This window comes from Homarus americanus, unplaced genomic scaffold (genome assembly GCF_018991925.1).
Source record: "Homarus americanus isolate GMGI-L3 unplaced genomic scaffold, GMGI_Hamer_2.0 scaffold1438, whole genome shotgun sequence".
Taxonomy (NCBI): domain Eukaryota; kingdom Metazoa; phylum Arthropoda; class Malacostraca; order Decapoda; family Nephropidae; genus Homarus; species Homarus americanus.
The window spans coordinates 1-235,000 of NW_024753943.1; the positions used below are offsets into that span (position 1 = coordinate 1).

At 41.5% G+C, this 235,000-nt stretch overlaps 1 protein-coding gene across 12 annotated transcripts; it reads right to left on the reverse strand.

Annotated features, from left to right (window-relative positions):
- Positions 1–20,035: 20,035 nt before the first annotated feature.
- On the reverse strand, positions 20,036–226,767 carry LOC121855658 (myosin heavy chain, non-muscle-like). 12 transcript variants are annotated; one of them, XM_042350724.1, is made up of 24 exons: positions 226,208–226,767; positions 141,267–141,423; positions 77,141–77,262; positions 68,274–68,318; positions 59,632–59,652; positions 48,572–48,580; positions 44,594–44,686; positions 44,115–44,277; positions 43,186–43,329; positions 41,471–41,577; positions 41,196–41,303; positions 40,859–41,019; positions 40,106–40,268; positions 37,012–37,291; positions 36,291–36,513; positions 33,599–35,968; positions 32,565–32,736; positions 31,978–32,448; positions 31,313–31,459; positions 30,270–30,476; positions 26,472–26,627; positions 25,990–26,153; positions 23,259–23,393; positions 20,036–22,397 (listed from the first exon to the last, which is right to left on the reverse strand). In XM_042350724.1, exons 1-24 carry the CDS (start codon positions 226,550–226,552, stop codon positions 22,268–22,270), a joined length of 6,093 nt encoding a protein of 2,030 aa, XP_042206658.1. In that variant the 5' UTR covers positions 226,553–226,767; the 3' UTR covers positions 20,036–22,267. The 12 variants fall into 12 exon arrangements, with proteins under 12 accessions (XP_042206658.1, XP_042206662.1, XP_042206660.1 ...); XM_042350735.1 differs by lacking the exon at positions 23,259–23,393 and adding an exon at positions 23,749–23,836 and having other exon boundaries at positions 22,259–22,397; XM_042350733.1 differs by lacking the exon at positions 23,259–23,393 and adding an exon at positions 23,749–23,839 and having other exon boundaries at positions 22,259–22,397.
- Positions 226,768–235,000: the final 8,233 nt, after the last annotated feature.

The following is a 235,000-nucleotide window of genomic DNA, read 5'->3' on the forward strand; positions in this document are numbered from 1 at the left end:
CCTCCTCCTCCTCCTCCTCCCCTCCTCCTCCTCCTCCTCCTCCCCTCCTCCTCCTCCTCCTCCTCCTCCTCCTCCTCCTCCTCCTCCTCCTCCTCCTCCTCCTCCTCCTCCTCCTCCTCCTCCTCCTCCTCCTCCTCCTCCTCCTCCTCCTCCTCCTCCTCCTCCTCCTCCCCTCCTCCTCCTCCTCCTCCTCCCCTCCTCCTCCTCCTCCTCCTCCTCCTCCTCCTCCTCCTCCTCCTCCTCCTCCTCCTCCTCCTCCTCCTCCTCCTCCTCCTCCCTCCCCTCCTCCTCCTCCTCCTCCCCTCCTCCTCCTCCTCCTCCTCCTCCTCCTCCTCCTCCTCCTCCTCCTCCTCCTCCTCCTCCTCCTCCTCCTCCTCCTCCTCCTCCCCTCCTCCTCCTCCTCCTCCTCCTCCTCCTCCTCCTCCTCCTCCTCCTCCTCCTCCTCCTCCTCCTCCTCCTCCTCCCCTCCTCCCCTCCTCCTCCCCTCCTCCTCCTCCTCCTCCTCCTCCTCCTCCTCCTCCTCCTCCTCCTCCTCCTCCTCCTCCTCCTCCTCCTCCTCCTCCTCCTCCTCCTCCTCCTCCTCCTCCTCCTCCTCCTCCTCCTCCTCCTCCCCTCCTCCTCCTCCTCCTCCTCCTACAAAAAAAATTATCGACCCATATATCTGTAAGTACATGTAATTGCTAAATGTAAAAAAGTAACACTTACAGCACTGAGGGCGAAAAGAAGCATCATAGTTGGTGACATAGATATGGTAGGTGATGCAGGTGGCCAAATATGCCAAGATTTTCCCAGATAATTTTATATATCTCAGCATTTCCCGAGTTAAACTAGACTGTAATACATTCCGAGACCATATCCAGACCAAGTTATATGAAATTCCGAGTTATCAAATGCCAAGTTATTGAGGGTTTACTGTACCTGTATTTAATACTCTCGCTGCTGGACGTTGTAATGTGTCTTTCATTTCGCTATACAGTATACATGGGAGACAGTTCGAGCGGCTGAGATCCCACACTTTTGCACACAAAGAAATATTTATTTAATTTTTGTGCACTTAAATTGGGTGTACAAAGACATGTTTAGGTATCCAAAGTTCAAATTTTTCCAAAATTCGAACATGGGCTGGTCTCAAACAATTCAATTTCGGGATGTTTGACTGTATTTCCAAATTCACTTATTCATGAAGAATTATTAGTGGCTGACCATTGGCAGATGCACAGTAATGAGCGTAAATCTAAGGACCCGCTCGCACATCTTTCGCAAATACTACGGCGAGTCAGTTCTTTCATAAGCGCGTGCTAGTGTGTTTAGTGCTTCGCTATTTACATTTCATTTTCATTCACTAACCCCATATTTGTTATTATGATGGTTCACAAGTGCAAGGCTAGTATATTAAGAGAAAGAAAGTGGTTTTGAAGCTCACTGAGAAAATTTTAAGTGCTGGATAAACTACAATGTGATATGTCCGCAAGTGATGTCGAGCTCAAGTTTGGTACGAATGAATCCAGTGTTCGTTCTGTCCATAAAAAGTAAACTGAAATACAGTAAACAACTGTGTTAAAGAAGCCACCCCTCAAAGTGCCAAAGTAACATCTGTGGTGCGTGATTTATATCTTGAGATGATGGAAAAGAAACTAAATTTATGGATTGAAGAGATAGTGAATGATAGAAAAGCTGTTGTAGACAGAATGAATGGCTCGAGGCAGCAAGATCTCCTCATCTACAAAGGGTTCAAGAACAGATGTGGACTGCATAATAATTTAAGTTAACTGGAGAAACTGCCTTAGCAGATAAGGTACCTGCCGACGCATTTATTCCCGTTTTTTAACCTAATTGAAGAATAAGATTACAAGGCTGAACAAGTGTTCAACATTGATGAAAGTGTCTTATTTTATAACAAGATAGAGGCTCGTACTTACATAACTAAAAATGCATCAAGACGTTTAAGGATTGTGCAACACTGATAGGAGAGACTTCAAATGCAAGCCTCTCGTGGTATACTGTGCTGAAAACCCTAAAGCTCTAAAGGGAAAAAAAATAAAAAGAAAATGACAGTTCTTTGAAGTGCAAATACAAAGGCATGGATGTCCACACAGGTCTTATGGGATTGGTTTAACAACTGCTTTGTTCCGGAACTTGAAAGGTATCTCCAATCCAAGAACCTAGCCTTTAAGGTTCTTTTAACCATGGATAATGCTCCTGTGCATTGTAGAGGCAATTTGGAATATGCACACCCCATTATTGAAGTTTTATTCTTGCCTCCCAACACAACTTCACTAATTCAGCACTTAGATCAAGGCATAATAAAGACCTTTAAAAGTTATTACACACAAAATGTGTACAAGGCAGCCAATGAGGCCTTGGCAGCTGATCAGTCACTTTCAATGACAAATTATTGGAAAAGGTTTAACATCTGTCCTGAGGTAAATTTTTAGCATACAGCTTGGGAAAAATTTTCTGGGAAACAGCAGTTATTAATTTTAAAGGCTACCCCAAGATTTATAAATTAGTGAAAGACTTTATTCATCTTGCTAGGGAGATTGAAGGTGAAGGATTTGATGATATGAGTGAAGAAGTAAAAAAAAATACAAAGGCAGTGGAACCGACAAATTGATTTTATAGACTTAAATTTTTTCATTAAAGAATTGAGTCCCCATCATTATATCATGTTGAAATATTTTATTTAATGATCTTTTATTGAACTTGTCTTGTCGAGAATTTATTTAGGGTCATTATGGTACCTAATTCCTCTCTCTCTTAACACACTTAGAACAGATGTTATGAATAAAAGCTTATACACTTTTTTGTTAGCAGTAAATATTTTCGCTCATGCTCACTGCATAAATGTATTGTACTGTATTCCCTTAAAGCTTGCTAGGGTTAGGTAAAATGGACCCCGTGAGAAAGCAAAATCTGCAAGTTTTTCATGCCAGTCCCAGGAGTGTGCAAAATACATTTATAAATAGCTACAGTATTGCTCCTCCCCGACTTACGACCTACTTGACTTACGACCACCCTCACTTACGACCTGCCTCAGTCGTACCGAAATTTTGTCAAATTACATATTTTCGAGTCCCAATGTCAGTACTGTACGTACACAGACAAAATTTTCGTTTGTAATTCACTTTAAAATGGCTGGCAAGCTTAAAAGTGAGAGTTTTGTGGTGCTGAGAAGAAAAAGAGACACCCATTTTAGATTTTCTATGTACTGTATTATTTAAGCATTTTCGACTTGCGACCTGGATTTGGGTCCCTAACCCCGTCGTAAGTTGGGGAGGAGCTGTATATGCACATGTATAACAACATTATGTATGCATAAGACAATATAATAAATATGAAATAACATAAATAAATAAGCATAAATATGAAATGACACTGTATGGACATAAGGTGCACTGGACAGTTCCTAGTGAACATGCCCGGTACCAATAAGTATTGGTAATGTGTATACTGTAGGTATGTATACGTAATTATACCCTTTTGTATTAAATAAGGTAAATTTTATTAATAGTACCAACAAATGTTTGATAATAGGTCCATAAAGTGATAGTGAACTGTGGTAGTGAGAACCATCAAAGCATAGCCAGTGATTTGGCTTTTTCAGTACAGTAGGCTATTAAATCTGTAAAAAAATATTTTTCCCAAATATACCTTGCTCATTATAGGGTGCATCTTATGACCCGAAAAATATGGTGCTCTGTAGTGTTGACTCCTCTTGATCCCTGTTACACAGCCTCAGATTTATTTTATTTATTTTCCTGGGCAATCCGCGGGTTTCCGAGGAACGCAAGTTTTAAAACCTCGAGCTTTAAGGGAATCCTGTACTGTATAGGGAGAGTGGAGAGTGCGAGATGAGATATGTAGTTTAGACTTAAAAAACTTTCCCATCACCCAAACACATTCTGGATATGTGCAATAGTGTCTGTCCATGCGAGATGCATAGTCTAGACTCGGAAAACCTTTCCCAATACTTGAAACAATTCCGGGATGTGCGATTTTTTCCGGGGATGAGAAAGTTGTCTCATTACCCAGAAATTTCACATTCCCAGAAGAACTCTGTACCAATTATTCCAGGTAACGGATATACAGTATCACTGTATTTTTATTTTACCTTTACTTATGAGCTGACTTATTACTCCACCACAGCAAGTATTGTGATCTGAATGACGAATATGCAGGACGTAAATAATGAAAAACATCTAAAGTATTCACTTACTGACAAGCAACAAATTTGTGAAAGGAGCAAATAAAAGACTCCTTATACTGAAAATTGGAAAACGATTTGTGGTTCTGCTATTTTATTTTATACCCAGCATACAAAACTTTTTTACCATCCTTTGTGTAGTAGACATGCATAATGTGGTTTGGGTCATGTCAGTAGGAGCATGCATATGGGCATAAATATTGTTTAAGCAAATTGTATAATTTTTTATTTTTTCATTTTGTTTTTTACAGGTTTGACAACAAGTACCACCTTCGTCTTGCACAAAAAACCGGTAAGACAGGAAAAGCCAAAGAAGCCCGTACTGTTATCACTGTTGAGAACTTCTTTGATGAAACTGGAAAGCTCTTGTATGGATCTGTGGCAAAGGAAGTTCTACGTTTGCATTCTGATGTAGAGCATAAGAAAAACTGAGTTGCATTCAAGAATTTCACAATTTTAGGATAGATGCAAAGAAGATACATTACATAAATGTTTTCATTAACTACATAATATGGAATTTTGCATTAGAACTCTCTGCTTCAATTATCTTCAGCCTTTGGTGAGGGGACACTCCTGTGAATAGATTTGACATTGACACATACCTGATCTCTGCCTGCACTTTTTATTTGTCAAAAGAAAAAAGATGCCACTGTGAGATTCACATCTTTAAATGTTAATACAGTATATAATTTGAAATTTGTTTTTTCTTTTATCAACTCATTACAAGTACACAACTACACAAGCATGAGTGACTTGAAATTATAATGTCGCAGGAGATAGAGAATTGTGATTGGTAAAGTGCTAACATAAAACTGTTTACTATTTTGATACTGCAACATGTACAGTAATTGATTGTATTGTATTTGTATGCACTTTGGATGTATATTTCATGTCTTAATTTTGTCACAGGGTTTTTTCGATATCCAGTGTAAATGAAAATTCACTACCAAATAACTATTGTATGAAATTCAAACCAGTTTGATATACCTAATTTGGCTTGGCATGTATTTGAATGCCAATACCTAAATAGACTTTCATGAGATAAGCATGTTTTACTTCTTGAAATAGAATCACTTTTTGTTACAACATAATGCCCTAATGCTGGATAACAGAAGTTTGATAATGAATAAGAACTAATATAACCATATCTGGATAAATTTTGAAATAAGAGATACTGGCATATTGTTAGCCGTGAAGGAGAATCTAGTACAGTACAGTATATTAATATTTTAAAATACAAATACAGTACTGTATACCAATGTTTGTCTTAAATTGTGCATACTGAGAATATAGGAAATCTGGGAATTATAGTTATCCTGGTGTCTCAGAAAATGGGCACTTATGAAATGTATTAAAATGAAATAATCATTGCTTGAAAATAGTTAAAGACATTACAGTACTAAGAAGGTCCTGTTGCCTACACTTACGAGTTACATGACCATCAGCTGAGATTGATTTTTAGGTTGTACTATGTGGAAATGTCTAGAAGCACCAAGGATAAGTAATTACCGGTAAATCCCATCAGAATGTGTGTAAAATACAGTACAGGTACTAATCATAATGTGTCAAATAATTTCATTATTTGCAAATTTTAGTCTTGCCAAATATTTATTCCAACCTCCAAGTAAAGTGCATTCAGTAACATCGTTTATTTGCTATTTATCAGATGGTGTGAGCAGAAAATAAGAATAGACTGCTCTAAAAAGTTTAAAGTTCAGTTTATTTTAGCATTGCACAAATAATAAAAGGACTAAGCACATTAGTGTGAAAGTAAAACTAACATTGTTGCTCCAGTACATTGAGAAATAACTGGTGCTTGGATATATTGCTGATGCTTCCACTCAGTGAGACATGAATGATAAACAGTTATTAAACAAAATTTCCGAAAAGAAATCAGTGTTGATTATTTCTCACACGTAACTAATCACTTGGATTGAACAACGGAGAAATAGAAATACTGTACAGTATATGTATAAAATGAGGTGAAATAGGCATTTTGAAGTACCAGTATGTACTTTGGTTCTGTGAACAGAGGTCACAATCCATGATGACAAGCTATTACATGAGCCAACCAAACCTTACCAGAGTTAATCAAACAATGTTGTGAGATTGTAGAATTGATAAGGTTTAATTAGTTTCATTGGTCTTGTCATCAATTTTGTATTTTTTTTATTGCCTTTTTTAAAGGACAGCAGCTTTTTTAGATTACTTGTTTGGCTCTATTCATGCATTTAAATTTTTTGCATTGTTCTAGTAAGGTAAAATATTTTATGAAAAGTAATACTGTACTGTATGTGATGTTTGTAAGAAAATTTTGCTTAACTATACACCACAAAAATGAATGGTAATGTACAGTAGCTAAAACAACTATCTCTGCAGGTGGGGGGGTCGATATGCTCCAAAATTTTACATGTGACTAGTGAGAGCCTTCATACAGTATACCAAAGTTCATCGTCCGTGGTCTCATATTGTTTCCCACAAAGTATGCACAGATAGTTGTTTTAGCTACTGTACATCCAGGGCATCAACATAGAAGTGTTTCATGATTTCAGGAGAGGCTTAGGGGCAGCAACCTTGTTCATAAAATTTAAAATTTAACAAATCCCGCATGGTTTTGGTTCCAACAGGGTCACATTTCTGAGGTCATACATATATGGTTCATGTACAGTTTTAAGGTAACACAGGGAACTTCTGTTATTTTCCCACCAAGATTAGACAGGAATTTTTATATTTTACACTTTTCCTGACAGTACTGTAACTTTTCATCCTAATACAGGTATGCCATGTTTAAAGGTGGGGATGCGTTCCTGAAAAAAAACCTAACGTTAAGCAAAATTATTGCTAAGTGAGGATAAGGAGGAATAATATCCTAACGAGAAATAATATCCGTGAAGATGGCATATTGCCATTGTTACATGTAACGAAACTATGAATGTTGTGGAATAATCTTTACTGTACTGTAATGTGGCTTAGAAGTAATTAAAGTACAGTATAATATAAAACTATAAAATAGAAAAAGGAAGAGCATACAGTTACTCCTCGACCTACGACCCACTCGACTTACAACCACCTGGACATACGACCGCCTCAGTCGTACCAATATTTTGCCAAATTATGTATTTTCGAGTCCCGACGTTAGTGGTTGCGCTGTGTACTGACAAAATTTTTGTTTGTAAATCCTTTAAAATGGCTGGCAAGCTTAAAAGTCAGAATTTTGTGGTGCTGAGAAGAAAAAGAGATGGACCCATTTTAGATTTTCTACGTATTATTTAAGCATTTTCGACTTACGACCTGGATTTGGGTCCCTAACCCCATCGTAAGTAGGGGACTGCCTGTATGTGGACTTGGCATGCCTTTCCCCTGCCAGGCCATATACAGTACTGTATTTATATAGATATATATGAACACAATTATTCCAACAGAATGTGCAATCAATATATATATATATATATATATATATATATATATATATATATATATATATATATATATATATATATATATATATATATATATATATATATATATATATATATATATATATATTTCATTAGCCCAATAAAGCACCTTGGACTTCAGCATACAATCAACACCTCAACCTCCAGGATTGAACCCACCCCACAAGCCTTTGACTGTGACGAGGAACGCTAACCGCTGGACCACAGGATGTATATATATATATATATATATATATATATATATATATATATATATATATATATATATATATATATATATATATATATATATATATATATATATATATATATATATATATATATATATAAAGTAAATAACTTTAAGGAAATAAATATTTCTTACATGCACAGGGGTTATTACACAGAACAGGGAAGGTGGAGCGGCATGGGGATCTCGTTTCGCTGTTTCATGTCTCTTGTGTAGTGAAATGATTGTCAAATGGCAATGCAGAATTTTCTTATTTTATTTTATTAATTATTATTATTTGTATTTATTCCTCACATTTATGGTACAGTATACACACAACACAGTTCAGTCAGCCAGCTGACTCAAGAAATGTGTGTAACTACTGGCTGTGTATACCGTTGATGTTACATAGTGAGAGGGAGAGGGTGGCTAGCTGCAGTTACAGCTCTGCCTCGGTACATACAGGTACAGGGCATACGTTCATTTCCCACATATACGCACCCATGCTCTTTATTTTTCTTATTTTATAGTTTTATATTATATTTTCTTTATTTATAAACCACATTAGAGTTCTGTACAGTATTGTAATGATGTGCACTTAAAGCACAGAATCCCAAGTTTTTCCGACTATCCTCCCGAGTTTTTCCCAGTGAGTTGAACATCGCTAAACTGAATTGATATACTGTACTATCAGTAAGTGAATAAACATTAAAGAAGGGATACCTGTACTGTATTGAGTACTGTAGGATAGTTGTCACTGGTTAATTATTTAGTCTGAATGATTTATTTTTTTTACTTAAAATTTGGCATTAACAGAGGATACATCGGATTCATACTACTTTTTTTTTATTTTGTGGACAAATGTTAAATTTTAAAAATAAAATGGTAATATTGTGCCAGTGGTCTGTAAAAAATAAATTTATCATTTGGAGAATAATCTTTACTTTCTAACACTAATGAACCTTAAAACCGTTCTCGGTTGCATGCAAAGGATGTTTGGGATAGGCTTTAAGTAGCATAATAGTGGCTGCTTTCGGTTTTTTTATTTTTATTTATTTATTTATTTATTTTTTATCCTCTTCACCACTGATCGGCTCGTTAGCCATTTGAGCGATCGGTCACGTCTCTGTTACGCACTGTTGGCAAGTACTGGGCATGCACCGGCTCCTGAATGTATCTGAACCTGCTCCAGAGCTTGTCAAGTCTGGCCCTGAAAGAGCTCACACTCAGTGCTGTCACAACAACACACTGGCAGGTTGTTCCAGAGTTCACAACTCTCACTCCGAAAAAGTTACCCTTCAGTTTTTTGGGCTTGTGGCATCTTCAACCTTGAGCTGTGACCCCTTGTGGGGCGAGCGTCTGCCAGTTCCAGGTAAGGACACTAGACTGAGTATTGCCCTTTGAGATGCTTATACACCTCCATTAGGTCCCCCCCCCCCCTTGCCCGTCTGTAGTATAAGCTAGGCAAGTTCAGGTGCTCCAATCTCAGGGTAGCTGAGGTGTCATAGTGCAGGCACCAGTGTGGTGGCCCTCCTTTGGATATTTTTAATCAGCTGACAGTCCCTAGCATATCTCAGGGACCAGACAGGATGACAGTACTCCAGATGGGGAAGCACTTCACTCTTAAAGGTCGTTACGAACTTAGGAGGGATGGACCGTCTACATATCAGAACGACCTTCTTTTAAGACCTAATAATTTAGTAGCTTGATTTACCTTCTCGCAATGGCCCGAAAACTTCAGCTCATTGTCAACAAACACCTATGTCCTTTTCACATTCGGGCAACTGAATAAAGATGAAAGCTAAGGTGCTCCAGTGTTTCCCTTTTCCTGTGTAGTTTTATCAAGCTTTATTTTGTCCACATTCCCATTGAGGATCTACATCAGGGTTGTGCTGCCGGCCAGCCCAAATTATCATACACCAATGTCAAAATTATGGTATTTTCTTCAAAATTATAGTACCTGCAATATAAGAATTACAATATTTTACATGTTATGGTATAGTAAACGCCCCTACATTATTACAAAGAAGTTGATATTAACATAAGATTAATAAAAAAAAATTACAAACAGGAACATATAGAGGCTGAAATAAAGGGAATACTTGTTAAAAGGAGGCTAGATAGATTCATGGATGATAGAGAGTGGTAGTAACTCTCGACAGGAACTGCCATGCACAGGCCAACCGGCCTATTGCAGACTCCTTATTTTCTTATGTTCTTAAAATTCTTTATTTGCCACCCATTCATTTATATATACTACACAATGCCCAAGAAAGATAAATGATGCAAAACGATTTATTTGGTAATACTAAGCTACATAAATTTTATAACTACAAACTTATTTACATGGGTTGGCCTGAATTGAATGCAAACCCTTCGTCTCTCTTTGAGACATTGTGATGTCAGTAGTACACCATTTATGCTTTTTGTCTTTACTGAAAACACCTTCACATTCAGCGTTGGAGTGCGAAAAACATAAGAGCATCAAGGGAAAAATGGGACAGCGGCATAAACTTTCTATCCAGATGGTGTTTCCCATGTCGATAATTTACCCCAGAAAATATTAGCCTGCTGTTCTCTTGCTCACCTCAATCCCCCACGTTAGTCCCTGCCCTTGTCACACCTCCCCCCATACCTACCGGACGTATTGTCCCTATATTTTCAAAATTATGGTACAAATACCATAATTGTGTTATGCAAATAGTGTATGTGTATACGATAATCACCTTGAAAGTAAAGGGATCAGATGGGTTTTACCTGCAACTTTCGTAACAAGCGGCACAGGTATCATGCAGTAGCATGGAAACCCGACTCATCACTTCCCTTTAAACCGCGAAGGATCAACGGTCTTCACTAACCCGGGGTTACAAATTCAGAAGGATATTCCTTTTCTTACAGGTAGGAAATGTTTATGTAATTTCCTTTATGATTTTCCATGAAACGGTAATATTTTGGCAAATTTTTATAATATATTATATTTTAAATATATTGACAACGGATTTTTCTGTGACAATATAATACGATTTGATTTGTTATATATTTCCTGAAATATTATAATTATAGGGTATGTGGTTACAGATATTTACTAATACATGCCGCTATTTGTTTGTATTTGAGGATTAATAAGTGGAATGAAAGGCTGATTAATACTAAACAAATTGTGAATCAGGAGTCAAATGTAATTATTAATCTTAAGATATATTATATGTGTATGTGTCAAGAAAGGCGTTCATTGACGATGCATACATGTACGTATTTACAAATATTTATTGAGATAATACTGATAATTTTTACCAAGAACACCTAAAAAAATCCACGCTTTTTCAAGTACAACTACATTTTTTTACATTAAAAATGTTTATGATTTAAAAAATATCAAATAGTTTATCAGATAAATTGCTTAGAAATGGAGTTTAACAAAGAAAACGGCATATTTCTGTAGGTAAACTTAAACAAACGGGACGGATCCACGAATACTGAATGGGGGGTGGGGGGGGGCAGGAGTTTTAGGCCTGGTAACACTGTCCACTTCACTGGTGCATTATGGGTTGTCTTTCTGTGTGTGTTTGTTTACCTTCGTTGGCACTAAAATTAAGAGTATACTGCTCTTTCATCATGGACATTTTTTCCTCCAAATCACCCTTTGGCAAGTCCTGTATCGTAGAGAGAACGTGATTTATTAGTCCATTTCATTGTGGAGGAGAAGAGTTTACAAAATAAAAATACTTTCCACTGGAAAGCCTGTTGCTTTAAAGAAGCAAGCATGGTTGCGAATACCAAACATGTTTCAATGCTGAGGGATATGGGCCTCGGCGAACAGAACAGTTAAAGAAGATTTGGGAGCACATTATAATAAAGTAAGTATATATATATATATATATATATATATATATATATATATATATATATATATATATATATATATATATATATATATATATATATATATATATATATATATATATATATATATATATATATAATGTTGCGAAGTAGGTTACGTTAAAGAGGGTGCAGATGACTACAATCTTTGGGACAACTAACTTAATTCAGTTATATGGGAGGTAGAGACTTCTAGTTTGGTTCCCAGCGCACAAATTACATAATATACCAAATTATTAATATTTTTCGGTATTGTCTCATTTTATGATTTGAAGTTTTGGTTATGTTGGGATAGGTTAGGTTGAAATTGTTTTTTTTTTATGGTTTTTGGTGTATTTTGATTATTTTTTTCAAATACTCCCTTGGTTGGATGACCAAAACTAATTTTACCATTTTTAAATCCTCAAAATTTAAAATTTCTTCATAAATTTATATCGTTGATTATCTTATTTAGATTTCTCCTCCCTTTCCATTGATTTTCAACATTAGTTCCGTCTAACAGGGATATTTCGATTTCACTTAAGAAAAGTACAAGGCATTGAAGTATGAGGAATTGTTTATAAATTATTTATTATTAAAAAAGGTATTATCGTTTCGGTCATCCAGCGTTAGGTTTGCTTAGCTTAGGTTAGGTTAGATTAAGAAGTTAAGTTATTTTAGGTTTGGTTATGTTAGGTTAGGTTGAAATTATGTTTTTCCGATGTTTTTTGTGTTTTGAACAACTTTCAAATACATTAATGACTCAAATGATAAAATTACCTTAAAATATTACTTATACTTGATACACCAATAATACAAATAAGTACTGTCTACCATGTTTGATTTACAGTTTAGTAAAATCTAAATAGATAATTTCACTTTAGAAAAGTACAGGGCATTGAAGTATGAGGAATTGCAATGCTAATTACTCGCCACTTATGGGTTTTCGAGGTCATTTCTTGGTGCTTGTGTATTATTCTGGATGTACTTAAATAGTTAGGCACATTAAATTTTAGTTCAGAGAGAAAAAGTATTTTTGGCCAATAATCCTTTAAGGCTTTAGACTTACAATTTTTGTCATTTCGGCCAAAAAATGGATTTTGTTCAAAATTTCAGTATAGGTACTCCTGAATGTGCTGCTTAAGGATCTGTTAACCAAAATTTGATATCTTGATTATAACTTGTTCAAATGGCTTTAGAAAAATCAATGATTTTTTAGAATATTTTAATTACTTTTGCAATGCTAATTACTCGCCACTTATGGGTTTTCGAGGTCATTTCTTGGTGCTTGTGTATTATTCTGGATGTACTTAAATAGTTAGGCACATTAAATTTTAGTTCAGAGAGAAAACGTATTTTTGGTCAAAAATCCTTTTAAGGCTATAGACTTACAATTTTTGTCATTTCGGCCAAAAAATGGATTTTGTTCAAAATTTCAGTATAGGTACTCCTGAATGTGCTGTTTAAGGATCTGTTAACCAAAATTTGATATCTTGATTATAACTTGTTCAAATGGCTTTTAGAAAATGTTCAAATGATTTTTAGAATATTTTTAATTACTTTTGCAATGCTAATTACTCGCCACTTATGGGTTTTCGAGGTCATTTCTTGGTGCTTGTGTATTATTCTGGATGTACTTAAATAGTTAGGCACATTAAATTTTAGTTCAGAGAAAACGTATTTTTGGTCAAAAATCCTTTAAGGCTATAGACTTACAATTTTCTTCATTTCGGCCAAAAAATGGATTTTGTTCAAAATTTCAGTATAGGTACTCCTGAATGTGCTGCTTAAGGATCTGTTAACCAAAATTTGATATCTTGATTATAACTTGTTCAAATGGCTTTTAGAAAATGTTCAAATGATTTTTAGAATATTTTAATTACTTTTGCAATGCTAATTACTCGCCACTTATGGGTTTTCGAGGTCATTTCTTGGTGCTTGTGTATTATTCTGGATGTACTTAAATAGTTAGGCACATTAAATTTTAGTTCAGAGAAAAACGTATTTTTGGCCAAAAATCCTTTAAGGCTTTAGACTTACAATTTTCGTCATTTCGGCCAAAAAATGGATTTTGTTCAAAATTTCAGTATAGGTACTCCTGAATGTGCTGCTTAAGGATGTTAACCAAAATTTGATATCTTGATTATAACTTGTTCAAATGGCTTTTAGAAAATGTTCAAATGATTTTTAGAATATTTTAATTACTTTTGCAATGCTAATTACTCGCCACTTATGGGTTTTCGAGGTCATTTCTTGGTGCTTGTGTATTATTCAGGATGTACTTAAATAGTTAGGCACATTAAATTTTTGTTCAGAGAAAAAACGTATTTTGGCCAAAAATCCTTTAAGGCATAAGGCTTACAATTTTTGTCATTTTCGGCCAAAAATGGATTTTTTTTAAAAATTTCAGTATAGGTACTCCTGAATGTGCTGCTTAAGGATCTGTTAACCAAAATTTGATATCTTGATTATAACTTGTTCAAATGGCTTTTAGAAAATGTTCAAATGATTTTTAGAATATTTTAATTACTTTTGCAATGCTAATTACTCGCCACTTATGGGTTTTCGAGGTCATTTCTTGGTGCTTGTGTATTATTCAGGATGTATTTAAATAGTTAGGCACATTAAATTTTTTAGTTCAGAGAAACGTACTGGCCAAAATCCTTTAGGCTTTTAGACTTACAATTTTCGTCATTTCGGCCAAAAAAAATGGTTTTGTTCAAAATTTCAGTATAAATTGCTCTGAATGTGCTGCTTAAGGATCTATTAACCAAATTTGATATCTTGATTATAACTTGTTCCAAATGGCTTTTGAAAATGTTCAAATGATTTTAGAATATTTTTAATTACTTTTGCAATGCTAATTACTTTCGCCACTTATGGGTTTTTTCGAGGTCATTTCTTGGTGCTTGTGTATTATTCTGGATGTACTTAAATAGTTAGGCACATTAAATTTTAGTTCAGAGAAAAAAAATATTTTGGCCAAAATCCTTTGGGCTTTAGACTTACAATTTTTTGTCATTTCGGCCAAAATGGATTTTTGTTCAAAATTTCAGTATAGGTACTCCTAAGATATTAACACCTTAAGGATCTGTTAACCAAAATTTGATATCTTGATTATAACTTGTTCAAATGGTTTTTAGAAAATGTTCAAATGATTTTTAGAATATTTTAATTACTTTTGCAATGCTAATTACTCGCCACTTATGGGTTTTCGAGGTCATTTCTTGGTGCTTGTGTATTATTCTGGATGTACTTAAATAGTTAGGCACATTAAATTTTAGTTCAGAGAAAAAAGTATTTTTGGCCAAAAATCCTTTAAGGCTTTAGACTTACAATTTTTGTCATTTCGGCCAAAAAATGGATTTTCAAAATTTCAGTATAGGTACTCCAGATATTAACAGCAGGATCTGTTAACCAAAATTTGATATCTTGATTATAACTTGTTCAAATGGCTTTTAGAAAATGTTCAAATGATTTTTAGAATATTTTAATTACTTTTGCAATGCTAATTACTCGCCACTTATGGGTTTTCGAGGTCATTTCTTGGTGCTTGTGTATTATTCTGGATGTACTTAAATAGTTAGGCACATTAAATTTTAGTTCAGAGAGAAAACGTATTTTTGGCCAAAAATCCTTTAAGGCTTTAGACTTACAATTTTTGTCATTTCGGCCAAAAAATGGATTTTGTTCAAAATTTCAGTATAGGTACTCCTGAATGTGCTGCTTAAGGATCTGTTAACCAAAATTTGATATCTTGATTATAACTTGTTCAAATGGCTTTTAGAAAATGTTCAAATGATTTTTAGAATATTTTAATTACTTTTGCAATGCTAATTACTCGCCACTTATGGGTTTTCGAGGTCATTTCTTGGTGCTTGTGTATTATTCTGGATGTACTTAAATAGTTAGGCACATTAAATTTTAGTTCAGAGAGAAAACGTATTTTTGGCCAAAAATCCTTTAAGGCTTTAGACTTACAATTTTTGTCATTTTCGGCCAAAAAATGGATTTTGTTCAAAATTTCAGTATAGGTAATAAGACTTCCTTTTTTGGTGGTTTTGGGCCAAAAATTTGATTTTGCTGAAAATCACAGTATGAGTACTCCTGATCTTGCTGATTATGAATATGTGGTCCACAATTCGATTGCAGAGTAATTAGTGGCCAAAATGGCCCTTGAAATATTTTACTAACATTTTTCAATGCTAATTACTCATCAACTATGGGTTTCCAAGGTGTGATTTAGGGTTTGTGTGTTATTCAGAAAGTGCTTAATTAGTTAAACCCCTTAAATTTCAATTCTGAGAAAAACGAATATTTTGGCCAAAAATTTTGTAAGGTATAAGACTTACCTTTTTGGTGGTTTTGGGCCAAAAATTAGATTTTGCTGAAAATCACAGTATGGGTACTCCTTAGCTTGCTGATTGTGAATATGTGGTCCACGATTCGATTGCAGAGTAATTAGTGGCCAAAATGATCCTTAAATTATTTTACTGAAAATTTTCAATGCTAATTACTCATCAATTATGCGTTTCCCAGGTGTGATTTAGGGTTTGTGTGTTATTCTGAAAGTACTTAATTATTTAAACCCCTTAAATTTCAATTCTGAGAAAAAAGTATAATTTGGCCAAAAATTGTGCAAGGTGTAAGACTTACATTTTTGGTGGTTTTGGGCGAAAAATTACATTTTGCTGAGAATCACAGTATGGGTACTCCTGAGCTTGCTGATTATGAATATGTGGTCCACGATTCGATTGCGGAGTAATTTGTGGCCAAAATGACCCTTAAATTTTTTTACTGAAAATTTTCAATGCTAATTACTCATCAACTATGGGTTTCCAAGGTGTGGTTTAGGGTTTGTGTGTTATTCTGAAAGTACTTAATTAGTTACACCCCTTAAATTTCAATTCTGAGAAAAAAGTATATTTTATCAAAAAATTTTGTAAGGTGTAAGACTTACATTTTTGGTGGTTTTGGGCCAAAAATTAGATTTTGCTGAAAATCACAGTAAGAGTACTCCTTAGCTTGCTGATTGTGAATATGTGGTCCACGATTCGATTGCAGAGTAATTCGTGGCCAAAATGACCCTTAAATTATTTTACTGACATTTTTCAATGCTAATTACTCATCAACTATGGGTTCCAAGGTGTTATTTTGGGTTTGTGTGTTATTCTGAAAGTGCTTAATTAGTTAAACCCCTTAAATTTCAATTCTGAGAAAAAATTATTTTTGGCCAAAAATTAGATTTTGCTGAAAATCACAGTATGGGTACTCCTGAGCTTGCTGATCATGAATATGTGGTCCTCGATTCGATTGCAGAGTAATAACACACAAACCCTAGCTCACACCTTGGAAACCCATAGTTGATGAGTAATTAGCATTGAAAAATTTCAGTAAAATATTTCAAGGGTCATTTTGGCCACTAATTACTCTGAGAGCGTCACAACGACTGGCAGGTGATCGTTGGTACTGATGGGTCCGGCGGTAACGTGCCTGTTCAGGACGGCCTCGCTGTTAGAGAGGTTTATGTCGGGTGTTGTGGCACTGGCACGTCTGACCAATGTTGGGAAATCTGGCCCGAGGTGTTGCAGTTTTCCCCTTCTGATATTGTCATACAGCGCCACACCGACATTGTTCTCATTAACTTGTCCAAGTATGGCGTGGCGCGCATTTAAGTCCCCTATGATGTATGTTGGTTTTCTGTGGCGTAGCAACTGGTTGAGGCCTTGTTCGGGAAAGTAAGGACGTCTGGGAGGTAGGTACATTGTGCATATGATAACAGGTCCCCTAGTTGTCTCCACCTGCACTCCCAGAACTGAATCCTCGAAGTCCGGCAACACTCTGTGACTCAGCCGTGACCTGATGGCTACAGCGACACCATCGTTCAGCTCACCACAGCTACTACAACTACTACTACAATACTCATTACAGTACTACCACTACAGTAATATACACACCACCACCATTACTGGATTGTTATATTCACATTATATTATTACATTACTATACACGACAAAGTAAGTTGTACAAGCAACTATGATCATTGCTCAACCCTTAACCCTTTACCAATATTCCTCACACCTACAGTAGATATATCTCCCTACAGTACTGTATATACCTCAGTACAGATACACGAGGGAACCCTACCAGGAGCCCTCCCAGGGCCCTCTAAGGAATCTGCCAAGGTTCTTACCAGGGGCCCTACCAGTGGCCCTCCCAGTGACTCTACCAGAGCCCTCCCATGGACCCTAACAGGAGCCCTCCCATGGACCCTAACATGGGACCTCCCAGGGACCCTAACAGGGACCCTAACAGGGGCCCTACCAGAGACCCTCCCAGGTGCCCTACTAGGGGTGCCGCCCCCTGGGGCCCTACCAGGACCACCGCTCCCAGGGGCCCTACCAGGGATCATCCAAATGAGCCCTCCCAAGGACCCTACCAGGAGCCCTTCCAGGGACATCATGAGGGGCCCTTCCATGGGCCTTCACAGGGGCACTTCCAAGGGCCCTACCGGTAGGTAGATGTAGGGGGGGAGGAGAATGGATAGGTGGAAGAGGTGGAGAAGGATGGGTAGGTGGAGGACAGGTAAGTGAAGGAGGCCGGTAGGTGGTGTAGGACGGGGTAGGTAGAGGGGGGTGAAGGACAGTTAGGTGGAGGAGGGCAGTTAGGTGGAAGAGAACAGTTAAGTGAACGAGGACGGGTAGGTGGAGGAGGATGAGGGCAACAGGCAAGAGGAGAACGGGTAGGTGGAGGAGGAGGACGACGGGTAGGAGGACGACAGGTAGGTGGAGGAGGAGGACGGGTAGGTGGATGAGGAGGACAACGGGCAGGGGGACGAGAGGCAGGTGGGAGAGGATGAGGAGGACAATGGGGTTTGAGGAGGACGACAGGTAGGTGGAAGAGGACGGGTAGGTGGAGGATGATAACGGGCAGGTGGAGGAGGAGAGCGGGCAGGTGGAGGACAATAGGATTCCGCTCCAAAAGATGGTAATATTTTGCCCCAGAATACGGTAGGATCTACTCCAGAAGACAGTAGGTTTCCGCCCAAGAAAACAGCAAGATTCCATCCCAGAAGACAGTAGGATTCCACCCCAGAAGATGGTAGTATTTCACCCCAGATGACAGTAGGATTTTAATGACACATTTCAATGTTAATTACTTGCTAACTATGGGTTTCCTGGGGTAAGGCTTACAATTTTCGGCCAAAAAATAGATTTGGTTGAAAATCTCGGTAAAAGTACTCCTGAGCATGCCAATTTCAAACATATGGTCCACGGATTACTGGAGGATTCTGCCCCAGAAGACAGTAGGATTCCGCCCTAGATTAGGGTAGGATCTCACCCCAAAAGACCAAGATTCTGCCAGATAAAATGGTAGGATTCCACCCCAGAAGACAGTACTTTTTTACTTCCCCCTTTGCTCCTCCCTGTTCAAATATACACACTTCAACAGTAATCAAACGTCTCAATTAGGTATTTGCCCTTTGTGGTATGGCAAATTTCATCCACTCTGTTCAGGATCATTCCTTCAGGTCACGTGAACTCAAGTTTTACCTTTCCCAAAGAAAAATAGCAACAAGTCGATAACACCATATTATCTTGGAAACAAGATATGTTAAACTATTTTTCTTGCTCCAAGATAACACAACCTAGTTGATCAGCAATGGGAAACGATGCTTCCTGATGTATTGTACTCCACAAGGGTTCCACATCTTTTCAATTCCACCAACACTACCCTACATGAACGATTCTTTGGTTTTCAGCTTTGCTCTTCTCACGGTACTTCTCTACCATCATGGTTGACAACTCTTGACCAGGTACTGTTCCAAAGCTTTGTCCAGTCTAACAAATGTGATCTTCTTGCTGGCCAACTTATGGTAATGTGTGGCATCCTGACAGTCTCAATGTCCAACTGGCCCAACAGCAGTTCCAGTTGATGGTGGAGCTCTTATGAATGTTGTTCACATCAAAATGTCAAACGATCCATTAGCTACTTCACCAGAATCAGTGGAATGGAGTTCCACTTTGTTGGTTTTAACAACACCCACATTGACAGCCTACTCAAATATCAAAGCCACATGAACACTATGGCTCAATCATCCTAGGCAGGAAAACAAACCTCTTCCATTGTTTATTTCATTTGTAAGGTATTCTTTTATATTGTCTTTTCAGGTACGTTGTGAAATGAGTTAACTAAAACTCGTTTAATGCCTAAATTAGTTCTTACTTCATCCTATGTCAGACTTTCTATCTGATCCAAGTCTTAATACTAAATTTTTTCCTCAGGTCTTTGAATGAAACACAGTTTGTCAAGGCCATTTATTGCAGTCAGTTGGAGTCCAGCACAAGTATATATAATAAGTGGACATAATGGATGCTGCCTGATCCTTAAATACATGCATAGTAATTTATCATTACCATATTCACTAGTTCTGTAAAAACAGTTTGTTACTTTTCCTTTCATTACCACTAATGTAAATGCACTTGGCACATCACCCCTGAATAGGAACTTCAACACCCAATACCACACTCCCCAACCTAAAAGACAAGAGGGCTTTAAACAAGATAAATTGGTCTTGGACAAATGGACGGTACACTATTGTCCTCCTTCACAGCTGAAGATGAAATTCTTCTGGAGTTTAAAGATATCACCTCATAAACCACACCTTCATTTACTGTTAATCCAAAATATTCATGTACCCAATCTGTACTGAACTGTATCTTCATATTTAAATGTTTCACTACCGAGATTCTAGAGTCTGCTCTTATCTTATAAGAATTACTGTACTTATACAACAGTGACAAATTATAAGAAAATATTCTAACAGACTCGAGAATCATTTTATTTTGGATAAATATACTTGCACATCCTAACTGACATGTCATGACAGAACTTCAGGCCCTAACTTGTTGGTAAGCAATGCTGTACCCTGCTCTTTTATAGAAAACTTTGCTTAATCAAAATTCTTCTATGTAATACCTGATCAGTTCAAATTAACAAATGCAATAGCAATATCAAAACAAAGCACCTGATAGAAGCTTTTATACCTTAAATCACAAATCAAAATTGTTTACTGCTATTCTTATTTCTTATCACCATCCTGTACAGTTTATCACTTCCCAAATACCCTCTACTCTTCAGAATAGAAATATTCCACTGGATTTGGTCTACAACTATAAGGCCATATTTTCTACTGACAATTGGGAATGATATATGTAAATGAGGTCAATTTGCTGTGAGCAATGGCTTAATTTTAAGGTCACTTGTAAGATAACAATAAATAAAAATCACCAAGGATACAACCAGTGCATACAACTATTTTGCGAAAATATTTAAAACTATGTGGATGGTTGTAATTAAGCTCTATATAAATGTGGGTACAGGATGCATAAGAAAATTTTCAATCACTAATTGGCCTGGCAACTATACAAGATACTGTAATTATGATAATACATAACAATAATAATCATATAGGTAGCTCTTAACTAATGGTAATATGTTATTCATTAATTATTAATCTATACATTGTAGCAGATTGGAAGCATTCATGGTTAGTTTGATACAAAGTTAGGAAAATCTATTATGACAGTAAAAAAAGTTTACATGCAGGATGCATGTTTCATACTATTCCATGTAAACTAGCAATTATTATTGCCAGAGCCACCTTAGTTTAACCTTTACTGCTGGCAATAGGTGGCATACATTTATGGTGTGGATCTGGTAGCATGTCAGGACCACTAATATTTTTCATCCCTTAATTCACACCTGACCCCTCCCCTCCCCATACCAACTGTTACCACAAGTGTACTTATATCCTCCATTAAATAATGTCACTTGTTGCTTGGCAACTACCAACTCATTCCATCTCACACTCACAGGGTTCACTGCCCCTTCATTACCCCTAACAATCAGCTTCTACCTTTTAGGCATGTAGGACTAAGGTACCTAAAATTAACTGTACCAACACTTTACAAGCTGGGGATTGTCAGAGGTTAGGATGAGGCAACTTTGTGCTTTCTGCAATCTTTTATCCACTCCATGTAAGTCTTCCCTTTGGATTAAGTACAAATATGCCAACACTAAAACACCCTAATTTCTTGGAATGTTATAAAATAATTTGTCAGTTCACTCACTGGGTATGCAAATATGGCAACAAATTCAACAAGAAGACACACCCATTGCAACAGATACGATCCTATAAATAATTTTATTTTTCATATTTAAATATTTAAGATTAAAATATATTTTAATATCCACATCTGAACACTGTTTAAAGTGATAGACCAATAGTTCTAATTCTATACGTATTAAATATACTGATTTTAGTCAAATTGTTGGCAATTTTTAATGCAGCCACACAACTAAAATGCTTTAAACTTGTCAACCCCAAACTTCATCTTTTGACAACATCAATGTGCAAGGAATTTTCTTAATGTGTAATGATGAAGTGGAGAGATTTTGGATAAGCATATTTAACAATGGTATCCCTCAAGGAGGGTGTGTCCTGGGACCAGTGATGTGGTGTGTGCTGGCTTTTCACTTGGTGGCATCTTCCTCCCCATCAACAGAATCATCTGCATTTTGTGAGTCGTCACTGGCTGCAGCAATGGATCCACGCTTCATCCCCAAGAACTCAAGACGGGAGCTGAGTCCAGCACCACCTCGCCTAATAGGAAAAAATTTTAAGATAATTTTTTTTTCCTCAATAAGTGATAAACCTGATAGGCTCTACTGACTTTAAGCTTAAAATTACAGCAAGGCTACAGGATGTTTGTCAAAAAAATTTATAAATGCTTTAAAGATTTACAGCTTAAATGTGAAAGCCTCTGAACAAGGGTACAGATTGCAGCTTATTTGTAAATTATGAGAAGATTATGAACATTATGAATACAGAATGGACTGACAAATGAAATATGCATGTGCATTCAGCAAAAGTGTGAAGCAGGTAATTTGCATGCATACAATAAAAAGGAATAGGCTCAAGTTTGAAAGCTTCATTCACTAATCAATATTACTACTAAGTGACATAGTTAGATAATGTTGTGCTTATTCTACAGTGCAAGAACAAACGTCAAATAAGTGGGCACAAAAAAATTCCTCATGCATATATGATTAGGTTACTACTAACGTGTGACCTTTCCGAGAGGAGTATCTGTAGGGGGACGGGAAATGCTGAGAAAATGGTTTTGACAACCAGTTTTACTTTCTCAAGCAACTTATATATCAGTATCTAATATAGTTGCATCACATAAAATGGTCATGCAAATTGATGCAACATTATCAAAAAATAAAAATAAATAAATATAAAATAAATCACAAAGAACCTAATGGGTGTTACAACTGAAATGTTAAGATATTAGTTGAAATAAAATCATTATATGTTAATTTAACTTGTGGTTGGAATTATGACAAACAAGTACATCAAAAATCACAAGAATATGCAAGACTATTCTATAATGTAATGGTTTCCACCTCGCACACAAGGCATTGCCTCACTACTCGGGCTAATAACCACAAGAAAACAAACTTCTCGTCTTCACTGCTACTGAAATCTTGAGTTAGATCAATCACATTTGAAGTCGAGGCATTCTTCATAAGCTTGCACAGGCCACGATTTGTTCGTTTTGTGATTTGATTTAAGACCTTTTCAGCCTCAGCTTGGCTACAGGAGCCATAAAATAAAGAGGGACATTAGATTTTTTTTTTTTATACCGAGAACTATATTAAAATCTATTATAATCTACTAATATTAAACTAAATGCCTAACTCTCTAGATTCCTATGATCTACAAAGTTCATGCCCCATCCATCACCAATTATATCCTAAACCAAATTAATAAGAAATCATTGAACAGCACATTTGTGATGGACACCAATGCAATTAGGCGCAAAAAAGCATGGTGTAGCAAGTAAAAATTAAAAGAAAAACAAGAAAAAAGTGCAGAACTAAACAATAACTATAATCATGAAGTACTCAAAGAATGTCTACAGGAGAAAGACCTTGTATGAGGTACCCACAAGAGCCTAGTCTTCATTGTCGTCCCGTGCTATAGAAGTCGTGGTGGTAGTCCGCCGACTACTCAGCATGTGACTACCCATTTTACTACTGCTGCAACACACCAAGCATTGGGTATCTTCAAATCAAAATTGTCAAGAAACACGAAATTTTCATACAAGGAGACATCTGTTTGATCGCATTGAAATAATAAAAAATAATAATAAAATAAACAAAACAAATAAAAAAAATATTTTATAAGTTATTGCAATGCATGGAAAATACACTCCTACTCCTCTGAACACATTTATGTGTTGGACAATTCTCAAATCACCATAGAATATACTTTCATTGAAATAATTCTTAAAATACATTCTCAACTGGCATCCTTGATAAATTATTCCGTTTTTTCACTAATATGTGTTGTGTTCCACTGAAAGAGCACATCAGCAATTTGAAGATAGTCACATTAATAATAAAACTGTTCAGCTGAAGAATAGCCTAAGTAAAAGCTTGTCCACATCTTCACCATACTGTAAAGGGACAACCCCACTGTCCAGGCATAGCTCAGCACAAGATCAAGAATAACAGGTCTAATGAAGAATTTTGGTTCTACTGTGCATTAAAAAAATATATATAAATACGGTGGTCCCTCGGTTAACGAATTACCTCCCATAAGGATCTTCAATTCAGTTAATGAACAAAACTTTGATTAACGAAATCCTTACGAACAACACGTTTTGTTGTGAGCATCAGCTGATGGACTAGTCTGCCAATTCAGTAATCTGTTCTATGCTTACATTCGTTTCCAGTGGAGTAAATATCAAGAAAGTTGTGCTCTTTAATAATTTGGCATTTTTTATATTAAAATTATTATTCATTTTAAAATTTAGTTAACATTGATAATATGTGCACCCATCAGCCGCTGACTCAGCCACCAGGCATCAGTTGGCTTTGTTGACAGTGGAGTGAACATCATTTTGTTGGTGTCTTGAATATTTTTGCATTTACATTGAAATTATTGGTCATTCTGAAATTTAGTTAACATATTGATAATATATACTGTAGTGCAGTGTTGATTTAAATAAATTAATGATGGCATCAAGCAAGGGTTCCCTGAAAGATGATTTCTCCTCCATCCTCACTTCCTTCTCTTCTCCCTTTTCCTCCACCCCCACTTCTAATTCCCATCATCAACCAGGAACCTTCTACATACACACCTCAAAGTAAGTGTACTTTACTGCAATTTTTTTTTTTTTTTTTGTACTTTTCTGTGAGCTGGAACCAATTACCCAATATCCCACTGAAACAATGGATTCGGTTAACGAACGACTCTGTGGAACGAGGGACCACTGTAAATAAATAAATAAATAAAATAAGTAAAATACAAATAACAGAAATATCCCTAAATGGGCAGTAGCTTGCTTAACCATAGCTTCAATAATGATTTGTGGCAATTTCATTAAAATCATTATTTCTTGTTGCTCTATGTCTAGTCTACATAACCATTTTGACTTCACCGTAATTCTCCCACTTAACATTTCGGTTGTAAAAATATATAGCATAAAGGTGTTATTATAATGATATCTTCTATATCTTAATTACTTCAGTAAGCAGAGAGTACCATTTTTAAGTATGTCTTCTGTATACAATACACGGTAAAGGAGACAAGTGTAAACGATACTACTGTACACACTGGCTCTTTAAAAATTATTACAAATAAATATTTGTCAAATTTCTGTTGCTACAAATACTCTGAGGGTATCTAAACAACACTAGTATATATACTGTATATGCATATTTGGACACTATTTGCTTCAATTACAATGAACATCAATATACAGTAGATTAATAAAAGAGCCTTCCTTTTACCATCTAGTCTGAAATAAGGAGGGTGGAAGTACTGGTGGCTACCACTGTTAATAAATGCTTTAGTAACACTGATATAACGTATATAAGATATTCTGCTGCAATCTAAAAAATCTATTAACATATTTAAATGATATAATAAAAAGGAAAATCCCAGAATTCATGGACGAGCTTTGGTTTGTCCCCCCACCACCAAAAATGTAAACATGCAAACACGCGTGAATATTTACTTGCTGAACTGTCTAAAGCAATAAAATTAGAGATTGAACAGAAAAAGTACCACCTAACCATTCAAGATAAAGAGTTTAAAATATTTTATAAACAATTCCTTGTCAACCTTTACAGCTTTTTCTTCTCTCAACTAGTGATGGTCCCATCATGCAATGTCACTCTACCTGAGTTTGGTCTTCAGTGAGGATATTTCTCTGTTCTGTGCCTCTTGGGATTCCATCATGTCCTCCACTTCACGTTGAGCTTTACGACGCTGCATCTTCTCCTTTGACAATTCATCTTCCGTTTCTTCCATGGTGCGCTTAAGATGTTTCACTCGAGCATTTGACTACAAGAACAAAAATTAATTAATACACTGCTCAGCAAGTAATTTTAATTTTTAATTTATTAAAAAAAAAAAAAAAAATTATACCCTTGCACACTCCACACAAAGTGATATGGTACCCTGTTGCATTTCAAAACATGAAAGCTTCATCTCCAGCAATATAGTTCCTACCATGAAACTATCAACAACTTGTACATAAATGATCCATGAAAATCAGCATAGCTTAATGCATATGAAGGTCTTTATGTAAATATAAAAAACTAACAATGTACACTAAAAAAAAAAAAAAAGGAAAAACATGTACTGTATATATAAACATACTTTATCTAACTGCTCCTTATACTGATCAGCATGACGGCGTTCATCCTCCACCTGCATGACCAGCTCCTTCAACTTCTTCTCCAGTTTACGATTGGCCTTTGCTTGACTAAGGCGGTCACGAGCTTCAACCTCAAGTTGTTCTTCCAAGTTGGAAACCTGATTAATAATGGTAAAGTATCAGTTGTATTAAATACATGTAGACATACACAGCTAGCAAAGTTGTCAAATACAAGCATTTGAACTATTTTACATAATTGTACTACATTTGTGGGTTAAGTACCAGAAAACATTGTGAATTATCCTATGAAATAAAGTTTAAATTATTTAAATAGAAATAATTAGTCATGTTCCAGAGACCAAATAATATGTATAAACTGTTTGAAAACTGCTTTAATAAACACTAAATATTGTACATAATACATAAAAAAACTATAGTAACATATAGGTACAGGAATACCTTGCTATTTGCAACCCCGCTTATCCACAACTTATATTTGCAAAGAATACCCCGCTTATTCGTGAAGAAAAATTACGATACACCACAGTAATAGGTACTGTATTTCAAACCATGCGGGCTAGCCGCAGCTCCCACATTCCGTTGTTAGGCCCGCTTCACACGAAGTGTTTTTTCCGCGCTGGAAAATTCACAGCGGGAGATGCACACTCCACGTCTGTATACTTGTACTTCCAAGCCACAGCGTGAAAAAAACATGCAGAGCATTCTAGAATCCTTCATATGGCAATGATAAATGCGAATTTAAATGGTTGCACTCGTTTACAAATGACGTACACACACAATCGCTCACACATACACACTGTTCGTTTGTATTGTTTTTACGGTAGTTACAGCATTTTATTGCATTATATGGAGTGTACCTGTATATCGAAAAACTATGTTGCTACAAAATAAAAAATATGAAGAGCATGGGTGTTTGTGTGTGTCAAGTAAATGTATGTCGAAGTATTAATATTTCTTGTAACACCTACTATATTTACAGTACCTGCTTTTATTGTACCATCAAAACCGTTTTATCAGAAATTATCATGTAAATAAATAAGTAATTACCATTACAATAAACATAATTGCCAACTAGACATAATCCTGACAGCTCTGTCCTCTTGTTCAACCTTATTACTGTACAACCCAGGTTGTACTGCTCCCCCATTATACTTATGTTTTTCAATTCCACTGTAATTTATATGTATATGTGTATGTATGTGTGTGTGTGTGTATATGTATATATATACATGTGTATGTATGTATATGTATGTATAAATAAAATATAAAATAATAAATAAATAAAAAATATAAATAATAAAATAAATAAATATTGAAGTGATAACCGTGGTAACATTATGGGATATACTTATTACCACCATGCTATTGTACTGTTCCAGATGAGAATAAATGTTACGCAATACTTCCTTGAGATAAATGTATAGTATATATCAGGTGCCTCAAAGAGAGCTCAGGTTCTCAACTGGCTCAGCCATGTTAATATTGTTATTATTATCCACTCTGTATCAGTATTTTTCTGGCAAAATAAAAATGTTTCAATTCAATTCAATTCAACTTGTCTGGTTGCTAAGTTAGACTATCCCTGTAGCTACACTCCACTAGCCCTCCTCCCTACCAGGCAAAGCTGTGTCTGTTATTTTTCAACTCGTATTTTCAGGTAGATACAGTGACCCCTTGTTTAACGAACGCCACGGTTAACGAAATTTCGGTTAACGAACTGCCTTCCATAAGGATCTTCAATTCGGTTAACGAATTTCTTACGAACCGACCTCAACATTATTTCGCTTGCACTGACCGGACAACCAGCTTTAGTATCAGTCCGCCAATACACTAATCGGTTCTAGGGCTTAAATTCCTTACTATTTCAGTAAATATCAAGAAGTTTATACTATTCAATAATTTTAAAAGTTTAATATTCAATTTTTTAGTCATTTTAACAATTATTGAACATAATTGAAGGTAAAGTGACTAGTTTAATGCGCGGCATCCAGCCTCTTAACACAGCAAACAGACGTTAGTCTCTCTCTGTTTTCAGTGGAGGTAACATCTTGCTTGAGACTCTCTTCAACTAAATGCTTTTTTTCTGTGTTTCCAAGCAAATTATTGGTCATTTTGAAATATATTTTACATATTGACAATATATAATGCAGTGCAGTGTTGATTTAAAGAAAATCTTGAATTACACCAAGAGAACTAAAATTTTATGGGTGAAATGGTGCCATGGGGTGACTTCTCTTCCACCCCAATGCCTTCTCTTCTTCCTTCTCCTCCACCCCCATTCTAATTCCCATCATCATCATCCAGGAGCCTTCTACCTCAAAGTAAGTGTAATTTTCTACCCTTTTTGTTGAATTTAAGCAATTTTCGGTGAGCTGGAACCAATTACCCAAAAACCCATTGAAACAATGGTTTCGGTTAACGAGTTTTTCGGTTAACGAGCAACCTGCTGGAACGGATTGTGCTCGTTAACCGAGGGACCACTGTACTGTATATTCTATGACATTATCAAGACTAAGTTAAAAAGTTTGGTAAAGGAAAGAAAAGTGGTGTTTCTTCTAAGGAAAAGTATGAGGAAGGGAAAAGTTATGGCAATGCTGTAAGTTACACCTATGCTATTGTAATACAGGGTATATCTTTGTGTCAGACTAAGAATAACCACCCATACACTCTGTGTCTGTACATTATACAGTACTTTAATGCACCATAACTGCCATTTTTAAAATCTAAAAAATTCATATTCAGAAAATCTTTCATAGCTATGTATTAGTAAAACAGCACTTCTTGGGGCCCTCTATTCCCGGATTAGTCCTAACAATGAAAGTTCTACTTTAGTAATAACAAGTGATCGCGGGCCCTTCGTGCCCGGTGAAAGTTTGAACGCTCGTGCTTGGCTAGCGTGCAACCGCCGTCCGGCTGACAGCGTACAGCGAATGAGGGTGCGCCAAGTTCGTAGACTTGCGTCATTATCCAGCATAAATAAAATGGTTAATTAATGCCTTCCTAAAGAAACCATCGACATGGGACCAGGTTTGTTCCACTCTACGAATTTTATGCAATTTTTCCACCAACTTTGATGAAAAACGATTGTGCCGTTTCGGCTGGCCAGAACAGACAGACACACGGCTATTCCTATAGTATATTAGATAGCACCGCTATTGAGGACAAGAGTAGGCACTTGTATGGTCTTATTTCATAATGAAGTCAAGGTCAAAGAACTCCGTATAATCTACAGGGGTACTTGCTTTTATAAACTGAATTTTGGTTCTTCACCATTAAATTTCTCACATTACACTGTACATTACACATCCCTGACAAAATTCATATTTTCAAGAGGAATGTTTAAATGGTTTTGATGAAAGTTCCAGGTTATTTATTGCTTTTAACTTGCAATATTTTATTTTAGTCTTTCAAGCCTTAATTTTAATTCGGCGACACATGACTTAACCTGCTGCCTCGCCAGGAACATAATTACCATAAACAATCAACCCCCACTAAAGACTAACAATTGTTTCACTTTCCTTTTATCACTGTTCAGTGTTCCCCAAATCACCCTCAATTTTATTACTTAACCATAAATGCAACAATATAATGTATCCGTCAACTAAACTCTTTTATATTCTTCCTTATGATGCTCACACTCATTCTTTCTGGTATTCTTCCCTCTCATGCACAACCTGTACACACACCATATCTTCAAGATAACCTCTACCAAATATTAATTTATTGTACAAACAACTTGCCATTTTATTAATAAAAAACTGTATATTACAAAAACCAACCTTCGACTCCAGTGCGGCTATTGTTGCTTTTGTCTTTGAACGGATTTCAGCTTCCAGTTCAGCCAGTTTAGCCTTTAGCTCTTTGTTCTGTCGCTCCAGCATGGACCGTTGACCCTCGAGCTTTACCACCGATGATTTTTCCGTGTTGTAATCGGTTTGTAGTTGTTCCATGGATAGCTGGTTCTTACGCATCTTATCCATAAGCACCTACAAGTGGAAAAAAAAATTTTAGACTACAAAATAACATAAGATCATGATATCACAGAATTGGGAAGAATGAGGTTCTTTCAGATTATATCTTAAACCAATAATATGAAGTACATCATCAGTAAAGTGAAAACTTAAAATCCTACGATAATTGTTCTATTGTGTGCTGCAGTGTCCTCTGAAGGACATCTGGAGAGTATTGTTAAAAGCTGAAATTGAGGAGGTAGGTGGATAGGAATGTTTAACATTACAAAAAAATGGTGGCAATGAAACCATCATGTAAAAAATACTTTAAATATTCATGCAGCTATAGCATAGTGGATGAGAGAGAGGATAGTATGGTATGGGACAAGAAAGGCTCACCACCTAAGGACTTACCATCCACTTCTGCACCACAAATACCCATTGCATTGTTTGTCACAACAACCAGGGTTCAGTAGTTGCCAGTTACTCTGTCTCACTTCATAGACTCCTAACTTGTCATCCATGATGAGTACAAGGAATTTATATGGTCTTTGTCTTCTATTTTTCATGTCTTCAATTTCATAAGATTATTTTTTTTAAACTTTAATGTCTTTTGAGTGTGTGTGTTTACTGGGTACCCTTGACTTCCCAAATGCCACAGTTATTGGGTTAATTGCAACCATTCACCATCTACTTCCTTCCATATCACTATTCAATGAGGGAGGGAAATGTATTAACTCTGGTGCTAAATGTAGCTAAGCCACTTTGGATCTGGAAATACTACTATTACAGTAATAGTAATAAGATAGGTGTACTATCCATTAAGTTCATGTTCTGGATACAAAAGCTAGAAACAGGTTAAGGCTACCCACCTCAACGTTGCTCTGTTCCTCCTCCAGTTCTTCTTCAAGGGCAGAGATACGAGCTTCAAGCCTCTTCTTCTCATCTGCACTCAAGGTAGCCTTTGATGTGTATTGGTTAAGTTCCTCTTGAAGTTCATCTCTCTCAATTTCCGCATTCTGATTAATTATAATTTGAGAAGACCAGAAAAAACTATCCATTAGAAGAAGAAATAGAAATATTATTCATCAATTAGAAAGCATGTTAATATTATGTCTCATATCTAATAAAAACATATCTGTGGGTGTAGTCTGCAAGCACACAACCTATCCTAAACCCATTAAGAAAAAGTATTTATGCTCGTGAATAGGTTCCAAAGCAAATAGTCAGTATTATATCACAAATAATGTAGTCTGAACCAGCAGAGACAGCTCTCAAACTACAGTAGGGTATACCACATTCACAAAAAGCAGATATGCACTGGTTAACCTTTCTTTACTTTCTAAACTACTTCCAAGAACTTGAAAATAAAAATGGGTACAGTATGAAAATAACCTAATCCATAATTTTATTGCCAGGAATTTTTTCAGCAATATGTATTAAACTAAATTAAAATAATCCAGGTTATTGTACCAAGCATATAAATGACTCAAACAAAACTCCTTATGGAAAGATATAAAATCCTAAATCATCTCACCTTGCGAGATCTCTCGGCAGATGCAAGATCTTCCTGATATTGAAGCAACTCTGTTTCCATTATTTTAATCTTCCTTTCCAATTCCTTGTACTGTGTAGCCATCTCCTCACGTGAAGCTCTGCTTTCTTCTGTCTCTCTCTGGTATTCCTTCAGTTGTGCTCCTGCTCGTTTCAATTGTTTAAGGGCATCATCCTTGACCTTGCTGTTCATCTCCAGTTGACCTTCCATGTCCTTAAGATCACCCTCCAACTTCTTTCGAGCAGTTACTGCAGCTGTGCGTTGCTTGCGTTCTTCTTCAAGCTCAGCCTCTAGTTCACGCAACTGCTTCACAAGTCCCCGTCGTTTTTCCTCACCCTGTTCCTCTCGAGCATTTAGGTCACGTTCAAACTGCGCTTTCATGGCCTGCATATTCACCTCTAGTCGCAGTTTGGCATCTTCAGTCAACTGTAGTTCATCTTCAAGCTCTTCAATCTGATAAGATAAAATTGTAATGGATATTAATGTCTTTGCTATTTGTTCAAGAAACCAAATAAACTACAAAGTGTCTACATATACTCAAAAGCAAATGGGGTTCTTTTAGTACATACCTGAGTCTTTTGTTCTGCTAATTGACTATCCAAGGCACGTTTTGCTTTTTCCAATTCATGGACATTCTTATCCGCTGTACCTCGAGTAGAAACCAAATCGTCAAGTTCAATCTGTAATCGCTTCTTGACAGTTTCCAGGTCCTCAATACGATCCATGTATTCCTCCAAAGTTCTACAGATAAAATTAAATTATGTATATTTTTCTTTGAACAAATGAATATATACATACATGTGTGTTTCCATAAAACATACCCAAATGGCATAAAATTATTAGTTAAAAAACAGAATAAGAAGAATAATGCAAAGGTTAATCTAAAATTTTTTAAACCTATTCACATAACCTAACGATGCATGTCGTGAATCCCCTCACCCCCAAGCAAATTTCAAAGCTCCACACTGAATACATCTATTAAATATTGCTTATAAATGTGTAGGAGACAGAATTGCAGTTGAATTACCATATAAAATTACCCATGCGTGTGTTTTGATTGGAGGGATAACTACAGAAATACATATTTTTACTTTAGTTCCTGCTATAAATAATCCACCTTTCCATTTCAGTATTAAGACTGTGCAGTACTTCTAAAAATATCCTTATTACATAAAATCCCTAAGAGTTCTGACTTCAGTCACTTCCACCAATTCAGCCAGAAAACAAAAACCATGTTCTTTCCTGGAAACATCAATGCTGACAACTACACCTACATGAATTCTATAATTACAGCAGTTTTATATAATCTTTGAGAGTTATCCTTAAGTGGTTCACATAAATTAGTGGTTTTCTCCTCCTCATTATTAAACTAGACCAATTGAGTTATGTAAAGAGCAGTCATAAGTTATAAAATTTTATCTGAAGATGGTTATTAGATACTTTTAAAAGACTGATGGAAGAAAATGATAAATTTAGGGTAAAACTAATTGAAAAAAATTATAGATGAACATTCCATTTCATTCTACATGTTCTACACTGCTGAACATACAAAACTGCAACTTAAGCAAGGAGAACATAAAAAAAAAAATACTGCTAATCCAACCTGTTAAGTGAGAGAATCTTCGTCTCCTTCTCCCTGGCCTCACGTTCTGAATTTTCCTTTTCTTGTTGACAGCGCTCATAGTTACCCTTCTCTTCATTGAGCAGTTTATCAAAGTTTCGTTGTTTCTTTTCCAGTTCCACAACCTTGGCACGGTTGGCATCAATGTCAACTTGGGCATCTTCTAATTCTGCCTGCAACTTGCGTTTACTCTTCTCTAACTTCTCGTTTGCTGCTTCCAATTCTGACAAACGAGCACGAAGTTCTTCCAATTCCTTCATCTGACGCTTGCGTGTCTCTTCCAGTTGTTGTGCATTTCCAGACTCTTCATCAGCCTTCTTCTTTGCCTCACTTAACTGTACTTGTAGAGTAGCAACTTGTTTCTCAAAATTACGCTTGGCACTTTCTTCCTCATCAAGAGACTCCTGCAAGTGATCTTTCTCTTGTTCAAGACCACGTACTCGAGAGTTGAGGTTCAGCTTCTGCCGGGTTTCTTCCTCGAGCAAGCCTTGTATCTCTTGTAAGTGAGATTCAAGATTCTTCAACTGGTTATTAGCTGTCATAGACTTAGAATCAGCTTCTTCCATAGCAATATTTGCAGCATTCAGTTCTTGTTCTAGTCTATTCTGGCGTTCTTGTAGTTCAGACCTATTACGGTCAGATTCTGCAATCTTCAACTGCAAGTCAGAGATTACAGCTTCACATTGTTTTCTCTTCTTTTCACTTTCTTGCTTTGATAATGTAATACTCTTCAGATCATTGGCAAAGTCTGCATTTTCAGCTTCAAGTTGATTCTTTGCCTTCTCTAATCCACTCTTTAATTTCTTGAACTGATCAATTTCCACATTAAGGTTTTCTAAAGCATGAGAATGTTTCTGGCGGAGCTCAGCAATCTGTTGTTCATGGATTGTTTGATCATCATCTAAGCTCTTCTTGAGGGAGGCCAGCTCCTCCTCTCTCTTGCTACGTAGTTCTTGCTGTGCTGCTGTTGTATCTAGGGAATCCAACAGTTCATTCTTAAGTGCCTCCAATTCCTCATTCAGGTCTCTCTTTTGTTTCTCTGCCTTTGCTCTAAGGGTTCGTTCAGCTTCAAGATCTTCCTGAAGTTCATTTAGCTGGGATTCAACTTCACGCATACTTTTCTGCAGTTGTGACTTGGCAGCAGCCTCTTCATCAACACGCATCATAGCCTGAGCCAATTCTTCCTCTCGTTTGGCTAGATGAATCTGTACTTCATGAATTTGGTTCTTTTTCTCACTGATCTGTTCTTTCAAGTCGTTCAGATCAGTTTCACATTTCCTCTTAGAGCGTTCTAATTCTGATCTACCTTGCTGCTCTTTCTTCATTCTGTCCTCAAGATCTGTAATCATTGATTCATGCTTAGCTTTGAGTTTCATAAGGTGCTTTGATTTTTCTTCTTCCTCGGCTAATGTACTCGAAACATCCGATGACCGTTCTTCCATTAATTTCTTTTCTTTGAGTAATTTTTGGTTTATATCCTCAAGAAGTGCATGTTCTTCTTCGAATTTTTTTAATTTGGCATCACACTGAACTTTCTCAAGCTGAAGTTTTTGCCGTGCAGCCTCTTCCTCTTCTAATTGTTCTTCTAGGTCCTGAATCTGAAGCTGAAGCTTCTTTTTCTCTGTTGTAAGGCTTCCTGTGCGTTCCTCTTCTTCTTCAAGTCTGGTTTCCATGTCGTGCAAAATATCTTCAAGTTCTTGTTTACGTGCTAAAAGACGAGCCCTCATCTCTTCAGCTTCAGCACATAACTCTGTCTCAGCTTGCAATTGTTCTGCTAAGACATTCTTTTCCTGTAGAGCCTGCTGGAATTTATTTTCCATGTCTACATTAGTTTTCTTTTGACCTTCTAGTACATTTTGTATCATTTTAAGCTCTTCTTCTTTCTGCACGAGCTTTTCTTCTTGTTTGGTTACCTGAAGAAGTGGCTTCACCTTTGTGTAAAGGCGCCACCACTGCCAATTACGGAGCTTGAGGTAAGCAGCACAATTACGCTGGATGATTCTGATGGCATTCAATTGCTGAAGTCTCTTCTGATAGTTCTTACGTGCCAACATACCACGACAATATGCCTGAAATTGTACAATGAGATCTGTCATTTTGATGTCTCTCTCTTCCTCCAAAGATGCCAGAACACCAGCCCTCAGGAAAATCTTGCTCTGACCAATGCGGTACAAATTTGGTTCTAGTTCCAGGGCTTGGATCATCATCTCACAGGCCTTTTTGCCATCCATAAAGCCCTTGGGGATAACATTAGGAGTGAGGAGCTCATAACGCTGGCGGAACTCCTGGAAAGGGATGCGATTGGGGAAGCCCTGGCGACAGATCCTGATACCCTCAAGCACACCATTACACCTGGAAAATAATAAAAAATAATAAATGAAAAGGGAAAGAAAATTGCCATTATATTAACCTGACTGTAATACAAAATATATCACTTCGAATAAGTCGAGCATAGCCAAGTGAACATGTTGGGTTCTTGGTTACACAGTATAAAATATAAGCAGTGTTTCAATCACCTGTTTATAATGGAATGCTGCCTAATATAATAAAAGTTTAAATTCTGACATAATAATTGGATTTTTTTTTTTGAGGGGGGGGGGTGAATTAACCAATCTGTATATTCAAATACAACACTACTTCTCGCCACTGCTCTCTACGCCTTGCAAATTATTACCTCAGCTGATCAAGTACTAGGCCTGCATCAATCTTGCCAGCACGCTTGTCATGATTAGGAATTATACATCTTACAAAATTGGGGTTGGTGTTTCGCAGGGTCATCATGAGCTTTGTCAGCTGTTCCTTGTAAAGCTGACTCACTGTACGGAACATGCCTTTCCTGGTGCGAGCGCCAAACTGACTGTCTCCCATTGCCTGCTGTGCCATTCCAACAATCTCAGCTGTGAATATTATGGTCCTGAATTAGCATATGAAAATTTGTAGGGAAACTAGTGGCTTGTTCTAAAAATCTTAAAATATTTTTTGATAAACATCAATGGTCATGCCTTTTGTTTATAATCCATTACTTGTCAATTTCTTTTGAAGAAATGTAAACTTATTAATAGTCTTTCCCTAGATCAAATAAAGTACTTTACTTTAATTTCTCAAATGCTCCTTTGATTTCAGTGCAGACCACATACAGTACAAATTCTGACAAATAAAGTGCACTCCCTTTTTTTATTGTAAATCTGATAATGTTCATATGGTAATTCACTTTGTATACAAGCATATACAGTAAATGGAAACCCTAAAGCAACAATTTAAAGCACACACAATTTTGTATCCTAAATTATTTTCTTTTTCTTATAATTGCAAATAATTTCATGAATTTAATTAAAGCTATTCAGTAATTCCTTCAGCTGTTTAAACTGCATTGGCCTTTATTAAATTCTGCTCACCATCTTTCCAGATTTGTACCATAAAAGGATCCTGAGATGCCTGAAGCAATGACACAATGTTTTCGTTAAGGGGGTCCATGTTCTTCATCAGCCACTGGTGTCCTGAGTAATCTACCTTGCCAGCATAATGGACAATGGCAAAGTCAGCTTTATCACGAAACTCTGACTTGCAGAACTTTGGGTGGACAGAGTGAGAGGTGTTGAGCTTGTCGATGAATGTTTTGTCAGTAGCCTTGGGGAACCAACACTCTTCATCCAAAAGGGCCAAGATACCCATTGGCTGGAAAAAAGAAACTTATAAATCTGTTGTTTACCACTCATTAGCAAGGCAAGTTTTTTGAGCAAGGCGCTCTTATTTTTTTTTTTACATAATTTTTTTTTTATAATACCTATCGGGATTTAGTTATTATTTATATGAAAATGTAATTTTATTTCATTTTTATTATATTTTGGTAGTAAATATGAATGAAATAAGGACGTAAATTGAATTGGGTCCTAAATTAACTAGGGTTTTAAATATAAAAAGTTATTGGTCGAACCATTGTTATCGGAGGCTTTACTGTATAGGTATTACATTAGTGAACATCTTTCTCCAAAAGACTACTATATATACAATTGGCACAGCAGGACATCATTCCTGATCTGAAATATAGACGAGGAGTTACATACAGGTATGCCCCGCGTTACGGAAGCTCGGGTTATGGAATTTCGCCCTTACAGAATTTGTAAATTATGACCAATGATTTCGCGTTATGGCCCGTAAATCTGCCCTTACGGAAATTAGGGTAAATTTTAATAAAAAAAAAAACACTATATAAAATTATAATTTTTTTTTAAAAATTCTAATATGTTTGGTGTGGATTTCTTGGTGTTTGCTACCGCCAAGTGTGGCGTCGCCACGAGGAATCACTCCATTAATTACATCCAGTGTGCGCGTATGTTTCTCGCCCCAGCAGTTTGATTTAACTTTTACAAACATACATTAAGTACAGTACAGTGCAGTGCATTACCCTTATTCAAGATGACTGGAAAGAGGCCATCAAGTGGAAGTGACCGTAGTAGTGCAAAAAGAAGCCATAAAGGCATTACATTGGATATTAAACTTGACATTTTAAGAAGGTTTGATGCTGGAGAAAAACATAGCCAGATTGCAAAAACATTAGGTCTTGCTACTTCAACAGTGGGAACAATCCGGGATAATAAGGACAACATTAGGTCAAGTGCTCAAACAGCTACTCCATTAACTGCTCAAACCTTGTATTTTCATGGAAGTGATGCGATGCTGAATATGGAACGACTCCTGAGAGTCTGGATTAAGATCAGACTAAACACAATGTGCCACTAAACACTATGGTTATTCAACAGAAGCCATAAGTTTATATAATGATTTGCAGGAAGAGGAAGGTGCATCTTCTGAAGTTAAACCTTTTCTGGCGAGTGAAGACTGGTTTGAAAGGTTTAAGAAGCGCCTTAATTTACACATCATAAAAATGAGCGGTGAAGCTGCCAGTGCTGATACAGATACTGCTAATAAATATCCTGCTGAGCTGAAGAAAATTATTGATGAAGGAGGTTACACACCAGAACAAGTGTACAATGTTGATGAAACTGGGCTTTTCTGGAAGCGCATGCCTGCTAGAACTTTTATTTCCACTGAAGAAAAATCAGCACCAGGCTTTAAAACATCCAAAGATCTTTTAACACTTCTTTTGGGAGGAAATGCCTCAGGTGACATGAAATTAAAGCCCCTACTTGTGTATCACTCAGAAAATCCAAGGGCTTTCAAGGGCTATGCCAAGTCTAATCTACCTGTGATTTGGCGTTCCAATAAGAAGGCTCGGATGACTATGACCCTTTTCCAAGACTGGTTCACAAAATTTTTTTTCCCTGCTGTAGAAAGATATAATGCCAGGCAAAACATATCTAATAAAGCATTGCTCCTCTTAGACAATGCACCAAATTTAAATGATCTTTCTGATAATGTGAGAGAGGAGTACATCCCCAAGAACACAACTTCCTTGCTCCAGCCAATGGATCAAGGTGTGATAGCTAACTTAAGGCATATTATCTAAGGAAAACTTTTTTGCAGCTCATAAAAGCAATTGATGGGGAGGATAAACGTACAATTAGGGACTCCTGGAAAAAATTCAACATCTTGGATGCTGTGGATAATATAGCAGTCATGGGATGAAGTGAAAACCTCAGCTATGAATGGTTCATGGAAAAACATATGGCCAGAGTGTGTCCATGAATTTAAAGGTTTTCACAAGCTGAAAGTCTATAGCAAGTTCAACAAGATATTGTGACACTTGCAAATAATGTCGGCTGTGAAGAAGTCATAGAAAATGATGTGGTTGAGTTGCTAGAGTCCCATAGAGAAGATTTGACTAATGAAGATCTGATGATGTTGGAACAAGAGCGAGCTGCAGGACAAGAAGAGGATATAGAATCTCCACCACCCCACTTCAGTTGACAACAAAGGATATGTCTAAAGGGTTTGCACTAATAGAGGAAGGTCTGCAAATCTTTGCTGATAACGACCCCAACCATGAAAGGAACATCAAGACTGCAAGAGCAGTTAACAATGCTCTCGGTTCCTACACTGAGCTGTACAAGGAGAAGGTGAGCCGTAAACGTCAAACAACTTTGGATGAGTTATTCACTCTCAGAGAAAAGCCTAAAGCAGATGATGATTTACAGGGCAGGGCAGAAGATAGTGGTGCCCCTCCCTCTCAATAACTCCCTTTGCACCACCTGTCCTCACGCAGCAGTCAACATCTTTTGTGGTGAGTACAGTACAATATTTTTATTTATTCCAACTGTATTTCTCTTCATATTACATGTATATCATAAATTATTTATTGTACTGTATTGTATGTGTTTATAAATGTTTATTTTCGTTCACGAAAATGCTTGAATTACTTTTTGGGGGCCGAAAAAAATTCCGTAGGAACGCACCTCCAGTTTTTTAATGGAAGTCAAAGGGAAAATAGGTTTTGCGTTATGGAATTTCGCGATACAGTCAATTTTCCAGGGACGGAACCCTTCCGTAACGCGGGGATGCCTGTATTGTAGTACACCAAAACTAACTCACCTTCTCAATGAGGTCAATGGTGGGTTGAAGATCTAGGCCAAAATCTATGAACTTCCACTCAATTCCTTCACGCTGGTATTCCTCTTGTTCAAGGATGAACATAGTGTGATTGAACAACTGCTGTAACTTCTCATTTGTGTAATTGATGCAGAGCTGCTCAAAGCTGCAATTTAAAATACTGTATCAACACACACACACACACACACATCTTACTATCTGGGTAACATAACATACTTTATTGTGATTAAACTACTAAAAAAGTAAACCAAAATCTTATTTTTAAAGATTTTGCACAAACAATAAGATACATTCAAAACACCTTTTGAAACACATCCCCTTCTACAATGCTTGATATGTAATTTTTTAATCAGATCAAATTATACAGTCATTGAATACACTAATACCTGGATATGGAACCCAAATGGAGCTAAAATTTTTGTCAATTACTTTCTCCATGGGATGCTGCAGTTCAAATATTAACTGTTAATATATTTGTATCAAAATCTCCTACCTTAACATGGTTACATAGAATGTCATCTTCTAGTACCAAGAATTCTATGATAAACAACCATTCCTTACATCTCTTCTTTTTCTCTGTTCTCCCTGTAGATAGTAACACACTTTGGGTAAATTTTAGGAGAATCCCACTTTCATAAAAATCTAAAGTGTTTGAGGCCTTGAATAGTTTTAGGTACCAGTCACCAATATAATTGGTAAATGAAATAGTGTAAGACAAGACAACAATGTACCAACCTGTTCATGGCAAAGATTTCAAAACCAGCTATATCAAGGATGCCAATGAAGGATGCACCTTGGCGTTTGGTGCGGTCCAGCGAGCGGTTGATCCGCATGACAATCCACTTGAACAGACGCTCATACAAAGCCTTGGCGATGGCCTCTACAGCAAACTCACACTTTAAGGAATAATTAAAAAATAATTAACTTTCAAAAACATAAATTGAAAGGAATTTAAATAGAAGAATGGTTGCTATGAAAACAATTCTCGACATGCACAAACTCTACTACTTATTTCTTCTCTAAACAAAATTGACTAAAATGTTTCAACAAGTCCATGATACAATGACCTTACCTGCTCTTTGTTCTGTGCTTTTGTGACAGTCTCACGACCCACTTTGATGCGTGGCTTCAAGAATCCTCTCACCAAGTCAGTCACATTAAGTCCTAATAGGTGGGCCACCTAAAACAAATAAATAAAATAAAATACTTCCTGTAACTGTTAATTTGTCTCAAAACCTTACAAAAATGGTTACAATAATTTGACATTCAAGTTTCAATAATTAAGGCCATTAATCTACAGTGTATCTGTTGGATGCTATTCTCACTTAAAAATTCTCTATACAGTACCTGCTGGGCGACAGTATTGTCTGGGAGGGTAGCCTGGTCTGAGCTACGTTCCTGCTTGAACTGCATGTTACCAAACATTAGCACAGCAGACACAGTTCTGAAGACAGCTGTAGGGTGTTCACAGAAGTTAAGAAACAACAACTACAATGGAGATTTTGTTGATGTTGGAAGATATCCAACATTACAAACTACATTATTAATCACTTAACTGAATCTGTGGGCACATCACCTATGCCTTAGATTCCATAATGGCATTAGCCCCAACTTAAGATTTATATAAATTTCTTGTTTTTACTTAATAATGATTATAAAAAAGAAATCTCCCCCAGAGGATAGCATTCTTCCCTATCTAATCATATTTTTGTCCTCACTCTATAAAAACTTTTATTGATAATATGAAGAAACATAACATTTCTGAGTTTTCACTTGGAAAGTACGGTGTTGAGTTGTGCTGTAGTACACGTAACTACAAAAATACAGCTCTAACAGGCATTTTTGTCTCTGTAGCTCAATAAAAACAAGTGTCTAGTAATCAAGTACTACATGGAACAAAACACTGAAAAATTCATTCACTCTTACCAGTAGTATAGTATTATATCTTAATAATGGTTAAACTCGCCTAATTCACGAGATTAAATAATCAGTTGTTCTCTTCCCACAACAAACATTTGTTATTTAATACTTTACTACAGTATTAGATAAAACACATTAAGTACAGAAAGACATTGATTAAAGTTTTTGAACGCAGCAAATTTCCATCAATGTTTGGATGATTTAGCTGAAGTAATTACCCTGAATTCACTCTTCAAGGAGTTGTCTGAAAATCGGTATAATGTGTGGATAAGCCAGTGAGATTGTGGAGACATTGAGCCATACAAAGCTCCATGCAAGAAATGAGGTGGTAAGGTGGCTCAGCAAGGAGGATTCCCGGTAAGAATGATAGCTTCAGATATTCTGGAAGGAGAGTGAATCTGTAACAGGTAGTGGAAGGTGGAGAAAGTGCTAAGAGGTGAATGTGGGAATTTGGGCTCCTGAAGCTGCTACAGTAGTATGAAAGGATCTGATGACTGTCATCTGCATGTGCCCCACAAGTTGGACTAAATGAGGAAGTGAAGGAAGTGTTCTGGGACAAGTTGATTCTTGTTGTGTCAAGAGCTGGGTGGAAGATTGTCATATTGAGTGGTGAACTAAGTGGTTATGTCTGTGTACAAATCGAGGGTTATGAAATGCTGAAAGCATCAGGCAATGTAGGCGTGTCAATGGTGACTGAATAAACACTAATGCAATCATGTTGGAATGTACTGTTCCAGACAACCAGAGGAAGAAAGTGATCAGGAGTACCGTACAGGTACTTACAACGGTATAGGCTATGCACTTTCAAGTGGTACCTACAGAGGTCTGAAGCTACTAAATCAGGTTATTAAAGCTGAAGAAAGTGATTGGGAACTGATAAAGGAGGTTCTACAAGATAAATATCTAGGTGGGGGTGTGTGTGTGTGTGTGTACACAAACAGTAGACCAAGCTGTGAATGGGTGCCTAATCTTATAGTTAATCAACTGAAGCTGGTCGAGTGCAGAGCTTAGTCAATAGTGCTCTGTATATGCAGTATTCTTAAGCCCTGGGGCTTACTGGACCAACTTTCATTAGTGTTTTGAATTTTATTTCACATATTCTAATCTAAACAAATGGTGCCACTGAATGTAAATATACTTACACTGGATATCTTCATTATTCATTCCCATGATCTGCATAGCTTTAACAGTGGCTTGGAACTCAGCGACCTCATCCATGCCTGGCACCTGGATCTTCCCTCGTGTCAGGAAATTGTAGTGCTTAGGATCTTCCAGTATAAAATCCTCTGTGGATTGAAAAATATTAAATGTTAAAACCTTTACACAGTAATACAACAGCAAGATGTGGTGGTTCTTGACTGTACAATAAATATAAAGATATGCTAAATTTTAGCCAAATGAGATTAAAATTAAAAATTTGGTAGTGACCTGAATGCAAGAAGTAAGTTTCCTCAATGTACAATCGCTCAAAAATCTGTCTTTACAAAATTGTGTTAGACAACAAAAACAATGGTTGAAGGATTATGATAATCCTACCGACACAACAGGAGCTGCAGTTTTCATAACGAAATTCATCAAACACCCCTCTATAGTGTTATGAGCACTTGTACAATAGTGTATACGGGTATAAAACAATGTGAATAATGAGCATTAGTAAAGTGGCATACAACTGTACAGTACAGTACTCTAATTTATACTCTGATGTACAGCACCTCCTCCACTCTCTATAAAGCTCTTTGGTACCACTGTAAAGTTGCCTCCAGGTGTGTTGTCCCCCCCCATCCCCCGTGTGCTTCTGTTATTCATGTGGCAAGAAAACACTTGGAGGTGACTTTACATTAAATAAATCTCAGGTTAAGGAGCACTCAACTTGTACAATCCTATAACAACTGATTTGGCTTAGGATAAAAATGGATTCACAAACAAAATTACTTATTGCAAGTTTAGGAGTCTATGAATTTCATGAGAGAATTTCATAAATTTAAATGAATCCAAAACTAATGTTCATGAAGTTTTCTTACATCCACTCGCTATATAAATTGGTTTTAGTGATAAGGAAAGGTAAACATACTTCTCTGCTGTTGGTTAGCTCCCGCCAACAACTGGTAGAAAATGTGGAATGTGCGTTCATCAGATGTCTGACGAATGGCTCGGGACTTTTCAAGCAGGTAAGTTTCAATATTGGCACCGGCAATATAACCAGAGTTGTCAAAGTTGATGCGGATGAATTTACCCTGGAAGTATCAATAAGGGTGTTACTCTAAATACAGTACTTAACATGGATACAGTATCACAGAACACTGAATCCCTTAGGAGATATTTCTACTTAACATGTTTCATGTCCAGTATATATCACCAATATGGAGTGAAATAAATAATTTGATACAGAGGAATGAATCAGGATTTCCTCCCACTACAGTATGGTGTCATCATAATTAAATTATATGCTGCAAATTTTGGATTCAATTAGTTTATAATTTTTGGATAATTCACAGGTGAATACTGTATCAACATTATCAAAAAAAAAAATTATTCCCTAAATGGACTTACAAATCTTGAAGAGTTGTCATTTTTTACTGTCTTGGCATTACCAAATGCTTCAAGAATGGGGTTTGCTTGCAGAAGCTGTGCCTCGAGCTCTCCCTGTAAAATAAAAGTCTATCAGCTAAAAGTTATTTATATTATTATTATTTTTTTAACTAATGATACCCTAGCAACAGGAGTACAGTATTACATTGTCAAAACCCTACAGCTAGATGAGAATTGGTGTATTTTAAATTAAAATTTCATTACAAACAAATACTCCCGCACTTGTGAATAATGAAATGAATACAGTACTGTACCGTACTTTATGTAATGTACAGGAGATTTGACATTAACTTTCATCTTACCAGAAAGACTTCCCATAAATTTCAATGCCAATGATACCTACCACAAATATACACTGTACATAGTAGGAATTTGCAAAACTACAAATTCTGTTACCTTAATTTGAAGTTATTACAAAATATTTAATATGCATGAAAGTACAATTCAAGTAGCCTTCAATTTTAGCACATCCATCAGAAAACTATTAAAAAAATTAATTTATGAAGACAACTTGACAAAATCCTGTTGTAAAAATACCTATGTTACAATCTATTCCCATATTTTACTTTATCACTAGACAAAGAAATATGAGAACTATCTCACCTGTCAGGTTTATAGTCTGTACCCAAAAATACAAAATAAACAATGGAAAAGCAATACCTTAATAATGCATATTTACAAAGTTGTCCACACTGTTCTCCAAGACCACAATGGTTCTGCATCATGACTTATCAGGTCCTCCACATTTAGTGGTTACCGGTTAGCTATTCTTCAGGATTTTCCATTCTACCTATTACGACCAGCATGATAATTCTAATCTACCTGAAATATCTAACATAATTAAGTTATTTTTTCTGCTAGAGTACTGTAAACATAAATCCACCCAGACAGCACTACACTACAGTCTGATAATCAATAGTAACTTCACCCCTAAAATTCCATAAATATTATGGTAGTTTACACAAACTAACAGCCTTTTAATTAGCCCAAAGCTATAATTGCTGGCAGAGGCTGCTGACCCATGTGTATGTCTACTGACACTGGCAAGACAATGCAGTCTCTACTAGTTGCCAGCACAGGTCACCTGCTGATGCTAGTTACTTAACTTTATTGGCTACAAACCTCCTTATTGAATAAAATTCAAAACTGTTGAATTAATAAAATTAGTGTAGTGCACACAGTTCCAAGCCATAAAAATCATGCTGTTATTTAATTCAGACATGCATGTGTCACCCCCCCCCCCAAAGCCATCATCCATGATAGCTGCCTGGTAATACTTTATGTACAGTACAGTACTTCCATGTAAAATGGCAAGATTTACCATCACAGCATAAACCAACACAGTATTATACAGGCATGTACAGGTATATATTAAATGCATAACCTGTACTTTTCTATATACAGAAGCAAATGCCTTGAAAACTTATGCATTTAACACCTTCTCAAAAAGTACCGTACCATGCTGATGACCGTGTTAAGAGAAAATAGTACCAGTGAGCCCTAGCTGAAATATATGTTTCCCCACAGTGTAGAGTTCTAGTCTTCCAGTAAATTACATCATTATTAATTAGATACGAGATCAAACCAACTACAGTACAAGCATACCACAGAAAGTCAAACTGTGAAAACAAACTGAAAATAGGGGTTCAAAATGTTCTGTCCAGGGTTCCCACTGTGGTCTTTGTTGAAAAAAACCGACTTTTCTTTACCCCAAAATATTTTTTTCTAGACTAGTTAAATAAAACTTAAAGGCAATTGGAAGCTACCTCTTTCCCATAAAGAAACCTTTTCTGTGAAGTACTGTGTAGTAACTACAGTACAGGTAAAATGACAACTGCTTGTCCAGAATTTTTCATTAACTAGTGAACCCCCCCCTCCCACACACACTGGGATTAGTTATATAGACCCTTTGTGACCAATACTCTGTAATCCCTCTGCACTACCATTCACATAAAGAGTGTGGGGGTGCACAATAAGCTAGATGATGGTAGTGGCAAAATTAAATCAAATTAAAACTACTGTACTGTACTTGACAGATTCACAAAAACCAAGTACAGTAGAGCCAAGCACCTGTATTTCAGAAAGGTGGGTACACAATGCAACAGACAGAACTGACCAGTTCATGAAAACTTTATTTTAGTTCTTTTTATATATAAATGAACAGGTAGTAAATCCAATTTTCTTTCAGTAAAATGTACTGTATTAGAGTACTGTACTGTACAGTACAAGGTTATTACAATCATTATAATTGGAATGACAAAAGACAGCCACTTCCATGAAAATTAATCCAACACGTAATAAATTTTCATCTTTTCTGCCTTTTAAAATGTTTTAAAATTTTTGATCCAATAAAAACATTACTTACTGTTTCCTGATCCAAAAAGGGGGCATATCGTTTCTCATTGCCAGGGGGAACCCTGTTCTAACTACAGTACTAAAAACATACAGCATTCCCCTTACATCGAGAAATCCAGAAAAAATACGAATGCCAAAAGCCAAAATGATAAAGTCATTACAGCCAGGGCCGGATTAAGCTTAATAGGGGCCTGAGGCACAGATCAACTTGGGGCCCCCTACCCTCAAGGTATATATAAATAACAAGAACAAAAATACCCAAATTTATCAGTGATTTCATCAATATTAAGCTTCTGCAAAATAACACATTTAATGTTCATAAGAGACAGAAAATTGAGACGTTACTTGGACATCGTTGAACGAAGTTCATGTTTAATACGCTTCAACTTCGAGAATTTTTGGATTTGGGGGCCCCTTAAAGTCGGGGGGCCTGAGGCTAGTGCCTCAAGTGCCTCATGGTTAATCCAGCACTGATTACAGCCGAGATTCTTCTCAACTAGACACTACATACTTGTATTAAAAACTCAAACAAAACAAAAATAATAATATAACCGAATTCACCAGCGAAATGTGACGGAGGTGTATAATACATGCTCTGGATGATGATTAGGGATCTGGTAGTGCTGCGGTGAATAGGTACAAGGTATCTACAGGGTGTTCTTTAGTGGTTACCTATAGTGCTCCATCTAAATACTATAGAACAAAACAGGGTTGGGTTAGAAGTTGCTTAGAATTGAGAACAAGATAAATCTTTTATTTATACAGGATATTAGGGTTAAGATTTGACTAAGGATAGGGTTAGGAAATAAAACTATTTTTTTCCCAAACTATAAATAAATTTATTCTCTTATTTTCTAATCCTAGCTCACTCTTAACTCTACCCCATTTAGTTCTATGGAAATGTAACACCGTATAGTAGTAGTGATGTAGAGTAGGTAATAAGTGTTGGAGTGGAAAGAGTACCAGGAGGGGTGGATTGCTGGTGGTACAGGAGTAACAGCAGTGATGGTACAGTGATGGAGCGGTGATATACTTATTGTGTTATGGTAGTGGCAGTACAATACAATACTAGCAATGATAGAGTGATAATGGTACTAAGACTGTTGTGTGGTGGTGGGATAATATGTTGGTTAGAGGTGCATATAGCAATAGGTGGAGATTAGGTACAGATTGGCGGCACTCAAAGTTATCGTGAGTGTGGTGCTAACGTATCAACAATAATGATGGGTAGTAGTAGTAGTAGTAGTAGTAGTAGTAGAGGTGGTGGTGGTGAAAGTATGGAACACACAAACAACAGTGGTTGTGAGTGAGGGAACACGTTGCCCACATGTGTGACAATATCCAACAAGATATGGTGCAAGTTTCTGAGTAAAAATACACCCGTAAAATAAGAACTACAAGAGGCATATTATATAAGCATGAGATATTAACAGCGCCCATAGACTACCTACCACTGAAGGTCCACCGTACACACTTGCCAACCCTACAAAATGGGCATTGAGCAAAGGGCAGATCAAAGCGCAACACACACACACACGTGAGAGCGGGCGACAGGCGGTGGTTAGTAAGCAGACCGTTCCTTACCGCAATGTTCTGCACTTGCGTCAGCCAGAAACACAGCAGCAGCACCAACAGCAGGAGGCAACACCAGCAACAGAAGAGATGAGAAAATACCTCTTATCAATTAAGATAAAAATTTACCTTTAACAACCTTGGCTTTGTTAGCATGTAGCACCTTCACTCCCCTATTATAACTGCAGTTCAACATGCAGGTCAGTCATTTAAATACCCAGAAAAGAAATGAAGATTTTTTTAATAAAAACTGAGAACAGAGGTTACATTAATATGTAAGGCTAGTGTTCAATACTCTTTAATATATTAAAAACAGTACTGTATTTTGGTTACTTGCTTGATCTATTTACATAATATTAGTATGGTTACTATCCAATACCTTTTGGCTATGTACAAGTCTCAACATGTATCATACAACTGGGGATGCAAACAAACACTGAAGTACTATGGGTAATGGAAACTACTAAATTACAAAATGGGGAAGTGTATGACAGTACAGTATATTGAAGAAGTCGTACGATAGAATCAAGTAAGGCTCTTGCAAAATATCATTTACAGGAGAGGAGCTACACTGTAACTACTGCAGTGCTAAAACAAGTCTGTCTCAGTTCAGTACAGTATGCACAACATTATAAAGTAATATACTGTAACACATAACATGTGTACACAAACCTGTAGCAGCCTGCAGAGTACAGTATAAGTGATTGTATACTGTACACATTAAGTACTGTATCTACATAAACCTGTGGTGCCCGACACGTACAAATGACTAAAAACTCTATTTAATTTAGTGTTTACACTGACAGGTGTTGCTGTACACCAAAATAAGCCTGCTTAATACTAATGTATGCTTTCTACCAATTTTCTTAATAAAAACTTTAAGAGGTCAAAGTCTAAAACATTAATGATGGAACTTTATAATAGAGCACTGGCGCATAAAAAAAAAAAAATAGGTTGATTGACTAGATAGAATATCTGGTGTCACGGCCAGCGGCCATTTGAAGCCTAAAAATGTATATATGAAGTTATAACTGATAAAAAAATAAGTTAAGATTAAAACCACTAGTGACCAAGTACTGCTACGGCAGTTCAAAATTTAAAAAGTCTACCTTCAGGTGCAGAGCTTTTCCCATCGAGCACCTTTGCTGGCATTTGCCAGGAAATGACTCCCCAAGTCCACATGACCGGGACTCTCCGGTTTTTATAAAATTCTATTAATTGTAATTACAAGTGAAAGTAATCACTCATAAAAGTAATTAGATATAACAAGATTACAGTAAAGGTATGCCAAAAAACTACTTCATTACTGTAATCTATTACAGTTGCTTCATTACTCACCCACCACTGGCTGTGCATAGCAAATTAATGATAATCAGATGGTGGTAACAACCATAAACTTTTTACGTCCATTGCTGTTACAGTACTACTGTCACCATCTTCTGACCCTTAACTAACTGAAGTATCCTTGCCCCGACTATCACCAAAGCCACATTATCAGTTCTTCTTATCTTAATGATCTCCCTCTATTTTGTAGTTATTTCAAATACTAAAACCTCCCCTTCATCCAAAAAATATAAATAAATATTACAAAATTTTGTGGTAAACAGATAGAATTTAAGTTCCAATATTTTAGAGAAGTCACAGGTGCCACAAGTGCCCCTCCCCTCCCCTCCCAAAGGATGTATGGCCAACTGTGGTGGTAGAGTATTTACTTATAACCTTACTACAGGTGTAGCACATGAGTTGCAAGTCTCTAGCAGAGACTGTACTGTATGGTATATTCTAAACAGAGTCAAGTTAGAAAGACAAAATGATAGACTATTCATCAAAGTATCAAACCAGCGGCCATCCTAATACGGTTCCATGACAAAACCCCAACGGGGTTGTCATTTGTCAACACTAACCTAACCTAAACATAAGCGTTTTATTTCATATATGAGACTGGGGTTTTGTCTGTTGGGGTTTTATCCGGCCACCCCTAATATGTGTGGGAATGTTAAATTTAATTATGGAGGTTTCCCATGTAACATTTTATATCCAACAGGACAGCATAGCTGCAGCCTTCACCAAGCTTCTCGAATGATATGGCCATCGTGGGGGTAGCAGAGGAGCAAGAGCTGGAAGTGTGTTGTTCATTAGTCGAACACAGGTTGGCCATTATCACACCTCATCTCGCCAGAGGCGCAACCAATTTACCACTAAACCTGCCCGGGCCACCAGCCACATATTGTTCCATTTTCACAACCATCTCCCAAATGTTAAACCAACTCTTGATCAACAATAATATTTTGTCTCCAAATGCTACCCACACTAGCATTCGCCATCCTTTTAATGCCATGTGCTGGGTGAAAGATGAGGGAGTCGTTAATATGATGGAGAGCTGATATTGTTGTCCCAAGGCAGTGTGAACCTCTACTGGTACTCGCTACAGCTTGTTGGGTTTCCTAAACTTAGCTGGCTGGGACTTTCACAAGTAGAGCAAGCCGGGCGGCACTGATCAAAAAGGCTAGAATACAGTTGCGGTCAAGTGGTGGTAATGGTGACTGGTGGTGGTAGTGGTAGTGGTGACTTATTGGTGGGGTGGTAGTGAGACTGATGGTAGTAATAAGTGGTGGTGCAGTGGTAATAGTGAGATTGTAGTAATAAGTGGTGGTGATGTGAAAGTGGTGTTGCTGTGATAGGGATGACTGGTGAGTGGTGGTAGTGGTGACTGGTGGTGGAGTGGTAGTGGTGACTGATGGTGGAGTGGTAGTGGTGACTGGTGGTGGAGTGGTAGTGGTGACTGGTGGTGGAGTTGTAATGGTGGTTGAGTGCTAGTGATGAAGTGGTATAGTAAGAGCAATCACGCAGTGTGCTTTATCACACACTTGCACGTACTGACGGAGGTGGTAAGTGTCCCAGCCAGCCAGCCAGACCTGAGTACCTCCCCTCCTCCTACCTCTCTCACCACCGCACTAATACTACACATCACCACCTCCCCTTTACAACCCCTCTACTGTTACCTACTTACTATCTACACCCGCATCACTATAAAATTTAACAAACTCATTACCTAAAAAGTACCTACTCTCTTACTCGTCGTCTTGAGATTTGGGGAAAAAATCGGTTCCTTAGTTTAAGAACACTCCTGAGAATGCCAATGCTGTACATGGCCGACAATAACTTTACGTCAAGTTTACCAAACAGTCACGATTATTTAAACGATACACTTCCTTTCAATTAAGCTAAAGCTGACAACATTAGGTTGGTACAAAAACCCGCTTCTTGGTTATCAAACAGTTGCTAAAGGTACAGTGCATACGTCGCATGATAAACTACTATACACTTTTAACCCCTGAGAACACATTAAGTTCGCCGTGACCTTTGATAATGATACGCGATTTAAAAAAAGAAGCAATCCACTTAAAAATTGTATCTACAAAATTCCCGCACTCACAAGCGCAAAACGTAATGAAAAACCATCGCAACATTGTGCTTGGTGCCGACCCCCCCACCCCCGATTCCCTCCCCACCTACTGTACACTTAACCAGATTAGCAAATCATATCACCATCTACTCCCCTCCGACATTTTAAAATGCCAATTATGAGTTGTTTTTTCAGTTAGGTTCTTCATTTTCCCATCAGCAGCGTCAACTTTTTGCGAGTTGTGTACCTGCGTGGCCTCCTAACAGGCGCCATCACTCGCTACTTCACCTCCCTTTCCACTGTTTACATTTGAACATTTACTTGGCCCGCTACTACATTCCATATTACATAAAAAACTATTAATTATTCCAATCGCCAATTTTAATGTCCTGACTATCTTAATAGAATAGTAAAACTTAACTCAAATGACCCTTATTTAGTCCCTCTTCGAGAGCACCATCCACCTTTTGACGCCATCTTTCGAGGATCAAGACCAGTTTTAAGCTTCGTGAAGTCATGGAGAAATATTACTCTATTTGTTAAATTTAATGTTTCTTTTTCTGTAGTGGCTCTTAAATCCCGTCAGCCATCGTACACTTTTTCTCAACTTACACCCTGAAGAAAGCACCCAGTGAGGTCCTCTCCTCAGCTCACACAATCAACCTAACCTGTTCCGTCGCTCATTTTCGCAACCTCTTGCGGGGAGAGAGAGATACACGAGGCCAACACACAGATAAGCCATCAATTAGAGAGAAATGTAGGTTTGAGTTCAGTGATAACCTTGAGTTTGGCGATGGCTCCTCCCCAACCATCTGTCAAACAAGCTGAAACAGAGAGGCATATGGTTACCCTGTGGTCTTGTCTTTACTTGGTACAAGACACCTTCCCTTCACTCAAGTTATTACCCATGCACAGCCGTTTTCTAGGGCATGACCAGACCAAGGTAGTGTGAGTGGGTTATAACATGTGCCCCACCAGCTGGTAGGGAGGGAGTGACCCGAACGATCTTGGGTCATGATCTCCCCCCTCCGGCAGTCACCGCTCACAGGTAGTTGCGGCTCTGATGCAACACAACACTACACTGCACTAAACTTTTTCCAAGCCCTCAGCGCTTATCTATTGACACTGATCATTACCTCCCTCCGCTTGATTGCTACATCACCTCACCACGTATCAACAATCCATTTACTTTGACGGGTGCACAAGGCAAGCTCGGGAAGCAATCTTTTAGAAGTAATTTGTGTTGGCAACTGTAAGATAATGATATTCATTCCAACACTCAAGATCTACACATGAAGGGTGGTACTTGGGTGTTGGGGCGCGGCAGATGGCTCGGGAAACAACTGATACGCCAACCCCGGCGGCCCACAGCTGTAGCATCAATTAGAAAGTTCAGGTCCTTCGTGAGAAACTGCAAGGTTACATAATTTCCTGGTAAACGGACATTTCTACACGTCTACTCAACATGGGAGGCTCAACTTCTCCAGTATCTGAGTTTTCCAGACGTATCCATCTCACCAGAGCAGACTAACAAGGTGACGACTCACTGAACGCCCTTGATGGTCCATGGTGTCGCTCAATTAAGAACATCACTTTAGAATGGGTTATTCGCTCCGCCTACCTACACAACACATCGCCTCCCCCAAGACAACAGTACTCCCCTCTATCTCTTGTGTACCGTCACCCCCACAAGGAGCAAACTACTACGAGTTTCCACACTAAATAAAGCAATGGGGGGAAGAGTATCCCTACTCATAAGTGTCGCCCCGAGTGCAGGACAAAACCTTCGTCCTATATACCCACTACCATGCAAGGGAGAGGCTAAAGCAGCTGTGTTGAAGTCTTAGGTCAACACAGCTCACTTACGGTGTTCATCAACCCTGGGCCGTGTGACAATCCCTACCCTTCATCCTACCAGTGCAAAGCCCACACACTCACCTGAACTTCGCTACACTGACCCAACTGTAATCTTCTACATTAAGAAAACACGTTAACCTTTTTCCGAGCATGGAAGACTTTAAATTTAAAACATACCCATAAGGTTACTCCATCAATAATTATAATTGGCCTCCTACGGAGTGTGGATTAAATACTGCACAGTCCTGCCATTGAGCACATTAAGTCATAATTACGGCATTAGATTTGCTGTAGTGTTAATCCTTATACTCGTTAATTAATATTTTCTGGATTTTGTTCAGCAACAGCATACTTTTTAAATTAATTAAATTGGTTAATATGGCCATTGTTTGCAAAGCATAAATATTGTTTTGTCCATAATTGATAAAATCTTGTCTAAGTGTTACCGTGATACTATCAGATTTTTATTACATAATTGGTATCCTGATATTTAAACAACCAATAAACTTTAAAATTTACTTTAAAAACCTTTGTAATGATCAGTATTGTATACAGTACACAAGGACATTCAATTACCAACTTCACTCGGGTTACCAGGACAAGTGTGGGCCATGGAGTCGACGGGGCTTGTAAAGTTCTTATGGGGGTAAATATTTGGGTCATAATACTCGAGACCAAATTAGTGTAATGCCATTTAACAAGTTCAGTGTTATGTCAAAAGTTAATTTATGTCTCTAGTTTTCACGCGACCCATAGCCGAAACTCTATATTAAACAAGGGCGTTTTTTGCAGAATATATCAAAATATGGGAGACAAGCAGGAAGAAATTGGAGAAAGGATTTCCAGTGTCCTGGCTCAACCCGATAGAGAAAATATAAACTGCAGTTGTGCATTAAAATTGTCGCAGACCTCTCGCTGCAGACTTGCGCTAACCTGAGCAGAGCAGCACACCACGCACGTATCTTTACCTCTACAGATAGTCACAGAAACCAGTGTTAGTCCCAATACCAGGACACCCTCTTAACCTCTACATCACCACCCATCCCTTGCTCTCTCTACCACAACCGAACACTAACCGTACTCATTTTCTCTAAGTTTACGATGGAAAAGGTGTGTGTGTGTGTGTGTGTGTGTGTGTGTGTGTGTGTGTGTGTGTGTGTTTTACAAGGCCGAAACTGGTGAGTTAAGTTGGGGGGACGGGAGATCGGCAGCGACTAACCTACCTCCCACCAGTAGGCTACACAGGATATCTAGCTGTAACCATGACTATTTTTTTTTAATGGGGAATGACACTGTTGGTGGTGATGGGTCAAACTAGCAGGAGGTGCAACACTCTGGTGGTGCTGGTATGAACACCTGCTTCCTCCTACCACTTACTCATAATATCACAGTCAGACTTTGTTCATTACATCCTGGACGCCTGGTGCCACATACTATACAGTGTGGCTTCTCAAAGACATTTAAATCTTGGTTCCGAATCAATAACAATTTAAAAGTGATTCCTTGTGATATATACTTTAACACACTAAAAATCCTTTCAACACTAGCTAACTTAACTTTCACCACCATTGAACCCTCCCAATACATCACAGGCATCACCCAGGGCCAGACAGGGCAGGCGCTAACACGCTTCTCAACTCGCGGCAAGTAATGGTGTAATGATGAGTTGGATATCGGGCGAGGTGGTTAAGAGGTCATTTGTGCTGGACGCCAATGGGTGCCGCCCACCATTTTGGCAACATGAAGGATGGTCTGGCCTGACTAATGCCGCGGTCACCATAAACAGAATCAAGAGACTACCACACACGGCCCAGCCAGCACCTGTCCTCAGGCTGATGTATCACTTGACTGCTTCCTCCTCCACGCAAGCACAGCATCGCCTGCTAGTATCTTCACCTTCAACTTATAACAAATAAAAATTTCAGTAAATGGCATTAGTATCTTATTCTTCATATATCCATTTCCAACACTAGAAAAATAAACCAAATTACAAAGCATCTTTCAATACAAAATACAAAGGTAAGCGAACAACCAACGCAACTAGGTCGCCAGTAAACAATCAGAGCGCGGAATTTCGAAACATGGAATCGCGTTTAAAATCTGGCTATCGTCATTAAACTCACTTATTACCATAATTTCCCAACGCACAAAAATTTACCACCTACACCCCACCCAGAGACAACGTTATGTTCACTTCGTTTACCTGAATAACTTGTCCTGGTTTAATAATGATTAACAATGTCATCAACTGGGTGAATCCCACAAACTCCCTAATTTCTATTTAGCCCACCTCCACTGTCGTGTATTACGGTATATGACAACGTCTTAGCATAGACACATGTAAGCATTTTGTAGCAAATACAAACTAGGGAAGTCCTACAGGCTACAGCTTACATGAAGGTTAAACACGTGACGCCACCTTATAATCTCATTAAGTGAGCCGCAGAGCACATAGAACCTAGCTAGGTCTTCTTCACCTACCTCTACATAAATTTAATGTTAGTAACATTACTAGACCACCTCATTTGAAAAAAAAAAAAAAAAAAGCACTCGTAAAATGTATCGGTATGTCCCATACCATCGGCTGGCGGGACAGCTAGCGACGTAAGATGATGCACGGTAGAGAGACAAGATCAAAACAACCAATCAACCCCGTAGTCCTAGTGGGCTAATGCTGTACCAGTCAACCCCCCGACCCACACTAACAAACACGCCTGGACTCCCAGCATACGACCACCACGGGTACTGGTGACCATAGTAAAGCAGTCGGTCATCCACCATGGCCTTTGTGCTCTTGTCGCAGCAAGATAAAGTGGTGGATGGCGGTTGTATTCAGCCAAGACAGGCTCTCAACACTAAGTACCCACACATCTGCCACACTTAAAGTACTTAGCCAGGTATATCAAGTACCACGCCCATCTTTACACCACAAGCACCAAGTGACAGGCGGCCAAGAGGAATTTAAAAACACCCCTAAACTGAACTCTTTTAAAGTTTGTGTCAGGCGATGTAGTAACCAGTAAAAGTGTTGGTAACATATGGTAGTTACGATCCACTGCTCTCTATATCACCCAGCAAGAACACCATTATCTTAAGTGTCCCGCTGAGTCGTATAAGTTGCACACGGTCCCTTGAAGAGCTAGGCTACCCTGGGCGTTTAAGACTCGAATCGCTGTTCTTGGCAGGTAACGATACCGAAGTGAAGGGACACCTTTCTATCCAGGTGACACGGCCACACGCCCTACAGTTCCATTTAAACCAACAACTTCTTGCACAGTTTCTCACAAAAAGTATACTCACAATCTTTATCACTGAAAGCATCGAGAATGTCGTTTACCAATCCAGCATTACAAACATACTGTTACACAAGCCTGCTGACTAGTAAACAGTTTGGATAATTTGGAATAATCTTGAAAGTTGTAAAAGTAAAACTGGTCGCCACCTTTACATCAGACACTATAGTACAGTACTCCACTTTCACACAGTCTTATATAAAAACACAAGCAAGAAGGAAACGACAGCAGGCTTACTGGTCCATACTAGGCACCAATGTTTACCTACAGTATATTTGAGGCTTCCCAAACAAAAGAAGCTTTCCTTAAACTTGTGTTCTTGACCAGGCACAATTCCTTATACAGTAAAATCCAATGGGTCATAAAATTAACCGAACTAAAAGAAACAGAATCTAGTTAATGAATCTTCAACTATGTACACCTGACATTCCTGAAACTAACTTGTGTTGTATGTACTGTATTTGTAAACTAACTTGTGGTGTATGTACTGAATTTGTAAACTAACTTGTGGTGTATGTACTGTATTGTAAACTAACTTGTGGTGTATGTACTGAATTTGTAAACTAACTTGTGTTGTATGTACTGTATTTGTAAACTAACTTGTGTTGTATGTACTGTATTTGTAAACTAACTTGTGTTGTATGTACTGTATTTGTAAACTAACTTGTGTTGTATGTACTGTATTGTCAACTAACTTGTGGTGTATGTACTGTATTGTCAACTAACTTGTGGTGTATGTACTGTATTGTCAACTAACTTGTGGTGTATGTACTGTATTGTCAACTAACTTGTGGTGTATGTACTGTATTGTCAACTAACTTGTGTTGTATGTACTGTATTGTCAACTAACTTGTGGTGTATGTACTGTATTGTCAACTAACTTGTGGTGTATGTACTGTATTGTCAACTAACTTGTGGTGTATGTACTGTATTGTCAACTAACTTGTGGTGTATGTACTGTATTGTCAACTAACTTGTCAAGAGCCTGTGGAGACGCACCAGGGAGGGATCACAAGTCTACACTATTGTTACACACTTGTTCAGACCAATAACGCCTTCTTCAAACAAACGGAAAGGTCACTTCTTTCATACATAATAAAAACCTACAACAAAATTTCCTCTCCCGTTCAATCGTAAAATACTTTTTCAGGATACAGGATGAACTAAAGTCGAAATAACCAACGGGCGGAGGTCCAGGTCAATTGACAAAAGAGTTTTCAAACTATTCCGTAGGGATGAACATATTATAGAAACCAGATAAATGTTCCAACTAGTCGACACGTGTTAACATAGGTCATAGGCAGATGATGAACACAAAAAACGGGCATCCACACAGAATTATTAGCTGTTCTTTACACACTGTATGGATACGGTTATAAATCCCGTTTATAACACAAAGTTGTCATTACATGGTGGGAAAGTTCTCCATCGAGCCCAAAACAGTTAAAGTGACCCTTAGTGTGAAATAGGGTGCCAGAAAATGTTAATAACCGCACTCGCCCGACACCTTACTGCAATACAGCTAATTGTATCCGCGTAACCGGAAACAGAAGATCACAAGGATGAGTTGCTAGAAACAAGACACTCAAACTTTCTCACTGTTAAACTTAGCAATTACACTGCTCAACAATAACAGAGGTCATTGGAAACACACAAACACACACACACACACACACACACACTGCACCGAGACAATCGCACTGCTACATACTTAAGACGTCGGTGACTGAGGGGCACACAGCCCTTTATATCCCCATGCAACTGTTGTTTATATTAGGAGGGAGGCAGCACCAGCAACCTCCCCCGCCACCACACAACTCCCTCCACCAGACAACACTACCTCGCCAACTGACCAAATGAGCCCAGTGCTAAAAAGTCCCAAACTAATCAAATCTGACCTTAGGATCTCAGGACTGGGGTTCACTTAACCTACAGTATAAACCAGTCACTCCACATAAAAAATTTCAAGCAGTGGCCTGACAAAAGGATGGTGCTGGTGAGACTTATCCTACCTGGACCTACTGTACACACATGAGGACCGAGTGAGCTGGACTCGTCAAGTCCCCATTAAAATAATCACCGAAAAAAAGGTTACTCATCAATTAATCAAAGTTGGGTTATTTCTCATTAAGTGAGATGGTCGATTTTGTATTATTTCAAAAGCTTAAGTTGTGCCTCAATCATAAGACACTCAGCGTTTTGTCTTTAAAAACATTAATAGATTATTTAATAAATAATATTGTTACGAGTGTCGAGGGAATTTGATGTTTCTCAATACTATGAAGGGATATAACGGAAATTTCAGAATACGAATATATATATATATATATATATATATATATATGAGGTCAGTGTGTGTCTGGATTTAGAAGTGCATGAAGGCGTGAGGGTCCGGCTGCCCCCGTAGCCCCGCCTAGTGTTAATACTAACTAAATACTAAAGGGATTAAATCTCTCGTCCGACTAAACAAGGTGAGGAGGAGACTGGTGGGTCTCCGCGCCATAGTCACAGCCTACCTTGTTCTCTTGGTGAGCGGCCTGTAATGGTGAAAAAAAGATTATCATAGCTGTCGCCACCACGGTTCAACCTCTCCAACACGTTATACATATAAAGCAATGCACACAAAAAAATAAACAATAGTTCTCACATTAAAGTTACCTCATCTCTGTCCTGAAACCAAACCTTTTAAATATAAATAAAAGTCCAGACGAAAGGTAAACCACATAAAAACTATCTTCTCATAACTCATGCGTCGAAAGAAGTGTTGAGAAACTTGAGTTACTAAAACGTCAGTAGCGACTTTCATAATGGTGATATCCAGTTGCCTGACAAGCTCCACCTCACAACTTCCTGCATATTCACCTTTTTTCAATCTTTGAACACACACACACACACACACACACACACACACACACGCCCTAATATTAACTGTATAAAAACTTTATCCATATACAACACAACATTTACAACAAAATCTCCTTCACAATTTGTAAACATACACTTTCATCCTTCAACAAGTTATACACACTCACACGGACATCAACAGGAGGAACACACATGCTATTCCCCGTATTAGTATCATGTTAGAGGTTAATACTATAAATGAGATACTGGTTATTAACTACTCATGCTTCTAGGTATCGTTAAAGTTCCCATTTTGAAGACAACGAAAAAGAATTAACATCCATGTGTTAGCGAATCATTCACCACGTCCTATAGTTTATGCTCTGGGTCGTGACTGAAACGAAAATACTGTACTGTATACGTAGTCCTCCAGTTTCCATAGAATGATACCCAATAGTCTCTCTATGGCAAAGTTGTCCTGGTGAAAATGGGTCCCATAGGCATTACTGCCCAATAGGGACAGTGTGGGTACAACACACTGTATAATAAAGCCTTCGGTACAGAAGGACGCAGTATCATCGGTAACTACACTCGACCGCCTTCACTTACCCAAATTGTAAATATTTGCAGCTGGGTAAACAGAGAGCACCCGGGAACCGAACCACCGACCCAAGGAACAGGAGGCAAGTGCTGTATCAACTCGACAGCCGTACTTTTGGTGCAAGAAATGTATACAATTCATTCCAATACTAAGTCTAGGAACCTTAAAAATTTTCGTGCCAGAGCACCATACGGTTACAGTATGGTGGTGGTGTACCGGCAAGGACGCGACCAGATTTTTTTTTTTTTTATTTATTGGACACTCCCCTACATCCTTGTGTAAGGTGAAGCGCAGAAGAGTTTACAGCGCCCAACAGGGAAGCATGCTAAGTTCATGCTTGCCTTTATGTCTCATGAGTTAAGGGCGTAGAAGCCTGTAGAGTTAATGGTTTATGTCATCAAGTTATTGGAAGCTCCAACAACTTGTCCCTGAATACGAATTCGCAACTTTCGACTTACAACAGGTACCTACTTTACTGCTAGGTGAACAGGGACTAATGGGGGCTAGGAAATATGTCCAAACAACTTCCACCGGCCCGGGAATCGCGACCAGACTCGGGGTAGACTCAGCCTAGTTCATGGTGACCTCTGACACCACGACTACACACACCACCACATAACCACCTGCCCGCCTCCCCTCTCCCTCTACACGCACACGTACATCTTGCTTCCAGCCGGTATGCATCCTGAATTACAGGCCAGCCCCAGGCTCGGATGTACAGTACCGGGACTGTTGCTTGGCTGTCATCCAGGAGCGATCATGGCTAAGACACGACGCCGGTGGCATGGGGTCAAGCGTCGGGGTCAAGTGGGTTTTACCTTTCACCAAAGGGGGGATGGGGGCAGCACGTTGGTTATACTAGGGGGATGATGATAGGGGGAAGGGGGGGGGGGACGTGTCGGATCTTAAAAACTTAACTACACAAACTTATGAGAGTAAGAAGCAGAACAAGTTATTGTTAATATAAATAAATCTTGAATAAATAAAGCTTCGACTCCGCCTCGGTACACCATCAATACCCACAAGTCAATACAAATACAGCTTCGCTGACTTTCTAAGACTCCTCCCGGTCTCCACGAACCGCATGGCATATACTCTGCCCATAACTTATTAATTGCAGCCAGTATTACCTCCTGGCCATAGACGAACCAGAACAACAAGGGGCGACGTGCGGAGTGGCTTTAGCAAGGGTTAGGCGGCGAGTGTTCCCGAGGCCACACCTTAAACCATGTTTATGGATGAAGACGACTTGCAAAACAGAGATTATCCTGTAACGAGACCCAACAGAGGGCCCCGAGGCTGGATTCCTGACAGAGTTGACCCTCCAGTGACAGCCACAAGCATCAATCATGTTGAAGCACGCCATCACCTCCACACCGCCCCCCTATCACCAACAGGAGGAAACGCGCACCCTCCCTATCATTCCGTCATAAACGAACGAGCAGTTAATAAGCAGTTGTCGCCTAAGCTGTGACGTGACGGTGGAAAAAACGCAGACTGGTTCACAAATAATGACAACGTTGCCACGATTTTTTTTCCTTACGAAATCTTCACTTTAATTCAATGTGAGATTTCTGCCGTACTTTATTTATCTTAAATGTTAAACCAATCCAAGACAGAACTAGCGCCTGGCACAACTAGTCTGTTGACCGCTCAAGAGTATTTTACCTATTGTAGTCGTTTAATTACGTGTAGCGGCATTATATTTCCGTTAATACTATAGATAGGAGTTATACACGTCCACCTTGGTTTAATTTTTAAGTAACCACGCGTAAAAAAAATCTAATTACAGACAAAAAGGATTTCTACTCATCCGAAAAGAGTCAGCACAATTATGACCTGACTCTCAGTGACAGGTGTGACGATGTTGCGTTACGGTGAAGAAGTTCATGTACAAGTGAATACTGTATCCTTTGAAGGATTACATCTGCACAGTAGAGGTAAACTTACACTAACGGGTTCAACATCCATAAAGATGACTCGGTTCATCACACTAGGTGTTAAGGTAACCTATATGCAGGTAGCAGCGTCATTTTCATTAATCGGTGTTAAACACAACCCATCTACGCTAAATTTTCTCTGGATAAATCAAGTCCTGCGAGGTTACTACTATAATCATTGGTTCCATTTAAAACATTTTCCTTGTCACTATCGTTCATCTGCCTGGGTATCTCTCCACCAAGCTGGAATATATGTTTCACCCTTGTGACCCGTCCACGACACAGTACAACTAAACACCAGTGCACTGCACCTTATACTCCCAGTGGATGATCTAGAGTTTTATATCTCAATTTTGGACGAGTGTATTAATAACCTTGTTACGCGCTCAAAGACCTTCGCCGATGAAGAGCAAGAACATTTTAACTACTACTACCGTGGGTTATCGGTGGGTCGTGTCGGTGTTTCTCTCCGCCAAATTCCTCCCAGTAAACAACACAAAGGTGGCGACGACCCCTCGCCTGGGGCCCACAACGACCCGCGCCTTCACACCCTCAAGGACGCAACTCCCGCTAACCTGCGGGGTCCACACCACCTTACGGCGCCGCCCTGCCCACACCCGGGTCAGAGATCAAGGAGGAGAAAGTCACCACATGAACACCCCTTATTCCCCTTCTTCCACTTACTCGATTCTATGCTGTTCCTGTTCTCAAGTTCGCGCAGGCTTGTTTTAATTGTCGCGAACCTTCCTTCAAGCAAGTATATGAAACTACGGGACTGGGCATAACCTCGTTGACCATGTCTGAAGCAGACGACCTCCTGGAACAGTTCACAGAGGAGGTTTATGACGAGAATGATTCAGTTAACGTGGCGTCCGCTGTTACCAAAACACTGCTAACCTCCACTACAGTGGCTTAAACACTTGAAATCATTAACAATAACCCACCAACTTCACTTAAAACACTTTATCTCTCCTTTGCCTCTTGTCTCAAACTCTCGTGGTGCCCACCTCGGTACCAAAGGGCTTACAAGAAATTCCATCTCCTACACAGCCGCTCACAACTTTTTCCTCCATCTATCAGCCATTACCACATCTTTACGCTTGAGCACAACTTTAAAAACTCCATAAGCCGTTTATCATGTTCCCGGGTGCACCTTCAAGCAATACACCACATGCCGAGTCATTGGTACATCTCCAACAGTGACTCGACTAATTACGACTGTTTTAAGAGGTGGTGGTAAAAAATGGTAGAGGCTGGAATGCGTTAGTGTGGAGCAGGCAGTACATCACGTACCATAATCCGCCCGAGGCCTTCAAGCTCATCAACGCTACACCTAAAGTACCCGCGCCGAGTCATGTTAGTCTCCAGTCTCGACCTCCCACTGCCCACCCCCAACAACCTCCCCTCCCCCACAACCCCTGCCTAGCTTTCTTCCCGCCGACTGACACTTTTTTTTATCATGTTCGAATGCTCACCACCTGTACCCCTAATCTAGCCCACTGTCGCTTAATGAGTCTGCTAAGTGGTCCTACCAAGCAGTTTTCCTTCCCTGTATAACTGAACTACCATCCTCGGCACGAAACCCGGCCACAGGGAACGTCTGTGTCGGAGGAGTATTTCCCATATGGTGCACTGCCGGAGAGCCATCACACCGGAGATCTCGGGAGTTAACCTCCTTAGCACGATCGCTGCTCAGCTCTACCCCCCCACCTTCAACTGCCACCCCACGTACAACAGGGCCACACTTACCAACGGTACACCACCACCAAGAGGTTGTCCAGGGGGAAGGGTAGTACACCCAGCATCCAGAGCAGCGGAGAGGAGAGAGGGAGGAAGCGGCGATCATAACTATAAATCCCCACAAAACGCTGTTTTCCTTTACAAACGCCCTAATAACTATACTGTATATTATCTGGAAAATTTCCCGTTCTCACTTAAATTATGTGGTTAATCTATACTTAACCTACAATTTCAAACAAAGACGAAAATAGACAAATCGTGGATGCCAAGTGCAGTTTCGAATTACGAGAATAATCTTCCATGTGTTAAAAAAATAAGAATATTCGTAAGTATTAAAATGTGAAAAAATCCAAACGAGGATTATATATATATATATATATATATATATATATATATATATATATATATATATATATATATATATATATATATATATATATATAAAGCTATTAACTCTTATTTGAAGTTTAGTCCATCAATATATTTCAACTTCATATAGCTTTCAACAACAGCGTACACGTTACGAGCGACTCGATCATACTTAATTTTACTACGGTCATTGAATGGTGCCTTATATGTACACGGGCGTGGCACCTCATACAGTGGAACGATCGTCACTATCCCGTGGAGCCGACATGATCCCCCATCCTTGGGAGGTTAAGCTGAACAAGTGTCAGCTGCTGCCCGTGGTGCTCCTGGGTGAAGATGGTGGAAAGTTCCATCTTCCATCACGTTAGATCAACACACCGTTTACCTCTCTATAAAGTGACCATCCCATGACTCGCATCTACTGTACTATCTACTGACCTGGCTACACCGGTGAGGTCAACTGAACTGGCTCGGTGATCTCTAGCTACATGACCCAAAATAGATGCATACACAATCACTATTCATCGGCCCTACCAAATGTATTTAACCCGAGTGTGAACAAGTCTTGACTACATATTACAGAGGCAACAAAGACAACACTGTAAGCGACTGTGGTGGTGCGTGTTAGGGTCACTGACCTCCAGTTGCCACTAATGCAGGTCAACTCCTTACAATCTGCATTCCTTCTTCCTTGGATTTTTTTTGTTTCAGTGTATAAACTCACCATTTCCGATTCAATACATACATCCCCATGTACGTTGTTCACGGATCTATCGACTAAATTATGTGTGTGTGCAGCACCAGCAGCCGTGTATCACATAACACAACCTCCACAAATCATTGAGGGGTTATTTAACCTCTCCGTTTGTGTCTTTGTCCTAACAACCACAACCCCTTGATTACACCTCACACCATAAACGTCATGCATCGCTCCATTATAAGAGAGAAATGATTTGTTAGTCAAGTCAATTTAACTAATACAAATACTGTATAAAACACTCCCGAAGTGTCCAAGGTTCGAGGACAAGTGTACGGCACCTTTGGAAACGTCAACCCATAAGTAAAAACTCACATGTGGTAGTTTACTGTGGTTATGGCCTCACAATCGCCAGAAAAAAAAAACTCGAGTTGACAAGAATGCGAGTTTCAATCTATCAGTTACGCTTCCATATGATAAGTTCCTCCCTAAAATATTTGGTGATGTAAACTCGCTACGAAAAGTATCTGCAAGGAGGAGGAGTGGTCCCGATGGATGTCGTCCTAATGAACACGCGCCTCCTGTGGTTTCGGTAGGGTTGTTAAAATCTTTCGTCCGTCGTGTCATTGTCTAGCCAAAAATTTTGATGAGACTTTTTGCAGCGAGTGTACCCACGGTTTATTCGTCCATACCTGGGTCCCCACTTCTTTTCCCTTTTGGTTTACTTTGAAAATGTCACAAATTCCCCAGAATGTCTACCTACTATCAGTTCATGACCGTTGACACTTGTTACCTTAAGATCATCGGTGATCCCTTTACCAAACCTGACTTAACTGAACAGACTGATATTTGTCCTGTATAGTTAATGGTTTTGTTTTCAGAATAGACATAATGAGAATAGTGGTCATTCAGAGTTGAAATGATGGTAGTAGAGGAAACGTTAAGTTTCTGCACTCACATCTGGATACCTGTGTGAGGCTGGCGGACCCCATCAGTGTGGAAAATACAAACCACATCATCCTTCCTCCCTCGCTAGATAACCCGTGACCTCGTAAATCATCGACAAAGTGGATATTACCACAAAATGATCACCGAGTGTGGCTGAACGCTCTGCCTCACCACAAGGCCTAAAACCTCAATAGTTATTGGTCAATGCTGATGTGTAGCTGCTGGAGTGGCAGGCCGAGGTCAGTACTCACAACACATCACGTGCCCAGATCCAATAAATTTTATGATTTCATTTGACAGACAAATATATAAATCTACTGGTTTTTGCAGCATAAACATATATTTGTACAAGTGAACACCCAATGATGGATGGAAGTCTAAACGTGCGGGCGTGGCAAGCATCATAGTTTCTCCATCAACCCAATAATTACACACCATTTAACACGGAAAAACACCAGATAAATCTAAGATATTAAACCGCAGGTAACCATTTGAGAAAACGAGGAGTAACGCCTACCACAACACTATCAATAACAACTTGGTGGAGCCGGCACAGCCTCCTGGTAGGTCAGGCTGGGGGCTCCAGTAGTCAGAGAATTAGTTTAATTTAACGTAAATTCGGTATAATACGACACGCTTATATCCACACTAAGAGATCAGGTGTGACGTCAGTTTAAACCAACAGTCCACTGAATCCATTTATAAATCATAAAAAAAATGAGGTTTAATGTTGTTTTTCAATTGGTTTAGTTTAATTCATTTTTGTTTCCAGTTACGATTTTTTTCTTCATGTTCTTCAATGAAACACTAGAGTTAATAAAATCCGTTGCAGGTAACACGACAAAACTCCCCAATATAATGAGGACAAATGGAGAGTATTGATGGAATCCTAGACCCACATACGGTAACACGGCGGCAAGGATGGAGACTCATTTAATATGTTCTGAGATACCGTCCGTCCCCCCCAGCTACACGCCAGGGGATAATATTTACCTGTGTGTGTGCGCGTTAAATTACACCTTCAACAACATCCATACCTTCTCAGTAATAGGCGCCATAAGTCCTAGCCAGCGTTTACTTTGCCAGATAAATTTACTGTACATCATCTACGAACATTATTCACTTGTCTCTCAACAAGGTGTGTGTTGTACAGTATGTAACACAATGTACACCAACCTTGTAACGGGTTTACTCCGCTCAGCTAACAGAGATTAATGCCTACTACACTGGACAACCCGGTTTACCTTATCCGTTCAGATACACGTCAGGTTTAAATCTTCTTGAGGACCCCGTCAATGGAGTCCTAACTTCAAAAACTGAGACCTGAGGACCCGAGTGTTCCTTCTGACGGTGTACTCCGCCCATCAATAGCGCTCCTGCTGGTCGCCCACACCCATCCCAGCCCAATTCTTTTATGGCAGTTCAGACGGGGACATGTACCTAGTATAATCATATTTCATCGGCACTGTACTACTATTTTTTACAAGTTAGTCCATACTGCTAATACACCCATGTTAGAGGTGAAGAAGGTAAATTTTTACATTGTTACTTGGAACTACTGCAGTCTCCCAAGATATTAGTAACCAACACTAAAGCAGAAGCATAACCTAACGCGAGTTTGGGTTAATGAAGGAGTAAGAAAAGCGTGTGCCACACTAAATCAACAGGTGAAAGGAAGGTAACAGTTTCAGCCCACTCACCGATAATGATCCTGGAACCATCTTATTAAACAAATAATATTTAACACACCTCGAGGGAAAATATTTTACAGCATAAGACCAACCCTCGAATAATTGAAGATCCTTAACTGAATGTTTATATTTCAAGTTAATAGGAGCATGAGAGGTGTCCAGGGATGAAAATGGTGAGTGGGTGTACATCTCGGGTACAAGAACCTCCGTCAGCCTCATAACACCCGCAGGAGTGCATGAGGATGCCCAGGGAGTAACAGCATCAAAGACAGGCTGTGCAAGAGACGTGTGTAGGCGTCTTGGTAAAGAAGGAAGAAGGTGTACTCACGGACTTGTAGACGTTGCCCGTATGTTGTTGTGTCTGTTCCTCGCCCTGTAGGAGCCCAGCCCGGAGAAGAAAGCCAGAGAACCGTTAGTCAGGAGCCCCTCTGGTGGGGGGAAGGCCACCACTAGGCAGGTAAGGGTTGGGGGGCATGCAGGGAGGAGGTTGGCCACTATACACCTAGTAGATTATCTGGACGCTAACTTGGACTGTAGAGTTGTAGGGATAAGGCAAGAGGAGGAGAAGGTATACTGGAGGGTGGAACAGCACAGGGAACAAGGGAGGACAGAGTGGTAGGTACACAGGAGGCAGCAGTGAGTGAGTGAGTGAACAAAGTTTGGGGGCAAAACCAGCGGATACGAATTCTGGATGGGTTCGAGGCAGGCAGAGGGGTAGGTACAATGTAAGGTAGAGGGACAACACACTACCATCATAAAAATGGTTATTATTTTTTTCTAGAGGGGGGGAGGGGGGGGAGGCTGGCTCAAGATTCAACAAGTTCCGACAAAGAAATTCCTTAATATCTTAACGTGAATCCGTAAACGTAGCGACATCATGGTGGGTGAGTGTAAAACCTGAGCTTTCGTTTCACAAGACACTCGAGTCAATCCCTTTAACTTTTGGGTTATCTAAATGTCTATTGCGTTACCGTTTAATAGTCGTTTTAAATAGGAAGGTTTGAGACTAGTAAAAGCCAAGATGATGATAACCCACACAAGGACACAGCGCGATAGGGTAGCCGAGCATTATCTAATTTAGTGTACAGTACCGCCAGTGTCAGGACCACGGCGACACATGTGACGCTAGTAGCAACTGTTGTGTGTCTCAAGTTTATATTTATTGACTTTAGAAAGGGGGAAATCAGGCTGTGCCATAGATCTATTCACGAGTAGACCGTACACACAGCCCTGCAGGACACCCATTAGTGTACGTCATCATAGCATATAACCCATCAAAGTAGTTTAGTATTAATTACCACAAACCACATCCATTAGTTATGCACTAAACCCACCCTCGAGGAAATACTGTACAGGATTCTTTTTTAATGAAATACTTTAATAGTCTGTATGAATGGGATAATGCAAATGTGCAAATGCTTAAGCAAATTTGGTCCTCGACTCGAAAATTCGATCCTTACTAACATGGTGCAGGGGGAAGGCAAAGCACTTGTTGGCAGGACACCTTATATACATCCTTGTGTGAAGCTTGTGATAAAAAAGAAACCTCCCAGGGCTTCAGGTGCTACTCACAACCGCTATGGCTGATAAGGTGACCGAATTGCCAAAGGTATATAATCCTCTGCGGTGTCTTTAATAAAGTGCGGAGCTAAGTGGAGATAAACGCACTTGGAGATAAAAAAAAAGGGGGGGGGACGCGCGCAACCTACCCACGCCACTCACCGAATCATTTTTTTTACCGAGATGTGGAAATGACGAGCAAATGGGGAGGAGGGTGATAATGACAGGAGAGGTCATGAACCTACTGGTGTTGGCAGAGGTCATAAGGGGAACAGGTGTAGTGGCAGAGGTCATGAGGGATACAGGTGTGGTGGCAGGGGAGGTCATGAGGGGTTACAGGTGTGGTGGCAGGGAGGTCATGAGGGATACAGGTGTGGTGGCAGGGGAGGTCATGAGGGTTATAGGTATGGTGGCAGGAGGTCATGGATACAGGTGGTGGCAGAGGAGGTCATGGGGGATACAGGTGTGGTGGCAGGAGGCCATGAGGGATACATGTGTGGTGGCAGAGGTGGTCATGAAGGATACAGGTATGGTGGCAGGGGAGGTCATGAGGGTTACAGGTGTGGTAGCAGGGGAGGTCATGAAGGATACATGTGTGGTGGCAGGGGAGGTCATGAGGGATACAGGTGTGGTGGAGGGTGAGGGGATACATGTGGGTGGCAGGGGAGGCCATGAGGGATACAGGTGTGGTGGCAGAGGGAGGTCATGCAGGGGAGGTCATGGGGATACAGGTGTGGTGGCAGAGGTCATGAGGGATACAGGTGTGGTGGCAGGGGAGGTCATGAGGGATACAGGTGTGGGAGGGGTGGTGGCAGAGGTCATGATGGATACAGGTGTGGTGGCAGGGGAGGTCATGATGGGATACAGGTGTGGTGGCAGGGGATGAGGATCAGGTGTGGTGGCAGGGGAAGTCATGATGGAGACAGGTGTGGTGCAGGGGAAGCATGATGGAGACAGGTGTGGTGAGGTCATGGAGGATACAGGTGTGGTGGCAGGGGAGGTCATGATGGAGACAGGTGTGGTGGCAGGGAGGTCATGAGGGGATACAGGTGTGGTGGCAGGGGAGGTCGAGGGGATAGGCCATGAGGGATACATGTGGTGGCAGGGGAGGTCATGAGGATGCATGTGGTGGCAGGGGAGGTCATGAGGGATACAGGTGTGTGGTGGCAGGGGAGGCCGAGGATACAGGTGTGGGCAGGGAGGCCGTGGGGATGGTGTGGCAGGGGAGGTCATGAGGGATACAGGTGTGGTGGCAGGGGAGGTCATGAGGGATACAGGTGTGGTGGCAGGGGAGGCCGCGGAGGGATACAGGTGTGGTGGCAGGGGAGGTCATGAGGGATACAGGTGGTGGCAGGGGAGCCATGAGGGATACAGGTGTGGTGGCAGGGGGGAGGATACAGGTGTGCAGGGGAAGTCATGATGGAGACAGGTGTGGTGGCAGAGGAAGGAGACATGAGGGGAGGCATACAGGTGTGGTGGCAGGGGAGGTCATGAGGGATACAGGTGTGGTGGCAGGTGAGGGTCATGAGGGACAGGTGTGGTGGCAGGGGAGGTCATGAGGATACAGGTGTGGTGGCAGGGGATGTCATGAAGGATACAGGTGTGGTGGCAGAGGTGGTCATGAAGGACAGGTGTGTGGGGAGGTGATGAGGGGATACAGGTGGTGGCAGGGGAGGTCATGAAGCATACAGGTGTGATGGTAGGGGAGGTCATGAGGGATACAGGTGTGGTGGCACGGCAGGTCATGAAGGATACAGGTGTGGTGGCAGAGGAGGTCAATGATGCATACAGGTGTGGTGGCAGAGGTGGTCATGAGGATACAGGTGTGGTGGCAGGGGAGGTCATAAGGGATACAGTGTGGTGGCAGGGAGGAGGGATACAGGTGTGGTGGCAGGGGAGGTCATGAGGGATACAGGTGTGGTGGCAGGGGAGGTCATGAGGGATACAGGTGTGGTGGCAGGGGAGGTCATAAGGGATACAGGTGTGGCGGCAGGGGCATGTCGTCAAGGAAACAGGTCATAACAGAAGAGGGCAGCAGTGAGGGGCAGTGTACAGGAGTGCCAAACCTCGGGCTGAGGTATGGGCGTCTTTAATTAATCCAAGGAGGGTCATACATGGGTACTGACCTTGGTGGGCGAGGGTGGCTGAACCAGGGGGGGGAAGGGAGGGGTCATGGAGGAGAGGGATCCAAGAAAATATGTACATTTACAGCATGCAGATTAGTACATGGACTGTACAGGTTATAAATGTCAAATTATAAAACCGTTATGTACATATGTTCACCGAGATGAAACCCCAAGTTATTGTAGTTACTCTGTGGGAAAGATATTAAGAGTTAAGGTATATTAAGGATATATAAACATGCACATGCTGGGAGCCCGAGATAAACAGCTAGGTAACACACCCACCGCAGCCCTCAATACTTACACTAACAGGCCACACACGGCTCTCCAAATACTAGTTTAAAACACAAGCACGCGGTAAAATGTGTTACCCAGCCTTTAATCTCTTCATTAAATGTTAATGTGGACTAGTATCCTGTCTATATTAAAGCTAACTGTAACTAAACTCACTTAATATATACAATATATAGAGGGTCCTCCAGGAACAAGCATCATCTGGGTGCAGGGGAGACCGCTGGTGGTGGAGACATGCGTGTTGCACATAGCACCTCACACACCCCGGCCAGGGTCTAGCCATGCATACAGGATCTCGTAACGTCATACAACTCATCCATACAGTGATCACCCGACTTGCATCCCACAGGTACTGGAGGGCAAAAATCCACACCTGACATGCTACCATACCATACACATCAGGAAAGGTAACCGTAATATCAACTACGGTGTGTAATACCTGGTTATAATTATGGAAATGGAGAGAAAAATCTTGACATAGGATAGCTACATACAGTATATGTAAGTGAGTAATAGTGGTAGAATTAGCGGTGTAAAGACGTGCTCTTCATCAGCCTCAAGAGGACGCAGGGAGGAACAAGAGGGCGGTGATGGTGGGCCAGGGAAACAATGCCATCGACGCCTCATCTCCCATCACAACCAACTAGTTATTTACCCATCTTTACGACACCAGTGTTTCAATATCCCTTCTCCCCCTCCTAACCCTCCCATTTTTAGATTAGTCACGCTACATGTGTGCACAAGCTCCAATAATACGTTCCCAATGTTACATGCTGAACTGGAACCTGAACCTGCCAACAGTTTACTACTAGAAGACCTTTGCTCTACATTTTATCAATAAACACTTGTCACGAGCGTTATGAAGTTTCTCCTGTATCAAGCGTTGATTCCTTATCTCCACCCCCCGCCCCTCGACCCCCGCCGGGAGATGCCAAGGTCTGGGAAGAGAAACTAATGAGACGTCTGTCGAGCCGAGGTTAACGGAGCTGGCACTGTGTTCCCAGGCGTACCTACATCTATTATTTGCCTCCCCTTCCCTAGCTACACACCCTCCCTCACGCCCCCCAAAACAACCCTCCCCGTACTCACTATCACATCCAAAATCGATGATGGTTCCCGAACATGTCAGTGCGGGAAGCGACGTACAAGTCACCACACTCTTGTCTTGAATCGCGTGTTCGCATCTGAAATACACGAAACGCAGCCCTCTAAATCCTTCCCAGCGTGAGAATACCCAGGGGGTAGATACCCATCATTATGCTGCCAACACAGAACACCTGTGTTCGACAACCGCCCTCAGAGAGGCAATTACACAAAGACTGGAAGCTGTAATCACCCCGACTTTAACCACACCATCCTCACCGAGCAATCTTCCGTTTGCTTAACGTTCACTGTAATTATAATGTTTACCACAGCCAACAGGAGTACTCACGCTCCTGTGCATTCTACTTATTACTTGAACGGAGCCAATAACTGAGAACGACGTTTGCCAACATTATACTTTCGATAAGTCACATCATGGTTGAAGATAACTATTTAACAATTATAATACAAGTTATTTATGTTACTGCATAATATATGATGGGCACCTATAGTTACATTATTAAAAAATAACCGTTACAATAAGGACTTGCATTATTGGCTAATAAAATAGTGCACCGACTCCTCTCACAGCGGACCCTTATGAAGGTAACCCTCGAAAACGTCTTTAGTGTACAGGGGCCCCTATACCAGCCTCTCTATGTCCTAGGCGCCATATTTATGATAGCTATGGTACGCAGTGAAGGGAGAGGGTTGTGTGGTGGAGGCAGACCCGTACTCTCTCATTATCGTAGTGGTGGCTGGCACTTACTATCAGCAGTGGTTGTACTAGTACCACGTCATCATTATGCAGCAGACATCACAGTCATTAGTTGCCCGTCATGAGAGACTTGTGGAATAAGTCATAATAGCCATCTCAACAAGGAAGGGGCGGGGCTCTATTGCTCTCTGAATACTCATTAATCTATCAGGTTGGTAATGACTGCTCCTAAAGGGGTAACGTAAAACTTTAACGGTGGTGGTGGCTTTCAGCAGATACTAGGGAGAGGTGACGGTGTGGTGCCGCTACTACTATCGCCAGGTAACCTTATCATGCAATATTCTTATCGTTTTGATAAACTAGCGACACGATCGCGACCCCTGCCAATCTGTACGAGTCAGAAGACTGCATTATCCAGGTCGTCAGTGGCAGCTGACGTCACCCTAACAGAAAGCTGCAGGATTCGCAATCATTATGATGTCGACCTCTCACAGAGTTTTCACTAACGAGCGACGATGTCGTATTGTATTATTGGAAGCTATATTTCTTCAGTGCTAAGTGGCGAGGTACAGGACTTGATACACTGTGAGGCTTCAATCATATAAACTTTAGTGTGATCAGATATTAAGTCCCATTAGTCTCATTCTCCAATTGCTCACCAACTTATATCTTTACAAATTACAATTTAATTTCATTGCATTCTTACTCACGTTCATAGGAAAGAATGGAGATCACCTCTCTTCTTGAGACATCCCCCTTTAACCTCGACTTCCTTACCCAAACAAACTCCAGTATCTCCTGCCGGGGAGGGGAGAGTCACTAGTCTAGCCACTCTCTCCATTTGTTTACTCTAGCATCACAATTAACCACCAAACCAAAGTCGCCGCCCTCCAGCTCTCCTTACCACCACTTATCATATGCGTAACCGTTATAGTCCATTAGATAAAACAAATATATATATATACACAGTAGTACCCAAGGCAGCAAACCTTACGAGAAAGTTCCTCTGGACTCTTCCCAGGACTGGAGAGAACGAACATCTTTTTCCAGATAATACACCCGATTCCAGTGAGGGCTGTGGGAAAGGCATATGCAGCGGACGGCTTGATCACGTCGAGAATAAATCCTGTGTGGTGTTGGTGATAAGGATTCTTGGAAGAGACGTGAACCTCTTACCTCATTCCGACAAGGTCCCCGAGACAACACACGCCCACTCATGATTGTTGTATTTTTACCAAGAATAAGCAACTCGTTCAATTATGCTTGCACCCCTTTTCTCTTCCCTTCACCATACTCAATCCCCTTTCCCATACTCCCGTCATCCTCCACAAAATAATATTCGCCATTACTCGGGGCTTCCTACTGATGACAGCCCCTAAATATCTTACTCGAACCATTGTTATCGCATTCCTTACGAGAGAAGTGAATGAAGACCAAACAATCACCTTGACATTTTAGCCGATCCACCAGTCGATTAATTCTCGTCCAAGAGCCAGCGAAGACCTCCCAACACCCGAATACGCTTGGAACTAAAACAAGATTTCCCATATTTACTGTGCCGTCAATAGCGCTTTTCTGGGAGGATATTTGGAATTTATTTTCATCTATGTACAAGTGTCAAAGGTGGGCGTGAGGGGGGCGAGGGCGTGCGGGCAGACAAAAGTATAAGAAGGTAATGTGGGGTTTAGGGGGCGTGTGGCATCACGTGCAATACTTTACTCCCTCCTTCGTGCTAGTTGACATTTATCTTTACACACCATCTCAAGAGCCTCTTACGATCTATAAGGCAACGTATTAAAAAAATAGTTTCATCCCTATCTATATCCTTAACATTAAGGCGAGATGTGCCCAGTTTATTTACTTCCCAAACAGATCCAACCCTGTAAACAAGCCCCCCAGGATTGTTGCCTAGCGGGACCAATTCACGAGAAAACTTACTTACAACACCCTCACAACCTTATTAGACTCAGTTTACCCCCTCAACCTCCTCTCTGTTTCAACTCGGACATCTCACCCCCCTCTCCGCCCACCACTCATCACCCCGTATTATCTTGTCTGATGAAAAACTAAATTAAAATCTCTGGTGCATCTCCGGTAAGACCAACTCCGTGGTACCTCTGGGCTGATGAAGACCTATTACGAATTTCACAGGGACTAATATCAAGAGTGAAGACATCAACATTACAGCATGCTAGATGTTAGAAATAAACTCATAACACGTTAATGTAAATAAATACTTTGGAGAGTGAAATAATGAAAAGGAAAAAAGGAAAAATGAAGGACGCTGAAGGAAGAAGGCTCTGTGTTGGAAGATCTATATTCATACTACAATAGAACATAGGAAGTAATCATAATTCACAAGATAATTATTGATAATACAGGAGAATGCGAGAGACCAAGGACTGTAAATGTTTATACAGAACAGAATAAGATGTCTAAAAAACAAAGAGCTTACACTACAGAAAAGATACATGTATCTCTTATAGTTAACTGCTTTACATACTCTCTCTCTCTCTCACACACACACACACACACACACACACACACACACACACACAAAAGAACGTACACAGTGGACGTCAAAGAGGAGGGAGGGAGGGAGGGGCCATCTATCAGGCGCCATCATCACTCGCAGGTACACCACACACCAGGTCAACATTTAACCTTTTACCGTATCAGACCAAGAGGACCAGCAAGCCTGAATTTGCAAGTCTAAACATATTGGTGCAGCCTGACCTAATATTCTCCCCTCCTTTCACCACCAGTTTACTCTTACACACGAAGCGTTAAATGCTTTCAAGGTCCTGAGGGAACACTACTGGCACTCCCGGGACAAAAGTGCCATACAGTATATAATTTCAAAGGGGAGGGAATGACTACAGCGCCATGAGTTGTTTAACATCTATACGTCAACTTGAAAAACGTCAACTGGGAAGGATCAAACATCACACCACTTGCCGTCTTGCTCTCTCTAATACACACAAGTATATGCACATACACAACTACATGTATACACACACAGGATTGTTCAACAATGACCAGGACAATATGTGACAGGTAACCACACAGCACCAAGTCCTCAGTCTTAGGGGGTTAAGGGAACTCTTGATATAAAGTGGAGCTTCTCTAAACAACCAATCACTGATGTACGGACACGCAAATCATGCGTTTACACACACTTTATATAATTAACACACTTTATATAATTAACACACTTTATATAATTAACTATAATATTAAGCTTTCTACATGATCCCTACACAATATAAACTCATACAATGCACAGAGCAGCACCTAGATGCTTTCTACGTTAACACAAGATCTTAAAGATGTCCACACAAGTGGCAGAGCTGCACAAAACTCGGCTAGAATTTATACAAGGGTCACCTAGAGGTGAGAGGGATGGCAACAACTTACGGATGCTCCGCCCTTGGCCTTGGAGGCGGCGACGTAGGCCAGGTACTGGATAACCTTCTTGGTGTTCTCCGTCTTACCAGCGCCAGACTCTCCCGTACACAGGATGCTCTGGTCCTCCCGATCTGCAACACACACAAAGATATCAATATTGAAAACTTAATTTGCATCACAACATAATATCTGCATCACAACATAATATCTGCATCACAACATAATATCTGCATCACAACACAATATCAAGTATAACCACAGTACACCAAAGAAGTGCACGCAGCAAGAAGCACCTAGTATGTAAAGTATCCGAGTATGTAATTTAATGAATTTTAATCCGTATGTATTCATTTACAATTATTATTAAAGTAAATACGTACGGCATACATTTGTCTACAAGTGTACATGTGCGACAACATATGCGAGTAGTATTTGTTATACGTCATAAAATATTCTGGTGACCTAAAACTACTGTACTGGCAATTAGAGAGCAAACGAGAGAAAAAATTATCATTTGGGTCAAGACATTCGCCCTTTTAGGTCCTCGTTGCTCGGTAGAAATAACTGACACGAGAGCCACAATAACCCGAGTGTCCGGCTTGTCAATAACCAACTGGCGGCACCATTGTCAGTCACCTTAGTGTTGATCAGATAAGACAACCGGTACTGCAGTGCGGCACAGTCACCTGTCTGTCTGGCTGCTACAGAACCCGGGACATACTTTATTGAACTTTATACTAACACTCATTAACCTCCACACACCTGATCTTTCATGCTTCTGGTCGTGGTTTTAATTATATCGAGATTAAATCGTTATTTCCAACTGTTCTGCATTGTATTCCTCTCAACCACACTTAAGACAAAATCATCATCATGTGTGGTAATTTGTCTTCGCAACTTACAAGACGACATAACATCTGGTGATTAAAACTCTTAAAAAGGTTAGAAGCTATCTGTCATTGTCTTACATGTGCATCCACGACCGTAAGTGCGTATGTAATTTTGCGTGCAGTTCTTGTGTGTACAGTATTTGATATAAGCGTTGCATCGGATTATTTTTAAGGATTTTGCGTGCACGTGAACATACAACAAATTACAGGTATTGGGAACACTTTGTAGTTACCATAACGCAAATCAACAAGGTAAACAAACAACTTCTACATTCTTCTCAATATATATTTTCCATCTTAAAACAAAGGCGAAATTCACCCTTTTAACAAAATCTCGAGTCGATCCTTAAACTACACCGACTACTGAACTAAATATTTCCAGGAATTATTCTTGATTCGATGAATATCCGGAGTGTGAAAAAAAAACAGTGACCAAAGACTCCACAGCAGATATAATATACGCCATATTATATAATCCACAAATACAAAACTGACAAGAACAAGCAACTAATACCCAATGGCAAAAACTCAATACACCGGCGCACAGTACAACCATCCTCCTTTTTCGACCCAGAGCCTTATCGCTGGGAACAAGGGAGAGAGGTTGAAGAGGATGCCATACATTACACAATATACTGGTTATAAAGACCCATGCGAAGTGTCAAGTCAAGCTTTGATGGAGGTACAAGTAAGAGCACCTGAAGGGCTGCAACACGTCGAGAAGAACCAGACTCAAAGAAAACAAGTCAAAGTACACTCAGGTTGAAAGTCGAGAAGGTAAATGGAGAAGTAACGAGATTACAGGCCAAGCATGAGGTGAATCCGTAACGAGTTGAGAATGAAAAGATAAAGAGCAATGACCCTGAGATTGAGTTCAGTTTCTCACCGCCACATCAACTCACTCGGCGAATGGGTGTTACCTTATACCTACTAAGACAGTAGTTTTTTTTTTTAATACAAAGTACATAATTTAAAAAGGTCAAACAAGCGTAAATACACATGACAAACTACTCTTGAAAAACGACCTTTTAATTGTCTGCTGCAAATGACGTACAGCAGTGTAACAAATGAATGACTATGTAATGACGGTACAGCACGAAGGCCGCACTCATGAACTGATCCGGGGTGTTTTTTTTAAGGCTTCATGTGAGCCAAGTCCTAGCCGCTGTAAACGAAGGTACAAAGTTGGTTTCACCGTGGCAGCTGTTAAGAGCCGAGTGCTGCCTTGGCTAGATCAACGACAGAATTGAGGAGTCTTTCTAAAGTTATCTATAAACTGTTGTACTCAGATAGATAGATAGAGATAGATAGATAGATAGATAGATAGATAGAGATAGATAGATAGATAGATAGATAGAGATAGATAGAGATAGATAGATAGATAGATAGATAGATAGATAGATAGATAGATAGATAGGACTACTCACAAGCTAGCGAGGACCCAAGAATTTTGTATACCATCAGTTTGCAAAAGTAATCACGTGGCGCAACCACTTCACTCTACACTACTGCCTCCCTAGGGTAGGCATTTGAACTATACAAGCAAGCACGAGGTGGGGGCACGAGAAGAGGGGGTTGTTTGTAGAATAAGCAAGCTAGGAGGGGGCTGGACACAACGCGCCTTGTTTCCCGCTCAGCTGATGACCGTCTTCACACCACTAATGAACGACAATATCCACCGGCAGCTCCGCCCACACCATTAATCACCAAGAATTACTTTCGCAAAACAGTTTAGTATAATTAATTCTGCCAGCGATCTAACACCACCGTACCATTATCACACAGTGGCAGCATTTGGACAACTAATGTTTATCAACTGGCACACGACCCCTATTACCCAGCTAGTTAAGGTTGTGTACAGTCTTGGGGGTACTACAGTATTACAACTGACACGTATTACCCAACTGCTCATTGTAATAAAATCACAAATTTTATTTACGGTTGTGAGAATATGGGAGACGGGGGGGAGGGAGGTGAAGAGGTAATCCTAAATAAATAGGAGGGCAAAAAGTTATACAAACTGCAGTAATTGTAAAACTTACCAAAACAAGATAAAAAAACTTATGTTTAAACTGTGAACTTTAAACATTCATGAATATTCAAGACAGAAACTTAACTGTGCCTGAGGTGGGGAGGGGGCAGTGTGGAGGGTGAGCGTTGAGTGGGTAGGACACGGTTGCTACAGGGTCTCGCCTCCCACATGTACTCACACCCATCACCAGATTAGGCTATTTATCAGTGTGCATGAACTACACATCTCACTACAGCAGCTTCTCCGATGTGCAGCCTAGCACCAACACATCGACCTCCCCTACACATACACTGTACACAATTACCAACACCTACCGTACCGTCAAAATGTGTCCATTTTCTCTAACACCCTAAAGATACGTACCGTCTGATTCTACTGTACAATGTCGATAACTTATTACCGGGTACACTGAGGGTAGACAGTGTGCGTAACGAAGAAAGAACAAAGCAGGAAAGACTATACATTCTTGATACGTTTTTCAATGAGCAGAGAAACAGACAAACAAACTGCACACCACCATACAATAAACATGTTGATGCTCCATAACTTGCCGCACAGACCGCACAGACCATTAGCCAATAACACCCGACTTCACTAGCAACTACTGGAGAAATAATTATAACGCACCCTGAAGAAAAAGTAAAGCAATAGACAAATTAAGGAAAAAAAAATAGCAGTCAGAACTTAATATAAACCACGCGGTCAAGAAATGTTTATCATGAAAGAAAACACGATACATCATCTTAAATTTCCCCCAAGAGTGGCGCCGACAATAATATGATGCAGGTGTTGCTTCCTTCCATTATAACGTAAAATGAAGGTACCTTACTAGTAGGCGTGGCCACACCCTGTGTAAACGAGGGAGGTGTGGCACACTAAACACCGCCCAGGATAACGTTACCGCTTCACACTTTATAATTAAGTGTTGTCCCCTCTCCGACAGGTGGCGTCAAACACAGGTGTACTTACGTGGGACAGCTGCAGCACGAACATTTCATTTACACTACACATCTAGTGACTGCAATGTCACTCTGCTCAAGGTGACATTTGTATAAATTAACTTTATTTATTAAAAAGTTTCATTCGTTTGGAAAAAAATAATCAGTTTCATGAGTCACTGTTATTTAAGGTCCAACTGGCAAATTTATGTAACTTTTTAACCTCGTCATGTACCCAAATTTCTACCCAGGAGCAGTAAGGGGACAGTGGAACACGGGCGACCAGTGATGGGTACAGAGGAGGGGGAGAAAGGGTGTCAAGTAACACCATCATCTGAGAATTCAAAGAGCGAGTCAAGCTTCATCCTCACGTACACCAACCATCACCCAACGCTCTCTACCACACGTCTCTCAAACCAACTACAGGTGCTTGTGACGACGATGACAATATCATCATCTTCGGACCAACTAACAAAATCCACCACTTCTTATTTAATGATTAAAATAAAAAAAGAACATTATCCATAATTCCGTCCAAGTATTCACACTAGAGTATAAATAAAAGTTGTTGTCGTGGAGTTGGTTAAGCAAGTATTAGACCCATAACTTACCACACTACCATGTTAGAAGATGAGTGTTGGTGAGGATCAGATTCCTACTTGGAGGTTTCATCCCGCCAACTCTCCCCCCCACTACCACCCTGGGTCACCACAACACCCACTACCTAATACTCACCCCAGTCCCACCACTCTCACACCACTGCAACGGAGGTAAACACACACACCTCTCCCATCTCGTGTTTATACATAATTATCTCCCAATACGGCATCACCTCATTAACTGCGACAACACTGCCCTTGTCAGACGTCTGTTATCCACAAAACTAGCTACAAGATTCAGGGCTGTGTGTTAAAATGCTTCATACACCACCACCCATAGTCTGTATTATGTGAACCTCCACCCACACTCGTGTTGTTTCCTCAGCCATCGGACCTGCCGTACTCTGGAGCCCTGATTTATATCTGCTGGTGATACACGGTGGGGAGCTTGAACGTATGTGTGTGTGTGTGTGTGTGTGTGTGTGTGTGTGTGTGTGTGAATATTAGGTTTGCGACACTAGACGAAACAACCCGAAAGACGATAATATTCACGAAGGGAAAAGTAACGTGACCAGCTGCAGCAAAAGACGCGGGCGATGATAGGATCAGTGGTGCCAGGGGAGACATGGAGTGGGGAGGGAGGAAGGGTGTAGGATGCCGATGCCACTGGTGACAAGTCATATAGTTTTGTGCAATTTTAGTGTGGGGAAGGAGGGGAGCGAAGGAGGGCCAGAAAATACAAACTATTCTTTATTGAGGAACCTGTGGATGGAGCGAGGCCTTTAAAATCAGAGGAACCTCAACACAATGCGAGTTAGTGAGAGGCCGTAAAATCCAGTTGTGGGTAGTGATGTGCGCGCGCGTGTGTGTGTGTGTGTGTGTGTGTGTGTGTGTGTGTGTGTGTGTATCGTCCTGTTACACGTGACCGAAGGAGGAACTAGCATCATCACGGACCACAGCTCGTATATCTTTATACTTGAGCTTAAGGACGTCACCTGCTTAATCCACGTGCTGGCAGGTTATACGGGGCACAAACACGTGAACAAGCCGAGATTAATGTTCTACATAACTTGAAAGGGCACCTCCACCCAAACATTTCCTGAGGGAGGGGGAACTACTGGGGAGAAAGTGGCAAGTGTATTCTTTTAAGTGTGATCTTTATTATTTGTTAAATATTTAGTGAGTTCCATATATTAATTATAAAATTTGCAATTATTTTGTTTGCAATGTAATATTATTACAGTAAATAAAACACGAAAAAAAATTGCGGCAGCGCCCAAGAGAAACATGCATGGGGAGAACGATATGCAGGGGCCCCCTCGCATGTACAGTCCCCTTCACTCGTGCGTTTACAGGGGCTCGTCAGGTTTTGTGCAGTGTGGCAGCCCTGTGTTTGTTTACATTCGACAGAAGGAAACTCGCAATATTAAACATACTGTGGAATCACAGTAAAAATATTAAAACGAATATCTCAAAAGTAATGATTTGTTGAATGCTTATATGAAGAGCCCCTGTAAATGCACTAGTGAGGGGGACTGTATACACGTACGTACGTGTGTGTGTGTGTACCACCCAACCCCACAAACTTTTAAGATCCTTCGTGTTGTGTGAAGTATGAGTGCAATGTTGTGGGGCGCGTGTAGGAGAACTGGCCTCTCGGGTGGGTCATGGGCGGTGTCTGGGCCACGATGGGTGCTTCACACTCCTCTAAACACCTCGTGTGCTCTTTTACTCGTTCCTTGGGGTGTTACTCTTCACTGTATTATGTTAACTTCATCGACCAGTGCTAACGTGTTTAAAAAATTTACCAGTCTTCAAGCAAACCAACATTTGAAGAAATAAACAAACAAAACACAGACCAAGAGATACAATCATCATCATCATCATCTGCGCAGCTCAAGAGGGCGAGAAATACCACCACACGCTCACATTAACCTCCCTTTTTCATCCATATTATCTCCGAACATAAAATTAACCTCACCTGAAGGATTTATTAGGCAAAGCATGACTATTCGCTCACCTAGATTCAGCATATTTAACGTGAAAGCAAAAAGAGAGGAGAGTGTGTGTGTGTATGTATGAACGTGTTGAGTGTGAGCGTGTACGGCAGGGTTGGCAGTCCTGACCAATAAAATATACAAACTTTTTACCAAGTTATTTTATAAACTTATGCAACATTTAAATTCAACTCGTACTTCGGACCTTGAAATCTCACCTGGTACTCTTAAGTGACGTCATCTCGGGTGTTATCCGAGTGCCCACCCAAGGCAGCCTGCTCACCCACTGCCGTAACTCTTTAAACAATACATTCACATTCCCCTAATTTATTCGATCAATTCCATTTTCCAACAGTTCCCAACTTTACGACCAGTGGCAACTCTGGCGTGAGTATGTACTGTCTGTATACGTACTGTGCGTGTACAGCAGTGGTTCTCAACCTTGTTTGCCCCATGCACCCCTTTCACCATATGTCTGAATGTCATTCCCCCCTCCCTTCCAAGATTGTCTGCCTCAAAAAGTGCATTCCAAATAATATGCATATAATACTGAAAATCCTAAATTTTTTCCATATTAGTATCAGTTTCCCTCCCCCCCCTGAAAACCTGAGGGGGGAAATTCCCCCCTGGTTGAGAACCCCTGGTGTACAGTGTTCGAGCATGTACACGTGTATCACCCGTGTGCTTCAGGATGTGTTGTGAGGATCGGAATCGTTTTATGATAATCCTGCCGACTTTATCACCACCTAACAGTACAAGTATCTGGCAGCATACACACTAACCCGTCCACACAGAGCCCGTGTGTCCTCGCCGTGGCTGTGTGATCAACAGTGTACTCCCTGCCCCACCCTGTGACGTCACTAACGTCAGTACACACCAGGTGACGTCATCAAGGAAAGCGTCTCCTATAAATAACAGCAGCAGTGCCAGAATCTCAAACCCCCCCTCCCTCCCTCTACTGGCCCCGCGTTCCTCCATGTGTGACGTTACTAGAGGCAATGGCCGCTCTTAAGGCCAAGCACATGAAGTGGGTGGGGTGGGGTGGGGGTGGGGTTGAAGAGTTGGTAACCCCCCTCCCTCCTTCCCTCCTCATCGAGGTCCACCTCGAGCGTGCCGTACATGGCCACATCTCGGCATCATGAGGGCCGCCGCTGCCTCATACCGAATAAGGCAGGAGGAATGGACACGCTGCCCCCCTAATGTGGGCTGCTCTTGTACAGTGACAGAGTTAGACGACGTGCTATATCCCTAGTATCTGGGCACACCTATCATCCTCCCACCTGTGACGTAAATATTCGTTCACACGATAAAGAACTTAAACTAGTTAAACATGGACTCGGAGAAAAAGGGAAAGAAAAAGAGGGGGTGGAGAAATCAAGGCGATCACTTTTACAGTACACCTTATAGCGCCCAAAAAGAAGGTATTTATAATCTATAAAAATAACGTGATGAAAAGCGGAGTAAACCAACAAGAACATTCCTTGGGTGGTTTACACTACACAGAGGAGGATAAGGTTCCCCAGGGAAGAGGATAAGAGGCACGGCGTTCATGACTAATACAAGTTTTGTAACATTATACACGGTGCGACACGACATATTTGTACAGACTTCTTGACTATCTGTTGAGCGTTACAGTGCATTATTAGAAGACAGTATCTCTCAGAACAACAGTAAGTGAAAAAAATCAACCACATCCCGCTGGAAGGTGTTGACTCAGTGAGGCCAGCTGGCACAGTCAAGTTACCAGCTGGTGGTGAGTACACACAATCATCCTCACTACCTCGACCTTACAAAAAATTTCTTCATTGTGTCCTATTAAGGCTCAGCGTAACACCGCACAGAATGTCAAGTTTTTTAACTCCAGGCCAAACCTGATTTGCATATCATTTCCTTCACACACAACCCAAGACGCACTGCTACACCTCTACTGGTATTTCTCAATTCATATATAAAGTTAGAACTGCAACTCTTAAACGCTATCAATTATACAATGCATAAAAGTTAACAATAAATTTTTCATTTTATTATTTTAATGAGAATTTGGAGGTGCAGTGGTTCACCGGGATACTGTACAAGGAAGCAGCGTAGCACGACACTATATTCCACAACCTTCACTCTCCCACACTGTAGTCAGGTACCCATTCACAGCTGGATGGACCGGAAGTGCCCAGGGCCTCGAAACAGCTACTCCTTATTCAAAACTATCAATATATACGAAATAAAAGTGTGTGTGTGTGTGTGTGTGTGTGTGTGTGTGTGTGTGTGTGTGTGTGTGTGTAAATTCATAGATATAGTGAACACAGAAGAACCTGGAGCAGCACATGACTGTAAACCAAACCTGTCTTATCACAAATCAGTCATAAATAAATAAATAAATAAATAAATAAATAAATAAATAAATAAATAAACTAAGGCTGTCCAATATTATCATCCATATTTGTCTCCAAACTACAACTCACACGATCATAAAAAAGAAAAGCAAAAAAATGCACAAAACCGACATATTTTACAGAGAATCTTTATAAGCACTGAACCAAAACCCAAAATAAAATTGCTACACTAAAACCAGCCTTCTTGCTCCTCTGTCCGACTGCTTACTCTCTGCTTCTCTGTATACCTGCTTACCTGTGGCCCTTTCTAAACAGCAGGTCCTCATAAATACCATGTAAATAAACATCAAATTCACTCACCCACTAAGGACAGAGCCACAGAAGGCAATAGGGTAAAAGTTCTTCTCGTGAGACGTATTACACATTGATCAGGGCCACCTAAGTTTGCATCTATGCCATAAGGACAGCATAGAACGCCTCACAAAGAGTAGACGCTGCCGCCAACACTCTTCCATAACGAACTCACACCCACTCTCGTCAGCAACATTTAACTGTTCGAAATTACATTTTTTTATTTTTTTTATTTTATTTTTGTTTTTTACATTTTATCCTAATTTTCATATTCATCGTCACTAGTATAAACAAATTTAAATGCAAATTCATTTAACTGGCCAGTTTTTTCAGCGGGGATAACTGGAGGGTGTATGTGTGGGTCGGGTCCCAGGGGCGGAGAGTGAACCCCACAACCCCAATCAAGGGATTTGGGTCGCACAATTAGCCAGGACAAACCTCCAATAACCAGTGAATGTTTCAAATGCCTATTATGCCTATTAATGGGCAAGCCGTATCCTATTGCCTGCTGTGGTTTAATTCAATGACTAGAATCCAAAATGAACATCTATCCTCAAACTTCTGGACAAAACCTACACTGCTGTACCGTCAACATGACTCCGAACACAATCGCTATCGCCCGAGACACTGATAAAAAAAAGCTACAATGTGAGAATCTCGTGACCTTATGCTTACCCGGTGTTAAATCAAGAGACACACCTTGTAGCCCCAGAGCTCGTCCAGGAACCAGACTAGCTACCCGTGGCTGAACCTGATCAACATATCTAATCTCCACAATAATTTCACCCTTCTAATTACAAGAAGCTGAACCGATGGAGGTGTTTAATGGATGGTGCTACATGTTATAACCACAACAAGTCCTCCATGAGACTTGTTCTTTTGGTGCAGAGATTAGCAGTACGAGTATCGTATCAGATGAGCCCCTAGCAGGTCCCGAGGCATGAGACTGGGTAGAGGACAATTTGTGCCACCACCAGAGAGAGCTCCAAGGGACCGGCTGTTGGCTTCCGCCAGTGACTCACTCAGTAGTACACGGCGAGACGGGCTATTCATACGGCCCAGGAGAGGAGAGTCCACTGTTAGAGGGAGACGAGGTCACCAGAGGATAGTCAACTGCTGGGAGACGAGGTCACCAGAGGAGGGTCAACTATTGAGTCAGAGGGGAGGGGGCAGAGAGGAGGCTGGCCAAGGGGTAGTGGTCGTCTCTCTGCGGGACAGGGGGCGACGGCTGTACCTTCGCTATATACGACCATATTATTGACCAAACCTCTACGCCTCTTGACTGGACTCCTACGCACTCGTGTCTACCACTTATTGAGGGAGACTTGACCCACCAGCAGCCTGTAGAACCCACACTCGCCACTACAACCATTTGTTAAAAATACTAAGCGTCGCCTCATAAGGTACTCCAACGAGATGCATCACCAAACACCACTAAAACCCCCTCCCTCACACTAATAAACCGATACTGTTCAACAACCCAATAAAACCGGATTCACGAGTAGCTAAACCCAACATATACATTTTACAAATTGCCGTCCAGGTGTGAAGGCAACATCGAACAAGAAACTTATTTACCTTCCACTCAAGAATGATAAATGGAAACTATAACTTCAAGAGCGAGAACTTCTGTGCACCAGCAGGTAAAAAAAAAAAGTCCCAGCTCTTATCTTTAGTCTCATGCAAACATCTTCTCCATATGTTTCCCGCACCAAACGTTCGTAAGAAACTGTGAGGGGATATTAAGCCATAAAGACCCACCAGGCAAATTCCTCTCTGCTTCAAGAATGATAAATCCTTGGTGATAAGTCCACTCGCAGGGCCATTTTTTCTTCAAGCAAACAACCTTAATTTGCGAGGAGGAGGATGAGTACTAGCCTCGGTCAAGATGATGCTTTAGCGGCGTTAGTAGTAACACAGCTGAACCGATAAGGCTGTTTAGGGTGTATAATGCAAGTCGTGTTTAAGGGTACAATTGGGTTTGGTTCTACAAGTCAGAGGGAGAAATTGTAATAGATTTCACCTATAAACGTTTAAGAGAATCGCCTAGTGAGAAACGTTCAGCGGAGTCGCCTAGTAAGAAACGTTCAAGGTAGTCACAGTATGATGGGAGTTTTGACACAGCTTTATAGTTTAACAAATTTATTGACAAAGCTTGGAGGACAGTCTGCCTATTCTGAGTAATTCAGTCAGGTCTTGACACTGAGGGTGGTATTACTTCTCACTGCCACGCAGGACAGAGGTTTATACACAAAGGAATAAATCATATTCACACAGCGGAGTTCGGAAATAACTGAGGTGTAAGATGCTTATACACCGTTAACTTTGAGATGAGGTTTGTGGTCGTCAGATTGTAGACCTTGTTGAGATGGTGATGAGGTTATGAGTATCAAAGACAGTTGAAGGCTTGAGTGAGGTGGGGGGAGGGGGGTGAAGGGATTGGGGGGTGAAGGGGGTTAATGGTAGAGAGATAAGACCGGCTGGATAACGTCTTTCCTTGCTTTAATATGCACAGTCACGGGTGAGGCACGCTACCAATATTACTATCACGCGCGCGCACACACGCGCACACACACACAGAGCTATAAGACAAACAAAAGAAACTACGAATTGCTTAATCATAAATGTCTCTTGTTTATCAGATCAGCTAAATCTTTTATTGGGGGGAGTATACACACCTTTTAAGTTTCCAAATAAAGGCGGCCACAATTCGACATCAACTGACAACATACAGTATCGTACATACGTCAAGAGCCAAACAGTAGCTTCAACTGTCAGGGCGAAAAACCAGAACGTCGACACGCCCTTAACTAGAGTGTCACTTGAGGCCAAGCAATATATCTTTCAGGAAGCCTCGTCAACAGAAGACCTTCCTGCATGTTAAACGAGCGAGGACTACCTGGCCGGCCTCCACACAGGGAATACTATAGCAGTTCTTCCCTCGAATAACACTTGTTCCTTCACCACTGTTTTCTGTTGCCTATCTCTAGTACAAACACCAAGGACTCTCAGCTCGTGAATATTAAACATATTTTGTAAGACATATTACCCACACCTAGGATCTTTTATCTACATCTGAACTCTAATAATTTTCCTGTTCCACAAGGTGCTCACCGGACCAACACCCACAGCATTCTTATCTATCTTGTTGAACAGAAAATATGAAGAGGGAACAATACCCATCACGATCTAATCTCACCTGTAACACATGAACTATAAAGACCATTTTATTACACACCTTAATTCGTACCAACCATGGCGAGTTCCCAACTTTCACTGCTGCTAGTTACCCCCACCTGACATGTTGTTGTGGCGAGATAAACAGACGACCTACTCAACCGTCTGGGTACAGTACTTCTGTTTGTGAGCTTTCCCCGGATGTAACCCACATCCTCCGGCTACATCTAACAAACGCTAGTAAACTTGACCGACCTACAAACACAAGTGAAAATGCCTAGCCAGTTTCAACAACATAATTAAGGGTAATAAATAAAACAAAACCAGGTATATAGTGCACATGAAAATTAACTTCCCAATGAGTTACGAATCTTTAATATGACCCCCCCCCCCTCTCCCCCTCCAAAAAAAGCGGGGGTTTTTTTCTTCAGACTGTATAAAACGGAAACAATATTACGTTTAAAGTGACAGAGGCTCGCTGCCCCCGCCACTCGCCTGTCCCTCCCACAAAGAGCCAACGGGAAGGAAGTAAACAGCGCACCAATCTTCACCTCCTACTCGTGTCACACTTAAAACTGTCAACCCTTCATCAGTTATTTCCACGAGTTCCCTTATAATCCTTGTTTGACTATCTGAGAAATTTAATACATTTAGATTCAGCAATAACTCGGTCCCCTGTAAAATATCTCCCAACAAAGTAAACAGCCTCGTTCAATAACATCAATAGTTTTTGTTCTTTTATAACTAACCACCATTTCCGTCTTCCCTCGTTCCTCTAGCATTAACCAAGGTAGGTCATGTTGCAGTGTTCCTCAGAGCTCCAGTCCAACATCCAATCGAGAAAAAACAATGAGGGCAAGACGGCATTTCAGTATTTCCACAGTCATGAAGCGTAACGTGGACCCCTACACACCCGCCCATAGTACAGTAGCCTTCTCTCACTACGGCATCTCAACTCTACTATACACGTCATCACCTCTCACTCCCTACAACCTACATTTCTACTATTATCTCCCATTATCACCTGCCTAACTCACTCCCTCCCTCCCTACCTGACTTACGGAGTTTAATATAAATGTTTACAAATAACCAGTTCAAGGCTAATTCTTAAGAGCCTGGCATGGTCCATTTAATGCTCATGTTTACAAATAGCGCGCTGCACATGTACGCGCGCGCGCGTCTCTCTCTCTCAGGGGCGTGTTGTAGGCCGGGTACTGCGTATGTCGCAGGTGTGGTGGGGGTGGTGGTCGTCGTCGTCATCCACCACACCACAATATTCACTCACGACTCTGCTATGTTGTACCCGCAATGCAAGTTCACTTTTTTCTTCCAAGGGTATTTCTGGCCAAGTGCTTACCTACCAAACACCCGCTTCTTGCTCCGCCAGAGGCATATTACGTTAAGAAGCCGACAGCACCGATAAACTAAAAAGCATATTATGTTCAATTATACAGAATATCCCAGCACACCGGCTCACCAATATTATAACGATCATCAACCTCAAGACCAGTTATGCCACTACAACACCAGTGGGTGGCCCTAGTGTCCGGGCATTACCTTACCTGTGACCAGCACCAACAACACCAGCTCACCTCATACTCGCTCTCACCTGCAGAAAGAAAAATACAGAAGGTTAAAATTTGCAAATAGTTAATAAAATGCTTAAATTCCCCCAAATACTAAGTCACTCACCGTCCACTGTACATTTATAAAAGAACCAGTATATTAAAAGGCATTGAAAGTTAAAAAAGTTAATTCTGGTTCATTACGGAATAATAATAAACAAAAACTTTGATAACGTCACCACTTTATTATTAAATCCATTTTAAGCTTGGGTGGGGTTAGCTAATAGAGAGGTCGAGGAAATAGGGCAAGGTGAAGGCGCCTGGCTGGGGGAGAAGGATTGTATAACATAAGAGGGAGGATGGAAGGGAGTGGAGGCACGATAATGACGAAGGCCACGCCTGACAATCACGCCCACAACCCTCACTCACAACATCTCAAATATCAGCTACAACGCCGATACCGCCTCCCTTACCACCAACTTTTCTCCAAATACATTATTCTAGCGACTTTGACTGAATTCCAAATTACTCTTATACACTTCAGATGCATAATTTTAAAACCCCATGATCACACGTAAGCGTAGGTGAGTAACATGTAAAGAACGTGCAGAGAAAGGTAGGGAGGGAATGAGGGTCAACCCGAGGGCCACGTATGTCAGTGAACACATCCTGACAAATGACCCCACCCCAGAGAAGACGCCAGACATCGCACACTTATTCTCCAGGGAACACATTTGTTGACTTCCAGATGCATGTCAGTTTCACCAATACCTGTACAAATGAGAGCCTTCCAATCCCATACCATCCACCCAAGATGAAAATCCACCAACATCACCCACAACCACCAACGATCTACTGTCAATACCACAACAGCCCCACACACAACCATCACCATACCCAAAGATAGCCTCGGCATATACTGGTTAACACAATCAAGAATGACGCTGTGTGCATTATTTACCAGTGCCTCTTGCCTTAGACGTGTGTAAACCATAAAATACCCATAAAAGACGCATCAACACACAAAGCTGACGCGCTGTACAAACAAAAGATCAGCATTAAGATATCTCCTTTCTCCAATACACTCCTTTTGGGGATAGAATTTCATCCACATTCTTTTATCTCTTGATTATTGCCAATCACTCGATACTTGATGACTTCAACACACACACACACACACACACACACACTAGTCCCCTCACTAAATAAGTAATAATGAACCAAACTTAACTACAACCACACAGTCTTGAGTGAAGGGAACCATTAGGGACACGCAACACATATCAACGAACCCAAGAGTTAAGACCCGGCGACTTTCCACACGAACTCAGGTTGTGTAACAGGTGCCATAATGAGGCGTATGTGAAGGTGTCGTCCAGCTTCGAAATTGTTAACATCTCGTCCTCATTCCTTCAAACCAGCAGCCCACGTACCTGTCCACCAGGGGAGAGGTGGGTGGGTGATGGGTGCGTTAAGGAGCCGAATGTCTGAAGGGTCCGATCCCCTCCCCCCCCCTTCTCTCTCATAGCACACACACACACACACTTTCAAATATACATAATGCAACAAGAACACCTGCCACATAACCCACACTTTACAAGGACACAAAAACGTGTACTATGCTCCCCCAAGGTACGAGTTGTGGTCACCATACTTACTGTATAACATATCCCAACATATCACCTCTACAAAAATGACGTTGGTAGTGAACTAAACACAAGAGGCAAAAGGTGGTATTATATAATGTGTACGGTGTTAGTGTAGGGAAGATGGAGCTCAAATGACGGAAAATACGTAAAAGAAGGTTTAAGAGAAAAAAAATAATGGAATATGAGCTGAATGAAGATGAGGGGGAGATTATACCGGTGAGGGAACATTATCTGCACGCACGCACACGCACACACACACACACTTGCCCCTCCACCCCTACACGTGATGTTGTCAAGTGAACCCAGCACACACCGTCATGTACACCACCTCCCCTCCCACACCCAACCACATTCCTTAACAATTATCTTCCGTTCTCCACCCCACCAAGCGATCACTATGCTCCGGGATCCACCTAAGATGCTCCTTGTTAGTTAATAGCCCAGTTTTATATAAGAATGAGCATTAAAGAAGCAAGCTGTCAGTAAAAGAGTAATGATTTTTTTTTAATTCTAACAGTCCAACTTTTATGACCACGAATATTTATTGAGGTTGTCGCACTTGAGGCAACACATTGTATTATAACATCAAGATTTGGTACAGGGCCAAAAATCCAACTAGATTTGAGTTAAACAGTTCAGCACAGGTGGTTGAGAAAACGTCGGGATGGTAGAATTATGGGACTGAGGCCATAATAAAAAAAACTACTATCTTTGTAATCTGGAACACACACACACACACACACACACACAACGACTGGACTGTACAAACTTTTACAAATTCGTACAAGTCACCTACAGTTTGGGCGTCACTACACTATTATTCACAATTTTCGATTTAGAGACACGAACACTGACCATGCAACTGAGGCTTAACCTTTCCAGTATGTACCTTAGACGTATGGAACGGCTTGCAGCATCAAATCCTGAAGAGACACTACATAGCCCACCGCAACAGCACAACCCCGCCCTACAGTTCTAAACCTAAATGCCCAAAACTTCCGTCCAGTCATCATCACATGAAGACTAATACTCGCAGATTATTTCCCCATAAGATTAACCACCCTAACGCTGCATGACCTTCCCTGACCTCACCCCTCCCCCAGGTAGTGTTAGGGTGATTAATAAAATTTGTAACTGAAATAAACTGCAAGTGATAATTTGTGATCCTTTGGTTACATGTCCCACCAGCAAACCTATCACAGCTACCTTATAAAAAGACAAAACTCGTTCCAAACTTCCAGCTAATATAAAAAAACGAAGCTTAAGAATAGACCTATACATTGGTGGCAGCAGTAACAGGTGTGAAGAGAGATCACGGGAGATAAAAGGTGTCCCTGAAGGCAGTGTGTGTGTGTGTGTGTGTGTGTGTGTGTGTGTAGGGGGGTAATAGGTGGTGAGCTAAGCAGTATAGGGTTAATAATGACGGGAGATGCCCTGAAATCCAGCGAGGCGTCACCATACAAGTACGCAGCTGACCGCCTCCAGCAAGGACGCGCGCACACACCCACACACAAACAAAAATATAACACCTTGAGACATATAGCTTAATAGTATAATTGTCTTTCTCAGGCGAAGCAATAAAGAAATATTTAAATTAGGGTGCAGAAAATGATGTGCTTACGAGGCGAGTGAGTGTACGTGTGTGTACCTGGCAGTGGAGTGAGTCATGCATACCAGAGGCCGACCCAGCCACACGCTACGGACAAATGATAACATCTACATGGATTACGCGCACCGACGGTGACTATTTGCATATTTTACACACATATATATACACGAGATAAACGGGAGAAAGATAAATCAATGAGGGAGAAAATATTATACAACGAAGAAAAAATTAAATAAAAAAGGAAGAGAATGGTGAGAGATTTAAGAGAAGAGGCAAGAGGAAAAAAAGAGGGGAGGGTGTGTGGGTGGAGGGTAGGGAGGGGGTTCCTCAGCCTTCTGCCAGCTGCAACTTTCTATAACGTGGGGTGCGGGGCTGGGCCAGGCCAGGCCAGCACCCCTGGGCAACCCAACACCTGGGTCCCTGAGCCACCACCTGCTGTCCCACACACCATAACGCTACTTTATTCCACTACATTATCACACCCCCAACCTCAATTAAGCCCTAGAAAGGAGTAATAGCCAAGGGAGGCAGGTAAGGGTAAGCAGGAACAGCCTGGGGACAGCTGGCCATCTACAGACGTCTTGAGTGACGCAACTAGTGGCGGCGGCCCCGGCGGACAACCCACCATCAGCTACACACTCTCTTCTGCCTTCAACCACTACTCTTTATCCTGCCACCGCTCCCTCCTACCTTTCACACCATGCCTGCCGTAGCGGGGCATAATAACACCTCTACTGATACATAACTGCCTCATCACTTCTGTACCGTTTCAAGAACTGTAAATTATCGACGAGAGAGAGAGAGAGTAACTGACCGGCATCTTTGACCACTACTAGTTTATCTTCAGGTGGGACAGCGTACATCGATCACCTTACCCACTGTCCTCCCGTTTAGGACTGCCATCTCCAAGAGGGGAGATCGTCCGCCATTACTGTGAGGTGTATACCATGTATAATACCTTACCGCTCTCTTAAAAGATGTTCCTTGATGTTTCCCTCACACCATAGTCGTCAAAATGTCATTAATTTTTCTTCCTCGACGAGATGTAATATAACTGAAGTAAGGGTTTAAAAGTTTGTTAGAATAAATGTGTTGAATCAAGTCTCGGCAACAAGGCATACTCGACTCCCTCATTAAATGCCGAATTTTTTTTTTATAAACCAATTTTAAGAAAGCGATACTAAGTAAAACAAACCGATTTTAAGTGAGTAAAACAGGTCACCGTCGAACAACTCATCAATGATCCCACGTAAAGTGTACAGAAATGTGGATCCATTAATAAAATAAAGAAATACCAGAGTTAGAAGCCTCGTTCAGTTTTATGCCACAACGGACATTCACCTGCTAAGTTGTTGTCTCCCGATATTTGTCATCAGTAATATATATATATATATATATATATATATATATATATGTTAATTTCTACTCCAACTAACACAAGCTCAGAGGTGTGATGTGTGGGGGGGGTCAGTAGGCAGGCGAGAGGTACAGTGCTAGGGGGAGAGGGGGAAGTAATTACAAGTGGATGACCAACCCCAACTCACCATTACCACACCACCAACCTTTGTATCACCTGTTTAGTTAGTTGCTTCACATGGCCGGCCGACCACTCACTCCTCGTCTGCTGTGGCCTTCACGTACTCCACACCACCAACAATGATACAGTTTAATATTCCCAGCCTTGCCCTTTAACACAATCATGTAACTTAGGCAGAACATTCCGATTCCTTCGTTACAGCAATGTTTACATACGGACAGCCAGATGATGCTCAAACTACTTCTCTATTGATCTAACACTGATTTGTGATGGTAAAATTATAGTATAAACCTAATAACCTTTAGTTATCGTTAAGCTGTAAACATTACCAAGTGATTTTTCTCGAGAACAAAGTTTTTAATGGCAATAATAATAATGTCAAGGAATCACCAACAGCTGGGAGCGAGAAGGTAACCAGCCTCCTGTAAAGTAAAACCCAGAGGCACAAGTATCCACGGCACCCAGACGCCCAACTTCACTACACCTCCCGCACCTTCCCAACTGGTAAACACACAAGTTTCAGTTTCAGACCGTGCAACATCCATTTCAACAGCCGAGGTGCATCTAGAATGAGATCACCTGATTAAACTGAAGAATCTCCACCCAAAGATTAACCACCCTAGCACTAACCTAACCTAACCTAAAGCTAACTTAACCTAACCTAACCCATCTCCCAAATAGTGCTAGGGTGTTTAATCTTTAGGTGAAATAAGCAGGGGTGGATATTCTTCAGGTGCCCTTTATAGTCACTGGCATAAAATCATTACAACTTACGTGATAAACTAGATAAAGCGAGAGGAAGGAAGGAAGGAAGGAAGGAAGGAAGGAAGGAAGGAAGGAAGGAAGGAAGGAAGGAAGAAAGATATTGTTGGCCTCTGTAATACAGGTTGAAACAAACGACCCACTACTAATTGTCGAGTAGTATTTCTGTAACAGGTGTACCGTACACAGAGACTTCATCTGCTAAACCTGGTCCCAGCACCATACAGGATTCATTATACGACTGTGACAATGAGGGAAAACAATCACTCCGAGTTTCCCTTAACTGACATGTGAAAACATTGTCATTAGTTCACACTTATAGGCCGTTTACCATGTAGGCCTATGACGTCGACACTAAAAATTAAATCCGGCCTATCGTCGTTACTAGCTACAATACTGCTATATTTCTATCATATCTAAAACACTAACCCCACCTCTTCACACATTCCCTACGTAATTATGAACAAATAAATAATGGCGGCAGAGTAATAATGGCGTATCTAAATGTTCAAACCCATTACACTCATTAATAAACCTTCTTGGTCAGGGTACACTGTAAACAAGACTGAGTAAAACATTCATCCAGTAACAAATCGACTCGGGAATTATCGTGGTTAAGGAATGGATATAAACTTTCACAAGCATAGTGTCTCTAGTAAACTGTTTATCGTGCACTGTGAGGTAGACAAGGACCAGTGCTGGTGGGTGGTTAGGTGACAACACGTCCATCAAGGTGTATGACGCTCACGGGGGGGGTGTGTGTGTGGTGTGTGTGCCTTCAAGCGACAACTATCTAAAGCATTGTTGTCAAGTGTCTCTCACCACTATAGGTGAGGGGGGCTCATTTTCCTGGTCTTTCTTTGAAAATTAAAGACACTGGGTTAAATTTTATTCGGAGATGCCAATATATAGTGCTAATCAATAAAAGAATCATATTTTTTTGTTATTACAAGACATCAGCTGCCGAGGTCATATAAATATCTTCAAGTATGTTCCCACAAAAGTGTAGACACGTTCCCGTCAGCCAATCCAATGCGACCCGACCCTCAAGTCTAATACGGTACATAACGCCCCAGGATTGACTTGCTCCACCTCTCCACATTAGAGTAAACAAAAAATTATATGACTAAGCAGATTACAATAAACAATTTTTAGATTTTTTTCATATTGAAAACCATCTGTTAATCGGTTTAAAATGAAGTAATCCAACAGATGTGGAGGAATAATAATGAGAATGTTTCAGCTCATCTGAGGTAAGCCGGAGTGTGCGGAGCGTGGCCATAAACATGTTGACGAGGTAGCACCAGGTGTTCCTGAGGCCACATGTTACAACACCTGCATGAGTCACCACTCGTTACACTTGCGCACAGATGGAATGTTACCTAGACCTGTTCTATCAAAAGGTACCCCACCTGTACCAGTCACACGTAGTAATTTCGGATCATATGCCCGGAGTGACCGAGTAAGTAGGTATAACCTCGTACACGGTCAATTTATCCCTCCAGGTGATCTCGCGCGGGATTTACTACGTGTTCACATTGGCCTTCACGATGTGGGCCACGCGATAACACCCTCAGCAAGGGTCGTGACCTGACAACCAAAGCAGGCACGCCGGAGTCTTGCGGGGCCACAGATGTGTAACACCTTCTCCCGCTGTGCCCCACCACCCGATGACTCACCATCTCACCTGTGACACACCTGCATAATAACTTGATCCACTTATACATTTACCCCTAAACAGTTTAACTAAAATCATTCCTACGTGTTGGCAATCTTACCTGCCAATCAGATAACTGCAAGAAGCAAAAAATTCTTTCTAATCGAGTTAACAGACTTATTAATCCAGGCTGCACTTCACATAAAGAACAGGTTGAAAACACCACTTGAAGAGAAGTAACTCAAACCTTGGCGCCAAGATGCTGGTGAATGTCATGCACCATAATAAAGAAGTCAATTTAACGCAACAATCACCAAAAATGGTCGAGAATATTCTGGGGCAAATTTAAATTTTTTAGAGAATTTAAAATCGGGCCAACCAGAAACACAATGGAGGTCTTCCTTAAAGAGGTATATACTTTATGATAACAAAAAGGACCTCAAAAATATTCCGGATGACGCACCACAACACAACAATAAGCCCCCCCAAGAAAAATAATGGGATGGCCACCACGACCCTTCAGTAGAAGTCTGGGGGGGGGGACACACACGGACACACACACACACGGACACACACACACGGGCACACAGACACACACAGACACGGACACACACACACACACACGGACACAGACACACACACACACGGACACACACACACGGACACACACACACACACACGGACACGGACACACACACACACGGACACACACACACACGGACACACAGACACACACACACGGACACACACACACGGACACACACACACACACACGGACACACGGACACACACACACACACACACACACGGACACACACACACACACGGACACACACACACACACACACACACACACACACAGACACACACACACGGACACACACGGACGCACACGGACACAGACGGACACGGACACACACCTCTTTTTAGGTCCTTCCAGAAAGCAGGGCGAAACGTCCGTGATGAAACCGGTGGCAGTTCATTCAGTGGGTCTGTGCTGCAACCAAACCTTTAAATTATTGGTCTGTGCACTCTGGCTCACCACAATGGGTGTAGGTACACTCCTTCACCAGACTCGTAGCTCTCCTGACTCCCAGCCCACCAACACACCTTTTTACACCTCCTGTTGTATACATCACCACGTCCTCCCTACACAAAAGAATACGGGGGTGTGTAGGCAGGGGTGGGGGGGTGTGAGCGGGGTTGGGGGGGGTGTGAGCGGGGTATAAGAACATAAGGAGTCTGCAATAGGCCGGTTGGCCTGTGCATGGCACCTCCTGTCGAGAGTTACTACCACTCTCTATCATCCATGAATCTATCTAGCCTCCTTTTGAAACTTTCCAAAGTTCCCACACTTACTACAAAGTTGCTAAGCTTGTTCCACTCGTCCACCACCCCATTTGTGAACCAGTTTCTTCCTATCTCCCTCCTAAACCTAAACTTATCCAACTTGAATCAGTTGCTCCGAGTCCAATCCTGCTCGGATATTATAAGAACTTTATCTATAACCCCTTTATTGATTCCTTTCACCCACTTAAATACTTCTATCATATCTCCCCGCACTCTTCGTCTTTCTAGGGAATGCAAGTTAAGTTTCTTTAACCTATCCTGATATGGAAGGTTTCTAAGTCCCAGAATCATTTTTGTCATACTTCGCTGCACCGACTCTAGTGAATTTATATCCATTCTATAATAGGGGCACCAGAACTGAACCGCATAATCGAGGTGCGGCCTGACTAGCGCAAGATATAGTTGCAATAAGACCTCTGCATTCTTGTTACTTACACTTCTAGATATAAAACCCAATACTCTGTTTGCCTTATTTCGAACATTAACGCACTGTTTTCTAGGCCGTAGGTCTGGGCTTACAAGTACCCCTAGGTCTCTTTCACAAGTCGACTTCTCTAGGTTGTTGTTGTTAAGGCTGTATACATTATAAGTACTTGTTCTTCCAATATTAAGTACGCTGCACTTGCTGGTGTTGAATTTCATTTGCCATTTGCCATTATTTAGATCCTCCTGTAATGCATTTGCATCCTGCCCTGAATTAATTTGCCGCCCTATTTTGGTGTCATCCGCAAACTTGCTTATGTCACTGCTGATCCCAGTATCTAGATTGTTTATGTAGATTATGAACAAGAGTGGGCCCAGTACTGACCCCTGGGGAACCCCGCTGGTTACACGGCCCCACTCAGATTTAACACCATCTACGCTGACCCTCTGCGTTCTATCGGTGAGCCATGATTTTATCCAATTTAAAACTTTCCCCTCGATACCATGAGCCTTAATTTTTCTCAGAAGCCTCTGATGCGGTACTCTGTCAAATGCTTTGCTAAAGTCTAAGTAAATAACATCGTAATTTTCGTCATTATCTACTACCTCGAAGACTTTCCTAAAAAACGTTAGCAGATTTGTTAGACAAGATTTTCCTTTGTAAACCCATGTTGAGAGTCGTAGATTAATTTGCTTTTCTCTAGATGCGATCGGATGCTATCTGCTATAATTGATTCAAGAAATTTCCCACTGACGTCAAACTGATCGGCCGGTAATTTGACGCTGATGCTCTGTCTCCCTTTTTGAATATGGGTACTACATTTGCCTGTTCCACAAGTCTGGCACAACTCCAGTGTCTAATGATTTTGTAAATAAGTTTACGAGGGGTCCGCTAATCTGTTCCCTATGGGGGGTGTGAGCGGGGTATGGGGGGTGTGAGCGGGGTATGGGGTTGGGTGTGGGTCTGGCGTGGTACATGCTAGCAGAAGAGGAATAAATCAGGTCCTCCAGAATGGGTCTTATTCAGCTCGAGAAAATAGCCCGATGGGAGCAGGAAGAACACCTCCAACACACAGACTGCAACATACCGACGTGATCATCTACGCTGTCATTACGTACTTGCTAAGGAGTGCAATACTGTGGAAGTTCTACAAGCACAGTCTGGACAAATTCGTTGATCACTGGCAATGTATACTGCTGTCCTGAAGTGTGTATGTACCTGCAGACCCCCATAAAAAACAACCATACCCCCAGAGAATCTCGCGAACCAACCCACCAGCTCCACTCTGACCTTCACAAAACATTTATGCAAATGTCTGCACTTTAAAACTGTTTATCTACTTTGCCAATTGGCCCCACCATGTAATTGTGGGCTGCCGCCGCACGAGACTCTCTGCAAAGAAGAAAATACGAGACAAGGTGCAAGAAAAAAATACAAAACAAGGTAAAGGGGACAATACAAAGACACGATGCAAGGGAAAACACAGGACAAAGATGTACGAATAAAAAGAACAGCAAGACGGGAGGATTAATCGGTATACCTAACAGATGAATATTTGCAGGTGTAGGGGAAATGTACACAGGGTGTTACCAAGATCCAGGATGAAGATAAAGGGAGGGAGAAGGAAGAAAGAAAACACGAGAACTAAAAATAAAAAAGGTACGGAATGGAACTAGAAGACAAAAAGAGGCAAGTGAAAAGTAAAGTGGAGGAGAAGAAAGGGAAAGAGGCAAGAAAAATAAAGAGCTCATGGAGACAAAGGAAAGGAGGAAGAAGAAGGTATGGAAAAAGTGAGGATGAATGATCAAGAACAGATGGGGAGAGGGAGAAAAATAAGAAAAAGGATAATGTTGAGAGAAACTGAGGGAGAGGAATAATGAAGGCGAGTACACAAACAATGCGAGGGGAAGGCAGGTAGGTAGACTGGTGACGTGTTACCTGTGGCGCCCTGGTATGATAACGTGATACTGGTGATAAGTAAAGTGATAGCCTCTGACACCAACAGTGAATAAAACCTTCGGCTGATCATCCAACATTAATGGTTATCAAACCAGTATGTACTGTAAGGGGGAACCGCAGCCGGGATCCTTGTCTATCTTCCATAGATGTTTTATTAAATTTTGTGGAAGCGTTTCAGCTAATGGGGCTACATGGCGGCCCACTATCCTCCACAGGCTAGCTAGAACCGTGCGTTTTGACCATGGCAACAACTACATCTATACTCTCTTTTCCCGAAAGGTCTACACTTTGAAATCACTTACAGGCCAGTGAAATACTGTTGTACTGGTATATACCGTAAATGGTTAGGCCTGTGTTAACACGTAACGCTGATAAGTCGATTGTCTATCAGATTAGTGAGCGTGGACAATATGTAAACATTACCAGCAACAGTTTCTATTTCCTATAGCCTTGTTTTCCTGCATTCTAATAATAAATCAACTTTTATCGAGCAGTCAAAGGCTGAAAATATACATTGTGGAGTGGATCACTTAATAAAAGGTTTAATTCCAAAAAAGAAACACGTGTTCAACATATGTTACAGAAACTACAGCTGGGTGGCTGTTTTGTAGGCCTAATGCAGCTGTAGTGTCGGACAGCTGCACGTCAGCTAGATCAGTTCAAAGATGGTGCGACGGAATCTTTAAAATACTACCTGGTATGTAGATGGAGGAAGCTGATAGGGCTTGTGTACCGAGTGGCTCTTGATAGGTGGTTTATAGTGGCACTGTGACGTCCCCATTTCATGCGAGGTGACAGCCGTGCCCCTTGTTTAACCACCACCGAACATCTATTCATCAGGTATATATGTTATGTTTTTGTTTTTTTCGAAATCGGTTATTTTGCAAAATTACCGGCAAGCCTATGTGGTAATTTTGTTAAATTAACTTACAAACAGGCTCACCAAAGTATAAAAAAAAAAGAACAGGACTACTTAACTGTGTATCAATCAACACGAGCCATCCTAACCTAACCATAATGTTAAGTTAGTTAAGGTTGTCTGCAGGGTAGCATACCGGTAACTCGTCCCGCCTCGTCACCCAATAAGGGATCACCATTTGGTTATGAATGTAACAGTTACAACTATTCTCACCCCCCCCCCACCCCCCAATTCTTTAGAACCAACAAACCTGCAGTACACCTTCACTGTCACAAACACCAAACGTCATCACGGTCGTAAGCTGATTAGTCCAAGAGAGTAAGGAATCCCACGTCAAAATTTATCTTCTGGTGTAAAGGAATTATAAAGCAGGTTTACCTACTTATGTGCAGTCAGGAGGGGGGCTGTCAAGTTCAGGTTGGTACTCAATGATACACAACCAAGCCTCTGTCAGTGTAATAGCTATGATAGTGGAGTCTTCAGGGTGTTGAACAAAATATAGCTGATTCAGAGAGCTCGTTCTATGGCAAACTTTAATATTCTTACTCTTTCTTTCGTTCTTTAAATACCCCCACTGTCTCCACGTAATACTTTATACGCTTCAAGTGGCCTTACAGAAGTGTCTCAAAGATAAACTAAAAACCAGGTATTCGAGGTTAGATCACACCCCACACTGAAGAATATTTTTAATAGTATTTGATCTAAAAATAGTTCACAAACACACATTCATTTTAAACGACTACAATGTCATTATGCGAGCAATTTGCCACAATAAAACTGACTAATAACTGTCATAAGCTAGGTCAGTCAATTAAGAGCTGGTCCAAAAGTTTCTCGGTCAGTCTGACAAAATTAGTATTCCCAACTGACTGACACAATAACACTTGTTAACATACGAACAACCTAGGTAATGAACACATGTGTCTATCCAAATTATTCTAAAGGTGCGTCCACACATGCGTATATTTTGTCGCCAACTTGTGATCGACTAGACGAAATGAGGCACAGGGTTTCGACTCGTGGTAGGGTGCGGCCGTGTGCACTCGATCGGGGTTTACTCTTGTTTATCACATGTTGGAGACAACATGAACCCACGTGTGGACGCACCTTTAAGGTGACAGACAACAAGGTCGTCAGATCCTGGCCGCCTTCGTTTATCCCTTACCATCTCCCAACAATGGACATCAACTGTCTGTCATCATTATCACTACAAAAACCCATAAGAACGAAGCCACATAGACCCCCAGAAAGGGTTACGTGAGAACACAGGTGGGTGTTGATGGTTTCGCCGAAAAAGGTGTTGCCACCAAAGAGCCAGTTACCACAGCGTGAGCCAGTTACCAGGCCATCATGGGTCGGTTGCTAAGACCCGACCCGGTATTGTTGCCTACAGCACCTCCGCCGGTACACAAGCGGCTCGTGCCCACGCCTAAGTATTCCGGATTCATAACCCTTGTCTGACCAACGGTCACTGTTACTATTTACACACCTTCACGACCATAGTCCTGGTGACAAGTCACCCGCGTACAACCATAAACCTGATGTGACCCTGAGCCACACATCCTCACTACCAAGATGGCCACATAAGTTACCACTTCTCTATCAGCTCCCACTTAATCCTCAAAATAATTTTCTTCCATGACACAGGATTAGAGTCGGGCCAGGGGTTATAGGGCGTGACCTGTGGACCTCCACCCTGGGGAAGAAGGGTTGTGAGTGGGAGGTTAGTGGGTTGTATTTGCCCCCTGGGCGGTGTGGCCAGAAGCGGGCAGGCTGACCCGAGGAACGTGAGAGGAATACCAATACCCACAGCTGGAGGTGCAACTTGGTTCGCCTGCCCCCCTCTACCACTACTCGTGACTTAACACACTACACTGGCCCTCCCCTCCTTCCATCATCACTCAACAGTTCTCTTACCACACCACTACACTAACACGCTTGAAACACTACAGTCCGCCAGTCAATCTCAGTAACCAAGAGTCCCCGGTATGCACTTGCACGGTCCAGTATGCAAGTGTTGCACGATCAACTTTATCAAGATACACGACCAGTCACTAAGTGGAATCTGTTAGTCGCGTTTTATTCACTCCAGTTCAAGACTTATAAAATAAATATACTGTAGTGTACTTAGCAACATTTGTAATACTACCACCACTAGATAACTAACGATATTTCAAATCTTAAACATCTTGGGTTTTTTTACTGGTAACCATAAAAAAGATAGTAATTCTGATAACATTCACCCCCCCCCCCAACACACACACCACAATATGCATTCTGGGGTTACTTGCCTCATTCGTCCACTCAGGTCAGCGCAAGGTAAGCCAAGTCGGGAAACTCTACATACTCTGCGGCCCAGCTTGTGAAGTGTCACCAAGCCAGGAGGAACCTTAGTGGCCACGTCGAGGCAACACTAATCTTGGACGAGATGAGTCATGTGCAACGCTGCATCATTTCTGCACCTCACAACACCTGTTAGCAAATCATGGTACACTACGAGAGCAATAAGCTGCCAAGGTCAAAATACTGGACGTGGCATCTGACAATCACACCTACACACTCGATTTATGGCTTCTTGAACAACAGGTAAAACAAACACTAATGCATAAACTTAATACACCAAGAAAATAGTTCTGAGACAATTGTTTTGATTTGGTTACAAATTTGTATATCCGCTTGTTGATACCGAAAAACTTGATAAAAACAAACTTTTTAGAGGTCTTGGAAAAAATGGCATTGATGAAGATGTTAAAATTTTAAAAGCTGCAGTTAGTTAATAATGAACTGAGTAATTGGTTCACAGAGCCAGACGAGGCTGTGTTTTCTCCCCAACAATGTAGGACATATATTCATAATTACTAATGAGAGAAATTATGAGTGATAAAGAAGAAATAAAAGTTAATAGTAAAGTAATTATCAAATATACGCTACCACGAATAAATGGTAACGATTCCGTCTATTCCTTCCCATAACACAACCAGCAACTCTCCCCAACCATGTCCACATTGCCCCCCCATCTCCCCATAACACTTCGTCACCCATACTTCCATAGCTCTCCTCCCACAACCACCATGTCCCCATATCAGCCTTCCACGCCTACTGTATCCCACATCACCACCCCATTACCCCATGATTTATTTTTAGAGGGGGGTTAAGACCGAGAGGAATCAGTGGGGTATTCCATGTTTGTGGTCTAGTCCCTTACTGAACACCCTTTCCATTCCCTCCCTACCCAATTGTGGCTCCATGACAACTACCCACCTCCCTACCTTAACATGCAGCTAACGTTTACAGTACAGTCCCGTAAACTTCCTCACAAGGCACCGGCACTTAATGATATACATGTGTTTTGTTTTGTTACTTTACCATTAGAAAAATCACTCGCACATTATTAGCGTTCAGACTACAAAAATGGTTAACAAGAATTTAATCTAACTGGACAACACCGCCCATGTTCCTGAGTTTGCTAACAACCCGCCTCCAGCTGGTTGGGTAGTTGGGGGTACGAGATACGGGCGTTTGTGTATGGAGGAGTGTCGGACAAGGGTAACTGTGTAGCCCCAGGCTCTGGTGTAGGGATCGTAAAAACATGGCGTGGCTGGTGCAATAATGAAGTGTGGGGAAGGGGGGAGGGGGGGTGCCAAGGGAGGCTGGTATACCAGGTCATTGAGAAGTTATGTGCCCCGCGGGACGGACGGAAGGGCGCGCGCGCGCACACACACAGAGCCGAGGAGCTACTCTCCACAATTGTTACGTCACACAGTACTACCTTATCTATCTTCAAATGATACATTTCACTAAATACACATCAATGTTGAACAAAGGACACTGAGTTTATCTTACAAACCTTTCCTGGAGGTCAACCTTAATACTGCTGGACTATCTTAGAGTTGTACATCTTACAATGGATATCTTACTCTTATGCCACTTGAGTCAGGCGCCGTGTCGAAATTACTTGAAACGCAAATTTAAGTTCTTTACATAATAAATCTTACAACTAAGTAGAAACTGACAAGAACTTTCTATTCTGTATTATAAAAGTGTAATAAAAAAATACAACTTTCCCTTTAAAAAAAAAAGGTACTATGGCAATACTGTCAATATATCGTCTGTTATATACGACTTGAACAAATCATTCCGCCTGTACATGACAGACCATTATACCGTTATGTCTCGTCCGTTTCAGAATCCCTGTCAAGTTGAAGAAGGCGGGAGGTGACGGGGCAGTAACGTCAGCATGCCACACCACCACCAGGGAGGAACCCACATTACCTCCACCACCAGAGGCCAAACCTAACTTTTGTGCAGCTGTTTATATCATGCATCAACAGAGAAATACAACAGCCACTTTAACAACCAGTAACTAATGATAAAAGTAAAGAAATAAACAAAAAAGTTCACTACCGGGGTGCTAGTGTTTGTATCTATCAGAGACCAGATCATGATTTGCGAGACATAAGCTCAAGTACTGGTGTCGTGTAGGGAACCCGTGCAAAAATTATCACCCCACATAGCTACAATAAAGAACAGCCAAGCTGGGTCTTTTAGAGATACCTGTCGATGGTATCAATCCACCATAAATCACCCGGATATACGACAGAAAAGATTGTGTTAACAAGGGTGCCAGGAGGCCACTCAGGCAGACGACGGGCGCGTGAAGGAGGGAAACAAGGCAAGTGGGACGACATACAGGATGGTGTTTAAGGCTCCGCAGGTTTACAGACCGACGTGGTCACAGTTGCAGTTGTACGAAGTGATAAAAAAAAAGCCTAACACAGAACAACGTATTGCCTACAGTAGTCCTGCGGGCAACATTAAATAATATCCTAGTTTACGTACAGTACATTCGGAGATAAAAAGCTTAATTGCTAATTTGCAGTATGTTGGGGTTGTAATATACTATAATTTTGAAATTAATGACAGGAAAAAGAAGGCGCGCGCGCGCACACACACACACACACACACACGAGGGAGGTGAAGGCTGGTAATGAAAGCACAGCCTGTGGGAGGTTACGGTGCTCGTCTGGCCTAGGTGACAACTCTGATAACCAAATCGTCTCTGACAGCACTTAAAAACACCGTCTCAAAACTGGTTCCTATCCTCCTATCCACCCACCCATCCCCCCCTCTTCTTTTTTTCTCCAGTTCTCTTCTTAGCCAAGTGGTCCTCTTCGCCATTTACCACTTTATCAGTTCATCTTCTCAACCACTCCTCTCCCTCTGCCTCTTTATAGCGGCTCTACTCCTCTTCCTATTTTCTTAATATTTTTGATCGCTCGCTTTCATGTAATCAATTACCAACACATTATCAAGATAATCATCACAAGAGCTATATTTAGTCGAAGGTCGTGAGGCATAAAGTAAAAAATATGTCAAATTAGTACATTTTATGACCAAATATGTTTTTTTCCCTTAATAATAGGATTCGGCGGCCAAGTGGATACAACGTTCGCACCCTGTCTTAGGGGTCGTTGGTTCGATCTCGGAGCACTCCCATTCCACCCAGCTGTAAAGGGGTACCTAACCTAAACAAAAAATAATTAAAGGTGGTCAATTGTAATACCGACCACGCTGCCTAGTGTACCGAAGACGACTAGGTATACAGTGTTGTCTCCAGACTACCTCTCAGTTATGCCTATGGGACTAACTTCTGAAGAAAATTACACAGTCTTTCTCTCCTCCTCACACTGGTTACAACTAATGTATAAAATGACATACGGCGAGTCAATAAAAAAAATGTCCCGAGCTCGGCCCTTCTCTTCGCTATACTCAGCAAGAGGTCAAATTCTGTAGTAACTATCTGTGGTGGCCTCAATCCCGTAATATGTAGTACACAGTTTGGTAGTGGCAACAATGATCACTTTCCTGGTAAGAACAGCTGAAAAAAACTAGGTCCACCTTTTGGTTTTATCGGCCTCAATTTCTTCCTGGGAAAGTTATTAAGAGCTGCTGGGCCTCACCAGAAATAACATAACTTATTTAACTTAAAATTTTATTCAATTAATAAAGAAATTGTCGTGACCAAAGGTGTCGAGAAACTAGTTGTTTCTTCACGACACCGTCAGTCCGTGGTGCACTACATACTACCCACCAACCTACCTTAATTTCACAGCTTTCACCCAGGCTCAGCCATTCCTCGCCACGGGCTGTAATTTCCACCGACTGGGTATATCATTAATGGGCTAAGGCAATTATAATCCCCACTTGTTAACAATCTGTTCTGCTATGTACCAGATTCACTCACACAAAAACTAAGACAACTTCGATAGTCTACCAATGTGTTTGGAATATTTCAAAATGTCATACCATATAAAAAAAAAAATTACCATATCCCATCCCAAAACGCCGTGACCTTAAAAAATAATAATGAACACATCAGTAACTTGATATACCCGTAGAGGCTCCCGAGAACATACACTAAAACACACCTTGTAACCCCAGATACACTACACAATACCATTTGCCCGTTGCCCTCTCCCACTACAACTCAAACCTGTACCCCGACAGTGGGGCACTACCAGTACCAACACACTATTTCATCACCATGAGCTGCTGACGGAGGGGAGGAGGAGGCGGGTTGCTCCAGCTTGCGTAAACCTGACTCACGCTGCGAGTATTGTTGGGGGCATTTTTAACCACCAAACCGGTCTGCTCGAGGTTCAGGTTGCACTTATTCAAACTAGGGCGAGGCACAGCCGACAGCTCGGTCTCGGCTCAACCATACTCGGAGTAAACACAAAATGGCAGGGAAGAAAAACCCAAGATTGAATTAATAAATTATTGCAGTACGAAGAACCAGTGTTCATAATAATATATATGAAAGGCTAAACACGTCAATATCTGTTAGTGATCCAAGTGACCTTTCTCTACTCTCAAAAGTCCATACGGTAATTTCCACTGCCTGGTATTATGACAAAACAACCAAAATAAAATATATATATGTAAGAGAATTTAATGCCCCGAGAGAAATGTATTTTCAACCTTCAATTTTACGAGCGTGTTTTAATTTATTGTACGCGTGAACGTCACCACGTCAGGAGGCGGGGGAGGAGAAATTGGAGGCAAAAAGGCGAGAGAAGTGTTGAATTTGTTCATAGTGCGTGAAGGGTGAGCCTGGGAGGTTTAAAACTTATGCATTTATTCATATCGAAGATGGATAAAGAAGGAGTTGGAGGCAAGACCTCTCTTAACTCTCCCAAAGTAGCTCTTATGTCATAAACAAATATGCAAGATAAAGAACAAAAATGAAACCCTGTAATAATGAAAAAATAAATAAAGGTCAACTACATCTTACTGAAATCACAAGTAGTGTAACCCGTATACGCGACAAAACGAGAAACAACGATAAAAAGAGAATGATTACCACCCGCACCCCAAAAATTCATGGATGGTCGCCATAATAATAATCATAATAATAATAATAATAATAATAATAATAATAATAATAATAATAATAATAATAATAAACTTAGCCTGGTTAACATTATCATATCCAATATTTACGACTGTCATGACAACACGATACAATACATAGGCTGGTGCCACGCTAGTTAAAAACACGCATCTCAATACACCACAGTGACACACACGACCTCCACACCCTCATCCACTCAAACACCACACACACTACACCCACCATCTCCTCAAACATCACTTACCGCACCTCACTTCATCCAATACCATATGCTACACCCAACCACATCACTCACCGCACCTCACTTCACCCAATACCATATGCTACACCCAACCACATCACTTCCCACATCCTATCAAACACCACACGCCAAACTCCCATCTTATTAGACAACAATAATAAAAATCGCCAAACACCAAACCAAGCAAAATAGTCGATGTTACCCCGCAAATGAAAAAAAATAAATAAAAATAATACATAAATAATGCCGTCACACCCTTACCATCGCCAAGCATGTGATAAGACAAGTGCACGGAGCGGAACATGGGGCAGGTGCACGGGAACATGGGCAGGTGCAGGTGCAGGGGCAGGGGGCAGGTGCACGGGGTGGGCAGGTGCACATGGGGCAGGTGCACAGGGCGAACACAGGGCAGGTTGGGAGCACAGGTGCAGGGTGAACATGGGGCAGGTGCACAGGGGCGGAACACGGGCAGGTGCACAGGTGCAGGGCGGAACATGGGGCAGGTGCGGGGCGGAACATGGGGCAGGCAGGTGCAGGGCAGGTGCGGATGGGGCAGGTGCACGGGCGGAACATGGGGCAGGTGCAGGGCGGAACATGGGGCAGGTGCACGGGCAGGAACATGGGGCAGGTGCACGGGGCAGGTGCACACACGGGGCAGGTGCACGGGGGTGGAACATGGGGCAGGTGCAGGGCAGAACAGGGGTGGGTGCAGGGGCGGAACACAGGGCAGGTGCACGGGCGGAACATAGGGCAGGTGCAGGGGCGGAACACAGGGCAGGTGCACGGGCAGGAAACAGGGCAGGTGCACGGGCGGAACACAGGGTGCAGGTGCAGGTGCACGGAGCGGAACACAGGGCAGGTGCACGGGGCGGAACATAGAGCAGGTGCACGGGGCGGAACATACTCGCACAACACGGCCATCAAGTGTTCGGGAGCAACGTACCTTCAAGAGGATAAAGGTCACATTAATGAAAAGCAGAAACTAATTAAGACGCCAACAGGTGAATACAGGAAGAGTAAAGATAAAAAAAACTATAGGTGACAACTTTAACCAAACTCCTGACTGTGATGATTAACAACACAAATATCACATATTTCCTTTAGTATCCATTATTGGATGATATTCATATATTCCACCTTATTATTCGCTTCTCCCACCTCCTCTCCCTCCCCACCTACCCTTAGTGTGTGTCTGTGGAGGAGGGGAGGGGCAAAGCGCTCTCCCCTCACTCGCATTCCTACCTCCTCCTCCTCCTCCTTCCACCCACACCTCTGCCCTCGCTCACCCACTCCAAGTAAAAGCTAAGTAAAGAAATGAAATAAAGAAGGAAGAAGCAGAAAAAGATTTTAGAGAAGAAATTAGAATTAAAGACATAAGTAGAAGAAAAAAATAATTAAAGAATAAGAGCAGAGAAAGATAAATAAATAGTAAATAGAACATAAAGTGAACAAATAATCCCGTTTTGTTTGTTTTTTTACACTCTGATCCTACATCACTTCTCTGTGATAAACTTAAATCAGTCACCTAACAGCAGCAGCTACCACAGGTGTTCTCCCTGACCTTATCACCTGTCAATTTCCATCATCACATCACAACATTTTTAATTACATTCCTCGAGAAAATGAATAGCACTCTAAACGTTTCATGTCCTCGAACTTTCTGCAATAACACGTTGTATCGAAACTATCTCGAACCTTCACACCCTAAGGCAATGAATCAATCTTGTCTTCAATTATGGCGACTCAACACCCACCTTAGGTTGGCTGAATGAGATGGGAGTGACCGTCATACAAGACAAATTGATCCACTGTCCGAGGGTTAGAGGAGGCTGTGAATTGTTTCGATCAGTGTCAAGAGAAGTTCGAGGGGATGAAATATATATATCAGTGGCTTCAGTGCTAATTCGCTATAGATGTTAAATTGCGAGATGAGACGAAAGTTGCCAAAGTAAGGAGGAATGCCAGTGGGTAAAGTTCAGCTTAAGGTAAGTTACGGTGGTATAAAGAGGTACCATCAAAATCATTCCTCTGGTCTTCAACAGCACGCCTTTCTTTTTCATAATCTCTCTCCCAAATAAACCAGAAGACTTGTATCATCCATAGAAATTCAGTGTTAGTGTGACGTTTCAATGCAATGCACCAATCCCCTCTATGATGAAGAACCCAACAAGAGATGATGAAGAAACATTTGATGACCGAATCATCCACAGTGATACTTTACACATGAGGGCCATTAGGCTACTGCCCCAACTTGATTCTACAAACCTATGAAAATTTAAAATAGTCATCGGCATCAGCTGTATGTGCAGATGCCGAACAAACAATAAATAAGATAAAAACCAACCCCCGTAGCGTGACAAAGGAACATGCAATTTTAAAACACGGGTATAATCTTTCAAAAGTTGGATCCCGTTTACCAATATCGAATTTTTAAAGCCCTAAGAACGAGCTGTGGTATCAAGTCACGTGCTGTGAATCAATATTGCATCATTGCGAATATCGACCTGAATTAAACATCTTTGTCTCCCATCATTTTCAGGAAAGATTGATATTAATCACTGCCCGAGTACACAAGCCAAAAATTAACACATTTCGCCATAATTAACACAGGTGGGCTGCCATTCAAACCACGATATCAAGGTAGCTTAGATTCTGTACTATAAATATACTGTAAGATGCGACACGAGAATATCCCCTTCCTTACTGCTTGATAGTGCCTTCCTTGTACACACACTGCCCATCACCATATCCTAACTCTCGGGGGTATCTACACTACCCAGGCCTGCATGCATATGTTCACATTTTACTTCCCAAACAAACCTCGTTCTTCGACTACCTCTTGCTTACGTAATCCCAAATGAGAAGGCACCAGTTCTTGGAGGTCGATGCCCGCTATATTAAGCTTGACAGGCCAACATAGGTGGTGTGGTTTTGAGATACATGCAAGCTGCGGTAGAACAACGGTACCTCACAGCATATGTAGTTCTCTTTTTATGCAGATTCACAACTATCACAGTTCTTGCAAAGCTGGTGCTACGTGTCAGACCTCAGAAGGCGTGACAGATATCACCTTGGACGCCTTACTAATTAAAATCAACCAGACACGCTAACTCTAATTTACAACGCACTACTTGAGACTAACGAGATGCACCTCACAAGCAACTGACTTAAGTTTACATATCATTGCTGTTGCCACATTACCTCTCACACTCGTGGATTTTGTAGTGGTTTCCCTCAATCTGTGTGAGTAAATTCTAAGGGCAATGTATGCGTTACTGTGTCAGAAAGGGGTAGTATTGCGTAGGGAATGCTGAAGAGAGGCAGAGGCCGCGGGCGAGCAGGTACCGGATCGTTAATGTACCCAAAGTACTCACAAGTCTCCTGGACAGTTAAAGAGCAGGGCCACACTCCACTCTCCGTATGAGGAATGACAGTAGGAGAAAGTTATTACAGTATATCATTTCAACAACCACTCGACCAGACAAGACAATCGTGAATCTCTAGACGAGCAGCATTGTCTGTGGCTCCTTACCCTTGTAAATGGCCAACGTAAATAATGCTTTGTGTCGTAAGCTTGGAGTGGAGATTTGTTTGTGCTGCGACCCGACTTGTTCTCTCTCTCCCCTCCAAAACACCCGTATTAACCTTTCACCAGCTTATTACATTCAAGAGGGTATTACCACAGCTGGCACATAGATCATGTTGTGTGTTGCCCAACTGTGATATCCAAGTCCAGCACTAACATACCTGAACATACATAACCCTATCAAAATTACTTCCACTTATTCCTGTTCACCTTCATTATCTACGTAACATACACAAGACTGTTTCCACTCACTCACCCCTCCCCTCTATTTAGGTTCTCCATCAAGCAGCACAAGGGCCAACCTTTCCGACTTTATCTTGGACCGTCATAATTTCCACTTGGCGGGGGAGTAAGAGAAGCCAACTAAAGTGCCCTTGAAAACAAACACACACACACACACACACACACACACACACACACACACATTAAAATACCTTATCCTGTTAAAGTCTCATGTCCCTAAATCTGTCAAGACATTAAACATTCTCACTCTTAACAATAAAAGTACGACTTGGTCATATTAAAATCATAAAAACAAACGACTAAAAGTAACAGCTTGTCTCCAACAAGCAAAGTGTAGTAGTGTTGGATGGTGGCGGGGGCCCTGCAGCACCCAGCAACAGGACGAGATACAATAAGCCTGCTTACTCACACCGCAGTACCTCCCTCCTGGGACCACACACCTGCCACCGGATTAAAATCATATAAATCAAAGGCACACCTTTATATCAGACAAGATAATCGCCCACGAGTAGAGTCAGCGTGAAAATTGCGTTGGGCACACTTGTATACCGAGGCTGGGAGCCAGACGGCACCAACTGGTGGTACGGTACACAAGGCGACCACTTGAGTGCTCGTCTCCAGGGACGCCCAATTTAATACCCAAATAATGCAGATCCTGATTGTTAAGCTCAAATGGAATTTGTTAGCATGATCATTCTCGCCCATATCCTGGACCATTATGGCGGACTTACATTCTTACGAAACCCACACGTGCACACTGTCATTTGTAGTTTCATCTACCCAAACAACGTTAAATCTGTATCGTACGAAAGTGTACTGGTCATTCCTGAATACCCCGGAAATCAAAACTCGGGTGGACAAATTATGGATGGTACCGTCTAAAGCTGACAACCTATGGGGCTGTAACCCATTCTTGTGTGTCAAAAGAAAACGTGGTGCAGTATTAAGGATCTCTCCGGGTATTAAATCGATTCTGAAAGGTTGGTCAAGTCTCGGAATTTCTTGTTGGACCGTCGACGCGAGTGACGCTTTATTATATAATGTACAGTAAATGGGGGCTCTTCAGTATTTAAAGCCTAGTAAACAAATTGAAATTGGGTAACTTAAAAAAAAAATCCCGCAATGTAAGAAATGCCAAGATACCCACAAGCCCAAATCAAAATGTTTACAAAAAGGCGAGCACCGTAAACCCTTCCTATGTAAACGATCAATTAATATCTACTTAACAAAAACACCAATAAAATATAAGTGACCAGATCCTGCTGGGGGAGGTGAAGATTCACTTTAAACACTACATTAATACTAAGCTCAATATTTTTACATCTGCCCTCATATGAGCCAATAAGACTTGTCTACCCTAACAGCTGGCCCCTACCCTCCCCCCCCCCACCACCACAAGCCACCCAGACATCAAAATAACCCCCCACCAACATTCCTTGTCATCCTCTCCCTTATTCGCCCGTAGTCTCTCCTTCCTCCTCCTCCCCCGCCCCTAATTCTCATCTTTATTCTCCTCCACTCTCGTTATATTTCCCACGTCTCAATCACATCTACCCTCGCCTACACCCACTCATACCCTCGCTCTATCCCATCTATTGTGTGGTAATCTTGCTTGCTTCAACAATTAAAAGTTCCCAAGAGAAATGATACTTAATCGTCTTTCAAAACTATTCTGAACTTTTCAAAAATCCAAAACATACGTAGGTAACAGTAAACATTGGGAGACAGGCTAGCCCTACCCACCACAACCTCAGCTGGTGTAAAGTTGTAGCCTGTGTTTGTCAGAGTGGACGAGCTGGACGTGAGAGCTGGCATTGTGATCATGACCTCCTCCTCCTCTGACTCACCATCCTTGCTTGGCCCCACGTGTCCACTATAACCCTCCTCGACCCCATGTGACTCACCATCCTTGCTGGACCCGACGTGTCCACTAACTTTCCACCCTTGCTTGGTCCTGGTTCCATGTGTCTCATCACCCCTGACTGGCCCCACTGACTCCTGGTTCCGTGCTTGGCCCGACGTGGCCACTGATCCCTGGCTCCCTATGAGTCACCACACTTGTTTGGCCCAACGTGTCCATTGACCCTTCTTGACTTACCACTACTGCTTGGTTCCATGTCCACTAGCTGACCTCTTCCGATATCAGCCTGACTCAACAAAACACGCCAAGCTACTTGATTATTAAAAAACCACAGGTATACATTGACCGCTCTTGACCTCACTGAACCCATGCGACTCTACTCTCTCCGTTGCTTGGCATCGGGCTCGCTAACCTCAGTTTGATCCCATAAGGAACCTTATGCCTTACTGACCTGTCCCCCGTGTAGAACACCCGACCCCCTTCCCCGGGAAGGCTATCTTCACGATCTAGGTTGTACAAGAAACCAATGAAAGATTGATACGACACGCGAGTCTGTTACACAACTACCCACTTTGTGCCTTCTCCATTTCAATCTTCGAGTTCTTAAAAAGGAAGATGCAGTAGACTGGAACAGACAAGGAGAAAGGTCTTCGAGAGACTTGGGTTAACTTCAAGTGGCTCTCGGCAATTGACAGCATCATCCCATGACCAACTTAATTAGCATCTCATTTACAAGTCATTAAAGAGGCTGGTAATTACTCCTAGAGGGCTTAGTGACGTCAGCCCTAATTATGTTGGTTCAATGCACATATGTGTACGTGTTTGCATTTGGGTACGTGTGTAATTGTCTACGTGTGGCTACTATACACGTGTTTCCTTGTCTGCTAGTATACTTCAGCACGTACGTATGGGCTTGTTTGTGCGACTGGACACACAATGCGAAGGAGGACCTGGCCTAATCAATGCCTATGTGTCCCCCTCCATCCCCACCGGGCCTAGGGATACTGGGTAAGAGGTGAGCACGGGGTCAGACAACAATCCGGCTTTGGACCTGAGCCAAACGTGTTTCATTACTCACAACTCCCATGTCACGGCCTTGCCCACAAGCCATCAACCCCTCAAAAACAAAAAAAAACAAAAACATTAAAAAACACACGTTAATAGCAAGATAAATTTCCCAATACGACGAAATACGAGTAGATTGTGGAAAAATGGAGAGAGGGCATGGAAGGGTTGGGAGGAGAGGATAACGCGGGGAATAATGGATGAGGGCAGAGTCGTACGTGTGGAAGAAAGTAAGAGACAAAAGCGTTGCGAAAACTGATGATGGTGGAGCAGGAACGAAGGTACAGGTAGTCCACCGGAGGATCTTACAATACCACAAGTGAAGACTATACTAATATTTTACTCGCCTTGGATCCTCTTGGCAACGGTCCCAGGCGTACAGTACAAAATTAACTAGAACAAGGGTACACGGTCCAGGGGACTCGAGTACAGCGCTGCGGACACAAGCACAAGAGTTCATCAGAGACAACAAACCCCTCAGGTGTCTATACCCATATGGATGCAGTGTACAACCAAGTGACAGATGGTAGCATTGGGGGTTGGGGAGGATGGGGTCTGAAGCAACGGAAAATGGCAGAACGCGGATGTGAAACCGTCGGATGAAAATACAAGTGAAAGGAGGTTGCGATCACTTGCTAGCGTGCAGTACCTGGATTGATCTGCCAGATGCTGCCCCCTCCACAAGATGATTGCCAGTCATCACCTGCGCATTAGGCTATTTGAAATACCAATAATACTCTATTAGCGATTTGAGGTTAAAAGGTTCAGAGATGACTGTCATTATCACTTCATTTAACCGGCATGAACAGCAGGTCCCAACACCTGTGCACCCACTTACTCTCAGGTCTTCAACTCCACCCATCCTCCTTGTGCTATACTCTCAGACCCTTTAACCCGTCTCGCACCTCACCTTTGACGTGTACATACAAGGGAAAGAGGGGGGGGGGGGACCATTTTCCAAGAGCTGAGGTGACCCGACGATTCCCACCTCACGACTTGTGCTGCGTATGTGCGGGGAACATCACGGCTGTTCATGAATAACACTGTTTTAACCTCTAGTACATCTCTGGGGTCATGTTCCACCTGCCACTCGTCAGGTGACCCCAAGCTGGTGTTCATGGCAGCTATGCCTCAAACGCACTTTGGTAATGTAACTCATCCACGAGGTAGATCTGGAAGCTGCTGGATTTTGCGAGTTCACCGTAAGGGAAAATGGCTCTCTATGTAAGCACCATACTGCCTGTGCATAATTACAGCCCGGCGGTTCCGAATGAAAATGTTTTCAGAGTCTGTTAAAGCCAAAAATGAGCAAGGAAGCCGAGGAGAAAGAAAATTATAACAATATGCAGGAAAGTCCATGTGATAACCAGCCTAGACCTGTCATAAATGGTGATAATCCGCAGCAGACTGCAGATTGTGACGGGTTTGTGGCTGCATATGGTAACAGCGAAACTGTGGCAGCCTAAGATATAGCTATATACGAGACGCATTAACAATGTAAAAAAAAAAGTGCAAATGAGCTGAACAGTCTGCTACACAATTTAGGAGGTAGCATTTTAAGCATGGGAGCTAGTATAAGGAAAATTAGTTGCCATGCCAGCCAACCTCCATAGCCAGAAGGGGACCAGGAAAACCAAGAGGTGCAACCCCTCTTAGTAAGGGACGGCGACCAGACAGCTTGCCAACACCAAAAGGAAAAACGGCCACGAAATTTGTCACAGAACATTCTACGCAACGTGGTCAATGCAAAATCCCATGGGAGTGGCCATTAGGGTAGCAGCATTGTTCAAAGCAAACTGTATTCACATGAATAAATGAATATGCTAATCCTTAAAAGCAATCATTTGTTAGTTCCATATACAAGCCCCATCTGTCTTGTTTGGGAACCTTGTTGTCCCTTAAGGTCAATCAGTGTGGAATGATCTACTCAGCAAAAATGTATTTCATTTGTCTTTGAGGGTTTCCAAATATAAACATTTGTATTTGAATTATTTGTTTTCCTGGATTTTCGTATTTGTAGATTATCTGGACATGTATATTTGACCCCACCCCTGGCCAACAGCCCCGATCAATCCTCACAACAATTAAAACATCGTGTCGTGTTTTCCGTCCCCACGCCGCGCTGGCCCATTAGGAAAGCTGAGGAGCAAAAGATATGACAAGGTAAGCATGAGGCAAACACCAGATGACGTAAGTAGTAAGACCTTGTGCGAGGCAGTGTTGCGCAAAATTTATCCAGATGTCCAAGTACACGCGAGTTTCTGGTTAGGCGTGTCACTGACTCGGGTATGACACCATACACTCCACACCATCTGTGCAAGACGGCCCCTGACTGTCCACGTGTGACAGCTATCGCCAAAGAATACAAATAAAACTTTTGATGATACGAGGTAATAGCACGGTCAAGCACCCCATCTTAAACAGCTGGTACTTTTTTCTGGGTTGGGGGGGGGGGTGGGGTTTAAAAAAAGAGGAAAGTCGTGAGATGAAACCTGGAAGGGCGCCAAGGGCAGAAGTTTGAGAAGATTGACCAACCCCTCCTGCAGATGGTCGAGTGGAAGTGGTTGGGAGGAAAGAGGAATCCCACTCCCTCCACCTGTCTAATAATCTGCTAATCACACGCCGCCCACTTAACCTTATGGAATTAGGAAAATAATCCTTCGATCAAGAGAAGAAAAAAAGAGGGGGTTGCCAAATACTCGTAAGCAACGCAACTTTCAGTAGTTCATCTTGTCAAGGCTTCAAACACGGCTTAAGTTGTCAAGAACCTTTAATTTCGCACTTGCCATTTGCACTCGTTTACTCAATACTGGGAAGGGTCATCCAAAAATTAGGAACAATGCCTACTAATTCGCGGGTCTATGGGCAGCGCAGGTGTTATCAGAATGAAAAAAAATAAGACTAGACTTCATCCTAAACTACAACGTAGAGGTAAAGTAACCCCCCCCCCGTTTATTTTTTTTACAACACTGACATTTACAGATGAGTAAACTCTCAATCCAAGTATCAAAACGCTTTACTCCCATGTAGTTCTCAGCTGGTGTGTACAAAATACAAATACACTCGCACATTCTTCAACTCACGCGCTACACAAGGACACGATAATAACCCACAGCGGGACGAGCTGCCAAGCTGCTCTAGTCATATCTCTGGCCGCCTAAACACCGCGCAACATAACTGTGAACACTTGTCTTCACTAACAACTACATAATATTATATAAAGATGCAATAATAAAGAACCCCAAAGCTCTGCTGCTTCCTCCTGCAAATTTTTCAATCCGAAATTCTCAACCACAAGCATCCATCTTTTCTCTCTTCATAGCACACACGCCCAGCCAAACCACCGCCCTGACCCGCACTGTTCATTTACTAATGCCTGGCTCCAGGATTATTGCACAAAATTCAAATCTATTATTCTCGCATTAAATTTTCATTTCAACGCTGCAAAATTCTTACCACTGCTACCATCTAACCTGCCGCAGGTTACGGTCATCAAAATCAATGTGGAAAATGTTGCAAGGGCGCCTGCTCAAACCCGGGATGGCAGGGTGAGGCTTGGCACCTCCCAGGGTGCTGGGGGTGGCAGGGTGAGACAGGGTTCCTCTCTGGGTGCTGGGATGGCAGGGTGAAGCTAGGGCCCTCCTTTAGTGCCAGGAGGGTAGGGTGAATGTGGTGGGAGAGGACTTCTCCCAGTGTGTCGGGGGGTCTCCTCACTAGGGTCCGGGGTCAAGAGGTGGGTACGGGTCATCGCTACTCACAACTGTCCACCTCCGTCTGTTGTACATCATCCCCAAGTGGTAGCGTCCTCTCCACCTCGCCATTTCTATAAACCACAGGGACCTTACTCCTGTTATGGTTTTTATTACAGAAAAAAACTCTAAACAAAGGTTCAGCTTTATAATACACAAGATACTTTCTTCTTTGACAATGGGCACAGAACTCTTATGAATAAACGATCACAAACTACAGTTACGACTGAGCCTCGGGTACGAATATCTTTAGACGGCGAGTTTGCATGACCAGTCCTCGAAACTTAGATATAAACTGTACAACCTGAGGAGACACTGCCTATATACTGTATACCTAGATGCCTTACATCTAAAATCAATTTAAAAAAAAATCAGACTAGAAGATCATCTACTCGAACCACCAGAGAAGTACTAGGGAGATCGTCGGTGTTGCCCCCGAGGAGCTATATAGGGGTCCATTATTTCTTGTGGTTAAAGCGTCATTAGCGTTGGAAGTGTTCGCCCTGGCCAACTACAAGGGGAGACAGGGCCAGCGGGAATAAGGGTGACTATAGTATACTAAACGTATGGTACCGGGCAGAGGTCTTATCACGAACCGGTACCTGGTCAGTGGTTTTCCCCGTTCCAAATGCTTGAGGGCGAAGAATTCACCTGCCTGCATAAGTAGCAAGTCTTACTCCTTGCCATGTGGAGAGGAACACGATAATTCCACTCCTCTGTTGTCTTAATGGGGAAAAATGAAAATCCAACTCTTACTTCCCAACAAAACGAGAAAAAACCTTCCCCTCCATCTGCCTAAAAGCGAAGGAGAAGTGAGCCCACCCACTCACCCCTCACATGAAGGGGATGCCTACTCCAGCCCGTGCCAATTCACCAAAACCTGAAGGGGGAGCTTACTTCCCGTCACCACATTATAAGAAGAGAAGCAAGACGCTAACTATCAACTGTGGGAGACGAGCCTATACCATCTGAAGGAGGAAGAGAAAGTCGACTGCACCCTACCACCTACAGGAGAAAGGAGAATCCTACTCGATTACCATTTAGCAGCAAGTGAAATCCACCATCTGGGGTAAGTAACTGTCGCAACAGCACCAGGTGAAGAGGTAACGGCTCTAAACTACTCATAAAGGTTATGTTAGATGTGGTCATCATGTAACACGCAACAAAGAAGGTCAGTTCCAAACGTATTTAAGAAAAAAATTATAAGGGGAACCAGCAGAATCAAAGCCCAAGTGAACAGATGTTAGAAAAGGGGGAGCTTGCAAAATATGATCAAAAGCAAGCAGGGTTAGGTCATGAGCGAGCAGAAATTAAAGAGATAACAGATATGTAGCGAGTAGATATATGAACCAAATAATACTTAGGCCCGCCCACTGCCAGCCCAAGTAGGAAGTGGAGTGCAGATAATTGGCGGTACGAGTCTGGCTAAGAGATATAAACACATTACAGCCACCACTGTATCAAATCATAACCCAGACACATACTGCAAGTCTAAAAAAAAGCCTTAACTTTCTACTCTCGTTCACTGTTTTTATCCGAGTGGATGTGAATTTGATTATGATTTACCACAAATAATCCCGTCTCCCGAGGCCAGAGGCTACGTTCTTCAGTCGTCGTCTGGAAAGGAAACTCGGCTTAAGGGCTCCTCTCACCGGACACCAGCTGGGGTCACAGGTGGCAAATTAGAGGTTAATAGGGACACTGTTCGGGTAAATGGTGGCACAGCTTCGATTACTGATACCTGAATTAAGATTACTGATGGAAGCTCGACTCGCCGATGGTATCCCTTGAGATAATAATACTGACTGGTGTAGCAGGGTGTAGCTTTTTGGCCAAGAGATTCAGATTCAAAGACGTGGCCACTGTTAACATATCTGGGGTCACTGGCACAATAACCGAGGTCACTTATCACAACTGACGATCCTGGAAGCTACACTTCCCACCCAACCTCATCACAGTACCCTTTTGTTCCATCCATCTGCACGAAGCACAACAAATCAAATACTAATCGAGATAATCAGATATAAGCACACACTCCCGCTAAGTTAAGAGCAACGTGACGGGAAATAATCATGCCCCTCCGCAAAGTCCTCTAGCCGCCCTCTTTCGTTGTCAACCCAAAGTTTCCTGATGCACACATTATCGACCTAAAAAACAGAGGTACAGTACATTCTGATTTTCCCAAGAATTTAGGCTGGATTAAATTCGCACACATTGCCAGGGTTGGGATGAGATATTTTATGGTCCTTTTCCACTAACATAACCTAGTATTGTTAAGAACGCTCATAAAGATTACTTCCCTTCCCTAACCCAACAAGAAAAACAGTATTATCAGTAAAAGGAAATACCTTCTTTGACTGAACAATATATACCTCACTCCGCTTCCCTAGCAATAAAATAAACGAGCTGTTGTGAGTAATAGGGATAGAGGCGAAGAAGGGACTATACATTTGAGCTGTTTAGGTATACCTCGCGGTGATTTCCTGACACACCCCACCCCCCAATCCACCTTCCAACCCTCCACCACCATCTTCACCACAGCCTCTTAACGCCTTCTAAGCCCTCCACCACCGCCTTCCAACCCTCCACCACAACCTCTATCACTTTCCAGCTCTCCACCACCAGGCTTGTCGACGTGGTGTGACCAACCAGACTCTAACATCTGCAACGAGTTGTCTAAAAACATCTTGCAGCCTGAAAAGACTCCTCAAGTTCTTTAAGGTTCACGATGGCCTGTCCAGGACTTTGTTATCTGATGGTAGCTGGATGAAGACCCTCGGACCCGTAACGTCTACACTGCCAACTCAGATTTTATTAACTGTGCCACAACAAATAGCGATCAGTTATATGTCAACAGTTTTCCTATTCATAGCAGCAACATTTTGGAATATTGATTTTGGGTAATAAATATAAGGCATAATAAGCACATTAATAACCCCGAAACACTTTCATTATTTAAACTAAACTAAACTAAACTAAACTAACCTAACCTATATTTCTCTCACAATTTCAGCCAATTATAACAGTTACGTCAAGATTCTAAAAATATCAAATTCTACCGAGAATAACTTTGTATACACCGGGTATTAAGAGATAACAAGTGGTAATGGCGGCTCATTGACTAACCTTTACTATCCAACCATACATAATATATACACCGTGTACACTACCATCAACCTCACACACACACACACACACACACACACACACACACACACACACACGAAAAATCAGTAATCATAATGCATTCCATTTTCAAGACGATCCTTTTACCGTCGATGAATATTAAAAACCAACAAAGCAGTGATACACCGAGCGAGAAAATATTGACCACACGATAAGGTAATGACAAAAACATAGGATCCTGGCACATCGCCCCAACACCACCTCTGCCATCAGTGTCACTGGGAAATCGACATTATCTTTAACTGGAGAATGGGTTAACACCGTGTCCCCCCCCCCCCAACATTGTTCACTCTTGTACAATATTTCTCCCTCTCATCACCTACAATATTCTAGTGTACAGTATTCCTCCCTCTGGCTTCCCACACAACCAATCTTAAGTGTACTTTACAGAACATAAATGTTTGCCAAACTGGCCGCGTGGCATTCCTCAAGCAGGGACGAGCGACTTTCCAAAGCGGCGGTGGCAGCAACATGTTTGGCTCCCCGGCTGAGGGCGGGCGTGGTTGAGCGCCACCTCACCACATCAGCCACACCCATACTTGGCACAGCACGAATGCACAACCATCTGTTGCTTTCATGCATTATAAAGGCTGTCTTATTCACATGGAACGAGTTTTGTCTTCATGTCAAATATTACAATGTCAAAACATTGGAATATCAGATGGTTCCCAAACTTCTAACAGTGGTATTTTCACCTAACAGTATAAACAATACGTAATGAATGGCATGAAAATACCAAACTTATCGAGGTTACTTTATGCCTTGCTGGGCTTCTATAAGCATCACTAATATCAATACTTCTTGCGTGTGAATTGACTCCGTATTCTTTTAGTTAAAAATACACACATGAGAACTGTATAATCCAATTTACGGAATTCAATAAGAAAGCCTTCACCCTGTAACATAGTTCATGGAACGTTGATCGTGCACCCTTTTCTCCTTCTTGGTGAAACACTTCATAACATCACTTAATACCTATAACAGATACCACGTTGGAAGGACTGCTCGGTAAGTCTTGGCTCATTGTACCCGTGTATTACTATACAACAAATGACGCCCACACCTACCATACATGTTCAGTGTTAATATTTACCTCTGGATAACCTGCAATATCTCGGTTAAGACAACACCTGATGCTGTGTTAATAATTCATGTAAAGAACATCCAAGCTTTCACGGGGACAGGTTTATCAGAGGCAATAAAAACGCGGCCGTATATCTTAGGTGGAGGTGAGGAACACTGGCCGGGCATGCGACAGCCTCCAGGTCCAAGATTTACTACCAGACATCCTCCTCCTACCTCACCACTACTAGATTGTTTTTTTTTTTAATTTGGCCTCCATCCTCCCCCAATAGCTTCACCTTCGCCGCCATTTTATTACCTTAAAATTAAATATCCTAATACATAAACAGCTATCCTAGCTGTGTTGAGTTAGTTGAGCCGCAGATCTATGCGGCATTTAGTGACTGTTGCCTCATTGTCAATATCTGCAACTCCTCCTCTTACCTCACCTCTCCCTCTACCACCAACCACCCTTCACGGAATTATCATCCGGTAAGGCTACTTATAGTAATCCTTTTCCCAGCGTTGCTACTTGGTGGTTCTTGTGCTACGGTGCCATTCATACCAGTAAGTCTTTTATCAGTGTTGCTGTTTACATCTGCAGTGTTTCATATACCACAGCTGATGGGTATTTAGTGTCCGTGTTCCTACTCTCTCTAGTGCCTGATCACGTGAGTACAAGGCTTATTTACGTCACCCTCTCCTCTACCTTAAGGGTCAAGTGCTCGCTTAATCGTCTTCCTCTTTCTCCTCCCCTCAGGCACACTTTTGTTTCTCCCCAACCCAACAGCACAGGACCTTCCTTGTCTTTGTCCTCTGCGTCTTTCCGTCATTCCAGCACCACGTAGCCCTTCTCAGACCTACCATTAATAAGGTACTCAAACTGTTCACTAGCTAGTACCCCTTTAAACTTACCCGTTACCCATAATACCGTCCATCTACTGCCGTACCTCCACTTGTTCCTACTCTATGCTCGACTACTGTACTTCTATTAAGTAAACTGGCCTCCTGCGACCTCCCGCACGCTACTGGCCCACCATTTATCACCACCTGCCGTCCCACACAGTGCACCTCTTGTCACTAAACCAAATCAAGACGAGATTGTAAATCTGTTTAGCCTGTAACAGCGCCGTGGCACTGCCGTAAAGAGCCACGGCCTAGCGCGGCCGGCCATTTAGGACACGACACAGGCACCGCGGCTTTCATATTCAAATGAGGTTCACATGCCCCCACCAGCGTCCACCAAATCGCTTGCTGCTTCCCAGCCTGTGCCGCTGTCGCCCTCCGGCCGGTGACAAGGGCCAGGACTCCAACACAACAAACATTTGATACACTTTCTGTATACATTATTCATTATGCACACACAAACAACACACACAAACACACACACACACACACACACACAGAGTAGATTCAGTCATTAGTAGCAACACATATAATGCCCTAAAAAAGAAAATTCACCCTTGTACTTAATATTCCAGCACACGCCAAGGGGACAAGTTCCAACTGGAGTCCTCACCATGTAGATATTATCACGCTCGGCTTACACTGTCTATGGTCGCAGGGGAAGAACAGCAGGGGGAAAGACCGGAGGAAGAAGGACTGGGAGGAGGAAGACCCGGAGGAGAGAGGACTGGAGGAGGAGGAAGAACTGGGGGAGGAAGGGTTGGAGGAGGAAGAACTGGAGAAGGAGGAAGAACTGGGGAGGGAGAAAACAATGCTTATGTGATACCGCCACGACACTACAAGACGATCCTCCGAAGTATCCAAGAGTGTGAAAACCCTGAGCGGTAACCAAGAGAGCCAGATATTAACCATGTATGAAATTATACTAACAATGGTGATTTTTAAAACCTAACTACGGAGAAAAGAAATTAACCCATTGTGCAGTAGTTTTGTTCTTTCACCTATTCTCTTTGTTTTTATCAATAATTTACTTCACACTACTACAAGGTCTATCCATTCTTATGCTGATGATTCTACTCTCCACTCTTCCTTTACCGCCGGCAAGGCAGTGGGTTCTAACACTCGTCTTACCCATGATGCCCACCGTTTCTGTGTGGATGTCGGTCACACTAGAATAACCCGTTATAGTACACCCTTCTTTCCCCACACAACCAAGCTGAGGAATGCTCTACCTTCTTCTGTTTCCATCCTCTTACAGTGTCTCGCTTCAAAAAGTTAGTCTTCATCTTCGTGTGTAGAGTAACGTACTCTCTATTCCTCTAATCTATTTTTTCTCCCTCCATCCCCCAGCCCCGTTGTGTGTCGGTGACCTATGCCCATGTGAGCGCCGTCAGTGACCCCTAGTCTTAGTCAACACCACATTGAGGAAGGCGTACGAGCGTTCTGGCGTTGTTGGGTTAACGCCGGTGGGATCCAATGGTGTGGGTAAGGCAAGACCCCCAAACATATACACACAAGGTGCAACACACTTCGCCTTCGTGACGGTCGTGGGTGCTTCGGGGTTTTTTCACCTGCTGGTGCAGACACTATCACCGACATCACCACAATACACGCCATACAGCCAGAGGGAAAGAAAGACTACAGGAGACTGACGCAATCACACGAGTGAGAAATACAGACGTTAAGGAGACACCAGCTTTAATGATGTACACAATTCTGAATAACAATAAACTGTTAATATCATTAATTCTTCTGTAGATGGTTAACTCCTACGCCGTGTGTTCTTACATTAGAAGGAACCTAGGCCCACCTGAAAATTAGGCACCTCAGCTTATTTCATCCCCAAGCTAGCATTAACCATATGGTGACATAGGCCTTAATCCCAAGGTGTGTACCTTATAAAAATACTACTGTTAACAACCACTACACACGCAGCTTCCGGTAGTCATAAACAGCAGGTAAATAAGTATTGAACAATAATTAATTATATGGTGTATCGCCCTACTCATACTCCCAGAGACAGTCAACATAAGTTATTCCGGTATTAAAATCATTACAACACTGTACCTTAAGTGAAGACCAGACACCAAGACAGAAACGTACCTGGGAGAAAAAAGAAAAGACTCAATATACCATACAAGTGAACCAGCAACATACAGTATATTATACCCAAAGTCAATATACCTCGCTATTAACAGATTCGGTGACCAAATATAATCTTAATCGTTTAGCTTACAAGGAAGAATGTTTATCACGGGTAAATAGAAGCGGTGGGGCTGAAGACGTCAAACGCACGAAGCTCCAGGGACACGACAGGAGATGCACCAACCCAATACAGTATTCATGACAGCTCCCTACACCAACAGCTATAAATGCATCTCAACCACTCTATACACACTGTAATGAATTTTTATTATTAAAAGAAATGAGGCTAAATAATCAAAAGTGCGACTGGGAAACAACAAGTGAACAAACATGAAAAAAAAGAACATGGGGGAGAAAAAAAAGTAAACTTGTCAGGTTCGTCACATTTCCCGCAGTCACCAACACCAGTAATAAAACGCTTGAATCATATATTCTTAATTATTTAATGCCTTTATTGAGTAACACTGATCCACCATTAATATATTGTATACCTGTCGTCTCGTAAGATCTATAACCTATTGAAGGAGAAATAAAGTAAATGTAACTTCTCAAAGATCCGCAGTTACCCAAGTCGACTAAACACGACCTGGGGTGCCATAACCTCCCTAAATTGCATAATGGAACCCCCCCCCCCCACCAAGTTAGACCAGAGGAGATAACAGCCCAATCTGTTGACCTGTGACCCGCCTCAGCCTGGCTCTTTGACCCCCAACAACGGAAGGAAACCAACAACGCACGCCATACTACGATCACTTCAGGTTGCATCCTTTCTGGTACACGTAAATGAACCCGCAGCTACACCCAGACTCAAAGTTCATATTTCTGTACAATACATAACGAGTTGACAAGACAACCTGATAATGTAACGGTAATGTTAATATACAGAAATTAAATAATGCATTTAATTACTTTCTCCATGACCCATTTAACGTTAAATGTGGAGCATTTAATTAAATTTCGAGTGTGCATAAAAAGAGTGCAGAGATGAAGAAACTCCAACTCGTAATAAAGTTCAAGTGTTGAAGACGCAGCTCATCTTAAAATGACTCCCACCGCCCACCATAATACACACACATATTGTACCCTTATTTTGACAGGTGGGTTCAATTGTCACGTGAAAACTTCCACTGTCATGTTTTTTCTCGAGACAATCTATAAATCTCGTTCATTTTACAGTATATTCAAACCAGTTCATTCTCGTTGTCTATAGTATAGTCCAGTTCCGCTCAACGATCTACTTGGTCTACTTAGATCCGATAATCCTGTCCCGTTTAATAACATTATCCAGTCAGGCGCAGCAGTTGAGGCGAGTCTTGTGGTGTAGTTAAAGTGTGGTGCCATTCCGTGCCATTCAGACCCAAGTGCTGTTATTGCCCTGGTGAGTGTCACGCCGGATGCCCCTCCTGTATGGTAGCCATTTGTAATCTAATGGCCGGAAAAGCGGAGGGGAGGCGATTTACTGCTGTATCAAAGGGTGATAAAATGGCTAGCAGGAATTAACTTGCGGGGCGTGTGGGGAAAAAATAGCTTTACATTTGTTCGTTCCTAGAAAATGGAACACAATTGTCAGAACTACGTTTAAGACAATAACCCAGGTACACCGGTAACTAATATAGCTCCGACTCACTTGCTTTCTTTCCTTAGCGATGATAAAATCACGTGACCAATTTACTGCTGAGTGCTTTCATTGCGAGTTGCACAAGGCCTGCTACCTGAGCCAACTGTCGACCCACGTGTTTTGGCGGACAAAGACGTCAATGGAAACTATATTTTACACCCGAGAAAATTTCTATATTATTAGGTTATGTCCGAACTCTTGCACATATCCCCTTTCTCATCAACCAAGTTCCCAGCAAACAAATTCAGATTTAAAGATTTTACATACAGTATATTGTCTTCAGTGACGCAAATTCCTCCCTTGCCTCCACAAAGAAGACCCTTTTTTAATTATTAATGAGTACTATGAGTGCCAAGAGTAACCCCCCCCCCCGCCCCAGGTTGGCACCGCCGCACCTGCCTGTATGTATGACCGCCACACACTGTTGCTAACTCACCCACCACTCTATCACACACCCAGCTGCCCCCCTCAGCCCGTCAATGAGGTATTTTTAACTCTTACCCTCCCTCCCCCCTCCCTTCTTGTCCCAGAGGCAGTGTACGGGCGCGTGAACGTAGGGGCCAAGCACACAACCAACGTCACACTCTCCCTAAGGACCCCACCACCAAACAACGCCACACAGAAAAGGAGGCCACTCAACACTCAATTGTTTATTGTTGGATCGTGGTGGGGGGAGGGAATGGTGGGTGAGGAGGATAGCATGGTACAGGGAGAGGTGCTAGGAATAAGAGTGCCAACCTTCACATTAACCCTGAGTTAGCAACTTTTATGCATGTCCAATGATAAAGTAAGGATATATCAACTCAAGATTGAAACCAACTCAATAACCACAACGATTAACCAGAGAAGTCCTGAAGGGTGGTAGTTTAGAGGACAGGGAAGGAGGCCAACTTAAACCAGACATGTAACAGAGGTAGAACAAAGGGTATGTAGCTTCTTACCACTAACGACATTACTCGAGAAGGTTAGTAGTGGCGGCGACTACTCCACGTGGCTTCAGGGAGTGGTGACGCAGGTGGCACTACTTAACGGTGATGGCAATGTAAAATTATGGTGAGGGTCGAGGGGTGAGGGGGGTGTGGTGGTAGTGGAGGACTGAGAAGCCACACCAAATATGTATAAATATAGTAAGTGGGTGAGGTGGGGGCGAGGACTGTTCTCCAATTCACTACACACCGTCATCTATCACAAGTGCCACCTTCTGCACTACACTCCACCACACACTATCATCCATTAGAGTGCCACGCTTTACACTACTCACCATCATCAATCATGGGTGCCACCACCATCATCACCCTCATCACATACAATCCACATAGGTCCCACCTTCCACTACAGTGCTACACGTTCATCCAACACAGGCAGACGGCAAGGCTACATTGAGTAAATAAAGCCCCCTAGCAGAGAGAGGCAGGGTGCGGCATGCAGATAGGTAATGTAGGGCAGGGTGGAGTTACATCAATCACAACAAACGTAAAACTAATATCGTAAGTCGAGGTATGGCTGGGGAGAGCAGACACACGAGGCAAAACAGGACAGGGCAGGGCAGGGCAAACAGGGAGGGGTAAGGAGATAAATAACAGGAGAGGGGCAGGAGCGGGGTGGGTGAAAGGTGAGGTGCGTGTGGCCACCTCCCCCTGCTAGACACCGTCACTACAAGACCCGGTAATGGCCACGTCGTGACCCTCCTCCCTACCACCACACCATGGTCAAGTGTATTATGACCATGCATCACATACATTAATACATCACCACACCACGAGAAACATTACCGCATACAACACACCACCTCAACACCAACCACACGTTAGCAATCGAAACAAAATAAAAATTCAATAATTGAAATCGGCAAAAAAAAAATAAAAGAAATAGATAAACAACAATATCACCTACGCAATAAAACATTTTTACTAAAAAAATTAGCATCGAATAAAACGTAACAAAAATAAAACTTATTTTTTTTAGTTCTGCACACAATGTTTATCTCTGTAACCCTAGACTATGACGCACTAACTAGGATGCGGTCTTAAGACATCAATAACAATCAGAGAGATACCACACATACACACATCCATCTGATACTCGAACCGGGGTACAACTGGACAGAGACCCAGGGGACGAGACGATACCCAGTGTACCTCGTGTCCAGGTTGTGTTCAAGACATTGACCCCGACCACCGGCTGTGAACACGGGGGGCATCATCCACCACCACCACCACTCATCAACCTGACGTAAACTACCAACACCAAAAAATACTACACAATCTTCTCTGCTACTCTAGAATATCTGATAATCTATGCTAACCACAGAGAGAGAGAGAGAGAGAGAGAGAGAGAGAGAGAGAGAGAGAGAGAGAGAGAGAGAGAGAGAGAGAGAGAGAGAGAGAGAGATTCAATAATATACCAAAAGATAAAATGCAAAGCGTGATAACTGGTTTGGGAAAAGTTGCAAAACATGTATAAAAAGACGCGAGTGAAAGGCATTTGTCCATCATTATGCAGAAGGAAATAAACAGTTTGAAAGTGTAACATGGCATTACATGGACACTTACACAAGACGATTCAGATATACAGACAAGACAATTCAGAGATGCTGAGGTGGATCCTGCCAAAAGTACAGACGAGACGAACAGGTGTAAATCAATATGGCCTCAGTCATACACAGTGAGGACATGATAGACCACGGGCACCCAGAGAGAAAGCGTCCAATTAAGGTTGCTGAGCTGACACAAACACTTTCCCGTCAACACTGGCGCCAACGTTAGTACATTAACAGCAGTTCCCCTCGAAAAATTTAAGACCAAAATAAATAAAAAGTTAATTTCCATGGGAACTATCTCCACATTTCTTTACTCGATTCAAGATTAATTTAACGTCATCCAGGCAGACGCAAACCCTGCCCGTGAACCGTTACTATGGAAACATGGTTAATTTTAGCGCAACTTGCAGCTACAGTGTTCGCTGATCAAGTAAACCCTGTCACATGTTTAACAAAATTATCGTTTTGGGTGCAAATCCGCAACCCAGTGGCCTCATCCCCACTGAGTGTGAGCTCCCGCCCGGCCCTTTAAACCAAGTCAAAGCGATTCTTATTGATTTTTATTTATTTTATTTTTTTAAATTGGCCAGTCGGCAAATAGTTTTTTTTTCAGTATGGCATTAAGTGACAGTCTCCTACCATAAACCTAACCTAAACTAACCGTGCCCTGGTATTTAATGTCTTAATGCAAATTGCCCGACTGTTTGACCACCATTAGGTTATGTTAGGTTTGGCTTTTAGTGTTATAATGTGACAAGACCAGCTATTTGGTTTATTTGTAAAAGAGCCAAATTGGCAAAAAGACCGAGACAAATGTATGCCTTTTCTTATGAGTTATATTTACCTACCTATACGATATAAAAAAAAAAGAAGGGCAATTCATCTATTGGCCTAACTTGCAGCAGACACTCGGCATTATAACCACAACCTACGACTACTAGCCTGCACTAATGTATTATGGCTGGAAGACGACACTGGTGATGGTGAACTCGGACTACCAGACGATTCTTTCTCCCAGATAAATGTCCAAGTAATTATCGCTAAATACCACATTACAGTGCACATCATTTGACTGTGACATACTGCGTCGATTAAGAGCAGTGCCGCCAACAATTTAAAATCATGTTCGCCCACTATTCAATTACTAGGCTGCGGCCGAGTAAGGTCATGGCGCGGTGATACAGTTACAATTGAAATTTGTCAAGAGCTGTCGGTGAGCGGGTGAGGGGCGGGGAACACGCAAATAATCACCAGCACCTGAGGATTCCTTAAGGTGAACTATGATTACATTCTGCCCCCGTTTTTTGCACACCGTCTGCTGTCTCGACTCGTTGCTACTTCACTCTCCTCCATTGCCACTCTGGTTTCGGACAGTTCTTCTACCCGCATCTACTGTAACAAGCAAATCTCCACCCTACGATTCCCATTACTGTCCATGACTTCACGCTGCACAGCAGGTCTGACTAGCCAGAGCAAAAAACCATCTGTTCTTTCAACCTTTAAGACGTGAAAAGATTTACAAGAGACATGGCACACCAACCCAACATTCGCCAAGTAAAACAGACTCGACTACTCAAAAAACAACTCTGGAAAGATCGAAGAGAGCCAATGTAAATGTGGCCTTTCATTTGGTCACGAGCCGAGGTGGGTGACGACACCTCCACAGCCTGGCCAGTCTCCCACAAGGAACGCGCCTTATCCCCCTATAATTAATCAGCAAACCCTCCGTACACACTGCCGCAACATCCCTCAACTCATTACCGAAATGTTTTATATATTTCTAGTTCCAGTAAAAATGGTAAGGAACCACACGAGAATCGTAGCAGGGTTGTGCAAGAGGGCGAAGTAAACCACGTACAGATATATTAAAAAAAAAAAAGTTATAAAAAAATAGCACAATCAGTTGGACAAAGATCTGCATAAGCTACGCATGTGTGGGGTGTAAACAATATGAGGTGCTGTACTGTAGTGGCGGAGTCACTGGACAAGTTCATGAAGAGTACGAGGGAGGGAGTGAGCATAGTGTTTACAAGAGATGAGAGGGAAGGATGGTGATGGTGGGTGAGCTAGTAAACAAGCATACTCAACACAGTAATATCCTTTGTGATGCCAATCTCTAACCAACACCTAACCCACCGGCCGTAAGTACTGCCACCCCTGTGCCTATGAGTGGGACGTGTGGGAGGAGAGTTAAATACTGATCCACGGGCAAGGCACATCAAATCCAGCCTCCACTTGCATACAATCATCTCCCTCAACATCAGGCACATTGTAATCTACATCAACATCTGGCAGAGTGCAATATGCTGCCTGTCACTCTCACACACACACACACACCCCCACCCACCTCGACCTGCCACGCTCCAAGCAGGAAAATAAGACCCAAGATAAACACTACGCCATCGGCTCATCCCGTAACAGGTAAACGCTAGGTTAAGACAACAGTATAAACGGACGGGAAGAGAGCAGTATTAACAGACGGGAAGAGAACAGTATTAACAGACAGGAAGAGAACAGTATAAACAGACGGGAAGAAAACAATATACACAGACGGGAAGACCACAACAGTACACACAGACGGGAAGACCCCAACAGTATACACAGACGGGAAGTCAACAGCACACACAGACGGGAAGACAACCGTACACACAGACGGGATGAGAACAGCTGACAAAATCTACGGGACTACTCGAGCGAGTTTCGTGTTTGGCGGGATGAGAACCGGTTAACATTTCAGCCCGTGTTTGTCCATTGAAATTCTAGAACGATCCGAGTTTCATTTTCAGGAGAGCGAGTAGACATGTCGGACATTAAGCTGACACTGTAGACGTGGAACCCAAACTAGAGAGCGTAACACAAAGAGGCAGATCAGAAAGGACAGTACAGTCACGCTCCTATTACAATATTCATACCTGTAAGATATAGTACTTGAATGCTAAAACACGAGGAAAACACAGAACAGTACACCAAACAAAATCATGCCACCTACTGTCTCGGTACACACTGTATACCTGTATGGTATATTTATTGTATAGTGTAGCCTTACAGTGACTATATACGGTGCATGTAGAATTAATGTCAACTTGCACGACTATTGTAGAATAAAATAAATCAAGTAGGGAAGGTGATTCTGGAGTTAACAAGATGTCATGAGCAGCCTGTGACCACCATGTTGACATTTTATTCGGGAAGAAATTCAAACGTACATGTGTGGGAGCTTAACTAGGTGTATGAAGACACTGGATGTGGGTGTAAAGAACAAAAAAAAAAGCATGCGTACTGGTCTGTGGATGCATGTATATGTATGTACGGGATATTTATACGTACATGTGAGCAGGAAATGTAAACAACCTCACGGTGCCGCATCCGGGTTCACCTTCCTTCGCCAGAATAACCATCTACCAGAACAACACCCCAGCAGCTTATAACACCCAAGTACAAATGTGTGTACTAGTGAGCAGTTGGTAAGTCCCCGGGCGGAGTTGGCAACAGTGCCCCCCTACCACATCCCCCTCACGCAGAACTAGCGCCTACTATCTCGAGTGCTCCATCCTCTCCCTCCTCCACCCGAGACGACCAGCCTCTCCCCCCTCCCCCAGGTCAACACACCGGAGCCGGCGAGGGATGTGAAGGGGGCGAGGGAAGGCCCGTGCAGTACCGTCACCTCACACTCACCCACATGACATAATACGAGTGATCCAGCAAGTAAAAGTCCTGCACTGGAGAGGAAGGCGTGCTATAGAGAATGTATCAGCCAGAATGCCCCCCAACAACAAACAATCTAGTGAGTCATGTGTCACACCACCATGAACCCGAGACCCTCCGGACATACTCCACTATACACCAGCTGGTACACATACTGACATCATCACAAGATGGGCGAGTGTGTACGAATCATCCATCACATTACACACAACTCTTACTACCAGTGTATCTTCTATAATTCTAAATACTGTATATACAATTCGTCACACCCACGGCCTTAAAATTAAGGCAGAACACTTGCACACACAAACAAGTATCCTATATCCCTCATACACACCACATACCCTCAAGCATGCACAGTAGTTACCCTTCCCAACACACTTTAACATACCCTCGACATGCACAGTGCATACCCCACCCCACACCAACGCGCCTTTCGGCTCCCAGGAGTAAACTGTCACAAGCACCAGGCACACCACCGCCAAAGACGCATGCAAATGACTCCCCCCAGCACCTAAAAAACCTGCAAATTAACAAAGTCCACCAATAGGCTACTAAGAAGCAACAACACCTGACCACACGCCAATTTAAGACCGTGGATGACTATATAATTCACACCTAATTGCCTGATGCCAATCTGTAACCATAACCCTTTACCGCATGATTGGTCATTAGGCTCCACCCTCCTCAATTCAGTGATGAGTTAGGGTGTCGCCCCAGTACAATAATCTCCGGGGATACATTTTTCCTCCTCCACTAAAAACATTTCACGGGTTTTCATTCCGTGTGAAATTGATACGTTCAACGACGAGAGAAGAATATTTCAATCCCAGGAAGAAGACAGTAATTTCTTAGTCAATCTTTTTTTTCCCAGTATTGAAACCTGACACTTGTTTATCCTCCCTGTGGCTCTTAAACACATCACGAGTAAGTCAATGCACACTGGTCGATCTATTTCCAAGAAGGAAGTGAACACAAAGTAGTAAAGTACGCCTACGTCATCCACCCAACAAGCCAGAGAAACCCTACTCGAGTGCCTCTAAGCCTCCCATCATAAAACACACTCGAGAAAGTCTTAAATCACCCAACGATAAACACACTGGGAGTCTTCCATCACGCCGTACGAAACTTCACATGCCCCGAGTCGCCTTCAACCATCATACCCTTGAAACCCTGGCCAAGTAAGATGCCCCACACCTTTCCACCAAATATTTCGATTACATCTTACAAATGAGATGCCCTACAGTGGGAGAATCGGTCTTTTAAAACAGGTGGGAGATAGTCTGACAAAAATAGTGGTCTCCAACAACAAAATGAGAGGGAGGCTTCATCTGGCTTCTTCAGTTCAAGCAGGAATCATTGTAGGATAACCAAATTCTTCCAATACAACTCCAAGTGACCAAGTAACTCGCGGGAAGACATGATCGGTATGATGTTCTCTAAAACGTCTCCCTTTCGCATAAACTTTCTTTAAACATTATCGATGAACAAGTTTTTGACTTCCAAGTGTTCATGGTGGCCAAATATCCAGGTTGGGTTGGATTATATAATGCTTTTCATAAAATACTGGGCAGAAATAGTTACTTATTTAGCACTAAGGAAGGGTACTGAAGACTCGTGCTGCAACCTTCACAATACCTTATGTAATTGAGAAACACCTAATCCTTATCACTCCTATCGGTCCAACCTATATTCCAAGCTTCCCAGCGAGTTCGAGTTAATGATGGTGTTAGGTGACTTGTCCTATTCATCTACAATTCCTTCAACCTAACCTAACCCGTATGCTTAATAGAGAATCAATATCCATTCTATAGTACGGTGACCAAAACTGAAAAGCATAATCCAAGTGATTTCTCGCATACACGATATATAGTTTAAGATGCCATCGCTTCTCTTGTTACTACGTTCCTAGATATGAACCTTAGTAAAGTATTTCGTTAGCCTCATTTCATACATAAACGTATTTCTGTCTAGGTTTTAGGTCTCTTAATAATTATTACTCTTAAATCGCTCTCATAATCGGATTTGTTCAGCTGATAGTTGCTTCCCGCTTCCATCCCCTAGTCTAACATTTTCCACATTAAATTAAAAGAGCGCGCACAGGTTCACCCCAGAATGAAACTACGTGTGATATGGCTGTTTTCAATGTAGTCTGGCTGTGTTTGTGTCTTACCTTAAAAGCTCTATAAAACTGAAGATTTTTTTTAGGAGGGGGAGGGGGGTAGGGGAGGGGGGGATCGCCCGTGGAAATGAATTCGATGGCAAGTGACCTTGTACGGCTTCTCAGGAGTGCCAAGACAGGTGAGCCGAGACACGGGTCAGTGTTCTAAGTACACCAGTTTCTCTTGGTTGTGAGAGCTTAATGTAAATTCGAAATGTTTTGGTTAAGTTTCTCCAAACACCGACTCAAAACACACACACACACGTCCATGAGGGTGGGTGTGGAAGCAAGATCAGGAGCAGACAAGATTCAAGGGGCGTCTCTCTTCATTAGTGGCGATGGTGACCCGTGCGGCTGAATTTAGAGCTCGGATGACACTTCCGCCTTATCGTTGCCGCAGAGGATGTATACCCCTCCCCTTCAAAAAAAATTGCTTGGTTACACAAAACCAGAGGCCCAACTAGCTACTGCATTACCACATCCCACCAGTACAACTTCAGTTCGTCTTTCTATCACGTTACACAGACAAAACCACAACACCGCATCACTACACAATCATTCTCTATATCACAATACGTTAACCAGTTCCAAAGATAAAGATGTTTATCAGAACCAGTTATCACATAATACCGAGAAGCAAAAGGCTTTATTTACATTTTTTTTTCTAATCTGGTTCTTACATCTGGAATCATGAAATCATTGTCAAGCAGTTTACTCCAAGCATACAATCAATATTCTTTGCTTAAATCCCGGTTTGGTTCATTGTTTGGTAATTTATACAGGGCGACCAAGTGAATGAACTAAGACTATCGGTATAAAGAATAACTTATTCTTATGTCAACTGTATCGTGTATTGTTAGCGGCTAGTTGTGGCCACAGCACATGAGCACACATCACCCCACAACTGCCTCCTTACCCATGCCTTTAACGTAGTTCAAGACGGTCCAACATACACTCGGCGCCCCAACACCTCAGAACATATCCAACGGGAAATAAGACACGACAAGAGGACAGCTGAATTCAGAGGTGTATATCCCTCACTAGTCTCCAGTAGGGTCACAGGCCAGAGGTACTGTAGCTACATCTCCCCTGACCCAGCGTGGAGGCTCACCAGGGAATGACCTGCATTAGATAAATGGCTCTTGCCCTGACGTACTGTGACCCCACAAGGTGACACTGGTCCTTACAGGTGCTCGTCCGCTGGCTTAAGGTACTTCTTTACTGTCTCTCTCGAGTCCCTTCACACCTTGGGATGTTTTTGTACGATACACATTATTCTGCATTAGATAAACAAGAACACACTAATTTCTTTCCCGTATAACGAATTCAGGTACGACAGCTCCCTTAACCTGCATCACACTTTGCCTTAAAAGTTTATCCTGTTAAGAAAATGATTTAGTCTGCACAGAAAAAAATACCGAGTCTTGGTTTGAAAAACTTCGCAGTCCCTCTCCTGCATTATATAAGCCCAAACTTTGCCCGTCTTAAATCCCAAAATGGTGATGAGAAGAGGAGGGGGAAGAGGAGAGAGAACAGGAAGATGAAGGAGAGAAAGTAACTGGTCTTAGATGTGTGAAAATAAACACCGAGGAGCTTGAAAACGCCCACAACATTTTAAGATGTCTAGTTATAATGAATTAAAACTGCTAAAACACAATTCGAGAACCTAAGTAGCCATCTGAAGGATCCGGCAGGAGAGAGCAGGAGGGTTTGGGGCTGGTGGTCCTGGGCAGCACCATAAGTGTCTGGGTCAGGTTGTCGTCGGTGCCAGAGACAATGCACCCTCATTAATCAGGCCAGGCAGCAGCATCTTACCTCCCCCTCCTCCTCCTGCCACAAGCCATTAACCTAACATCACTCAATTTTCTTCATCTCTCCCTTATTATATTTTCCCTCTACTTACCCCTTTTCTCCTTTACCAATCAGATGATCTCCTTTCTCTCCTTCCCTTCACCTTTCTCGCTCCTCCTCCCTCTTCTTTAACCTTAACGGACCTTTATACCACAACAGGAACTATAATTAGTCTATAAACAATGTGTACCAGGAAAAAAACCTTTGTAAATATTAGTGTTAGCAAGCACCGCCCGTCAGTTCCTGGAGAACAATTACGAGTTTGATCCCAATAAATGACAAGTTAAAAAAGTAAAACCCGATAAACTATGGGCACAGCAGAAAATTTTTCTATACGTTTTATTCTTGTAGCATCACGACACCCAGATACACAAGTATAGCTCAGATGACCATTAAAACATATTAGCCGGCGACACCTCTACGTGCACCATGATAGACAAGTGCCTCAGAAATCTCTTTATTTGAAATTTTAAGTCCATCCTCTAAACCCAGATAACTAAACCAGCAGGTAACAACTCTAAACACGTTTTTGCAGACAGACTCGTCCTGCTGGTCAAAATGTGATGCTCCATCTCGCTCCTCTGCCATCTCTCGCCTCATTTCAATTGCAAAAGCAGGTACAAGAGACGGGTTGGAGTACAGTGGCCCGCCCGACCATGTATTTGTGTGTCAACTCCTCTACACCCGCCACCTATCACCACCAATAGAGACAGCTCATTATGGCTACAGACCTAACCTGGGATGCTGCTGTTCCTGTTGCCACAATAGGAAATGTCACACACCTACATATTAGGGCAACGATCCCGAGTGGTATGAGCCCCGCCAATGCCCACCATTCACAAACTAGGCACTGATTAAGACAGTCTACTTCAAAATACCTAATGCACGAGCCAACATGTAAACCAAACAACCTGGTCTATGCACCAATATGGGTTAAACAAACAAATACATAAAAATCGATAAAAAGATAATATTCATTCAATCATGTAACTAAGAACTTCGTCATACCGACTAATTCCTGTGAACACGAGGCTCGGATATCAGGGCATTTCTCTTACCTTGCAACATGGACCTGTAAGCGCAGTCTGTGATAGCAAACACGTGCGGTGGCATCTCGTGTCGCTTCTTGCCTTTGTACATTTCAATGACCTTCTCCGTGTAGATGGGCAGCCGTCGGTACGGGTTCACCACCACACAGAACAGGCCGGAGTACGTCTGTAAAGAAAAAAAAACGACAAATTAACATTAATAAAAAACTACAACAAGACCATGAACACAAGTAAACTAATGTACCTAATGTAAGACATATAATTATTATTAATAAGCACCGTCAAAATTACCATCAGTACCATCATCACGTCATCTACCCGTGAGTTTGTTTACAAGAAAGAAGTTCAGTGAACTGTACCTACTATGTCCGAACCCCTGAAAGTAGTAATAAAACATTAAATTATTTACAGATATTAACTTGACCACCCCCACCCCCCTTTATGGTAGATTTAAGAGGGCAAATGAAAAAATCTCTGTACATTATACTAATTATACAGCTCGTTAGCCACTTGGGTGGTCGGTCACGTCTGGTACCCACTATTGGCAAGGTACGGTACTGGTTATGGAACTTATTTTACCTATATTGCAGTGATTTTTTTTCTTACTAATTTAAACCAGTTATATAAAAAATTCATACTATTTAAATGAACCAACCCTGCGAGTGACCAACACAGATTGGCCACCGCGCCTCCATCACCCTCCCCTCGGTAACTGCGCCGCCAAAACTAGTTTAGTGTACAGTTTCGTGTCCTTTAAATGTCCCTCCCCAGTCCCCTTATAGTGCAGCAATATGTAATCCAACACTGACTGGATGACATTGAGTGGATACAAATAAAAGATATCTATTGTGGTTATGGAGCGGAAGAGTGAAGGAACTCTGAACGCTAATACACGAGTCTACCAGTGAAGATGAATGACTTGGGTCCAGCACACGACCGTTGTCTACCTAGCTGGGAGAGGGGGGGTGGCCCGCAGCTTGGTGACCACCCGGCCGGGCGACCGACCGGTCCGGAGGGCAGCACTCGTTCTGTAAACACCCTGTAAATGACGTCACCCACACTCCAGTCCCACCGGCAAACATCCGCCTCCACCACTCCTCCCACCGATTCTCCTATAGTAGGAAGATAATAGCAGGAACCACCATGATGATGACGGAACAAATTATTGATCAACCACAGTACATTTACTTCATCAGGGTTATATTGTTTCACTCGACAATGTGAAAGTTTTAACCGTAAAATTTCATCAATAAACAGACCGTCCTCAAAATCCGCAGCATTGGGTCCATTTTTGGCTAATGTTTTATCCCTTTACATCGTCTGCATCACTGTTCTGAATTAAAAACAGCAGAGTATTTGCTAGCTAAACACCCACTATAAAGTTCCCAGTCCTTGAGCTCAAACCATTTCACTTTCGCATTCTTAACTTTCCATCTTACGTCCTGCCCCCCCCCCCTCCCCCCTTTCTCTTATGTTTATTTGGCATCTTTATTCGCAATCCTTCACCCGTAAGAGAATAAGGTAACTTGTTATCCCTTCCTCTTTCTTAACCTACCTTCCTTCGTCCCTCCCTCGTTCGTTCTTACCTTTTTCCTCCCTCCCTCCTCCATCGTTCCTCACCTTCCCCCTCCATCGTTCCTCACCTCCCCCGCCCTACTCCATCGTTCTTCACCCTCTCCCTATCTGTTCCACCCTTTCCTTCTCGCGGCACTCCCGACAAACACGAGTCCTGCCCACCGCAACTATTTCCGTGGGCGCGTCACTTCCTCCAGCGACTGAGGGACTAAACATGCACAAAGACACCATTCAAGAAGCAACATCCGGCAAAGTCGCAGGCAGCCTCATATTACCTCTGCCTCGACGTTTACGGCTGACAACAACGCCTCTTAAAACATCAAAGTAATTATTGGATCATGCAGGGGCACTCTTTAAAGATTATTCAGAGTCTACCTTTCCTCAAACTTCTAATTTAAGAAACGCAAATTTTTATGGACAAAAAATTAACGAGAAGACTAATGCATTTACGAAATTAAAACAGTTCAAGGTGTGTATATACGGTTTCCAAATATAGAGACATAATTACTACAAACATTAAACAGATGGAATAATGCTGTGGCGGTATGTTTAAGAGTACTGTACTGTATACTCGTCGGGTCAACATCACGTTCACGACCCTCAAGTAGACCACCACCCTGGGCTTCTTCACAATTTGCACGCACACATTTCCCATTTCATTACACCTGAGGACTCTTGGTCTATCCTAATATAGTCAACCCATACATACCGTGAGAACAAGAGATAACAGTAATAATAATACAGATGGCCGGCAGCTTACGTTAACTAGAACCATCTTCTTGATGTGTCCGTTCCTGTGTACATCGTTGATACGTCAGGTAGATTATCTTGTGATTTACTCGTGTCATTTTTTTTTCCTTCCAACTAAAACTACTTGCAATTTTACTAGCCCCTGGTGCAGTAGTCATTACCTCGGTCTCTGCCGTATAAGCAGTATAAACTAACACGTGTTGCTACAAAGCTAGAGCCATTGTCCTTCCCACACTATAAACTGCAGTATATACTTATCTATACCTGCCATTAAGTTCATTCTATGACCTTGTCCACTAATGCTGCAATTCCACTGGTATAGTTTCCTTCTAACAAATTCACAGCGCACCCCCCCCCTCCGTAAACACCCACTCCAAAAACCTTCCCTCACAACGTCACCTTTCCCATAATCCCCATAATTTCCTCAAACATTCTATAAAGTCAAACCCCTTCAAACAAAAGAGAGAGAGTTCTAATACCATGTGCTCCCGATGGAATGTCAGATAGTATAAATCTCCCGACGTTTCATCTACAAAGCTTATACAGTATACCCCTTTCCCTACCAATAATCTCAACAACACCCTGGGGGCCTTTCTATAACAACAGCTCGATTCGTTAGTTCAACTCATGCCTTAATTCAACAAAGAACACTAGATGGTACGGGATTCTTATAGGGCAGAACTATATAGCTACCACTGTTCTCCTTCAGTTAGTCGTCGTACTCCAACCATATCCTCTACTTAACACCCTCCATAATTTACCTCCACGTAAAGAAAAAAAATTGCCCTCCAAGTATTACGGGTATGCATCATCACAACGTTAGATATGGTTGGTTTTCCCATTAAAATATCTCCTCCGAACTCTCACGACTCCTCTGGAACCTGTTTGAAGGACCACCGGCATAGTTCACATTTATACCACAAATCACATTAAAAAAATTGATATATATATATATATATATATATATATATATATATATATATATATATATATATATATATATATATATATATATATATATATATATATATATATATATATATATATATATATATATATATATATATATATATATATATATATATATATATATATATATATATACACACATATATATACATATACATATATATATATATATATATATATATATATATATATACACACATATATATACATATACATATATATACATTTTTATTTTTTTTGAACGTTTTCAACCACGATTATTACCTACGATTACAATAGCGTGTCAAATTTGTAAAGTGTAAAGTTTTATATGAATTCCCAAAACGTATAAAAAAAATATGCCGATGATGAGAGTAAGATCAAACCATACGATAACAACGAGGATATACAAGAGAAGCGTCAAGGCCATAAAGGAGCTGAAGGAACAACAACACAACTAGCAACATCAGTAGGTGGTCCCTTAACTAACTTGTAAACCCGACGAGCCACGGCGTTTGTTACCTTCGCTACACACGGTCGTGATTAATCCAATACTGCTTACGATTAACCACCAAGGGGATTTGTCTACACTAATACGTGTATCCTGGCTTCGACACCCCAGCTCTAGGTAACGTGACCTAAACACCACGGAAACTCTCGTGAGGTAAAAGCATCGATTCCTATCCAACCATGTGTTTCCTGTATCCCACTACCATCTATTTATTCAGTCTGGGGGAGGGGAGGGTGTAGGAGAGATGGTCATGAGCTGCAGTGATCATAGACACCATCTGAAAAAGTTACAGCAAGACGCACCAAACAACTGAGTATATTGACCCTGACATTGAATAAAAAAAACCTAGCAAACACTCCCGGAAATCATCATAATCACACTAACACTAGGGGGGATCCCACAAGCAACAGTGGCTGCTCATCCACCCGGCTGTCTGTGGTCCTATGGTTGTGGTCAGCATGTTTGGTCTATCAGTAGCTTTTGCTCAAAGATCCTATTCGTGTATTATCCATAAAAAGTGCGTTTAATTTTCCCATTTGAGTGAAAGTTAAGTGCAACACTATAAAGATGGCAGTGTCTTGTGTGTATATGAACAAGAACTAAGTGTCAAACAACTCCTCGGGAAACAACTACAGCAGCTGATACACCACCACGAGGGTAACGGATGTTTAGGACATGGCCATGTCCGGGAGAAGAGATTCAACACATGGCTTAAATGACAACTGATGATAACAAAAGTATCATGCAGCCGAACTAACATGAAGAGGATGACAGTTTTCAACCTTTAATAAAGGTTTAATTTCCAAACAAAAATTTAACAAATAATGTTCCCCCTTTCCCTGCACCTACCCTAATCTTCCTCCTCCCTCTCTTACCCTCTCTAACGCCCCAAGTCTCGCGGTAACTCAGCCAGCTGTATGTTCTGCAACTTGCAAGACGACACAGTGACCATCTATCAAGCCTCAAGTAGTTGATAAGAGCACAACACTCAATTTGTCGTGGGGAGTCAACTCCAGCTTTATATTCAAGCCCTCCCTTTCTCCCCCAAACACGTATAAATTTCATATACGTTGTGTTAAAATAACCTGTATTAGTGTCCGTAAAATTGAAATACAAAGCCAAGCACCTTGAGTATAATGCGCACGTGTTTCCATCACTTTCCGCTCCCTGAGGCGAGTTCTTTCAACTGACAAGTTACCAAGTTCACAGTAACACGATAATTATATAAACTGTCTCCTATGTCAGGACCAGACAACTCCTCCCCGACCCCATACCCCCTCCTACTATATCCCTTCAAACCACGAACTTCCCTTACCCCATCATCTTCTACCTCTTCTCACTGCAATCCACACACCCCCTCCCCTACCATCCTCTTTTATTATCCACTTCGCCAGTGGAATGTAAACGGCCTCACTGGTCCACCGTGTCAGACATGGGCCGTCCCGGGACGACTTCACACTTGCCATGCGAGAAAGTCTTGTTGACTGGGTTAATTGTTCAGCTGGCACTGAAAGTCAATAAGGAGCACACGCCACAGTTTTAGAAAACGATTAAAGAGAAAATTCAAACCATTTAGCAAATGAATTGACAGTTTTCAAATTAGGATCGAGAGCTGTAAGCCCCTGGGGGAGAGAGGCGGCATTAAAAAAATCATTATGTCCACCTTACAGCTGGAGAAAGTTGGACGAAGGAAACCTCAAGTCAGAAGCATACTCGTCTTGCTGTTCAAACAATGGCAACACGTGGAGGAAACAGCTAAGAAAGTTTAGGGGAGCAGAGAAACATTCTCTATTATACACAATAACCTTGGGATGCCACCAGGTCACCTGGAGGGCAGCCTAACATCAAATTAACCTGTTCCAAGAGTTCCTACCTCCACCACGCATCACAACCCAGGATTTACTGTCAGTGCTCCAGTAGTATCTTCATTCAAGGCTAATTTTATTCATCTTATTTTCTTATTTCTATGATCTAATAATCTCTTTATGTATGAACACCAAAATACAAATTACTCAATAAACCACTATGACCTACACTGCATCTTCCGCCATTAAACCATATGCGCATACAATAAATAAACCAGTAATCATCATCAACCATTTCCAAAAAGTTTGTTACCGGTAAACAGTAATAAGCAGCATTATGTTAATCTAGTAACACTTTATACAGACCCATCAGAATTAATCGGGTTATTATATTTCCTGCCAGATAATTCAGGATAGTGATAATTATTCCCAACAGCTGTACAGTAGTTCGTTATTGCTTGCCCTAACTCTCTCTACTTCTTAAACCTTCTCTTTTCTCCCTCTTTTTCTTCTTCTCTCTACTTAACCTTCTCTACTTCTTAAACCTTTTCTTCTCTTCTCAATAATCATCAATATATACACACCTATATTAACACCTGCATCCAAACATATTATATACCCTTTACTCCCACAAGTCTCCACCCAGATAATACACTCTCCTCCAACAAAGATCCGTCCACAGGGGCCTAGTAACCCTCTCCAACAAACATTCACTATTACTGTATAACCTCTCCTCCCTCAGTAGATTACCCATGCTAACCTCTAGCTATCCACACCACTGCCCACAACTATCCACCCCATTACCCACAACCATCCAGTTCCACACCATACTATAGAAAAGTATTCACACCTGACTATCGACAACTTTCTCGCACCACTACCCACACAACCCGCAACTATCCACATCACTATCCTCAACTATCTACACCACTACCCTCAACTATCCACACCACAACAAACAAGCCAAGAGAGAGAAAGAGGGAGGGAGGGAGGGAGCTGTGGCTGGGGCCCGAGGCGGCTGGCGTCATGGCCACAGATCTCATCTTTATTATCCCAAGAGATCAGGTTCCAATCCCGTGATGGTCGCTTGACTAGAAACGGAGAATCGCTTCATTTCACAACACAAACCCTCCCTCCTTCTCTCACAGGGTAAGATTTCCATACACATTAACCACTTGGTACATAGATTTCATTATGTATATTGATGTATTTTTTCTCTCTTCTTAACATCGTATTTTACCATTTTACCTAAAAATTAACCAGCCTACCTCTGTGTGTGTGAGAGGGGGGGGGGTTACGCTCAGTTTGTTATCTTTAAGTGAAATAAATTGGGGTGTCTAATCTTTACCTGCCCCCCTCCCCCTTTTTTTCCACACATGCATCATTCAATACTCGTACACAACTCAGCGTACGCCTTTCTCCAGATTAAAGCCGCTGCTGTCACATTACCATTCCTTGCTGGCTCTTGCACCTTACGACTGGTATCTAAAACCTCTAACTTACGACGAGTCAATCACTACAGCGCCACCAAAACAAATACCTAGATAGAAAAAAATGACCACCAAGATTACCGGGTACCAAAAGGGCGATCATTTAAATAGCCAGGTAACAACAAAAGAACTTGAACAGAAATTATAGGTTACAGCGAGAGCAGCAGTCTGGGAACGAGTGCCCTCACAGGTTTAATATATAATGCTATGGGTGAGGTCAGACTCCAGAGTAAGAGAGCGAGGGAGCTGGGCACACTGGAGTGCTAACTGAAGTGGAGTATGAGTGACGAGGCAGCAAGACCATCTGAATGCCAGACTCGAAAGCAAAATACAAGTAGGTGTGGTAAGGGGTACGCCAGAGTCGAGTACAAAGGGGTGTGGCAACAGGGCAGGCTAAGGTGAGCAGAGTACAAATGGGTGTTGCAGCAGGACACGCTAGGGTGAGTCAAATACAAGAGGATGTTGCAGCAGGACACGCTAGGGTGAGTCAAGTACAAGAGGATGTTGCAGCAGGACACGCTAGGGTGAGTCAAGTACAAGAGGATGTTGCAGCAGGACACGCTAGGGTGAGTCAAGTACAAGTGGGCGTAAGGCAGGACACGCAAGACCGAGTAGAGTATCAACAGTTGTGTGGCAGCGGGGCATGTGTAGGTGACGCAGCAGAGTATAAATGAGTGGAGGCAAATTAAGAGCAGAAGAAAGTTTATTACCACTGGGAGTGACAGAGATATACGGGAGAATCAGGCAGAAAAGTTAAGGAGTGAGTGGGTGGAGGGGAGTGGGTGGAGGGGAGTGAGTGAGGGGGGGTGGGGAAGAATGAGTGGGGGAGAGGGCGAGGCCACCCTTTCAATAACAACAGCAGCAGCAGCAGCAGGGGTGAGTCAGTCCCAAACAATGTAGGGCCAGATAACCATCACCGGTGACGAGATAAGGCATCAGAAAGACCCCCAGCCCAGCGTCATAGACTGATGAAGAGTTTCTCACCCTTCTCGTGACCTTCAACAATCTTCTGCTTTATCATATCACGATTTCAGCCAACACAGTTTATTGAAAGAGTTCTAAACACAATTTCAACAGTACAGAACCACAATAACGTCACGCCACAAAACCCTCTACCCAAATATAGTCGCAATTCGTAATACACCAAGTTTATATAAAAACTACGTTACAACTTTCCATTTTCAATTAACTGGTCCAATAAAAAATGCATTAAGCTCCCGAGGCTACAAGACGGCTGTGGGATTTCCGGGCAGGTGGGAGTGGCTGGTGACTCACCCCCAACCCTTGTTTACCTGGAGGTGGTGTACAGTCTCCTCTCTGCCCCCGCTGCAGTATCACCAACCTGTTGTCTCCAGCTTCGAGGTATCCCCAGCCACTTTATAAGTCAACCAAAGTTCATTAGATGCAATTTGTAGGATGCGATTTCCGAGAGCTCGTCCAGGTTATAGTAGCTGTTAACAGAATAAATCGTAATTAAAACCGTATGTTTACATGGGTGTCAGACGATACTAATTGCATTTCCACTTGCCATTTGGTTTAGACGGAACATTCTGGCCAATCTTTCTCTCCAGATTATCTATTTTCATACGTTTTCGTTCTATTTACTGGACTTAATCTTTGAGTCCTATTTATTATTGTGAAGTTTTGATCAGGAAGTTATGCTTCTAGAGGTTAAGTTCGCTTTGAAATAATCAGTTTTTGTAGTAAATTGTACACAGCGCTCCACCTCCATATAGTATACGAATTTCTCAAATGCTCTAAAGTCAACGTCTTCAAAATCCTTCCTATTATTGTCCTATTTTTGTATGCATCATGAAAACTTTTTTTTTAATATGTAATCACCATCTGACTCTCACTGAAGCACAAACATGAAAAATCTAATTTTTCTACTTTGTTCTTACAAATTGCAGTGCTCTCTACAGTAAATACGTGCAAGTCATTAAATATTCCCACTTGTCATAAATGAAATGGCGATTTCTTTTTAGAAAGGTAACAGAATGGAGAACAAAAAGTAAAGCGTAATGTGTATAACTCCTGGAGGCACAAATTTTACAACTGACGCCTTGAAAAACAAAATGCTACAAATTCTGGCAAGACGTGTGTGTGTTTTGTACAGACGTCAGCGTTTCTGCGGCGGGAAACAATGCACGTCCAACACGAGGTCATGGCAGTGATGACACGTCCAAAGTGGTTATTCGGTTCGCCTGGGTTATCTGACGTTACATGTGAATGGCGGCAATAAGCATGACCATCAACACTAAGCTCAAGTCTACACGAGTACCATTACCACCACAGATCACTTAGCAAACCTGTGGGGAGAAAAACGAGCAAAAGATCTCAGGATATAAACGTGCGCCATATGTTAATATAACCAATAATACCAAACATGATAAGGTGGGTGAACAAAATTTCAATATACTGTCCCAATATACAAATTATTTTTCCAATGAGTTTGGTCAAGTCATCTTGAACAACAACAACATTGTCCCTTAAAGAGGCACAAGCATGAGAGGACACTTCGCTATGGTGCCACAAGGGTGAAGTGTGCCAATGCCTTAAGGTGGGTAGTAGGTGCCCTATCCCTGGCACACAGCCACCAGGCGCCAGCCGGATGGGCGTCATCCACCTGCCGTAACCTTGAACTTGCCACGCCCACCTTCCTCCCTCACAACCAACACTAAAACAACTCGCCACCTTTCTTTCCCACCAACCCCTTTCTTCTATAAATTGTCTACACAAACAGACAAAACTTAAGAGTCGGATAAAAAAAATACTTTGTCTAATTTTTCTTCCAATTCATTTTAAAAACTGATAGTGCAACACACACACACACTAACACCGGCATCTCACCCACCAATCAAAAACAATACAATTCACTTCTTTATACCAACAGCTATAATCATAAGACAAGACAGGAAACTGGTGCCTGTAATACATGGCATCGAGGACTACAATACTAAGTGACATGTATGAATGTATATAATAAAAGTTACACCACTTGCTATCTTGGAGTATCAAAGCCATCTTCCCCTTTGTATGATAAAACAACAGTGCTCTTTATCATGAACCTGAAGACAATGGTGATTATTCTTAATTAAAACTTTATTTACCTGTGGAGAATAATACAATAGAGAAAAATAAAATGAATGGCAGGAGGTGCAGGGAATAGCTCAGTGCAGTAAGGGGGGAGAGGCCAAACATGCATATTGATGAGCACCCAAGTATGAGAAATACACATGGCCGAGCGAAAACTAGTGACGACGTTGGCTTTTCTTATTTTTTTTACATTACCAGATCCAACGAAAAATTTGCCACCTATAACATACCCATACGGAGACATACACAGTAAACTAAGTTGAAGGAGAGTCGCGTGGGCAGTCATGGTGGAGAGCAACGTGTTTATCACTCTCTGGAATACTAACTAATACTAACTCTAGGTAACCCATCTCCATTCATGCCGCGGCCAAGTATGTTCCTCCGTGGCCCAACCCTCACCCCGAGTCCTGTAGCAACCACCGTCTACAACAACAATACTTCACCACACATCAATATGACTTGTTGTGTTGAGAGTTTTTACACTTATGCCGTCTCACTCAGGATGCTAAATACTTTTAAAAATTCACACGAATTCTAAACTAGTATGATAATAGATACCGTATACACTCGCACAAAACAACACCATGTCAACAGACGAGAAAGAGGCCAGAGAGAACCAGGTACATGAGGTGCGGGTGCCACCAGGCAGACTGTGAACCCGCGGCTGACATGAGCAAATTAGGTGAATGACTTTGAGAGAGAGAGAGAGAGAGAGAGAGAGAGAGAGAGAGAGAGAGAGAGAGAGAGAGTAACGGCATGACCTCCCCCTCCTGTCACTCCAGCCACCACCACGCACCAAGTGGTCAGAGTCAACAACCTCAACTACCTCACCCAAGGCTGAACTCTTGCGTACACGCTTACCTTCCTACTACACCCACCCTCCTCCAACTTCACGAACCTCTCTTCCTCCCCCTCCAACCTCTTCCCCCATTCCAATCTCTCCTCTTCCCCTCATTCCAACCTCACCCGAAACACGAACCCCATTTTCATTCCCTCAACCCTGATCTCGTTCCCCTTCTCTCCGTGATCACGAATCCACCTTCTCTACAATCAATCAACCCTGATTCCCTCCAAACCTTTCTTACTTCTACCCACACCTTACACCCCCTTACCTTCTTACTCCAATGCTCTAGGTTATATCTCTTCTCCTGGAACTTACCCATCAGGTTTTCTGATCCACACTGACCTAGACAACACCAACACTATTTAAAACGTGAGCTAGGGGGTAAAATCGAGTACTGTATACTGTATTTCCAAACCTACATACGACAGGCACCCTACCAACACGGATTAAGTGAGCTTCTATGTGCCCGAATCCTGTTAAAATCATCCTAAATGTGGAATCTATGGAGGTGATTATCAGTAACTAATTCAATGCGGCATTCAAATGGGAGAAAGAATGCTGAAGGAAGAGGGAGAGAATATTGTTAAGAAAGTGACGAGTAAAGGAACATCCTGTTAATAAACTTTGATCACGCCCAAAGTATTCTCTTGTCTGGCTCACAATTTAAAGGGATTTCCTTTCATTACTGTTTTACGAAATTAACAGAAGGCATTAATTGGTTTATAAGACGACCTAATTCCTCTCAGTATCGGACGTGCATGTATCGTATCGGGTGTAGGACAAAGGTCCACAAGACAACTAATAAATTAAATAATTATTTTTATTCTTTATTATTTACACAACCATAAAAAATATTATAAAAGGATCTTACTGTATACAGTATAGAGAAAATCAAACAAATAAAGCACAATATTTAAAAGTTCAGTAAGTCTTAAGGTCCATGTTAAAGGATAAAGTGAGGGGATATACAGTAGGTAGTCAGACGTTTGGGCCATGTACCAATGTAACAAACGGGAGCTTTAGTCCTATTTCCACTTTAACAGAGGGGCTTTAGTCCATTTTTTTTTGTCCTAGGAGGCTTTTGTCCGGACCCCATCGTGATCAGAGGAAGGGGAAGCGTAGTAATGTAACGGTGTTGCCCTTTAGAGCAGGTATTTATAAAACACTTCATCGTGACACAAACGCTTATGAAGGCATATAACTTAACACAACTCCATATTCCTCAACCACACCTCACCCCCTGTAGGAGCAGCGCCAGGGACAAGGGTGATCTTGTTTACCAGGGACCCGAGAGCAGATACTGTACATCAATCCCCATCACAACCCCCTCACTAAATTCAAAAGCATAACTACCAAGCAGCTTTCGGCTGTATAAGTATTAAAATATTTTGCATAAGGCTGGCCTACGAGAACCACCAAAGACAGTACCGTACACTACATTCCATTAGGGATTAGTTGAAATTACTTAATATTAATAAGAGGAGATTGCATGGTACTACCTCGTTACGCTGACCACACCCTCCACCAACTTCACTACACCAGCGCCATCAGACTAGCCCCCCCCGTTATCTTATCGTTGGATCAAAGCCCCTGTTACCCTGACCTCACTCCACTCACGTCAGTCAAAGGAAATACCACACCCGCACCTCTATCGTCGCCTCCCCAGCTTACATCACCGTGTGTGTGTGTATGTATGTATGTATGTATGTATGTATGTATGTATGGCCTAGGGCAAAATATATTTCTCAACATGAAAATGTAAAGGGATCTAATGTTAACGCCCATATGGAACACCTCGGTGTGAATGAACTTGATGCACCTGATCTTAGACAAGAGCCGGAGTTGATAAACTTCCAGTAAATTCAATAATCTCTTTGGAAGGTTTGATATTAAATGGATATTAAATGGTTCCTGGCACTTACAGCGTTAACCGCCAGTGATCAGTACGTCACCATCCACACACCCATCTCCCCTCCTCACCGAGCTCTAGACTTAAATGTTTTAGTCAGGTTCACCTAATGACATTCGCAAAGTATATATACATGGAACAGTGAGCACCAAACTAGAGTACATATAAATTTATTAAATACCGAGTAAAATATTGAATCTCCCTCCCAAAACAGCACTGCCTCCCTGCTGATGGATGGTAACACCTCCATGATCGAGTAAATTATATATCTTAAAACTTCTTTCATCACGCCAAACCTCACAACAACTTTTAACTATACATTTTTAAGCATAAGTTTCTTGTCTTCTCACGAGCTTAAAAGTGCAGGTATTCAAGCACGGAAAAATCATATTACAGTATAATTAATGCCTCGGTAATAAGCCGGCATAACTCATCAGAAGAACTACACATTAAGCTTTTCCATGCATAAAGGAGTAGGTTATCAGACACCTTAATCTAGAAGCAACCATCTCCTTGTACGTGATCTCTGGGAGGGTGGGGGTAGGAGGGGGCTACAGAGGAGCACTCACCACTGTAATCTCCTTGCCGTGTCTCGCCTACCTTCAACCATCTCCCCTAAACAAATACATATATACTGTACCTATGTAACTACCCGAGAATATTACTAATTCTCGTGAACAATTAATATATGTTGCTCGAACACCACACATTTCTGTAGAAATCTTTCAGAGGCAGGTAATGAAAGGTTAATGTAGTTGCGTGCCCAGACAAGACTTCTCGGGCAGTGCCCCTCCCTGGCCTCGGGACAGAGGGTCCATTATTGTGAGCAGTGGCACAGGACCCCACGCCATTTCCCGGCCTGGGGGACTTGCTCCCAAAAGGACGATGACTCGTGGCCGGTTACGAGGTCACCACTCACCGGGTTAAGCAACACTCCTCTACAAATTACACCATTAGCGCCATTCACAACAAAAAAACAGAGGGGTTGTGTAAAGATGATTCTTGTGCCCTGTCATCATCCAGTTTAGACATATCCATTCAGGAGCTATATAACAACTGCTGTCTGAAACTTAGTCTTTTAAACATATCTGCATAGTATTTCCAGACACTTTTTTCCTTAGTCTTCGATTTGATAAAAAGGAGGCAACAACTTTCGATATTTCCGTGGAGCATTCAGTAAAAACCACATATATCTGGCATGAAAGGCATATCGGCCCCCGTTTACTAGGAGAGGGTAGATCTAATTTGCCCTGAGCCCACATTTTCTCACCTTCAGTAATAAAAATCATAAAAAATTAAGACGCCTTTTAAAATTTGGGTGATAAAACCACTGATGACTTCTTATAAACTTTATACAGATAGTCAGAGGAGTGTGACTACACAATCCACTTCACACCCCGACAGAGATCATGAATGAACATAAATAAGCGATCAATCAAGAGTACCGCCCTCGTATCTGAGGGTTGGCGACCACAGTCCACATAATACATTTTACATGGTGTGTAAGCCTTTACTGAAGCCATGACTTGTCCATGAAGTATTTACAAAATTTCCTCCAAACCTCTTTACTCATCAGAGCAATACTGATGTTATTTCCGGCAGGAACCAACACGCTCGTCATAACCGGCGACTACAATATTAACTTGTCTATCCACAACAAGTGTGCTGGCAGCGACAGGGTGCCGAGTCACAGATTTCTGAAGCCCAGGGAAAGCCTTTCGTCTGCTGTTTAAGTTTCCACCAGATGTAACATTCCTAACAATTACATCATTCGAAGGAACTTTTAAGTAATACGAAATTGTAAAACAATACAAGTTCAATTTTTACCGTTTGTTACATGTACAATATCAAAGTATACGACAAGGCATTAAAACATCAACACCGCTGAATGAACATCCATTAATAATAAATGCCTCAGGGTACAGTTATAACAGGAGTTCACGGTGAGATCCAAGATTAATTCACAGATACAGAATACCATAAATATAGAAGACGTGCTTACATACCAGGTCCCACACTTCATTATTTCTTACCAGCGAGTATCAAAAACAAAACATCGCGTGTAGACCAAAGTACTGTAACTTGTTCTAGTTACACTGGCCTACTACCTTCAAACTGTAACATCCTGGTTAGCCAGTTTGGGTGGTTTGCAGAGTTGCAAATTAAAGGGCAAAAGTAAAGAGTTACTGGAATACACACATGGTGATGCGCTGGTGAGGAGGGAGAGAAAGTTGGTAGGAGGCATAAGAAGAAATGGTGAGCTGCAATTGGATAAGACACGTACTTTACAACTGTAGCACCCACAAGGGTAAATGTTCACAAGTAAATACACAGCACAGATGTAAGGGAGGAACAAATGACTAAGAGAAAGTATGCTGGACACACACTGCAGGGAGTGGAAGAAGAGGGAGGTAGCCACTAGACAGCAGCCCAAGGAATGAATGAAACCGTGCAGACCGGTGCCCCAGCAGAGAAACTCCCGTTAAAGACGCGCCGCGCCTAACATTGCAACATTAAAATTCACTATAGTCCACGAAGGCTGGACCAACCATGCACCTTCCCATGTTCCACACCACAAGACCATAGAACGCCATATTGATCACCATTCATCTTACACATAATATAAGCTTTCCAACAGGTCAAACAGATCTAACTGTGCAAGAAAACTTAAAAAGGAAATTGGATACACTACCCTCAATGGTCTATCAATTATCTTTCTTTACGTTACGCCTCCATAAAGAAGTGCAACATGAAGTTTAACAATCCCGAGGACGAGAAGAACCTTTCAGTGGTTTTATTGCACATGTATGACATAAACCACCTGTGGCAGCCCCAAGGTGGCCAGCAGGGGTGAGAGTACGGCCTGGGATTTCACTCTTAAGTCGTCGGGTTCGTCAACAATGAACCGCTATCTCAACTCCACTCTTGTAAACACATTAAGTCATCCCAACTGCTAAAGACCATTCCTCGGCACCAATGTTGAAGCAAGTGACAAGCTACCCACTATAACCCGTAACTGTAAAGTCCATGTGCCCCGTAGTAGTACAGTACTGCAGTTATGATACATTTTAAGTGATAAAACTTTGATTCTGATCTTGGCATTCGCGAGACAAAGGGTTGTGAAGTCAAATACAAAAACATTAATACTATTTTTTCTACTCCCTCCTCCCACTCAAAACCTGGTAATTACAGTAATGTATTCGCCACTGGGCATAAACAGTTGACATCTTCCGTGTTTCTCTGCCGACATTTTCTCACCAGCTACACGTAACATTCCAACCCCCATATAAGCGATACGTGGGCCTTTCACCTCTACCAGCAGACGAGTATCAGAAACGAAGACGTTGAAATAATAACATTAATAGGTCAATGAACAATATAATTTACCAAGCGGGAATCATGACATGCAAGACACCAAAGTATCGAGTTAAACTGACAAACGGACAATAAGCTCTCGTCTCTCTGGGTTGCAGGTTTTCTCGAGTGACTGACAACCTGCTGGCACCTAAGAATGTGTGTCGGCGCCGTCTACACAGTGGCGTTCTGGTTCTTCCACTATCCCTATCAGTTTCTTATTCTTAATCTCTATAATCTCGCTTTATATTTTCAAAATAACATCGTGTTACATAAAAAGAAGTAATTTTTCAGTTATACATATATTTTGGGGTCACTTGGCACCAACAAGAGAAGCGAACATGGTGAAGGTGGCTTGTTAAGGACGAGAAAAGTGTACCGGACTGTAAGTTCAAGAGGAGGCTGGGGAAGAGGATGAAAGCGAGGAGTGACTATATTTGGTTCGTCTGGCCCCAGCTCCTCCACCTAACTCTCTCTCCTGAGGCACGCCAGCCATAACTACCTGGCCACAGCTGAAACCACCTCCCATCAAGAGTACAACCCAATGCCGCCGCCACAGGTCCCACATTACCACAAACTACCACAACAAACTTTATCTTAGCTCCAACCAATATTACCTAACCAGTTGCGATGATAACTTCCCTGTACCAGCGATCTCGTTGGAGTATTTTATTATGACCTTTAACATTAGGTCTGTACTGTTCCTACATCGTAACTACCAACCATTGCTTACTGCCGAACGAACTGCCGAAATAAAAACATAAGCGGTCGACCCAAAAAATCACCCTAGTCCCATTGGGGCCAATTACCGTACGTCAACCTCTCAAGACATTTCCTTAACTAACGCTATCCCAATTGACTGGAGATAACGGAACACTTAACCTGACATACTAGTGTACGAGGGTAAGGCTCTACACGACCTGGTTCTCATCTCACACGTGGGAAGTCACCATCATTAACCTTTACTCTTACAACAAATCTACAATCCATCTTACACCCCCCCCCCCCAAGATCCATGAATTAACCATTACCTGGAGGAGCCGTGCACCTGGTCAGCGAGGGAGCAGTCTTCAGCGGCCAGAGGTTGATGTACCACATTTTTGGCGAGGTTTTTACGCCCTCCACCAAGATTCTCACTTATCATTCAGGCCAGTGGAGCGACTCAAGACTTGCATTTACATACCTCATTTCAAATAACCAGAAGAAAATGTTGCTAACGAGGGCTATAATTAACCACTGGTGCATATAATTAAACGAAGAATGAAATACCTACCCAGACATTTGACAGCAAGCAAGAGACTAAATCAATAATCTTAAATAACTTGGAATGTGTCTACCAGCCAAGATAAACAAAGAACAACAACAAACAGCAGATGAGAGCACCGAAGATGAACGACGAATAAAACAAAGGAATATCGCATTACCCAGCCTAGGATGTGCCAGCTGACAGACCCCCCCCAACATAAAAGGCTACAGGACAATGATTATACCGCTACACTACCACCGATAACCTGGATAGTGATCGTGTTTCCCGTGAAGCTTATGCTGTAACAGGCACTTGAACCAATACACTCTGAATGTTGACGTGAGGCATAATAAGCACTCGAGTTAATATAAAGTTATAAAGAACTTAAACCATGACGATATTGTTAACGTAACCTTAGTAACTTGAACACGAACATTTGGTCTTTTGGAATTAATATTTGAGGCTAGAAAAATTCCAATTCTCTTGTATGTTAAAATATTTCTACAAATTTTACGTTTTTTATCGAATGAAATCTATACGTGGTTTCAGTGCAATTTGGATGCTTCATTTTAGGTTTACCTTCAAGTTAATGACATAAAATAAGTTGTATATTCAATTTCTAAATGTTTCCTGTGTGATGTCTGAATTGAAAAGCTCAAGTGTCAGTTCGGCAAGTTTATTTAAGACTGGGCATTAACTTTTTTCAGATCATATAAAGTGGTCTTGGGATTAGGTTAAGTCCACAATCACGCCTTGGCCTTCAGTGTATACAGGTATAGGATCAGCAGAGACCATAGAATATGACCCTAACCCAGCCATTTACATCAGGTACACATACACACTCAAAAAATATATATATATTTACGGAGTCGAATGAATTTCAAAACGAACAACGCGACTTCGATAGGATTGCCAATATCCTTCTTCCGCTATCAAATTGTCTAACTCAAAAAGGCATGAAATTCCTCCTGTTCATGAGAGCGACCAGGATTAATGAGAGCGGAGGCGAGCATGACGACATGTTGGTTTCAGATGAGTTATCGGCTGCTTGGTCCCAGCGACGACATTTTTCGCCAGATATGAACATGATAATGAAACTGACAAATGTGACCAAACACCACTGATGAAGACTGACTGCTGCAGCGCCAAGATGGTAAGAACAGAGCTAAAATGACTGACATGTACATTGTAAATCTCTAGTGATTTATAAAAAAGTTTTTTGTATTATATTTTTTTTTGTATAACGCCACCTACAATTTTCAACTGATTATATAATCAATATCTGGGCACTACTCCGAGTCTTCCCTGTAATATTCAGGGGGATTAATGTACACACTCAGGACCCCCAACACAACACTCACACTATCCTAAAAATTTGTTCCGTCGCTGGGAATCAAAGGGCCAGAAACTCTCCCCCAGTTCTAGTAACAACTTGAGCTTAATGTAACAGTGACATGACCCATTGGTGGTCATGTTAATTTATCACAAGAATCAATAGTTTTTAATGGTAATTTGTCTATTTAAAGTTCATTCAGCCTGTCCACTATATATATATATATATATATATATATATATATATATATATATATATATATATATATATATATATATATTATATATATATATATATATATATATATATATATATATATATATATATATAATTCGAGGAGCGACTGATCAAAAGGGGGCCCAATGTAAGAAGGCTATAACCCAACACTACCTAACCATCAGGATTGAGGTCCAGTCCTGTGGGGTCCCTAGTGTTCAGGTAATGTTGCATCATCTGGCTGGCCCAAAATAAAACTGGGGTCATTAGGACGGTAGCCCGGCTGACCTGCAACCTTTACGTGCACTACACCTTTCACGGAGAGGATCTCCAGACACGCTCGACAACACCTGCCAATACATACCTGTAGGAAAAAAAAAAACGAATTAGAAATTATCCCCGCCTTAACTTTTTTCAATATTAAATCATTAAGGTAATCCCATATTAATGCCCTTTTTTCATTATTACTACATTCCTAATTAGTATTAGTTATAACAAGTATGAATCATAATTACATGCAATATTATTATTAGTAGTAGTAGTATTATTATTATTATTATTATTCATTTCATTTTTGTCATAATCCGACTTGGTTAATAACCCAAGCATACCTCAACTACCTCCCAGGATAGGCCTACACGGGAAGGTAGTGTGTTAAGACGGCTCCCTACACAAGAGACACCACCCCTATAGGCCTATTCTTAGCTATTTTAAGCCAGAGTTCTTCCATCCAACCAGTGTGCACACCACAACAGAGCACCACCAGCACGGACCACCAGAACAGCTTCTCATGTCCGCTTCACTATACATACATACATACGACTCCCGGGATGGCAACAGTGGTCTTACTGTAATAGCGGCGAAGAAAGGTTATACAAAATTAAATCCTGTTAAACAAGCCGAAGACAATTAGGTTATTCTCCCATTACGAATACTGTATTGATTTTTTTTTTCAAAATCTTTTCGTTAACTTCAGCACAATGTTTTACACGCTAACAAAAGAAGACCTCAATTGGTTGACGATAATTAAATACAGTGTTACTAATGCTTGAAAATCCCCCAGCTTATTTTACCAAGACATCCACCCTAACGTTACCTAGGGTAGGTCAAGTTTAATTAGTGTATAAGTGGTTAATCTCCAGGTGAAACAAACTGGACAGCAAATTGGTTTACCTCAAACAGACCAGCACCCACATCCGCACTTCAAGAACAATCACACGAAAGGCACCAGGGAAAAAAATAAGATGGGAAATTTTTTAGTAGAGGAAATGAAAACAATTGTGTACCGACTTCATAAAGTATACAAGACCAGTGGCAGCCTTACGAACACAGCCATACGTCACTCCAATTCAGTTAATCCTGTAATCCCAACGAGCCACCTTATTGTACGAAATGTCTCGCCCTAAATCAGGTATAGATTACACCCTGAAACCTATATACAGTACATCTCTTCCACAGAAATAAACTAATTTGTGTTCATCAGAGTGGTCGTCGTTTGCGCGTGGCAGCAGCAACCATCCCTGTTATCACAGGACGCCAGAAACAGCCAGCCAGAGAACTCGACACGAGTGGCACACCTGACCGGACATGGCACAACCTCATTAAGAGTCAACACTCTGCTATACTCAACACGCACTTTATTACCATCCCGCCTGTGTAATAATATGATCTTGGACCTTAACGGTGGGAAACTGTTACAACCCAACATGGCACAGGTGTTGATATCTGGGCCACGCCAGATAAACAAGGGGGATTGTCCCACCAGTGGAGACTAACGGTAATACCCAATAAACCTTGGTCGTCATAAACACCAGCCTACTACAACTACAAGACAAACTTTGAGAGAGTAAACTTCTACCTCTCCATACTTCATTGATACTATACGCTCACAAACTATAAAATATACCGCTTCAGTGAACCTCTAAACTAAACAAATCTCAGAGTTCTTTTGTCATAAACTTGTCTCACATACGTCTTCTTGTTGCTACGTACAATGGCGGCATATAACACTGATAAAGTGCCCAAGTAGCTGTAATAATAAAATTAAGTTCAGGCTTTACTTCCTTGCATGAATGGTGTTTTTTTATTTTCATTCAGACCATGTTAACACTTTATCAACAATATAACAACCCATGTTAAACTGTTATGAGTGACAGTTTATGGCAACTGAACCAGTAAGGCAGCTCCCGGCATTACACAAGTCGCCAGAAATCATTTTGGCCTGTACTGAGAGGTGGCACTCAGTGGTGGCAGGCTGGTACCATGAAATCATACACACACCCACCCACATCACCGCGCCACCCGGGCACCATGAGTAATGAAGGTCCGGCTTTAGATCCTCCTCCTCAACCACTCTCAAATGATTGTGATCAACTCATGCTGCCTCACAACCACCCCTATCCACTACTCGCTCAACACTTTCCCCTCATGACCTGAATTCTATCATTTGATAACAAAATGTCTTTCCTTATATAGCCCCATTCACCACTACTATGAAATATTTTAAAAACTAAACATTTATTATGGCTTAATTCGAGTGGATATCTGATGTAATTCAAAGTTTAAAAAGACAAACCTAATTTTCTTTACATTAGTTAATAATAAAATCAAGATACAATACACGAAAACCCATTTGATGATTTATCCCAATAGAATAAATGCTCGAAAACAAAAACACCCAAGGTGTAAATAATGAGCACTCGTCTGCCTAACTGATGCTACCATTGTAGTAGTTAAAATGACATTCAGTGAAAAAAAAAGTGTGAGGTATAAAAGTTATATTCACACACACACACACACACACACACACACACACACACACTATATATAAACAGGTGAATATCACTGGGTAATACCAAAAAAGGTACATTTTGACTACCCAGCTGACTGTGTCTGAAGTCGTAAGACGAGCCCTGGGTGTATAATGAACTGCATTGAAGGAAAAACTGAAGGGGGCAGACGAGGGTGCACAAGATGAGGGAACGGAGGGATACTAAAATGAATACGGAGGAGGGTGGTTGATGTGGTTACTAGGGTGGTGGCAGTAGTAGTAGTAGTCACGGCTTAACCAACTCATCTAGGGTACATAATTTTGTATAAGGATAGTTAGGTAGGACAATGGTAGCGAAGGTGTGGCTGTGAGGGGAGGTTGGAGGCCATTAAAAAATATTAGTAATATTAAGGCAGTACAAGTAGTAGTAGAAACGGTGGTAGTCGCAGTAACTGTAATACGGTGGTGGTGTTGGTGATAGTGATGCTGGTGGTAGTGGTCAAGGTGATGTGGTGGCTGTGGCGATGTGGTGGGGCGGGGGGTGGCGACTGGCGAGTGAGCAGGAAGTTCAAGTCTGGAGGGTTGCCAGTCAAGAATGTGGGATCGCATTTCCCGTTCATAATCTTAGGACTCAGGAGGTCTCGAATCTCGTCTAGTGTTGACCGTGGTGATGAGGGAGCCGCTGGGTCTTCCCTGAGAGGCAGAGTGTTGTTCCTCTGTATCAACTATCGTGTCCAAAGTCAACCTCCTTACGTTAAAAGTGTAAACAGTAGCATAGTTAAAAATGGGTGTCAAGAGTTGGGTATTAGGTCTCCAAAATTGCAAGACAAATGTTTGAACATCTACGAATTCCAATCATGTAAGATGATATACCTGATAAAGGGCAATATTGAGAACTTGAAACACTAACCAACCATGGCAAGTTACCAGACGATGGAATGCGTGGGGAGGAGAGAATCCCCCTACCCCACCCGACGCGAGACAGGCTAGAGGGAGGTGGTGAGGCAGTGTCAGCCTTCACCGTGACCGAGATATGTAACACCTGTAACATCCTACCCTCTCCGCGCGCACACATACCCTCTACTAGCTAGCACATCCGTCCGCTCCACGCTTTGGCTACTGCTACTACACTGGTTTCTAACTTTTTCGTATACAGGTTTTATTAGTCTTAACGTTTCATTCTTCTCCAAAACGGTTACGGGTATGTGCTTGATCAATACACCGTTATATAAACATTATTTGTTCCTGGATATAATTCACCCCAACAAGTTTCTAGTTTAATTATTGCCTATGTTTGGGGATATTATTACGCCCATTAGGGGACCACACAACATATTTGTAACCTTCGCCTCGGGAAATGTTAATCATCAGCGCTTAATGTTTATCATCAGAGTTTAACCGAGATGTTTTAGGACGCTCCTCAGCCCCAAGCAACATGTCATAACCATATTTGTATAACAGGGATATGTGTTAGCGACACTGTGCTTGCGTGGCAGAAAAAGTAGGATTCCACCGAAGACTCGCTCGTCATTCTCTTGTTTTTGCTGGCAATGTTTACTAATAAAATGTTCGTTAGATGCAAGTCAAATTTCAAATCACCTAAATAACGATTAACGAGAAAAAATAATTCAGCGGCATTAAAAAATAACATGAAACCAGTACGAAACCCAGCAACTAATACGCTCTTCCCCAGCCAACACATGTTTTGTCACAAAAGGAATTCGAGTATGCAAGACCTTGTCAAACAACAACGATCTTTCCTGTTTTACAGATCACGCCGTTTGCAAAAGACAACTATCAATTGTATATCAAGCAGGTAGAAATAAGGACAATAAAAAAATTCCATCATTTTCAAAAGATCTGTACATGTAACGGTACTCGTGTCATAGTTATATATTGCGGATAAACGTTTACAAGTATATACGTAAAATTATACGTCTACCAGACTGTTTCTCGAGACCACCTTATTATAAGCTTCCTCGTGGTTCAAGGTGGGACTATTTTTTTGTGACGTTAGGGAAAATAACTTCCAGTAATTCGCTATCATCCACAAGCATCAGGCCTAGTGCGGGGTAGTAGCAGACCCATGGAACCCCGTAGTATATTAAATCAGTCCGAATGACTGGTGCTTTCTACAACTGACAGTCCTAATGACGTTTACAGCGTGTAAAATTGAACATACACTCAAGTAAAGAAGGGTGCAGGGTGTGTATCCCATGTGTAAATTCAAAAAGACATGAATGAATAAAAGGTAAAATTTTCAGTTAAATGTGTTGATATATTTCACACTGATCAGCAGAAAGTAACACGAAATCTTAAAACGGTAAACACAAAAGAAAACATCTCCAGTGCAATGTGAGGGCTGGTTCACTAACAAATAGGCTATCTCTTGGTGTCAGGATCTGGTTGTCTAGCCATCATAAATCACGTGGAGGCGTATGCTGTCCCTTTTCCATAATACACAAGCTATGAGCCAATAGCCCCTCAAAACTGCTCCTCACCCCCCGCCATTAGCTATCATTCCCACGAAAATATTCCCCTCCCCCGCTCTTAACTGCCACTCTCACTACCCCTCACCTCCTAAACTGCTACTTAGACACACATGGTCGATCAGACCCCTCTATACCTGTGTACCCTACTTGTCTCTAGCCAGGATCGTTTTTTTTTTACTAGTGCTAAAGTGTTACTCCATTGGTCCTGCCTAATCGTATTTGTTTGACACTTCACAATAGAACACTCAAAATCCAATACTGATTCGTATTTATTAATGATGTGACCATTATCTCTAGTCTAGTTTCATAAAACAAATATTATGCACCCACTACCATTAAAACGAAAATGTAATTCATCATATTTGTAAAGACTGGCAAACTATACTATCATCTATTCTAGGGCATGAGGTTTCCTTAAACATAAAAATAAAATTACTAGACCGACGAGATTCACTGCCTCACCAAAGATCATACATAATTCCTTTACAGCGAAATTCTGGGTATATCATAAAGACGATCCCGTAACAGACAATTATATAATCGACATTATAGGTCCACTAGCGTATTCGGTTTGTCTGATTTTGCACAGTTAAGCACACAGAGTTTACTAAGTCAAAGCTGAAACACAAAGAAATATACCCAACGAGAAAAAAATAAAAATTTACGAAAAATATACACTTATCAAGTCGTAATAAAAATTAAAGATACTAACGCGAGTAAAAACAAAATAAAAACAACATTTTAAGAAGATAAACAAGTAAAAAGTAATAAGAGATGATATGAAGTTAGCAAATTTTAGCTCGCCGTATGGCAACACCTCAGGTGTAGGTGGAAGTTACCAAAGTTCGCTTGACAAGATTTTTGTTTTCTCTTCTTTTTATGGGAGTAACAGCTGAAATTTGAAGCAAAACTAGAGGTCTCTATCTTACACCCATGAATCATCTAAATTTCCTGGCTCAATTAAATATGACTCACAAAGTGCATGTATTATGTATATGAGCAAAAGGGTTTCTCCTCCCGACTCCCCGCGTCGCTCTCAGAGCCAGGCTGCTCCTGGTGTGACTTTCAAACACTTGGCGCGAACCTCAACCGCCCGGCCGGCAACTGTCTCGAGCGAAACACCGGCACACCCACTTCTATTGCTGTCACCACATCCTCCAGTTTTAAATATGGGAGCTTGTTTATACATTAGAAAAAACAAACTTTTTATGTTATAATTTATCATAGCGTCACATACTTTGTTGAATGTAGGTTTTTTTAACTAAAATCCCGGATGACATACTCGAGGCATATCTACAGTATAAGTACTTTAAAAATAAATAAACACTTGACTTGCTCCTTTTCAAGATATAAATAGTTCCAAGGCCCCAGGTATGCAAAATAACCGCCATCATTAACTTTGAGAAGACACTCAAACACCTACACGTCCTGTTTTAATGAATACTCCATCTGGTAAACAAAAACCCAGTTTCAATAACAAATGATGACGTGTACAACCAAGTTTTGTACACGTCAAGTCATAGCATTTATATTGCTGACAAGGAGAGCATGACATAAGGACATCAAAGCAATTCAAGTTCGGCGATGTTGAGGCGTGATACTGCAGCAGGACTGAGGTAGCAAGGTATAAGGCTGTGGGGATGCAATGTCACGGCTGGGTTTCACTGGTTAGCTCGGCAGTACTCGGCTCACGTCTAAGAGCAACGTCGTCCACAGCTCAGCTCAAGAGTCGACGCTTAAAATTAATGAGCAAAAGGAATCTAGCATTGTACGTCAGGAGGTCTCAAGAAACGATGAGAAACACCTGGGGTGACGAGAACCTGCACCACATCATAACATGGGAGCCACAGCAAGGAGGCACGTTAGTCACATTGTTACTCTTGTATGGACCTAAATTACGCAACCCATACAATGAGTTTACAATTCTTCCTTTTGGGGTTCATTTCTATCTATATTATGTCCTCATTACTGTATATTTGACTAGAACATCGGTGCTACCTTTTATTTAGCAGAGTAATATAATTAATTATGTGCGGTATACGACGCATCAAACCTAAGTCGTGATAACAAGTCTATAGTTAAGTGGCTTGACAGAGCAAGGCTGGGGCTGAACAAGATTAGTGGTGACGTAATCGTGACGTGCAACTGCTGTGGTTTAAGGGCGTGCAACGTTGCAGGGTAGTGGTGGTGGTAAGGTGGGGGGAGGGGGTGAAAGAATGCACTCACCCACTCTCTCGTGTTACACTTATCCTGTTAATGGACGATAAGTCATCTGCAATTCTTTTTAGCTTGCCATACAAAGCGCATCAGTAGTCATGTGTAGGGGAGGAGGAGGTGGTCAAGGTCGAATGTTCACCTCCCAACGCAACAGTAAGCGTTATCACCCAATCTGATTATTACTATTAGGGTTCAGTAACTTCATATCTATTTAATTTTAATAATTCAAAATTGGTCTCGAACAAGGAAAACACATGCAACAAAAGATCCATCGTCTCTCTGAATCAAAGAATGGTCAGAGCTAATGATACTGTATTGTATTTTCTGCTATGTATGAAGACCGTTTTAATGTGTGTGAAGCTCGCCCATTCTACTCGACATAGCATGAAATAATTAATGAAATCCTTAACTAGTATGAGGATAACGGTCCTAATGATACGAGTAAACTAATTTCACAATTTTCTCTCGTCTAGAATCTAGGTTTCTCCCCCCCCCCCCTCCACCTTCGCCTCGTAGCCTGCCACCGTGTACGGAAATGTTTACTCGAGCGACCACCCAGGTAAATATATATACAAAAGCGGTGGCAGCTCTTGTGAATGGCAACTGACATTACCTGTACGTCGCTCTTTTCCTGCTTTAAATATTCAAAAGCTTGTACAGTAATTAGAGCATAGCCTTAAGCTCTTGGGACATTTTTTTTAAGACTGCATGCAAGGCACTCTGAGGTTAGACAAGACGGAGGCTGACCGTCAACGATGTTGAATGAAACTTTCCTGCTGCAGTACGACCTCGCCCAGTTAAAAAGTACACGCCCTTTTCGTACTGTGTGCTAGTTCTGTCAGTCCCCACCAGCAGTCTTCACACTCGAGCTGGGCTCAGCACCTACCACCGCCGTACCCAAGGCCTTTCCACAATGCGACCCTACGCTTTTCCGTTCCTTGATCACATGCCCGCATATACAATTCTTTACTAATGGGTTCATTTTTTCGTGGTTTTGTTAGTCATTAACTAACCTAACCAAACATTCACGTAGAGTCTGCTCAGTGGATTATACCTTCTAGATTGACAAGGCAAGAACCAGCTGTAAACAGAAGCAAACAGATTGGCGAGGAAAGTAAACTGTTTAGACTTTATATCATACTTCCATAAACCCACTAAAATAAAACCCAAAATGCTAACGCAGGATGTGGACACCAAGTAGTACACATCAGACATACGGATGGACGGACACGCACGTTACAGAATGATTTCGTGGTTCCATATACTGTACAAGGCAATTTGTTCCCACGATACTCTAGAACTATATATTTTATCTGTATTATGCAGTACGAGTTACTGGTATGATGTAGGGTTAGGGAAGAGGCAGGGATGAACAAAATGCGACGGGGACAACCACCAACAACCTATCACAAAATGACCACCACCCGTCTCGGTGACCACGAGGACCACCACCTATTTGTGATTACGAGGACCAACAACTGCCACAAAGACGACCGCGTGACAAAACAGACTGACGAGAACGAGCAGTGCAAGAACAGTCCACACAACAATGGCCTTTGGTGTACCGGCACTCATTAGCATAACAATTGATGTAACCGGAACACATCCGACGAACACCACAACACAACAAAAAATAATATAACATGGAATAAGTAAATAACAGCCCTAGATGGGAGACGAGGCGATGGTCATATTCCGGGCAGAGAATTCAATGATACCGAAGGTAGTAATGGAAGGTAGCAGTGAAGGATTAAGAAATAAACGAATTCAAATGTGTGCGGGGAACTGGGAGAGGCTCAAGTGAGGAGGGAAGGCTACTAGAAACCACGGTAGCTATACAGTATGTAACAGCAGTGATGAAACGGCTCACACGGTGTGTAATGGTTGATAGTGGGTGACTGTGATGGTAACGGAGGTGAATGTGGTGAACAAATAACACCATTGGCGAGAAAAGTGATGGTGGTGCCAAGGAAGTAGACCAAGATCAAAAGGGGCAAGGTGTGTTGGCGGTAGAACAAAGACCTTCGTGATTTGACCTTTGGTCTTACCACCTGGCCCGCCTGTGACCCATCCACACCCCTCCAACCAACAGACATGTTGATCAATAAGTTCTTACCTAAATTAAATATATTATCAAGTAATTTGGATTAATCTTTTAACTGACGCTGTACATGGCACTAGTTCTTGTAGAGGATCAACAGCGAGGTTAGACCCACACAAAAAACTACAACACAAAACCTTTTTATGTAGAACAAAAGGATGTATAATAATCAACCAATTATTCTTAACGGAGACATAAATCGTACTATTATATTTTGCTAGACTACAGAAATACGATGTGCGAAAAAAAAAGTTGGCTTTTCGTAAAATGCTATCCAAGGCGGAGCGATATTAGAACATGTAAATAAAATTAACCATACAAATCCGGGAACTGTAAGTGAAATATTACGTCCCATTTCTTACACACACACAAGTGGACAAACTATTTCACCACATGTACTGTGCAGGGACCCAACTTTCAGCATTCTGTTATCAATTACCCACATCAATGACAAGTGAAAAGGCATCAATAATCACGTGTGGCGAGCATGAGAACAAGACAGATGACACGTGGCAGGTAAGTAAAGGATGAATAAAAACCAACAAGAGGTAGAAAGGGCGAGGGAGGTTGTGAAGGACAGAGAAGGTCACCGGCCACTAAGTCTTCACAGGGACCAACATTCGTGAGTTGGCGGAATCAGTGATGAGAAGTGGTAGTTTTATTGAGGCCTCATCGTAAACAATCTCTCTCAAGTCTCAAGAACCAATTCCTTTACTTTCTCTTCATCACACTCGCCTCTCAGTCTTGTTCACCATCCTCAGCCTCTCAATGGTGGTTCATGGTATTCTAATTTTATTCTGAATTAACAGATTAAACACATTAGAAACCCATTAAAAAGTTATAACGTGTATATAAGGCATCGCATGCATGTAAGGTTCAGTCTATTTGCTCAGACTTAACATTCTATACAATACTTGCACACCCACGAACATAAAATATATATATATGCTTTTCAGACGAGTTTCCATGTGTATTTTATTTGACTTAAAACTAGTCATCGTGATTAAATTAATTAGAAAAAATGAACTGAACCCGCTTAGGAGGCACCTACAGTAGTCTTCCCTTCAACAGACTCCGCCAGAGAAAATGGGATGTGCAACTTTCTTACTGCAGTGTCATCGCCTCTGGGCCCGGCTTTACATAACCTGTTTTGAGATCTAACGTTGCCTCAACCCCCCCCCCTACTACTAACCCTTTCGCTTGCAATCCCACTACTCACCAGTCAGTAAGGTATGTAATCATCATAAACACGTACGGACTACCCCATGCATAAGTGTGACATGTTCAACCCTGATAAGCCTAACTACTGTCCAATAAGCCTCACGATTTCGTTAAGCAAGTAGATTATAATGGTATAGCTGACGGGGCGCACACACCTGTGTCACGGCAACAGGTTAATAAAACTTTAAACTGCCATCGTAAGAACAGTAAAAACGTCTTCACAAGAACGAGGAAAAGAAAGAAGAGTAAGAAGAGGTTGAAACTAGAGGAGGGTACCGAGGATCCAGCAGAGTTAGCCGGCAACTGTGTAGGTCGTTGCTCGACCTTCCCCTGGTGCTGGTGGTGGACGGTGCATACCTCACGCTGGCCTCCCAGTGAGGGGGGAGGGGGTTTTGGGGGTGGGATGCGGTACTAAGAAAATAAAGAGTTCAGAAGCCGTGCGAGGGTTCAAGAGGGGTGCAGACCATGGGGTACATATAATATCGACCATGGGGTACATATAATATCGACCATGGGGTACATATAATAACTACCGACGTACACGCCATCACAATCACACTAAAAGTTATGTCCCTCAATTTTGTCAATGGCTATGGCTATGACCTGGCACGACATTATTAGGGACCTGCCACGCTTTGCCATAAACAGATAAATTGTACCGGGAAATTTCCCTCCACACACTCATCATTCTGTCACTGTATGTAACTTGCTGACAAAACCCCATGACCCTTCAGGCTATTACGCCCTTAATGCATGAGTCATAAAGGCAAGCATGAACTCCGCATGCTTCCCAGATGGGCGCTGTAAACGCTTCTGCGCTTCACCTTGCACAGGATGTAAGGGGGTGCCCAATAAACTAGCCCCCTCCGGGGCAATCTAATCTAATCTAATCTAGTGTAGTGGTACAAGAGAATAAAAAGTGGTTACATGCAGTAACTTATTACCCTACGATATATACAGTACCTAAACACTTGGCTCTACTGCTACAAAAATAATAATAATAATAATATGTAATTAGAATTTACAAGACATGGATGTGCATACTAGTGCATGTTACAAGAAAGTGTTTATGTAAACTGATAAAATCTCAAATCACACAAAGGTTCATTACAAGAGGACGCCAGCGACGAAGATGTGTTTCTAGTAAGACTAAGTATATACAGTAAATGCTGTGTGTAACTTCTCGCTTATTATATTTAAGACTCAGCTTGTCCAAGTAATGGTCAGGCTTGAGAATCCATACTTGGCGCGCTCGCAGTGGATGTAAAGAAGTTAAATGTTAACCAATTGTCATTTATATGTATAAATAATGTTCTACGAGGTAAATCCCTCCTGTCCTGGGGCAGGTAGCGACCTCCGCCATCCCCCAGCAGTACAGGCTGTGGCACGGAGGCCTGAAAGCAAAACTAATAGGAAAAATCTAAAACTGGGCGGTGAAACCAAGGGGGCTGCCTCGAAGTCGAAAGTCTGTCAACGGGAGGAATATAATTAGGCCTGGAGGCTGACACCGCTCTAGTAACAATAGGACCAGTTCCAGCGCGGCGGGGGGGGGGGGCAAGCATGGCAATGTCCCTCTAATTCGTGGCCATGTCTGCCACCACCACCTACCCTCACACCTTCACGCAGCACCTACAGCACACTACTCTGCGACAGCTACCGTCACTGACATAACTTAACCCCGAACGTCCTGTTTATAAAGGTCACGTTCAGATTTTATACGTATCTAACAGATTTCTAACCATGATAAACTGTTCTTCACCGCTAACACGTTTGTGTGCGTCCACATTCCCTTGACACATCACTGCCGAGGACCCGGGTGTTTTGTCGGATTTATTACAACCACAGTACTATAAATCTCAAATTCCTGACACGTATAACCTGACTCCGACCTCCCCAGGGCCAACCCCGTAACATTTGACCTTTGCAAAAAAATGCACATGTCAACACAGTTTCACCAGATGGAAAATTAATGCTTGTTGCCTAAAACACCTCCCAGACTATATAATGTGTTAAACTCCTGCAAGATAATGGGAAGTTGCACACTTGCTTAAATTAACAACGACATGACCTTACTCTCGTGACCCCTGGCCTGGTTAACTGTTTACATGAACCGAGGAGAGATTGGCGGTGGGGATGATAGAGAACGAACACAGGTTGTCCCCCATTGTGTACATGCACCTGCAACTAGACTGTATATCAAATCCAACAACAGCAGCAGAATGACATGACGAGAAAAGTAGCCCGAAGCTGTACCAAAACCATTACATCACTATTAAGCAAATCCAATTAAGAAAGCAACGTAATACTTTTTAATGACAACCTTTCCTTCCCACAAGCCTTTCAATCCCATTTCGCAGAACACATTTATTCACTGTTAAAGATATTACCAGAGCCATCAGAGAAAACCATTAGTGTACAATGGGTTATCAACTAAGTTACAACATCACAATTACTTCTCAACAGATGAGACAGTTTATACGACCTAAAAATTATGGTAAGCCTTCCAGAATTTTCTTGGACAAATTATCCTAGTGTAAATACTGTATTGCGGAAAATGCAACAACTACACGTTATCTTCACCTTCGATAAAAACAAAATTCCTATCGTCAAAATCAACAAATGACCGCTCGAGTTTATCCATTACTGACGGTAGAGCAGGCAGGTAGGAAGACAGGGGCGGAGGGGGGTTCACTCACACCCACCTCACTCACACCTCAGTCCCAACCCAACCCTCCCATCCATCATCTATCCATTACTAGACGCCACACACACACACTCGACACCAGCCAAGAGTTGTTTGTGTCCACCGGTTATACCAAGTCGCTATTCCTACTGGATTATTAAGAGCAAAAATCTCTTCATTCCACAAATTAAAAAGGCCTCCTGAAAAATACTAATTAAATGTACAAGCAAAAATAATACAGAGGACGGCGGAGGAACCGGCAAATTGGTGGAGAAGGAAAGATATAAGAAAACAAAAGAGATACCCACAAGACATAAGGAAGAGGTGAGCGGAGTGGGAGAAGTAAAGGAGATAAGAGACGAGAGAGATGTATGGGAGAAATGGGAAGAGAAAGGAAATATGGAAGAATTATGGAGTGTTAGAGAGATAGACGAGGAAGATGGGGGGTGAGGGAAAGCTTCGATAAGAGACGGGGAGTAGAGCCGTGAAGGTTGAGTGAGGGAGAACAGAGGAAAGACACGTGACATGGATGAGGCGTGAGAGTGTGTTTGAGAAGGAGATAGGTGAAGAGGTGGAGGGGTCAGGGAGAGGTAGAGGGTGATACAGCACTGTGGTAAGGGCGGCACCTACCCAGCGGCGGGGCCCCAGCTGTCAACACGATGTTGCTCCGCTACCACCTCCACCAGCGTCATCATACAGCCTGACCTTTCTTGCTCCTCCCTACCCCCAGCCCGCTGCTCTGCTTGCCGCTCCCTCCGTTGCATACATCCTTCACCTCTCCTTCTTGGTCCCCCACCCCTTCCACCCTTCACAATCCCGAGGTTGTCTCCACTTCCTCGCCACACCCAGACGGCCCTCATGCTACCCAACAACCACCTATATTCCCCCTTCTCCCCGAAGCCAAAATCTTCTGTATTCCTAATTCATTTCCTAAAAGTGTTTGGGTCTTGTGAACAACATTACTACTGTGGCAAAAATGCGCGCGCGCGCACACACAAGATTCTAAAGTCTACATCCATAAACGTGACATTTCCGAGCACTGCACTAACGAGAACAAAAGTATTTCCAATAAAGTATGTGCGAGCCTTATCTGCAGTAATAACTGTTCACCGGAACAAACTGCAACCCTGTCTAACATCCTGCGTCAAGTGAACTTTTATATTCTCTCCCTGAAAATCTGCCAGCACGTAGCCTCGTTGTACCTTTAATTAAGCATCAATTCATAATAATAACGATCAAGCTCGACCACTGGATCAACCTCGCCGTGGTGGATGTGCAGGTTTGTGGGCGGCAGACATTAACAACGTGGTCGATGAGAAACCAGCAATGCAGTCTAGTCTCAAATAAGAGGTGCAGAGGTGGGAGACAAGCCCCATGGCATCAACAAATGAGTGATTTCTCTCTGAAACTCGTTTACAACAATTTTCTTGATCTTCTCCTCGAGCTTCTCAAGACTATCTCGTGATCTTAACACACAGGGAGAGTGAACACCCTCCCTCCCCCAAGTGGTTAAAACTTCAAGGGGTGATTGCCTCCCAGCCAAAATAGAATGCCTGAAAGAAAATAAATAAATAAATAAATAAATAAAATCCGTTACCTCATGTTCACTTTCCCAAAGGAAATAAATTCACCTCGAGACTATATTACTTCAAATAACTGCATATTAAAAACATTAGTGCACGCACAATCAGACGACAAGCATGGACCAGTTTGTGGGTTAACTATTCAAGAGATGTTTAGAGACGAAAATAGAAACTGACAATGAGAGGGTTGAGGCACGCACAGTAAGTTATTAGACTGGTTCTTGAGACAGTTGTTGGCTTACGGGCGAATCTATTTGCGGAGAGTAGGTTGAGGAACACTGTACACTAACATGGTCAAAACGTTATTTCTAACAAGAACGTATATATCGGTGAGGAGGCGACGCCAACCATGCCCTCAGGAATAACTTAGTCACACATTTTCGGTTTTGTTTTTTTGTCACTGAAATGAAGGCTCGGCTATTATTATTAAACTCCTCTCTACACCTAAGGTACTTTACTGAACTGTTATCTTCCAATAATCGTCAATTTGGAAATTACAGTGATATCTGAGGGCAGTATTCCTTAGAAATACTGGTTCCTGATTACAAAGTTCCATAACGGGGTTGAGGCGGTGGCCAGTATGTATAGCGGCTCTTTCCTTCTGTTCACCAAAACAATTTAATGCCCTTAAAATTCCTTCATCCAATCTAACAAGTAGGTACCCACCCCATCGACCCCCGAAAAGAAAAAGTACAATTCGAAGGAAAAAAAACTTGGAAGTAGACGCCAAATGAAGATTAATTTCGAGCCACGATTACCGATCCACCGTTAACGGGATCAGTGAGGAAAGTCTTGGTAGTAAAGTGGACGCGGGACTAAAGGATAAAATGCAGGAGACCAATACTACAAATCCCTAGACAACTGGGATAGGTGCAGGGACATTCAAGACATCCAATTACCCATGAGGATGTGTGGAGCACATGTTTACGATACAGTCTGCCAGCAGCGCCCGCCCCCAAATGTCCTTTTCTGTATGCATCTGCTGCCGTGGCTTCCTTTAATAAGCCTGAATAAAATATAAAAGTTATTATAACCTTAAGTCCCGCAACGAGCACGACATTGCTGACTTAAATTGTCTACGGTAATTCAATTCAGCTTTAGGCGTTTTCACATTAATCTTAACGACTAAATTAATAAACCAAATCTCATTCTTCCCCATTTATATCGTCTGAGGGTCTAAGGGTGCGAGATCGGAGGTCTATACATTCCCAGTAATGGATCTCGTCGACTCCCAGGTTTATTTATATAAGTACTTAATACTTTAAATTTCAGTCTATCCTAAACTTTATTTTTATCAAGCTCTAGTTTCTTCATTCAATATACGACTATACAATACCAATTCTTCAGTACCTGTTCTTTATTTGGTTATGGTTTTCACGTTCAGTAATTTACCCACCAGATACTGTATCTTGGAGGCACCACAAACATTCTTGCATTTTAATATCCATCTTTATCTAGCTTTAATGCATTGCCTCAAGCTGAGTGCTTTCCCTTGTTCTTCTCCCACATTAAACTCAGTTAACTATGAATCCTCCATTCAACTCAACCCCGTCACCATCTCACTCAGCCCCGTCAGCTCTTAACCTTCACCTCCCCTCCCACCCCCAGCCTTTAACCTCCTACTCCACCTCCGCCGTCACCGGTGGTATTTAGTAGCTTCCGTTGCCGCCACTTCGTGACCCGGAAGGTCGGTGGGAAAGCGAATAAATAGTTCGTGTTGTGGTTCACAGTTCAGACGGCAGCCTCTCACCTCTCGTGCAACAGTCTTGATGGTTGCCCCATACCCTCTATACTCCATCTCACCCAAGTCTTTGACGACGAGCCTTTCAACCATCCTGAATGAGCACGACCAACTGTGGTTCCTCCATGTCGACGATAAGTCAATTCTTCACTCGCCTACCATACATTAAAGACTACACCCTATAACCTCTCACCACCTCGAGTGTAAACACATTCCCGGGCCTACATCACGTGTGTATATTCCGTCAGTCAGTACAAATCACACGTGTACAGTGCGCCAACCGGCACCACCCCTTTGCCAACACATTTAGGCGAGACACGGTTGGATATGTGGACTTGTACCAAGATCCCCTCACCTCCCACAAGCGTGAATAAAAAGCTTTCTTCTCTTTCTGAACACCCAAAACACCAATAAAAACCTTCAGTTTCCAGTGCGTAAAGCAATATTTAATATCTATACTATGGATGCCACAGCCAGTCTTAATAAGTAACCCGTTATCTGGTAAATTCTTTGTGAGGTAACGTTATCTACATTTACTTCGTGCCATCAACGACATGACATTTCTTTCCTAAATGCTGTCGTTACTAAGACAGGAATGCCGGACGGCGACACATGTCTGGAGGACCAACAGAACAATCTGGAACCCTTATACCGTTTGGTGTCTGGCGGCTGATCCTCCAGTCTTAACGATCCAATGACCTTATTTGTTAACAAAGGTAGTTAAGATAATAAAACAAAAAAAAATCCATAGATTTGGGTAATAAAGCTCATTTGATTATTACACCAACAGAAGCTGGTGTCAGGGGGTTACCACAAGAAGTACAAAACAAAAATCTCGCTTTCCAATTTCTAATGACGATTACAATCAAGAAAGCCCATCACTGCCTTACTTCAAAACACATACCAGTATATAATTATCGCTGGAATTATCTCCCAAGACGGAGGCAACAGCAGGACCGACCCTTTGTTTGTCTGGAGCCACTCTCTCAAGCCCGTCTCTGGGCTTCTTCAGGGGGTTTAAGCTGCACGGTTCTTCTGAATTAAGTCACCAACACGTCTACTTGTACCTGAATGATTACGTAAATTTTAGAATACAGTATTATACATATTGCCACTGGTCACGTACACCTCGCGCCATTATGTTTACCGTAATTACCGGTAGGAAACGAATTTTTCGTGTCCGGATATTAGCACACACCTGCACACTCCCGCAACTAATCAGCCATAAACACCGGTCGTAACAAGACCCGATGAGTCAGACACGCCTCGGGTGACAAGGATTAACATAATTCCACCTCAATACTAACGAGGCTTATTTAGTCCATGTATGGAGAGTCCCGTGCCGCGCAGAAACGTGCTAAAGTAATAAAATCTCCACTGCCAGTGTTAACTCCCTCGGGAAGACCATCACATTATACTGAAGAAAGTTGTTTGGACACCGTATATACTGAACTATAGACACACATAATATTCACAAACTTTTTAATGAATTTAGTTCCGTTAAAGCTTACAGGTGTTTTACAGTAGGTTCACCTCTACACCTTTTCTACACTACAGCCAGCCAAGGGTAATGGAAATTCTTGGCTAGCCGTTAGTGAACCAAATATCCTCCTATCCCATTTCAGCTGTCAATAACGACTACAAAAGGGTGTAAAATGAGGTGAGTGGAGAGGCACACCACCTCCTTCCCTCCCAGCCACGTGGTGTTACTCGTGAATTTATTCTCTTAACAACTGTAGCAGTAATCAAGACGTGTGTGATACATCAGGGCCTCTCGAATGTCCAACACATCACACACGTCCCACTACCAGAAATACTAAAGAAAGAAATAGTAAGCCTACAGCATGACCAATATGGCGGGAGTCTATGAGGGCCCCGAGGTAGGCCCAACACCAGACACTCCAGTTCCCGCCCGGGGTTTACCGCCATAAACCAACAAATTACTATTCTTAGACATTGCATTTGCATAGGACGAATGACAGTCATTTGGTTTGGGAAGGGTTTATGACCGGGGTGTGAGTTAGTAACGTGAACGGTGTGAAGTATCTCGGCTACAGCCCTGGCCACGAGTGATTCCTTCCCGGGAGGAAATGTTCTCAACAGCGTAGTGAAAGACTCCAAGTTTAAATTGCTGTTCCTGGAGTGACTACACAAATGTCGACTACAAACCCATGAATATTCCCCTCCGTCTTCATCAGCCATAGAAGGATGTGGAGAGCTGCGTCTGTAGTGTTCCCACCCCTCTGAAAGTGGACAGTTGAGAGCAAGCAGAGACTGGTTGGCTCACGCACGGGCCACCACACTGGTTCAGCTGTTTAATCATGTCGTGTACGTGGCTCTTATATACACCCATCCTCACACACCTCGCCTCTTAATATGAAAACTCCAAAAATGAACTCAAAACCTATCATCATACCTAGGATTGTTTTTAATAGACCGTTAAACAAGTCCACTTGATGTATAACTGTTGCCGGTAATAAATAAATCCGGTCAAGTTTGATTCTGTTCTCGGTGCGCCTCAATTAAATATACACAATAGTAAAATTAGTTTTTAAATTGTTAGAGGTATTAGTCAAACTCCAATGCCAAAACTTTCATTGGCTTGTAGGACACACTGACCATACCAAACATGTGTATCCTTACAACCTCCCCATTATACCAATGATGAGAGAGGACAGCCACAGAAGGATCTAGGGTAGACGACCACCACAACACTTGCTGACATGGCCTTGTGTCGAACATCATAATATTTCTCATGTAGGAAGTAAGGCGCCTTACAGGCTGTAAGCGACCACAGCTATAGGCCTACTCATAATAGACAGGTCCCGCCTCTGTCCTTTCATGACACACACACACACACACACACACACACACACACACACGAACCAATAGTTTATTTAAAAAAATGTTTTATCGCCTAAATTACTTAAATAAATTTGTCAATGGTTTAAAGCAGATTATCGACTATTCTCGGAGCATACTACAGTAGTAAGACCAAAACATAGGCCTATGAACATCACCGCAAACACGTCTGACACCAAAATCTGCCTACCCCCCTTCCCTGCCATCACCCTACCAGCCAACACTTACATGACAATACCAACCGCCCTGTGCTTTGCGAGTTCCCTCACTGCCCTGACACTTCCTCACATCACCATATACCAGCCATCATTATCTGAGAATCACTAACTTGCTCCCTCATGCTCGTCGCTACAACCCATTCCCAACTACTCCTACCCAAACACTGAATTCATCACATCTCCCCTCCCAGGCGAGTCACCACATCCCAGACTCCGAACTATCATCATCATCATCATCATCACCCTTTCCTCCACTCCCTTAAATCATCCCCCAGGTCACCACTCACCCTTGACATCACAGTCCTACATGTCACCACTCCTGTGAGACCCGCCACGATCATCTATGGCTAAGCACCGCTGTCCGAACCGTCTCTCCTTCCAGCAGTGTATTATAATGTCACCTCTCTCTCTCTCTCTGACAAACCGGTGAAAGGTCCTGAAGTTCCAGTCTGCAGTTATTTACAATCGCAAATTTCCACGAAGAATACGGTGGCAGAAAAGGAGCCGAGCTTAAGAGCAGTAATGGCAAGATTTGTAAACAAGTCAGACGGGCGTGTCAACAACCTCACCTTGGCCGCGGGGGGAAAACAAGCTCTCCCTAGTGGATGGGTACACTTCACTATACGCAGGTTTGCCATCCCAGTGTGTGTGTGTGTGTGTGTGTGTGTGTGTGTGTGTGTGTGTGTGTGTGTCAGATACATAATTCTTGTTTAATTTATGACCTAAAGAATCACGAATCTGATATCAGAGCCAATTTAGTTATTATAATAGATCTTTTCGGGTGGTGTATTCGGTACTTGATTCAGGTCACAAGAGCAGGGGTGAAGCTAATCGGCCCCCAGAAGAAAGTTGGGCTTGAGGCCGAGGTTGGTGGTGATGCCTCACAATTGTTCGTAGACACAGATGTGTAATTGCCCAATTATTTTTAATTCACAAGGGCCATGGTGTACTTCAATCTGCGGCTCTACACAAAAATTGCGTATAATGAACACTTGCTTCTTGACAACTTTTCTTGCAAGTTAATTACCCGTACATCTTGCGTGAAGGGATGTGGTCAGTGGATGAAACTGAATATAAAGCCTTACAAAATGAGCGTCCTGTAAAAGTCTCCAGGCACAACCAGGAATTTCTAGATAACAGACGGATTAAAGAGGGCCGACGTAGCCCATCAATAAAGGCTATTCGTGCGAAAGCTTTAATTTGCAAATGTGAAAAATTTTAAAACTCTTCACTACATGTCAATCATTATAGTCTACCTGAAGTACTGTGTGAAGTCGTGAAGTCAAGAAGTCAAAACGTAATACCAGAAGCTCGTCTACTCTTACAGGCATACGACCGCACATAATAAAAAGTTTGCCAATTAAATGACACAAACCACATGGAGGAAAAGTTCTCCCCCTCTTCCCTAAGACAACAACCACCCCTCTCACATTGATGAACTAATAAACACTGTATAATTACAGCCTTTGTACTAATAGTTTTTGCTGAACAGAAGATCAGGAAATGACAAGTAACCATTGTTGGCTAACTCCTGTCACCAACATGCACTAACAGCATCGTAAGTGCCATATAATAGTCTACTTTCCATTAATTTATTTATTTTATTTTATTTTTGGTGGGGATTAAACTCAAGCGAGCATAGGTCACCGAACCACAGAGGGGCCTAAAGAAAGGGAGGGGAGGGGGGGTTAATAAATTTAACCCAAAATAAATACAGAAATGGAAAAAATAAAACAAATCAAGAGTGAGAAACGATATATATACTGTATGTTGCGTTGTCAATGAGAGAGAGAAACAATTGGCACCCTGAAATTATGTGTAAATGAGGCAGAAAGTAAAGTCAGTTCAATCCTGGAACTTGGTCACTTTGGAAGTTGGGTAGTACAGCACATGAGCCAACCTGAAAGCACATTATTTCTGCCAGTATTGTCGACCTATTCCGTTAAAGGCCTTCGTTCCCCTGCGTCATCCCTCTCCTCCCCTACATACCACAGGCTCCATTACTTGCTGCTCGAGTATCTGGGAACCAACCAGTAAACAATAGGTCTACCATACCTCCCGGGAGCTGCACCTACGCCCACACTACCTCCACCCACGCCATTACTGGGGATACGTACCTGTAGATAAAGAAAACATTCATTAGTTTCAAAATGGATAAAAAAATAAGAAATATACATAATGTACGGTACATATTCTCTCTGGTCATTAAATAAGGCACCATATAACACGTAACTAACTGTATTTAATGGTGCCATATTACTGTAAATAAAGGGGAACAGATGTTGAACAATACCAACTGAACAAAAACAAAATAAATGTAACAGTATGGCAAATCAAGCAAGGTTTTGGTGGCTGATAAATGAACTGTATAAACCAGTGAGGACCTCAATACACTGAATGATCAGAACAAAAAACAACCGTCGTCGTCACAAGATTTACCAAAAGTTCATCACAATATGTCACTTGGGAGAAGAAAATACTGCAAGTCCATTACTCTCATGACCCTTGAAACAGGTGGAGGAGAATGGTGACATAGACAGGAGAGAATGGTGACAGACAGGAGAGAATGGTGACATAGACAGGAGAGAATGGTGACATAGACAGAGAAAGAGGGACGGAGGGGGTCCATGATAAATTATAAAAACGGGTGAAAGGTGATAGTCAAAAGTATGGAGGAGAGTGAGTGTGTAGCAATAGGGGCGGAGGTAGAATCTGGGTGAAGTGTGGATTTGGGGGTGGGTGGACCTAGTAACTGAATGTAGTTCACAGGGGAAACAATGCGTACAGGTGGCACCCATCTCTCTCTCTCTCTCTCTCTCTCTCTCTCTCTCTCTCTCTCTCTCTCTCTCTCTCTCTCTCTCTCTCTCTCTCTCTCTCTCTCTCTCTCTCTCTCTCTCTCTCTCTCTCTCTCTCTCTCTCTCTCTCTCTCTCTCTCTCTCTCTCTCTCTCTCTCTCTCTCTCTCTCTCTCTCTCTCTCTCTCTCTCTCTCTCTCTCTCTCTCTCTCCTCTCTCTCTCTCTCTCTCTCTCTCTCTCTCTCTCTCTCTCTCTCTCTCTCTCTCTCTCTCTCTCTCTCTCTCTCTCTCCTCTCTCTCTCTCTCTCTCTCTCTCTCTCTCTCTCTCTCTCCCTCTCTCACACACACACACACAGGTCAGCTGATACTATGTGGTTGTGTCACTTGTACCATGACCGACTACACAATTCCATTTTCTGCCAATTGAACACTGCCATTACGCTGTGACCTTAATTTTGGATACGAACTTGAATTTGGTGTTCTACCCTTTGTCTGACGTTAAAGAGTTATGTTCTGGGCGTAGAAAGGTTTGCGGACGGGCGGATGGACAGACACAGAGGCCCATTTCATAACGCATCCATGACAACAAAAACACATTGTCAGAGTAAGTGACAAACCCACTATGTTGTTTTAAACTAAAATAGAATGTGAGGGATGAGGTAGAGGCATTAAAAGAGGTGAGAGTGGAGGAGAAAAAAAAAGAGGGGGAGGGATGTGTTCGTAAGACTGAACTAACGGATGTAAGGTATCAAGTTACAACGTGGCAGTAGATTTAAGTAGAAAAAAAAAACAATAACATGAGGGTATACGCTCGCCGTCACCCTCCTAGCTACTAACAAGCGTGACCTACATATTCAGGGAGGCGGCAACGTGGTAACACTCCTGATGCTATCAACAAGAGTGCCAAAATGATGCGAGGGTAATTGGCAACACGAGTGAACGAGTATTGACGTTGACGTTATAATGTTATTACTGCCTATCAACAACCAAGGTTTATAAGCGCGTAACAGGGTCAGTAATTACACTAGTTCATCAGCAATTAAAATTAGCTCCGTATGTCGTATTAATGACCTATCGAGGATATGTAGGGCGGAGGAAGTGGAAGTACTGGGGCGAATGAGCAGCAGTAATGTGGCACCAAAGGAAGGAACTGGTACTACCGAAATATATACTAGATGCCACGGTATTATGTATAGTGACGCTGAGCCAAGAGAATCGGGAGATAATTGTATCGATACCCCTGTAGTCCACTGGTAAATTGATACCGATAAACTGAGGGAAAGTCTATGGCCCAGTACGGCGAGGGTGGTCAACATGGTATCCAGTTAAGGGCTGTAGGTTTAGAGAGGACAAAGGAAAGGTGAAGGAAGATCAGCAGCAACATTACACCGGGAAGGAGACAACGGAAGTGGGTGTATACATAGGCAAGGAGACAACGGAAGTGGGTGTATACATATGGAAGGGCCGTGGATATGAGAGAAGGGATATAGAACGGAAGTGGCACTGGCAGAGAGAAGTATACACAGATGGAAGTAGCACAAGCGGAGGGGATATACAGAAGGGGGTGGTGGCACTGTGGAGTCGGTAACAGAATGCTACCTATAGGGCTTCCGTGAGGCATGTGTTATGAGGGTTCAGGCGGAACACGCTACTCGTGCATCTCGGCGCCACTTACAGTAATGCATATAGACTGCACTTTCATATTAACAGACTTAGCCAGGTCCACCATCACGTCCACACCAATCCTGTGCTTCCCACAACCTTGGGCTAACCCTGACCTGATCTTGACTGTCTGTTAAAGTATAATATCGATACTTAATTTCTGGTGTAACAACGTAGCTGTAAGATCACACCAATAATATATTTATTCCCGTTTAATATTTTAACACCAAGATAAAACTCTTTAACCATCGAGCTCCTCCAAAAGGAATCGGTTAATTATCAAAGTGAAATGTTAATTACCAACGTGAGAATCCCTCAACTCGACTCACATTAAACAAAATTAAAGGATGAAGAAGTTGTATAGACAAAGCCTCTTTGCTCCATTAAAAATTAAAGATAGCAATTTTATGGGTGTTCTTTAATCTAGCCTCCCGGGTTTAAGAGCGTAGCGTGTTCCCCCTACAACTATGATTAGATACGGCTGCGATTTCACAGGGAGGGGGCGGAAAACGCTGGTGATGGAGGCGGTCCTTTATTACGGAAATGTAATATTTGATCAAATGAAGGAAAAACGACATCAAGGAAATATCAAACGAATTATATAACGGTGAATGCTATAAAAAAAATTGACTTAAAAATTTTAGGGGGGCAAAGTACACTCGAGAAAAAACCCGCAAACTTGCAATCCATTAGGTATACTGGTTAAAATTAAAAGTTGGGAAGTGCGTGTGTTACTATGCTCTCCCCATAGAGCAGGGAACCCACTATTAGTCACAGTGGTAATTACGGCGTTCCCCGCGGCACGAGTGACCCGTCGCCTCGTCTCGTTAGTCATCGTAGGCAAGTCCCTCGCTGCACCTCCTAACCTGGCTGTCACACCTGTGCAGCATACCACTATGTCTGTTCCATAACACATGTACCGTCCTGTCCTGTCTAGTCTAGTATAGTCCACATATATGGGAGCATCAACACTGCTGACGCTTTACGCTCTTCATATAAGACGACTAAAATATTCATCAATATAATATAGAATGTATAATCAGAAGCACTTACTTAAATGCAAGTAACTGTGCGTACGTTTTATCTTATGAAATCAAAGTGCAAGTACTACCACATCTACCGAATCACGAAGAATACGAACCCCAGTTTATTTATCCGTATGATGAAACAACCTTGCGCTACCTGGAGGAGTTTATGATAAGTTCTGTTAGGTTAGCGTACAGGGGTTTAATCGCCAGGTGAAATACTGTAAGGTAGGGTGCTTAATCTTCACATGCTCCCATTTACCAATTGCTGTAACAAGTATCGTACTCAGATGGGTTGTGTTGTCAAGAACCTAGCCCAGTCTACACGTCAAGATGTTTGTGACGATACACCAAGCAAAGCACTTAGTGATGCGAGGCGGGAACCCTAGCTGCTGAGCACGTCAAGCGAGTTTATCAAATATTTTCATCTCGCTCATCTCGTTAAATTCTCTCAATTTCCACCAAATTTGTCATATGTCATGCAAAAAGGGCACATATTGTTCACAAATGTGTTGATAACGTTAACTCCGTACAACAATTAAGTACTCCAGTGTTTTCAGGTTTCTACCGTACAGACACTTTACAGGACACCCTACTGTAAATGAGGAATGTTTTCTAGTTAACAACAGTAGGTCTCCAAAGCATTTTCGATAATACAAAAAAGAAGGCAGCATAAATACAGGACACTTATCTATGAGTACTAATACTATATAACTTTTTATTATCAGCGCAATTAAAATTGTATTTCATGTGGACGAGTGGAAATGTCCCTCTGTAAACATCCGTTCGCATCGTCTACGTGATTATACTACTCCTACGAATGCAATACATGTACTCCATACAAAAACCATCTGAAGTTGGCTCCAGCAAAACATATCAGAAAAAAAATGGAAAAATTATTACAATGACAAAATCCACTATATAAAAATCACAAACAACGGCTAAGTACAAAAAAATATGGGGCGTATTTCGATAAAACAATGTTTGAGTTCAACAGCCTCCCTTCCTACTCATCAATACTTTAGCAAGTTAAGAGCCACACCTATACGAGTCCTTGCACTTGGATGTACGAAGCGAGACCTTGATCTACTGCATCTTGTTACCGTTATTAAATCTGAAACATTGCCACCCTACATGCCAGGTGGGTGTTACCTTCACTGTAGGCTAAACAGGTTAAATAAGGTTAACACTAAGGCCTGCCATCAGTCATCCATTACGAAGAGCTCTACACCGAGGGATGGAGAGTCAGCTGCGGGAGGGTGTGGAGTGCCTCAAGGCGTGGAGAGCATCAGAGACTACCCACCTCATACTGGGGATGTTAAGAATGAGAGAGGGTGACATTGGGGAGAAGTGCGGGGTAAATGAGGACAAGGTGGCAAGTAAAGAAAGCGGAAACGAAGCAGATGGAGTTAGCAAGTAGCAAGTTGGAGAATGTGAAGAGGAAGGTGATGAGGATAATGGTGTGAAGTGGGTGGTTGTGTTAGTGAAGGGCGTCGGTGGACCGATGGGTAAAGGGAGGGGGCTGCAGGTGGTGGTGGTGGTGGTGTGTAGGCGGTAGGGGAGATGGGACTGATGCGTGGGTGGGACGGGCGCAAGAGTCGTGATGGGGGGGTGGGTGGTGGTGGTAGCCTGGTAGGGGCAGTAGATGACGGTGGCAGTGTGTGTGTGTGTGTCCTCACCTTTACACATACCAGAACTAAGCACATACAATCCTGACGCGCTTCGGCTGCAGTGTTTACCGCTTCCCTACAACCAACACTACAGTTTGTCTCCCGTTACTCCTTGCTCGCAGAAACATATACTGCATATATACTCCACAGAAAAATAATAAACAACGGAGGCACCACTAATGATTAACACCCCTACCACTACTAATACATTCACTCTCCTACACATGCACCGACACACCTAAACTTTCTCTTCCCAGCAAGTAAACGTCGACATTCTATGGTAAACAATCATGCCCACACCAAAACAACAGCTCCTCAAACTACCCAGTCGTACCACCACACCACGACGATAAAGGCATTGTTATCTCTAATATAGGAAATGCCTTTTTCATCGTCACCAAAATTAAATATGTGCCGTGCCGTTATCATGCTTCGACTACTCAGTATACCACCATTATCAACACTTATATTACCCATTGTATTAAAAAAAAAACGGTGCCTTCGGAAAGTTATAACGATCTTCCAGTGTAATTTCTTATCTGCAATCCTTATGTCTACCCCAGTACGGAACAAATGTAAACAAAAACAAACAAAACCGCATCCCGTCACACCACCGCCCCTCAAAAACTCTCGGCCAGGATGTTTACACAAGGTGAGAGACAGCGGCAGTGATAAAACTCAACACACACAACTTATCACTGGGACACCCCTTATCGGTACATGTCCATAAAAGCCAACAATTAACTGGGCTAAGTGAAGAATTAGAAAGTTGGGGAGGAAAATCTTGCCTTCTAGTGAACAGAAAATACAAACACGTACGTAAACAAGCCTTATAATTCAAACATGAAAGACAAAATGTATAATCCAAGAAGAGGAGCCGAAAAGAAACAAAAAAAAAATAGGCATCCGTAGAGCAACCCGCTTTTAACTAAGACCAACCTCGGGTGTCATTGCATTAAGTGGGTGGCATGACGCAAGAGCATACATAAGCCAGATGCAGGAAAATTAAGTAGGAAGTTAGGCATCACCAAGGAGAGGAATACAGTATAAGCCATGGCAGGGCAGGATAGATCCACGAAACAGGCATTGGTAGCGGTTTATCCGAGGCATGAATCTGGGAGTAAACATTGCAAGGGGTAGCTAAAGGCAGAGGTAGGATAGGATGAGGAGGCATGGAAGAGAGTACACAAAACATATCTGCAGGGTGGAGGAGAGAAGAGGATCATCAGTGCACTAGGACCAAATACGTGGCACACCGACACACTGCCCGCCGTGAACTGGCCAGTGTCTTGCTGGGCCCCGTTTAACGAGCCATCAAACCCAAAACCGACACACCACAATACCTAACCAAGACTCCATCACTCTGCCATCTAGCTACCACCTCCCAAACTATGGTTGCAACGCTTGCTTCGAGCCACCAAGGAACACACCCTGCCCAGCTGGTCCCTATAGCGGGCGTGCCGTGTAGCTTATCAAACTAGGATGCCAGCCCGCACCGATCAATCACACACTTAGATGCACGCCAACGCCTTAAGTTAAATAATGTTTTTGCTAGTTATTTCTCATAGAATCTGTTTCCCTTCTCGAGTTAATAAGGTTATTTTTCATGGGTGGACACTTCGTCACCGGTCTATTGAATATCGGATAATTGATTAAATTTAGATAATGTCTATATTTTGGGGGCGATGAAGCCATGGTGATGTTAGGTTAAGATACGTTTATGCAACCGGTGACTAATTATCCTACAACAAATAAAAAAGGGAAATAGTTGTGGATGAATGGAACAAGTTACTAAATACCATCATTAACTCGGTGGGAAGCTTCAAAGGTGAGTTGAATAGATATACGAGTGATAAAGCGTTGGGTGTAACCAGAACTGCCTAGTATAGGACCATAGACCAGCTGCAGGTTCCTTCATTCATGTCCTTATCAATTCCTTCTCTAAAGCTTCATTTATCATACCATTACCTTGTCTGGACGGAAATATGTAACACTCAGTCAAGATTTATAAAATGAAGACAAATTGATGATGAAAGTTATATTCACCCCTTTATCTATTCCTCGTTTGGGAGCTCGATTGGAAAATTAGACGAGTCCGTTAACCACCCATCCAGATAATCACCAAAATTGTTCTCTGATGTGGACGAGCACCACCCATGACCATGCACGGCTGTACCTGTCATCCCAGCTAAGCAACCACCACAATACCTTTTACGTCGTTACAGCAGCACCTATCACCTATTCATTGAACCACTAATCATTCAACCATCCATGCCAGCTTCCTGCCAACAACCAAGCTAAGAGGCCATACACGTGAGGCGCTCGACTCTCCCACCCAGGTCAACACAGCTGGCGACGGCAAGTCTATCCTGCTCCAATATTGACTCTGGATCTCTGCCACCTCCACACAAGCAACCTTAAATTCTGAATCAACACGCAAGGAGCAATGGTTCCCAAACTAGGGGCAAAATTGTCCGAATAGGGCCTAGGATAATTAGATTTTTTAGTGAGGTAACTGGGAATAATAATAATAATAATAATAATAATAATAATAATAATAATAATAATAATAATAATAATGATAATGATAATGATGATAATAATAATAATAATAATAATAATAATAATAATAATAATAATAATAATAATAATAATGGTATATTCAAGGAAAGTGCTAAGTACACAACTATTATGAAGTGGGGACTGGGACTCGAGACAGTTTTTTCAACAAGTTTTTTTTTTTCAATTATATAATTTTACAAGTCCAAGTTTTCCTACTTCCTGCACACGAACACAAAGATCAGGAACAGGCTGCGTGTGTCACCGACTCACCGGATGCCACATAACACTATCCACCATCAAGTCTCGGATTGGGCAGCAGGCTGGAAGAAACAACACCAACCATCCCACTGATTATTTACCGTATATAGTATGTTGTTTGTGTTTTAAATGTGGAACCTGACCTGGGTGAACAATAAAACTGTTTTGGAGTTAATAGCCTTCCATCAACCTTGTGATCTTAACTGTTTTATGCTATTTAACTTAACCTAATATATTGTAACTTAACATAACCTGTTTTATGCTTAACAGACGATTGTCCGAGTGGGATAACACCCGGGGTCATTATGAGAGTAGCCATGTGAAATTTGGATGATTGAATAAAATAAAGTTTGAGAACCACTGCTTTACATTGTGTTACGCAAACGATGGTCTACTTCAATATATGACAACATCACTGTAGTTTACAATACATCGACTACAGCATTATTACACTATTTTACATCTACATAATACTTTAAGTTCATTCCAAGTAACAAATTCACTTGAAAACGTTGTGCTGGGGCAGGTGTAGAACTTTTCTTTTAAGCAACAGTAATTCCTCACTGCAAAACACAGACTTAAAACATGATGCGAACTTGGGGCAGACTGCTATGAGTCCAGCGGGAAAGTCCTACTGATTACGATGAACAACACTACCAAGTCCCAGTGACGGGTCTATTAACCAACAAGTTTATTTTCATCATTATCCGCTTCTTTCTGATAAGTCAATTATAAAAGGTCATGATGCATGCGAGGCACCAGCTGAGGGGAGAGAGTTCAACCCTAACCTAACACTCCATCCCACCAATATTTTCTCCTTCCTGAGGTCATCGCGTTCACTACATTTGTTTATCAGATTCATTTATTTTCTTCTATCTTCCCAACCGTCAAAATTAATAGTCGTCCCTTATGTCGTGACATGTTGAAGCCTGCAAACACCCTGGCTCAATACGTGTGGCAAAGTTACCATTTTTTCAGAACATCGTATTGGGACTTCAAATATAAAATGATCTATATTGGTAAGGTGTCGGGATAGGGAGAGGAGGAGGAGGGCACTGAAATCCCACGCAAAGTCTGGTATTTTTTTTTACCGTTATCATATTACAACATGATTTTTACTTGTAACATTAAATAAAACTTATACTGAAGAGCATGATGGCGCTACGTAATGACTAAAGGGAGCGAGAAAGAAGACAGGAGTGATGTAACACAGTAGGGGTAAAACACCTGAAGGGAGACCTCAGCGCCACCTCGTCACCATGACTACAAACCCACAATCTCCAGCCACCATCGTGTTTCACCCACTCACCCACCTTTATCCTATCACACTTTTGTTAGGGGAGAGGAATGCGCCTTCAGAGCTTCTTCCTCCCTACACCACTCATCCTCTCACATCTACACCACCCATCTCTTACTACACGCCCCACTCTTTTCTTCCTTCTTATCAATTATCATCTCCACCTTCTACCTCATTCCTTTTACCCTTACCAATACTTCCTTCCCTTCACCTCCCTTCCTACAGTATATTTCCCCTTCACTCTACAACATTACTACTCCTTCACATCTCTTCCTCATCGTCACCCCCCCCTCGTTAATTATATAATCCTCTCATTACCCCCACGCAAACACCTGCTGCAAATAAAATTGGGGACATCGACCGTGTGACATGTCCAGTTAATTACTACGTTACCCGGTTACATCTCTGACCCACCCCCACAACCAGGAAACATCGGCTCCTCACTCCACCTATCGTGTGCTCCTATCTAGGCTGGTGTCTGTTCGTTTATCAGTACCCTCATGTTTTATTCCTCGGCGGGGTTTGGGTCACGCGATGGCTAGCAACCACGTCGTTCATGCACACCAGGTCCCAAACACAAGAAAAAATAAAAAATATCGCGTGTGTGTGTGTGTGTGTGTGTGTGTGTGTGTGTGTGTGTGTGTGTGCTCGTGCGTGCTGCAAAAATCATTACATTTAAATTTCAAATATACACATTTATATTTATCACACACTTCCATCTCCCTATACCATTCACAGGTCACATGAACCATTCCCAAAAACTCTTAAAAAATTTTATCACTTATCAAATTACCATAATTCACCCCCGGTTTGTAGTTCTAATTTCCACACAATTTAAGGAGATCGTTCACGTTATCTTAAGAAAAACAAATAACTGAAGATCAAGTGTGGCATTTTAAAAAGGTTCTTGCGAGACAAGTCAGAGGTCGTCAATAATGGAGTCGCTGGGTGTAAGATTGACGTCATTAGCCTTTAAGTACACCCACCGGAAAAAAAGAAAAGAAAAGAAAAAGAAAAGAAAGAAAAGAAAAAAGAAAGAAAATAGACTAAAGAAAAATAAGAATGAACGAAGAAGAACCATTTCACGATTTGTAAATTACACCGGGTAAAATTTCCAAATACCCTGTAGCTGCTGCTTACGACGATGAACACAACACAATCCAGTAATGACTGTCGTATTTCATGTAATCACAAGTCCGCCATGACCGAAGACCTCAGAACAATGGACCAATGTGTGATTTCCGTGACTTTCCCCCCTCAGCTTGTCACTTTCAAATTTCCCCAGACCCATCCAGATCCCTTGACCTTTTTTTCCCCCAGGTTTATTGTCCATAATCATGTGTGAGTGGTGCCAAGAGCTAGAATGGAAAAAAGCTATGTATGGTCACACTGATATCCCTAGACTGGGCCGAGTGGATGACAGCAAAAAGAACCGTCAGCACAAAGCCAGTGATGTGATGGACCGACTAATTGAGGATAAGTTAGATATGGGTAGATGGGATAGTATGAGGATTTGGTTTTATCTTTGTAAATCTTTTTTAACTACTACTTATTTATATTCAACTCGTTCTACAATTTGATACCACAGGTTAGAACTATCAATTGCCAAGTATATTCTGAACAATTTTTTAAGAATAATTTCCTTACATGAATATTATTTTTTACAGTAACTTAATGGTGCTTTTATCAAGGTCAATCAGTGGATGATAAATACTTGATTAATATTTAAGTTGATTATAGATTTTCATTTAAATATTAATTTCGGCATATTTACTGTTTTATCATTCTTAATTTGATACAAGAAAAAATATATTTAATTTTAATTGGGAATGATACTACATTCTAATTACTTTCACTCGTCCTCTAGTAAACTGCTAGCGAAGACGGTCAAGCCCAAACCTCCCGAATCCATGAACACCGGTGGACGGCTGGGCGAAAAACCAATCATCTTAGGCAGAAACAAAACTGCCACAGCCATTACAATTAATCCAAACTAAATTCGCCCAATCCATCATCCACCTACCAAGATATATAGACTTTTTTCCAAACTTCGACTAAACACGAAACATCCTAACTCCAGGAACCTTGTGATCAGTATTCAGGTGTTGCTATGATATTTTTCGTTGGGTTAAGTACACACAAATGATAAACAGGTGAAAAGTGGAATGGAGGAGCTCACTTATAAAAAAAAATTACACATGCATATTTCTACCACTAATCCCCAGTTATATAGCTATCCCTATTGGGAAGGAATGTGGATGTGAAGCACGTCAACGAATAACTCTGCTTGGGGCTACAACCCGGCGGTGTGGGGATAGGAGGAGGACACCTTGCCTCCCTCCCCCCACCCCCCGACTTAATCACCCTTCTTCACCCTCCATTCCATAACCCCCTACAACCCAGTGGTGAAGGGGAACAACACTTTTCTAACCCCACGTACTCACCTTAAACTACCAGTTAAACACTGCTGAGGGTTGGAGGGTAGAGAGCAAGGTCAGTGTGAGTGTCACGTACTATCAAAAAAGGTGTTCATGTAGGACGTAGGAAGAAAAGTGTAGGGCAGGGGAGAGTTGAGTGTAAGGTAGGAGAAGGTTAATAGGCATGGGGAAATTAATAGGCATGGGAAGTTAATAGCCATGGGGAAGAAAAGAGTAAATGAAGGAAAATACTACTGAAGCTACGTAACGTTGGTGGGACTAAGATAGAAGGAAATAGAGTAAAATGTAGGAGAGAAGAATACAACAAGCAGTAGATATGTGGGTTATTAAAGGTATAGAAGAAAGGAGGTTTTTAGAAAAGGAGAGTAGGGAGGAGGACGACAGAAAGTACATGGCAGGAAGAAAGGAGGAGACATTTCCGGTAGGAGGGAGAAATAGAAGGGAGGTAATCACAGAACCGAGATTTCCTGTAGCGGGTCGTGACAGTGACATCAGACGGGGAGTATCCTCAGGTTTAAGGTCATGCCCCTAAGGCGACGACCAGGCGGAGAAGGTAACCTACTATGAAGGGAGGGTATCCAAAGGTGATAAGATATAACAAAGATAAAGGTGGAGTTTTATGGGCGATATGAAGATAGGATTGGTTAAAAGTAGAGGAAAATACTGGCTTGGCCAATGGTGGGAGCGATTAACTATAAAATAGGACAGGGGTAAGTGCAGATACGAGGAGGTTATTGAGAAATACAAACAAGAGTGGTTGAGATTACTGTTCAGAACGAAAACAGTGAAAGCTCTGCAGAAGGAGAGTCCGGAGAGAAATGGCTTGTCGTAGGCAGGGAGTGTAGACATGGTACCGTACTTCAAGTCTAGAGTTCGTTAAATACAGTTACACACACACACACACTTCACTTCTGCTTGCGTTAATTACTATTCTGACAATGTAGTTAAAACTTATGAGAACTGGGTTTTGTTAACGACAGAACTAATTCTCCAGAGAAACGACTACCACGGGTTCTGAAATCTCCTTATACAACCTACCCGAACGACCTACAGTATATCTTAGGAACATTTTTACCTTAAAAAAATGGGTTCTTCATTTAATATTTTACTTATCTATGACTGAACAAATTTCGGTAGCGTTCAAGTCTTTCATGCCAACAGAGACTTTTTAGATTAATCAACAGCCAATCTTAAGAGTCATGTCACGAAATCAAATAAAGGTTTAACCAAGGCAGATTCAGCAGTAAATGACGTCTTGAGGTCTTAGTCAGGACACCATTTGACCCAAGATCCATGGTACGTTTATAATCCCATGTACAGTTGCCAGCAAAAGTCCTCACACAGGAGAACTTTTGCTGGCAACTTTACATGAGCCAACATTAACAAAATGGCAAACTCAATTGACTCACTGGCAATTGCGATTTTTTTTCCTAGTACACAGGTCCTCGTATCGACAAAAAAAAATACAACTATTTACTTCAAGGTAATTTGCGCCGTGCTGTAAAGCCTAACAAATTGGTGTAGCGGGTGTTACCTGCAGGATAACTTTGTTGTAAACCTTTCCTAGCAGAGCCGGGGTGAAATCTTACTCGGGAATACAGTTTCGTCAGGTTCAGGAAAGACGGCCACTGGGGTGATAAAACACACTAAGAAACCAAGAGATCGAGGGCAGGAGTGGAGGGAGAAGCGAGACAGAGCTGGAAGGATATGTCAACACGAGAGGCCGCCTGAAAGAAGACCCCGGAGGAGTAAACCATGAATGTAGTGTTCCAGACTTCAAAAACATGTTGCTAAAAAAAAAAAGGGAAAGGATGGACTGGGTAGTACTGTACTGTACGCCATTCCACCCTTTTATCTGCCACAGTACGTCCTCTTCCCCCTGCCTCTCCCCGTCTCCTAAACATTCCAAAGTGGCTGGTGTTTATGCTTAGTCTCCTCGCTCTCTACCCCAACGCTGCTGCTGCCACCACTGCCACCACTGCCACCACCCTCCTCCTTCACCCACCACTGCCACCACCCTCCTCCTTCACCCATCACTGCCACCACCTCCTTCACCACTGCCACCATCCTCCTTCACCCATCACTGCCACCACCCTCCTCCTTCACCCATCACTGCCACCACCCTCCTCCTTCACCCATCACTGCCACCACCCTCCTCCTTCACCCATCACTGCCACCACCCTCCTCCTTCACCCATCACTGCCACCACCCTCCTCCATCACTATCACCCTCCTCCGCCAGTCACCCTCCTCCTCCACTGTCACCCTCTTACCTCATCTCTTAACATAAACTTTACTCGAAAAACTCAACTTTTACGAGGTTTAAGGAACACGGCTGAGGATCTTCTCTACTAGCAACTTGAAAATAGTTACAAGTTTGTAGAAGTGTTTTAGATAGTTAAACACTTATTATATAAACACGAGACATCAGCTGGTCGTATGAAGAACGGCTAGTGCGGCAAGTTTCAATTTTCAAGAATAGTTATTACCCAATTAATGCTTAAGCACAATTGTATGCAAAAATTTATTGTAAACAACGTCATTATTATATCAAAACAACACACAATCACGGATATATTCACTGCAGGCTATTACAGTGAGGAACTAAAGTGTCGAGAGGAGGCCCATGTTCTGTAAATAATAGTACAAGACCCGAGCAATAACTATCAACTCTAACTATGAAAAGGTTTTAATACTCGACACCCACACCCAATAGCTACAACAGGTTCGTAGTTTTCGTCGTAAATGGACGGGTAAAAAAGCATCAAAGTTGTCCATATGAACTACGGAAATGGGGATCAATGTTGCCTAGAGCCTCGACCAACCGCTAGCATGCGTTCATATTCTTAACTGCAGTAGGAAGTGACGTACGAAATGTCCGAGAATCTAGGCTGCAGTCGACCCAGGGTAACGAACATCACGGTCCACACTAGTCTGCTGACAATAATATAATCAATGTTGTCCTTTAACAACGACAATGACGGGTAAACACAGCTGTATAATACAACACTTAATTGCAATCCGGATATTGGAAAACTCGATTACTACAAAATTACGGTGCATAACAAAACAGCGCTCTCTAGCGAAATTCATAAAACGAAAGTCGATATTAATCATCAGTATTCCCTCTCGGCACTGGAGCCAAGCTGAACACTGTCACCAACCACTTGACACAGTTCCCTGGACAGGAACACCCAGCACCTAACTCATTGACTTGTTATCAGAACGTGCATTACATGGCGGCACATGCATGGCTGGTCAATGGTTTTATAAAGGTTTCCAATTTAGACCCCTCTTGACACGTCGAGTCTAGTGCTCGTGTGTGTCTTAGTTAATGTAGAGTTTTCTCAACATAAACTCTCCACGTGAATTGCAGGTTTGAGAAATAACTCGAGACTGCGTCAGTCGGCGTCCAAGTAGCCCGGGGCTGGACCAGCGGCCAAGCAATCAACAAATCTCCCGCCAATGTGAGACAAGCACCCTTCCGTTTCTCCTCCCTCCACCACACCACTGGCCCTCATCATAAACCGAACACATACACCATCTCACCACGTGGTCATATTCCCACAACGCAAGTTAAAATAGCAATTCAAAGTTATTAATAATGCAAATTTCAGCGTTCTGTTCAATATTGGTGCACGTGGTGAGCCGCGTGCAGACCACACACGCACCAGTAAGATCCGCTCAACAGCCATTCAAGGCCACACTGCCAGCAACCCCACAAACTAAACGAACGACGTTACTTTTGCACGTCATCTAAAGCTAAACTACTCAAACAAATTGGACCTCGTAATAAATTCAAGTTATTAATGCACACGAGTAAACTTTACCAAACGCCTTGTAAATTAAGGGTTGAGATTTTAAGACCTATATGTTAATGTCCCCGGATTTGACGTGGGAATGCATACGACTAAGTACACTTGCACTAAAAGACAGGGGAATTAAATCTTAAGTACATGAGTTCTCGCTTCCCCTATTAAGGGACAGTACAGTACTGACGAACAAATCTTCCGATTTCTCTTATATATGGCTACTCCTTCTCATCCATGGTAAAGCATCCTACAGTATTTTGTCACCTGAACCCACTCCCAATTATAACTAGTAAAAAAAAATCTTGAGATTAATATTGATATTCAAACCAATAAACCTAAAACGCACATGAATCCCTTTTCCACACAACTTCTTTACTCCCAAACTTTTGACACAATCATATTTCACATTTCCTGTAGCTCTCTCGTCAGATGAATCACTTATGACGATACCCATCAGGAAGAACGCTACATCTCATTTTTTCCGCCACTCTTAAACTTACACAAAAGGTGGACTCAGGTAAGTACAGAACAGTGCGAGGAGTGAGAGCAGCAGGTGTCCCCGGGTTGCCACAGGAAGCGGCGGCTGTGTGTGGGTTGAGAAGTAAGAAGGAACAAGGTTGAGTACTGGTATACACACTACTTACCAAGATGATCTAGTTATCTGCCACCCTCACGAAAGACGAATCCTTCACACCTCTCAAAATAAATGGTCTAGCTAGTTGGTGACAAAGGTGCCATGAAATAAACAATGGCAAGGACAAGGTAATAACGGTGGTCAGGACAGAGAAGGCGAGGAAGGTCAGGCATTGGGGAAAAAATCCACATAACATAGGCAATTTATTATAGAAAACCACGTCTCCAACTAGAACCATGGAAGTACTATGCACAACAGAACATTCACAAAGGTACACGAGATAACCGGTCAGAGGAAAATAGTGATCATAACCACGTAATTTGCCTCGATGGCAGTTTTCCTTCGCCTGTCAGCAAGGCCACCCACCCACCAGCCATCACGCTAGACACACGTTGCACCATCCACATTATTTACGTGTTATTCGTACGCCTGCAAAACACACCAACAAAGCTTAAGAATTATGAAACTAGTAATAAAAAAGGGTTATAATAAAAGGGTAAAAATAAAAAGGGAAACGGTGTCTTAGTTCTGGCTATATTGTAAGCACTAAGAGCGTCGTGCCAAGAAAGTGTCTCCATATGGTCATTATGGGCCAGATCCCAGCGAGTGAGCATCCACATATCGACCGTGTGAGCTCCCTTCATTAGCCCGTGGGTCGAGGGGGCCCCCAATGCTACCGGACACAAGTGAAGGATACTGTTCACGGACTTCAAGCTCCAAGGACAAAATATACACTTTTTTTTTCTGAGGGTGTAGTAGACGCGCGCCAAAACTTGTGTTCCTCTACTCACTGCAACGCCTATACAAACACAGCAGTTGAAACCAGGTCTAAAATAACACCACTTTGGTCAAACTTATCGCCTGCCCACAAGGGTTACCTGATAACAAGCTCGTACCACCAGTGACAACACAGCTATTTATCAAAGAAGGGAGGACTGGTGAAAGTGAAAACTCGAGTCACAGTCAAGAAGCGATCGTTCTCATGTTCTTGTGATCAAATACCCGCAAGAAGCCAAAGGTGTGGGGAATACCTTCAGTACAGAGATGTGGGGGAATGCTTTCCCCTTACAGCACTGGAGTTTTAATCCGAGGTGCGGGAAAACGTCATTCAGGTGTAGGCTACGTACATATCGATGACAAAGAGCATAAACGCTTGTATTCTGCGTCTCTGATATTTATAAAGATAATCAATGTCGACGTCTTTTACCATTACAAAATAGAATCTACGAAAAGATGTCTACAACACAACTTTGAATAATGAACATTTTAAAGCCTCTTCAATCAGCCCAAGTACTTAGTATGCATTAAATCTTCATGATAATCAGATGACCACATTTACTCTTACGTAAAAACCCGTACTCTCAGAAAAATCGATAAGACAAGGCAAGATTAAACCGGCTACTGCACATTATGGCCACACCGCCCACACTAGCATCAACACTGACGAGGGAAACGGTATTACACACGCTCCTCCAATATCCACTAAGAACATATAGGATTCCCAAAACACCACATGGACACGTCTACCGATGTGCTCAAAACCAGCTTATTCTACTTACGCACTGCTACGTTACCCTACACCACGGTGAATGATACATACCTGCAAAGAAAAATAATGCAACAATTAATAAAAGTACAAATATTCAAGCGGTATAAAATTAGTTGTTTTAATGTCATAGGAGTCCAACAACAGTAATGCTGAATGGTAAACACATTTATAAACAATGAGACTAAAATAATAAACAAAACATAAAATGCAACTCTGAAACTTAGGGATCACCCCCCCTCCATCTACTCCAAGATACACACGTAAACAATAAAAAAATAAAAATAAATTAATCTGTTGCCGAAAAGAATACGTAAAGAAAGTAAAAAGACAGGTACAAAGTAAAGGAAGGGAGAGTAAACCCCTGAACCACCTGACAATTAACACCACAGAATACATAAAGTTCCCCCAAATAAAAACCATTGAAAGTTCAAGGTACGCATTATATAACCAAATGTTATCACCTGTAACGGTTTATGAGACTACCCTGATATTTTACACAACACTAAGCTTACAGCCGCTATCTTCAGGCAGATTGGTCCGTGTCTACTCCAAAACGACAATGGCGGCATCCCCGAGGGCACTACTTTAAGTATATTGCCGCCATACACAGCCTAATACCTGCCTCCCTAGGGCCTCGTCCACACATGGGGGAGGAGCCCACGTATCTCCTATATTGGCATCAACGGGGAAACATTGTAAGAAGCATTGGGTGTTTGGGTGAAATCATCTTTTTTTTCTTCTCCATTTCAGCAATCCAAGAATAAGATACTGGCTCACCCTTACATCGCTCCGTCGTTTTTTTTTTCTTCTGAATTCCTAATCATGTCGTATTTCCCCGTTTTAGAATGCGGTATCACTTCCTATACATTACACCTAAACATTTAATATTTAGTGCGAAGTCAGGGGAATTATTCTTTCAAGTTATATAGCCTCTTCTCAGCCAATGCCGGACTTCTTCCTTTCACTTCCGGGAACACATTAATTCCTTAACATCTTCCTCGCAGCTACATTAAACAAAGAGGTTAAAGTCTTGATATTTTCCTTCTGGCTAATGAACAACTCCGGCCATTATTTCTCCAAGGAAAACAAAATCGGTTGCCTAAATACATTCTACAAACTTAAAAATTTTCCCAAACAAAAAATAAACATTTTTGTTCCAGAAAGCAGTTATCATATCAACCAAGAAGGGGGGGAATTCCCAGAGGACTCGCCAAGCCGATGATTGATGACATACGAACAGGAGCCACCGGCCAATGTGGCGCCTTCTCTTTTTTCTCGCGTCCTCGTTCCTGAACCCTGAGCTTAGCAGTCGTCACCCACGAATGATAAACAAAAGAAATTCGAACTATTCGTCCCGACACGAAATATGCCGATATATAAGTAACTTGTCGTCACATCGTCATTATCGATTAACAGTTTAATTTCTGATTAATGTGACGTTGGAAAGTTAGCTGGAAGCGGGTCATCACTACCAGGGCCGCAGTAGTGTTTCATGTCCACACTTGGCAATCGTGACGAATGTCACCCAAACAAGAGTTTATATCTTTACATATTATCAACCACTATCAATACACAACACTTGATAAATTTGGCCAGAACTGTGTTGATACAATCTTGTGACTACATGTCTAGATGGGTGCCAAACGGTGGGCGTAGCTACCTATTTACAAACACCACAAATAAGTTATTTTTTCTCCGAGTGACCTGGTTCAGATGAATTTACCCAAGTGTTTATCTAAATAATATTCCATATTTACTTCACATTAATGTTACTGGCACATAACAAACATTTTAAATATAAACAACCTAATACTGAACGTCCCCAAGACCGTCACTCAACACCCATCATCAGCAATTAACGTTGAGCCACACACATATACACAACAAGCGGGTTCCGTAAACACTCGCATTCTGGGATACTCTGTTTGTAAATCCGTGAATCGCTCTTTCAGCCGGCCCTCTTCATTGCAGATAAAATCTATAAATAATTCTTCCTCCGTGGCGCCATACAATGTAAACATCCGTATTGGATATCATGGCTATATCCGTATGTGATTAAGAAACTTGTACTAAGAATAATTGGTACTGGAGCATCAAGTAATTCAGTGATGAAAATACGTCAAGTCCTGGGAAAATAAATACAGTATGTGAATTCAGAATGAACTAATCTGGGTGAGCGAGCAAAGCCACTAAGTAACGAAAGTTCCATGTCCTTTTAACGTACAAGGGCTTTTGTGAACCAACTGCGTACGTGACTAGAGGTTGGGCGTGTATGTGCCAAAATAAACAAATAATTACCTGTCCGAGGATGAGCAACGCCGATTCTTTAAAAACGTACGGAATTTTTTTTTTTACTGTGCTACACTACTGGTGCCAGCAACCTTTCCTCTCGCACCCTCTCAGACTACCACTGTTCCACATCACTACCACTAGTGGCTCCTTTGGGATGCTAGACCAAGGAACACAAAGCAAAAAAGACGAGATGAAACAAGATCTTCAACCTCAGCAACACAGAAACAGGGCAAGGCAGACAGATGCCATTCATAGCCCTCACTGGCCCCCTTATAAATTACCCGAGGATAACGAGGCAGGACAGTTAAGCTGAAAAATGGAACTATAGATAGGGAAGGGGTAAAACGTGTGAGGCAACAGTGCCAACTCGACTGCTGATATAAGGGGTTGCTGAGTATGGAATGAGTAAGATTAGTGTAGGATCTTTCAAGGAGTGAATTACTTACCAATGAGCGAGAAAAAATGAATATGTATCCACTAAAGAACTCATCTGTCCTAGGGAACGAAGAGTTAACATCCATTAATTTATGTGAAAGCTCCAAAAACAAAGAACCGCCGGGAAACGAGGCGTGAACATTCACTAAAGTCTTCATGGCGCACTGCGGTACACTCGCTAAAATATCAACATTGCTTGTCCCCTTCCCCTGCACTTGTCCTCTTACTCCCTCACCACCAAACTCCACCCCTCTCTCCCCATAACTCCACATGCCAAGATGAGGAGAATGACATAGGTTATTAACCGTGGCATGTTTACTATCCACGCTTCTTGGTTTATCCACAGTAAAATATTGGGTCATCTCTGAATATTACCCAACGTAATTAAACAAATGAATCACCTGTTTTAATAATACATACACACAAAGATTAACAGCCCCGGTAACCAACTAAATCCACGCTCTGCCTTTCTCGTACCGAACAATAAACCTTATACACACGAGGAACTGGATGAATGAGGTGGAGCTAGAGGCACCCGACATCTGCCTGAAGAGACACGAAACAGAGGGCGACAACTTTTAAGTCACAACTACGGGTGAAGAGACAGGAGAGTTACGATCAGGGCACAAAGCAAACTAGTGAAGAGGTGTGGCGGGCGGGATAGCAAGTGGGTTTAGTCCACTAGGCAGGCCAGGGATAACACCCACACAGTCGCGCCATTCACAATGATACGATAGAAATGTCGCCCCTATACCTCTTCCACTGGCACTTTCTCACCACCCTAAGGTCTCTTAACCCCATCACTAACACCATCCGTCCTATTGTTTCACCCCTCCGCATCATCACCACCACACCACACCGAAGGTACTTTCTTCCTTCTCCCATCCTCACCACTACCATCATCACCCTCCCCTCCATCATCCCCCCCCCAGGTTTCTCTCATCTCGTACCATGGTCTCTCTTAAGCCACACCCACCTCTCCCACACTAATTCATCCTGCCTAACACCTATCCTACGATGTCTCAACTCCACAACGTCCTCTTGAAAGTGACATTCCTTGTCCATGATTTGCTAGTTCATGGCCGTCTGCCCTGCACGGCTAACTGAAGCCCAGACGACTCTGTCGCTGTCTGGCATCGAGATAGACAACTATTCCAAGCATTAACAAGTCTTGGTGGTGACCGACCGACTGAAGCGTCTGGTACGCGTGATTCTTAATACAGCTCGGTAAGCACGTCAACTTATAACAGACTGCCACGGATATTAGCACAGCATGAAACCCTCATTATGACATTCTCTTAGTCAAGTCTCCAGCTTCAACTGTAAGCTGATCGAACAATCCATTAGTCATATACTCTGACGCAGCTGTCACTTCCTTGGCACAATACATTCCCTTTACATTTGTCAAACAGTTCCAATGAGAAACTCCCTAGTCATGATCCAAACCGCCACTGACCTTGAGCACCGAACAATGAGTTAAGGCTGCGAGGGTGTGGTAAGCATCGCTGTCATTCCTTCCTTCACTGGTTGTAGGAGGTAGTCACTCCCCTTACAATAATATGCACATCTTTCAAATGAGAGCCATTACCTCGTACCTTAATTAAACTGTACACTACGCTATATGCGAGACATCACTAGAATGTCTTAACCACTACTCCCGGAATATGTAGGTACCCCATGTGTTGTGTGGGGATGAAGAGAAACAGCAAGGGGGTCGCAGTAACGTCTGGGATATAACAAGACCAACAAAAAGTTTAATCCCTCAGCACGCGGCACGTCCGGGCACCTCACTGGCGATAAAGACGTTGGGGAGGGAATCGTAGTGTCGTGGGCTTGGAGGATATCGTTATGCCAAGGCTGACAAAATTGGGGGAGGTTAAATTAAGACGAATGTTTCAATAAAAATGACTAACGTACCGAGAGTAGTTAAGAAATCGAGTCACCCGATTTTTTTTTATATTAAACCGTTACTGTAGACAAAACGCGAAACCTACATAAGCTACCGACCATGTCTGCAGGTTACATAGCAACATGGGGGAGAGCAGAAGGGGGAGGTGGGGTTGAGAACGCGACGGCACAGACGGCAACGAGCCCATTGATCAGCGAGTGGAGGCCCTACGCCGGGTTCTTTGCCGTGTTGGCCGGGAAACAAAGAGAAGCACATGGTCCACCTCAGCCAGCCACGAGCCACACAGCCCAAACCACCCACCGGGATAACACGACAACAATGAAGCATCATGCATGACCAAACACTTCTTTTAGTGAAGAGAAATACAGCACTACAGAGGAACACGCAACGACGAATGATAACAACCAAGTCGTTCGTAGCCTACTGCCGTGAGGGATGACAAATAACACAGACGAGAATGAGTGTAAGTACTGAGGTAAGACATACACAGGAGTACAGAGTAAGACGATGCAGTACGACGAGGACCCATAAGTACTGTACCAATCACAATAGTATAAACCTGTAAACCCAAGTCAACCAAGAGACGTATTATTGGTAAGAGCAGAAAATATAAGTCATTAAAACAAAAGGTATACATTCTGACCAAGGTAAGTGTAGAGTCTGTAGACGATGAGAGGGAAGTGACCAGACAAAATATGGGTAAACAGGGAAGATGAAAGTGGGAATGGGCGAGAGAGGACAGTAACGGTTGCGGAGTTGACTCATCGGTCGTCCCCCACCAAGCCACTGCTAAATTTGCTGCTACTCCTCACCATCTCACTCCCAGGGGACTAACAGGCCAGGGGGCACAGGGAGAAGAGCGCAAAGGAGGAGGAGAAAGTTGTGGCGGTCCTGATGTGGGAAAATGGTTAAAGCGGAAAATTTGAGTAAAAAAGAAAGACTGTAGGATACGAATGAAGGGGAAAGCGACAAAAATGATGACTCAAGGAAAGAGATGGAAGCAAGGACTAGAGTGAGTTACACATATTAGGTAGTGATGGACAGAGGCCCTCACTCACTCACTGGGGGAGTGTGTCTTGGGAAGGTTTACGACACACACACACAGGAAGACACAGCGGCGGCGGTTACGACACTCCTCCCCCCACCCACCCACCAGCCAGACCGCCTCACCACCACCTCGTACCCACTGTCCACGAAACTCACGTTCTATGTTCACCGTATTCTCTATTAAGCGCAAATCACCTCATAATCAGCAAATGCACAACCATTAACTTGAATTATAATATACTATATATCATGGGGTGCCATATAAATAATAATATTTACGAATCCTCCCAACCTCTTCAAACAAGGCGCCACAATATATCTATACCTAAAACACTGAACACACCTTCAGCCAGATCTGGACACATTAACCCATAATCATAAATTCTAGTCAAACCACATTCAAATTTATTTACTTTCGCTGAATACAAAGCACAACCCAGACAACCCTACAATCAAAAGCCATGCACTCTGCATTAATGGCGGTGAATCCCTGTTATCACCGTGGCAGAGTCGCCCTTAAGATAAGACGCCACGCTTGGGCTATAACCTCTCCCGCAGCCTTCGTACCCTCAAGTGGGTTAGATAGAACCTTCGTGCCTGAAAGTTGAAACACTTACCACAGCTAAAATGAATCAATGGTTACAAGATGATGGTGTCTAATTCCACAATGTGTTATATGGTTGTTTGGCGTGTGGATGGATAGTTATAGAGGGTGTTGAGGGGTGAAAGGGGATGGGCGGGATGGGGGGGGACTGAAGGAATGTCAAGTGGCGAATGACAGGCTGGAAGTAAGGAAGCCATGAGTCAAACCATGAACGGACAGGAAACGTAACAATTACATACATCACGAATGAAAGTACAGATGCTGTAACAAACTATAAAACATATATATTTGTAATAAATTTATCATCCCTACCATGAAAGACAAGTGAAAAAACAAACAATAACACGATGCTTTACTACGCGGGTAGGCTACCTTATCCTACACTGACAATACAACAAAGATCAGGGTTGGCAAGAAGCACTCAACCATACAATCTTTTACTGCATTTGTAACCTATTTTTACCCCCAGCAGTACTCAGCCATATGGAGTTTTACCTGTATTATGACGTACATGTCGTCGTGTATATCATCCTAATGGCCAAACATTTGAGCTGTAAAACTTATCAATTCTGAAGATGTAACAACACTCCACTCAAACCAGATAAACTACCCTTCTCACCCACCAAAACCACACAAAGGTATTCAAACTACAGTATACTGTATACTTTACAAACTCTATACCCCCCCTTATAAAGGTTCACGCGTATTGCACAACAATAGGGTACAAATCCCTTGTGTTCGTAGCGTCGGTAATCCTGGGATTAATATAGGATAGTGTAAGCAATAACCCCCCAGCAACTCACCTCCAGCTCTCACTGATGACGTCACCCTGTGAGTCATGCAGTCCGCCTACCCGCATACTGTGTGCCAGGCAAGGCAGGTAATTAAATATCTTTATGCGGTTCCTTCGACTTCTTACGATGCCTCGCCCTTTGTGTACAATGCTATTGATAAAATATGGAATGGCTGACGAATCATCAATGAACTTCTAACTACGTTGAGCAATGGATATTTGTTTTTTTCACGAGACTGTTTTACACCATAGCTCTTTCCCTTGGGGCACGCAAGTCATACTTCTCATGACTTTACTTGTGAAATTTTCAACCAACGTGAAAGCTAAATGACGTCATCAGTTATAATATAAAACCAACACTTCAACCACCACCAAAATCAAAATCTATTATTAATAAAGTAGTACTTTACCATAACTTAATGCCTAGTAAGGAACAGACCAGGAATGACACGTGTGGATCAGTGGAATGCAGGTGATAAAAGAGCTTCATTAACTAGCAGCTCGAATGGTCAACCACAACACTACCGGACGCATGTGATTTACTTTTTGGTGTTAACACTTCCTAACTGTGAACGACCAGCTAGTATAAAATGTACCAGAGAAACACACACACACACACACAGTATGCCCCTCCTTGACGTGATGAAAGCGTCAGTGTGAAATCTAAAGTATGGGGGAAAGTATACTAAAATTTACGAAAGCAATTAAAACATTACCAAAAGTCCACTGACTGTACAGTGACTAGGCAGATAGGTATGGATAAGCTTGGGTCTAAACACGGAGGGTAAGATGCGGATGAAATGGGGGAGGGAGGGAATGGATACAAGATGGGGGAGGTAAAGAGGATTGGAGTACCGTAACAGCGATGTAGTGCGAGAAATATGGGAGTTACAGTAAATAGAGGGAGATGCGAGATAAAGATAGAGGGAATGGTAGAACAGAGTGGTAGTGGCAGAGATTGCGGTAAAGGCGGCGGCGAGGTGTTTGCTGACAGGTGGTAGAAGAGGGAGGTGGTGGCAACGAGGTCTAGGTGAGGATGGAGTAAAAAAAAAAAGAGGTAGGGGTAAGGAAGGTAAAGGTAAGGAAATGTTAGGCGAGATTAGTGCCGAGGTAAGGGAGGAGTACTGGCACCGAAATAGGGAGGGGGACCGAGTCGGGTGTGGGAAGAAGAGGCTAAAATCAGGAGGAAGTGGTAGCGAGGTCGGGGTGAAAATAATGATTAGAACAGACTTGCCAATAGTAAGGAGGGGAGAGGGGGTGTAGTAGTGGCTGAGGGGAAGTCCATCTGAGTCAGTACGATCAGTGGGGGTGGTGGAGGAGAGAGGGGGGGGTTCGACCTAAACCGGCGCGGCTGAGTCATCCTCACAAGGCCGTAATGGACGGGACATACCATGGATCACGCCATTGTGGGAGTCATTTACGTTATAAGGCCATTAACGTCACCACTTCCAGGAGACCAGACCAACACCAGAAATAAGTAGTTTCGGATACCTTACGGCTGGTTTCTCTAAGCACAGTACACATTGGACTGTTTAAAACAAAAATATTGCAATTTAAATTGAACTTGTGTCAGATTCCACACGTTATGACACTTCCAACATATTACAGGTTTTGCGGGAAAAAACTAGACCACGTTACGCTAGGTGAGAGAAGTGTACTAAACGGTTCGCTGCAATAGTATGAAGTCGAACCATAACTTTTTTGTAACAAGAAGAAAATGAACTAAAAATATTAAAAAATTAATATGTCGCGAGATGTTTCTACTTAATGATTGCCTTTGTTCAATCATTACTTGGTGCCAGACCTACCTTAGCAAACACGTTGCCTGATATCCATGTTTCCAATATTTGATTGTAATCAGCCTCAGCTATATCTGGCTCTGCTGTTGAAACTATTTTGTGACTACCCGGGTACAAAAACGAACGTACAGGTACTTCACTAATTTACAGTTTACAGCACTATATCCCATTTAGGTGGGATATTATCTTTTTAGTTTAGATATTTAGACAGGAAACTTCCGAGCAAAACAAACTTGAAACAATACGAGCGCTTTAAACAGTATCATCACTATTACGTCACTAGCTCGAGTCGTGTTAATAGTTCTCATTATCCAAACTATCACCTCCGCGCTGTTAGTAATTTTGCTGTGTTCCATGAAAGTAAAACCACCCGGCAAAAACCACAAACCTGGGAACCGTGACTGTCTCTGGAGAAGGGTAAGCGGAGAAGCTTTGGTATTTACCTGTACACAAGTTATCGATAAAATCAAGCCTTTTAAATCTCAATGAAATGGACGGTTGCCGGAATCCGATGCCTTGAATCTATTGTACCAGTAAGTCGAGAACCAAATATATATAACCGCTGCTCAGAATATCGTTGGTTAGGTACAGAAGAGTCAAGTTATGACCAGGCGAGGTCCGTCTGTATGTATGTATGTGATTGTAAACTTCCCAATAAAAATCACAATGGACTTTTATATAATTCGTCAGTTTAAAAACACCCATCTCGTCAATCTAGATATAACTTATTATATTTTAGCATTATCTGCTTGACATTTGTTCTACTTTTCATCGCGCGGCAAGACAATCTATAGCACATAATTTGTCAGATATGGGCCTCAAGTTGATTTTTAATACCACAACTGGTCACAACACCAGGTCACCTTCAAAATTCTGCATGACGCCGAGGTCAAAATCTCGCAACTCCCGAGTTTTACCTTCATTATTTGGTAGCGTTTGGTTATGCTAATCCGTCTATACCTCCACACCTCACAACCCAGACGCTAAGCCCATGGCCAGGACGAGTTGCACGTTTCACAGCTGACCACTTCACCACGACCTTCATTACTGGTGAATACTAGCAGTCCACCGCGGCTTGAACAAAAAATTTTAACGTATCTCCAAATATAACAACCTCTAACATCCGTAATTATTAAACAATAATGAAGCTGCACCAATATTTATCATGCAGGAACATACGAATATTGACTGATCGACCTAATTAACCAACAGGTTATATAATTATGACAACTCATTACTTAGGAACCGTGTACGAAAACTTACAACTCTATGTTCTTGTTGTGTACACTGTGGTAAAAATCTAATTTCAGAAGAAACTTTCTACAGCCTTCACACGTCCGTCAAGGTGAAAGAGAAATCATATTAGAAACCCAGTGCCAGTCATATACACATACTTTAATCCTATTGCACAACACCACCACCCCATCCACCAAGACATACTTTCAAACCCCCTATACCTGTGGGAATTACAAGGTGCGAACAAATGCAACAATTACATGGTCAACAAAAGCAGTCGACAAGCAACACCGAAAAACTTGCACATTCCCACCATCTTATAACGATAGTAACCAAACCATTTAGGTCACTCACTGGTGCTATGCATATTGTTATTCATATGAAGTCCATAACGTTTGCATTAGTGACAAAAACCTACTTCACTGTAATTTTGCTTATAAAATATATACCTTGCACTATGCATGGCAGAGTTGCAAGATACCCAGTTCCAATTTCTATCGCTTCACCTACGATCCCAGAGTAGCCCAGGACTAGTGTGTCACCTACGCTTACATCGGCAGCCTATAACTCAAAGGTAACGATTCTACAATAAATATAAAATACAATTCATCACCTTGCCAATCGCTTAGGTTTAAAGGTTTCTCCATCAAGACGTCAACACTCCATATAGCTACAAAGACAAAGCTTCCAAATACAAAAAGGTAAGTGCTTGCAGATGGCCACTGAAGTGTGTCTGGCGTTGATCCCATTAAAGTTATATACAGTACATGGCAAGACTGAAGGCATGCCAAACACTGATGTCTGCCCAAGTGTGTTCATAGTGTGGGTATGTAGTCGTCGATAACCCGGCTAGTCACGTGTATAAAGTAAAGTGAAGGTCTTATAAGCATCACTGTTCTGGTAATACAGGCTATTAATTATAATTCAATACGTGTTCATACATAAAGTTAATCTAAATGACAGAACCTAAAATGAAATTTAAACCCTGCCTAATTTAAGTTTATCTGCAAGTTACATATCTACCCCATGTGGTGTGTAAAACCATGCCACGCCTACCAGTCTCATTAAAATAAAAACCTCCCACGCTTTGTACACCCTGCCACGACCACAGCAGACGTGGGAAACTAACAGGATCATATCCGTGGGACAACAATTTAATCCAAGAAACCAAACCTTCAGGGAAAGTCAACCGTGAGTACAGTATGTGGTTGTCGGGGTGTGATTTATATACACTGGTCCACTTTGCATGTGTTCCTTTACGCAGCTTGGATGGAAGTGCCATCACTAACTTAAAAAAAATTTAAATAAAATACTGGTCACATGGAAACAAAAAGTGAGAATGGACCGCCACGTCACCCTCAATACATGGCGTTACAAGCGAGAAGTCTTGTACATCCTATTAGCTCACCGATAAGTACAGTGCCTCACCCACACCCCTGATAAGAACATGGCCCTTACCTAACTCCCAACACTGAAACCTCCAGCTTCCCCGCCTCCCTCTCCCCGTTCCTTTCCCAGATATTACGTTACCCCAAAAAACAAGAATTGCTTCCCTTGTGTCAGTAGTTACATACTGTATACCATACACGAAACCTAAGCCATGCCAATCCATGGACTCCTCCAACACTACTTGGACTACCTGGTAAGATGCTTCTGTTCTACCATAACACATTATGATAACCCTATAAAATAGAACACTACTTAGTAACTTCAGTCAGCATACATAGTCAGACAAGATAGCTTCACCATTTGCGTCTGCCATAAAGAGGCGGGTTCTTCACATCTACCCCAACTTGTTGATCCAGCCATAAAAGCTGTCACTGTCATGGCTGTTCCCATCAGTGTTACAGGCCCCAACAGAATAGGGAGGTTGCTCTGCAAGTAAGAGTAGTTAGTTTACTGGATTCTGCTCCAGGCTACACCTAACGGAAACATAACATCTTAACTTTGTATAATCCATGATGGTACGACAAAATAAGCCACAGTTTTTCATATTATATAAATGAATTTCTCCAATACTACGAAAGGCTTTTCTGTCCCGAATAAATATATAGCGCTTTATTATGCTGACTGGATATTCAAAATATCATTTGATCTAATCAGGTGAAACAAACCTGCGATAACATGTTACTCTACATCTACGATAAGAATTTCAACACCCCCCCCCCATATCTCGTATCAATTCCCCCTTTTGGGGTAGTTCACTTCGTGGCGCAGACGGAGATGATTAGTTCAAGTTCAGCCTGGAGCCACTTCACATTCCTTACCCGATGCTACTTGAAAAACTCTCGCCCGGCGTCACTTTTACTCTCCTTCCACCCACCCATATACTCGTCACACTATGCAGGTATGCAGTTAAAAGTCACCAACGCTGTCCAGTAGCCTATTACAGTACACGACTTTCAAAATCAACCGGTTCTGGCAACTTTTACCTGCATAAATTTATCGACGGACACGTAAGGTCTTAGCAAAAATTTTATAAAACCTAAAAACCGTCAAGATTTTCCATATAATAACAAGTGGAAATCGTTTTAACAATTATCAGAGGGCCTCCCAAACAGCCTGCCATTCTAAAAAAAAAGTAACTCCCTCGTGATTACTACCAAGCAACCTGCTGTTGCCAAGTGAGGTCGTACACTTTCCCTACCCCTCCTACCTACGACCACTATCGTCGTCCAGCCTACAACCACATCAATCTTCCCGTTCAACGACCACAAGCATCGTCCAACTTTACACCCATACCCGGTCCATAAACAACCACCACCACCCGGCCCTGCAACCACACCCATTACCTACATAATCACCATACACCAGCACTACATACATAAAACATAGCTCTAGTAATTACCCAAAAACACCATACGCAGTTGTGATACAGAAATGAGGCTTGACAGGAACTGCGAAAGATTGTGCCTAAAATTGACAATTGGGAAAAGTGAATCGCCTTTCAAGATTACAAAGTTAGAGAAAACTACAACAGGAATAGGACGACAAAGGAACACGAGGAGTAACAAGAAAAGAAAGGAATATGAGAATGGCAGCACAATAAGAACGATGAAGAATATTGAATAGGACAAGGGGTACGGTACCACGAAGTGTATGGCGGCGAAAAGCAGCTATTGCATTTGGACTCACGATGACCGAGTGTGACAGCTGGAGTATAATAAAACAGCCTAAACTACAGTAACTGGAGACATTACCCATTAAACTAAATATATAACTGTGCTGGGCTGACCTAATCACTCTGGCATTTACTGTCTTTACCCAATGTCGCTACTCACCAGAATGCACTTGCGATGACTCATCTTCAAATAGTAAAATAAAGCCTAAACATATGTGAGCTGTGAACATGTTGGTCAGGAACAAACTCGGTGTCGAGCTAATTGCAGCACGGGCAGGCAAACCATGACGCAAGCTGCTGTTTACTGCTCTTCACTAACAGAACACGCTGGTCTGTACCCAACCTACATCACCATCGGTGCTTGGTAAAAAGAATGCTGGGAAAGTTTCTAACCTTGAATTTCACTACAAACTAAAAGTATAGAAAGTTCTCTCTGAAATTTAAATTGAAAATGCTTACCCAAGATTTTTAATTTATTAACTCAGGGAAGAAGGTACAGTCGCCGACAAAGTAATTTTGACACGTCTGGTAGCACTATTGTACTCATTCAGATCGTGACAATTTTCAGTCCCGTGTTCTATAAAGTAAGGCACACCAAAGTGTTACTTATATGCAAGATTTTTTACCTTTACGAAAGCATGCTTATGGGGTCTGTTTTCTCAGATGCTACCAGATGTGTTGAGAGTATTTTGTCGGCGACTCTACATTATAAGCTAACATTAAGACCACATCCAACCAGTAATTTATCTATGCCTAGTCCTATCAAATAATGAACGAGAAACAATTATACATCAAAATCTGGTTGTGGCGAGGATATCAGTTTTGAAGAAAAGTGATGTAAACCGTACGGACGGACAAACTCCTCACGCTTCTATCATGATAATCTTTGCAATGTGTGAGATTTTGACTCCCAAAGGACCTTCACAATTCGTAGTATCTCCAGAAGACCTTGAACTTTTTATCATGAATGGCTTGGGGGGGGGTTGGTGTCTGGGTAACATCGAGGCCTAGTAAATATAAACTTTTTTATATTAGTTTCGTAACATTAAATGGAGTAATTATACGAAACATATAAGGGTCCATACCCAGCCTTTGTGTGGGAAGATAATACGGAAGCCATAGAGGAGACACTACGCACCAAAATTTAATAAAGGTCTAAACAAGTGAATATGTATACAGTACTTGGATGGTGTTTACCGTAAGTGCAACGAAGGTAACAACACACAGTGGGTAGGCCGAGAAGAGCACTTTGGGCGGCCATAACGTTATTTTGGTGCTATTAGGAACTAACAAGTCTCAAATCCACCTTCTTGTTACACTCATGAATTCCTGTTTAACAGAGGGGGGCCTGACTAAACCCACGGTAAGATGTCATGTTTACACAACTTTACACTTCTTAAAACATTAGGATTAACTGCTTGATATCAGAAATGTTGGAGACGCGACAAAGTTTGCAGTCTTTTTCAGTTCAGCACTGGATATACTACAGTACTGCGTATCCTAATTTACATATACTGCATATCTTAAGTTCAAATTCCGGTTTGTTTCATTTTTAACAAAAATCAACTTTTCCTTAAGACAGCATTTCAAGAGATTTAAATTTGTCATTGTCAGTAATTCTAAGGGGAAGTGATCAAAGCCTCAACACCGCCGCAGCTATGTTCCGTCCCACCATTAGAAAGCTGTCCCATCCCTTCCCATAATCAGTAACCCCCACTTCCTTTTCTCTCCACAATCAGTAACCAACACCTTTCCCTTCTATCAATAATCACAATCATCCAAGGTTCAAGACGTATTCTCCACCCCCATACTCAATCTGGCAATCTCGATCAACACAGTACAGTACATCCTTCTTGATAAGTACAATAACTACGTCAATAAGCAATGTAGATTTTACTTTTCCACATCTACTTCACGAGGAAAACTCGAGAACCTTCCTATGAAATGTACCCAGACGAACTATTTTTTTTTAATCCAAATCAAAATTCCATTTGATTACCAAGATGCCTTCTGCTTCCCGAGATCTCGGATACAGGTCCTTCCTAGCCTTGAACTTGATTCTTAAACAGTAGCCTATTCACCATTTTCGAAGACCCTAATGGAATTTATCAACTAAAGTTTTTATACAGTTATAAAGAAAACGTATATATACCAAAATAACAATTATTTCATCAAGCAAATTTTCCATCCTTATCAAAATTTAAATACAGCTAAGGTGAAAGTCCGCGCCACATCCACGTATGCGTTGTGAGATAGGTGACGCGAGCTGGCAACCTAGGGTACGTACGGGCGCACCCCTCAACCACCACCGATTCAGGGCAAGATACCTCCAGCACCTGTTGCCGCGGGGCCGCAGTACGCCTACTGGGCAAAGCAGCTACAGATTTTGTCACATACAACCATATAAAATAAACCTGAATCAAACGTGTGTAGCCATCCAAGCGACACAAATTTTTCTTTTCATTGGCTATGTTGCAAATAATTATATTCTGAACTCGATAACAAAAATATCCCAACCATAGATTTAACCTCGCATAAACCGCATATCGCCTCAGCCTAAAGAAAAGACACAGCCTCCACTGAGCCAGCCAATGATCTCCCGAGTCAGGATTTCCACACCAGGTAGCGCTCCCCCCGCAGGATATTCTCTCGAATAAGCAAGGCATCACGGTGACAGGTCTATGTCCCCTACCCTTAACCGTGGATAATGTAAAGGTTAATGTAACTGGACACGGCTCCTTATGAACGTAATCCACTTTTCAACCACCAACACCTTACAATGGCTAACACCCTCTCTGTTGCCAAGTTCAGTTTATTGAGGATATGGCTACAGGCTACTGCAGCATTCCTGACGGAACTTGTTAATCAATAGAAGTACCCAGTATAACTTATTACAGGAAGGAAAGGAAAAGGATGAAACGGTGTGAAAGAAAAGGATGGAAAAGTGTGAAAGAAAAGGATGTAGGTGTGAAAAAAGATGGAAAAGTGAAAAAAATAAGAAGTGTGAAAGAAAAAGAAAATGTCACTGCGAGAGTTATCTAATGGGATGAAATTGTACACGAAGCAGTGAAGTAATAATACCAGCGCATTCACTCATTATCTTGTACTGTATTATCATGAGCTGTATATCTATAACAGCTGTGCACTTGTTCGTTCTCACAAGCTATACAGTACTCCGAAAACATCAATAATCCACAAGAACATTCTGATTGACTTTCCCAGTTAACAAATCGTTGTCCCGTTTATGTGCATGTATACATTACAAACCTTTGACACACATCGACCTCAGATGACAACACGCGCCAGATACAAACATGAGATCGGAAATCCGGTACCCGGCATGGGGGGGGGGGCTCGCTCACATCCAACAGCGATACCAACATTACACACTACAGTGCAGTGCAGACGTAGTCCCGCCCGACAATATACAGGGTACTGTATACGGCAAACCAACACTTCCACCAACATACGTGAAGGCAACATCAACATACGTGAAGAAGGCAACATCACCACCAACATACTGTATGTGAGGATGACACCACCAACATACAGTATGTGAAGAAGGCAACGTCGTCACCACCACCAACATACGTGGGAAGGACATCAACATAACTCACTACAAACAGACGTGGTAAAGGCAACCACAAACACTAACATCCGAGAACAAAACACGAACCGCTAACCAACATTCAACGTCATCCAACAACGAATTTAACAAAGCTTGCGCCTAATTTAGCTTTTCAGATTAATTTACCGACTTTCAATTCGACCAGGGATTATCTAAACTTTGATCACCCATTAGGTTGTCAACCAGTATTGTTAAGAATTTCTAGTGATCCCTACTCAAATTTTCAATCAATAGTCGTGTATAAGCGATAATGATTATTGTACAAGTAAGAGGATCAGAAAACCAAACTACGGAGGCGAGGAGGATGTTCCCGGAGGAAGTTATCAGGTTGGTTTCCTCTCTCTCCGGACCCCAACTTCCTCTCCCAACTTGAGGAAATAACCTTGATACTGGGTCCTTGGTAATTTAGAAAGTACCTAAACAACGTGGAATAGGGGAGTCAAGGATGCATCATAGCCCCTTATTCACATTTATTTTACTCTTACGCCTGTTAATACCTGCATCAAATTATCAGCGATAAGAATCTGTCAAGTCTACTGTATGTCACTCAATACCTGAAAATTAAAAAGGGCAACCCCACCCCCTTATCAGTGAAGCTGTTCCCCCTTGGCAGTCCTCAAGAGCACTGTCTGTTCCTCTTCAGCTTTATTCTCTACGGTATATTACGTCTTCTCCAAGTAGCGCTAAGTAAACTAATGACGTGGAAATGTTTTTGTCTATTAAAATAGTACTGTACTCCCACTCACCTATGAGATACCGTCTTAGTGTAGGGCTCATGTTCGCACCAATCCAGTATGTAAGCGGTACAAGTTATTTTCCACACCTTATACTGTACTTTCACACCTCTACCTATAGGAGATTTTACACTAAAGTTATTATTAGAACAGAGGACAACTTCACATCACTTACTAATCATCTATGAAAGCAATAGTGCCTACGAAAGACAAACAACTTAACCAACAAAAATTAAGTCGAGCAGGTGGCCACAGTATGAGGGTAAGGATCGGTGGTCTCTTATGATGTGGTTGGAGTTTCATGTGTCAGTAAGCAACAGCTGAAGTGCATCAAGACCCTCAACAAACTGTTACGGATAACTCTCACCTAATACCTTAAAGGACATCCTAATAATCCTAAAATGAACATTATGCCTGTATACTTAGTGCTTCAGAGGAGAGGTCATTCACATTAAATAACAAAAGGTCTGACGTAAGCCACTTCTCAGATGACAGCCAGAGGTTACACAATCAAGAGACATCCGAGGATGGAGTCTCGCTGGCTCACACAAAACACACCTTTTATGGTAAAGCACTAACACCTAGATTACACCGCACCTCATATCCTGTGTCCCGGAGTTACCAGAAATAACCACTCGAAAACACTAACCTAATCAGGCCAGCGTTCAGAAAGTTCATACGGAGTTAGTTTGATGCGGAGTGACGTTATCAAAATGCAGTCCCGATAAATTATCACAATGATAGACATGTGGACCGGTTCTGATCTATCAGTGCACATAAACTTAATGAAATCTCGTTTACTGGGGGTAAATCCACAAGATAGGAGACCAAGGTGACAATTCCTTCCACGAGTACATTTTATACAATAAACAAACAAAAGGAGAGGGGGCGACTAAAAGCAAGCGACAATTAATGACCGAGAAATGCAGAATGGAAGCTGAATAAGGGACTGAAAATAACCGAAGCGGCAAGTAAGAAAAATCAACCGTAAAATTGTTTCCCAAATAAATCGAGTCCGAGGAAAATGTAACGTAAGAAATGTGGTGCAAAGGCTACGTGGCCGTGGGATGTACAACACCTGAAACTCTTTAAAACAAAAAACACTCCCAAGTCCCAATACCGTACAGTACACTTGAAGGCTGTCAAAATAGATGCCATTGTGTGCGTGTTCTTTATATTTACATATATACACTGATGCAATGAAATTATACGAATATTACAATAACAAGTTTTCATGCTCAGAAATTATGACTCCGACATTCCATTACAGTGAGTTCCTAATTCCAGCAGATGGAGGAGAGGGGCGTGGTCCAATATGTTGGGGGAGGGGGGAAGGAACCGCTCAGGAAATCCATATATGGAAGACAGCCCGTCATGAAGTGTTGCCATAATTACCACCCGCATTTACAGTTCTGCCAACCACCATCTACAGTTTCCCCTATCACTTGTAATTCACAGTGAAGCTGTAACTAATGTATCACCAAATGCATCTACAGTGCCTCAATTAAATCGCTAATATACAGTGCCTCCATATCTACCTGTCAGCACCTACAGCGCCTCCATATTTACCACTGTCAGCACCTACAGTGCCTTCGCATCTACCACTGTCAGCACCTACAGTGCCTCCACATCTACCACTGTCAGCACCTACAGTGCCTTCGCATCTACCACTGTCAGCACCTACAGTGCCTCCACATCTACCACTGTCAGCACCTACAGTGCCTTCGCATCTACCACTGTCAGCACCTACAGTGCCTCCTACTAGATATGATGAGAAGTTAACGACGAGGAGGCAACCATGTCTAACTGAAGCAAACATTGAAGGCAATTACCAGTAATTTGAGCGTGCGGGTATAGTATCGGTACTAATACTGAAGAAAACGCGAACATGTTCATATACAAGAAATTACAATTTTTATGATAAAATTAACAAGAACAGTATCAACACCCCAAGTAACATGAGTTGTGCGTCTCTCACTTCGCTCAAGCAAAGCCACGCCTAGATTAGTGCCACATGTACAGAAGATTAAGCTAAAGGTGACTCATCGTTGGTGGGTCAACAAAAAATGAAGGCTTCCGCGGCAATTACACGTCATGTGGCACAGGAGTCATCCCTTCATCTTCAATTCACATGGCACCTGAAGCAAATGTAGATTAGATTAAACAAGGCAAAGCCCCCCATACCCAAGTTTCTGGGCAGATGTGAATCGGAGGTGGGGGGGAGAGGGTAGATGAGGGGGGAATGCAGGGAAGGAAGGTGGAAGATGGGAAAGAGGTATTACTCACTACCCACGATGACTCCTGCTCTATTGAATAGTAACTCGTCATCGTTTTCTTACTTTAACCCACCCCCCTCCCCTTTCTCTTTTGACCTCATCACCTAGAGCGATCTCCGCCCTTGCCTCTTTTCCCCTCCGTGACCTCATGCCTTTAAAACTTCCTCCACTAGCAACCCGAGTCTAGCAACCTCTCTTCCAACCCACCTATGCGATTTCTAGTTTTCCCCCTCCTTCAAAGCGACGCCCTACCCTTATTTTGCCTTTACACGACTGTTATTGATTTCCCCCCTCCCTTATATATAGTAATCTCCAACCATTTTGCACTCTCTAAAATTACCTCTGCACCTCTTCGCACGCAAATCACATTCCCTACACGAGTGGTTTTCATTTTTTTTATTTTCACGGCTACTGATCACACCGACCATCCCTTGCTTAACCTCTGTCACTTGTAATTCCTCTCCTCCAGCTTCAAATGTGTACTGAATACAAATAAACCGTAAGACACCACTTCATTATCAACTAGGCCTAGGCTACCCATGATATTTAAAGGTCCAAATACGATGCACCAAGTCAGGACTGATTCTTAAACACTGCGAAGGCGTCAGTAGCAAGACAAATCGAAAGTGAATATGTTTGAGCATATCTAGTATGACCGAGAACATGTAAAGTAAACCTAATTAATAACCACAAGACGAGACCATTACATTCCACCAATCCAGAGTATGAACGGTAGAAACAGCTACCAAAAAGATTACTGAATGTTGAAACAGCATTACAGAAAAGTGGTTGCTATCAATACCATGTGGGCTAGAGGTGATGACTCAACAGGTGTGTCAGGTAATATCGATTCTCTGCTCAGTAGCCACATGTAAGCAGGTAGCACCGTCCACGTTGGCCACAAAGACTAAACGTCATTACAAGACATACAGTATATGCATTGACAGTTTCTTGCAAGCCAAAACTTCGCAGTTAGCCATAAAATGCTGCTGCCATCCCTATAACCTGGTCTCGCGCATGACCTATGCTTCACACAATCTTTTAAGCACTATCATTTTTAATCTGGATTAAAAAAAATGTGTAATGCCAATAAGCACAACTCTTACTCATAAATTTATACAGCTTTCGTACGTGAGTTCAGCTAAGCCTGTAACGTCGGAAACAAATGAGAATTTTCTATACAGGGTAAGTTCAAAACACCGATGTGCAATTCATTTTTGGGGGACAGTTTAAATACCCGGCTCCAGGGCACATTGACCCGCTCCATCAATGATTTTAAGTGACCCGATACTAAGCCCTCATCACTACGCTTTTCCCTATTTATGCCACAGATACGTCAGAACATGAACAGCGGAAGGTTGCAGCACCACTAAGAGTACGAAAACCTCAACCCAAAATTCATGATCACCCAGTGGGCAGCCACGTATGTATTCCCCGAAGTGTGATATGCTGTTAAGTCGATTGTTTATCAGTAGACAAGTAACCTATGCAAAGAAAATAGGCCAGAATTTGAAATGTATATAGCATATTGCCAAGTTAAATTTTTTATTAAACAGCCTATCCCAAATTTTCATTAACGTAATCAGATAAACGTAATATTTCCATTCCTGGTTGTGTTGCAGTCACCCAACATCAATTAGGAGTTTTTCACGAAAGCTCCATTGACAGACAGGAAGATTGACAGGTCATAAGACAACGATGAAGAAACTTTCACCGTGATGTCTCCTACATTCAATCATTCTCCACTTAATGATATAAAAAATGAAGATCAAGCAAAAATCACAAGCAAATTTCTGAAGCCAATTTTATGGACTAATTGGTTATCTCCTGCTTTGGTCACAGAATGTAGCCCCCAGGTACGCAAATTAAAAAGCACGTTTGTGATTCCTTTGTTACTTCTCATTACGTATCAAACCGATTACTGTACTGATGTTGAGAAAGAATTGCTATTCATCATGCCTATAATTTTACAGCGCGTTACGCGGCATGAGTAACTGACGAGTATCAACATGTTATTAAGGTAAGCCTACACGTCCTCCCAACACACTCTACTGTCAAGGACGCCCTCAATAATGTTTTAGCCAGTAACCTAATCTTTTCACCTTATAGCAGGCCTTTATCAACTATAGCTAACTGCATTTTGGTTGTAAAAAAATTCCCTCTCAAGCAGGTCACTGAGGCCGTTTTACTTTAAAAATCCTCTAATAGTTCGAAATTTAATAGAATTCTGAAAGCAAACAACTCGGTGGGTAGTATTGAAGTGATATACCGGTATTTTTCTTTTAAATTGTAGGTGTAAAGACGCAGGTTGTGTAAGTAATAAACAATCTCTGACTTACGAACGCCAGTGTGCACTGTCACAAGGTAATGCTACAAAATCACGTTAAGATAAAACCCCGGATGCATCCCTCTGAAATACTGCATATGCTGTCGAGCCACCTGCTCTAACTCTTTTGTGTGTCCAGTGTAAGGAGGACTACCAGTAACAATTTATATAGGAATACTCAAATCAACACGCCTATGTTATAAGACTTACTGTTTGTATCAAATCTAAGAAGCAATATTACGGATGTACGACTACAAACTCATAAGTAAAGACTCCCTCTTCTACCCTGAGTCGTTCCCACATTTTGTACCCTTGCGGGATCTGCCCACCCCGGTTGTCATCGTGGACCACATTGGTTGAGTCGGTTGAGTCAGGAGAATGGCAAGGTCGTTGGACGGGACTGGCTCAGTGCACCACCTTATTTTTAATTTTTATAACTTAATCGACAACAAACCCTATATACCGCTCATTTTTGGAGGATATACCTTAAAAGATACCAGCTCTCCTCAGCCTCAACACAATATAATCAAAAGAAATGCAGACGTGTTTAATAAAGAAAAGCAGCAAATTTCGGATGCTAACCTTACCCAACAATGGGTTTCCTGATAAATTTAGGTCTTTCTTTTGTCTTCGTTAAATAAAAGGACCTAGGACAGGATTCATTGCCCAATACCTGTAACCAATTAAGGAATGTATTTTAAGTATTTTCGCTATACAGTATACATTAGTATACTTAATTTTTTCATACCTCCCTTAACGGTAACGTAACCCAGGCGAGTTAGTTAATAACACTTAACCCCCTAGTCCTTATATTACTCAAAATTTGACACTAACTGACGCATATAAGCGACTCGGGCACTAGTTTATTTATTCGATATATTAAATGTATAAAATATCCACAAATTATTGGTGCTCGGTAACCTAGGGAGGTGAAGGAATGCCGAGGTAGGCTTACGACGCTCCTCCCTCGTGGTGCTCCGCCTGCCTGCTGGGTGGGTGGAGGGGAGCTGGAGATCAAAGGGGGGGGGGTCACCGCGCTGCTACTAGGTGAACCGTGAAGCCTCTAGCTGCAATATTCATCAGCTTCAAGTCGTTCCAAATTATTTACTAGTGGAAATTACTGATCTCATACGTAGTTCTACCAATCCATAACTCTTTATTTAACTGTACCTGTACCTATAGTCAGCCAGTTTTACAGAATATGCAGGTGGTACGTATTCTTAGGACACCGCATGTACTGCAGCAATAGGGATGGGTTCTCGGGTCAGCAGGATCCTGTTACATACGAATAAATACATGACAGGCCAAAACAAATTCAAATTTAATTTCTTAAAACTTATAAGACCATCAACATTGGTCACATATCGAGTAAATATTTCGTAAAGTTAAAATTATGCTGCACACTCATTAGCATACAATGATACATATATATACCACAATAATTACTTTGGTAGAATTAATATTTTCTATTCGTTACTTTGACTTTACGGACTTAAGTAGCAAGCAGGTCGTGACACTTCGGTACCTTCGGAGGACTGACAAGACCATCACTGTAGCTACGTCTGATTTCAACAGGAACGAACCATAGAGCCATTACATATGTGTTCAGCAATATTTAGCGATTCCTTCCTATTTTGTGGGGAGTAAAGGTGTAGATAACGGCTACCACCAGAAAGTTGATTTTTCTACACTAATATAGTAAACCCAAAATGGAAACGACAATGCATAGAATCTGACCTAACATACTCATAGGTTGGTACGTTAGGTCAGGTTCTATTAAGTTCTATGCATTTTCGTGTTAATTTGAGTTAAACAACTTTCCTTAATATTGAGGTTGATATACAACAGCAATGGCGAGGAGGAATACGTGGAAGCGTTCACCATCATTTATGGGAAACGTCTCTTGAAGAGGGATTCAGCAAGGTAAACAACAAAAATGGCACCGGGAGGAAAGTTGGGAAGCGGGATAGAGTAAATAAAAAATTAAAATAAAATACTTAAAATTATAATAGAAAGTTGTCGTTTCCTTTAATATACTTAAAGTCATCAAAACAATAAGTACAGGAAAAGTAAAGCAAATTAACAAACAACTTCTGGTGGCAGCCGTTATCTACACCTTTACCAAAATGCGTAGTGAAACATGACAAGTGGGGGATGTCTTAACCATAATCATTGCAAAGTGGGGGGTGTCTTAACCATAATCATTGCAAAGAACAAATAAAGCACGTTAAAATCCTTAACTAAAATATGGGAAAGTTGTTCTCTCCCAAGAAGCGGCAGATATGACCCCAAAGTATATTATGCAGACGTGAAATTAATATCTAATTTGTCATATGCAAAGGTTCCTCTCACGATCGGTGATTTAGGTTAGGCCTAACTGGAATTGACCTTGACGGGTGGAAGTCACGTATGGGAATACGATGAATCTGGGATAGTCTTTTAATACATTCCTCAGCACGTGAGATATATATATATATATATATATATATATATATATATATATATATATATATATATATATATATATATATAACCACGCCCTAATCCATTTAAGGATGTTACCTTTGATGCCAGGAGCTTCTACCTTTCTAATTAGTCTTTCGTGGGGGACTCTGTCGAAGGCTTTGCTAAAGTCGAGATATACCACATCATAATTGTGCCCCTCGTCCACCGATTCGAAAACTGATGAAAAGAATGTTAATAGATTAGTTAGACAAGAACGTCCGCTTGTGAAGCCATGCTGGGAATCATTGATCAATCGGTGCTTCTCCAGGTGATTTCGAATAGTTTGAAATGATTGCTTCCAGTAATTTGCCTACTATTGATGTTAGGCTGATTGGGCGGTAGTTAGAGGATAGTGATCTATCCCCTTTCTTGAAAATCGGTATTACATTCGCTATCCTCCAGGATTCTGGTACTTCACCTGTTTTTAAGGACATGTTAAACAACTTTGCTAAGGGCATACTAAGCTCTTCCTTACATTCCTTTAATACTCTGGCAAATATCTCCTCGGGACCAGGTGACTTATTAGGATTTAGTTTGTCTATTTGCTTACTAACATCGTTACTAGTCACTACTATCTCGCTTAATTTGTTTTCTTCACTATCTCTGAATAGAGTCGGTGCCTCGGGTATCATGTTTAAATTTTCGGTGATGAAAACTGTTGAAAAATATTTATTCGAATTATTGCTCATTTCTCTGTCGTTATCAGTGAGCTCGCCGGCGTCGGACCGTATTGGTCCAATCTTTTCTGTGTTTTAGTTTGATACATTTGGCAGAATCCTTTGGGGTTTGTCTTCGCCTCCCTTGCTATCCTTACCTCATTATTCCTCTTTGCTTTCCTTATCTCGGTTTTAACCCTATTCGCCAATACCCTATAATAGTCCCGGAGGTGAATTTCGCCACGATTTATCCTTCTACCTATAGCCTTCCTTTGGCCGATGATGTTCTTTAAATAATTATTTATCCATTTAGGGTCATTGTTGTCTGATATATATATATATATATAAACTACCAGATCAGAAATATCTAGTCGATATATATATATATATATATATATATATATATATATATATATATATATATATCACGTGCTGAGGAATGTATTAAAAGACTATCCCAGATATATATATATATATATATATATATATATATATATATATATATATATATATATATTATATATATCCTAAAAACTACCAGATCAGAAATATCTAGTCAATAGAGGTACTACCCAGCACAAGACAACCCTGAAGCTGAATGATGGTTAATAGTTTAGTAAATCCTGCTGTTGACATGTTGATGCAGTCAGTCAATGATGCAGGCTGCCATCTAGCAGCCGGGGAGGAAACTTCTCTTGTTTACATTCTGCTGAACGTGTCATTTTGACATTTCACAACCTACGACGAGTATACACCCCTATGGGTGTCTTACTGAGTAATAGGATGCGAGCTTACATCCTTGTAGACTAACTGCCCTGGACAAGAAATTGTGGGCACCGAGTTGCCGGGCACTAGACAGGCGAGCGTGAACCCATGGCTCCCGAACACTTGACTCATAAAGAAAAGTTACAAACTTTATACTTACGTAAATGAGACCGGAATAGTATCGCTCCTTGAGGTTGTGTAGGACTGAAGCTTCGTTAAGGCAGGTGAGCTCGGCCATATCTTCCACTTTGTTGAATTTTGGAGGGTTCATCTTCTGGATGTCATCTTTGGCCACACGGACACGCTTGCCCGTGTCGGCGATCTCCACCTCGACTTCATCTCCAACTTCTCCCTTAATACCGGCTGCCACGAAGCCATGGTCTCCATGGGGGATCCACACCAGCCTCTTTTGTGTCCACTCGGCCTGGGAAGCAGGATCCTCAAACGTATCCCGCGACACCACCAAGTACTTCAGTTCAGGATCGTTCACGTCAATGTCCGCCATCTTGCCTCAGCGTCGTGGGGCGGGTAAAATGTGAATAAACGTTAGAAAGTGAGAAACTACACGCTTAAAATGGATCTTGTCACACTGCACCTATTGTGTATCACACTAAGATTACTGCTACGATCATCAACGCATACAATCCATAGCAACTTTGTAAGAAATGGGCGGGCTGCGAGTAAAGGAGACGCACAGGTCTACACCCGCCTGTGTTTGCCAGCAGACTGCACTGGTGAGCTGCGCGGGATTTGTCGCTGGCTCGTTTCCCGACCCTACTACCCTCTCAGTTACCGGCGTATAATATTCGCAATGTAATATCTCACTAAATCAAATAAAAAAATCTTCCCTTCTACTATACTATATTATAATAAATTTATTTAAAATAAATTTTACCAATATTCTTCTAATAAATGAGTCAGCGCGAAAATAAATATCCTTTAAAATTTAGCTTTGCTTTCACCGACACGTGGGGAAATACCTTTTGTCGACTACAGATTGAGAGACCATACCCAGGTACGGTTGTTCATAATTATTGTTTTTTTCTTATATATCTCATATATCAATGAAAAATGAATTCTGATTTAACGTTAAATGGTGCTAATTTGAGTTCTTAAAAGTACTTTGCTTAAGATTATCGACAAAAAACATTTGTTTATTGTACAAAAAACATGAAGGAGTTACAGAAGCTGCTCCTCTCAAAATTGGTGTCAAGCACGAACAGTATACCCCGGGATATACCGTCAACTCTTATGTACTTACATTATATAGAATACAGTGCTAGATTTACGATGTTTCTGTTATTGTGTTTGAACTTTACCCGTCATTTAGATTTAATTACGATATGGAATTTCAACTGGAGCTGAACAAAACTCGAGTTCAGGTTTTGAAATGTGTTTTAAGTGTTGTTAATGGTGTTGTTTAAGAACTCAATATATAATTTTCATTGCACTGTGTATGTCCACTCTGCAGTGTAAACAAAAATTTAGGTGCATTTTTTCATGCTTTTATGAGTATGTCACTATTAGTGTAAGGAGACAGGTCGCGTGTGGGTATGTTTAAAAACAAGAATTTTATAATATAGCTCTATTATGTTTGTTTTATGTACACACTGCTAGGCAAATCAATTTTGATTCAAGTCCCATTGTAGGAAAATAAGCATGAGTTATATAATTTAATACATCCTTCGCCTGCTGGTTACCCTTATGTTTAAATTTTTCCAGACCAGCTGACGCCATTAAAGTAACCAATCACATTTTCTGGAAAAATAAATGTGACGTCATTACCGAGATTATTCATAAGCTGCCACACCCTTCTCGATATAGAGTTCTATCTCTAATTTTTTAAATGGTGTTAGAATAGTGTAAATACTAACCTTGCTACGTGCTTAAAGACCTTCTTTGTTGAAGTGCAGTAATACTATTACAATAACAACTCGATACACTTCACAGTCCACACGTCCAACTCACTCTGTCTAATTTCCTCAATGGTCAACCTGTGTGATCTACTTCCCCAGCGCATCTCCATTCATATCACGGCCCAGCTAACTTACACTAAATCACGTATATTTATTTCTCTTAGGTCTAGGGACGTGTCAACCTTAAAGACAACTTAGTTTAAAAATTTTCTTATCTGTGTACTTTCCTGGCCAGTAATCTTTCAGTGTTACGTGTGCTACTCCAATCAAGGCTATCACAGTGTTCGTATTAATTTTCTCATTTGTACAGAGATTTCTTTAACTTTTGTATAGCTTTTCTTGTTAGTGTGTATTTTGTAAATATTAATTTTAAGTATAGTTATTAGACAATTACCAGACCTATTTAACTACCCCTTATAAGTGATTTCTGAGCTTAGTGACATTATTACATTCCTTAATTATTTTCATTAATTTATTACCGTAAATTCTACCTCCCATGATAATCAACTATGCTTTTCTTATGATTAATCACGACTCGCTGTTATATCTCGGGAAAAGCGAACCATGAAGGTGTGGCTACCCGAGAGTAAGTCTTATAAAGTTAAGCCTTACACATACATAAATTACAAGTGCATAATCACAGAGTACGTGTACTTATACTGTACTGCAAACAGCCCTATAGTCACTTAATAATCCAGAAATTAGTCTTGAAATGTAATCCTGACTTTGACTTCCTTTAGGTAAAATGTACTTCGACGATACAATACCTGCCAATGCCGAATAGTAAAGTTTATAAACTGTTTAAAATAAAACAGTTAGTCAACCGATTTCAATGGAACTTTAATAGTGGATTGTTTACTGAGAAATGTTGAGGCTGTCAAGCATCCGAAAAAAAATCCATCTCTGGCCCTGTTCAGTAAGCCTAGTGTAGTGTCCACCTCCCGTCAGATGAAGGAATATATTTTTTTCCAAGTGCCGCCAAATGCAGCTTATGAACATTTGTTTACCATTAATTTGACATTTAGCAGTTAGTTTGGATATTTATAATGGAAAAAACAGTCCAGCTCCATTATTATGTGACCTGATTCAAGAAACGGGTCACAAAGGTCAATGTGAACAGCACTATTATGTGAAGCCTAGCAAGAAGTACGTACGTATACAGGCAAAACAAATTCTGAAGAAGTCCCACATTGACTCACTCTATGCCCTTACAATCGAGGCCTTTGATTAAGCGGTGACTTAGGTGTTAACTAACTTTGGTGACCATTACACAAGCCAAATAAATTCAAACCGTCGTTTATGACAATTATGGACATAAAGTGGACCAATATTTAGGTAAAAAAAAATCCTGATGAATTTCAACAGAACCGAGATATCCGTGTTTTATTAAAAATGTCTACGTAAATATACACACAAACAGACATACAAGTTGAGAAGAATGAAGAAAACGTGTGCGAGTGTACAGTATGTGAAAGCCAATATACGTGCATAGTTTTTTTTGTATATCTGTATTAGTATATATGTGAGTATGTACTGTATAATTTAGTATAAAATTTCCTTCGTATGAATCACGCGAAAGAGTTAAAATACATCAACAAAACTCATCGGTGCTCTAATTAAGGTTAAAGATAAGCAGGTGTGGGTACAGCAGAAATACGTCAGCAGCAGAACAGAGGGAGATAGAAAAAAAAGTCATAATTAAAACAGCAGCGATAGAGAAGGTACTGTTGGAGTGTGACGTAACCATGAGCGAAGAACACGGTGCCAAATGTTGCTTTATCACCAGATGTGTCGCTTTTTCAGCATATTCTCGCCTACCAGACATATTTATTTGGCGTCTTCATAATGCGAGCCTATTTCCTCTCCCGGACACAATATGAAGCTTCATCATAGGATTTATTTTCTTTTTGGAAGCTATTGCAACATTTTCCATCTGTTGCTCAACGGAACGGAACATTGGCTATAGCTAAACTGCCGGTCGTGAGATGTATTTGTACCTAGGTAATTTTGTGTAGAAAGTTCCCTCCCTCTCTCATTGTTCCTTGGAGTAATCATCAACGATGATCTTGACAGCCAGCGCTCACAGTATGGAGATATATGTGGATTTCCCTTTCCAAATACACGGCTGACTTGACCTTTTAGCTCGGCAGTTAACACGTTACACGGAGTCGGGTGAGGTATGACTTAATTATAGACAGCAGAACCCATAGGCACACACTCACACCATGGTCTCTCTCCCATGGGCCAGATTTGATGCATACTAGTAAATATGAGCGTTAGGTGTAGCAATGGAGTGTGGTAGTGTACCAGTGTTGAGTGTAGTAGCCCTGGAGTCAGGTAGTAGTCTACAAGTGTTGGGTGTAGCCCTGGAGTCAAGTGTTATGTGTAGCTCAGGAGTGTTGTAGTATTGACAAATGATGAGTGTAGCCTTCGAGTGTAACGTGCAGCTCTAGAGAAGGGTAGTATTCACTAACATGGGTGTAACTCCCTGATAGGTGGGAGTGTACGTCAGAAACAGGTGTTGGGGTGTAGTAACGCCCCACTCCTCCACCTATCCCCCAGCCCTGACAGCAGCCACGCCCCGACCTCCGAGGAGCAGGAGGGAGGGTGGGGGGAGGGACGACGCGAGGGGGCGTTTATCTTCTCAACACAATAACACCGACAAAATCCCCACCACGTAATTTCCCCCAGATTAAGTAAGTAACCAGACAATTTCCACTGAACAATATCCCAATACAAAATTAGAAAATGGGAACAAAACGAGTTAAAAGACACAAGGTCAAGTTTCTTTAAGACTGCATAGGTTAAATTAGGTTAGTTTATTCTAGGTTAATTTTGCAGTGTTAAAGATTAATTTGGGTTGCGTTGAATTAAGTGTGATTTAATCCGAATGCATTTAGTTGGAATAGATTAAATGACATAAATTAGATTTCATTGGTTTACGTTAGATTTTGTTTTGTTACACGAGACTCTTGTTAGGTTTGATAAGATTAGTTGAGAGTCAATCGTACACCCTCCAAACACCACCATCTCCTAACATGACGCAGTTATCATTACAATAATATTACAATAATATTATATTTATTATTATCATTATTAGTTATTATATTTATTATCATTATTATTGTTATTATATTTATTATCATTGTTATTGTTATTATGTTTATTATCATTATTATTGTTATTATATTTATTATCATTATTATTGTTATTATATTTATTATCATTATTATTGTTATTATATTTATTATCATTATTATTGTTATTATATTTATTATCATTATTATTGTTATTATGTTTATTATCATTATTATTGTTATTATATTTATTATCATTATTATTGTTATTATATTTATTATCATTATTATTATTATTATATTTTTTATCAATATTATTGTTATTATATTTATTATCATTATTATTGTTAATATATTTATTATCATTATTATTGTTATTATGTTTATTATCATTATTATTGTTATTATATTTATTATCATTATTATTGTTATTATGTTTATTATCATTATTATTGTTATTATATTTTTTATCAATATTATTGTTATTATATTTATTATCATTATTATCGTTGTTGTTGTTAGTAGTGATAATGGCAACAGTAGTCGAAGTATGTTTTTACTGTTAAACTAACCCAAAAAGCCTCGTTGTGTCAGTCAGAACATTCTCATAACATGAAAATATTCCCGTACTGTATATTTTTTCATTGTTTCTCTTTATTGATATAATGATTTCGGTCTTTACTGTAAAGCGCTGATTATAATGTGTTTTTTATAAATTCTTTAAAAAGATCATAAATATAGATTTATTAAAACTGTTTAAACATTTACTATTCATCTTTGTCCCTATCACCGACACCTGAGGCTTTACTACAGACATTTTAAGGTCTGTGTTGTTACTTAAGTACTTCCATAAAAACACAAAAACACAAAAATCACACCTCGGAGACCCATAGTTAGCGAGTAATTAGCATTAAATAATTAAAATCATCCAAGCGTCATTACGGTCACTAATTATCCCACAATCGAATTGTCGACAATAGATTCAGAATGGATGAGGTTAGATTAGGATTCGTTAGGTTAGCGTTAGGGTGGTGATCCAGCCTATATACAGTGTGTAACAGGTTCATTTTTAGGCCTAAGAATGGTATCTTTCTACACAAACCTCTCTTGGTAGAAATATATACCACGTCTGGTAGTTAACAACGTTTAGTGCCATTAAGTAACAACACAGAGCTTAAAATGCCTGCATGAAGCCTCTTGTGTCAGTGAGGACAAACAAATATAGTAAATATTTAAGGCTTTGATAAATCTATATTATTTTATGAAAAGAAGGAGTGGTAAAAAACTAAAAATATTTTATTCAGCGCCTTACAGTAAAGATCCAAATCAAAAAATTAACAAAGAATAATAAAGTTTGTTTTATTGTAATATTTCCAAGTCCTCGTCAGATTTAACCATACAACCTATTTTTGTGTCGTCGGCAAATCTACTAAAGTTGCTGTTAATACCTACATCTATGTCGTTAATGAATATAGTAAATATTAACGATCCCAGGTGACGTTACCCTATTCAAATTTGTTATAATTATTGCTTGCCGTTTCCTGTCAGTTAACCATGTCCTAATCTACAGTAGTTTAGAATGACCTCTTCTACGCTACGAGTTTCCACTTTACGTATTAGTCTTTCGTGAGGGACCTTGTCAAAGTCGAGGTATACCACATCATAGTCGTATCCGTTGTCATATTATTCGAAAATGGATGAAAAAATATAACAGATTTATCAGGCATGGTCGCCCTCTGGTAAAAGCCGTGCTGAGAGTCATTAGTTAACTAGTGTATCTCGAGGTGATTTCGAATTTAATTTGTAACTACTTGTTCCAATAATCTTCCAACAATTGATGTTAAAGTGACTGAACAATAGTTTGAGGATACTGATCTATTTCTCGTTTTGAAAATCAGTGTTACATTCACTGAAAATGATTCTGGTACAACGCCTGATTTTAATATGTTAAATAAGTTTAAGGGCATAAATACTAAGTTCATCTTTACATTCCTTTAATACTCTTGCAAATATCTTATCGGGACCTGGTGACTTATTTGGTTGCAGCTTATCTATGCTTGTACACAGCATAATATTTATTTTTTTCTTCAAAGACGATCAGGTGTCCTTAGTTCAATTCAAATACAATAAACATCACTGTTTAGCAAACTTTACTTTCACTGGCTATCAGCGGAAATGTCTTTGGAATATATCTTTAGTTAACAACATTGTATCAGGCTACAGACGAAGGACGAAATGTACGCATAACTTCTCCCCACACTGTCTCTTTGTTTTGGTTTGACGTAAACATGCTATTGTCGGTGATATATTTTTTTTTTTAGATATTTCCGTCTCACACGCCACGCCTTGGACAGGTGCGTACTCCTTCAGTGACACGTCAGAGCTCGGGTATGGAAGAACCTCGTACAACTTTCCCTGCGCCTCAAGTCAGAGGTCGGGGTGATGTCATCCACACGTGATACAGTAGACAGTACATATGAAACGCATCTGGCCGTAATGATCTGAGTTGTCGACGGCTGGAAAATTAAATCAATCAATCAAAAGAAATATTTATTTTTCTTGAACTTGAAATGCACTTGTGTGGTTATTTAATGTGATTAAATTTGTGTGAAAGACCTACAGTATAACTCGTTGAAGCACAGAACTAAATAATAGAGGTAACAAAACCCACATACATGACGAAACTTACTGAAAATGTGTAAATTAAACAAAACCGCCCATTTACCTTTTAGTACTTTTTGTGATAGTGATTGACTTGTTCGTGTGAGTGAGTGACAGTGATTGGCTGTTTGTGATAGTGACTGACGTGTTCGTGTGTTTGTGAGTGACTGACTTGTTCGTGTGTTTGTGAGTGACTGACGTGTTCGTGTGTTTGTGAGTGACTGACTTGTTCGTGTGTTTGTGATAGTGACTGAATGGTTCGTGTGTTTGTGATAATGACTGAATGGTTCGTGTGTTTGTGATAGTGACTGAATGGTTCGTGTGTTTGTGATAATGACTGAATGGTTCGTGTGTTTGTGATAATGACTGAATGGTTCGTGTGTTTGTGATAGTGACTGACTTGTTCGTGTGTTTGTGATAGTGACTGAATGGTTCGTGTGTTTGTGAGTGACTGACTTGTTCGTATGTTTGTGATAGTGACTGAATGGTTCGTGTGTTTGTGACAGTGACTGACTTGTTCGTGTGTTTGTGATAATGACTGAATGGTTCGTGTGTTTGTGATAGTGACTGAATGGTTCATGTGTTTGCGGCTGGAAGAAACATCGAGTGTGTGGAGTAACTAAACAATTCCTTGTTTGCATTCAGAGAATAATCTCACACGAATGACGTCACATCACGAGCATTGTGTAACATAAATGAACATCTTGCCCCAAACTGTGACCCAGATCACACACACACCCACACACACACACACATGCACAACACAACACGACACCAACACAACAAACACAACATAACACCACACAACTTAAACACACACCAACACACAACACGACACAACACAACACGACACCAACACAACACACAACACGACACCAACACAACAAACACAACACCAACACAACAAACACAACACCAACACAACACCAGTACAGCACTACACAACGCAACACCCCCTCTTACACTGTTAGCCAAGATTAATATGGGAAAGTTGAGGTGTGTAGCAGAGGTCCCCATCCACCTTGGGTTATTGAAATATCCCCAAGTGAACAATGAACACCAGGCCGGGGCAGTAAATGTTAATAACCACGCCAGATGGGGGTCTTGGAGCTCTCACGGATGTTGTTATAATACACCTGAGGAAGCCTGAGGTCATCCCAGGTAAGGTAGAGCGACCGAGTGTGACCTGAGGTGATGGGGAAATTATAAGTTACTGAAACAGGTGCAGTACAGTACGAGGCAGTTCAAGGTAATGTAAATAATATATAAGGTAACATCATAAAATGCAATTATATTTAG

What these genes read in the sequence shown, in the direction of transcription:
- LOC121855658 (XM_042350724.1), bottom strand. Translation starts at nt 226,552, where the DNA reads ATGGCGGACATTGACGTGAACGATCCTGAACTGAAGTACTTGGTGGTG. An exon ending in CGGGCAACGTCTACAAGTCC is followed by an intron (nt 59,653 to 68,273) that starts GTGAGTACACCT and finishes TCACCATTACAG; the next exon opens with GCCGCTCACCAAGAGAACAA. An exon ending in ATAAGGAGCAGTTAGATAAA is followed by an intron (nt 26,154 to 26,471) that starts GTATGTTTATAT and finishes TTGTTCTTGTAG; the next exon opens with TCAAATGCTCGAGTGAAACA.